The 288358-nt window shown below is 37.4% G+C and overlaps 15 protein-coding genes, 12 non-coding genes and 1 pseudogene across 29 annotated transcripts; 14 read left to right on the top strand and 14 right to left on the bottom strand.

The window, feature by feature from the left end:
• Nucleotides 1-29193: 29193 nt before the first annotated feature.
• LOC106129076 (zinc finger protein basonuclin-2) lies at nucleotides 29194-31727 on the bottom strand. Its single transcript, XM_013327520.2, has one exon. The coding sequence runs from the start codon at nucleotides 31637-31639 to the stop codon at nucleotides 29552-29554; it is 2088 nt and encodes a 695-aa protein (XP_013182974.2). The 5' UTR covers nucleotides 31640-31727; the 3' UTR covers nucleotides 29194-29551.
• Nucleotides 31728-112228: 80501 nt separating this feature from the next.
• LOC106129086 (uncharacterized) lies at nucleotides 112229-113870 on the bottom strand. The gene is made up of 2 exons (XM_060948405.1): nucleotides 113766-113870; nucleotides 112229-113419 (listed from the first exon to the last, which is right to left on the bottom strand). Exons 1-2 carry the CDS (start codon nucleotides 113868-113870, stop codon nucleotides 112229-112231), a joined length of 1296 nt encoding a protein of 431 aa, XP_060804388.1.
• Nucleotides 113871-122061: 8191 nt separating this feature from the next.
• LOC106129071 (T-complex protein 1 subunit gamma) lies at nucleotides 122062-135201 on the bottom strand. Its single transcript, XM_060948515.1, has 12 exons — nucleotides 135070-135201; nucleotides 134930-134991; nucleotides 134661-134837; nucleotides 130744-130941; nucleotides 130286-130410; nucleotides 129432-129627; nucleotides 128598-128752; nucleotides 127935-128103; nucleotides 126639-126731; nucleotides 125768-125882; nucleotides 124767-124942; nucleotides 122062-123692 (listed from the first exon to the last, which is right to left on the bottom strand). Exons 1-12 carry the CDS (start codon nucleotides 135098-135100, stop codon nucleotides 123564-123566), a joined length of 1626 nt encoding a protein of 541 aa, XP_060804498.1. The 5' UTR covers nucleotides 135101-135201; the 3' UTR covers nucleotides 122062-123563.
• A 2388-nt stretch (nucleotides 135202-137589) lies between these two features.
• LOC106129069 (uncharacterized) lies at nucleotides 137590-138591 on the bottom strand. The gene has a single exon (XM_013327508.2). The coding sequence runs from the start codon at nucleotides 138589-138591 to the stop codon at nucleotides 137590-137592; it is 1002 nt and encodes a 333-aa protein (XP_013182962.2).
• A 30114-nt stretch (nucleotides 138592-168705) lies between these two features.
• On the top strand, nucleotides 168706-173789 carry LOC106129088 (uncharacterized). The gene is made up of 2 exons (XM_013327547.2): nucleotides 168706-168852; nucleotides 169044-173789. The coding sequence occupies exon 2, from the start codon at nucleotides 169095-169097 to the stop codon at nucleotides 173106-173108; it is 4014 nt and encodes a 1337-aa protein (XP_013183001.2). The 5' UTR covers nucleotides 168706-168852; nucleotides 169044-169094; the 3' UTR covers nucleotides 173109-173789.
• A 31-nt stretch (nucleotides 173790-173820) lies between these two features.
• On the bottom strand, nucleotides 173821-176668 carry LOC106129090 (ubiquitin-conjugating enzyme E2 J2-like). Its single transcript, XM_013327550.2, has one exon. It carries the CDS (start codon nucleotides 176468-176470, stop codon nucleotides 175787-175789), a length of 684 nt encoding a protein of 227 aa, XP_013183004.1. The 5' UTR covers nucleotides 176471-176668; the 3' UTR covers nucleotides 173821-175786.
• Nucleotides 176669-177327: 659 nt separating this feature from the next.
• On the bottom strand, nucleotides 177328-190688 carry LOC106129089 (uncharacterized). The gene is made up of 21 exons (XM_060948412.1): nucleotides 190552-190688; nucleotides 190315-190462; nucleotides 190013-190145; nucleotides 189282-189392; nucleotides 188132-188231; nucleotides 187393-187541; nucleotides 187014-187099; nucleotides 186509-186660; nucleotides 185627-185835; nucleotides 185229-185389; nucleotides 184431-184612; nucleotides 183694-183844; nucleotides 183024-183082; nucleotides 182345-182454; nucleotides 181647-181829; nucleotides 180462-180638; nucleotides 180018-180104; nucleotides 179384-179544; nucleotides 178704-178834; nucleotides 177949-177991; nucleotides 177328-177758 (listed from the first exon to the last, which is right to left on the bottom strand). The coding sequence occupies exons 1-21, from the start codon at nucleotides 190601-190603 to the stop codon at nucleotides 177611-177613; spliced, it is 2733 nt and encodes a 910-aa protein (XP_060804395.1). The 5' UTR covers nucleotides 190604-190688; the 3' UTR covers nucleotides 177328-177610.
• On the bottom strand, nucleotides 179049-179167 carry LOC132902686 (5S ribosomal RNA). Its single transcript, XR_009657207.1, has one exon. It is a non-coding gene; the product is annotated as a 5S ribosomal RNA (ribosomal RNA).
• Nucleotides 179815-179933, bottom strand: LOC132902683 (5S ribosomal RNA). Its single transcript, XR_009657204.1, has one exon. It is a non-coding gene; the product is annotated as a 5S ribosomal RNA (ribosomal RNA).
• On the top strand, nucleotides 181966-182084 carry LOC132902682 (5S ribosomal RNA). The gene has a single exon (XR_009657203.1). It is a non-coding gene; the product is annotated as a 5S ribosomal RNA (ribosomal RNA).
• LOC132902688 (5S ribosomal RNA) lies at nucleotides 184701-184819 on the bottom strand (annotated as a pseudogene).
• Nucleotides 186057-186175, top strand: LOC132902685 (5S ribosomal RNA). The gene has a single exon (XR_009657206.1). It is a non-coding gene; the product is annotated as a 5S ribosomal RNA (ribosomal RNA).
• Nucleotides 190689-192096: 1408 nt separating the features above from the next.
• Nucleotides 192097-221959, top strand: LOC106129070 (uncharacterized). The gene is made up of 16 exons (XM_060948649.1): nucleotides 192097-192173; nucleotides 198478-199264; nucleotides 200964-201145; nucleotides 202604-202721; nucleotides 204319-204562; nucleotides 212474-212698; nucleotides 213318-213511; nucleotides 213970-214726; nucleotides 215353-215653; nucleotides 216175-216384; nucleotides 217542-217627; nucleotides 219254-219359; nucleotides 219938-220247; nucleotides 220547-220663; nucleotides 220996-221145; nucleotides 221313-221959. Exons 1-16 carry the CDS (start codon nucleotides 192097-192099, stop codon nucleotides 221781-221783), a joined length of 4335 nt encoding a protein of 1444 aa, XP_060804632.1. The 3' UTR covers nucleotides 221784-221959.
• LOC132902679 (5S ribosomal RNA) lies at nucleotides 199917-200035 on the top strand. Its single transcript, XR_009657200.1, has one exon. It is a non-coding gene; the product is annotated as a 5S ribosomal RNA (ribosomal RNA).
• LOC132902681 (5S ribosomal RNA) lies at nucleotides 203813-203931 on the top strand. The gene has a single exon (XR_009657202.1). It is a non-coding gene; the product is annotated as a 5S ribosomal RNA (ribosomal RNA).
• LOC132902680 (5S ribosomal RNA) lies at nucleotides 204994-205112 on the top strand. The gene has a single exon (XR_009657201.1). It is a non-coding gene; the product is annotated as a 5S ribosomal RNA (ribosomal RNA).
• LOC132902615 (piggyBac transposable element-derived protein 4-like) lies at nucleotides 206971-212373 on the bottom strand. Of its 3 annotated transcripts, XM_060948451.1 has the most exons (4): nucleotides 212075-212373; nucleotides 209973-210107; nucleotides 209807-209893; nucleotides 206971-209614 (listed from the first exon to the last, which is right to left on the bottom strand). In XM_060948451.1, the coding sequence occupies exon 4, from the start codon at nucleotides 208998-209000 to the stop codon at nucleotides 207414-207416; it is 1587 nt and encodes a 528-aa protein (XP_060804434.1). In that variant the 5' UTR covers nucleotides 209001-209614; nucleotides 209807-209893; nucleotides 209973-210107; nucleotides 212075-212373; the 3' UTR covers nucleotides 206971-207413. The 3 variants fall into 3 exon arrangements, with proteins under 3 accessions (XP_060804434.1, XP_060804433.1, XP_060804435.1); XM_060948450.1 differs by lacking the exon at nucleotides 212075-212373 and having other exon boundaries at nucleotides 209973-210231; XM_060948452.1 differs by lacking the exon at nucleotides 212075-212373 and having other exon boundaries at nucleotides 206971-209893; nucleotides 209973-210231.
• LOC132902694 (5S ribosomal RNA) lies at nucleotides 213569-213687 on the top strand. Its single transcript, XR_009657214.1, has one exon. It is a non-coding gene; the product is annotated as a 5S ribosomal RNA (ribosomal RNA).
• On the top strand, nucleotides 214947-215065 carry LOC132902687 (5S ribosomal RNA). Its single transcript, XR_009657208.1, has one exon. It is a non-coding gene; the product is annotated as a 5S ribosomal RNA (ribosomal RNA).
• Nucleotides 217200-217318, top strand: LOC132902693 (5S ribosomal RNA). Its single transcript, XR_009657213.1, has one exon. It is a non-coding gene; the product is annotated as a 5S ribosomal RNA (ribosomal RNA).
• Nucleotides 219443-219561, top strand: LOC132902692 (5S ribosomal RNA). The gene has a single exon (XR_009657212.1). It is a non-coding gene; the product is annotated as a 5S ribosomal RNA (ribosomal RNA).
• On the top strand, nucleotides 220808-220926 carry LOC132902689 (5S ribosomal RNA). The gene has a single exon (XR_009657209.1). It is a non-coding gene; the product is annotated as a 5S ribosomal RNA (ribosomal RNA).
• Nucleotides 221960-223351: 1392 nt separating the features above from the next.
• Nucleotides 223352-242360, bottom strand: LOC106129099 (aldehyde dehydrogenase, mitochondrial). The gene is made up of 11 exons (XM_060948414.1): nucleotides 242184-242360; nucleotides 241458-241606; nucleotides 240898-240994; nucleotides 234597-234765; nucleotides 232404-232552; nucleotides 230105-230207; nucleotides 228356-228532; nucleotides 227989-228107; nucleotides 226593-226757; nucleotides 225190-225324; nucleotides 223352-224134 (listed from the first exon to the last, which is right to left on the bottom strand). The coding sequence occupies exons 1-11, from the start codon at nucleotides 242283-242285 to the stop codon at nucleotides 223964-223966; spliced, it is 1536 nt and encodes a 511-aa protein (XP_060804397.1). The 5' UTR covers nucleotides 242286-242360; the 3' UTR covers nucleotides 223352-223963.
• Nucleotides 242361-243747: 1387 nt separating this feature from the next.
• LOC106129106 (dolichol kinase) lies at nucleotides 243748-254584 on the top strand. Its single transcript, XM_013327573.2, has 9 exons — nucleotides 243748-244144; nucleotides 244513-244763; nucleotides 245020-245237; nucleotides 245817-246005; nucleotides 246458-246667; nucleotides 247180-247254; nucleotides 251947-252124; nucleotides 252528-252608; nucleotides 252947-254584. The coding sequence occupies exons 1-9, from the start codon at nucleotides 244008-244010 to the stop codon at nucleotides 253108-253110; spliced, it is 1503 nt and encodes a 500-aa protein (XP_013183027.1). The 5' UTR covers nucleotides 243748-244007; the 3' UTR covers nucleotides 253111-254584.
• On the bottom strand, nucleotides 254578-257469 carry LOC106129074 (NAD-dependent protein deacetylase Sirt6). The gene is made up of 6 exons (XM_060948664.1): nucleotides 257257-257469; nucleotides 256934-257061; nucleotides 256345-256587; nucleotides 255985-256158; nucleotides 255469-255592; nucleotides 254578-255262 (listed from the first exon to the last, which is right to left on the bottom strand). The coding sequence occupies exons 1-6, from the start codon at nucleotides 257320-257322 to the stop codon at nucleotides 254837-254839; spliced, it is 1161 nt and encodes a 386-aa protein (XP_060804647.1). The 5' UTR covers nucleotides 257323-257469; the 3' UTR covers nucleotides 254578-254836.
• Nucleotides 257470-257534: 65 nt separating this feature from the next.
• On the top strand, nucleotides 257535-275493 carry LOC106129080 (nuclear cap-binding protein subunit 1). The gene is made up of 10 exons (XM_013327524.2): nucleotides 257535-257716; nucleotides 257815-258596; nucleotides 258871-259289; nucleotides 259725-259862; nucleotides 260286-260389; nucleotides 271456-271709; nucleotides 272078-272321; nucleotides 272881-272996; nucleotides 273855-274043; nucleotides 274548-275493. The coding sequence occupies exons 1-10, from the start codon at nucleotides 257677-257679 to the stop codon at nucleotides 274659-274661; spliced, it is 2400 nt and encodes a 799-aa protein (XP_013182978.1). The 5' UTR covers nucleotides 257535-257676; the 3' UTR covers nucleotides 274662-275493.
• Nucleotides 260569-267204, bottom strand: LOC132902677 (mucin-5AC-like). The gene is made up of 2 exons (XM_060948662.1): nucleotides 267132-267204; nucleotides 260569-264016 (listed from the first exon to the last, which is right to left on the bottom strand). The coding sequence occupies exons 1-2, from the start codon at nucleotides 267168-267170 to the stop codon at nucleotides 260771-260773; spliced, it is 3285 nt and encodes a 1094-aa protein (XP_060804645.1). The 5' UTR covers nucleotides 267171-267204; the 3' UTR covers nucleotides 260569-260770.
• A 271-nt stretch (nucleotides 275494-275764) lies between the features above and the next one.
• LOC106129081 (fructose-1,6-bisphosphatase 1) lies at nucleotides 275765-282125 on the bottom strand. The gene is made up of 6 exons (XM_013327525.2): nucleotides 281874-282125; nucleotides 280478-280622; nucleotides 279818-279924; nucleotides 279205-279431; nucleotides 276889-277067; nucleotides 275765-276249 (listed from the first exon to the last, which is right to left on the bottom strand). The coding sequence occupies exons 1-6, from the start codon at nucleotides 282047-282049 to the stop codon at nucleotides 276073-276075; spliced, it is 1011 nt and encodes a 336-aa protein (XP_013182979.1). The 5' UTR covers nucleotides 282050-282125; the 3' UTR covers nucleotides 275765-276072.
• Nucleotides 282126-288358: the final 6233 nt, after the last annotated feature.

Below are 288358 nucleotides of genomic sequence, written 5' to 3'. Positions count from 1 at the left end.
GCCGACTCATTCAACTTTCACCTGCATTGTTGACGTTTCCCGTAGGAAATCCGGGATAAAATGTAGCCTATAGCCTTCCTCGATAAATAGACTATCTAACAGTGAAAGAATTATTCAAATCGGTTCAGTTGTTTCTGAGATTAGCGCGTTTAAACAAACAAACAAACAAAACAAACTCTTCAGCTTTATAATATTAGTATAGATAGAGAAAAAAAAACACGCGGACGAAGTCGCGTGCAAAAGCTAATTTCCTTATAAAATTTTGTAAATAATCCAATAATCTGATGATCGAAGAAAACCACATCGAGAACCTTGACACGGTATTAATAAAAGAAACAGTAATGACATTTTTATACCAAAGTGTCTAATTATCTGCCACACGTACGCGATTCAATTGAAATTGTCTATTTTCTTATTAAGTCTATGTTTTGTCACAATCTAAGCGGAGCGATTGTCGCGGACGGAGCCGTGGGCTAAAACTAGTCTGATCTGTCTTATATACGGCCAAATTTAATAGTAGTCCCCCGCTGGGTCAACAATGTAAGATTGATAGGTGATAGGAAGGCTGTTTATCGTACGCCTTTTTTTGACCGGGGACCTTTAAGTGAGAATTGTCTTCTTATATAAGGTCGGTACGAATTGATTACTTTAATAGTGTTGTGCTATTTTCAGCGGCGGGAGTCGTTGTAAAAATCTGGCTCATCAGATACAGGGGTATGGTCAAAGGCGCACCCTGGGCTGCCTGGACTAAAGTGAAGTGGAAGAAGACTTTCAGAAGCCTAGTCCTCGCGTTAGTCCCGATAGCGTCCTCACTCCTCTGGAGTAGAACCCAGGGTAAGCCTATGACCGCATTGGGTAAGTCTGGTTTTTTACACGAAGCGACTTCAGTCTGACCAGCTGTCTTTGCAGAAGCACCTTACCCATACTGGATCAAAACAACACATTTAGTTGCCTGAATGTGCAGGTTTCCTCACTATGTTTCTCCTGTCATCCATACCATTCCACATCATGTTAGTTTCGCTATAATAATTTTTTTTAATCAACTCAAAATCTTGATTAACACTGATCATCATCATCTTGATAGTCTTTCGTGAGATTATTTTCGCAAAGATATACCTACAAAAATCTTAACCAGAAATATAATACAGCTTTTTTTACTGAACATGCCTTAAGAATAATCGTACTTAATTTGTTCGTACCTTACATTTAATTTGATTTTTATCACAGCACTGATTGAAAATGGACGGCCCGCTACGGAATTTGTCAAATTAGTTTTATCGTGTATTATGGAGTACAGTCGGCTTCCTCCCAAGAAAGTTGTTTATAAAAATACTAGTTTCTGCCCGCAACTGTCTCCGCGTTAAACTGAAATTCCCGTTCCCATGGTAATGTAAATATTCGTTCGTCCACATATCTATTCTAATACATACATACACATGGTCACGTCTATGTCCCTTGCGGGGTAGACAGAGCTAACAGTCTTGAAATGACTGAATGGCCACGTTCAGCTGTATGGCTTTATGATAGAATTGAGATTCAAATAGCGACAGGTTGCTAGCCCATCGCCTAAAACGAGAATCCAAAGTTTATAAGCCCATCCCTTAGTCGCCTCTTACAACATGGGAAATGAGATGGAGTGGTCGTATTCTTTTTTATGTTGGTGCCGGGAACCACACGGCACATTAACATTAATTTTAATGATTCTGATTATATTTATCACTACACATATCAATACATCAAATTATATCTTTGAGATAAGCGTTGATTCATCAATAGAAAAATAAAAAATATCAAATCTTTCGAAACTTTACTTATTAAAACTTGCTAAGTAAAAATAGGTTTTAAATTTTTTATACTATGATCGAATTTCCTATAATAATAATCCAGGAATCAATGGTCTAGTCATTTGTCAAGTCAGGTCAAAAGGTGTGAGTCTCCGCATGATCATGAACGGACAGACAAGACGATGTTTTTATGTTAATCGTATTTGGACTGACAAACTTGTATTGATAACTTGGACAGGCGTCCAAGCATATATACAATTATATATTGTACACAATATGTATATATTCATATAATCACGTCTATATCTATTGCGGGGTAGAACCAACAGTCTTGTAAAGACCATAAGGCCATGATTAGCTGTTTGGCTTAATGATAGAATTGAGATTATACGTAATTTAGCTGTGTAACATTTTCGGTCAGAATACCTTTTTTATAATGTATATAATATGTACCTAATATTAAAACCTGTTTAACAAATAAAAATTATGTGATCGATTGATTGATTGATATATCCTACAAGTTGAGGCCGTCCAAGCCGTCCGCTTTGGACATGGTCGCCATTCGTTTTACGAGAAATATCGTCACGAACAGACAAACATATACGACTTGTAGGACAGCCATATAAAGATTGATTATCGTCATTTCCGATTTAACTTATCTATACTAATATTATAAAGCTGAAGAGTTTGTTTGTTTGAACGCGCTAATCTCAGGAACTACTGGTCCGAATTGATAAATTATTTTTGCGTCAAATAGACCATTTATCGAGGAAGGCTTTAGACTATATAACAGCACGCTGCAACTATAAGGAGCAAAGAAATAATGGAAAATGTGAAAAAAACGGGGAGAATTACTACTTATTTACTATTACACGCGGACAAAGTCGCGGGCACAGCTAGTCAACGATATGATTGGCAAGCGAAAACACATGTATCATATTTTATTTGCACAGTCAATTTAGAAATTGTGAAAGCTTGTTTATTTTTAAGCATCTATTTGACTCTTGAACTGTTATGACAAGTTGATTTAGCTTATTCTGTATGTCTGACAAAAAGTACAGTGTGCCACATGAAATGTTCATCATAGTCATATCAAAAGTTAGCTGTACCAGCGACTTCATCCGCGTGGATTAGTTATTTTGGGCATCATTGAAGCTCTCAAGGATGAATAATTTGCCCCGTTTTTTTTCACATTTTCCATTTATTTTTATTTCTTCGCTCCTAATAGTTGCAGCGTGACACTAAATAGCCTTAAGCCTTTCTCGATAAATGATCTATTCAACACAAACATAATTTTTCAATTCGAACCAGTAGTTTCTGAAGTTAGCGCGTTCAAACAAACAAACAAACTCTTCTCAAAGCTTTATAATATTAGTAGGTATAGATGTGGCCTACCATACAATAAGTTTAACAAAAAAATTCGATAGTTTATTATATTGTCACTATTATATTAGGATGAGGAAAAAAATCGTAAGAAATCCTGCACATTCAGGCAAGTGGATGTGTAACCATGATCCAAGCTAGGGTTAGATTCCTCTCCAAAAATGTAGGTCAGACGGGAGTCGTTTCGTGTAAAAATCTGACTTACACAATCCATAATCGTAGTCATAGGCGGCCGCTGGGCTCTTGAATTAAGAGAAAATAACCGGGGCTGCAAACATATATACATAATCAAGACAAGACGGCCTCTGTGGCGCAGCGGTAATACGCTAGTCTGTGACACCGGAGGTCCCGGGTTCGAATCCCGGCCAGAGCATGATGAGAAACGAACTTTCTCTGATTGGTCTGGGTCTTGGATGTTTATCAATCTAAGTATTTATTATAAAATATAGTGTCGTTGAGTTAGTATCTCGTAACAAAAGTCTCGAACTTACTTCGAGGCTAACTCAATCTGTGTAATTTGTCCCGTATATATTTATTATTTATTTATAATCACGCCTCTTTCCCGGAGGGGTAGGCAGCAACTACATCTTTTCACTTGCCACGATCCCTGCATAATCACTACATCTTTACTTTATCCCTTATGGGGTAGACAGATCTAACAGTATTAGTACAGTTAAATCTGAAGTTTAAAAATGTTTTGTACACATATTATGCAAATAAATATTTGAATTCGAAGCTAAAATACCTAACAGCAATATCAAAAACAGATCACCTATTAAAATGAGCTATAAATTGTGGAAAATCTTAAAAGTTTCGTGACCGATGCTAACTCTCAACAGACACTTTTTATCCCATCGTAAAATCGGTAATAATGGGATAGATAACAATAAATTTTGTGGACGCGAATAAATCCGATGACGTGCGACCAAAGCTCTGGTATTTACGCAACTGCTATAATTTGGTGGGTCATGTTTTCAACAAAGTATAAAGGTGTGCACGTTTAAATTTTCATATGTCGTAGGTTCGCTTTGATTTAAAAAAATAGTAAATTTCAATAAAGTAGCGCTAATTAGAGGTTTATTTATTAGTTGAAAAAATTTGTTGGGAAATTTTCATATTATTTATGTGTATTGCTTTGAAAAAAGTTCAATGGACATCTCAACTAATATTATTAATGCGAAAGTATGTTTGTTGTCTCTTCACGAACTATCTACTGAACCCAAGACTGAAGGACATAGGGCACTTTTCATCTAGGTTAAAACTTTTTTAACCTCTGTAGGTGGCGCGTGGGCGTAGCAAGTCTAAAATAATTTACAAATAAAAGCGAAACTTTAAACCTACATTGTATAAAAATTTAGCCTTGTAAAAGATCTTCAACCCATTCGAATGCCATTAAAAATACAAATAATTGCAATTACAATCAAAACCATTAACTGCACATCAATATTTCGAGATGCATCGTAAATGCAGACAGATGCATTTGATATGCAAATAATTATAATAGTTGTCTGTGAGGCGGCTCGTGCGAACGGCCTCGTTTGGGCAAAGGACGGACACGTAGAGGGCGCGTGTACATTGTTACACGACACGATATTACAACGGTAGGAATAAAAGTCATCCCAATATAGTGAAGGTTCTTGGGCTCTTTTTGTTCATATCAAAATCAATATTCTATTCAGAAAACAGGCCTTCGTAGGCACTTTTTCACGATATTTTACATTTCAATACAGGGTGACTTTTAATTCAACTGCATAAATTTAACTGTTAAGTGTACTCATCTAAAGGATATTTAAAAACGTTAAAAGAAAAATATCGGTTCATATTTCAGAAAGTACGATTAAAAATAAAAGTATTAAAATCCACGATCCTAAATCACCCCGGTCGGCGGAAAAGCGACGCGTGAGATTCAGAGGTCAAGGACACATTCATTCAGCTGAGCGATCTCGACAACTCTGTACTTTACTTGATCTTGATACTAGAAAAAAAAAATTTTTTTCAGACATTTTTTTTTCATGTTTAGTTTTAATTTCTTTTTGTAGTATTGGTCTTTAATAATGCATGTGACGTAGTTTTTGAGGGTTTTTTAAATGTGAAAATGATGACGATTAATTTAAATAAAAATAGGCTCAAACGGCTCAGAAGCATGGGTATAGTCTATGTTTAAAAGGATGCAGTTATTTTAAATGTCACCCTGTATATTTATACATACATACATATCACGCCTTTTGCCCGGAGGGGTAGGCAGAGACTTTATCTTTCCACTTGCCACGATCTCAGCATACTTCCTTCTCTCTTCTTGCTCGGCGGTTTCGTGTACTCTTGACCTGACCCTTTGTCAGGACGTCATTAATCTGAGAAGATTTTGATTGATATATTAATTTAATTTATATGTAATTACTTCATAAAAAATCTACAAGCTACAAACTACCTAAGCACGTAACCAGAATTAGATATGGGTATTTTTTAAATATTTATTTAGCATATAGATGTGCCGTGTGGTACCGGGCAATAATAAAAAAAAAGAATACGACCACTCCATGTCGTTCCCATGGTTGTCGTAAAACGCAACTAAGGGATGGGCTTGTGGAATTGGGATTCTTCTTTTAAGCGATGGGCTAGCAACCTGTCACTATTTGAATCTCAATTCTATCGTTGGACCAAACAGCTGAACGTGGCCTATCAGTATTTGCAAGACTGTTACCTCTGTCTACCCGGCAAGGGATATAGACGTGATTATATGTAAGTATGTATGAATGTATAAACGTATGTACGCATGTACGTATGAATGTATGTATGTATGCATGTATGTATGTATGTATGCATGCATGCATGCATGGATGTATGTATGTATGTAGATAGCATGGACGTACAATGGAAACGAACCAGCGATTAGTCACATCGGAGCCAGCATTTACGCCAAGCTATCAGCCGACCGCACGATTCTAGTATTATCCTGATCTACAACATCTACTTCACGATATGACTAATACATACATATGGTCACGTCTATATCCCTTGCGGGGGAGACAGAGCCAACAGTCTTGAAAAGACTGAATGGCCACATTCAGCTATTTGGCTTAATGATAGAATTGAGATTCAAATAGTGACAGGTTGCTAGCCCATCGCCTAAATAAGAATCCCAAGTTTGTAAGCCTATCCTTTAGTCACCTTTTACGACATCCATGGGAAAGAGATGGAGTGGACCTATTCTTTTTTGTATTTGTGCCGGGAACCACACGGCACCATACATAAAATCACGTACATACATACATACATAAAATCACGCCTCTTTCCCGGAGGGGTAGGCAGAGACTAACACTTTCCACTTGCCACGATAGCTGCACACTTCCTTCGCTTCATTCACATTCATAACTCTCTTCATGCAAGCTCGGCGGTTACGGGTTACTTAGTTACTTTACCAGGACGTCCTTAATTTGATCAAGATACGTTGACTTATCTGTATTAGCCAATTATTGTATTACCCAACATATATGAAAAAGCGATAACATTCGTAAAAACTTGATGACTTGTAATCCATGTTAATTTAAAAAAATCAAGCAACCTTCATTTGCAATTAAATAGATTACATTCATGTCGTGTGGTTACCGGCATTTTAGAATAATACGATCACTCCATCTCTTTCCCATGGATTTCGTTGAAGGCGACTAAGGGATAGGGTATTAAACTTGAAATTCTTCTTTTAGGCAATAGGTTAGCCTCCTGTCACTATTTAAATCTCAAATATATCATTAAGTCTAAAAGCTGAATGTGGTCTGTCAATCTTTCAAGTATGCTGGCTATAGACTTGATTATATGAATGAACTAGAGGCCGCCCGCGTCTTGGTCCGCATGGAAACCTATCAATCCCGCGGGAATTCCGGGATAAAAAGTAGCCTATAATGTTATTCAGCTATTTTGTCAAATTTCATCGTAATCGGTTCAGTAGTTTTTGCGTGAAAGATTAACAAACATCCATACTGACATTCTGACATACAAACCTTCGCATTTATAATATTAATGTATGTTGTCCTAATCGACGGCCTCTGTGCGCTTGTCTGCGTCACCGGAGGTCCCGGGTTCGAATCCCGGCCAGGGCATGATGAGAAACGAACTTTCTCTGATTGGCCTGGGTCTTGGATGTATTATATTTTTATTATAAAATATAGTATCGTTGAGTTAGTATCTCATAACACAAGTTTCGAACTTACTTCGAGGCTAACTCAATCTGTGTAATTTGTCCCGTATATATTTATTTATTTATTTAACATGCCACCGATATCACTGAGACGCTAGAACAGTTACAAATGGCATCTACTTACCAAGTTAGGGGTAGACAGTCAATAAATAAATCATGGAGCTACCCTGCTGAATAAAATAGGTGTCTTTTGAGATATGCCCGTGTTATCGTGTGTTGCGGCTTTCCCTTGTACAGACAGGTGGAGAAATGACTATTTAATTTTCGCGATTTATGTGATTGATACGGTCAGTGTTCTTTTTTACGGAGAGGTACACTAGTTGGTTTTAGAATTATTGCACAATTGACAATTTTAATATTTATTTTGACCCAAAACAAAAAAAAATCTGACTCTTATAAGTTCTTACAGATGACGTCATGACGTGCGTCGTTAAGTCCGTTTAGAATGAGACAAATTTCAAACATAACAATAAATATGTTAAAGACCTCAAATCATAAAATGAAAAAATTATTAAAGTTTAAGTTAAAGTTTCATATAAAATTATTAAAAAAAAATATATATGTAGGAACTTTGAAATGTTATCAATTTCAATTGTTTAAGAGCCGTGTGATTCCCGGCACGAATAGAAAAAAGAATAAGACCATTCCATCTCTTTCCCATGGATGACATAAAACGCGAGTATGGGATAGGATTATAAACTTGGGATTCTTCTTTTAGGCGATGGGCTAGCATATTAACCTTTCCCTTGTTACGACGCTCAGCATGAAGAATTAAAAAAAATATTCGATTAAAAATATACTTGCTAACTGTACTTCATCGGTCAGTACTGATCGCAACAAAAGTGTTAAATCTTCAGCCCACGATTACCATCCCGGACGGACAGACACATTATTTATGTATGGATATGTATGGAGACCGGGGGTGATGTATGGCCGTGTTACTTCCCCATGTTTCGGGACAATTTCGACTGATAATAACACTTCGACTTTAAGTTAGTACTATCTGAAAAAAAAGGAAAAAGGTCATTCATATAATCACTTCAATCTTGCGAGATATTTTTTTTTTATTTCATTGTAGGTGTTGGTATTATTAGTGAGCGTTGATAGTCGAATCGGTAAGGTGCCCGGTTAAAATGCATGATGTCCAGAATGGCACAGGTTCAAATCCCAAATCGGCCATGTACCAATGACTATTTTCTGTTACGCTATGCTGTTACGGTGAGGGATAACATCGTGCGGAAACCTGCACATTCATGCAACTGGATGTGTAACCATGATCGATCCAATAAATAAATATATACGGGACAAATTACACTGATTGAGTTAGCCTCGGAGTAAGTTCGAGACTTGTGTTACGAGATACTAACTCAACGATACTATATTTTATAATAAATACTTACCTATATAAATAAACATCCAAGACCCAGGCCAATCAGATAAAGTTCTTTTCTCATCATGCCCTGGCCGGGATTCGAACCCGGGATCTCCGGTGACACAGACAAGCGTACTATCGCTGCGCCAAAGAGGCCAATAAAGTTAGGTTTACCTGCAAAGGTTCCGGAGGTCAGATGGTAGTCGTTACGGGTAAAAACCTGACTCACGCGATCCAGGATCCATGGTCAAAGGAATACCCCGGGCTCCTCCCCAGAGAGGTGAGGATGCAACCGGGACCAAAGCAAGAAGGAAGAAAATATATTTTTTTTTTAAATTACCATAGCGCTTGCGATAGAGTTATGAATGTGAATGAAGGGAAAGAAGTATGCAGGGATCGTGGCAAGTGGAAAGATGTACGAGTAGTCTCTGCCTACCCTTCTGGGAAAGAGTATTATGTAAGTTGTTTTTTTTATGGCGCAGTATGTCTTTTTCCACAGAGACTCATTGATGTGCTGTGATGACAGTGCCGTGTGGTTCACGGCACCAATGAAAACAAGAACAGAACCACTTCATCTCGTTTACGTCGTAAAAGGCAAATAAGGGATACGCTTTAACTTGGAATTCTTCTTTTAGGCGATGGACTATAACAACCTGTCCCTATTTGAATTTCGGCCTGTCAGTCTTTAAAGCATGCTGGATCTGTCTACCCCGCAAGGGATATAGACGTGACTATGATGACGTATATGAATGAATGAATTATTCTCATTGATAACTCATTGATTGATCCCTTGAACTTTCATCGATTACAATTCAACTCATGCCTGTTTACTCTTTCAAAGTTATCTCAATCTGTTAACTCCTTCAGAGTATAGAGTTAATCAATTAAACTTATGTACAATATAACACAGAAAGCAAACATTAGATTACATGTCCACTATAAGATTTGAACCTGTTTTGTACGCTTTTTACTCGGACACTTCAACTGTTCGACCACTGACGCTTTATGAAAAGTATTCGTATCATCTGTTCTGAAATGTAAAATCAATAAACATAAAAATAGAAGTCGAGTTCGGGCGTAACGTCCCATCGTAAACAACCGCAGAACTCATATTGACTTGTTATTCGTAGGACATTGGGAGATATCCAAAACTGTTCTGGAAATAAGGACGGGTACACATTAAGTGTTTAATAATTTGTTTCTACACACACACACACACACAAAATCATACATACATTTTAAAAAACACAGTATTCTGAAACCGAAAATGTTACACAGCTAAATTACGAACAAAACTTACGACCACCCATTTCCCATGGATGTCGTAAAAGGTGACTAAGGGAAAAGCTTATAAACTTGGGATTTTTCTTTTAGGTGACAGGCTAGCAACCTGTCACCATTTGAATACTCGTATCAATTCTATCATTACGCCAGATAGCTCAATTTGGCCTATCAGTCCTTTCAAAACTAATGGCTCTGTCTACCCCGCAAGGGATATAGACGTGATTATATGTATGTATGTATGTAATAATTAGGTATTAAGTTATTAGATTTTGACTACACTACCGACTTCAACTTAATCCCAAAATGGACATTCCTAAAGATTGTGCGCAATAAAATTCAATAAATTAATACATACTCATAAAAAAATCTCATAAATAAATTTATATTTTGTGATTTTATTTATGTATTTATTTATGTACACAAAATTATATACAGGAGCATTTATTACAGTAATTCTAGTACATGGTCAGGTCCCGAAACCGCCGAGCTTGCACGAAGAGAGTTACGAATGTGGATGAAGCGAAGGAAGTATGCAGAGATCGTGGCAAGTGGAAAGAGGTAGTCTCTGCCTACAACTCCGGGAAAGAGGCGTGATTTTATGTATGTATGTATTCTAGTGTGCTACTTAATTCAAAAGAAATCTCTTCCAGATTTTATTTATGAAACTCGTGTGCCCCGACCACAACCAATCCCGGTCGTAATTATTTTGGGCATCATTGAAGCCCTCAAGGATGTTTTTTCAAATTTTCACAAGGGATATAGACGTGACCATATGTATGTATGTATGTATGACTTTATTTATGAAACTCGTGTGCCCCGACCACAACCAATCCCGGTCGTAAAGCCGAGCCAGGGATCTCGTCATTCATTGGCTGAATAACAGACACGCTGACATATTTGCAACTCGATAAATATACGCGGAATGTTTTCTTGGTTCCGCCATAAATATTAAGTCTATTAGCGATTGTTGTATCAATGGATTGAAACGCGGGCATTGGTTTCCGTGCAGATTGGGTAAGTAATTCTCTCTCTTTGTATTATACGAGTATTTACATACAAACACATACCTTCATATATATATGTATATATATAATCACAGTGCCGTGTGGTTTCCGGCACCAATACAAAAAAGAAAAGGACCACTCCATCTCTTTCCCATGGATGTCGTAAAAGGCGACTAAGGGATACGCCTTGTCTACCCCGCAAGGGATATAGACGTGACTATATGTATGTATGTAGGTATATATAATCACGTATTCATCCCTTACCGGGTTGTTAGAGCTATCCATCTAGCAATGACTGAAAGACCGTGTTGAGATGTATCTTTTACAATATTTACAAAAGAGTAATAGATATTTTGAGTCAAATAATTTGGCAAAAGGTCAGATAAAGAGTACCCGAAACCGACGAGCCTGCATGAAGAGAGTTATGAATGTGGATGAAGCGAAAGAAGTGTGCAAGGATCGTGTCAAGTGCAAAAATGTGGCCTCTGCCTACCCCTCCGGGAAAGAGGCGTGATTTTATGTATGTAAGTATGTATGTAATTAATTATAGATTCAAATTGTTTACATTAGTTTTGTTTTCAATCTATCACCGTAAGTTAAAATGACCGGCATATAACTGGTTCGCATAAATCGCCTCCTGAAAGTATACATACATTAAAAATTTTCAGACGATGGAAAAACGACAGTGTTCTTTATGTTAAATAAGGCTGCATTCACACGAAATATGTTGACAATAGATAATATAAAAATTGAAAGTACCAAATTATTTTATCCGCAGATGTAAGTTTTCATAACCGAAAATTTTAAATTTAAAACGCTGGCTTTTTTTTTTCTTTTTTTTGGCGTACGCATTATGCACAGTTGTGTGAGTGGAGTACACGCCTGTCACCCTTTCCATCATGTCTCCTATCTCGAGTCTGCTGGAAGAGATTTCTTTCGAAATAAGCAGAACCTTTGTTATTTTGTTTCTTGTGTTTATCAGTCTCGATGTTTTCTATGTAGATATATAAATTAGTAAATAAAAAAATAAACAAGCACATATTTTTTTTAAATTTCCATGATAACCAATCGACCTCAAATTTCAATCTTGGTACTTAAATACAACGCATATCACCAAACTGTCATTACGTACATAATACACGACAATTACAACAGCCAACCGGGTTCCGTCGCATGCGCAGAGCACAGCAGGCCTACCGCGCTCTGTGGTGTCACTGTGCATTGGCCCTAAGAGCATTGGTCGGCTGTCGAGTGGGGCACATAAACGTCATGGTTCGACACCAAACCAATACAGCTCTTGGCGTGCGCTCAAATTGATATAGAATTTATTTTCAATTTTAACGCGCCCTCCTTAGGTGCACAGAGTAGTTTGGATGAACAGATCTTTAATGTTTTGTAATGGAAAAAAATTACGTACATACATATTTTCACGTAGACGCTATATCTCTTGCAGGGTAGACGGGTCAACAGTCTTGAAAAGACTGATAGGCCACGTTCAGCTATTGGGCTTTAAGATAGAATTGAGATTCAAATAGTGACAGGTTGCTAGCTAATCGCCTAAATGAAGAATCCCAAGTTTTTAAGCCTATCCCTTAGATGAGAGATGGAGTGGTCCTATTCTTTTTTATTTAAAAATTAGAGAGAAATAAATCATATGTATTCACTGAGACAGGTTTTTCAAGTTAAAAAAAATTTCTGTGACAGAGAAAAATGAATAACGATATAAAAAAAATTCGCTGTTCTGTCAGCTGACGATAGTCTGAATAAAAGGCTCTTTTTGTAATTATTGAACTAACGCTTGTTGGTGTGATTAAATACATATATTATCTTTAATTTTTTCTACCTTCTTATGATGCTTTAAGATCTGATAAACTCCTTTGAATAATACGTTTTTGTTACCCTTATGGAGTTTACGACAAGTGAATTGCAAGTGGTATAGTATTGTTAAAGAACTAACTGGAAATGTTGTGGAAAAATAAAAATAAAATTACTCGTAATTTTTAGTTTTATTGTTTATTTTATTTTAAGTCCACAGCATATCACTTAAAGTCAGATGAATCGAATGCGAAGACTCTGTTACAAAATACACTGTACAGTTGACAGTGAACAGGCGCCACCACGGATACAAACGTCAAACGCTATTTCTGGGCGACTGCGGTGCGATACTCTGCGACTCCCCCCCCCCCCCCTCCCCCCGCACGCTGGTGCCCCGCTTTCCCCTCTCGTCCACAGTCCTACAACGATGACCTCTATAATGCACCCTGGATTACATTTTAGGGATGCTAAAATGAGCCCTAACCCACTTGTGGAATGTCATTATGCTTCCTTTTTCGATAAGGAATTCCAGAACATACACCTACTCCATGGATTATGATTTCAAATTTCATATTTAGTATACAGTACACTGGGCGGGACGCGCTTCAAATCTGAGCCAAAAATAAGCTGTCATTTTGTAAAGAATACGTCCACGTGAAAAGAAAACCCCGTTAATTTTCCTCTCCGTTGGAATTTCGGGAATTCCTTTCTTTATGCACTTATGGAAGCTACCGTGCATGCCATATTTCAAATCTCTAAAAGCGTTTTTAACTATGCCCTGATATTTCGGTCTTCCTTTTTTAAATATTTAAATTTGTCCAGCGTATTTTTATTATTCGAGTCAGTGTTCTAAAGCATAGTGTAGTGTAGTATAAGTGTACAGTGGTTACCGAATTAGTTTATTTTTAGCGGCAATGCTGTAGGTTTCTTATTATATTGGTCATATCTTCTATACTTCGAAATATCAGATTAGGTACAGGTAGATATTTTAATATATTTTTAAATGCACTATTACTACTTTGAAAAACTTTGACTTATTGAGTTTTCAGGATTAAAATTTTTATATAAAAAAGCAGCAGAACACTACAAAACTAACGGACGGACATATATCAGCTAAATTTATTCCTTTATCATAAATAGGCCGTTAACCTTACTACTAGGGTAAGATTCATTATTACGAGTTACCTAGCTTTAAATAGTTCACCTCGCTAAACATTTTCGCAATTTGCACAAATTCAAGCCAGTCATATTTTAATTTTAAAAAAAATAACTCGTGACACAACCGAATTTGTCCCGTCACTATTCCGAATATAGATTCTTTTTCGTTTTGAAATAGAGATGTAATCTGGACACGCCCGGCGTGACAGATCACGTGATAATCAGCATGATTCTTAGGATTTTTTCATTTACATTCGATTCTATGACAACTCGATTGACATCGAAATTGAAAGATGTCAAACGATGTATTATATCCGGGCGGTATTTTTTTTTAATTTACTGTAAAACGCGCCGATTTAATCGTATTCGTGACTTTTTAAAGCCTTCATTAATTTAAGTTTACAGTTAAAGTTAAAATTTTTGAGTATTTTATTAATTAACACTTATATGAGAACTAGCTGTCCCGGCAAACGTTGTTTTGCCATATAAATATTTTTTAAGTTATATCTAGTAAAATAAATGTTAAGGGTGGGCAACCCTTATCACTAAGGTATGAAAAATAGATGGTCGATTCTCAGACCTAAATTTCATGAGAATCGGTCAAGCCGTTTCGTACGGAAACGAACATTGTGGCACGATAATTATATATATATATATATATATATATATATATGTATAAGATAACAAAAAGTCGGTGGAAATGTGGTCATGGTATCGGATTTATAATTTTAAAATCGATTGAATAGCGAGTATCGAAATTTTAACCAATGCACTTTTAGTGAGGGTAACTTCTTTAGTATACCTTAACGTCTCTTAAAACCTTTACCCATTCGAGGATCATGGTCACAGGTACACTTACGGCTCCTCTCTAGAGAGGTGAGGACATAATCAGTCCAAACGACAGGAGAAAAATAATAAATTTCATTAAAATCCTAAGATTAAATCCAGTTCCATAGTTTCCAAGACGTGAATAAAGTGTCATTGAAAACATGAATAAAATGACATCAAAAACACACCCCTTTCAGTCTACCACGACAATGTCAATTCCGTAAAAAGCATAAAACACACGTAACTGACACTAAACATGTCAAAAATATCATTTCCGCGTGTCGGGACCGTCTCTAACGTTTGGTGAATTTTGCATATGAATGCGGCTTTGCCGTGGAGTATAGAAAACGTGGAGTCTCTACTTGTTGACTTTAAAAAAAAAAATTCTTCCGTGTGGTTCCCGGCAGTGCCGTGTGGTTCCCGGCACCAATACAAAAAAGAATAGGACCACTCCATCTCTTTCCCATGGATGTCGTAAAAGGCGACTAAGGGATAGGCTTATAAACTTGGGATTCTTCTTTTAGGCGATGGGCTAGCAACCTGTCACTATTTGAATCTCAATTCTATCATTAAGCCAAATAGCTGAACGTGGCCATTTAGTCTTCAAGACTGTTGTCTCTGTCTACCCCGCATGGGATATGGACGTGACCATATGTATGTATGTATGTAATTCTTGAAGTCAAGGAAAATTAAAAAAAAAAGTAATTCGGTAAACACGGTAAACTGATTGCATTATGCGATGTTTTACTTTTGTAAAATGCGGGAGAGAGGTTGCGAAAGAAATTTACTAATGTGACGGTACTTTACTATTTATATGCAAGATTAATAAGTATTAAATTATTGATAAAGGGTCAGGTCAAAAGTACCCGAAACCGCCGAGCTTGCACGAAGAGAGTTATGAATGTGGATAAAGCGAAGGAAATATGCAGAGATCGTGGCAAGTGGAAAGAGGTAGTCTCTGCCTACCCCTCCGGGAAAGAGGCGTGATTTTATGTATGTATGTATTAATAAGTATTACAAAGAAAAAAGATTTATATATTTGTTTCTGTAACTATACCCAATTTTCATGATATTTGGCACAGATACAGACGAAACATTCAGGAGTTACAGTCTTCTTTTATCTGGAAATTATTGTTTACTCGGTTTTCGAAAAGTTCGAAATCCTATCATGAAAATTACAGAAACCTCCATATGATTCTTACATCCATACAATTCACGGGGAGCATAATGTGACAAGCGACAACCCTAAGCCTATGGTTTATATACAATGGCGCTGTTTGAAGATGTCACTTTATTCCAACTAGATTTCAAGGATATACTATTGTTTTTGAATGCCGTGTGGTTCCCGGCACCAATAGAAAAGGACTACTCAATTTCTTTCCCATGGATGTCGTAAAAGGCGACTAAGGGATAGGCTTATAAACTTGGGATTCTTCGTTTAGGCGAAGGGCTAGCAACCTGTCACTATTTGAATCTCAATTCTATCATTAAGACAAACAGCTGAACGTGGCTTTTCAGTCTTTTCAAGACTGTTGGCTCTGTCTATTTGTAATGTATATATTTTGCAGTAACCATGTATATTTAATTGCACCACTAACTTGCTAATTTAACTGTTTAGTCAGCTGGTAGAGAATGCCAAACGGCACTAAGTCCACCCATTGTACATGGTTATTTCACTACATAGTATAAAACAAAGTCGCTATTTTAGTCTGTTTGTCTGTATACTTAAATCTTTAAAATTACGCAACGGATTTTGATGCGGTTTTTTGTAACAGGTAGAGTGATTCAAGAGGAAGGTTTTTATGTATAATTTTTTCCGAATTTTGCACCCGTGCGAAGTTGGGGCCGGTCGCTAGTTGTACAATAAAATTTGAAACAAATAAATAAATATTCAATTTAGTAAATTGTACACTCAACTTTTGATAATATCTCATATTACCCGCTCCACGCATTTGCACATCCGTGTATTTCACGGGGAGCGGGTAATGTGACAAGTGACAACCCTAAGCTTTATACAATGCCGCTGGTTTGATCGGCGTGCTTGAAGTTGACATTTTATGATGTCCAATCCGTCTAGATATGTATAAATGAATTAGGCGAACCCCTGGTACCGAAACACTTCTGTCCTATGAAAATGCTGCAGTGTATTCAAATTTAAAATTTTTATTCATACATACATCCATAAATATAATCACGTCTATATCCCTTGCGGGGTAGACAGAGCCAACAGTCTTGAAAAGACTGATAGGCCACGTTCAGCTGTTTGGCTTTATGATGGAAAAGGCTTTATAAACTTGGGATTCTTCTTTTAGGCGATGGGCTAGCAACCTGTCACTATTTGAAGTTCAATTCTATCATCAAGCTAAAAAGCTAAACGTTGCCTTTCAGTCTTTACAAGACTTTTGGCTCTGTCTACTACGCAAGGGATTTAGACGTGACCATATGTATGTAGGTATAGAGGAATAGAATATTCAGCCTCCATTCAACACTGAAAAACAAAACAAATTTTCAATACTATTTTGACACAGCAAATAAAGCTTATCCCTGACTGCGCGCGGATTTGGCAACCCTTCCCATTGTTCACGGCCAGTGCACTAAACCCTCACTAGGGAACTATTTGTAAGGGCTTGGTGGACCGTATGCCTGTTCGATGCTTGTAAAAAGGTTGAGACTTATGTTGTCGGCCTCTTTGGTGCGGTGGAAAAGTTAAGTTTTGAGTTCGATTCCCCGGATTATGTTTTTGGGGTTGCCAGGACCTGATATGGCATTCACATTAGGCTTAACCTAATAAACTATTTTTTACTGTGGTGATTGTCATATATACCATTTACTTCCTTATTTCTTCTATCTTACCTGTTTGTTCTGGGGATATTATATACACGTGACTAGGTATGTGTATGTATGTAAAAATTAAATAAAAATAATAAGAAATTGTTAAGTAAATTAAAGATTATATATGCTTAATGACTTAATATTCCTTTTTATGAAAAGTTTGAAAGAAAAACGTCATATCAAAACGAAATCTTTTTTTTTGTGTTAATTTTATTTATAAGCTATTTTGTACAGTTCATCATTTATTTTATTTACAATATTAAAAGAAAAATACAATCCTCCTCCTTTTTTGAAGTGGGTTCAAATTCTAAAACCTCCTCCTTAGTATAACAAACACTTTCCTGAAAACCGCATACAAAAAGTTTCATTCAGAAACGCGAAAAAATCGCTGACAAACATACAGATCTCAGACTTTTAAAGGCGGTTAAAAAAAAATATCCATCAATTGTTCCATTTTCAGCGTCTATCGATATAAAATGCACCCGCTCGATACGCCGATAGCCCAACCCTATCGTATCGGGGAACCCCGATAGCCACCATTGTCTGATTGTTTGTTCTAGACAACGGCTAAGTGCGAGTCGAGGTTTCTTGATAGATGTGACGCATGTCGATAAGATGGCGCAAATACTATGGCTCCTAGAAATTATTAAATACTAGAGGCCGCCCGCGACTTCGTCCGCATGGAAACCCTATCAATCACGCGGGAACTCCGGGGTAAAAAGTAGCCTATATGTTATTCTGGGTCTTCAGCTACCTACATTCCAAATTTCATCGTAATCGGTTCAGTAGTTTTTGCGTGAAAGAGAACAACAAACATTTATACTGACATACTCACAAACTTTCGCATTTATAATATTAGTAGGATTAAGGATATAAAATATTTTTATAAGAAACCAAAAGATCCCGAAGTTTTACCGCGGGAATTTCGGAAAATCCATCGGGATGTCGCAAAAGGCGACTGAGGGAAACGCCTAAAAGAAGAACCCCAAGTTTATAATCCTTATGCCTTAGTCACCTTTAACGACGTTCATGGGGAATCGATGGAATGGTACTTTTCTATTGGCGGCCGGGAACCACACGGCACTAGATGAAAATAAACTCAATAAATTCCCGTACAAAGATCTCAAACAGCGACTAATAAGAATAAAAGGGCGTTTGACAACTTATGAAAATCCTGAAGTAAAATCCGTCACGTCACACGAACGAGAACACGGCGGGCACCCGACTTGACGGCTTATTGTCTTTGATCTCAAACACGTGAATTATTCATGGGTATCCCCCCCCCCTGGAACTGACACGTACTGACACTTACAATAGTGAATGTTCCGCGGTTTTAGACTTTTTATTGATTCAGGTCTAGAGGTTTTACATAACATAACATGCCTAACATAAATTCACGCTTTTTTCCCGTAGGGGTAGGCAGAGACTACATTTTTCCACTTGCCACGATCTCTGCATACTTTCTTAGCTTCGTCCACATTCATAATTCTCTTCATGCAAGCTCGGCGGTTTCGGGTATTCTTGACCTGAACTTTAGAGGTTTTATTTGGATAATTATTCTTATGTCTTTTTAAAACTGTTGGCTTTGTCCACCCCGCAAAGGATATAGACATGATTATATGTATGCATATATGTATGTTTAACTTGAAGACTTTAGAAATTAAGACAATTATCTGTCACAAGTATAATTTTCGAGTACACAATCCATTTAATAACAATATTTGTTCTCCCTTCAAAGCTTATGAATTCCAATTAAAAAGTAGACAAATATTAAAAAAAAAAAATTTCAAACGCGAAACAATTTCCATGCTGTTTGAAGTCTTAAAGAGATTAAAAGAATCATTAGTTATTCACAGTGAAGAACATAGACCTAATAAAAATAGATCCGTCACATTTTTTTTGTGAACTAATCTCACTTTTGTGTTTTTCTACCGGCGAGGCGTTTGTCTGTGTTATATTGTTTTGTTATTTAGTTTAGTAAATGGAGACACCTTATTTTTCTTAATGTCGCATTTTTTGATATAATGTGGTGCATTTTGTGAGTTAGTAAAAAGCATTTACCAAAATCCCCATATACTAAACTTTGACGAAATATTTTCATCATGCCGTCATCCTGTTGCTTCATAGGACAGACTCCTTTTTTGAAGTCGATAAAATTTCTAAAACCTTCTCCTAAGTGTAACGAACACTTTCTTGAAAACCGCATCAAAATCGGCTAAACGCGAGATAATCCCGGACAAACATGCGTTCTTACACCACCTTATTACTTAGAACCAGAATAATAAACGATGTTTTACAGTCACCTGCTTGCTTGGTTTGTAATTGCAATCTATGGACTTTAAAATATATTGTTTTAAATTTACGGCTTATCATTGCACAAAGTTTTTAGAACTATGTGGTCGCTTTACACCAACCTACTTATGACATATCTATTCACATTTACATCTATGGCAAGCAAGATCGCGACAGAAAGATTAAAGTATGCCTCGAAGCGGGCTCTGCCAACGCCGTCGCTCCTCAGATATCTAGGGTAAATTAATTATTACTTGCACTGGAGTATTCTGAACGAGATGTACCACAATGTTTTGATGTGTTTTGGCAATGAACGGGTTGTATATAGTAGATATGCTTATTACTTAAGCTTATATGGAAAGCTAATAAAAGTGGAATTAAGCTTCTAGGGACCCTGAACCATTTTAAAAATGAATAGGACCACTCCATCTCTTTCCCATGGATGTCGTAAGAGACGACTAAGAGATTCTTCTTTAAGGCGATCGACTAGTAACCTGACATTATCTGAAAGTAGGCTTCAAGTATTTTTGAGACTGTTCGCTTTTTTTACACCGTAAAGTTTAAAGACCTATACCTTTATGAGAAAATAATACCCTTTTATAAGATAGATAAGAACGTTCTCCAATATGTTTTGTAATTGGGTAAGGCCGCCGAAATTGTCAATTTTTTTGTGTGACTTTTGATCGCTTTTTGTCGAACTACCATTATGAAGATATACTCCATAAATTGTAAAGTATACCTTAAATATATGTTTACCATCGAAGAATCGGTGCAAAAATTCCAGATATAACTTGTTTGACGACAGTTTGAAATAAAAAAAGCGTTTTACTTTTGTGTTACATTTTTTTTTTGTGTGACGAATTTATACCCATTGTTTTGATTAAAACTACCAAATAGCAAAACAAAGTATTAATATGGCATCACTGTTACCGACATATAAATGTAAAAAAGGCAGACAATGTTGTTTTGTCACAGGAGGCATTTTGAAAGTCCGTTACATAATTTGCTCTGAATGAATAAAAAATTTAAAATTGTGATTTTGAAGGTAAGTAACAGAGATTTGTTTATTTTTGTACCGAATTTCTATGCAAAGTGTTTTAAAGTGTGCGTGGAATCACTCATAAGCGTCTAATTGTAATAAATAACCAAGTTATAACCAAAAAATATTTTAAATATTTTACTTTTGTGTTGCTTTTGTATGACATATGTGTTACGCTTGTATTACTTCTGTGTTATTGTAACACAAATTTACGTGTTGCGTAACACAATAGATTTGTAAAGCCGCATTCACATTCTGTGAATTGAAAGTCGTTTAGTTTAAATGGTGCTAGCTACAATCTCCCGTTGAAATAATAATTATTGATGTTTGATTCCTCTCCGTCGTGCTTCTTCCAGCCAGATAAATAGGCAAACAGAAAAAATATAAGTCATTGTTTTGGTTGTAGGTATTGCGTTATTTGAGAGCCTTATTATCATTGAGAGAGTTAGTATCTCGTAACAAAAGTCTCGAACTTACTTCGAGGCTAACTCAATCTGTGTAATTTGTCGCGTATATATTTATTTATTTACTTTTTCATTACCTACTTCATTTTTACTACAGTTACTTACTTATATTCGTTAAGGTTATTTTAGTCACCAATCTGAAACGAACTTTACTCAAAATGTTCGTTGCTTTTGGGTTACATTTGTGTTATGGTAACTCAAAATGTCTTGTGTTACTTTTGTGATACAATTGACAATTTTCGCGGCCTGACCCAATTTTGAATTATGATCGTGGCAAGTGGAAAGATGTAGTCTCTGCCTACCCCTCCGGGAAAGAGACGTGATTTTATGTATGTTCTCCAATATTTTCTCCGAAATTTGATACAAGTGTACACACGTGGATCCGGTCGCGTAAATAGAATTATTTCGTCAATTTCTATGCCTGCGTGCATTACGGCAAATTCTTTCTTGAATGCAACTCTTAGACCATTTATGGATAGAGATACCATATATGTATGTTCAATCGTATGAAACTTTATTTTTGTTTTTGTTCCAATAGATGGCGGCGTGCTTTATTATTACGCGCTATGGTTTGTCTCTTGTCATGTATATAGTGGTTTTGATAAGCGATGTCTGATTAGCCTAGTTTTTTAAACCCATACGTAACACGGTCGTCTCCAACTGAAGTTTTATTTATTTCAGTCGAAACCTCTTTGTGTTTTTTGACAATCAGCCGATTGTACTATACATATAAATATACTTATATCTAAACCCCGACCAATACGAAAGTAAGTTCATGTGTTTGTTTGTTGTCTCTTCACGCGTCATCTACCGAACCAATCTTATTGATATTTTGCATAATTCATAGTTTGCAGAACGACATACGAAGACCTGTTCATCCCGGTAAAAACTATGGTTCCAACGGTTGACTGGTAGATCAATTGTGCTATACATTAGTATTTTGTACAAAAATTAATAAATATACTTCCCGTGACATTTGCGAAGAACCTGTTTTCTTTTGTAGGTTGCGCGAAATATGCGCGGGCGCAGATGCGGGTAACTGCTAGTCTATACTAATATTATAAAGCTGAAGAGTTTGTTTGTGTGTTTGAACGCGCTAATCTCAGGAACTACTGGTTCGAATTAAAAAAATCTTTGTGTTGAATAGACCATTTACCGAAGAACGCTTTAGGCTATATAACATCACGCTGCAACTATTAGGAGCGAAGAAATAATGAAAAATGTGAAAAAAAAAACGGGGTAAATTATTCATCCATTCAATGATGCCCAAAATAACTACTTATTCTATGCGGACGAAGTCGCGGACACAGCTAGGTAATATATAAATGTAACGGATAATTAATATAAAATCTGTGATGATCCGTCGTCAACGTAAATAACCTGATAATTCTGTAAACAGCTTCCCTTATCCCTTAATCTCGTTCCCGGGGGCTAAGTCTTTGTACATTTTGTCAAACGCTAATTATGCTTACTTTGAGCGTCTGAGGATATCTCGAAATCTTCAAGATTAAGATGTCTTGTTTACACTCGGGTAGTCATTTTGTTGTACATACATTTAATCACGTCTATATCCCTTTCGGGGTAGACAGAGCCAACAGTCTTGAAAAGACTGGTAGGCCACGCTCAGCTGTTTGGCTTGATGATACAACCAAGATTCAATTAGAAGGAAGAACAGGTGCCGTGTGGTTCCCGGCACCAATACAAAAAAGAATAGGACCACTCCATCTCTTTCCCATGGATGTCGTATAAGGCGACTAAGGGATAGGCTTACAAACTTGGGATTCTTTTTTAGGCGATGGGCTAGCTAATTGTTCCATGTTTAATTATGTAAGTATTAGCATGTATGTTTAGTTAAATATGTTAAACGTTATTTATGCACATGCCATACCGCTCCAAAATTAATCTCTCCTCTAATGGGTCTACTGGAAGAGATTTCTTTTGAAATAAGTAGCACCTTTGTACTAGAATTACTGTAATAAATGCTTCTGTATATAATTTTGTGTACATAAATAAATAAGCCAAATAGCTGAACGTTCAGTCTTTCCAAGACTGTTGGATTTGTCTACCCCGCAAGGGACATAGAGGTGACCATATGAATGTATGTAGGAAGAACACAATTCTGTAAAAATGACGGCACTGTACCCTCTGATTCACTTTACCCACGGTAAGTATATGAAACGATTTTATGAATAGATACCATTGTTTCTTACAAGTAAGTTGATGAGAAAAATTTAATACTATTATTACAGTCAAATTGTTTAATTACAGTACAAAATACAGCGATCACTTAATAAAAGACATTGGACGACTGACAAAGATTGTAACGTGATTTTTTTTAAAGGTAAATTTCATTTAAGTATTTTAATACACCTATGTAATATTTAATTATGAATTTAATTGTGAAGATATCCGCTCATGTGGACATTGAGTGTTCACTTTTGTCTTTGTCTACCCCGTGAGAAATAAATATTTAGGAAGATACGTGTATGTATAAATAAATATATATGAAATTATTTATTACAAAATTTCAAATAAAATCTCGAATTTCAGTACTATCATCAAGCCAAAAAGCTGAACGTGGCGTATCAGTCTTTTTATGAGAAAAATCAAATATATCATCGTTCACCTGCCATTCTGTGCAGGTAGAATCTGGAAGGCACTGTTTACGCCAAAAGTGATAAAAAACCTATTAATTTACATAGATATATAAATAAAATAAATAAATGTATTACGTACTTACATACATACATATGTCACGTCTATATCCCTTGCGGAGTAGACAAAGCCAACAGTCTTGAAAAGACTGAATGGCCACGTTCAACTATTTGGCTTAATGTTAGAATTGAGATTCAAATAGTGACAGGTTGCTAGCCCATCGCCTATAAAAGAATCCCAAGTTTGTAAGCATATCCCTTAGTCGCCTTTTACAACATCCATGGGAAGATGATGATAACAGAGATGGAGTGGTCCTATTCTTTTTTATATTGGTGCCGGGAACCACACGTTACGTAGGTACTAACCTATATTTTTATGAGTATATCAAAGATGATAGCGCACACAAACGTTATCAATTAAGCAAAACATTCACTTAAGAGTGAATTTGCACAATCCCAAGACAGGGGTGCCACCGCATAGTTTGTCAAACCGTAATTAATAAACTGGCCCCGGATTACACGGCCCCGGCGCCTCGGGGCACGTCTGTTACTATTACCTCACTTGGAATTAATATGCCTGTGTTTGTTAACAGTTTGATGTTCAAGTTTGTATTGGACCCCAGGATTTTGGGAGCCTCCTGATAAAATTATGATTATATTTGAATTTTTTGATAATGTGTTGGTTAAGTTTTTTTTTCGTGTTAAATAATAGCAGGGATTTCTTTTATATATTTTTGTAACGTCGATATTCGAAAATTTTATAAATTTAAAATATGTCAGTATATTTTATAATATCACAAGAAAATAAAGAAAGATTTCAATATTGACACAAATTAAAGAAGAAAACTTTTTAAGAATTGTTTTAATTTGTTTTTGTAATACTTAATCACCAAATACCAATTACAACAACAATTTACAAAGCTCAAAACGAAAGACACGGTATTTACAAAACCTTTTTTATTTTTTTATTTTAAAACCGAACTACATAAATACATACAAACTATCACGTGTATATCCCTTGCGGGATAGACAGAACCAACAGTTTTGAAAAGACTAATTTACTTCAGTTTTGAAAAGACTAATTTCTATGTTACCACATTCAGCTGCTGTTTGGCTAGATTATCAAATATATTATTTTACTGGTTGCATACACAACAATTTTAGTTATTAAAAAAAACAAAAAGTATATGATAAATGAACACAACATTGTGCATTACAATTACAACATAATTACAAAACCACGTGTACAAACATAAGCGAACGCAATCAATTAACAAGAGCGTGACAACCCTAATACGCCTTTAACTGTGCAATTAAAAACAAATGACCAACTAAATCCTTAGGAGCGTTTTGTCAAATTATGACCTGTTATTATGTATAGGGCAAAAATGATGACTACAACAGGGCTGGCAACCGTTGATGACTTAACCGGGAAAAATAAGATAGGTTTTTATAAAAAAAAATTAAAAATTCTAGATTTAAGCTTGTTGTTAAATTCGGGCTTCAAATAACTTTTTCCTTTTATTAAAACATTGTTAATGACTTGTTACGTGTAATATTTAAATACTAACCGAAACCGAAGGGCTTCAGTAAAAGAAAATATCGCGAGGAAACCTTCATATTCATGCAACTAAATATGTAACCGCGATTCAAAATAGTTAACGTTCCATTATCTACAGACTACAAATTATTTCAGAGTTAACGATTTAACTTTTAGATGCATCGTAATCACAGGTCTCCAGAAAAGACAATCAGTACAAACGCCAAGAAGTATTCTTCTTCAGGATATAAGTGGTCCTATTCTTTTTTCTATTTCTCACTCTCCAACCACTCCAACTATTCCTCATGGATGTCGTAAAAGGCGACTGAGGGATAGGCTTATAAACTTTAGATTCTACTTTTAGGCGACGGGCTAGCAACCTGTCACGTTATATGAATCTCAATTCTATCAGTAAGCCGAACAGCTGAACGTGGCCTATCAGTAGTTTCAAGACTGTTGGCTCTGTCTACCCCGCAAGGGACATAGACGTGATTATATGTATGTATGTAGGATACGCCTCTCCAATGTCAAAACCAATATCTCTACACCTAGTTCTATCAGAAGTTTCTCTGGCTCAAGTCATGGGCATAGTTTTATGTCGCTGAACTAGCGGGCTAACGGTCTACCTGAGTTTCTTTATCCAGCTCTTGGTCAAATTTTTACCCATCCCATTTCCCACCGTTCCCCATAATTTCCCCAACTCGCCAGCCCTACCCAAAACCTTGATGGGGCCGTAATGGCGGACATTTTTTACGGACACCAGATTAGCATGCCGTCGCCCTGTTATTAAATCATACTCTACAACAATTAGTTGTTCTCACGGCTGATAATTACAACTTGCTATGACAAGAGGAACTATTTTTTCGGGTCGCCCGAGGTCAACATTTGGGCGCTTGTTTGGAATATTGTTCGTTGGCTACATCATATGTTAGGCGTATTCCTGGAGCTATGTTCCCTTGGGAATTTCGAGAAATATACGTAGCCTATGCTAGTCTTTAAGGTCTAGTCTGTAATAATGTAAAAATTGTTCAGTTGGTTTTAGATATAGTGAATCAAAACCAAATTGTATTAATACCTCTTAAGTCGGCGGCTGAGCATGGCCTTTCAGTCTTTTGAAGTCTTTTGGTGACGGTGGTTGACGTGATTATTTGTTTTTTTACCTCTTTATATGATTATGGATAAGTAAATGAAATAAAAGTAATCGAGTATACATTTCAATCCATATAAATGAATTAAGTTGATTTAAAACCTCTGCAACAGTTTTACATCTCATTCACCATACTTACAATAATGAGAACTGCAAAATTTGCGCAAAATCAAAATTGAAGTTAATCATATATAAATCAGATTAATTAAGGGTACCCAAAATATTGCCTCAAGCCCAAAATTTTATTACCATATAAGAGATGTCAATTCGACAGCCTTGTATTTAGGTCATAATTTCTAGGTTCAAAACAAGTCAAGGATGTTAACTTCTCGGTCAGGTCAAGATGATATTCGAAATAATTTAGATTCATTCAAAAATTCTCTCTTATTTATCATAATCCCTTTTATAACCGAACAAATGTGTTCGTTTAACATAACCAGTCGGCTTCTGGTTTATTTTTGGTTTTAATTAAACGAGTTTATTATTAATACCGTAAATCAAATTTTGGGTAATCAACAATTTATTATGCAAATAAGTGCCATGTGACATTTTATTAAGCTTCTGTATAGCTCGTAGAATTCAAAATAATACTTACTTATTAGAAGATATTTATGTCAACAACTACTTACTAGGTATGTTTGGGCTCGCTACTCTTTCTTGCTTCGTAAAAGACGACTAAGAGAAAAGCTTCTTAACTTGGGATTCTTCTGTTGCTTGTGCTAGCAATCTGTCACTATTCGAATCTTAATTCCACTTTAAGTCTTAGCAAGATTGTTGGCTCTGTCCATCCCGTAAGAGAAATAGGCGTGCTTATAGTATGTATGTCCTGGGTATAAGTTTGGGGTCACTGCTTTTTCTGGCTGTAGTTTATTTTTATTTTTTTTGACTTCGATACTCATTGCTTCTCAGTTGTTACGTTTCTGAGCCTTGGGTGTGTTTTCCGTTATTTCTCTCTCCATAACTTTAAACTCTGGTGAAGTACCTACGCAATTTTTTTTCATTTGGCAAAAATATGACCCGAATTTATGAATAATGTTTTTTTACTAGCCTGAGAATAAAAAGTTAAAATTTAGATTTGCAGATATTTAAGTATAAAATTATATTACGTTAAAATTATTTATTTATTTATTTACGCCAATAATACATCGATAGTAGTACACCTCGTACAGTATTTGGCAAGGAATTCTTATGTCAAATGTTAGGCATATTCCTGGAGCTATGTTCCCATGGGAATTTCGAAAAATATACGTAGCCTATGCTAGTCTTGAAAATAATTTACTTCGGTAGGTATACAAATCAGAATTGTACATTTATTATGTTCGAAGGCCAACTACCCCAAACATAAGCAGTTACAAACACATCTCTTCATTTTCTTACTTCATCATCGTTCACAACAAGAACGTACGAAAAAACTAGAATAGGCAATAAAAATGTCCGGTTTAATGAAGACATCGTTATACAGTTAGTTATATTACAGTATGACACGAGAAAAGCGGTTACAACGTCGAATGCTTTAAAAAAAGACCTCATTAATTTTACAGACGAATAAGTTCGAATAAACGATCAATGTTTGCCGTTTACACATTTTTTTTTATTAAATTCTTAATGTATTTATAAAAAAATAAAGAAGAAAACTCACATGCGTATGATAACATCTTAATCACCCACTGAGTCTACCATAGCCAACAATGTTGAAAAAACTGAAAGGATACGTTCAGCTGTATGGCATACTGCTTATCATAGGCTGCTAATCATCATCATCATATAATCAATTCAAAGAGTGAGGTTGCTAGCCCATCGCTTAAAATAATCTCAAGTTTTTTAGACTTCAGTTGAATAATAGAAATTGATTGCTTGTTTCTGCAAACCTTCTACACCAGAAACTTAAAAATACCACAATTAAGAATCTCATATGACGTAAATTCTTTGTTGATCTCAAAACTATGAACCACGAACAAAAGGGGAGTCCTGCTAATTATATCGTGTTTTTGTTTGCATTCTTATATGTGAATTCCAAAGTTCGGGATATCCTCTTAAGGGAGGTTATATAATTCGGTGATAATTTTTCCAAAATAATATATTTGGGGATACCTTAAAAATTTTACTAGTTATTGTACCTATTTAGTTACTTCGTAAATTGGAGAAAGAGTTTAAGACGTAAATAATTCATTTACTTATGTTCTTTTTTTGTCACCAATTCATGACTTACCTACTTACTGCATTTTAAAAAAACACGTTGTTTATTTTTATTTACTCACATTGTTGACTATCGTTAATAACATATTCAAGGCTCACACTTTCGATTCTTGTTTGCTTATTTCGATCACAATAATAGTAAGTAGCTCCACCTCAACAACATTCAACGGTTTCAGGAAATAAAAACAAATGCAAATTTTCCTCAATGAATTTATTGCGCCAGAACAATAAATGAAGCTGATCATTATAACGTTTACTTTCAACATCGATTACGAATACTCTACACGATACCATATCGTACACAAGTCCATTAATATTTATAACATCAGAGTCCGTATTGCACTTCGCGCCACGAAATCAACCAAGCTGATACTATCCCTAACTTAAAGTTCGTGGGACCAATAATTACGATATATTTGTCTAAATATCACAAGAAAATACAAAACGAAATACAAAATAGAATTAACACAATTAAAATTATTAACAATTAAATAGTCTTAACGCTCGATCCTGGCTTTAAAAAGTGAGGTATCACCAGGACGGGCGCGGGTCGTGCCGACCCCGTCATGACACTGGGACGTGATGCTGGTACAATTGCTCCTGTCTCTCGCAAAGGGACGTCATTTTCTTGAGCGATTCTGAGGTCTCGCGAAAAAGCAATTTCGCGTCATCCCTGGGTCGAGCGTGAGCGGCGTCAAGTCTACCAGGGGAGATCACAGGGGGAGACGATGCTGAAAGAGGTGACAATGACTCTCGTGTAGAATGACCTCCATACGGGGCGCCACCTGCTTGCGGGGCCCCGTTACGCATCAGAAAAGGGGACGGGAGAAACCCTCGTTCCCCGAATTGTGGAAACAACCCAGCTTGTAACGCGCTCAAATTTCTACTGTAGAATTTCATGGTTTCAGTCACATAATTTGGTAATTGTGAAGCGTCTTCGTTACCATACCTTAGACACTCGAGAGTGGACGCAAGACCTTTTATGTCGGTGTATAATTTATTCAGCAGCTCCGTGTTTACTTCCAATGCGGGTTTATCTCTGCCATCAGTCGTGCCAGTGGAAAGCAGTCTTCTGTGTAAATCGACGTTTGAGCTGTGTCGATCCCGACTCCTCCGCGAAGGAAAGGCCGCATCGCATCCGTTTACATCGCAGGGGTGAAGTAATTTTAGGTGGTCATTTCTGTAGTGCATACGAAGCGTGAAATGGTTTTGAAATACCTTTCCACAGGCTGTACATCTGTCGGGGTTTTCATCGTCTATGGGAATCTCAAGATCGTTGACATCAGTCCTGTCGTCAGTACGGTCACTGCTAGCGGAAGGCGAGCGTGCTCGCGCGAGTCTCTCTTCCATCGCGTGCAGATCGCTTCCGCTGTCACTCGGCGTGTATAAGTCGGAGCGCAGTCTAAGCCCCTCACGAACAACGCTAGGTGCACTAGATTCATCGTCCGATTCACTCTCAGCCTTCACTCGCGTCACCGATTCCGAGTCCACAGCAGTTTCGTCGCCGTTCTGAAATGTCCACTGTTTTTGTTTTTTCAGCGACAAAGGCTCATCGTCCGCTCGGCTCGAGCCAGGGGTGGATATGTTTCTAAACAAGTCCGCTTGATATTCTTCATCGGACACACTGTATTCGTTGGTTTGCGAACATCGAGTTGGATTACCACTTTTCCGTTTACGTTTGTTTGGAACGAAAGATGACATTTTGTCATCTGCAGCGGTGGGGTCAGCGCGGTCGGCCTCTTTAGCTTCGGCGGCAGCGGGTTTGGTTTCAATTTTGTTTTTATTTACACTTAAATCTTCCGGCTCGTCGTCGTAGTTTAACCTGTCTGCGGCGGGCGACTCGCCTCGAATTTCAATTTTCACTTTATATTCATCATCGGAAATATCATCGTTATTTTCACTATAATTATTAGAATCGTCTTCGAGAACTGCCGTCGGTTTAGCGAGATCTAACGCGCCTCGAGACGGCTCTTCTAATGCTGGATTTTGTCTGTACATTTTTTCAATTTCACTGAAGTTACGGAAGTCATCGAGAGGAACTCGCGGTGGAAGCGGTGTGGGTCCAGGAGCAGCGAGGGTCGGTGGCAGGCGCGCCGCTAGCTCGGGGGGAAGCAGCGCCGGCGGCGGCAGCGGGAGCCGCGCCAGCGCTGGCAGCAGCGGGAACGGCTGTGCTGAACGACCATCATGCGCCGATATCTTACGTCTCACGTGAGGAGAATGCAGCTTAGGATTAGGGTTAGCACTGTGCCGATTTCTTGAACGCCGCGAACTGAACATCATAGTGCATCCTTCCACCGTACACTTGTGCATCTCGCGGAGGTGCACCGCGGAGAAATGAATTTTCAACGCTCCTTTGTCGCAAAAAGTTTTCAGGCAGACGTTGCATTGCACCCTTTTCTTTCCAGTTGCCGGGTTGACGAACTGAACTCCAAGACCGAGCGGCCAGGGTGCGTGCGGCGGGTCGCGGCGCTCCGCCGGGTACTCCGGTGACCGCCGTTCGTCGCTCCTGTCTTCGTCTCGTCCGCTGAAGCTCGCGCCCAATTTTCTGAAGTCGAAATGCGGCGCGGGTTGGCTTTGGCTCACTCGCGGCATCATGAAATAGTCCAAACCGGCCGGCAAGCCGGGAACCGCACCGAACTCTTTGGGTTCCATCACGTCACTGTCATAATATAGGGAGTTAGTGCAAGCGAGTGGCGCGCGACGCGGCCGCTTTGCGACTGAGGACGTCGCGACACAGGTGACCGCGCGCGGGCGGCGCGCGACAAAGGCCAGCGGTGCGGGGGTGAGCGGGGACAGGGGGAGGGGGAGGGGGTCCGCGGTAGAGGGGGGCAGGTGGGAGGAGCGAGTGCTGGGCGGAGCGGATCGATGCGCAGTGGGGACAGGCGACAGTCGCCTCGCCTCGCGCCGCGCCGACCACTGTACGCTGACAAGATACAAGAACACCGCATGCCGTTACGTAACACATAGAACGAGTACTCCATAGGTACCTACCACGTAACATACAAGGGTATAGTCATTTAGAACAACGCTCCACGCCGCAATCACAATTAGGTACATTCGCAACCGTACAATTTAGATGGTATCAGCTAAATATTCACGGGTAGAACAAAAAGATTATCATTCCGATTAGACCGTATAACACTTTAAGTTTACGTTAATGTTTCGACCGACGAAACACGAATGTCTTGTTTTAAAGTTATTGATGGTTGAAGTATCATTCGTCATTAATTACAATAAATCATACACGTCTCGTAATAATCGTGGGCCGGCACCACTTTTTGTAAGTCTATCAAAATAACCAGAGTGTCTTCTTAATTATTGTCAAGTGGTAAAGTACTTACCTAAGGTATTTACTGTTTATTAATATGTATTTGGAACTCTGAAAGGGTACTTAATTACTTACACGTATACTATAGCTCCTACCTCCCTACCTATTCAAAAACTTAATATTTTAATTATATTTAAACATACCTACTTACATATTTCATGATATAAAAATGTAAGTATAGATATACTTACTTAACTACTGAAAAGCTATAGGTAAGTACTAGAACCTAGTTAACTTCCTAATGATCGGAATTTATTGGAACATCTTCTGAATCCAGACTCAGTGCACTATTTCACTACACCTTTAAATTTATTACTTCATATTTAAAAGTAAGTACTAACTGACTTACCTACTCATAAGTTAACATAACTACCTATGCTTATTATTTTAAAAGACATTTACAGCAAATATAGTACAGTAACATATATGTAGGTAGTACTTACCATTTTTTCTCTAGAAGATTTCGAAATACTTACATGTTTTCTCTAGAAGATTTCGAAATAAAACAAGGTATCTACTTATTAAGGTAGATAAATATTGGGCTGGAAGACCCCTCCTATTATAAGTAACCATAATAATTCAGGCTATCTCAGATTCTGGACTCTTTACAAAGAAGGCAATTGGGATAAGTAAGAGCTAAAAAGATGAAGAATATGGGAGACATTCCTCGTGTTCGCGTCACGACCTGAAGAAAACTGAGTCCCTAATTTCCTCGAGAATGTGAATCAATTAGTTCCTATACTTCCTACGCATTTTAAAAATAAGTACTTACCTAGAAGGAAAATGTAAACACTTACAACACTAGAAGTATGTAGATACATAGATCTATAGAAGGGAACTTACTACTTATTGCATTATTAATATTTTTAAGTATGATAATAAATGTGAGGATAAGTGATGGATGATGTACTATAAATATAAAGATGGCTAAGATTAATTTAAGCTGTTCTAAATAGTGAGAACTTAAAGAGTAACCTATCCTCCTTTTGTACAATTGGATTTTAGATATTAACATTAAAAATCAAAAACGTACTTAAACGACTCCAATCGTAAAATCAATAAAAATGATTAATAAAAAACTGTCTTATACAAATAAATGGAACTATCTGAAAACCCAGACAAAATTTTGATTTACAATCGCAGTGCTATGCCGCGGTTAGCGCGATCAGCTACTAGTAACGCCATCTATGTTCATTTTCTTGAACTATATAGGTGTTCCAATACGAATTGAAAATTAATATTATGTGTATTTAGTTATTTTTTAAAAAATAAATGAAGTTACTTTGTATGCATTTAATGGTTATTGTTTTTATTATTTGTAATAGTTATTACACGTTTTCTTTTAAAATCACGGAACACTTCTTTACCTAAGTATACATTTTTAGTCCCTTACTTATTTTTTCGGAAACTTGCAGTACCTATTATTTATTTATTTAAACTTTATTGCACAAAATACAAATGTATAGCACAATTGGCGGACTTAATGCTAGAAGCATTATCTACCTGTCAACCATTGGGTCGGACAGAGAACTTTATGTGGGGTCAAACTAAATAAATATTATAATATGTACCTAGATATACTTATTATTATTTCACTTTCTCGTTTTAAAATTAACAGCTTCTTTTTAGTAGGAAATTAGGAATATAGTGTTACAAAATGTAAGTCATTCACCACATTTTTTTCACCACCCAAACTGCTACATAAGTATAGAACAAACGCTTTAATATCGTATGAAAAACCACAGACAAACAGACTGACCACAAAGGAAGCTCTTTGAAACTTAAAGCATTTTAATTGTTCCCTCATCAAATAAAAGGGATCGAAAGAGTTAAATCAACTTGTGGTAGAATTAAAACTGTTTTATTGAGAAACTTGTAAAAAGGTTTAAGTATCGTATAAATTTTAGTTAGTAAGTACTACATACTACTTACTATTCTTTGAAGAGGCATAGGTATAGGTACCAGTTAGGTTTACAAACATACATAAAACCATCCTTCTTTCCCAGGGAGGAGTAGACAGAGCCTACACCTTTTCACTTGCCACGATCTCTGCATATCTTCTTTCGCTTCGTCCACATTCACAACTCATTTCATGCAAGCTCGGCGGTTGAATTATAACGGATTCCTGCAAAGATTGCGGACCTCAGGCGGGCGTGGCTTCGTGCAAAAAACTGACTTAGCTACCTACCCAATCCAGGATCGTGGTCAGAATGTGTACCCCGGGTTCGTCTCTTCGAGCACGGGGTGCGGAGTGACCATGACCAAAAGGCTGGCGATGTTACCAGAACTTACAACAGGACGAAGAAGATATACGAAGGAACAGATTGACTGTCATAATGACCTACATATCAAGACCCAACGTGCTGGGTCAACAGATTTAAAATTTTTCATGTGCACTAAAAGTTTTCCACATATTTTAGTTTTCCACGAGAACGGAAATTAATGGGTAGGTATTTTTGTTTTACGCGGGTGGAGTCGCGGGTGCACTCTAGTTTATTATTATACCAAAGTACTTATGGATAAGTAGGACCCTTTTAGGAATAGACAGAGTTTATATGGCGTGATGTACACGCCCACAAAATATCAGAAAATCAATCACCTATATCACACAAGGGTTGGCAGAGACTATGGATTTTAAATCTTAATTTAAATTTGCAATCCCAACTATCTAACAAAAAAACTTACGACCTTTTAATACCAAACTATCATTCCGACTTTAAAACATCTACTTTCGTGTAACTAACACAATCCGGCAGATCGGCGAGCCACTGAAAAATAAATAAAGTCCGATTAAATGAATCCGCGAGGCTCTGTCAAGCCGTCCTGTTTGATGTCGTATCACACCTAATAAACTGATTGGATCTCGGAAACAGTTACAATCTCTCGACTATCGCCTCCGCTTTATAAACAAATGTGTGGTCCAAGTCATAAGTGACTACACTGTTACCACAATCTAGGAATGTGAACGCTGTTTTTTATTGCGCGAAAAACTATCGCTGTTTCGCTTTTTACTGTGATGTGAAAGGAGACAGCGATACATTTTGCACGCGATAAAAATGGCGTCGCGCGTGCCATAATACGATGCCATGATTGACACGGTATTATGACACGCGCGATTGAACTTTCCAGAATTCCAAGGCGAGAGTCAATAGGTATAATTTGAGCTTCAAGCAGATTGAATCAGACACACAAATTTCCAACAAAATAAAGCCATTCCGTATACAGTGTAGTTCCCGGCACCAATAGGAAACGAATAGAACCACTCCATCTCATTCCCATGGATGTCGTAAAATGCGACTAAGGGATAGGCTTTTAAAATTCTTTTTTTTGGCCACGGCATAGCAACCTGTCACTATTTGAATCTCAATTCTATCTATCATTAAGCCAAACAGCTGAACGTGGGCCAGTCTTTAACACTGTTGGCTCCGTCTACCCCGCAAGGGATATAGACGTGATTATATGTATGTAAAAAGCTTTTGCCTTGTCCCACGCAGCCACCACAGAGACGGGCACTCCCCGTTTCGCCGGCCACAGAGTAAACACGCTCTCTTTTTGTCCTAAGTGATCCGGCTCTGGTCAACATCGGTTTTTATATCGGCTTAAGATGATTGCGCACACGCACTTATTTTTAATTTTGAATTTTTATATGTGCCGTTTGGTTCCCGGCACCGATACAGAAAAGTATTCATTTATTAAGGTTTAACAAATAATAAAACTCAAATTAAAACTAAAGCTAAAACTACTTATAAAAAGTTTAAAAAGGTTTAAAAAGAACCACTCTGACTCTTTCCCATGGATGTCGTAAAAGGCGACTAAGGGATAGGCTTACAAATTTAGGATTATTTTTTTAGGCGATGGGCTAGCAATCTGTTAGTATTTGAATCTCAATTCTATCATTAAGCCAAACAGCTGAACGTGACCTATCAGTTTTTTCAAGACTGTTGGCTCTGTCTACCCCGAAAGGGATATAGACGTGATTATATGTATGTATATATGTTGGTAGCCGTTTCAACAAAAATTAAAAAAAATTCCTACGCCTAACTCATTGTACAATCTCCCTAATCAACCGACCGACATATTTATTTTGAAACTCGCGCTATTTGTTTGGATTAAAAATATTTCTGGCTACACTTGCACACGACACTGCGCAAGCGCAAGTATCGTCCTCTATCTGGGCACGTGTGCGGCGGGTGATTGAGCCGGATGTGGCAACTTTTTTTATATATTTTTAATCTACTACTGAACATATCTCTATGATTGCCTGTCCATAGATCCATGCCGTGTGGTTCCCGGCACCATTACAAAAAAGAATATGACCACAGGAGGATGTCGTAAAAGGCGACTAAGGAATAGGCTTATTAACTTGGGGTTCCTCTTTTAGGCGATGGGCTAGCAACCTGTCACTATTTGAATCTCAATTCTATCATTAAGCCAAATAGCTGAACGTGACCATATGTATGTATGTATAGATCCATAGGCTAAGATTGAAATTATGTCTACCTACAATTATATTAATTGAAGGGACCTACTCAGTTAGTAGTACTCAGAAAACTTAGTTACCCAATCCAGCTCCTTCTTTCTACTGGCTTTGCATCCCCACCACTCTGGAGAGGAGCCTAGGGTTTGCCTTTGATCATGGATCCTGGATTAGGTGACTCAGGCTTTTCACACGAAGCAACTCCCATCTGACCTCCGCAAGCTTCGCTGGTAAACCTAACCCGTATTGGATCGATCATGGTTACACATCCAGTTGCCTGAATGTGCAGGTTTCCTCATGATGTTTCCTCTCAACGTAAGATCATCGGTTAGAAATCTTAATTTTCACACGTTAGACTCTTAATTCTATCATCGTAATAGTGACAATGCATCCTCAAGTCACTACGTTATTATACCTTAATTCTCAGACGTTAGACTGAAGTTCTATCATCGTAATAGTGACAATGCATCCTCAAGTCACTACGTTATTATACCTTAATTCTCAGACGTTAGACTCTGAAGTTCTATCATCGTAATAGTGAGAATGCATCCTCAAGTCACTACGTTATTGTACCTTAATTCTCACAGGTTAGACTCTTAATTCTATCATCGTAATAGTGACAATGCATCCTCAAGTCACTACATTATTATACCTTAATTCTCAGACGTTAGACTGAAGTTCTATCATCGTAATAGCGACAATGCAACCTGAAGTCACTACGTTATTATACCTTAATTCTCACACGTAAGACTCTGAAGTTCTATCATCGTAATAGTGACAATGCATCCTCAAGTCACTACGTTATTATACCTTAATTCTCACACGTTAGACTCTGAAGTTCTATCGTCGTAATAGTGACAATGCATCCTCAAGTCACTACGTTATTATACCTTAATTCTCAGACGTTAGACTGAAGTTCTATCATCGTAATAGTGACAATGCATCCGCAAGTCACTACATTATTATACCTTAATTCTCAGACGTTAGACTCTTAATTCTATCATCGTAATAGTGACAATGCATCCTCAAGTCACTTTCGGTGACCATGGGCTTCGATCGCGTGATAAAATCATGCGGTTCTCGTTCAGCGGAGCGGGACGATCTAAATCATAATAAAAACTGAATCAACTATCGTAGAAGCATCATCAACTTGTTTCCTTCGGCCACACGCTCCGTGGTTTATAACCAAGATTGGCTGTAACATACATACATATGCGTCAGGCCGCGTGACCTGAAATTCGTAAGAAGGACGGAGAGTAGATGTTAGTGTGATTGCCTTCAGAAATATTAATTGCTTTAAAGCCAATAATAATAATACCTAAGAATAGGACCTCTCCATCTCTTTCCCATGGATGTCGTAAAAGGCGACTAAGGAATAGGCTTACAGACTTGGGATTCTTTTTTTAAACGATGGGCAAGCAACCTGTCACTATTTGAATCTCAATTCTATCAAGACTGTTGGCTCTGTCTACCCTGTAAGGGATAAAATCGTGATCATATGTATGTATGTATGTAATTATTATTGATTCATTCTTTACAACAAATCAATCTTTTCACCGTTCTGCCATTTTCATTTTCACACCGGAAATTTCCTGACTGAAATGATCCGTGGCGCAGATCATGTAACTGTAAGTGTAAGTCCGCTCGCGTGGCCTGCGCTTGCGCAACCGTCCCGCTCGGCCGCGCAAGCAGCCCGCCTGAATCACTTCCTCTGTGTACTCACACGTCCTCGCGTTGCTTGATGTGTTCCGCTTGGCTCCTATTTGAGGGACCGGTGTTGAATTTTGACGAAAGGTCGTCGTTGCTTTGCTGTGACGTTTCTGATCGATACATCAAAATGAATGAGCACTTAACGAGACACTTATGAAATTTAAGAAGTTATGCCTGCGATCCCATCATGCTCTAAAAATGATCGTGGCAATTGAATAGATGAAGTATTTGCCTCTTTTATGTGTGTATGTACATACATACATATAGTCACTTCTTGTAGGGTAGACATAGCCAACAGTCTTGAAAAGACTGAAAGGCCATGTTCAACTGTATGGCTTTATAATGGAATTGAGATTCGAATAGTTCCAGTGTGATAGCTCATCACTTACGAGAGGAATCCCAAGGAGGCTTACAAACTTGGGATTCGTTTTTTAGGCGATGGATTAGCAACCTGTCGCTTTGAATCGCAATTTTATCATAAAGCCAAAAAGCTGAACGTGGCCATTCAGTCTTTTCAAGACCGTTGGCTCCGTCCACCCCTCAAGGGATATAGACGTGACAATATGTATGTATGTGTAGTGAGGAAACTGCCTACACAATAAGACTAGGGTCGAATGAGAAAATGTAAAGGGAAAAACACAGTCACGCGACGAAACTCGCGACGTATCATTGCTTTTACTTGATGCATCCGCTAGGCGTTGCGCGATGGCCTTCCACAGCAAAAACTAACTTTACACACGCCAAATCACACTGACAATCTTAATTTTAAACGAATAAGGTCGAAGTTTGTTGATTTTTTTAATGTTTTGAACGCAAACGATTGTGGTCACAGCGTGTCCTGTCATTACATTTGGAGGTTCAGTGGAGGATGCGATTTCCATTTGGTTCGTGATGTGTTGCAATAATTTCGCGATACACGACTTCCTGAGGCGCGTCCTAGAAATGAATTCGTAGTTAGTTAGTCAGTTAGTTGGTCGTTAGTCCTAAAATAAATTGTTTGCTAGCGAGACTTTTTGTATTCTTTTAAATGTAACAGCTACATTAGCACTTTAACCTTAATCTAAATAAATGTTTATTTTCATATAAGTACTGAACCTATTGTAATACATACATATAGTCACGTCTAGGTGACGAACGGTTCCGGACGTAACAATACAAAAAATTATAGGACCACTCCATCTCTTTCCCATGGATGTCGTAAAAGGCGACTGAATTAAAGGCTTGGGAATCTTTTTCTTAGGCGATGGGCTAAAGCAACCTGACACTATTTGAAGCTCAATTCTATCATCCGGTCAAACACCAGAACGTGGCCTATCAGTCTTTTCAAAACTGTTGGCTTTGTCTTCCCCGCAACGGATATAGACGTGAGTATAAGTATGTATGTATCTAAAATCTCGACGAAACGGAATCTGGGTCAGATCATTAAGCCCGATTAATCTGTAATTGCAATCCTAGTACCTTTATTCCGGCGCATGCGCATACACGCGAAGGATGCATCCTTGCATGCGGCACTTACATGCGCATGAGATTCATGCTCTAATTGATTTTATATTGACCTTCTTTTTATTGATTCGATTTTTTTTTGTACACACAAATTACGTTTTTATCCCGTACGGAGTTAACAGAGCTAGGATAACAATATTTTAATAAAAACTAATGTTTCAAATGCGAAAAAAAAATTGTTAGTTTGTTTGTTGCCTCTTCACGCATTATCTAATGAAATAAACTTCTTGAAATATTGCGCTTAATATATAATAGTCTAATAGGGTACTTTTTATTCTAGTTTTGCGCCACACGCATTTTAATCCGGCACCTTACATATTCAACCACCGACGATTTATTTATGCACTATTTATCTAGGTATTTATTGCTATTAAAAGTGGACCCCGGGTCCTCCCTAGGCAGGACACAAACCTTAAGCCTATCCCTTAGTCGCCTTTAACAACATCCACGGGAACGAGATGGAGTGGTCCTATTCTTTTTTTTTTTATTCTGAGAAATTAGTCGTGAAATATTTCTTAAATTGAGGTCACCGCTCCATTGGGTGAAAACTTCAACAAATTATCGCCTAACAATGACTATGAGCTATGTCTGCGAATGCGTAGTGTGAAACTTGTAGTGCGAAACAAAATCGTGACAGAAATGAAGCTTCGTCAATTTAGACGGCCTCTGTGGCGCAGCTGTAGTGCGCTTGTCTGTGACACTGGAGGTCCCGAGTTCGAATCCCGGCCAGGGCATGATGAGAAACGAACTTTCTCTGATTAGCCTGGGTCTTGGATGTTTATCTATATAAGTATTTATTATAAATATAGTATCGTTGAATTAGTATCGCGTGACACAAGTTTCGAACTTACCTACTTCGAGGCTAAATCAATCTGTGTAATTTGTATCCCGTATATATTTTTATTTATTTATTTAATCTAATTATAACTACTACCACTACTACACTATTGCAAGTGATGACATTATTTTTAAGAAGTGTTTCAGCTTCATCAGTTAATGTAAAAAATGTAAATCAAATTTGGTCAGAATAAGTTAAATGACTTTGAGATTAAAGATGGTTGATTTTGTGTACATAAATACATAAATACATACATACATACATATGGTCTCGTCTATATCCCTTGCGGGGTAGACAGAGCCAACAGTCTTGAAAAGACTGAATGGCAACGTTCAGCTATTTGGCCTAATGATAGAATTGAGATTCAAATAGTGACAGGTTGCTAGCCCATCGCCTAAAATAGTATCCCAAGTTGGTAAGCCTATCCCTTAGTCGCCTTTTACGACATCCATGGGAAAGAGATGGAGTGGTCCTATTCTTTTTTGTATTGGTGCCGGGAACCACACGGAATGTACATAAATAAATAATAAATAAATAGATGGTTCTGTTCCTCGGTGTTTTATAGTTCTCCAGCGTAAATTTATTATTCCTTCAGGGCAAACAGGTGAAGTGAAACTTATTTGTTACAAAATTTAACATTTCTGTACTTATTATCATGGTTTAAAATCTTCTTTACATATAATTATATTGCAACAGGAGTTTGTTTGGAGCGCCGGTGGTCGAATGGGTAAGGTGCCCGGTTTAAATGTGCGTTGCGCATAAAGACACAAGTTCGAATCCTACCTCGGCCATGTGCTAATTACTATTTTATGTACATTAGTTTGAATACTAACCGATGTTCTTACAGTGTGGGAAAACATCATGAGGAAACCTACAGATTCTGGCAACTGGATGTGTAACCATGATCGATCCAATATGGATCAGGTTTACCGGCAAAGATAGTGAAGGTCAGATGGTCTGACTCGCATTATCCAGGATTAATGGTCAAAGGCCTATCCCAGACTCCTCTCCAGAGTGATGAGGATGCAACTGGGACTACAGCCAGGAGGAAGAAGAAGGAGTTGTCTTTATTATAGGAAGCACATATTATTAAGGTACCTTTAGATTTACAAATGCATAAACCTTTCCATCGATTGATTATTACAATGTCCTTCTCTGCCCTTGCAGTTAAAAATATCAAAAACTTGCGATTTTTCTTTGCGCAGGCGAAAGGCAAGCAATCTGTCAAAATCCGAATTTTCATTCTTTCACTAAGCCATTCAGTTGCCACTCTCTATTTTAAAGAATGCTAGCTCTGTCTACCTCTTAAGTAAATCCTGAAGCGTGAAAAACGTATATGTAAAAATCTTTCATTCAATTGTTCATTCATCATGGAATTTCACCCTTCTGCCAAACTAACATCGTCACCCCATCCAGAAAGTTAATTAGTGAAAAATGTGCAACATCATTGTAGTCATTTGTATCTGCGCTTGACTGCAAATGACTACAAGTGTGTGGCGGTGACAGTACACAAGTCATTAACTTGTTGACATGTGATTGGTGAGTGTCGTGTGACGTCACAGAATGCGTTACAGTTTGGAGGAAAATTTGAGGAGGCTAGAGTGAATTTAAGTAAGTAAATACTTTATTGTTCACTAAAGGAGTACATCCGTACTAATATTATAAATGCGAAAGTCTGTCTGTCTGTCTGTCTGTCTGTCTGTCTGTTCCTCTTTCACGGCCGAACCACTGAACCGATTTTGATGAAATTTGGTATGTATATAGTTGAAGACCCGCGTTCAAACATAGGCTACTTATTTTTTCAAAAATCGACCCCCAGAATAGTCAAATGGGGGGGTGAAAGTTTGTATGAAAATCATCGTTCCGCTTTCACGCCTGAACCGCTGAACCGATTTAGTTGAAATTTGGTATGTATATAGTTTAACACCCGCGTTCAAACATAGGTTACGTTTTTTTTCAAACTTCGACCCCCAAAATGGTCAAATGGGAGGGTGAAAGTTTGTATGAAAGTCGTCGTTCCAATTTCACGCCTGACCCGCTGAACCGATTTTGATGAAATTTGGTATGTATATAGTTTAAGACACGCGTTCAAATATAGGTAATTTTTTTTTTTCAAAAATCGACCCCCAAAGTAATCAAATGGGGGGGTGAAAGTTTGTATAAAAATCATCTTTCCGCTTTCACGCCTGAACCGCTGAACCGATTTTAATAAAATTTGGTATGTATATAGTTTAAGACCCGCGTTCAAACATAGGCTACGTTTTTTTAAAAAATCGACCCCCAAAATAATCAAATGGGTTGAAAGTTTGTATGAAAATCATCGTTCCGCTTTCACGCCTGAACCGCTGAACCGATTTTGATGTAATTTGGTATGTATATAGTTTGTCTGTCTGTCTGTCTGTTCCTCTTTCACGGCCGAACCACTGAACCGATTTTGATGAAATTTGGTATGTATATTTTAAGACCCGCGTTCAAACATAGGCAATTTTTTTTTTTCAAAAATCGACCCCCAAAATAGTCAAATGGGGGGGTGAAAGTTTGTATGAAAATCATCTTTCCGCTTTCACGCCTGAACCGCTGAACCGATTTTGATGAAATTTGGTATGTATATAATTTAAGACCCGCGTTCAAACATAGGCTACTTATTTTTTCAAAAATCGACCCCCAGAATAGTCAAATGGGGGGGTGAAAGTTTGTATGAAAATCATCGTTCCGCTTTCACGCCTGAACCGCTGAACCTATTTAGTTGAAATTTGGTATGTATATAGTTTAACACCCGCGTTCAAACATAGGTTACGTTTTTTTTCAAAATTCGACCCCCAAAATGGTCAAATGTGAGGGTGAAAGTTTGTATGAAAATCATCGTTCCGCTTTCACGCCTGACCCGCTGAACCGATTTTGATAAAATTTGGTATGTATATAGTTTAAGACACGCGTTCAAATATAGGTAATTTTTTTTTTCAAAAATCAACCCCCAAAGTAGTCAAATGGGGGGGTGAAAGTTTGTATGAAAATCATCTTTCCGCTTTCACGCCTGAACCGATGAACCGATTTTAATAAAATTTGGTATGTATATAATTTAAGACCCGCGTTCAAACATAGCCTGCGTTTTTTTTCAAAAATCGACCCCCAAAATACTCAAATGGTCATCGTTCCGCTTTTACGCCTGAACCGCTGAACCGATTTTAATGAAATTTGGTATGTATATAATTTAAGACCCGCGTTCAAACATAGGCTGCGTTTTTTTTTTCAAAAATCGACCCCCATAATACTCAAATGGTCATCGTTCCGCTTTCATGCCTGACCCGCTGAACCGATTTTGATGTAATTTGGTATGTATATAGTTTAAGACCCGCGTTCAAACATAGAAATCCGTACTAATATTATAAATGCGAAAGTCTGTCTGTCTGTCTGTCTGTCTGTCTGTCTGTTCCTCTTTCACGGCCGAACCACTGAACCGATTTTGATGAAATTTGGTATGTATATAGTTGAAGACCCGCGTTCAAACATAGGCTACTTATTTTTTCAAAAATCGACCCCCAGAATAGTCAAATGGGGGGGTGAAAGTTTGTATGAAAATCATCGTTCCGCTTTCACGCCTGAACCGCTGAACCGATTTAGTTGAAATTTGGTATGTATATAGTTTAACACCCGCGTTCAAACATAGGTTACGTTTTTTTTCAAAATTCGACCCCCAAAATGGTCAAATGTGAGGGTGAAAGTTTGTATGAAAATCATCGTTCCGCTTTCACGCCTGACCCGCTGAACCGATTTTGATAAAATTTGGTATGTATATAGTTTAAGACACGCGTTCAAATATAGGTAATTTTTTTTTTCAAAAATCAACCCCCAAAGTAGTCAAATGGGGGGGTGAAAGTTTGTATGAAAATCATCTTTCCGCTTTCACGCCTGAACCGATGAACCGATTTTAATAAAATTTGGTATGTATATAATTTAAGACCCGCGTTCAAACATAGCCTGCGTTTTTTTTTCAAAAATCGACCCCCAAAATACTCAAATGGTCATCGTTCCGCTTTTACGCCTGAACCGCTGAACCGATTTTAATGAAATTTGGTATGTATATAATTTAAGACCCGCGTTCAAACATAGGCTGCGTTTTTTTTTTCAAAAATCGACCCCCATAATACTCAAATGGTCATCGTTCCGCTTTCATGCCTGACCCGCTGAACCGATTTTGATGTAATTTGGTATGTATATAGTTTAAGACCCGCGTTCAAACATAGAAATCAAATATAAACTTAAAACAGTCCCGCACGATACGGGATTAAAAAATGGGTGTTTTATGTCGTATCCTTATAATCTAAAATACATTTGCGCGGGCGAAGCCGCGGGCAAAAGCTAGTTACGAATATAAAACAGTGTTACAGTAGTACAAAAGCGGGCTTATCCCTAAGTGAGATATCTTACAGCCAACCTGACTGAATTTTATTTAATAAGCGACCAAAAAAAAATCCCTTTCCGTCGAGAAAGTCACTAATAATGTTCAAATTTCTTTAAAAACGTTGATCCCGTTTTGGAAGGGGTGACATAAATATATCAAAAATATTAGGGATTTGTGTGCCGTGTGGTCCCCGGCACTACACAGTTACCGACGAGAGATCTTCGAGTGACTTCTCGCTTCGTGTAAAAATGACCTATCCAGGATACTGAAATATAAATGTACCGGGATTTATGCCAGGGAGAAAAGAAGTATGCTTAGTATATTATCAAAAGCACCCCAAAGTCCCTAAAAATGTCGTTTCAGTTTTTAAAATGAGTGACGTAACATTGACAACGATGCAGTAAGTAAATAAGCGCGAGCGCATTAAAAGTGAAATTAAATATCTTTTAAATGATCCTGCGCCAAATCCCAAAACACATACATACATATAATCACGTCTATATCCCTTGCGGGGTAGACAGAGCCAACAGTCTTAAAAAAACTGATATGCCACGTTCAGCTATTTGACTTTAAGATAGAATTGAGATTCAAATAGTGACAGATTGCTACCCCTTCGCCTAAAAGAAGAATCCCAAGTTTATAAGCCTACCCCTTAGTCGCCTTTTACGACATCCATGGGAGAGAGATGTAGTGTTCCTAGTCTTTTTTCTATTGGTGCCTGGAACTACACGGGAACCAAATACAAAAATCGACTTCAAATTAACATTTTCTTTATATCGCCTTCCAACAAGACTTTCTACTCAACATGTCCTGTGCCCGCGTAATGTATAGTGAAATGTCTTCGTTAAGGGCAAGCATCCACCGGGTCGTTAAGTATAATGTTTTAATGGCTGCCATTACGCAAACACATTAAGGGGATCACCCTCGGCCAGTATTGGATTTTGGACGTGGATTAAGACATAAGAATTGGCGATTTCAGTTTATTCAAATTCTTATTCTTGTATTTCGACGGCCTCTGTGGCGCAGCGGTAGTGCGCTTGTCTGTGCCACCGGAGGTCCCGGGTTTGAATCCCGGCCAGGGCATGATGAGAAACGAACTTTCTCTGATTGGCCTGGGTCTTGGATGTTTATCTATATAAGTATTTGTTATAAAATGTAGAATCGTTGAGTTAGTATCTCATAACACAAGTCTCGAACTTACTTCGACGCTAACTCAATCTGTGTTATTTGTCTTGTATATATTTATTCATTTATTTATATGATTTCACGTACGAAATCTGGAGCGAGGTTTGTTTATAATTTAATCAAAATTTCATTTACTTTTAACTTTTAAACTTGTTAGTATGACCATGACAACACCTTACCTACTTGAATTGATCGAAAAGCTTGTCAATTGTACCAAAAAATTAATAGTATTTTTTAAGCCATCCGCGCCCTTAGTAAAACGTCGTTAGATACTTAGAGTTATGATAAAATGTCTTCGAAAACATTGTGCGTGACTAATAGGGATTAAGAGGATACCGGGATATCCTGGTTACGGTGGCTTGATTTATATTGCCCGGGTGTTTACCAGGAACGTCTTGGAGCGAAGGGAAAACATACATACATATGATCACGTCTATATCCCTTGCAAGGTAGATAGAGCCAGCAGTCTTGAAAAGACTGAATGGCCACGTTCAGCTTTTTGGCTTAATGATAGAATTGAGATTCAAATAGTGACAGGTTGCTTGTCCATCGCCTAAAAAAGAATTCCAAGTTTGTAAGCCTATCCCTTAATCGAATTTGACGACATCCATGGGAAAGAGATGGAGTGGTCCTATTCCTTTTTGTAATGTTTTGGTGCCGGGAACCACACGGCACATTGCATTTTATTCGTGATACGTTCAATACATACATAGATAAAATCACGCCTTTTCCCGAAGGGGTAGGCAGAGACTACACTTTTTCCACTTGCCACGATCTCTGCATACTTCTTTCGCTTCATCCACATTCATAAATATCTTCATGCAAGCTCGGCGGTTTCGGGTACTCTTGACCTTTATTCGTGATATTGGAAAAAGAAATACGTTCTAATAGAGAACCTCCTCTATTTTTGAAGTCGGCAAAGTTTTTGAAGTTTTTGGGCACCAGTACCATTGACCCTCACGTGATACCGGTACCAGATGTAGTACCTGTTCTGCCGGTACCGGTATTATTTTACGATTAGTATCGTTACTTTAGTACTCTAAAGTAGGCTGCTTTGACTTTGGCAGGAAGAATTAGTGCTACAAATAACATTTCATAAAAAAAAAACATTTCACAAATTCACCTTCGAGAACATTCAAAAACAATTTCTATATTTCAAAGTCTTTTAAAACATCAATAACGTAACCCTAACTGAAACATCGTTTTTCATCGCACAAAATACCGTATTGTTAACAGACATGTCCACAAAAAGGCGGAAATGCCGCATTTTCTAACAATAAAACTCAACAAGTTGTCATAATGCACCCCTCAACTTGTCACGCTTTGTCGTATAAAAACATTCAGCGGAAAATGTAACATTTGAATTTTCATCTTTATGTTGAAAAACTATACGAATTATTTTTCAATGTTTGGTGGATTATGTCACAGTTTGCATTATTTCGTTATAATTTTGATTTAAGAAAACAGTCGCTACAATATTTGTTTGATACTTTTATAGTCTGTAACTTTGCACCCTATATCGTCTACAAACATTGAGCAGAAAATCGAACTTTTCATACTTTTTACTTTATTTCTCTACAATACGTTTTATTTTTCAATGTTCGAATTGTTATGCCACAGTTAAAAATATTGCGTTAAATTTTTGACTCAAAACCGACAGTTGACTAAAAATAGCTTTAATACTTTTATGCACTGTGACAACAAAAACCCTAATAACGACGCATCGTTTTCCGAGGGGGTACATCGAAATTTTCCGGCGAAAAAAATAATAATAACGCTGTCTTATCGCCTTTTACCGCGGTCCCGTGCATAAATAATGATAAAGGGAAATTAAATCAAAGTCTTATTAGAGTATTAAAAGTTGTGAAGGCGTTTTTTTTAATGTCCTCACAATATTTGGGGTATATTTCACTCAATTTAGTAAATGGAGGCACGCGCCGAGTATGACCGGTTTCGGCTTTTTTAGGGTTCACTTTTTTAATATGCTTTATTAATTATAGCGTACGACATTTATTATTACACTTTTGATTTGTGGTCCTGTAAATTGCCTTTTATGATTTTACATTTTCGTAGATAATTGTATGGTAAATATCAATGTTGTTTTTACTTATTAGTAAAAACAAAATTATTTTCAACTTATAAAAAAGTAACGCTATTTCGCTTTTTGTACCGTGTGGTTCCCGACACCAATACATAAAAGAATAGGGTCACTCCATCTCTTTCCCATTGATGTCGTAAAAGGCGACTAAGGGATGGGCTTACAAACTTGGTATTCTCTTTTTAGGCGATGGGCTAGCAACCTATCACTTTTTGGATCTTAATTCTATAATTTTTAAGACTGTTGGCTCTGTCTACCCCACAAGGGATATAGACGTGACCATATGTATGTATATATGTAACGCTATTTCGCTTTTTATTATGACGTGAAACGGGACAGCGATAGTTTTACGCGAGACTAAAATGACTATCAGCGAAGGCTTTTTAGGTGTTCATGACCTGACTTTTCGCAAGAATTACCTCCATACAAGATATCTCAATATGGGTATACCTACTAGGAAGGTGCGCAGAATCGTATCGGCGTCCCCCGAGGTCGCCGCCGCGGTCCGCTCCGGCCATGCGTCTTGTCTTCGTGGGCACGAGGTTGTAACCTGACCGTAGAGTGCTCACGCAATTTTGATACTTGCCTCATTCAACATATTATAATAAAACAACGTTCTCTATACATACATACATATGGTCACGTCTATATCCCTTGCGGGGTAGACAGAGCCAACAGTCTTGAAAAGACTGAATGGCCACGTTCAGCTATTTGGCTTAATGATAGAATTGAGTTCTCGTTAGTTCTACGTTCTCTATACAACTCTGTATATACCAGTAAACTGGGTTGACAAAGGTGGATCGAATGTCTTAAATTCACGATGGAAATTTTGCGGCGACTTGTTTATTTTCAGTTAAACGGTACAAATGCAATGAGTGTGGTAATGATGACTGCAGCAGTAAATGTTATTGACTGAGCAAACGAAGCAAGTAAGGTCTACTTATCAACATCGCGCGCAAATACATCTTTTGTATAAGTATTTGTGTGTTTGTAACGCTATCTATCTAAAAAAACTATCAAAACATTGGTCTAATTGAATTAAATTTATATTTAATTTTGGATCTTTCTAAGGAATTTGTAACTTCATGTGACATTAAAATCAGTCGATTAGTTTTGAGATATTCACAATTTCGTCAAAAATTAAGTGTTCGCGTGGTCTGAATTTGCGGCGAACGACTAGTTTGACATTGTTTTCATTATTCATCATCTTGTCTACGTTATCTCATGTATAAGTATTATCTTGTATTCACTGTGGTGCAAATAATAGTCTGGACACTTTGCCGCTGAGGGAACAATCCCTCAGTAAAAAAAAAAACTAAAATACGACAAGTATCAAAACCGGTCAATCGCAGTACCGCCTACGGTCTACCATTAGGGAAATCTGCGCGGGAGCGATGTGTTTAATTTATTCGCGGGAATATTCTTAAACTATCGGTTTGGCGGTCATTGTGGCGATTCGGCCCTTATTTATGTTCGGCCCGGGATAGCTGGATTAGTGTCTTCCCGCGGGACGACCTGGATTTACGGCCCGTCCGTATTTGTTGGGCCAAATTAGTTGGTTTGTGAAGAAAATTCTAAGATATTGTACGTCTTTTAACTGGTGTATTCTCTTCTCTCTCTCTTGTCTCTGAGTGTCTTGCTATTTCCACCCTGAGCTAATGTAATCTTGCATTTCATTGCTAATGTCAAGGGTACGAGTTAGTTGCCGTGTTTCTGCGAGGTTTTTTCGCGAAACTAACGCATTTTAATCTTTTTGCATTACATAGTCTAAAAAATATTGTATAATTCACTTAATTGTAACAATTGATAGTTTAATGCAATAGGTAAGTATAACTGAAAGATATCACACTTAAAATAATTGTTTCAAATACTCCACTCGTATCTATCTTTACTTAGCTCTGAAATTTTGAATGGGAAAGAGATGGAGTGGTCCTATTCTTTTTTGTATTGGTGCCGAGAACCACACGGCACTGTATTGGTGCCGGGAATCACACGGCACATTATATGTTAACCTAATTATACATAATTATTTCAGTTAAAAAAAAATTAATTCGACGTGTTCCTTATGCATGCGTATGATATCAAAAATCTCAGCCAAGCAAAAAGAAAACTGACACAAATTATTGCAAAACCGCCAAGACCAGTAGGCACATCATATATCAAAAAAAAAACACAACTGAAATTACAAGAACCTTTAATCAGACCTCATTTGTGGCGAAGCGAGTCCCGGCACCAAATTTCGAGTCCCTTTATATTATTAGGTCTTTCATTATCGCCCTCATTTACACATTTCGGTCACAATTTACCCAAAAAACGGTATAAAAAACCAATTTTGAGGATACCATACGGAGCCAAAGCATAACATACGAGGTAATATCAATTTGCCTCTCATACATGTATTCATAGCTCGCCGTCAAGTCATATAATTTATATACGGACGAAAACAATCGTATTCACGAACGATTTGGCAGCGTACGCCGCGGATACATTATGGGCATAGAGTTTGGTACAGAAATAAAGCTTTATACAGTGAGCGTGTGGGCCGTGTGGTTCCCGGCATAAACAGAAAAAAGAATAGGACCAATCCATCTCTCTCTCATGGATGTGGTAAAAGTCGACTAAGGGGTAGGCTTATAAACTTGGGATTCTTCTTTCAGGCGATGGGCTAGCAACCTGTCACTATTTGAATCTCAATTCTATCTTAAAGCCAAATAGCTGGAACGTGGGTAATCAGTCTTTTCAAGACTGTTGGCTCTGTCTACACCGCGAAGGATATAGACATGGTTGTATGTATGTATGTGTGTACAGTGAGCGTTTCGGACGAACGAATTTGAAAATTATAGACGTTATAGAAGAATATCTGGTAACTAGAGAATAACTAGTAAAACGAAAATTCCCGTTGATTAATATTGCGAGAATTTAGGGAAATCCTTTATTAAACCTCTAGATCACTCGTCTGACCTATCAATTTTTACAAGACTGTTGGCTCTGTCTACTCTTCAAACTCTTAATGTCCTCTTTCAGATATTTATTTAAGCAACCAAGCCGTGGACACACCCTAGTATATAAAATTAAATTGTTGCTATCAAATAAACGCTCTTTCTGACTTTACTTCTCTACCATATCGTAAAAGGCGACTAAGGGATAGTCTTACAAACTTGGGATTCCTTTTTTAGGCGATGAGCTAGCAACCTGTCACTATTTGAATCTCAATTCTATCATTAAGCCAAATAGCTGAGCGTGGCCTATCAGTCTTTTCCAGACAAGGGATATAGACGTGACCATATGTATGTATGTATGTACTTCTCTACCCTCATTGTTCTGTGCACTGAGCAAAGGCGTAAGGTATTATGCATGCAAGTCGTATGCTACTCTTGGGGGCAGTTACTTACCGCTTTTTAAGTCGCGAATATGTTAGTCTGACTTGCGGGGTCCACACTAGTTTGAATGTTTTAGGTTTTAGTATTTCTATTTAAATTCTTTTTACTATCTTTCACCCGAAACTTCGTCCGCGTGATGTTAACGCCACCTACAAAAGAGTACAGGTTTTTCGCAAATACCACGGGAGCTGTAGTTTTTACTCTATGTCCTGATCCAGACGAAAGGTAACCTAGGTTTTTACTCTTAATTATATATACGCAATGTTTCATGAAGATTGGTTTAGTAAAAAGGTAACAAACAAACAAACATACTTCCGAATTTATTATTTTAGTTGGCAATTACATACAGACAAATCACGCCTTTTTCTGTCGGGGGTTAAATATAATCATCCCAGATTTTGTCCTGGTGTGTAAAATCTAAAGATACCTGAAAGTGTATAAGATACACATACTACTCGTAAATCTTACATGCTCATTTGATAAAAATAAAGCGTCAAAATTTTTCCAGCCACCAAACAGCGTTCCCTCTAAGGGCCTGAAGGGAAATGGCGTAAAATTTCCGCCACATATATTTCCGTGTCGGTTTATTACCCGCGACATGTATGATATATGCCCTATTATATAATCTGTGGTATGTATGCCTAGCGGGAAAACCAAATAGGGCTGTGACACATTTTGAGAAATTAAAAGTACTCTCTGAGGAATTTGAGATGCTCGGTGTATTTTGCACATAAATTAATATGCACTAGTCACGTCTATATCCCTTGCGGGATAGACAGAGCCAACAGTCTTGAAAAGACTGACAGGCCACGCTCAGCTTTTTGGCTCGATGATGATGCTGTGTGGTTCCCGGCACCTATATAAAAAAAGAATAGCACCACTCCATCTCGTTCCCATGGATGTCGTAAAAGGCGACTAAGGGATAGGCTTATAAACTTGGGATTCTTCTTTTAGGCGATGGGTTAGCAACCTACTACTACTATTTGAATCTCAATTCTATAAAATATCATTACGTCTTTATTCCATGCGAGGTGGGCAGAGCCACGTTCAGCTGTACTAGTCACAGAAAGCTTTAATTTATCATTTTTTGATTTTATAGGATTTTTTAAGGAAGTTGGGAAAAAAAGTGATAAATCTATTGTGTAGTATTGTGCAAAAGTTTGTGACTGTCGTCTCTTTGGCGTAGCCCCCCCCCCCCCCCTCCCCCCCCCCCCCCCCACACACACACACAAATTAGATGTAATACTTACATGCGAGATACAACAAATCAACAATAACAAATACGACATAATTTCCCGAATATTCCCCAATAGCCTATCTATTTATTCTCAATCAGAGCTAGCCCGGGAGCCCGGGGCATTCATCAGCCGGTCAAACACTGTCCTTAGTCCGGGAGCCAAACAAACAACCCGCTTGTGTACACAAACAGTGATCAAAGGTCGCAATGCTGATAGTAATTATCTTTTTAATAGTCTCTCAATTACGCTTAAGATTAAAAACAATTTTTTTTTATGACTTTTTCACTATTTTGGTTATATATTTATTTATTCGTTTTAGGATAATAATAAACTTGAGATTGTTGTTTTAGGCAATGGGCTGGCAAACTGGTACCCTATCACTATTTGAATTTCAATTCCATCATTTAGCTACTTATACAGCTGTACGTAACTTTCAGTATTTTCGAGACTGTTGGGCGCCTACCCCGTAAGGGACAAAGATATTATATGTATGAATAAGTATGATTACTATTAATATAGATGCGGAGTCGTGCTCGAGTAAGTACCCATATACAGAAAGACATTCTTCTTTCTCGCAAGGGTAGGCAGAGACTACATTTTCCGAGATGCCTGAACTGAATACTTCTTTCGCTTCATCCACACTCATAACTGTCTTCGTGCGAGTTAGTCAATTTAAGGTACTCTTGGTACTCTTGACCTGACTTCTCGCTAGGAATTTTCTAGATTCGTCCAGGCCAAGTTTAGACCTTCATATTCCAACGATTCCATTCACACTCTTCTCATAAATATGCTTCGTCAACATGCTTTCATTCATCCTCTGAACATGACCAAACCATCTAAGAATTCCCTTCTCTATTCCTGTCACTGAGAATTTTTGTAAAATTATCAGCTAAGGTAATTAGCAAGCCAGTATTAAACATCACGCCTTTAATAAATACTGTGAGAGCAACACCCGGAACTTAACTAGTTTTGAAATAAGTCGTTCACTAAACTACAGTGCTCTTTTTGTTAATTGTTCTAACCTACTGTGTTCTATACGTTACTTTGCATTTTTTTTACGCTCCACCCTTAAAAAAATTTAAGCGGGTGCAGGTTATTCGTCAAGTTTTTGACATACCTAATATGTCGAAAGCTTTTTCTCGGGGCTTCTCTTGCGTCGGATCCGAAATTACATACATACACGTCTATATCCCTTGCGAGGTAGACAGAGCCAACAGTCGTGAAAAGACTGAATGGCCACGCTCAGCTATTTGACTTAATGATAGAATTGAGATTCATATAGTGACAGGTTTCTAGCCCATCGCCTAAAATCATCATCATCAATCATCGCCCACTTGTGAGTCTGGTACTTGCGTCTGTCCAACTCTGAATGTAGCCACTACTGTTAAGTATTTAGGTGTCACAGTAGACTGTAAATTAACATTTGAACAACATATTTCTATTTTGTCATCTCGAGTTCGTAAATTGATTTATGTTTTTAAACAATTGCGTTCCGTGGCTGATTTTTAAATTCTCAAAATGACATATCTCGCCCTTTGTCAATCAGTCGTCACTTATTGTATTACCGCCTGGGGAGGTACAACGGCCAATCATCTCATTTCTCTGGAAAGAGCTCAAAGAGCTATTCTTAAAGTTGGTGCCTTCAAACCATATCGCTATCCGACCTCTGAAATTTACAAATTGTGGCAAGTTCTCACTATAAGGCAGCTTTTTGTTCTATATACTATTTTGCGGTATCATTCAGTAATAACGTACACGCCTGCTATCCTGCAAAGACGTAGGCTGATTCTTCCTATTCCAAAATATAACACAGTCTTCTCCCATAGATTCTTTGGATTTTTAGGTCCGCTCTTGTATAGAAACCTTAATACTAGACTCTCAATAGTGAATCTTAACAAATTCTCGTGTAAAGGGACTGTATCCAGTTGGCTGATGCAACGCACTTATGATCAGACAGAAGAACTACTACACCCAATCGTCTAATTGCACAATATTTTCTTACTATGGTGTTTGTCATTATGGTTACTGTTATTGCTATTGCTCATATGACTTTGTTTCTAACACAAATGTATTTCATCACACTCTGAGTTGTTTTTGTGGGATCACCCAATCTAGTTTAGATACTTAATTACTTTAAATTATAGTTTTTAGGAATAAGTAGTTTAGTTACATAACTTTAACTATTTTGTTTACTTGTTGTATGATTTTGGCTCCCGTACTTAGTTTAAATTTTTCAATGTCTAAAACTCTTAAATTGCAGAATTGTATAACCTTAAGTTAGTTACTTATAGTTACCGTTTATTGTGTCATACCGGGCGGGGGACTTGGTGACCTGCAATACAGGTTCTTTTGACACCTAGCGTAGGCACCAGATCTCCACAACGATTATTGTCCACAGGTATATTTATCAGAGATAATAAGTATTACTACATATTTTTAGGCCATCTTGTTGTGGAGTAAATAAATGTTTTTTTTTTTTTTTTTTAAAAAAGAATGCCAAGTTTGTAAGCCTATCCCTTAGTCGCCTTTTACGACATCCATGCGAAAGAGATGGAGTGGTCCTCTTCTTTTTTGTATTGGTGCCGGGAACCACACGACACTCACACACGATCCGAAATTCCAGACAAAAAACTTGGCTAAAGCGTGAAATCATTACAAACAGACAAACGGACAGACAGAGAGACATATATTGTTAAATTTAAATTATAGATACATAATGACAATATTTTTTTATTCTTCTCACACGTTCAAATACACCTGTAATTTTACGTCCACCTGACTGCGTTAAAAGTAATTTCATCTAAGAAAAAATTATTATCACCTTGTTAACACAATCACCTTTTTAACCGACTTCAAAAGAAGTTCTCAATTCGACCATATTATTGAGATTAAACAAACCTCTGCACCCTTACATAGCGTATGTCCTACACTCGATACTCGCATTGAATAATACATGCGTTGCCTCCCGGCGGCGACCGTGTTTAATGGTCGCCGAGTTTTCCTATTTACAGTAAACACACACGCATTTTTATTTCATGGGGTCTCATTAAACTGATGTCAGGAGAAAAACTTTAGTTTGTTAATAATACAGACTGCTTTGTATAAGCTAGAGTACGCTCGCGGCTATCCCTTAGTTGCCTTATACGATATCCATGGTTTAGAGATGATGGTCCTATTCTAAAGTGCTGGAAACCACACAGCACTTGTTTAATAAACTTTTCCTTTTATGACAGGAAAAGTGTGTTTTTATTATTGATAAGCAATCGTTATGCGAAAGAGGTATTTATTAATTGACTTGTAAATATGAGTCATCACAAATTAAATGAAGCGCTTACACAAGTGTTAAGATATGAATGAATACTGTCTTGCAAATAACCGCCCCGCAATTCATTGAACAAACAAAGACCGATCGACATCTCAATCATTCAATTCATTCATTCATCGTTCAATCGGTGGATCCGTTCGTGCGATCTCTGTCGCGGGCTATGCAATTATGAAGCATTTAACTGTTACGAATGAATTAACGTTACAGTGGTCGATAAAGTGAAATATTTTTATTATAGGTACAGCAAAAATTTTAAACCTTCGAAATGAACATATTTTTGAACACCCCTTTTGTATGCGTTAACTTCGAAATAATATGTAATCTATACTAATATTATAAAGCTGAAGAGTTTGTTTGTTTGTTTGTTTGAACGGAATTGAAAAAATATTTTTGTGTTAAATAGAACATTTATCGAGGAAGCCTTGGGGCTATATAACATCACGCTGCAACTTGCAAAAAAAAGAAACGGGGAAAATTATTCATCCTTGAGGGCTTTAATGATGCCCAAAATAACTATTACGTTGCTACGCCATCGCCTAAAAAAAATAATCCCAAGTTTGTAAGCCTATCCCTTAGTCGCCTTTTACGACATTCATGGGAAAGAGATGGAGTGGTCCTATTCTTTTTTGTATTGGTGCCGGGAACCACACGGCACCAGTGCAAAAAATAATAGGTTTTAATTACGACTAATCTAGTATTTTAATTCGAGAACACTGTAGAACAGCCATCCTCAACATTCACCCACACGAATTGAAATGTCTCAAACTTTAATCCGCACAGCACAATAGCTGATTCACCGTGTGAAACCAAGTCAAGCTGTTTCCTAATGATTTATAGCTGTTTGTTGTGTGTGATTCACGAGCTTAATGTCAAATGTGGAGGCGTTAGTGAGTTTTGGACCGCGACTTCTTGCGTGGGAATTTTGGAAGTAAGTTTCACAAACTACGTGTAAATTTTTTTGCGTCTGTGAGCAAACATTTTGTCGGTTACATACATACATACATATGGTCACGTCTATATCCCTTGCGGGGTAGACAGAGCCAACAGTCTTGAAAAGAATGAATGGCCACGCTCAGCTATTTGGCTTAATGATAGAATTGAGATTCAAATAGTGACAGGTTGCTAGCCCGTTGCCTAAAAAAGAATCCCAAGTTTATAAGCCTATCCCTTAATCGCCTTTTACGATATCCATGGGAAAGAGATGGAGTGGTCCTATTCTTCACTTGTGTTACTAAGTGACTGACTTACTGACTGAAAGACAATGCAAAAGCAAACCGCTAGAGATTTAAAATTTAATATGTAGGTTAATTATGTGGCCTAGGTATGTTTGTACTAACATAGGATTTCAAGAAATTCCCGCGAAAATGTAAATTACCGAGATTATTCGTGTTATTTCGTTGTCCTCTAGTAAAATATAAAACTGATTAATTTTTTAATCACATGATGACGCCTCTTTCCCGGAGATAGAGACGGAACAGGTAGAGTGTCGGTGGTCAAATTGGTAAGGTGCCCGGTTAAAATACGTGATGCGCAGTAAGGCACAGGTTCGAATCCCACCTCCCACAATGTACCAATGTCTATTTCAAAGTTTTATACATTAGTTTGAATACTAACCGACGCTCTTACGGTGAGGAAAAACATCTTAAAGAAACCTGCACATTCAGGCAACTGGATCTGTAACCATTATCGATCCAATACGGGTGAGGTTCCCCTGCAAAGGTAACGGAGATCAGATGGTAGTCGCTTCGTGTAAAAACCTGACTCACCCAAACTAAAATCCACAGTCAAAGGTAAAAATGGTCAAGAGCTTACCCCGGGCTCCTCTCCAGAGTGGTGAGGATGCAACCGAGACTAAAGCCAGGAGGAAGAAGAATATATTCTTAATGTTACCGATAAACAAACCCTGTCACCATAAAAATCATTCAGCGCCATTTCCCGAGCGGATTCATTTCACAACAAACACGGGAACTCCGAAACACTTAACCCTTTCTTTACTGCACCGTTTTTTTTTGTACCCCAGCGGAATCACTCGGTCTACAAAATAGAGAGAGTACAGATGTTGCAAGTACCTACATTTGCCAGACTTTTTTTTTATAATCTTCGTTTTCATGCAACTAAATGGCTTTGTATATTTAATAAACAATCTATTCAAGATCTCTCCTCTCAGTTATTGAATGGTTAACTGGAAGAAATCCTTAAATAGGATAAGTCCGCCTTTGTATAATTTTGTCTTACCAATTTACTATATTATTGTGCTCTTTCGTATGTAAAATAAGAATTACTAGCCTACATTTAATCAACAAATAAATTTTTTTTTATTCTACACGTAGAATCGATAAGCAGCCAATGTGCCCCTATGTCTAGCTCTCATAACTTTGTTAAGCTGAACCGATTTTAACCTAACATTAAAAAATCGACAGATAAGAAAACCCAATAAAAATTGCTTGCTCATATAAACGCTACAATGCCACAAAAAGATTGACGTGGCATGTACGTAAATTTACATTTTAAATAATTAAACTAAACCGATTTATGTCCAATCTACAACTGTGTAAAGTTACCTATGTAAAGAGTTTTTGAAAAAAAAAATATTATTATTTATTTATTTAATTTTTTTATTTAATTTCTGTACCCTCCTCATTTTCGACGTTAACCCTTCCGTTATTAAATCTCGAAAAACTCCCAGAAGACGCGGCTAAGACACCATCAAGGACATAATTCATAATGAAAAAGTTAATTTTCACTGGCAAAGTCTCATTTGCATATTTTTGTGTACAATGTTCAATTATTCGAGTGTAGTCAACGACTTACTTTTGCAGGGAGAAATGATAATGGTCCTTTGGGCACCGTTCAGGTATGGAACCCCTTCTGTAATTAATTTTTCTTCGCCAATTAGCAGACGATGTTAAGAGGATGTTTGTTTATTGATCCCGTTTGGAACTTTTCATTGTGGACGCTTCTGTCTTTGTGATAGAAAACTGTGTTTTTGAATATCTTGAAATATTGGTTATTAATAACCCGTTTGGTTTTGTTGTAAAATTATGCATAGAAATAATACTATCCTTCTGTGTAAGACTGTTATTTTGCGATTATATAAATTAGATTTTTGACAAACCATCTCAGTTGCTGAATATACATTTTTATACATTCATATTATTGATTATGTGCCGTATGTTTTAAATAGAACCACTTCATAACTTTCCCATGGATGTCGTAAAAGGCGACTTAGGGATAGGCTTACAAACTTAGGATTCCTCTTGTAGGCGATAGGCTAGCAAGCTGTCACTATTTGAATCTCGATCATGGAGCCATACAGCTGAGCGAGGCCTTTCAGTCTTTTCGAGACTGTCGGCTCTGTCCACCCCGCAATGTAGACGTGACTATGTGTATGTACGTATATATGTTATTATTGAAAATGGCCTAATATCGGTATTATCAGACCATTTTTATTTTTCAAACTCAACTTGGACGTGTTTCTTCGGCAGAACTGTATATAAAGCTCTCAAAAAGATCAAAAGGCTCGTCTCATACATCAACACGCAACCAAGACATGCACCATAAACCCTCTCTCCTTTTAGCTGAAAGCAACTGGGTCCCTAATTGAGACTGTCTACCCACTCAGACGTTATTCAAACGACGGGTTTGTATACATTTTAATAAATGTATCGCCAGTGAATGGTGCTTTCATCAAAGCCTTATGTAATGTAAAAATATACAAATTAAGTGTGGGCTGAATAGGCCCCGGTGAGGATAAAAAGAACACCTTTTGGGGAGCGCATTATCAGGGTTGAATTGAGATGTTGCGCGAATTTTTTTTAGGGTGATTTTGGTTGAATTTACAAGGGTTTTTTGTTACATAGTCATTGTAGTGAAGTCATACTAACATTCTTCAATAATTTTATTTATCTTATTAACGATCTTCTGTAGATACGCTCAAGAAAAAGACTGACATATTATCCAATTGCACATAGTTTCCAGTTCCTAAATTTTCCCTTGATTTCCCTTATTAAAATTTCTTAATGACTGTAGGAGGCGACTAAATAACGAAAACATTACGTCTAAACACTACGGATCTAGAATTTCTAGCTAAGGTCAGCAGACAGTTAAAGATTATCCAGGCTTTTCACAGCATCAGACTATTTTCTATCCAACATGGAAGAAGTGAGTGGTCCTATTATGAAAAAGTGGAGAGTCGGCATACCAAACTCATTTGCATTAAAATATATTGTAACTAAATGAAAGCTTTAAAAAAACAAGAGCTCGGTGGTCTAATCGGTAAAGTGGCCGGTTAAAATGCGTGTAGCGCAAAAAGGCAAAGGTTCGAATCCCACCCCGGCCACCAATGACTATTTTCAAAGTTATGTACATTAGTTTAAATACAAACCGATGGTCTTGCGATGAGGGAACATCGTGAGGAAACCTGCACATTCAGGCAAATGGAAGTGTAATCATGATCGATCCAATACGGGTTAGGTTTACCTACCAAGGTTGCGGATGTCAGACGAGTCGCTTCGTGCAAAAACCTGACTCACTCAATCCAGGATCCATGGTCAAAGGCATACCCAAGGCTTCTCTCCAGAGTCCTCCAGAGATACAACCAGGACTAAAGCCAGGAGGGAGAAGATATCATCGTGGTGAAATGCCTGCGATCCCATGATGCCCTCAAAATGGCAAGAAGGGCACACGGTGGGGTTTTAGTGGGTAGGCTGGTACATTAGGTGCCGGGAGTCCCACACTCTCCCGGGTGAAGACCCTGGGGGTTGTCCGTAAAAAGGATTTCCCCTTCAATAACAAAAAAAGAGAGAAGATATTGTATATAGTAACAATTTACACAAAGGATAAATATAATAAATAAATATAAATAGATATATACGGGACAAATTACACAGATTGAGTTAGCCTCGAAGTAAGTTAGAGACTTGTGTTACGAGATACTAACCCAACGATACTATATTTTATAATAAATACTTACATAGATAAACATCCAAGACGCAGGCCAATCAGAAAAAGTTCTTTTCTCATCATGCCCTGGCCGGGATTCGAACCCGGGACCTCCGGTGTCACAGACAAGCGTACTACCGCTGCGCCACAAAGGATATTTTAATATCAACGCTAACTTAAAAGAAAATCTCATCTTTTACGATGTTTTTGCTAAAAACTTTAAGTTTAGTCTGATTTTATTTCAACACTGTAGCCATTCAGCCAATAAAAGAGGAATCTGACCTAAATGCGAAAAAAGAAGACGATATCTTTCCTTTTTTTATTCAGGAAAGAGCCGAGCAAGCGAACAAAGGCTTGGTAACGAAATAAAGGCGGAAGAAGCCCCCTCCACCCCCCTCCCCGGGTGGTGGGGGGAGGAAGTTGTCGTTTTGACCTGCCACTATCTGCTTTAAAGGTTTGTTTTGTTACGTACTGTTTTTTTTGTTTTTTAAAGACAGTTTTACGGGGATGTTGTAAAAGCCGACTAAGGGATAGGCTTACAAACTTGGGATTCTTCTTTTAGGCCAACAGTCAACAGTCTTGAAAAGACTGAATGACCACGTTCAGCTATTGGGCTTAATGAGAATAGAATTGAGATTCAATAATGACAGAATTCTCGCCCATCGCCTATTAAAGAATCCCAAGTTTGTAAGGTTCATCATATCCCTTAGTCGCCTTTTACAACATCCATGGGAAAGCGATGGAGTTGTCCTATTATTTTTTTCCTATTTGTGTCGGGAACCACACGGCTTACCTACTCAGATAAAGACTTTAACGACCAACCGCCCACTATAACCATATATAATATTTTCGGTATACATTTATGTCCTTTCCAAACGCCCTTTGGAGGCTTTTTAGCTATGTCTCCCCCTGACCACGCCCTTTGGCGACAAAACCTCAGACCACGCCCATCGCGACATTTTCCACCAATCGCAGGGCGCGAGTTTTTTACGGAACGTGACGTCACAAGTCTAACCTAATATTACGAGATACATATATCTAAAAATTAAGATCTTATGAAATTTGGTATTTTGGAGGTTAAATATGGGTTGTTGTTAGAAGTTTCAAATAATAAAGTACATGTTTGTTTACTTACTATGAGTAGGAAAATTATAAACTTAAAATTTTATTTAACGAAATAATCTGGCTCAGATAAAACATGCCAGCCTTCTGGGCACACTGCCACAAGTTAATGCTATGCAGAGACTGTACAATTTGTGAATTTAATTTAAGTTTGTAATCATCTTTTTGTTATAAGTAGTTTTAGTTTGTAGTAAAAATGATTAATTTCTGATTAATTGTATTAAATAGATACCATTTAACTAAATCATAATAATTTGCATTACCTTTTTAAGCATACCAATGTCCTAAGATGACAGTCTTAAAATAAATTCTTGTTACGACTCGGCCCGTAATATTCATGTTATAAACATACATAATTACATACATTCACGTCTATATCCCTTGCGGGATAGACAAAGCCAAGAGTCCCGAAGTAATAAACACTGGTTATGTTTTTCCAATAAGAAATCAACCATTAAACTCACTCATAAAACATCAAATTCAACTGTAAACCCTAAAAGCTTACCACAAAAGTTACTTTATATTTAGAACTCAATAAAAACAAGTCAATTTGATTCCCGTCTAGCAACATCAAAGTTCCGACCAAATTTAAACCCTTACGCTCAAATATTTGATTATTCACTAAATAATATTGTGCTGTGTGATTCCCGGCACTAATAGCAAAAAGAATAGGACCACTCCATCTCTCTCCCATGGATGTCGTAAAAGGCGACTAAGGGGTAGGCTTATGAACTTGGGACTCTTCTTTTAGGCGATGGGCTAGCAACCTGCCACTATTTGAATCTCAATTCTATCTTAAAGCCAAATAGCTGAACGTCGCCTTTCCGTCTTTTCAAGACTGATGGTTCTGTCTACCCCGCAAGGGATATAGGCGTGATTATATGTATGTATGCACTAAATAATCTGGCCAGAGCCTAATAAAACTGGTATATAAACATAAAAATCGCGAACCGTATAGGGTGTGCGTCTGGCGAAGGGTGGGGGGTGGGGGGAGGGGGGGTAAGCTCAAGTGCAGAGGCTGTATCGATCCAAACGACCAACGACATGGCCGGGTCACACGGAGGTCACAACCTTAGTGACAGGAGGAGCGGGAGCGGATTTTAAAAATCTATTCCAGCACGAGCTTTGCCCGCGACTCCGTCCGCATTGAATAGTTATTTTGGGCATCATTGACGCCCGCAACGGTGAATAATTTTCCCATTTTTTTTTCACATTTTCCATTATTTCTTCGCTACTAATAGTGCTGCGTCATTATATAGCACAAAACCTTCCTCGATAAATGGTCTATTCAAAACAAAAACAATTTTTCAATTCGAACCAATAGTTCCTGAGATTAGCTCGTTCAAACAAACAAACTCTTCAGCTTTATAATATTAGTATACTCGTAGATAGGTATACGAGTATGGCCTCTGTGGCGCAGCGGTAGTGCGCTTGTCCTTGACACAGGAGGTCCCGCGTTCGAATTCCGGCCAGGGCATGATCTGTGTAAGTACTTATTAATTACAATTATAAAATATAGTATCGTTGAGTAAGTATCGTAAAAAAGCTCTATATGTGTAATTTGTTCAAATTCAAAATTTTTATTAATTATTATAGGATACTTCATATCGCTGAATAAATGTCAAATCTTTTTTTTTTTTTTTTTTTTTTTTTTTTTTTTTTTTTTTTTTTTTTTTTTTTTTTTTTTTTTTTTTTGACAAATTACACAGATTGAGTTAGCCTCGAAGTAAGTTCGAGACTTGTGTTACGAGATACTAACTCAACGATACTATATTTTATTTTATAATTTTATAATAATAATAAATACTTATATAGATAAACATCCAAGACCCAGGCCAATCAGAAAAAGTTCTTTTCTCATCATGCCCTGGCCGGGATTCGAACCCGGGACCCCCGGTGTCACAGACAAGCGTATTACCGCTGCGCCACAGAGGCCGTCTTTTGGTTTCACAACATTGGTTGACGACTAATAAATAACTTAAAACTAAGTTTACTGCCGCTTCCGAGGCTTCAGTGCAGAAGAAGCGGTAACAAACTGCACTGCAGCATTTTCTTCTTTGTCCCTTAGATATTAAAAATAATATACATACATACATACATAAAATCACGCCTCTTTCCCGGAGGGGTAGGCAGAGACTACCTCTTTCCACTTGCCACGATCTCTGCATACTTCTTTCGCTTCGTCCACATTCATAACTCTCTTCATACAAGCTCGGCGGTTTCGGGTACTTTTGACCTGACCCTTTACCAGGACGTCCTTAATTTGATCAAGATACGTTCGTCTAGGTCTTCCCACTCCGACCCTTCCCTCCACACTCTCCTTGTATATCTGCTTAGTCAACCTGCTTTCATTCATCCTCTCCACATGACCGAACCATCTTAACATACCCTTTTCTATTCCTGTAACTACATCTTCTTTCACATCACAACATTCCCTTATCACGCTGTTCCTTATCCTGTCACTCAATTTCACACCCATCATACTCCTTAACGCTCTCATTTCCACTGCATTTATTCTGCTTTCATGCTTCTTTTGCCATACCCAACTTTCACTCCCATACATTAATGTCGGGACCAACACGCCCCTGTGCACAGCCAGTCGAGCCTTTTTGGATAGTTTCTGACTGCTCATAAAGGCATGCAAAGCTCCATTCACCATGTTCCCCGCGTTCACTCTCCTTTCAATATCACTATCATACTTGCCATCTGATGTAAACTTTGATCCTAGATATACAAACTCTTTCACTTGCTCCACTCTTTCTCCTCCAATCAAAATATTACATGCTGTCATTTCTTTCTCCATTTCAAAAACCAGTGTTTTAGTTTTACTTACGTTCACTTTCATTCCTTTCTCTTTTAAAGCTTCATGCATACAGTTTACCATCTCCTGTAACTTCTCCGCTGATGACGCCAGTATAACCTGATCGTCGGCATAGAGCAGACATTTGACGAGTAACTCATTCATCCTTAATCCACTTTTAGACTCTTTCAAATCTGTCAAGCAGCTATCCATAAATAGGTTGAACAGCCACGGTGACGCAACACATCCTTGCCTAACGCCTTTCTCAATCTTAAACCACTCAGTGTGCGCTCCGTTTATCCTGACACAAGCACTCGAATCCTCATATAAGGATTTCAGTGCTCGTATTAAGAGACTGCTCACCCCATGCATAGAAAGTGCTGACCACAATTCATTCCTCTCAACTCTGTCATAGGCCTTTTCCAGATCTACGAATGTGCAATAGACTTTTTGACTCTTGGCCAAAAACTTTTCGGCTATGCACCGCAAGGAAAAGACCTGATCAGTACATCCCATTCCCTTTCGAAATCCCGCTTGAGCATCCCATATTTTGTCATCAGTTTCATTCCTGACTCTATTAATCAATACCTTAGCATACAATTTGCCGACGACGCTAAGCAGGCTTATACCACGATAATTTTTGCAGTCCAGCTGTGACCCTTTTCCTTTGTAAAGTGGCACGATAACAGCCTTACACCAATCTTTTGGTACTCGGCCGCTTCTCCAACACAAATTGAAAAGGCAGTACAACTGACTAGCTACTACGCCTTTTCCTGCTTTAAGCATCTCGACCGACACTCTATCACACCCAGCAGCCTTTCCCGCTTTCATACTCTTAAGTGCTTCCACAATTTCGAACATTTCAATTTCGCCTTCCATCTCATTCTCTTTTTCTTCGCTATAGCAGAAATCTTTCTTATTTCCTTCCTTTTTTCAAATAAACTTTCAAAATAGTCCTTCCATATCTTTAGTACACATTCTTCTCCTTTCACAACGCTACCATCCTGGCATCTGATCCTAGTCAGCTCTCTGGTTATAGTATTTCCTCGGGCTGACCTTACGGATTTCCAGAATACTTTCAGATTTGACTGAAAGTCTTCTGATAGCCTTTTATCAAAATCCTCTTTATACTCTTCTTTCTTTCTAATCACAGCTTTCTTAACCAAATCTTTCATTTTCTTATATTCCTTACGTGCTTCATTCACATCTTCATCTATAACCTCTTGCATTCTTAAGTTAGCTTTTGCTGCTAACAAATCCAGCCATGCTTTCTTCTTTAATCGCACAAGTTCTTGCACATCTTTACTCATCCACGCATTTTTGTGATTTTTTCCTTTCCTTCTTCTACTTACACCACACACTTCAACAGCTACTTTCACAATTCTTTCTTTAAATTCCTTCCATCCATCTTCAATATCGCTCATTTCCTCTAAATCTTCAAATTTATCCTTCAGTCTATTAATATACTTCTTACCTACATCCATATCTTGCAAATTTTCTACTTTTACTCTTTCCAAAGCGCTGGTTTGCTCCCTTACCCTGTGCCGCCAGCGATTGAAGATACCCCTTATCCGGGATATCACCAGTAAATGGTCCGAGTCAATGCCAGCACCGCGATATGCACGGGTATCCAGCACTTTGTTCTTCAATCTTTCATCTACAATCACAAAGTCTATCATACTTTTTAAAATACCTTCCACTCTTGTGTAGGTGTGGATCTCTTTATGTTGAAACATTGAGTTCGACACAAAAAGATCCCACTCTAGACAAATTTCTAATACACTTCTTCCATTATCATTCACCTTTTCGTCACCAAACGCACCAAGCACCTTCTCATATCCATCACGCTTTACACCCACCCATCCATTAAAATCACCTAACATAATAATCTTCTCATTTGGCTTGGTAACTTTCAATACTTCTCTTACACTATTCCAGAACTCCTCGTTTTCGCTTTTTGCTGATGTTGTACCCCTCGAACCCACATCCCAAGGTGCATAAACACCTAGAACGAAGATCCGAGTGATTCCAACTTTCAGCCTAATCCATAGAAGACGAGGGCTGACACACTCATACTCATTCACGCACTCAGCCATTCGTGCAGAAAGAATTAGACCGACCCCTTGACAGCCTCGGCTGGTACTGGAAATTCCAGACCAATACGCCGTGTAAGGGCCGTGCTGCGTCGCGTCGCATCCTTTCCGCTTCGTTTCATTCACGCACAACACATCCAAACGTCTTTCATCCATCATCTGGCATACTTCCTCAATCTTATCCTTCATTCCTCCTCTTACATTCATCGTCGCAAAGCGGCTTTCAGCAGACCGCATACCGCTCCCGCCGGGAACGAGACGTGATGGGGTGCGGACACCATCGCCGCCATTTAGGTGCTCTTTTAAAAAATTTGCATCCATGCGATTCCCACGAGACGCAAGGGAACAATTTTGTCCGCCCCAGCAGAGCCCCGCATGCCAGGGTAAGGCTAGCCATTACCTGGGGGTCGCCCAACCCCATGGCGGAAGTGGCACGCTCGAGACTAGGCTCGCCCCTAGCCATGCATCCATCGGCGCGGCAGACCTTAGATTGGCAGGGATTTACATTAAAGAGGAATCCCAAGTCTATCCCTTAGTCGGCTCTTACGACATCCGTGGGAAAGAGATGGAGTGGTCCTATTCTTTTGTAATGGTGCCGGGAACCACACGGCACAATAAAATACAAAAATAATATATCAATATAAAATTACAAGTCCCAAATTTGGTGGAGTAATCTGTGTCGCAAGCCTTTCGCCTAAAACAAGAATAACATATATAATACACAATAATACATTAAAAACATATCATATCGTGTCTATATCCCCTGCGGGATAGACAGAGCCAACAGTCATCAAAAGACTGAAAGGCACCGCTCAGCTGCTTGGCTCAATGATAAAAAACAAGAATCTTTAGTTTATTTGCCTTCCCTTGTATAATACAATGTATTCTCTCGTCCATATTTCAATTTTAAGTATGGATAAGAAGTGTGAAGTTAACGTTATTGTAGAAAATGCTTCAGTGCAGTTTGTTACCACTTCTTCTGCACTGACGCTTTGGAAACGACAGTGAACTTAGTTCTAAGTAATTTGACTTCAACCAATATTCCAAGAAACCAAAAGATATGACAATTATTAAGTGATGTTGAAATGTGTCATAATAATGAATAAAATATTGAAATTACAACGCTGAAATTAAAGTAGGTAATTCCTTTGTAAGTCTTCAATAAAAATGTAATGTAATTCACTCCCTTTCTAAACATAAAAAACAGTCTCATCGCCCCATCGAGTTCTTAGAAAACAAACAGACATCTGAATCTTTCAGAGGCGCGAAATTAATATCAGTTTTCTTCCAGACAATTACTGCTGTATCACTGCCACTCTCGAATAAAAGATTAAATAAAAACAGAAGGGACACTTCTAGTCTTTCTTGTCTTCTTCCTCCTGGCTTTTATCCCGGTTGCATCCTTACCGGTGGAGTGTCGTGTGGCATCAATACAAAAAAGAATAGGACCACTCCATCTCTTTCCCATGGATGTCGTAAAAGGCGACTAAGGGGTAGGCTTATTAACTTGGGATTCTTCTTTTAGTCGATGGGCTGGCAACCTGTCACTGTTTGGATCTCAATCCTATCTTAAAGCCAAATAGCTGAACGTGGCCTATCAGTCTTTACAAGACTGTAGGCTTTGTCTACCCCGCTAGGGATATAGACGTGATTATATGTATGTATGTATGTATGCATCCTTACCGGTTTGGAGAGCCCGGGGTATGCCTTTGACCATGAATCCTGGATTGGGTGAGTCAGGTTTTCACACGAAGCGACTCCCATCTGACCTCCGCAACCTTTGCAGGTAAACCTAACCCGAATTGGATCCATGGTTACACATCCAGTTTCCTGAATGTGCAAGTTCCTCATGATGTTTTCCCTCACCGTAAGAACATCGATTAGTATTCAAACTAACATTAGTTACTATATTAGGCCGGGTACATACTCGGCCTTTCTTGTTTACCTTCTATATCTACGCCAGTACTATTTCGTAAGAAGTACAATTTTTTATTCATTTATATAATCACGTCTTTATCTCTTGCGGGGTTGACGGAGGCAAAAGTCTTGAAAGTGTGATAGGCCACGCTTAGCTGTTAGGCTTAATGATAGAATTGAGAAACTCAAAAAAGAATGCCAAGTTTACAAGCCTATCCCTTAGTCGCCTTTAACTACATCCATGAGAAAGAGATGGAGTGTTCCTATTCTTTTCTATATAGGTGCCGGGAACCACACGGCACTTAATTCAAAAAATATAATTCTATATGGATTAAAATCAGTCGTTTCTACAACACCTCTACTCTTTGTCCATCTCTCGTGAGAGGCTAATTTGACTCGCGACAACCGGCCGATTAAATTTTAATATTTGAAAAGCGTTTGAGACAGCGATTGCGATGGGCCGGGGGCCGTATGCCGTGTCGCCGATGTTTTGTTCCGTCCTAACATTGCCTCGCATTTGTTTGCGTAATTTTGTTGTAATGGCTCCAGTTGATTTGTTTAAGGAATTTTATTACTCTCTGGGAGATAGACTGTCGTTGCGTTTTTGTTTTGTTTCATGTTTTCATCTTCTAGATTTACCTATGTAGTGCCGTGTGGTTCCCGGCACCAATACAAAAAAGAATAGGACCACTCCATCTCTTTTCCATCGATGTCGTAAAAGGCGACTAAGGGATAGGCTTACAAACTTAGGATTATTTTTTAGGCGATGGGATAGCAACCTGTCACTATTTGAATCTCAATTCTATCATTAAGCCTTTTCAAGTCTTTTCATTCAGTCTTTTCAAGCCTGTTGGCTCAGTCTACCCCGCAAGGGATATAGACGTGACCATATGTATGTATGTATGTTCATGTTTTCATCTTCTAGATATACTTACTTATATGATTTACCGTATAAATGTAATTTCTGTCGGTTGTAGAGTTATTGTTTTCATTAAAGTATGTATTAATTAATTCATGAATAGAATAGAATAGATTTATTTTCAAAATTGGATACAAGGTATCAGCTTATTGACGTCACATAACTTAAATCTAATTATAACTACTACCGCTTCCAAAGCGCATGTGTAGAAGAAGCGGCGGAACAAACTACACTGCAGCATTTTCATCGGACGTCCATTTACAAATTAAATCTAAATCGTGGACGAATGCACATTGTCTACATTAAAAAAACATGAATGAATGTAGAACTAATGCATTCAGTAAGTATGTTAGTGTAACTTGATTTTTTTTTTTTTCTAGTTACTGGATTTACCACATTATTTAACGTCGTCGGCCTCAGAGGCAAAGTTCCGGTCAGTTTAAGAAAAGTATAAGCAAAATTTCATGTGCCGTGTGGTTCCCGGCACCAAGAGTAAAGAGAATAGGACCACTTAAAAATAATAGGACCACTCCTATAGATATCGTTAAAGGCGTCTAAGGGATAGGGTTTTAAACTTGGGATTCTTCTTTTGGACGACGCGACGGGCTAGCAACCTGTCACTTTATATGAATCTGAATTCTAACAGTAAGCCAAACACCTGAACGTGGCCTATCAGTATTTTCAAGACTGTTGGCTCTGTCTACTCCGCAAAGGATATAGACGTGATTATATGTATGTATGTATATTTTTAATGTCCAGGATGATGTTCAAAGGTGCAACCCCGTAGTCAGAAAAGGATAGGAGAAGTAACTAGACTACGTAATTCTTAAGTGTGTGTATAATTCAACATTATAAGTATTTATATTTATTAATTGACGGCCTCTGTGGCGCAGCGGTAATACGCTTGCATGTGACACCGGAGGTCCCGGGTTCGAATCCCGGCCAGGGCATGATGAGAAAAGAACTTTTTCTGATTGGCCTGAGTCTTGGATGTTTATCTATATAAGTATTTATTATAAAATATAGTATCGTTGAGTTGGTATCTCGTAACACAAGTCTCGAACTTACTTCGAGGCTAACTCAATCTGTGTAATTTGTCCCGTATATATTTATATTTTTTATTTAATTCTTTACAACAGGAAATACACCATTCCTGGCTTTATTTTGTGCTTGTTATTTTTTAAAGGTTATAAAATTTATTTCAAAAAAATTTCTACCAATCGAGTTCTCAATCGATAACGGAAGAATGAGGCGCTCACTGCCAAATGAAGAGGTGGCTATATTTCGCCAATTACCGAGGTCCCAATAGCAAAGTTTCCGGGTCGAAACGGGATCGCAATAAAGAATACCGACGCGGGTCCCTCGGGAACGCCCGGGAACCGAAGGGGTAGATCGGGAGCTGAGTGTTTTTTCAATTAAGCCAGTGTTTACGCTGTTTTGGTTAGGAAAAAGAGGTATTTCAATGGTATTATTCAAGTCTTAAATCATTGTTGTACTCTGATTTTTAACTAGTGCTAGTTTTTAACTAGGCAGTGCCGTGTGGTACCCGGCACCAATACAAAAAAGAATGGGACCTCTCCATCTCTTTCCCATGGATGTCGTAAAAGGCGAGTAAGGGATAGGCTTACATACTTGAGATTCTTTTTTAAGCGATGGGCTAGCAACCTGCCACTATTTGAATCTCAATTCTATCCTAAAGCCAAATAGCTGAACGTGGCCTATCAGTCTTTACAAGACTGTTGGCTCTGTCTACCCCGCAAGGGATATAGACGTGATTATATGTATGTATTTTTAACTAGGACAGCCAATAAAGGTTGATGATACATAATGTTGAGGTATATTTTGGTACAAGGCGATTTAGGGATAGGCTTTATAACTTGGGATTCTTCTTTCAGGCGATGGGCTAGCAACCTGTCACTATTTGAATCTCAGTGCTCACGTTCTCAGAACGTTGGCCCTGTCTGCCCCGCAAGGGACATAGACGTGATTAAATGTATGCAGATTTTAGTACAATGTGTTTAATGATTTTGAATAGTTTTATCTTTTATCCAGGCAAGCTTCCTGCCTGGTAGACTTTGAAGGTTCATTCATAAACATATTCAAATCTTTGTCCCACAGACGTAGACAAAGTACCGCCTCGAAAAGATTGAAAAGCCACATTGACACTTTGTTTCAGACAAAGTAGTGTTAAAGCAAATAAATACTACGATATAAATATAAAATTTTATTTATTTTCATGAAGAATACTACGGTTGAATCGACTTCAACTTCATACAAAAAAACTGCTTACATTAAAAACAGCAATGTAAGAGTCCTTCAAAATAAACCTTCGCTCGTTTCTCATTTTTTATTTTTCTTAAAAAAGTATAATACGCGAAACACTTTAAAACCAATTCATTATCCACAAAATATTTTCACAAATAACATATAATAATAAAATGACAAACACGCAAGCAGACGCCGGCAATTTGCCAAATTTCCGTGAAGCACACGCTTTTTCGCGCGATTTCGGGCAATTGCCATTAACATATAACCTTGAACAAACATTCCACATTGTAATAATATGTCGCATTTTAAAACATCGCGAAAAATAATGCCGTATGTAATTTCTGCTTATGTTAAAAAGAGATAGCCGTTTATTTTTTTTTATTTTTTTATTATTTTTCGTCTTGTGGCCGAAACCCGATGTTGGAAAAAATAAAATATATCCGCGGGCGTAAAACAGGTAGCTGGCAATTTTTTAATTCGGACCTGTCACTACGGCACGCAAACAATTTTGATACTTGTTGCAACCATTCATTTTATGCAAAAACTGTCCACGTTACGGTGTGAAGTGCTCATCAAAATGGACAGGCAACTGGTGATTTCTTGATGGATATGCGCCACAATCAGTTTGTAATACGCGTCGTTAAAATAAAATGAAAGTGTATTTTGGAATAAAAATTTACTATTAAAATTAATACCGATTATAACAAATATATAATTTTATTATAACATGTGATTTTTTACGGGTATGTGTTATTAAACGGTTCTGACGCGATCAAGTTATCAGTTAAACATTTTCTGTAATAATGACCTAAATATTTTCAATTCTGATTTAAACGAAACTGAAAATACATCAAACTAATTATTATTTTCATCTGCAATTAATCTACAAAGTATGCGAGCAACAATCAAATTTCTAATTCCAAAATATCAAACATATTCGGCCAGCGTACAAGTTGCCAATAATAGCAGTTTATTGAAATACGCCGATTATTTTAATTTTACATCCGGTAGCCGACCATTTGGGGATGAATCCGTAATGGCAAAGACGAAAGTCGGACCGGACCATAGTCGAGCATTAGGATAATGGTAGTGCGTACGGGAACGGCCCTGTTTTTGTTTTCTAATTAACCCTTAGGCTGTGTGTACACTTACGTAAATATTTTCTTCTTAATAATCTTCTTATTTTCGTCTTAATTCTAACGACTCGAGAGGTGTGTTCACCGTGAGGGATTGAGACGTGATAATATGGAATGTACTTCTATCGAGAAGACTTTTTATAGGGAAGTGCTTGTTAGTGAGTTAGTGACCGATTTATAAACAATATCTTAACAATCTATAAAAATCCACTGCTGGACTTAGACCTCCTCGGTCTTCCTGATGTCGTTAAAATTTCAAATCTGATCATGATAAATTTATTGATTGACTAAGCATACATACAAGAAGAGTGTGGAGGGAAAGGTCGGAGTGGGAAGGCTTAAACGAACGTATACAGCTCAAGTGTACCCGAAACCGCCGAGCATGCATGAAGAGAGTTATGAATGTGGATGAAGCGAAGCAAGTTTGCAGAGATCGTGGCAAGTGAAAAGATGTAGTCTCTGCCTAACCCTCCGGGAAAGAGGCGTGATTTTATGTATATGTATGTATAAATTTATTACAACTAGCCTACTGTTTAAGTTCACTTCATCATTTACCCAGAGCGTGTCGATTTAAGGTAGGTATACGCACTTTTCTATGCAACAGACAAACAACTCAGTGTTCCTGTTATTAAGTGGTCGAACGGGACTCCCATATCAAGAAACTCCCATACAAGGAAAAGAGGTCAAAAGTTAAGAAGATGAAACCCAGCCTATTACTACAGTGTACACCTAACCTTATCCCATTTCGTATGCAAATTCGGTGCTATACGAATTTTCATTCATAATTATAAGCCTGTGTTATACCCCTGGTCAATGTTCCACGTTATGAGTGTAGATTTCTGTTATTATAAGTGTTTTGGCATGTTGAACCATAACATCGGAAATGCCAAATACCATATCGCGAAAAATAATGCCGTATGTAATTTCTGCTTATGTTAAAAAGAGATAGCCGTTTATTTTTTTTTATTTTTTTATTATTTTTCGTCTTGTGGCCGAAACCCGATGTTGGAAAAAATAAAATATATCCGCGGGCGTAAAACAGGTAGCTGGCAATTTTTTAATTCGGACCTGTCACTACGGCACGCAAACAATTTTGATACTTGTTGCAACCATTCATTTTATGCAAAAACTGTCCACGTTACGGTGTGAAGTGCTCATCAAAATGGACAGGCAACTGGTGATTTCTTGATGGATATGCGCCACAATCAGTTTGTAATACGCGTCGTTAAAATAAAATGAAAGTGTATTTTGGAATAAAAATTTACTATTAAAATTAATACCGATTATAACAAATATATAATTTTATTATAACATGTGATTTTTTACGGGTATGTGTTATTAAACGGTTCTGACGCGATCAAGTTATCAGTTAAACATTTTCTGTAATAATGACCTAAATATTTTCAATTCTGATTTAAACGAAACTGAAAATACATCAAACTAATTATTATTTTCATCTGCAATTAATCTACAAAGTATGCGAGCAACAATCAAATTTCTAATTCCAAAATATCAAACATATTCGGCCAGCGTACAAGTTGCCAATAATAGCAGTTTATTGAAATACGCCGATTATTTTAATTTTACATCCGGTAGCCGACCATTTGGGGATGAATCCGTAATGGCAAAGACGAAAGTCGGACCGGACCATAGTCGAGCATTAGGATAATGGTAGTGCGTACGGGAACGGCCCTGTTTTTGTTTTCTAATTAACCCTTAGGCTGTGTGTACACTTACGTAAATATTTTCTTCTTAATAATCTTCTTATTTTCGTCTTAATTCTAACGACTCGAGAGGTGTGTTCACCGTGAGGGATTGAGACGTGATAATATGGAATGTACTTCTATCGAGAAGACTTTTTATAGGGAAGTGCTTGTTAGTGAGTTAGTGACCGATTTATAAACAATATCTTAACAATCTATAAAAATCCACTGCTGGACTTAGACCTCCTCGGTCTTCCTGATGTCGTTAAAATTTCAAATCTGATCATGATAAATTTATTGATTGACTAAGCATACATACAAGAAGAGTGTGGAGGGAAAGGTCGGAGTGGGAAGGCTTAAACGAACGTATACAGCTCAAGTGTACCCGAAACCGCCGAGCATGCATGAAGAGAGTTATGAATGTGGATGAAGCGAAGCAAGTTTGCAGAGATCGTGGCAAGTGAAAAGATGTAGTCTCTGCCTAACCCTCCGGGAAAGAGGCGTGATTTTATGTATATGTATGTATAAATTTATTACAACTAGCCTACTGTTTAAGTTCACTTCATCATTTACCCAGAGCGTGTCGATTTAAGGTAGGTATACGCACTTTTCTATGCAACAGACAAACAACTCAGTGTTCCTGTTATTAAGTGGTCGAACGGGACTCCCATATCAAGAAACTCCCATACAAGGAAAAGAGGTCAAAAGTTAAGAAGATGAAACCCAGCCTATTACTACAGTGTACACCTAACCTTATCCCATTTCGTATGCAAATTCGGTGCTATACGAATTTTCATTCATAATTATAAGCCTGTGTTATACCCCTGGTCAATGTTCCACGTTATGAGTGTAGATTTCTGTTATTATAAGTGTTTTGGCATGTTGAACCATAACATCGGAAATGCCAAATACCATATACCTACGTACATATTATCACGTCTTTCCTTTAAAAAGGTTAGACAGAGCCTCTGGTTATTAAGGATCAAGGAAAAAGTAAGGCTGCTTAACATAACAAATTCAGAAAACAATCAAGTTATTATTTATATTTTTTATTTCATGAAATCTCTAAGTAGGGTTCTGTTCGCAAAACCGACCTGAATCTATTAATTTAATTTAATTAAATTAATTTAAATACAATAAAAGAAAACACCAATGATTTTATAATTCCGAGTACATTATTAGTGAAAGATTTCTCACCGGCCAATCTTGGTTTAATTAACCTTGTGTTTGCTAAATTATGCAGATTTGAAAAGAAAAACCGGACCATATACATATGTTCTTTTCAAATTGAATTTCTTAAATAAGGAAATGTCAACACAATTAAGAACTAACCTTTCAAGTCACCAAATCCAAACATGAAAGAATTTCCTAAGTGCAAGATTTCTCACCGGCCAATCTTGGTTTAACTGGCCGGCGCGCTGAGAATTCCCCAGGTCCCGCCACGTTGAGATCCCTACCGGAGGGTTTCAAGACCCTTCCTAAGACGTAGGACACACGGTCGGTAAAACCAAACAAACTTATGTGTAAACTTAATAAGTTATTATGAGATTTTTATTAAGTTACATATACGGTAACGTCTATATCCCTTGCGGGGTAGACAGAGCCAACAGTCTTGAAAAAACTGAATGGCCACGTTCAGCTATTTGGGTTAATGATAGAATTGAGATTCAAAAAGTGACAGGTTGCTAGCCCATCGCCTTAAAAAGAACCCCAAGTTTGTAAGCCTATCCCTTAGTCGCCTTTTACGACATCCATAAAAGAGATCCATCCATCCATACGGAAAGCGATGGAGTGGTGCTATTCTTTTTTGTGTTGGTGCCGGGAACCACACGGCACGTATTTTATTAAGTTGTTACGTACATTAGAACCACTCATAGTGATGCTCAACTAATATGTAGCAATCTTTGTATACTGTGTTGTACAATTAATATATTTGACTAGCTTTTACTTGCAGCTTCGCCCGCGTGGACTTAGCGCCATCTATAACCTACCAACCTACTATTCGTCTAGGTTCAACGTATTTACGTTTAATAATTTCTAGCTTTTCAATGTATTCTGAAGTCGGTTTTAATTTTTTATAACTTTTTTTTTTATTATTTTAGCAAATCTAGGTTTTCTTGCCAAGATTACCTACTCTAGGGATTCTATTTTACCTGTTCTTATAATTCCTGTTCAATAAAAAAAGAACTTACAAAACTACTAGAGCATGTTATACATACATACATACATAATACTTGCGGGGTAGACAGAGTTAACAGTCTTGTAAAGACTGATAGGCCACGTTCAGCTATTTGGCTTTAAGATAAGAATTGAGATTCTAATAGTGACGGGTTGCTAGCCCATCGCCTAAAAGAAGAATTTCAAGTTATACGTACATAGTATTTACATTTATGTTTAAAATTTGTTTCACATTTTCATCGTCTGTGTGTCACCGACACGAAGGGTCACGTGCGTGTCACACGTCATTTGGATTGTCGCATTTCATCACTCCGGGGACCATTGACCCCCAGTGGCATTTGTTGCAAATGCCCATTACTTTTTCCTTCCCATAAAGGTTATGGAAATACGATGGGGTTATGAGGGAAGCGTTCGACAGCTGTTTTTGTACGACTCGAGTGTTAGTTCGAATTGCAATGCGTTTTATGGTGTATAATGATAGTGTTATTGGTTTTAGAATGGCGTGTATTGGAGTTGTCATTTGTTTTTATTGGATTACACTTTTAGGTTACTTTTTTCTGAAGGTTTTTTTTTTGTTTTTTTTTTAGCAACCAGTCACTATATGAATCTCAATTCTATCATGAAGCCAAACAGCCAAAAGTGGCCTAACAGTATTTTCAAGACTGTTGGCTCTGTCTACCCTGCAAGGGTATTAGCGTGATTATACGTTTGTATGTCTATTGTTTTTCTAAAAACTTGCCAACTTTCTAGATAGATAGTATGATGATCTAGATTTAGTTATTGCTTTTAACGGTATTTTGATAAGGAATTGCTGATAATAATAAATGCTGATTAACTTAGATTACGATAAAAAAGGAAACTGAATGACAGTTATAAAAATCCTTTATATGGTATAAAGATGCACTAATAGAGGAGTTATTGAAATAACTCCCACCCAAAGGTTGACTGGAAGAGATTGCTTTAGCGATAAGTCCGCCTTTGTACCTGTGTTTTTTTTTTCTGTTTTTCCGTTTCTTATGGCGCGATAAAGAGTCTATCTATCTATCCATCTATAACTAATACGAAAGCAAATGTACTTTTTAGTGGAGTTACATAAAAAGAAAACAAAATTTTTGTATCTTCCAACACTTTTCCATTTCGGCCACAGTACTATGGCAAATATTAGCAAATATTATGAAATGACCACATCAATCTACTTGTCCCCTTTATTAAATCAACATCACGGAAACATTTACAATATTCCCGATATTTTCCAACATAAAATCTACTTCCCGCCCATTGCTGAACTAAGAAGGACTAATAGAGAATCTAGTTTATATAGAGCGCGTATTCAGAAATCAGTGTCATTTGAAAATTAATGTAATTAAAAAAGAAGAGCCGTGTGGTTCGCGGCACCAACAAAAAAAATAAGACCACTCCATCTCGTTCCTATGGATAACGTGAAAGGCGACTAAGGAATAGGCTTATTAACTTGGGATCGTTTTAGGCAATGTGCTAGCAACCTGTCACTATTTGAATCTTAATTCTATGATTAAGCCAAACAGCTGAACGTTGCCTATCAGTCTTTTCAACACTGTGGATTAAATCACATGAAATACAGCTTTAAAAAGTGCAATCAAAAGATATGCTTTCAAAGATAATGTCTAAACTAAACGTACTAAGGAATTACAAACGTGATTGCATTTAATTAATTGTTTGACGATAACGCGATAACCTCTAACTGATGACAGCGCTGGTCTAGTTTTAATAAAATTTCAAAGTTATGTATAATGTATACAGTATACTAGCTGTTGCCCGCGACTTCGTACGCGTGGAAGAGTCTGTCGTGGTTATTCTCCGTTGTATGCTGTACAAGGTGTTTATCATAAATGTGTTTGTTACTTAACTTATTAACTTATTTTGGAAGTGCTGTTTTTTTTATTCAAAATTATAAAACACCCAGTCAAATCTTTTCCAGACCTGTTGATGTATGTATATAGTATATGTCTATAGAATTTTAAGTAGGACTAGTCAAATAGGTCAAGTCAAATTTTGTAAAAAAAAGTTTTCGCGAGACCTACGTTCGTAGTTAATGATACAATGACCCACTGACAATAAATACATGATTATTAATTCATATCTATGTCTCCATTGGTCAATATCAGGCGCTCTACTACAATCGCAGAACAATTGCTCACTCTGAGTCTGAGTTTCAGCAAGTATCGAAGTTATCTCGTGCATAATGGATGTGCCCTGATAGACTCCCGTAAGTGATTGATTGGGACCGTATGTGCGGGCGCGGTACGGTCAGCAGATTCGATGCCTTTCAAGAGTGAAAACATCATATATCCTATCCTACTACTATTATAAAGGCGAAAGTTTGTATGGATGTTTGTTACTCTTTCACGATTACCATGAAATTTGGTATGTAGGTAGCTGAAGACCCAGAATAACACATAGGCTACTTTTTATCCCAGAGTTTTCGCGGGATTGATAGGGTTTCCATGCGGACGAAGTCGCGGGCGGCCTCTAGTTCATAAATAATACAGAGCCGTGTGGTTCCATACATTTTAGTATAGAACCATATCTTTTCTATGGATGTCGTAAATGGCGACTAAGAAAAAGCTTTTAAACTTAGGATTCATCTTGTAGGCGATAGACTGCCACTATTTTGTATCTCAATTCTATAATTTAGCCAAACCAACAGCTGAACGTGGCCTATCAGTCAGTCTTGCCGAGACTATTGGCTCTGTCTACCCCGCAAGAGATATAGACGTGAGTATATGTATGTTCTGTGTTAACATTGCTACAACACAAATTGACATTTGGATTCAAACCCAAAAAAAAATGCCCGTGTATTTTACTTTAAGCATCTAATCAAACGACCTAAATAAAAATAAAGTTATGAAATATCTCCATTAAAATAAATCAGTAGTCATGCGATGACTGATCGCCATTGTTGTGGTAATACCACCACATCGCAACTTTTAATGTCTTCCTACCCTGGGGATGCTGGTTCAGATACGTGGAATCAGAATATTGATGCTCACGACTTTTAATGGGGAGATTTTTGAACTAAATGATCCAATTTTCTTGTTATTACAACCTATTTATTTTTCTATGAGGTATCATTGTGATTAAACAACTATTAGGAGTGAAGAAATAATGGAAAATGTGAAAAGAACGGGGGAAATTATTCATCCTTGAGGGCTTCAATGACGCCCAAAATAACTATTCCACGCGGACGAAGTCGCGGGCACAGCTAGTAATTTATATGTTACTTACCTTGTCTGTAGTTCAGCCAGTTTGCGGACCATAAAAAAAACAAAAAAAAATCCTACTTTTTGATGTAAAAATTTGTTTTCCTTGTGGAAGAAAATTGGTTGTTTTACAAGTTTCAGATACTTTTTAATAATACAACACGCTCAATATATTTCCCGTTAAAGTTGTTAGAGGCGACTAATAACAAGGCATTTTCATCTGGTGCAAGAATGGTTCCAGGTACCTAATATTTAAATTGCAGTTTCGATCATAGTTCTTGCAATTATTTGCCGAGGAACCTAACCTGCTAACAGAGTCACGGAGGTCACAGGTCTCGCTTTGTATAATGATGATTTCCTTACCTTCTTTACGATCGACGTCACAGGAGAACCCAAGTTCTTACTCAACAAGGACCCATCAGGAACGAAAAAGGCAAGAGTTAATTTCATTTCGAAAATAAAAACTCATTTGGTGGAATTTATTCTATTAAACAAATCTAGTACAAGCTATCCATACAAATATTAAATTCATATGTAGGTATGTTTGTTTGTAACCTCTTCACAAATTAACCATTGTACAGATTTTTATCATTCTTGATAGGCATGAAGTACAAAAAAGAAAAAGACATTGGTAATTTACAGGGGTTATTTCACACGGGCGAAGCAGAGAGCAAGTAATGCTTACATGAAATTCTTATCATTTCTTTCCCAAAAACAAGCGAATCGGAATAACCATATCAGGGATTGCACTCGTAGCTGACGACAGCAAGATTTGGGGTTGATGGATGGTCCTGTGACGTCATGAGGGCGGAGGCTGAACGATTTTGTTCCGGAGAAATTAACGTTCAGCCCATAGATTTATAAGAAGCCCTAGATGGAAACAATTTTTTATTTATTAATCTTAGCATAATACAAATAAGAATAGGACCACTCCAAATCTTTCCCATGGATGTCGTAAAAGGCGACTAAGGGATAGGCTTACAAACTTGGGATTCTTTTTTAGGCGATGGGCTAGCAACTGTCACTATTTGAATCCTATATTAACAAGCAGCTCAAAAAGCCAAAGAGATGGAGTGGTCCTATTCTATTTTGTAATGGTGCCGGAAACCACACGGCACTTGTATGTTGTTATGTAATATAAAATTATATTTTATTTCAAAAGTCGAACCGCGCGCGTATTCCTCTCTGGAGATCTTTAGGATGTATCCGGGGTTAACGCTTGGAGTAAGAAGATATATTATGTCTTTTATTCATTAAAGGTCTATGGTTCATTCCCGTTCACCCCTCTGACGAGTCGCGGAACATTTCGCGACATCTGCTAAAGTGCATAGTAATTAATGGTTGTTTGTCTATGCCACTAATAAATTTTCATTTGTTTTACATTTTTGCTTGTCATCGAGTATTAGTAATCTAAAAATAAATTTAGTAATAGTTTAAGGTAAGTAATTTTATTTAATCATTGTTACAATCATATTTATTTGGGAGTTATTTTTCCAACATGACATTTGGGTTTAGCCAAAAAGTCCAGATTGGGGGTTAAAGTTTGTTGTACGACGCTAAGTTAGGTTTGCAAAAAACTGAGAACTAAACCTAGGTATGTATACCTTCAGATGCATATTATTAAAACTTCTACAAAAAAAAATATCAACAAACTTAACTATTATGTCATACTTACATAACTGCATTTTACTGACTCAATACAATACATTTATAAAAAAGCATAAAACGCAAACCCATCACACATGCAATACCAAAAAAACCAGACGCGAATCTAATCCACAAAATAGCAGCGCCATTCAAATTCGATAGACGAAAAAAAATTGACACACAGGGTTACAAATACACCGACCAAACCACGGTTTGCATAAACAGATTCCCAAAGTCAATTTACAAATTGCCTAGAGACTATAAAGTCAACCCTCCTTAATCCTATCACACCCATCCTTGTCAACGTTTTGTTTCCTCTTTTGCTAAACCACCATTTAAACAAGAGCTATTCAAATCTAAACCACAAAATAACGCGACTATATTTCTGAACTAACTGCTGGAGGTCACAATATATTGGACTGCGCATAAAAGAACGTCCTGGCAGTAATGCCGAAAAAGTAGAAATTGTTTTTAAAAAAAGAACACAGAAGAAAATAATCCATTTAGGCTCGTCGCGTGGCGCGCAAATGCTTTTGGCCGTTAGAGGGATGTTACACGCGAATAAGATCAAAAAACGTTTTGTATTCCGAATCCGAGGTACCTACTAAAGAGGTTTCTTATTTTTGTTAGTCGAATTTTCTAGACGTTAAAATAAATACGTTGCCTAAGAACAAAAATTACCTTATTTTTGTTGATTTAAAGTGCGCCTTTGTTTGTTCTTTATTTAATTAAAATATTAAAAGTGAATCGTCGCTGATATTTCAATTGTTTAATTTTAAAATGTTTGGCCACATACAAACTGAACGACGAACATTTTATTTTTTATTTTTAAATTTCTATTCCATGTCCATATTTCGTGTCCATGGCGAGTTTGTTTTCGGCCATTCATAGTTAGCGTGAGTGATCTTTTGTAGGGGCTCTCTGCGAAATTGGAGAGGGCAATGTTTTTACCTTTTTGCTAAATCAAAATTGCCCTCTGACGTAGGTACTTACCTGACCGTCGTTTCGTGCTTTTTTATAAAAAAATAGCTTTTTTATGATAATGCATAGAACAGTGTTAAAAATGACTTAGTAATGTAAAGGTTTACAGTATTTTTTTACCCAGGCCAGCCGACCGTTTATTTCTAACCAAAAAATGGAAAGACAATATCACATCACATTCAATTCCGTTAAGGCGAAAACATTTCGAAGTCATAAAGCAAAGTTAAAATCTACTTGGAGGCGACCCTCCCTCTTCCGAAAGCCTCAAGTGCGCTCGTGACACACATTCTAATAGTTCTATAGGGAACCTGAATAGGGGAACTCACACCGATCATTTTGAGCTTTAAGTTGGTTTAGTAAAAATCAATGATTCATATCAAAAACAAATCTTTTCTATGACAATGAAGTAGCGCAATTAGTGTTCTCGTATTTTCCAAAAGGAAGCGTTTTTTTGCTCACCGGTACAACTTATAGAGTTCAAATTGTGTCGACAGAATCAACTTCCAATTATCTTATAAACAATAAACTTTTATTTAAATCTAAAAAGAGTCTAAATAAAGAGGAAAAGTTAAAAGAGAATGAATATAAATAAAAAAGAAGCTTACAAAATATTCTAAAAACCGCAACACAAATATCACTTAAAATTTAACTTAATTTTTAATTTCAAGATAATGGCTTATGTGGTGTACCCACATAGACTAATCTATCGGAAACCATTTGAAAAACATCACTTAGAAAATTCCCCCGGAGCGGAGAAAAACCGGATATTTTCAATTGAATTTCAAGTCCAAGGGACGTCAACACGGTAGATTAGCCGCTGGTCAGTCGAGAATGTCAAGATACGATTCTGGGTAGCCATCGTAAATCGTGTGCGTAACTTGATAGCGCTTGAAATAGGGGACATGAGGATTTAAAGGACAGGAAAGTCTTTAATTGAAAAATAGTTCGGTTTAGCTCCTGTGGATATGTGACAGGCAATGATGTGGGTCTACAACGATTTCTTAACGATACTTGAAAGCAAGATTTTTAATAAAAAGTTCCAGGTTTAAAAAAATAAGAAAGCAAAAACAATCCCGCGATATATTGAATTTTTCTTCAATTTTGCTTGTGTAATAAACAACCACAAGCTGATTTTAACGTCTAAAAACACATTAATTAACCTACACCCACTAACCGGTGATCATAAATTTATTAATGCTAACTCGTCGTCGCATCCCAAAAGCAAATTGCAAAATGTCTGACTTTGTAATATTAAAATACGAAATCAAATTCTGTTCTGAGAAAATTCCAAATTCAAAACTCAGTGAGCGTGTAAATGGGCTTTAAGACCATAGAGTTAGGGTTATTTTTTTATGCGGATGAAATTGGAGGTTACGTTTTTGGCGGTAAAAGTCTTATAGGGTAGGTCGGCTTGTTTTGTACCACGTCGTGGGTCCGGATTCATCAACGCGACAGGAGGCCCCGCTCCCGCCGTTCCTGAGGGAATACGCGGCTAATATCCAATATTCGCTCACCTTACTTCGTGACTACATTCTCGTTATTGACATCACCTTTTATAATCCTTATTTAAAAAAAAAAGTGTACAAGCAGAAAATATTGTAATAAAAGTTGTAGGTAATTTTATTTAAGGCGACCTCAAAACGCATTTTATATTTTTATTCATAATGAAGTTTTATTACAAACATCGTTCTACAGTAAAATATTTAGTCTTTCTTTATTTTCTTTTTCATTGATTGACTCGGATTTTGTAAAAATGTAATGATTTACAATACTCGGAACTTCATAAAAATGTAATGATTTACAATACCTATCTTCTTTAAAACTTAAGTTTTTCTTTAAAGTCCTGTTTTTAATTATAGGTAGGTAAGTCCTGTTTTTTTCATACGGTAGCAATAACGTCATTCTCTTGGCGTTTGCTGAGGTTGCATCCTCTCTGATAACTAGCCGGTCCGCCTATGATGTAACTATAATAAATATAATCAAAATACACCTACATCATTTCCAATTTGGATACCTTTTCGGGAGCAACGCAAGGTAAACAAAGGACTTTTTCCCCTGTCAAACGTTTGTGCGGCATCCCGCAAATGTCGCGGAGTTGCTAAACAGCGGAGTTCGCGAAAACTTCCGCGGATCATATTTCACCCGCGGGTGGATCCCGAACATTCGAGAATAACCCAACATAGTCTGTCTTTGTTCTTGTTTCAAATTCTTTTCTTTGAAGGCACAAATTAATTTTAATATTAGAATTGTCGTTTTAGAATTTTTGCGTTCCTTTTGTACAGCCAAATGTTTTGTCAACCTTTGATTGGGCGACACCCCAATTTAATTTCTGTTTGTCTTTTTCTAAGGCATTTTTTGGAGGCTAATCTAAATAAGTGAGAGGGTGACACCCTTAGGGAAATATTTTATTCATCAATTTACAAGCCTGCGACTGTCGTAAACACTCTATAGAACTTTTTTTACTACATTTGTGAATTTTTATACATAAAATAAACAACTCTCCAAGCATATTTTTTATGAACAGAAGATCCTACAACCCAACTTTGATTCAAGTCAAATTAATCTTTATTTTGCCAAAACACAAAATTATCCTGACTTCGCCCTAGCCGTCACCAGAAGACCTCCAGACTAGAATTACTATCTAATCAAAGCATAAGTGCTTGAGATAGAGTGGTCCTTTTTAAAGTGCTGGGAACCACACGTCACTCACCATTAGCCAATACATTTTATTAGTCTGGAGTTAATTGAACGAGCTTTCGCTGCCGTAGAATTTGATTTATTACAAGCCTAAGGTCGGTACAGAAGATTAGAATTACGCCGGCAGTAGTGGTAGTAACTCGCAAAATTATCACCTGTAAACAAGAAGAGCAGTCGTAAAGTAGTTGCGAATGTCGAATGACATTACCGAGTACGTGCGGTGTTCGTGTGGGGCCACAACATTAGCTTTTTGTTTAGTATTGACCGTGGTTGACTATAGACCACAGTCGTAAGTTTTGCTAAATTACGCGGGATTATATAATTAACAAGCGGGGACAAAGTATAGATCCAATGCGCGAAGTATAAAATCTCTCAAAGTTCATCCGCCTTCCGAAACGTCATTGAAGACTTCCTTCGCGTGGCAAAACGGTGACCTTTTCAAAATTGTTTCATTCAATATATTTCTCAACTATTTCATTGGTCTAATACCTACTATGATAAATATCTATAGTGTAAATTTCTAATGTGCTGAATCGATCTGTATAAGTAAAATCTCCAAAAAAACAAGCCTTTTCTATGTATATTAGCTTTCATCGCTGAATTCCTAGCCACACCGTGGACCAGAAGGAGCGTCGTTACGAAGCAGCAATCATTCTCTCGTAGGAACTCGAACTATCGCACGTAATTAACCAATGTCCGCACGTCTTTGATATATCATTACTAGATGTGGCATTAAACAAAATATCATCCTGAGTTTAAGTTGTCAGACATTCGACTTGATCGGTAATCTGCGGCTTGAACCGCGCAGCATCTTACCGTTGACTTTCTCAAAAAATATTTTATAACAAGTGTTCAATAGTGTATGTTAAGAAAGAGCAGGATTTTATGATATCTACAGGCATACTTCGCTTAATAGGAAATCCTAACAATGTATTGTGTCAAATTCAAATTCAAATTCAAATTCAAAATTTTTATTCATTATTATAGGATACTATATATCGCTTAATTAATTGTCAAAACGTATGGTTTAACAACATTGGTTGACGTCAAATAAATTACTTAAAAACTAAGTTTACTGCCGCTTCCAAGGCGTCAGTGCAGAAGAAGCGGTAACAAACTGCACTGCAGCATTTTCTTCAAGAACGTCAACACACTGTAGTTAAAGAAATAAATGCATTTATCATTTTTAATATTAAAAGATTACCAGCGCCCTGTTGTTGTTTATGATCCTCTCATATGGGCTGCCGACGTGACATGGTATCAATCAAATTTCACATGCTCACCCTTCTAACTTCACTTCACAATCTTCTTTCTATCTCTTGTCTGTGGAATTAAGTGGAGAGTGTTCTTTATTTATTTTCTCTGTTTTTGATTTGCTGGTATATTGGTACGGTTACTTAAATTTTTCCCTTTTTACATACATAGGTGTGTATTACATACATACATAAAATCACGCCTCTTACCCAGAGGGGTAGGCAGAGACTACCTCTTTCCACTTGCCACGATCTCTGCTTACTTCCTTCGCTTCATTCATAACTCTTTTCATGCAAGCTCGGCGGTTTCGGGTACTTGTGACCTGACCCTTTAACTTTTTAATTGTTTAGAAAAAAATGTTTAAATAGGTACTCTAAAAGACCATCTAGCAGTTCTAATTCTGTTCTCAAGTCGGTCGCACCCCGACAATATGCCTGCTTCATTAGCCACGTCCGTAAATGAGCAAGGGGGCTCGTTTGTCCGTTATTGTGTATTTTTGTGGACCCCCCCCCCCCAACCCCCCACCAAACCCCACTCCCCGGTGACCGGTGACGGAATGGTGTCTCATTTTGCACAACACCAAATGAGGAAATGAATGGCCGCTTCCTTGTTTGATGGTTTTTGTTTTGTTTCGGGTGATGTAGATGTTTGCTTTTATTTAGTGATTTATGTGCATCGGCCGGTTTATTCACAGACTTTGACATGGCCCTTTCTGACCCGTGGAACGCCAAAATGGTTAACCTAGGCTGTTCCACGGTTAACTGTAGGTATGACATATCTTCCTTGTCTCCCTAACTATACCTGCTTTGGCTAAGGCGTTGATGATGACTAAAAAATGTAAAAATGTTTTTGAAATAGGTATGTAATTTCTAACTAACTTTTACCTAAATTTGGTCACAGGTAAAATTGCTGTTATATTGTTATTTTATTAAAGGCCTCCGTCATTTCTTTTTCGTTTTTGGATACCAAACAACAGTGTCAATAAATTCATTAAGACTAACAATAATCATATAAAAATATGGTGTTTAAGAAGAAATATGATAGTTACACTATCTAAGTACTTCACATTATATGGTAGTGTAAATAAGTTAGTGTACTATGATATTATCTGATGAATAAAAAAAAAATTACCAAAAACAATAACAAAACTGAATAAACCCCACCACCAGGCGTCGCCGTCACGACAGCCGCTTCGTTTCCGTTTCCGGCGGGAAATCGGAAAACGCAACGGGCCGCGAATCACACATCGCGTGAGACGGAACGTGGCTAATCGCTCGGATAACACATTCTGTCCTGTCTGCATTCACTATAGATTTCTGTAACAAAAGACAGTTTTATATATGATATAAATATTATTTATGTAATTAGTGCCGTTTGGTTCCCGGCACCATTAGACGGCAATAGATCCTCTCCATCTCTTTCCCACGGATGTCGTAAAAGGCGACTAAGGGATAGGCTTATAAACTTGGGATTCTCCTATTATTTATTATACTATTTGAATCTCAATTCTATCACTAAGCCAGATAGCGAGGCCTATCAGTCTTTTCAAGACTGGTGGCTCTGTCTACCCCGCTGGAGATATAGACATAATTATATGTATGTATGTAATAGTATTTATATAGAATTCTTCAACTGAAAATCAGTGCATTGCTTGTAAATCAAGCAATATTGTCACTAAGTTGCTGTCTTTTTGTATTGCTGCAACACACGCGTGCATCGTTTGTTTCACCTATTAATGCCATCTTTTATTTTCTCTTATTAATGTATGTATTTTGTAGTTATTAATAATAAACATATCTATCTATCTAATACGGCCGGGCGTAAAACGAAGAATCGCAACAATATTTATTGTTCTTATGTAATTATCGTTCAATTGAAGCACAGATATTAATTACAAATTCACATTTTTACGGAAGAAACACTTTAATCTTGTGCGCACGCAGTACAGGGTATATCTTTTACTTCAATTGGACGAATAAGCATAAAATAATACGGATACCAACTGAACGCTATACAAAAACATTATTGAATTTATTTATTATTATATCTTACCTTACCTATAAAGATCAAACATTACAACGATACTTACACAAAATAATTACATGACAATCGATCTTAAATGTTCATTAAACTTAATTCAGTGCCTCATTTCGGCAAAGCACCCCAGGCAGATACGGGAAACGAAAGCTATAGCCCCCCTTGAGAAGTGACAAAACACATAAACATTTGTCACTGAATGGACCGTCCAAGTAATTAAGATCCGCCATTATAAACCGTCCAAAATAAATAGACCTCTTCACAACACAATAGTAAAAGCGTGGTGTGCCAATGTAAAACGGTTGGGTATTACTTATTGAACAGCAGAACGTTTAGCCGATCCCGTTCTAAATTTGAACAAATAATTTAGAAACGGTCACTCTTGACATCGCCCTGCCCACTGACCTTCTATAATATACGCTGGACTTCATAATTGGTGTAAAAAATACGGTCGAATTGAGAACCTCCTCCTTATTTGAAGTCGTTAAAAAAATTATTATTTTTGGCTGATTATGATAATATAGCGTGAGTGTCAGTGGAACGACTTATGTAAAGTTATTTCGCTTCCTCTTTCATAGACATTTACATAAAGGTAATATATATTACATGAAAATTGTACTTTTGTACTCCTTTGATAAATACCACAAAACAAAATGGACAAAGTATGTTAAGAAGTATTTGTTTTCCCACAAAAGTTCACAACATAACATAGTCCTTTCTAGTGCCAAGTGCGGAAAGTGCTTAAAAAGGAGCGAAAATATATATAAACCATTGCGGGGTAAACAGAGCCAACAGTCTTGAAAAGTCTGAAAGGCATTCACCTACATTGGGGTAAATGATGGAATTGAAATTCAAAATAGTGAAAGGTTGCTGGCCTACAAGAAGAATCCCAAGTTTATAAGCTATCCCTTAGTCGCCTTTTACGACATCCATGGAAAAGGAATAGAGAGGTTCTATTCTTATTATTTATTATTATAGTACACATAAAAAATGTTTGGTCTAGCGTACATGTTTTATTCAAGTCAATGGCTTAGCCTTTGTGAATAATTGACATGATGTCCCAAACGCCCAGTTGTGGTCTCATTAATGATGACAAAGAAATATCGACGAATTTAATTGTTTTCACTGACAGAAAAGGTATATATGAAAATGATATCTTTGGAAACAATACTTGTAAACCAAATCCCATCAAATTTAATCGGATAGACTGTCATTTCTGAAATAATGGTAAATTATCTTTGAAGCCTTCGTACTCCTTGCAATATATGTATTGGACAACTAAGGTACTTACATGTATACTTGCAAGATTTTCTTTTATTTTATCATACAAAGGTTTCATTACGTGCAATTTTTTTTTATTAAGTATATATTTCGTGCAATTTAATAGGCGATAATCAACTGCAGAATTTTTTGTAGAGGTATTTTATACATACATACATGTAGGTAATCACGTCTATATCCCTTGCGGGGTAAGCAGAGCCGACAGTCTTAAAAAAACTAATAAGCCACGTTCAGCTGCTAGGCCTCATGATAGAATTGAGATTCAAATAGTGACAAGTTGATAGCCTGTCGCCCAAATGAAGAATCCCAAGTTTTTAAGCCTACCCCTTAGTCGCCTTTTACGACATCCATGGGAAAGAGATGGAGTGGTCCTATTATTTTACCTATTTGTGCCGGGAACCACACGGCACTACACAGGTATTTTATGATGCTAAAAAAACAACTAATCGCTATATGTACCAAAAGTATAGTCACAATACATAGGCAATATTGAAAAGAGATGTACTACATATATTACAAATAAAAACCAATGAAAAGAATCCTTTATATATCCCATAAATAACACCCATACAAGCAAGTTACAAAACAAAGTTACGGCAAACTTATCGCGTGCGAAAACGCAAGACAAACAGTAATAACATCGTCTCCTAGGGTTGCCAGGCGTCATGGTTACATACATACATATAGTCACGTCTTTATCCCTTGCGGGGTAGACAGAGCCACCAGTCTTGAAAAGACTGATAGGCGCCACGTTCAGCTTTTTGGCTTGATGATAGAATTGAGATTCAAATAGTGACAGGTTGCTAGCTCATCCTCTATAAGAGGAATCCAAAGTTTATAAGCCTATCCCTTAGTCGCCTTTTACGACATGCATGGGAAAGAGATGGAGTGGTCCCATTCTTTATTTTTATATTGGTCCCGGGAACCACACGGCACCTACCGGTTAAAGTCGCCGAATCATGGGAGAAGTACGCTGCTCTAGCGTTTGCTCTTTAACAGCGTATCCTTTCATGACTGACTGACTGACTCACCCCCTAATCTAGTGAGGGGCTGACGATAGACAATTATACATTTCGCTGAATGTCTTAAACCTATCGACGAAGACCAAACACAAACTATTACTATAAGGATTTTGATTGTTCGTCCGGCCGTTTATGATTCCGGTCCGTCTTTTGTGAGGCTTTTTATATTTTTTTCAATCAGTGCGAACTAGGAACTAATTTCGCGAAATAATAAAACAGGTTTTTACAGATAAACTTATCAACAATACAGTATGGCCTTTGCCTAAATTTTGTTGGCTGTTTTACCCAAATTTTTGATCAAACTTCCAAATCTTTTCGGCTATTAATAAAGCGACCTGACAACCCTAATGTGAACAATAAGGGAACTTGTGAGATTGTCAGGAATCTCTTCAGGAGCCGGGATAATTAATCTGCGGCGACGTGCCTTGCAGACTCTGGCCCTCCCTTGCCCTCCCTCGGACGTAACTACACGTCAGAATAACCGCATTGCGGTCACTTCATGGTAAACTATATTATAAACACTAGATTTTCCCTATGGTCGAGTCGGTAGTGGAGATGGAATCAATAGCGTATCCGTTATGACTATCTAAGTTCGAATCACAATGCAGCCATGAAAGTTACTATACTTAAATTACATATAATTTACCAATGCTTCTCTATGGAGAATGTTATTCGTAAATTCTTTAATAAATTAATAATTCACATGGACAAAAACTTAATAAATATACGATTATGACTATGTATGTATGTAGATTATAAAAAGACTGCATTTATATACCTACTTCACATTAAAACAAAACAAAGATTCTTTATCAAATAAATTAAATTTCGAACACTCTCATAATTTAAATTTTAAAACTAAACACGGTTTGTGCAAAATGAAAGAAGCTCACAATTCAATTCTGTCACCGTAACATTTTTAAAGACCGAGAAACTGGCCGTTAACAATAATTCCTAATCAATATTCGAAAAACAAAAGAACATTGTCATCGTCCCGAAAAAGTATTTATTTATCGCGCGTGTGTAATTGCTGAGAAGACAGTCTGGTTAAAGCTGCTTTCACACCGGACCAACGATTAGATTTCGCTAGCCTTCGTTTGGCTTGTTTGAGCAGATCAAAACGATCGTTTGTGACAACCAGTTATTAAATTTGTTACCGCGGTGTCCTCTATCTAACGTTAATCCTAGATCTAACACTTCTCTAGACACATGATTGGATATGTCAGGTTTTGACGACTTCTACCTGACCACCGCAACCTAACCGATATTGGGTGGATTATTGAGTTTTTCCTTACCTTGCGCGCATCGGTTAGCACTCAAACTAATATGCATAACTCAGAAAAGATTCATTGGTATGTCGACATAACCGCGTGCAGATTTTCATTTACACCAGCGCCTCCCTGTGCATCACGCTCTTTTTATTCGGTCACTTTTGACGTAACGTCAAGTATCAAGTGCAGTAAAAAGTGAATTGTAATTTCCAATTACCTCCTTCTCTATATAAATACAAATCTATTAAACAAACGAAATTAAAATTTTCTTTTGGAAAATGCTACTATTCCATCAATATTTTATTAAGACGTTGTCACGTTCAACTATCGTTAGTAAGCCGACTTTACAGACAACCGATTTTTTTTTATTCAGTCGTTTACCTTCATTGGAGTAGTGTGTACGCAGCTTTATGGCGCCCCGTAGAGCTCGCGTGTATGCTCTGCACGCAATATATTTCGAAGTATGGCGAATTTGAATCATTGGTTTTGTGAAGAAAGTGCAATATTAAGAACAGTATTACAATATACACTGTCATTCATTCTCATGGATGTTGTAAAAGGCGAGTAAGATAAAGGTAATAAACTTCGGATTCTTTACGTAGGAGATGGCGTAACCAGCTCTATTTGAATCTGAATTACATACTTACATATAATCACGTCTATATACTTTGCGGGGTAAACAGAACCAACAGTCTTGAAAAGACTGATAGGCCACGTTCAGCTATTTGGCTTTAAGAAAGAATTGAGATTCGAACAGTTACAGGTTGCTACTCCGTAGCCTTAAAGAAAAATTACAAGTTCATAAGCCTTTCCCTTAGTCGCCTTATACGACATCCATGGGAGAGAGATAATTATTCCTATTCTTGATTCTCTTAGTGCCGGAAACCAAACGGCATTTACTAAATAAATTATTCTAGCTATCGTAACACAACTCGCCTGCGTAAAGTCCCTAAAGGTAAGTTCCTACTGGAACAAAGTGCCATAATTAGTCAATAAGGGGGCGACAAACAAGTTGTTGCTTGCCGTGTTTATTACCCGCTGTCCCCAACTCTAAGTTATGGGCCCTTAGAGCCCTTTGCCCTGAGATGAATGGCCTAATTTAGCATTAAGACCCACGCTTGACCCCTGTTAATTATGATTCGGGCTCTTGTTAAGACCATTTATGGAGTCTTCATAATTTGTAGGTACTAGGTTTTGCTAATTATTGTTATTGTCAGATTTATCGTCAAACTGTTAAAGTCAAACAGTTAAACGTGGCCTATCGGTCTTTTAAAGACTGTTGGCTCTGTCTACCCCGCAAGGGATATAAACGTGATTATATGTATGTATGTATGTGTATATTTTTGTGAAGTGTGGCGCAAAGTTATCGAAGTATTGTCAAATTGTGTAATGATTGCTTTTCATGATGATAATATGATGATCGCATGGAAGAGTCTATAATAGTAAAAATTAGGCCTTGGCAAAATAACAGGGTAAAAAAGATTTAGAAAACTGGTATACCTGATGAAGAAATATGACGGTCCAGCTAAACAATTACCTACTAATAATGACATATGTACATATAATCACGTCTATATTCCTTGCGGGGTAGACAGAGCCATACATACATACATCTAATCACGTTTATATCCCTTGCGGGGTATACATAGCCAACAGTCTTGAAAAGACTAATAGGCCACGTTCAGCTGTTTGGCTTTATGATGGAATTGAGATTCAAATAGTGACAGGTTGCTAGCCCATCGCCTAAAAGAAGAATCACAAGTTTATAAGCCTATCCCTTAGTCGCCTTTTACGACGTCAATGGGAACGAGATGGAGTGGTCCTATTCTTTTTTTTATTGGTGCCGGGAACCACACGGCAAGGCGGCACAAAAAGATATAAAAAATAATGTAATAATCCGAACACATTACCTCACCCCGAAACCTGTGCGGTGTTGCCAATAACAATAAATATTTGTGAGTAACCGCCCCGCCCGGGAACCGAACCGGAACCCCAAATAATCCGATTGAGGCAACATTTACTATGTGAAAAATGGTATGATAACTTTGTGTATGTATCTTTATTCTTGCAATGTCCATACGTACATTGAAAATTATTTTCTTTTTTTGTTAAAAAAAAGTCGTAATGGCACTTATATTATGCCCATTTCTAATTTCGAAATAAACTAATAGCGATTTTGATGGCACTAAATCTTTTTACCATTCCCTTGGGAATTCGGAATTTGTTTTCTTAGTAGATGGGGTGAACCCAATGAACATAAATTTCTTATCATAAAGTAGGTAACGAAAGACTTTTATTGTGGACTAAAGGTCGCCCGCGACTTCGTCCGCATGGATACCCTATCAATCCCGTGAGCACTCCAGGATAAAAAGTAGCCCATATGTTATTATGGGTCTTCAGCTTCCTACATACCAAATTTCATCGTTATCGGTTCAGTAGTTTTTGCGTAAAAGAGTATCAAACATCCATCCTGACATACAAACTTTCGCATTTATAATATTAGTAGGATTATAAATACACACACACATTATAAAATACACTAAAAATCCCATTAATTTCACACTATCCCAATTTCTAGCGCATTCGTCCTAAGCATTGGCAAAGGTGTTGAAAGATAAAGCATTTATTTATCTTCCAACGCAATATTAACTGCACAGTTCAGTTCACGTGCAAAATCTATTTAGAAAACACAACAAATTTCTAAGCCTTCAACTCAGTTCCCAGCAACTTAAGACTCCCATCGATCTTGTCCTATCCTAGAAAAAGGGCTAAAAAACATCTACAGCATCTGAGGCGGCCGCGGAGCTAATCTCTGCGCGCGCGCATAAATCCGCGCGCGCCGATCGCAAACCTTAGCCGGACAAGGATGCCCACTCAGCGCAGATAGTGCGACAAGGGAGTTATCTACAGCGGTGACAAATTCCCTCAGGATAACTAGTTAATGTAAGATAAGGTAGATGGCGCTGTTACTGATGCTGTACATTGTTTTATACGGTACTAGTTTTTGCCCGCGGCTCTGCGTGATAAGTATCCTATATCCTTTTCCGTATTCCACACTTAATATATGCAAATTTTCAACTTTTCATATATAATGTGTGGCTATAAAGAGATAACTAACAAACCTACTTAAATTTTAATTAGGTATATTTATTATAAGTACTGTTCTGATTAATTATAAACAATTGTATGTAATATTTAAATAAAGTAATTGACAACAAACCTACTTATTTTTTCAAGGAAAATATGAATAGGCGCACTATTTGAGCTTGCTTGCACCACCTTAAGCCTCATCTTGCTTACCGCCAGGCAGATTAAAGATAAATAGAAAAAAAAACTTACTCATTGTGGTATTTGCTTGGAAATACTGTAGTAATAATTAATACATACATACATACATATAGTCACGTCTATATCCTTTCGGGACGGACACGGGATAGACAGAGCCGATAGTCCCGAAAAGACTGCATGGCCACATTCAGCTGCTCGGCTTAATAATGGAATTGAGATCCAAATAGTGACAGGTTGCTAGCCCATCGCCTAAAAAAAGGATCGCAATTTTATAAGTCTATCCCTTAGTCGCCTTTTACGACATCCATTGGAAAGAGATGGAGTGGTCCTATTCTTTTTTGTATTGGTGCCGGGAACCACTCGGCACTTAATATAGAAAGAAAAAAAAGTAAGCAATCGTTTCTCTAGTCCTTACCTCTATTTAAAGGCGATAAGCATATGGAAGGTCGTAATAATGCTCATTATATTGATATGAAAATAATTAGTCTCCAGTTAACAACTCGTAGCAAACGCAGCGGGGCGCCAGTTAAAGTAAATGAAGACATCGTCAAATTAAATATTGATTGGAATAAATTCGATGTTTTTCAGGTCTTTAAGGTGTTTTGTAGGGTTTAGAAGTAAGTTAGTAAATGTTTTATTGTTCACTAAAGGAGTACATTACAAATCTATACTAACATTATAAAGCTGAAGAGTTTGTTCGTTTGTTTGATCGCGCTAATCTCAGGAACCACTGGTTTGAATTGAAAATTATTCATCCTTGAGGGCTTCAATGATGCCCAAAATAACTATTCCACGAGGACGAAGTCGCGGGCACAGCTAGTATAAAACAATAGTACAGTACAAAAGCATGCTTATCCCTAAGTGGGATCTCCAACCTGACAATATGAGGCCTCTGTGGCGCAGCGGTAGTCTGTGACACCGGAGTTTCTGGGTTGGAATCCCGGCCAGGGCATGATGAGAAAAGAACTTTTTCTGATTGGCCTGGGTCTTGGATGTTTATCTATATAAGTATTTTTTTAAATATAGTATCATTGAGTTAGTATCTCGTAACACAAGTCTGGATCTTACTTCAAGGCTAACTCAATTTGTGTAATTTGCCTCGTCTATATTTATTTATCATTATTTAAGAGGATCGCATACAAAATTGAGGTAAGGGTGACTATTCTGTCTTGATTTTATTCATCTACCTATACTTCCATAATAGATACTAGTGGTCATTCAGTAACATTCAGGCAACTGGATGTGTAACCATGGATCCAATACGGGTTGGGTTTACCTGCAAAGATTGCGGAGATCAGATGGGAGTCGCTTCGTGTAAAAACCTGACTCACCCAATCCAGGACCCATGATCAAAGGCATACCTCGGGCTCCTCTTCAGAGAGGTTATGATGCAACCGAGACTAAAGTTTTTGAGCTATAAGGCACATTGTTCCACTTTCACACTAAAACTAATGAAACATGTCGACATAAAACCGTAGCGTGGTGACAATATATTGATACAAGTTCTGTACAGATCATTGTTGTAACAGAATAACGAAATTACAGAACACTTCATCATCATCTGAACCTTATTAGACCAATTTAGTAAAGGTCATTAGTGTAGTAAGTAAAAGTCATATTCAATCTGTGTTTTGTTTTTTGTATCGACTCCAGTCTGCTGTGCATTAGACAGTCAAAGTCTTACGATATTATCCTGTCCATCCATCTTATTTGTGACTTGTCCAACCCACTTTTGATGAAGGGTCTGGACAATAAGTTATCCTCCAATTCATAATTCTATCACGTTTCATCTCATTTTATTTACTTCTTTTCAACAACACATTTATTTACATTACCTACGTTTTACATCTAAAAAACATAGCCAAGACAAAAGGAAATTAGGCCTAAACACACCATCAAAAGAAATTCATTAGCAGAAAGATACGTAAGGAGAAGTTTAATGTTATGTCAATTTTATGACCGCGAATGCAAAAATTCGATATTCGTTTTTTAAATAGGTAAATATAAATCGATAAATTACGTTCTTAATGTAAATTCAACATAGTATTTAAAATATTAAATAGTAATTCTTCTGTAATATTAATATTTTATACCGTTATCGTGTTACGATTTACACTGGCGAAAATATCTGTTGAAGGGCATGTCGCGGGACACTTTTAGTGTTTATTTTATGTATTGTTTTCGAAATATATGCGTTTGGAAGATGATAAAGTTTGTGCAAAAATATCCGACATCTTGGGCGAATATGTGGGATTCCGATTTATGACATGATGCGTATTTAAAATGATAAAAATTAAAAACAAATATTTGGGACTAAAAATAGGTTTCATGTGTTTGATGTGTAGTACCTATATATTGTTACCAACAAATTAATAGGCCGATTTCTTGTTTCTAAACTGCACTTCATGGAAAATTATGAGGGGGAATACTGGCAAAGTTACCGTGAGTAAACCCTCAGATGAAATTGTAACACCTAAAGTATTATATTAATTAAAATCATTTAGGCGATGGATTAGAAGGCTAGAGACCTGTCAATATTTGAATCTCAATTATATCATTAAGCCAAGCAGGTGAATGAACTTGGCATATCAGTCTTTTCAAGATTAAAGACTCTACCCCGCAAGGGTGATTATATGTATGTATGTAAAATATTATATTTCCAAATTTTTTTTAAATCAGCTTATGTTGGAATTTTATCTCATGTAAAGTGAATAGAAAGTCAGGGCAACAAAGAACATAAATATCATGTTCATTAAAAATCGTATTATTTATGTCAAATTCCGACCCGATTCATCCGATCACAGCTTTGATAAATAAATCATTCAATTACTCCCCAAACATCTCTCAATGTAAACCACAGAAATCGCTATAAACTTCCTCCGGTATCACCTCAAGTGGCAATAAGTTTCTGCTGGGCCAATCATAACCGTGTTTTACTGAAACGATAGTAGTGTCGTTAGGGTAAATGTTTCACGAGTTCTGATGGACGCCGAGATCCCACTTCTGATATGTCCCGTATGTGAGAGCAGGGCCGGATTTAGGGATCAAGGTTTGATGTAACAACGTTAATTGCTTATTCTACGAAACGAAATTGGAATGGTTTATTAGGTACCTATGTATGTGTAATATAAATTAAAGACTAAAAGACTTATTAGATGATTACTTACATATGTACTTAAAATGAAACATACCTACTTGTATTTTTGTTTCTTTAATTTTTTGTTTGAAACGAATAAACTCAGAATCTCCTTTAATGATTTACATAATATTTAGCACAAAGACAAACAAATCTTCTAGCAACTTTTTTTCTGCAATCCCTATGAGAGCGAAGCATAAAACTTACTGTGTTAATAAGTCAAAATTTTCATTAAATGCTCATATTTACATACTTACTTTCACTCCACAATAATTATTCCTTGCCTTTTTTTTAAATGTATATTCCACGGAGTCCGTCGCCGCGACCGGCCATCAATACTAACGGTCGCGCCCCGGGAGAGTCGTACAGTCGCAACGAAAATCATTCCTGCGCTAAAATATCAATAAAACACAAACGTCCCGCGCGCGCACGCCTGGGACTCGTTCGGGCCGTGCTGTTGAATTACAAATGCGCTCCAAATGCGGCCCTGCTCTTTTGATGGGACACTTTATTTTTTTTTAATGGCGACCGCACCGGCTTAGTATTGCTTTATGAGATTTACATTTCGACGTGTCGTTTTATTACCGGTAATGGGTGTGGTGTGTTGGTAACACTCGTTGTGTGGAAGATTCGGTAGTATTTCATTTGCTAGCATTACTCCACACACGATTGTCGTAGATATAGTGGTCTTTATAGACAAAACGCGTTATTCCCTCCCGGTCACTCACTCGCCACTACGAGAATTTGTCTCATACGAATTCGCGTGCATTACATTCATACATACATACATATAATCATGTCTGTCTCCCTTGCGGGGTAGACAGAGCTAACAGTCTTATAAAGACTGATAGGCCACATTCAGCTATTTGGCTTTAAGATAGAATTGAGATTATAATAGTGACGGGTTGCTAGCCCATCGCCTAAAAGAAGAATTTCAAGTTTATAAACCTACCCGTTAGTCGCCTTTTACGACATCCATGGGAGAGTGATGGAGTGGTCCTATTCTTTTTTTCTATTTGGTGCCGGGAACCATACGGCACTGCCGGGAACCATACGGCACATTTTTATGATATTATTAAATGCTAAAGCGTATAGTGATTCGTTGTTACTCTTTCACGCAAAAACTATGAATTTTCATGAACCATTGCAGTAATATAGCTTAGACGTTGGAATAACAAAATAAGTGAAAACTTATGCTATACTTATTATAAAAGATTTAGGGGTGGACGAAGTCGCGGACAAAAGCTAAACTATAAGACAGTCAGCCCGCCGTTATTTAGTGCCATCGGCGGGTGTGGAGTGGAGACTATTTATTGGTCGTAATTAAAAAGACTGTGGCACCCCCGCCCGATCGGAACGTGCTTAGAAGACTAACTAAGATAAAAGGAAGTCTTGTTAACTCCCGCTTCAAAAGAATGAGTGTTATGAGCAATCTTTGTTCTGTTTCTTTTGCTTTAAGGCAGCTTCTTTCTTTGAATACCTTTTTAAGAAACCATCATATTTTTTTATGTTATCATAACTATAAGGAGTGTATTTGCCAGCAAGAAAAAATGTAACTACAGAAAATTTAAAGAACCGTGTGGTTCTCAGCACCTTAAAATAGGACCACTCCATTATTTCCCATTGATGTAGTAAAAGACGACTTGGGATTCTTCTTGTAGCCTATGGGATAACAACCTGTCACTATTTGAATCTCAATTCCATCATTAAATGTGGCTTTTCACGTCTTTATCCCTTGCGGGGCAGACAAAGCCAGCTGTCTTGAACTTCCACATTCAGCTGTTAAGCTTAATGATAGAATTGAGATTCCAATAGTGACAGGTTGCTAGCCCATCGCCTAAAAGAGGAATCTCAAGTGCATAAGCATATCCCTTAGTCGCCTTTTACGACATCCATGGGAAAGTGAATGAGTAATCTTATTATTTTTTATATTGGTGCCGGCAACCACACGCCACATAACATATACAAAACTTCGTCATAAAAATATCGAAAAATATATGTGTCCAACAATAAATTGTCACCGCGACATTGTACGGTTCCGAGAACAGGAATCGAACCAGCACTGTGCGACACTCTTACTCATTTTACTTTATGGGACACCTTAGAATCTGCAACACGCAGATGGACCGTCCGGCGAATATAATAAGTTAGCTTGTTACTTTTTAAGTTAATCGGAATAAGTAATTCACATTTTGTCCAACTCCTGGATAAAGGTCTCCTTTATATTCTTACAACCTGTCACTTTAAGAATCTCAATTTCATCATTTATACTTACCCGGTCATTCAGTCTTTTCGAGACTGTTGGGTCTGTTAACGCCATAAAAAATAAAGAACTAATAAATAAAGTACTTATCTACAGGAAGTATGCAGAGATCGTGGCAAGTGGAAAGAGGTAGTCTCTGCCTACCCCTCCGGGAAAGCGGCGTGATTTTATGTATGTATGTATGTATCTACAGGAAACTTGCTAGGAATTTTTAAAGTTTTTAAGTATATTTTCCTTGTCTGTTAAGTGTGCCTTAATTTCTATACAGATAATGTAAAATCTATTCACGACGTCTACCTTACCATAAACTCAGACTGCTTTATAAATAACATAAAATACAGTTTTATTAAAAATTAAATTTCAAGAACATGTAACATCTTATAACCAGTATATGTAGAGACTCCATCTACAAGATAATTTATTTTATATCTAAGGTATATTTTATGAGACATTTAATATCTGCGTGGCAGCCAACAAAGGAATTATCTGGTTTCTAAGAAGAATCTGTCATCAGATCGGCGTAAAAGAATCATTTGCATACTTTGTACGGAATTCGGTTGATGACACACTCTGATATATATATGTTGCAGAATATTAAAAATTAATTGCCAATTATTGGTAATTTAATGTGTTTCGGAACAATGACTCCTTTCTGAGTTATTTATACATACATACATATGGTCACGTCTATATCCCTTGCGGGGTAGACAGAGTCTTGAAAAGACTGAATGGCCACGTTCAGCTATTTGGCTTAATTGAATTATAAAATTAATTAGTAAAATAAATGATGAATTATAAACCAATGTAATAATTATATGTAATAATAAGTAGGGATATAGACGTGATTATATGTATGTACGTAGGTATAATTCATCATCATCATAATATCAGCCGTGGGACATCTACTGCTGAAGATAGGCCTCCCCTAATGGTTTCCATCTCGCTCCGTTGGAGACGACCTGCATCCAACGTTTCCCCCCGAGGACTTCTCCAGATCATCATTCACACCAGGCCTTCCAACGCTGCGCTTTCCGGTACGTTGTCTCCACTCGAGGACTTTTTGACCTCATGGTCCATCAGCTGACATGACCTGCCCATTAATTTCCACTTCAGTTTGCTGGCCCGAGCTGGTATGCGAGGTATAAATATATACGGGACAAATTACACTGATTGAGTTAGCCTCGAAGTTTGAGACTTGTGATATGAGATACTAAACTCATCGATACTATATTTTCACTTAAATACTTATATAAGTAGATAAACATCCAAGACCCAGGCCAATCAGAAAAAGTTTTTTTCTCATCATGCCCTGGCCGGGATTCGAACCCGGGACCTCCGGTGTCACAGACAAGCGTACTACCGCTGCGCCAACGAGGCCTCATATTGTCAGGTTGGCTGGAAGAGATCCCACTTAGGGATAAGCATGCTTTTGTACTGTACTATTGTTTTATACTAGCTGTGCCCGCGACTTCGTCCTTGTGGAATAGTTATTTTGGGCATCATTGAAGCCCTCAAGGATGAATAATTTTCAATTCAAACCAGTGAGACACAGAGGCTATAATTATTTCCGTAAAATAACAAAAAACTATACACACATTACCACGCCTTTGTCCCATGGGGTAGACAGAGACACAAATGTTATTATCACGCCTATTTCTTACAGCGGACGTCAAAACTCATAATCCCGATAAGATCTTACACCGTTAATGTAGGTTATAAATAATAAAAATGCAGCTATAAAGACAATTGATACGTTACCGGCCGCGCCGTGTAGCGCCGTGTACAGCCGTGTACAGCCAATCGTATTTATAGCGGAGGCTCTCATCGACACGGCGGGGCATACGAAAACAGCAATGTAATGCGAAATGATCGCCGTAATGTGCACCGCGGAATGTATTGCGAAGTGGCTATGGGCATGATGTGTGCTCCACTTCGATAGTTTTATAAAAATAATTAATTATTAATCAGTACCGTCTTCACATGAAGTGGGTCTTTTTTTTCGTATTTAACTGTGTACGTAAGTAACCCTTTTTTTGGTAGCATACATACATACATATGGTCACGTCTATATCGCCTTGCGGGGTAGACAGAGCCAACGGTCCTGATAAGACTGAATGACCACGTTCAGCTTTTTGGCTTAATGATATAATTGAGATTCAAATAGTGACAGGTTGCTAACATATCGCCTAAAAAAGAATCCCAAGTTTGTAAGCCTATTCCTTAGTCGCCTTTTACGACATCCATGGGAAAGAGATGTAGTGGTCCTATTCTTTTTTGTATCGGTGCCGGGAACCACACGGTAACTTTTGGTAACTGAGGGAAAATCCTTGTTACGGACAAAACCCCTCGAATCTTCTCCTGGGAGACTTTAGGACTCCTGGGGACTCCAGGCGTGCCAGACTACAACACTAAAACCCCTCGGGCGATGCCTTCCTGCCATTTTGATGGCATCATGAGCTGTGTAGTTAACCTAACCTATGTTGGATCGTAATTGACGACCAATTGCATGAATTTGCTAGTTTCCTCAAGACGTTTGTTTGTTAGTTTGTTTGTTATATCTTTATTGCATAGAAATTGACACAGTTACAAGAAAATAGTACATAGTTATAAAAGAAACAGTTATCCTTAACTGTAAAATCATCAGTCAGTAATTAATCAGACTAAAATACCGAGGGCACAGAAGATAACTGTGTCACCTCGCTTTTTGTACAAAACTCATTAAAGAGTCATAGGTATAATTTTAACTTGTGCTACATTGCCAAACCTTAACTTTAACTGTGATTTTAAAAATTGATATTTCCCTAAAAAAAGGCATTAGAAAACCCGAAACGAAAATGATAAAGTTAAAGTAGAGCATACTTTTAACCGATAACAGCGCTGTATGCGCAAGCGCAGTGTAACTTTATAGGCTTGTCATATCGGTAATGGCGGCTTTGTCGCTCGCCGGCTGCCGTCCATCCTGCGCAGGCGACATCTACTGTAAGGATGCTTTCACATAAACGAAGCTTTCCACAGACTTTTTTAAGGCATATGACTAATTCTTCTCTCTATATTACCTACTAGAGCATCCTTAGGCATCATTGAAGCTCTCAAGGATGAATAATTTTCCCCGTTTTTTTCACATATTCCATTATTTCTTCGCTCTTTATAGTTGCAGCGTGATGTGATATAGCCTAAAGCCTTCCTTGATAAATGGTCTATTCAACGCAAAAATATTTTTTCAATTCGAACCAGTTCCTGAGATTAGCTCGTTCAAACAAACAAACTCTTCAGCTTTATAATATTAGTATAGATTAGATTAGATTAGATATTTTTTTTCACTTAATAATGTGGTAACCCTTTAAAAACCCTTTTATTGTATTGGTAGATAGAATAGAATAGAATGGATTTATGTATTTTCAAAATTGGATACAAGGTATCACTTATTGACGTCACATCACTTAAATCTAATTATAACTACTACCGCTTCCAAAGCGCACGTGTAGAAGAAGCGGCGGAACAAACTACACTGCAGCATTTTCATCGGACGTCAATTTACATTTGGACGACAAATTTTTATATAGATCTCTTAAATCTAAATCATGGACGAATGCACATTGTCTACATTAAAAAAAAACATGAATAAATATAGAACGAATTATGTCAATACGAATATTTCGTCAAATAAATAGTGATAAAATAAAATACATATGTACACTACACACTGTACAAATTATGTCAGCATGATGGATTGAACGTAAAGGTCAAACCAAGGTTAAATATATAAGTTCATAGATTCAAAGGCAAGAAATCAAGTATTCCGAGATATGAGAATAGAAATCAAATATTTACAGGATCGTCCTAGCGGAAACTCATTAGCAAATAGGAAATTGATACGACCCTAATTCCTAAATCAGGACTGCTACAAAATAATGTCATTACAGAAATTCCCGTGACACAATCCTTTACAAAAATACGTAAATAGCTTTTGCCCGTGAGTTCGTGAATTATGTATGAGTGTATAAATATTGATAAAACTCGCTTACAAATCTGTTACTGACGACATATGTTTGTTGACACTTCTTTCTAGTTTCAATTAAGATCTTATTTTTTTATATACAAATACTTTTATATTATAGTGCCGTGTGGCTCCCGGCACCAATACAAAAATGAATAGGACCACTCTATCTCTTTCCCATGGATGTCGTAAAAGGCGACTAAGGGATAGGCTTACAAACTTGGGATTCTTTTTTAGGTTCAGTCTTTTCAAGACTGTTGGCTCTGTCCACCCCGCAAGGGATATAGACGTGACCATATGTATGTATGTTTTATATTATAATGAAAAAGGAGCAAAGAACGAAAAAGTCTATATAATTTATAAATTGTGTAGCCCCGAGACCACTTACAATAGTTTCTCTCAACAAAGTTCTAAACCTATAAAAATCAGTTATTCTTCTTCTTAAAGAAGGCTAACCAATGTGCGATAGCCTTAGCTAGTATTATATGAAGCAGTTGATAAATTCCTTCTATGGATAAGTTCAGATTGTGCATTAAATTTTTTTGTCATACAATGTTTTCTGTGAGCTCAGGAGAAAGCTGTATCACTGATTTCTATTCGGGAGGTAACCCAGGTATTTGCTGATCCATGTGTACAATAAAGTCCCTATTTACAAACAAACAATTGAAATATATTACCTATAAGCCTTCAGCTACTCAAATAGTAGAAGCGTTTAATAAATAGTTATTGATTCATCTGATCGTAAAATGTACCATTATGCAAAATCGTTATTTTACCCGACCGGACAGTAAACATTCCCAAATTAATTTAAATCGTGGGACAGCGGTACAGCGAACATAAATATTAATACGGTTGGGATCATATTAACTAATTAGTTACTGACTGTCCATACTAATATTCTACACACCTAAAAAAAAACTATTTTCTTTCCTACAATTTAAACAGGAACCAAATCCGTCCACAGCTTTCCGAGATAAGAGCATACATACAAACACGTTAAAAACTCAAAAAGACGAAGCGTTAAATAAAAACTTATTGAATCATCTGACCGTAAAATGTGCCATTATGCAATATCGTTATTTTACCCGACCGGACAGTAACCATTCCCAAATTAATTTAAGTCGTGGGACAGCGGTACAGCGAACATAAATATTAATACGAGTATGGTTGGGATCATATTAACTAATTAGTTACTGACTGTCCATACTTATATTCTACACACAAAAAACAAACTATTTTCTTTCCTACAATTCAAACAGGAACCAAATCCGTCCACAGCTTTCCGAGATAAGAGCATACATACAAACACGTTCAAAACTCAAAAAGACGAAGCGTTAAATAAAAACTTATTGATACATCTGACCGTAAAATGTGCCATTATGCAAAATCGTTATTTTACCCGACCGGACAGTAACCGTTCCCAAATTAATTTAAGTCGTGGGACAGCGGTACAGCGAACATAAATATTAATACGGCCGGGATCATATTAAGTTTAATGAATAACTAATGTTACGGATTGTCGGGATGTTATCAATTTCCCGGAGTGTCCCGGGACACTCGACCCTTGACTTTACAATGTTTGTTTATAGGGTTGTCTAAACGACGTAACTACTAACCACAAAAAAAAAACTTTATAAAATGTTATTCCTCATGCTCCTTTCTTGACTTACAAATGTTATTTTAATGTTGTTTGTTTGTAGTTATTACCAAGAAAACCAGCGTCATCAAAAACAAAATACCTTCTTATAGACCAAACTAAATAACGTTACCAAATAACGTTAAAAATAATTGGGTACTTAAAAATACACACATAGCTCAAAACAATCGATATCATAAGAATTGGTCATGTTTAGTTGAATGGTTCAATATTTTAATTGAGATATCAGATATAATGAGTTCACCTAAAAGAAGAATCTTAAGTTTATAAGTAGGTATCGGTACATACCATCTATATTCATAAAGGTAATTATTGCATGTTACAATTGCTCGAAAAGAGAACCTGTTACATTAGTTTGAATACTAACCGATGCTCTTACGGTGAGGGAAAACAACGTAAGGAAACCTACACATTCAGAAAACTTAATGTGTAACCGTGATCAATCCAATACGGGTTATTTTCCCCTGCAAAGGTTGCGGAGGTCAAATAGGAGCCCCTTCGTGTAAAAACCTGACTCATCCAATTCAGGGTCCATGGTCAAAGGTATACCCCGAGCTTTTCAGAATGGTGAGGATACAACCGGGACTAAAAGCCTGAAGGAAAAAGAAGAACCTATTACAATTTGGGGCACACTATGATTTTTATTAAAAAAAAAAAATATTTGCATAATATGAGTACAAGACTATTGGCTCTGTCTACCCCACAAGGGATATGAACGTGACTATACGTATGTATGTATGAGTACAACAAGGTCTTAAATTTATTTTCATATATTCACTACCAAATATGACGATCGTTAACAAGGCTTTTATTATTTTAAGCTTTATCAAATTTTGTATAGTTTAGTTTTCCAGCCAAGTGACAGCCCTACCGCCACCCCTTTCAAGACTATTCGCATAGCATAAAAGCAATTCGGCAAATTGTTATTGACATGTTAAATAGTTTCGCGTCGGGATGTCGCTATTGACCTTCCGACTTCCACACACATGTATACCTACTAATATTATAAAGCTAAAGAGTTTCTTTGTTTGAACGCGCTAATCTGAGGAACTTCTTGTTTGAATTGATAAATTCCTTTTGCGTTTAATAGACCATTTATAGAGGAAGGCTTTGGGCTATATAACATTACGCTGCAACTATAAGGAGCAAAGAAATAATGGAAAATGTGAAAAAAACGGGGAAAATTATTAATCCTTGTGGGCTTTCAATGATGCCCAAAATAACTGTTCCACGCGGACGAAGTCGCAGGCACAACTAGTTATTTATAAATTCCAATAAATTTTCTACTAGATGTAATCGTATTTTTAACTAATTTATGACACATGGATTCGTACACTACAACGGACTAAATTTTTTCGTTTGCTAAAATCTCTGCATACTTCTTTCGCTTCATCCACTTTCATCATTCAATCTTATGTTTAAGAATATATTATAGTTGACCTGACCTTTTACCTGGATGTCTGGAGCTTAAAGCTCTCATACTTACCTGTCCAGTAGCGATATCTCTTATCGGTTTTAAAATGAATTATTTAATTAATTTAACATTTTAAATCATTAGCAAACTAAGAAAAAAGTACGAACCAAAGATTCTTTGTGTTACTGTCGCCTGAAAAGAAACTTGGTTTTTCTGTAGTTTTATTTGTACAAACCGGGACATATTTCTCCTAAATTAATTTCAAATAAATGAATTTATTGCCATGTGATGCCGTGTGGTTACCGGCACCAGTACAAAAAAGAATAGGACCACTCCATCTCTTTGCCATAGATGTCGTAAAAGGCGACTAAGGGGTAGGCTTACAAACTCTTTTTTTAGGCGATGGGCAACCTTTCACTACCTATTTGAATCTATCATCAACCCAAATAGCTGAACGCGCCTATCAGTCTTTTCAAGACTGTTCGTTCTGTCTACCCCACAAGGGATATAGACGTGACCATATGTATGTATGAATTTATTGCTTGGCTTTTAATTGATAATTTATTTTCCTTACCAACAATAATCGTTTCTATAAAAATTCTCCGCGAATGAAAATGACATCATCGTCATAAGCTTACAAACTCGCCATTTACTGAGCGGCCCGAATGGCCCGTTTGTACCGTGTAAGGGTTAAGTCGTAATGAACGCTTAGTTTCAACTAATTTGTAATATAATAGACGTTTATCCTTAACTATGTTTATTACTAGGTATTCCATTCGGTTTCTTATGGATTTTTTACGTCAAACTCAAAATGTCCTTTTGCGTAACATAGTAAATAATATAATTATTTTATCTTTATGGGAGTAGTTATGGAAATTTATGTATGTTTTTTTTAGTCGTAGATTTACAATTTTTTGCAAATATGGTTATTTTTAAAATAAGTAGGTACTAGTTAGATTAAGAATATTAATTTAAACAGATAAAAATAGTGACTGGACTGAAATTGAATAACCGGCAAATAAAGACAGCTGATGCGGAAAAAATATTAAACCTAACCTAAACCTAACCTAAATGACTTCTTTACTATGGACCGACATAACATCAAAACTTTGTCAAAGCCTTAAAAAATATCGTAATAAAGACATCATACTACGTTCCACCACCAAAGAGGGTAACTTAAATTTATCCAATAAACTTAACGAAGCGAAAATTGCCGAAATAAAATAATTAGTGGCGATATTTCCTGCAAAAGGAACCTTGTTAACGGGTTAACAATACAACCCTTTGGGCGACCACATCATTTCCAATTAGGGTATCATACGGCCGTCGGGTGAACTCAGATGGCCCGTAATGAATATTGCCTCAAGACATAGTTCTGTCACATCAACCCTTTATTGTAGGGTGGATATCAGAATTGAGAATTTAGGAAGTTTGTAGAAGCTTATATATTTGTGCTCCAAAAATTATCAGGACAAAATTATATTTTATAAAGCAGGCAGTCTAAGAAGAAAATCCATTTGTTTTCACACCGTTTAAAGTAATACTTGCATTTTGTCATCGACAGACAATTTGCTTTGCTTTTAGAATTTTATACATAAAAATAAATGTAATAATAAATAAATAAATATAATTGAGTCAACCTCGAAGAAGTTCCAAACTTGTGGTACAAGATACTCAACTATAATATATTTTATAATAAACATCCAAGTATCAGGGAATCAGTCAAAGTTAGATCACGAAAACTGAGAAAGTTTGTTTCTTATCATGCCCTGGCCAGGATTCGAACCCGGAAACTCCGTTGTCACTGACAAGAGCATTACCGCTACGCTAAGCTAACGTGGCCTTTCAGTCTATTTAAGACTGTAGGCTCTGCCTACCTTGCAAGGGATACAGATATGATTGTATGTATGTTTGAATGTATGTATTCTACAAATCTTATTGTGTCCTACTTTTCAAATTGCAATTAATTTGACGGCTTCTGTGGCGCAGCGGTAGTACGCTTGTCTGTCACCGGAGGTCCCGGGTTCGAATCCCGGCCAGGGCATGATGAGAAAAGAACTTTTTCTGATTGGTCTGGCTCGTGGATGTTTATTTATATAAGTTTTTATTATAAAATGTAGTATTGTTGAGTTAGTATCTCGTAACACAAGTCTCGAACTTACTTCGAGGCTAACTCAATCAGTGTAATTTGTCCCGTATATATTTATTTATTCTTATTTATTATTTATTTGATTACAAACTTGTGGTCACCTCAAAGATCTATATAAATAATTCACTTCGTCAGCACGACAATGGCAGGTGTCCCGGCATTCTACCCACTGGATATTATTTATATACATACTCAGAAGATTTACGCAATCGGATAGTTTATTAATAAGTAACCTTTGTATCATGAATCACTTTGTGTTAAGGTCTCGGAAAACTATTTTACTTATTCGCTTGAATTTAAAACTATTTGGTGCAATTAACTGAATTAAATAATTTGCTTATAGTCACGTCATTTTCCTTGCGGGGTAGACATAACCAACACTCTTGAAAAGACTGAAAGGCCACGTTCAGCTGCATACTGCATCCAAAGTTTAATCTCATTCATGAATAATTGTATGATTATTTCGATGTGATATGCATTTCCTAATAAATATTTAAATTCCACCATGAATCTAACCAAAGCGCAAGAATAAAATTTCAATATTATTCTCATCTCTTTTTCACCGACAAAACCATTTAGCTCATGCATAAGATAGCCCTGAAGCATCCCTTCTGCATATTCAAATTCAAACCTGAGGCTCCCAAAAATGATTTACATTCGGACGCGAAATCAACCGCTACAAAATTCATCATCCGTGGACCCCAAGTCAAGACATTTAATTACAAGCATATTTATCGCCGCCCCATTACTCCAGACCACTTCTGGCATTAAAAACGAGAGAAAAAAAAACTAAATCTATCCCCTTGATTACAAGCTGTCACGTCGTTGGATTTTTTCTAAACCCTCATTTGTAATTAGTCACGTTGGTTTTGTAGCTTCAGCGTCTCAAGTGAACAGCCATTTTCTTAAATGCCCAGTGTAATTGGCCCCCACCTCGACGTGGCAGCGGCAGAATTTATTACTTAATTACCTAAGAAAACGCGTCCTCCCGACAGATGTTTTTTATACCCGCGGAAAAACAAAACGCTTAAGAATGACATTAATTAATTCTTAATGAAATTCATCTTCACCCTCCGTGTTTAATTTAAACTCTCGATTTATTACTTGTACAATTTGTCGCGGACACTCCCCGTTGAGCAATTAAAACAGAGCATTCGTAATTACGTTTATTATCGGCGAGTTACACCAATCGTATCTGCATTTGTTAATTTTCCGTTTAATATAAAATCTAAAATAAATACTACGTGTGTTACAAAATTCTGTCGGCTTAATTACTATGGCGATGTTTATGGCTAGTTTTCTATTTGTTTTAAAAACGAGCCAGAAACATAGCTTTATAAGATTTGTTTAATACTTTCTCTGGTAAGGGTCGTCAACAGCCGTCTGAAATAAGGGCTCGTCGTATCTGAGATAGCCGTCGTCTTGTCTCACTATATCAGGAAACGCTTTGTGAGTCAACTGGTCATTGTAAGTCAGAGTAGGCCCGTCATGATACTGATGGCTATTAATTAGATTCCTATTGATATTTCTATCGTTATCATTATTAGTTTTGAACTGTTCTTCTTTCTTAGGCAGTATAGGAGTAGGTGTTATTTTTTCTTCAATCTTTTTATCCTTATTCGAAGAGCCGGCCAAAGCGAGATCTCTGAAGTTTCTTTCTTCTTTCCTCAAAGGTGCATACGGATACGGAGGCCTATTCCTGAATCTGTAATCATACCTTCCATTTCTCGCATAGTAATCGTCATCGAATCTTTTGTACGGATCGGCCGAATATCTGTACCTTAAATCAACACTAGGAGGAGTTCGCACTACTTCCGGCAGGTGTGCGTAATATATGATTCTCTTAGGCTTCCTGGGAACGTAATTATCGTATGTATCATCGTACCGATCGACTCTCGGCACATAGCCAGGGATGTACCGTCTGCGGTCGTATAAATCATAGTAAGGATCGCGTCTGTATAAATCGTCGGCGGGGTAGTATCGATCATCGTAGTAAGGTCTTCTTGATTCAGCGGGGTAATAAACTGCTTGTCGCGGGTAAACGGGCTTGAATTGTTTGTTACGCTCCTCCTCGCCTGGTCGGACAAATTCGGTTCGGATATTTTCAGTTCTTTGCGCTCTCTGTATAGATTCTTTATCATTACGGGACTCTGATGCTTCCAATTGTTTGTTCTGAGTGACGAAGTTGACTCTTGGCATTCTTGAGTTGATTAGGTCTCCTGAAGGTTGTGGTGGGGTTAAGATGTCATCCCTACGACCATCGTCACGATCGGGGAAAGGCAATTTGATCCAGTTCTCGTTGGAGGCCCTTGCGCCGCGTCCTGTAGGTTTGTCAGTCACTCTTTCTGTTGTTTGAAAGAGTGGTAGAACTTCCTTGACTTCTGGGTTGGTTATTGATATCTTGGTCGTGGGATCTTCCTCCGGGGGCAGCGGGCCGGGGATCCAGGGCGCCGGCTGGTCGTTCCGATCTGAACGTATGTTATAAAATTTCTCTTCCTCAATGACGTCACGGCGTCCTCTAGCCATGTCGTCTGAATTCTCCTGAAAATGTGTGAAAAGCGCGGTGTTTTAAAATTTTATTTGGGGCGGTGACATGGGGTTTTTTAATATTAATTTGGCTTTTTCAATGGCATTAACAGGTGTTAAATTAGAAGGCTATTTAGCCTCTAGATGGCTACAGATGAGAATGTAATAGGAAATAAGTTTTGCTAAGATACAGACAGATTTTTAAATTATTTAAATGCTTCATATTTAAAGCTTTTCTGTAATGATTACTAATAACAGTTGTGAGTTCCAAATAAACAAATAAATATCCATATTTTTTCAAAGGCCTTTGTTTTTCTTAGTGTTGTTTTTACTTGTAAGTTGCCTTATCTATAGGTACTAAGCTTACCTCCAAATGTTTATCGGAGCCATTTTGTTGTATTTCAAGAGCAAGAACAGCTGGAACGAGAGAGCACCATATGATTACAGCTTTAGCAGTCTTCATGGTGACAACGCCTTTTTACCTAAAAAAAGTGAACAATAATTTGAAATTGTACTAACAATTTGCAAGTATGAAAGCTTCAGAGCGTCTGAATAGAAACGCTTGTATTTGGAGAATTTTCAAGTTTGAAATAAGAATAGTGTTTTAATTTTATTATTTTTATGCATTAATTTATTCTGTCTGAAAGACTTTTAATTACGAGTAGATATTACTTATACTCAAAAATATTCTCACTCAAATTTACAAGACCAATATTGACGTGAAAAACAGGAGACAAGCCTATTTTCCGATACGAAAAGAAATAAATGTAATTTTCCGCACTATTTTTCGTGCATTTTCCCTCGATCTTCCGCCGCTACAATAACGTAACGTTTATTTACATGGTCGACACAGAATAGTGAGAGTACAGAACCTTGACCATTTGCATAAATACATGCATATCTTATAATCTTTATCCCTATTAGTTAGAACAGACCCAAGTAAATAAAATAATAAAAATATAATGAACTTGATATAAATTTATTAAATATTAAAATGTGTCATTTTGTATTTGTATAAGTATATATTTTAGTTTGACCTGACCTAATTTCCCTCTCAGACCCAATGGTTGACTGGTAGATTATACTTCTAGCATTAACTCCTCCAATTGTACTATACATTTGTATTATGCACAATAAACTTTAAATAAATAAATAACATTTTATTTAAGTACCAATCTAATAAAAGTGCCGTGTGGTTCCCGGCACCAATACAAAAAAGAGTAGGACCACTCCATCTCTTTCCCATGGATGTCGTAAAAGGCGACTAAGGAATAGGCTTACAATCTTGGGATTCTTTTTAGGCGATGGGCTAGCAACCTGTCACTATTTGAATCTCAATTCTATCATTAAGCCAAATAGCTGAACGTGGCCGATCAGTCCTTTCAAGGCTGTTGGCTCTGTTTATCCCACAAGGGATATAGACGTGACCATATGTATGTATGCTAATAAAATCGGAAGGTAAATCTATAAAAACATTAAATAAACAGAGATATGTTGTATGGAAGTATGCAGAGATCGTGGCAAGTGGAACGAGGTAGTCTCTGCCTACCCCTCCGGGAAAGAGGCGTGATTTTATGTATGTATGTATGTATACAGAGATATACGTCTCTCCGAGAAGTGCTAATCCTGTTCCTACGTTATTTTACTACAGTCACTGACCGGTCCGGCCCGGAAGCGTGTCGAAACCGACCGGAAGTGCCGTCCGGCGAACCGTGACCATCATGTCACATCATCGACTCTCGTTAGTTTAATTTCGAGGTGAAATATTGTAATTATTGTATGTTTAACCGCACTTTCATTGGTGTATTTTATTTTTATTATACAAAATTATTCCATCATTATTTTCATCCATTCAGCTGAATGTGGCTTAAGTACATACATACACATAGTCACGTCTATATCCCTTGCGGGGTAAACAGAGCCAACAGTCTTGAAAAAACTGATAAGCCACGTTCAGCTTTTTGGTTTGATGATAAAATTGAGATTCAAATAGTGACAGGTTGCTAGCCCATCGCCTAAAAGAGTTTATAAATCTACCCCTTAGTCGCCTTTTACGACATCTAAGGGAACGATTGGTCCTATTCTTTTTTTATTGGTGCCGGGAACCACACGGCACAAGTACTATGTGGAATAAGGGTTAAAAGGTTTAAGATGGTTTGGTTATGCGGAGAGGATGATTGAAAGCAGGTTGACTAAAAAAATAACAACTTACTTACAAGGAGTATGTGTATGACAACCGTAATAGAGAAAGCCCAAGACGAACGTACCTTGGTCAAACCGGGACATCCTGGCAAAGGGTCAGGTCAAGACTATCCTAGACCGCTGCGCTTGCATGAAGACAGTTATGAATGTGGATGAAGCGAAAGGTGTGACGGGATTGTAGCAAATGTAAAGATGTAATGTGTGCCGTGTGGTTCCCGGCACCAGTACAAAAAAGAATAGAACCACTCTATCTGTCTCCAAGGGATATATATACATAGACGTGACCATATGTATGTATGTATTGTAAAGATGTAATAGTCTCTGCCTACCACTCCGGGAAAGAGGTATGGTTTAATGTACATATGTGTGTTTTTTTCTTATATCTATTTTTTTGTCTAGCAATACTTATGTAGTAATTAAGTTGGTATCCCATAACTCAAAGTCATGAACTTTTTAAAAAAATTATTAAGCTACAATCTGTGTAATTTTGTCACGTATGTACCTATATGTTTAGTAAAAATTATTAAATCAAAGCCATTTTATAAAATATATAAAGCTAAATAATCTTGAATCGTATTTCCAGTAATAACAATCATTTTGATTGTAATTGTGAGCAAACTAGACAAACAGACAGACAACAATACAACCAGGCCCTGACATAGACCATGAGACCAATAACCTTTGATCCTTTGATGCAGTGAGGTCTTCAAAGAACCTGACTTACCCAATCACGGATAACAGTCAAAAGGCACACTCCAGCTCCTCTCAGAAGGAAGAAGAGGTCCTCCAGAAGACCATTATTCATGTTACACATAAACCTTTTAGGAACATGGAATCTGACTTGAATATACGAGTGCCACACTGAAAAGACTAGGATTACAATACCCAGGAATAAATTAGACTAAAACGTCTTTGGTATTATGAAATGTAATATTGTTCTAAAAACAATTCCATTTTTAAATTTTAAAAAAAGTAATAAATAAATTCATCAATCATTCATTAATTTGAATTTAAAAATGGAGTTAACGCGGGAAAATTTTCGTGCGATTATTCACAACTTTTGACGTGGTTTAACTAAAATACAATGTCATGTCTCGCATGTATCTGTTTATGAATTTGAAGCACCAAGTAAAGCGACTGTACTTATATCGTTGGTATTCTGAGTTTCGTCATAGACATTCCTCTCTCAACACAGTTCCTTCAATGGGTTGGCCAAAAACAGCAGTAACACAAGGAAATATATATATATATATTAGTTGCATATATATTATATATATAAATATATATATATATATAGTGGTGCGCAACTAAGTTCTCGCTGTTTTTCTTTAAAAGTTAAATTTTATTCTACAAAAATATATACATACAAACTAATTGAAATTTTTTCCATAGCTTGCCACAACTTTCTCCCATCTTTCTGGCAAAGCACGAATACCTTCACGATAAAATTGTTCGTCTTTTGATTCTATCCACGAATCAAGCCATTTTTTGATTTCTTCATGTGAGCGGAACTCCTGATTAGCGAGACCATGTGCCATCGATCGAAACAAGTAATAATCTGAAGGCGCGATATCTGGGGAATATGGCGGGTGGGGTAGGACGTCCCATTTGAGCGTTTCCAAGTAGGTTTTAACAGGTTTGGCAACATGAGGCCGAGCGTTGTCATGGAGTAAAATAACTTTTTCGTGCCTTTGCTGGTATTGTGGCCATTTTTCGCGTAGTGTTCGACTCAATCGCATTAATTGAGTTCGATATCGTTCCCCAGTAATAGTTTCACTTGGTTTCAACAATTCATAATAAATAACGCCTAACTGGTCCCTACAAATACACAGCATAACCTTCGCAGCGTGTATATTCGGCCGAGCCAATGACGTGGACGCATGACCAGGCAGTCCCCACAACTTCCTTTTCTTTGGATTGCTGTAGTAAATCCACTATTCATCGCCCGTCACGATTCGGTGAAGAAAACCTTTCCTTTTTTGCCTCTAGAGCAGTTGTTCGCAGGCGAAATAACGACGCTCGACGTCCCTTGGCTTCAAATCATACCTAAGGAACCCATGTTCCTTGCTTTTGAATAATTCCCAACGTATGCAATCGCTTCGAAATGGCTTAGCGAGTTACTCCTAATGCTAAAGCAAGCTCTTGTTGCGTTTGACATGCATCCTCGTCGAGCAGTTTCGTCAATTCAGCGTCTTCAAAAGTTTTTGGCCTTCCTTCACGTGGACTGTCCTCAACATCAAAATCACCGTCTTTGAAGCGACGAAACCAGTCACGGCACGTTGTCTCACTTATAACTCCGTTCCCGTAAACTTTTTTCAGCTCTCGATGTGTTTCAGCTGCTGTTTTCTTTGAATGAAATAATAAAACTAACACTTCCCGCAAATGACCATTTTTCGGCACAAAATCGGACATGTTCATTCAAATAAAAGAATATGGCGCCGCAATGGAATCACGATTTTGTTGAAGCCACTTGTTCACTGAATGTCTAAGCTACCGCCATGACACTTTGATGCGTAAAAATTGGCTTCACTTCACTTTTGGAGCCATCTATCGATAAACAGCGAGAACTTAGTTGCGCACCTAATATATATATATATATATATAATATATATGCAACTAATAATGGATGTCATATGAAAACCATGTTCAACTGTATGGCTAAATGATAGAATTGAGATTCAAACAGTGTCAGGTCGCCGAAACATTAATGTCGTTTGTACCTCAAACGTACAAAACAAAGAAACATCGCGCTAATCTCAGGAACCTGGTTGGAATTGAAAAATTCTTTTTGTGTTGTATAGACCATTTATCGAGGAAGGCTCTATAACGTCACGCTGCAACTATTAGGAGCGAAGAAATAATGGAAAATGTGAAAAAAATCGGGGAAAATGATTCATCCTTGAGGGCTTTAATGATGCCCAAAATAACTATTCCACGCGGACGAAGTCGCGGGCACAGCTAGTTACTACATAAAGCCCTACCCATACATCTAAACACTAAAGCCTTTCCCTATTCTTATTAAAATTCAAGGACCACCAAACACAATGCTCTGTATTTCCCGCACAGGACAAACATACGGACAGTCATCGTTCCGCTCCATATAGCCAGGGTATTGACAGGTGACCGTTAGTGCCGAATTCAATGTACTGACGCGACTGACCTACATTTCTGGAAGCCTTTCCGTGTGAAATATGAAGTAGATTTTCAGCTGATGCAACTTTATTTTGAGGTGAGTTTCGCGTGGCATTTTGTAAGTCTAATTAATGTGTCACGCTTATCTGTGGAACTACATACTGAACCCATTTTAATACTTAATTCTATTTCTTTTATTGTCTATAAAGAACTATCTAATTGGTAAATTTTGAACCTCATTCAGTCAGTTATTCCGTGTTTCATCAGGTACGTATATTTTAAAATAGGTTATTAAAAAAGCTTCTTCTGATAAATAAACCTTTAACGAGGTCTTTGTAAATATGTAAAGCGTCGTGGTTTCTAACAAATCACAAGTTAAGACATGCAATAAATGATTGAGTATTTAATATTAAGTATTGAACGGTAATTCTTCAGGCATGTGTAGTGGGAAGATGCGCACGAGAGGCGTAATTTTATGTATGTATGTAGGCTACGTCTTAGAAGTAGGTATCATTGTGTATGCAAAATTGGAAAAGATAAGTATAAAGCAAATTACAAACCCACTTTCGCATAATAAATACCTACTGATTATCTAGACTGGATAATGTCTGAAGCTCAGCCGGCGTATAAGCACGGGAATTGCTGGATATTCGCTATGAAAAGCTCGAAATAAGCATACATGTTATATACGCATTTTATTTATCGATTAGTGTAGTAAATGTTTACTGTGTTTGACACTTATTTGGATTTGATTTGTAATTATTGAACAATATTTGCAACTGTAATGCTGTGTATACGCGCTTTTAGGTCTCCATCTAGTTGAGAATGATGAATTACCTGTTTTGTATGCCTTATGTTAATAAATAAATAAAAGCAAAAGACCGAACAGTTCGTTCATCTTAAACTTTTAGCACAATAGTAGGTACTTGGTGTATCTCCGTGCCGCGGCTCCGCCCGCGTGAAAATGTCCTTCGTCTTGAAAATTAAAGTGCCCTATGCCCTTCTCCTTACTCTATACCTACGTCCTATGACAATTTCATGGAGATCGGTTGTGTGGTTTTGGCGTGAAAGACAGACAAACAAACACTTTTCATGTTTATAATGTTAGTATGGATTTAATTGGCATTAAAATAATGACAAAAAATGAAAACTATAAAAAAGAATAGATTTATTTTCAAAATTGGATACAAGGTATCACTTATTGACGTCACATCACTTAAATCTAATTATATTTCACAATTTGTAAGTGCACGAAGGATCAAAAATTTTAATAATGTTATTGAATCAATAATTTTTCAAGTAAAAATGGTGTTGATAAAAAATAAATAAATAAATATATACGGGACATATTACACAGATCGAGTTAGCCTCGATGTTAGTTCGAGACTTGTGTTACGAGATACTAACTCAAGATACTATATTTTATTATAAACACTTTTATACATAAACATGCAAGACCCAGGCCAATCAGAAAAAGTTCTTTTCTCATCAAGCCCTGGCCGGGATTCGAACCCAAGACCTGCGGTGTCACAGACAAGCGTACTACTGCTAAAACTAATAAAAAATAGTACCAACCTGACATTCCAGGAGTTGTTCACGGAGCCACCGTCGGCGTCATAATGACTCCCAGGCCTCCACGGCTGCGGCCCACAAACAGGCCTCCATTGTGTCGGTGACGGATGTCGGATGCCCGCTTTTGGGTATATTTTGTTTGATTTTACTTTGATAGGCTTTTGTTTGTTATCGATTAACTATTTATCTAAAGAGTCTAGTTAAGGTCCGCGCGAATGGAGTGCATAGAGCGAAATTCAACCATTCTGGTTTTATGTATTTGTGCAATAATGTGTGAACTCAATGTCCTATCCGTGTTACTTGTTTCATACATACATATAGTCACGTCTACATCCCTTGCGGTGTAGACAGAGCAGTCTTGAATAGACTGATAGGCCACGTTCAGCTATTTGACTTGATGGTAGAATTGAGATTCAAATAGTGACAGGTTGTTTGCCCATCGCCTAAAAAAAATATCCCAAAACTATTAGGGGATAGGTTTTGTAAACCTATCCCCTAGTCGCCTTTTACGACACTCATGGGAAAAAGGAGCGGTCCTATTATTTTTTATATTGGTGCCGGGATCCACAAGACACTCCTGTTTCATCACAATTAAGAATAAAAGAATACTCTTTCTCTTATTTTTCTGCCATTATTTAGGTTTTTGCGACTTTCGCCACAAAAAATATACCAACTCAGTATACATAACCATATTTCAGTTGTTGCAGGTACAGTCAACTCCCGGTACCAAAGCGGTAGGCGATGGCACTGTGTAGTTTTCATGTTTTAGAGTAAACTAAGGTCTTTCCACACTTTAAAAAAATAAGTACAGTCCGCATATCAACTACCCAAATTCACCATTACCGCGTCATAGTTCCATGCAGAGTAACTTATATGGAGTTGACTGTACGCTTGATTATGTTCTCCTGTTACAGACGGTCAGACGAGACTGCATGAGATTAACTGAATTACCCGCACCTGACTTCCCCTCGTGCCGTGTGGTTCCCGGCACTAATACAAAAAAGAATAGGACCACTCCACCTCTTTCCCATGGATGTCATAAAAGGCGACTAAGTGACAGGCTTAAAAACTTGGGTTTCTTCTTTTAGGCGATGGGCTAGCAACCTGTCACTATTTGAATCTCAATTCTATCATTAAGCCAAATAGCTGAACGTGGCCATTCAGTCTTTTCAAGACTGTTGGCTCTGTCTACCCCGCAAGGGATATAGACGTGTATGTATGACTTCCCCTCACATTAGTGTCTCACACTGCAAAATCAAACGCCTAATAATAAAATAACTCACACCTAATATTAGCATAACTGTTGATACATTTGTTCTCTCATTGCGCCGGCGACGCGTAACGCGAATCGGCTGTTCAAACCTTTTGTCATTGGTCATCACGGGCCTGTGACCTCCCGTCATAATCACTATTTAGTGACATTCAAATAGTGCTTTGTTTGTATGTTTTGATTCGTGCGGCAATGATTAACAGATTGCTTTGAACAAACTGAAAAGGCTAGACTTTTGACCGCGACTTCGGTCCCATGGGAATATCCAAAAATAGAAGTACCTAGACTTTTGTTGCTCATATATATGTCTTATCTGTCTGTACGAAGTTTTATTGAAAACAATTCAAATATTTTTTCTTAATAATTTACATGTACTGGCATTCTTGAAAGCGTCAAACTATTTCTTTTTATTTGTGTTCTAATTATAACAACACAGTATCAAATACACATTAAAGCACTTGAAATAAAACTCCAAAAGTAGTAGACATTATAAATGTTTAATACTATTATTTTGTTAAAATAGCGATCGAGAACTTAAATGCACAAACTATGTGTGACCAAACAGACAAGTGATAAATAAAACTAAACCTTATTACATTACACATAAGTATCATATCATCGAAATAATTAAGGCATCATTAGAGCTAGCAATACGAAGCTAAAAAGACAATACATCGAATAGTAATTTATTCATTTAAGAGGAGGTTATTTGCAAAAAAAAAACAACAAAAAATGTACATTTTATGTATATGTTTTTAAGTAAATTTCAAACAATTTTTCAACATTGAATTGCAACAACTTAAAAATCTTTTTAAAAAAGTGACCTCTTCAGGTTTAGACTAAAAAAATTAAAAATTCTATTTTTTTCTCGTCCCATTGAATTCTACCTTCAATTTGATTTTGAAAACGCTATTTAAGAACTTTATTTTTAATGCAAATTAGGTACATTTTGCAAGCCTACCATACTATAGCACCAGCTATAGACATTAAAATGTATGATTTAAAACACAATACATATAATGGTGTCATGGTAGACCAATTTTACCTCGTAAATAATTACTACCGTATCATTCGTAATCATTAAACTATTCATGGACCAAATGTCATCTTAATTGCATACTTTTGCTATTCTCAACCAAATGAGGATTACTCAAAATACATAGGAAATAAAATTTTCGAATATAACCCTATTTCCTCCATACAATAAACGGCCAATATTCTTTACTTTGGACAAGTAAAAGTAGCTATTGTTATACAGAAAATAACAAAAAAGATATAATTTGTTATGAGGTTTTATTTACTCATAAAATGCAAAAAAAATACAATTTATTGGTCCAAGAACACATTATTATGGAAGGTTATTTCTAGTGCGGAAATTAGTAAGATATTATGTAGGACTTATTAAATTAAAATACACATTCTTTATTTAAAAAAACGCTTAAGTTTTCTATGTAATAGTTTTCCTTTTAAAAATAAATTTAAGTAGTTTTTTTGATAAATTCTCAGAAGTCTTTTTTTTAACTTATATCTCAACGTACGGAGCGGTCACAAAATGCAGTTTGTTTACACACTGTTTAATGTGACTTTTATTGCTACACTAAGTAAAACAAAACCCCGTTAAATATTAAACTCGCGTCAGGCCCTGACCGTCAATTCGTAAGACAGTAATACGGTGTCAGCTTTAAATTACTGTAACAAAAAGTTTAATGTTTTTAATTTTATGTTTTCCTGTTAAAGGGTCAGGACAAAAGTACCCGAAACCGCCGAGCTTGCATGAAGAGAGTTATGAATGTGAATCGAAGCAAAGGAAGTATGCAGAGATCGTGGCAAGTGGAAAGATGTAGTCTCTGCCTACCCCTCCGGGAAAGAGGCGTGATTTTTTGTATGTATGTAAAAGTTTAATTTCACTGATATTCCGCACTAGAACAACCTCACATCCCGCTTGTTAATTCCCAGAAAAGCTATTCAGAGCCCGGGGCTCTACATCTGCCCCTCCTGCTGCGCCATGGCGGCCGGGTTCGAGGGCTCGTTGTTCTTCTTCTTGGACCCTGACACGATGTCGTCGATTCGGAGTAGAAGAATCGCCGTTTCCACTGCTGTTTTGTATACCTGAAGAAGATTTATATAAATTTGATCACATTTTTTTTATGTATGTTTCCCACGACGGATTTTTTGACAATATCTTTCAAATACATTATATAATGGTTCCCGGCACCAATACAAAAAAGAATAGGACCACTCCATCTCTTTCCCATGGATGTCGTAAAAGGCGACTAAGGGATAGGCTTACAAACTTGGGATTCGACACGACATTCGGATAGCGACAGGTTGCTAGCCCATCGCCTAAAAAAGAATCCCAAGTTTGTAAGCCTATCCCTTAGTCGCCTTTTACGACATCCATTGGGAAAGAGATGGAGTGGTCCTATTCTTTTTTGTATTGGTGCCGGGAACCACACGGCACATTTACAAAGATTAATACCGAATACTCCTCAGGTGGCGTACCATTATTATTCTAGTGGTTGCTTCTAGAGTAACGATAATGAGGCGCCTTGTTTATGGATTTTTGGAGGTACCTTATTAATGGTTGTATGAACGACTTTGTTTACGTGTTTTGGAGTAACAAATCACCTGTACTTTGACAGCTAGCAGGTCCCAGATCCCCCTGACGGCCATGTCCACTATCTCGCCGGTGTCTCCGTCTATCCCGCTGGTACTACCTCAGATGAACACTACATCAACCTCGGATAGGCAGCAACCACTAAGAGAACGATAATGAGACGACTTTGTTCACGGGTTTCGGAGTAACAAATCACCTGTAGTTTGACAGCTAGCGGTTCCCAGATCACTTTGACGGCCATGTCCACTATCTCGCCGGTGTCTCCGTCTATCCCGCGGGTATTAACTCAGATGAACACTACATCAACCATAGATAGGCAGCAACCACTAAGAGAACGATAATGAGACGACTTTGTTTACGTGTTTCGGAGTAACAAATCACCTGTAGTTTGACAGCTAGCGGCTCCCAGATCCCCTTGACGGCCATGTCCACCATCTCGCCAGTTTCCCCGTCTATCCCGCGGGTATTAACTCAGATGAACACTACATCAACCATAGATAGGCAGCAACCACTAAGAGAACGATAATGAGACGACTTAGTTAACGGGTTTCGGAGTAACAAATCACCTGTAGTTTGACAGCTAGCGGCTCCCAGATCCCTTTGACGGCCATGTCTACGATCTCGCCGGTGTCTCCGTCTATCCCGGTGGAATGCGCGCCGGCCGCGTGTCTAGCTCTCAACGCGGTCAGAGTGCGAATTGTATTTGCGCCGCAGTTCTGCGCCAGAGTGCGGGGTATTATCTCTGTAGGGAAAACAAAAACATTGAAATGTTATTAGATTTTTTTTAAAGAATGTATAATATGAATTAATAAACCTCTGAGCTGCCAAACTTTTCGAAGTTTAATTTGTTGCTTCTTGTGGGGTGGGTACTAAATTCGGCGCTTTTATGCTAACCGCTATAAATTTGTAAATTTTTGTAGATGGCGCTATATATACGCGGGTGAAGTAGCGCGTAAAAGCTTGTATTACACAAAGGCGACTTCAAAATTTTTCGTTCTCTGTAGCACAGCGGTTGTGTGCTTGCCTGTGTCACAGTAGGTCTCGGGTTCGAATCCCGGCCAGAGCATGATGAGAAACGCACTTTTTCTCATTGACCTTCATATCTTGGATGTATATCTTTATAAATGTTTATTATAAAAATTTAGTACCGTTGTGTTAATATCACGTAACACAAGTTTTAAACTTACTTCCAAGCTAAGTCAGTCTGTGTAATTTGTTCCGTATATACATATTAAGGGTCAAGTCAAAAGTACCCGAAACCGCCGAGCTTGTATGAAGTGAGTTATGAATGTGGACGAAGCGAAGGAAGTATGCAGAGATCGTGGCAAGTGGAAAGAGGTAGTCTCTGCCTACCCCACTGGGAAAGAGGCGTGATTTTGTGTATGTATATACATACAATACATACATAAAATCACGCCTCTTTCCCGGCGACAACGACTAAAAAAAAAAAACAATATACATTAATTGTTTTTTTAGTCGTTGTCGCCGGGAATAATTACCTACTATACATTAATTGTTTTTTTTAGGAAAATAATAGAGATTCGTGGGGACATTAACAAGAACTCACCGAGCGCCTGCGCCACGGCGCGGTAGGGCGACGAGTGCGGCGCGCGCGCGGCCAGCGCCGCCGACAGCGCCATCTCCACGGCGCCGCCGCCCGCCACCAGGCGCGGGGACAGCACCTTGACAAATACACACACTCTCATTTAACATTTTCATTTGAAAGTTTTAGTTGAAAGACTGATAGACCACGTTCAGCTGTTCGGCTTAATGATAGAACTGAGTTTCAAATTACGACAGGTTGCTAACCCAACGCCTAAAAGAAGAGGAGAGTTTTGCTGGACCTAAAATTCATTTATAAGGCTGAACGTGTTAGGGTTGAGTCTTCACAACTCTTGAGTGGCATCGGATTCAGGGCTCCATCAAGATTACCCAGACATATGATTGCGACATTAGTTCTGCCAATCCGTCGAACTGTTCTGGATCAGAATTCACCTATGTGTATGATTGGTCGATTGTATAACAGAGTCAGTGTCAAATCATGTTATGAACACCATGATTCCCTTGCCAGCTTTTGTAGGGGAGTCATGAATGGTCTGTTATATTTTTAATTTTTGTTTTTTTATTGTATATTTATTTCCAACTGTTTGACAATATTTTAAAAATTTAATATTATTATTACTAATGGAAAAAAAAATTATTCAATTTTTTTTTAAACTTCACTCAATATTATTAATGTTTTCAACTAAGAATTTGAGTATGCGGTATTTACCTTAAATGGTTTGCACATTTAGCAATTAAATTAACATATGTTTTAGATTATATATCATGTTTCAATGTAGCAAACAATGGTAGACCAAATAAGTAATATAAATACAAATAAAATTTGACGATAAGGATAATACCGGTACGATATGAAGTGGAATTTTATAACTTACCAAGTTCTTGGCAACGTGCAACGCATCCTGAAGATTCCTTTCGATCTCATTGAGCACGTCCTTTGAAGCACCTCGCAGTAGAATTGTGCATGCCTGGAAGAATTATTATAATAAAACATAAAATAATATATATATATAGCACATTGCCTACAAGAGGAATCCGAAAAATTTATAAGCCTTTCCCTGAGTCGCTTTTTACGACATCTACAAATAAGAGATGAAAGTGGTCTTATTCTTTTCGTAAATGCAAGATTACATATTTTCTGTCCCGGAGGGGTAGGCATACCACTAGTTAGCATTTCACTTGCCTCAATCCCTGCATAATTCTTATGGTGTTTTTTTTTTCACTTTAACCCCCGACGCAAAAATACAGGTGCTATACATACATTACATTATTCACTTAACACGGCTCCGTTTATCCTGTAACTAAATTTCAACACAGATATTTTGAATTTTTCACGGCCTCTGTGGCGCAGCGGTAGTGCGCTTGCCTGTGACACCGGGGGTCCCAGGTTCAAATCGCGACCAGAGCATGATGAGAAACGAACTTTCTCCGATTGGCCTGGGTCTTGAATGTTTATCTATATAAGTATTTATTATAAAATATAGTATCTATCTAGAGTTAGTATCTCGTAACACAAGTCTCGAAATTACTTAGAGGCTAACTCAATGTGTGTAATTTGTCCCGTATATATTTATTTATTATTATTTAAGAGGATCGCATACAAAATTGAGGTGAAGGTAACTCAATCAGTGTAATTCGTCTCATATATATTAAACTAGCTGTCCCGGCAAACGTTGTTTTGCCATATAAATATTTTTAAGTTATTTAGTAAAAAAAAAAAATTAAGTGTGGACAACCCTTAACACTTAGGGGTATGAAAAATAGATGTTAGCCGATTCTCAGACCTACTGAATACGCATGCAAAATTTGGTTAAAATCGGTATAACCGTTTTGGAGGAGTACGGAGACAAACATTGTGACACGAGAATTTTATATATCCACACTTATAATAAAGAGGAAAGATTTGTATTTTTGTATGTTTGTGTGGAATAAACTCAAAAACTACTGGTCCGATTTTGGTTGATTTTGGCACAGATATAGAATAGACCTTTAAAAGTGACATAGGCATAAATTTGTTTTGAAATAAATTTATTTCAAAATATAAAACACAAAAATATGTCCACCCGTGCGAAGCCGGGGCGGGCCGCTAGTAAGATATATAATATGTCTCATAATAATAAATTTTATTATTCACACAACCAACCAACTGACACCAAAAAATGACAACCAACCTTGGGGTTCTTGCACTCGGTGACGAAGGTGAAGTACTCGTCGCCGATCTTCTTCACCTCGAAGCGGCCAGCCAGCGCGCCCACGTCGGCCTCCTTCAGCTCCTCCGTGCGGTTCACGATGGTGGCGCCGCACGCGCGCGCCAAGCGGTTGTTGTCGGTTTTACGTAATCTAGAAAACATATTTTTTTTTATGAAAAGCACTATATAGATACATATAATCACGTCGCGGGGTAGACAGAGCCATCTTGAAAAGATTGATAGGCAATAAATAAATAAATTATAATAATAAATATATACGGGACAGATTACACTGGTTGAGTTAGCCTCGAAGTAAGTTCTTTGAGACTTGTGTTACGAGATACTAACTCAACGATGCTATATTTTATAATAAATATTTATATAGATAAACATCCAAGACCCAGGCCAATCAGAATAAGTTCTTTTCTCATCAGAAAGGCAATGTTCAGCTGTTTGGCCTAATGATAGAAATGAGATTCAAATACTAACAGGTTGCCAGCACATCACCCAAAAGAAGAATCCCAAGTTACAAGGGATAGGCTTATTCGCCTTTTACGACACTTTTGGATTGCATTATAAATATGGTAAATAACATGAAAATGGTTTAGCATACTACCAGTATACAATTATGATGTAAATCCTCACCTGCGTATGGCCGTAATGCCAGCTTTGACCAAGTAATGCTGGGCCAGGTCCGACACCCCCTTCTCGGTGAACACTATGTCCGGCTTGAGAGCGATGATGTCTTCGCATTGCCTCTGCACGTGCTCCTCTTCAAGTTGCAGGAGTTTGGTGAAGTCCTGGAAATGTAAATTGATTTTATAGATTCAATTATTGTAATACATACATACATACATAAAATCACGCCTCTTTCCCGGAGGGGTAGGCAGAGACTACCTCTTTCCACTTGCCACGATCTCTGAATACTTCCTTCGCTTCATCCACATTCATAACTCTCTTCATACAAGCTCGGCGGTTTCGGGTACTTTTGACCTGACCCTTTACCAGGACGTCCTTAATTTGATCAAGATACGTTCGTCTAGGTCATCCCACTCTGACCTTTCCCTCCACACTCTCCTCGTATATCTGCTTAGTCAACCTGCTTTCATTCATCCTCTCCACATGACCGAACCATCTCAACATACCCTTTTCTATTCCTGTAACTACATCTTCTTTCACATCACAACATTCCCTTATTGTAATCTAGTATATTAATGTCGATACTAGCATTTATTTGGCATGTAGGCCGAAAGACTAGTTTGGCATGTAGATGCGTTATGTGGTCTATGGATGCACGAAGAGAGAATATCTCGTAATTTTCAAAACCAGCAGACTGTTGGCTTTGTCTACCCCGCAAAGGATATAAACGTGATGTATGTACATATGTACAGGGGCAACCACATTAAAAGATGAATGAAAACAACCAATGCAACGGACCTGTCAAAACCGGGAAAGTCACGGCAGAACCTTACACCATACCTGTTCTCCCAATATCTCGATGTTGGTCTGGCTCTCCCCCTTCTTGTACTCAAGCGGGCAATCCAGCAGGATGATGCGGGGGTTCTCAATGTAGCGCCGCATCTTGGGGTGAGTGACGTCCTTGTTGATCATCACGCCGTTGAGCACACGAGACTCTTCAATGCTGCCGCCCGGGATCTTCTCGATTTTCGCGTAGCTGGCAACATCATGATAATATTTATTGTAATACTTCTATGCTTGCTTTATTTTTATTGATGACTTGCAGAATCCCTTTTACACTTTCATACATACATACATACATAAAATCACGCCTCTTTCCCGAAGGGGTTAAGCAGAGACTACCTCTTTCCACTTGCCATGATCTCTGCATACTTCCTTTGCTTCATCCACATTCATCTTCCTTCTTCTTTACACTTTCCCTTGGAAATAATGGGAAATTCTTCTTCTAATTTAATCTAACATGTGAGTGATACATGTCAAATCTTAGCTCCTCCACAGCTTGGGGTTCAATACAGATATAAAAGTGGAAGTTTACAATTTACATGCCATGTCCTGGGAATAAATTCTAGAAAGCTATTTCTTTCTCACATTCTCGCGTGTTCCCTGTTGCGCACGCACTATGCTTCAGGGCATGAGGTCTGTTAAAGTCTAATAGGCTATTTATTAAACAGTAACCGCTCCTCAACTGTGTGCTGGAAATGACTAAATATACATTGAACCAAAGCCCAATATTGATTCGATTTTTAATACCAAGAAAAGCCACTATTTGTATTTTTAAAGTAAGTAAATGGGCCTGAAGTAGGTGACAAATTTAATAAGCCAGAATTAAAAATTGTTTAATTATAAATACTCACTTCTTGATGTCCACTTCAACCCTGCCGTTATCGTTGACAGTGACCGTGTTGACAGCATCCAGAGCAATGTCTACTGCCAGATCGGCCCAGCGACCAATGTACTTGGTGCCCACACAAGAACGGATCTGTAATAGAGTTTTGTATGTAAAGACAAAAAGATGTTGTCCTGTTGATTTATTGAGGAAGCCATCAAGCTATGACAACAAAAAGGTCAATCATATTGATAAACTTTTAGTTGAAAGACATATCAACAAATTCATAATGTAGTTTTAGATTTGATAGTGCATTTACTAAAAGATTTTTGTAGAAATTGTTGAGAGTATATTTTTTTTAATGGCCACATTACTACCACTGTCTATAAAGTTTCCTTATTCATCATTAAGCCATACAGCTAAATGTATCCTTACATTTTTTGAATTGTAGGTTGTTTTTAAAGATGTTTATTATATGTATCTTACCACTTCCTTGAGCTTTTCCCTATCATTCATATCAATTGGCACAGATATCTTCTCCTCTAGCAATTTGACGGCATCCTCCAATGCCTGCCGATACTCCCGGATAATCACAGTGGGGTGAATGTTCTGAGTGAGGAACTGTTCTGCCACGGCCAACATCTCACCCGCGAGAACTATGACTGATGTGGTGCCATCGCCAACCTTCAAATAATAAAAACATTGATTATTTTATATGGTGTTTATGTGTTATGTACAAGAATAAGTATTTGTTTTAATACATACATACATAATTATAATCCCATCTATATCCCACTGTTGTTGAAATTAATTGAAATTTAATAAATATTGATGGAGTAGATAAAGTATGACAAATAACTTTCCCATTTTTAATACTTAAAGTATGAATACTCTCTTAGACTTGGGATTCCTCTTTAATGTAAATCCCTGCCAATCTAAGGTCTGCCGCGCCGATGGATGCATGGCTAGGGGCGAGCCTAGTCTCGAGCGTGCCACTTCCGCCATGGGGTTGGGCGACCCCCAGGTAATGGCTAGCCTTACCCTGGCATGCGGGGCTCTGCTGGGGCGGACAAAATTTTTCCCTAGCGTCTCGTGGGAATCGCATGGATGCAAATCTTTTGAAAGAGCACCTAGATGGCGGCGATGGTGTCCGCACCCCATCACGTCTCGTTCCCGGCGGGAGCGGTATGCGGTCTGCTGAAAGCCGCTTTGCGACGATGAATGTAAGAGGAGGAATGAAGGATAAGATTGAGGAAGTATGCCAGATGATGGATGAAAGACGTTTGGATGTGTTGTGCGTGAATGAAACGAAGCGGAAAGGATGCGACGCGACGCAGCACGGCCCTTACACGGCGTATTGGTCTGGAATTTCCAGTACCAGCCGAGGCTGTCAAGGGGTCGGTCTAATTCTTTCTGCACGAATGGCTGAGTGCGTGAATGAGTATGAGTGTGTCAGCCCTCGTCTTCTATGGATTAGGCTGAAAGTTGGAATCACTCGGTTCTTCGTTCTAGGTGTTTATGCACCTTGGGATGTGGGTTCGAGGGGTACAACATCAGCAAAAAGCGAAAACGAGGAGTTCTGGAATAGTGTAAGAGAAGTATTGAAAGTTACCAAGCCAAATGAAGGGTGTAAAGCGTGATGGATATGAAAAGGTGCTTGGTGCGTTTGGTGACGAAAAGGTGAATGATAATGGAAGAAGTGTATTAGAAATTTGTCTAGAGTGGGATCTTTTTGTGTCGAACTCAATGTTTCAACATAAAGAGATCCACACCTACACAAGAGTGGAAGGTATTTTAAAAAGTATGATAGACTTTGTGATTGTAGATGAAAGATTGAAGAACAAAGTGCTGGATACCCGTGCATATCGCGGTGCTGGCATTGACTCGGACCATTTACTGGTGATATCCCGGATAAGGGGTATCTTCAATCGCTGGCGGCACAGGGTAAGGGAGCAAACCAGCGCTTTGGAAAGAGTAAAAGTGGAAAATTTGCAAGATATGGATGTAGGTAAGAAGTATATTAATAGACTGAAGGATGAATTTGAAGATTTAGATGAAATGAGCGATATTGAAGATGGATGGAAGGAACTTAAAGAAAGAATTGTGAAAGTAGCTGTTGAAGTGTGTGGTGTAAGTAGAAGAAGGAAAGGAAAAAATCACAAAAATGCGTGGATGAGTAAAGATGTGCAAGAACTTGTGCGATTAAAGAAGAAAGCATGGCTGGATTTGTTAGCAGCAAAAGCTAACTTAAGAATGCAAGAGGTTATAGATGAAGATGTGAATGAAGCACGTAAGGAATATAAGAAAATGAAAGATTTGGTTAAGAAAGCTGTGATTAGAAAGAAAGAAGAGTATAAAGAGGATTTTGATAAAAGGCTATCAGAAGACTTTCAGTCAAATCTGAAAGTATTCTGGAAATCCGTAAGGTCAGCCCGAGGAAATACTATAACCAGAGAGCTGACTAGGATCAGATGCCAGGATGGTAGCGTTGTGAAAGGAGAAGAATGTGTACTAAAGATATGGAAGGACTATTTTGAAAGTTTATTTGAAAAAAAGGAAGGAAATAAGAAAGATTTCTGCTATAGCGAAGAAAAAGAGAATGAGATGGAAGGCGAAATTGAAATGTTCGAAATTGTGGAAGCACTTAAGAGTATGAAAGCGGGAAAGGCTGCTGGGTGTGATAGAGTGTCGGTCGAGATGCTTAAAGCAGGAAAAGGCGTAGTAGCTAGTCAGTTGTACTGCCTTTTCAATTTGTGTTGGAGAAGCGGCCGAGTACCAAAAGATTGGTGTAAGGCTGTTATCGTGCCACTTTACAAAGGAAAAGGGTCACAGCTGGACTGCAAAAATTATCGTGGTATAAGCCTGCTTAGCGTCGTCGGCAAATTGTATGCTAAGGTATTGATTAATAGAGTCAGGAATGAAACTGATGACAAAATATGGGATGCTCAAGCGGGATTTCGAAAGGGAATGGGATGTACTGATCAGGTCTTTTCCTTGCGGTGCATAGCCGAAAAGTTTTTGGCCAAGAGTCAAAAAGTCTATTGCACATTCGTAGATCTGGAAAAGGCCTATGACAGAGTTGAGAGGAATGAATTGTGGTCAGCACTTTCTATGCATGGGGTGAGCAGTCTCTTAATACGAGCACTGAAATCCTTATATGAGGATTCGAGTGCTTGTGTCAGGATAAACGGAGCGCACACTGAGTGGTTTAAGATTGAGAAAGGCGTTAGGCAAGGATGTGTTGCGTCACCGTGGCTGTTCAACCTATTTATGGATAGCTGTTTGACAGATTTGAAAGAGTCTAAAAGTGGATTAAGGATGAATGAGTTACTCGTCAAATGTCTGCTCTATGCCGACGATCAGGTTATACTGGCGTCATCAGCGGAGGAGTTACAGGAGATGGTAAACTGTATGCATGAAGCTTTAAAAGAGAAAGGAATGAAAGTGAACGTAAGTAAAACTAAAACACTGGTTTTTGAAATGGAGAAAGAAATGACAGCATGTAATATTTTGATTGGAGGAGAAAAAGTGGAGCAAGTGAAAGAGTTTGTATATCTAGGATCAAAGTTTACATCAGATGGCAAGTATGATAGTGATATTGAAAGGAGAGTGAACGCGGGGAACATGGTGAATGGAGCTTTGCATGCCTTTATGAGCAGTCAGAAACTATCCAAAAAGGCTCGACTGGCTGTGCACAGGGGCGTGTTGGTCCCGACATTAATGTATGGGAGTGAAAGTTGGGTATGGCAAAAGAAGCATGAAAGCAGAATAAATGCAGTGGAAATGAGAGCGTTAAGGAGTATGATGGGTGTGAAATTGAGTGACAGGATAAGGAACAGCGTGATAAGGGAATGTTGTGATGTGAAAGAAGATGTAGTTACAGGAATAGAAAAGGGTATGTTAAGATGGTTCGGTCATGTGGAGAGGATGAATGAAAGCAGGTTGACTAAGCAGATATACAAGGAGAGTGTGGAGGGAAAGGTCGGAGTGGGAAGACCTAGACGAACGTATCTTGATCAAATTAAGGACGTCCTGGTAAAGGGTCAGGTCAAAAGTACCCGAAACCGCCGAGCTTGTATGAAGAGAGTTATGAATGTGGACGAAGCGAAAGAAGTATGCAGAGATCGTGGCAAGTGGAAAGAGGTAGTCTCTGCCTACCCCTCCGGGAAAGAGGCGTGATTTTATGTATGTATGTATGTATGAATACTCTCTTGCTATGGTTATTTTAATTACAGAAGATTTGTTTCCTTACAGTATTATTGCACTTTTTCTTACAGTAAAATTCTCTAAAAGTCATTTGAAATTTACACTGACTGTCATCATAAACTGATTAAAATTGTAATTTTCTTAAATCTCTGACTCCCTTATGCTATTTAGTTTTATCAAATGACTTATATTCTAACCTCTTCATCTTGTGTTCTAGCGATTTCTATCATGGACTTGGCAGCCGGGTGCTGCACGGTGATCTCCCGGAGGATAGCATTACCGTCGTTTGTCATCACGATGCCGCCCATTGGATCCATCAACATTTTCAACATAGCCTGTGGCCCGAGGCATGTTCTTATTACATCCGCTATCGTCTAAAATACAAAAGAAACATGATATTTTGTGAATGAAAATCATCTATTAGGGTAAAAATTTTGAGTTTCGATTTAAATTATGAACATATTACCTTTCCAGCATTTATATTTTCCAACTGAACCTTCCGGCCGGAGTCACGTTTTGTGTTTTGGCCTGAAAAAGTAATGTCGCCAATGTTAATGTTTCACCAGTTTTCTGGAAAGAAAATAAATAAAGTTTTAGAATACTCACTCAAAACTAAAATTGGCTGTTGACCGAACATGTTGAAATTAATTCAATAAGGTATTTTTTGTTATTTTTGGTAATCTAACAAGAAAGAATCTCTTCAATCAACTTCTCAATTCTCAAATCCGCAAAATCGCGTGGTGACTAAAGTTGCCATATAAAAAATTATCTGTCAATGTCAATAAATTAAAAATAGACAAAATGATATTATAAAACTGTTAAAAGGAACTACCTAGGTACAGATACGTAAAACCAAAAATGTTGATTTAATTGTGTTTATATATTTAGGTAAAAACGTTGTCGAAATGTGTTCGAATATTTTAATTTAGTAGAGTATTATTTTAAATATACTTTAATGGCAATATTTTTTTTTTTTATGTCAATGTCAATTATGGCACGTCATGATCATTTCATAAAAAGAAAGCAAAAGAAAAAAAATAAACATCCTAAACAAAGATTTTGTGTGCTAGATGTTCTCACATGCAAAGATTTCTTGGATTGGAGCATGTATACAACTTCCGACGACATAAGATCTTTCTTTGATGGCGGTCGAGCCGAATCATTGCTCTCGCTACACTCATGATGGTTTTTCTGTGCATCAGTTATCTTTCAAGTGATCAACATCCTCTACACAAGATTCGAATACTACTACTCTATGTACTATTTTGTAATATAAATGTTTGATTGTATCAATATGTTATCAAGTTTGCAGATTGTTCTAGCTTCATTTAGACGAAATTGAAAATTTGCACTTTTAAATCCTGATTCAGTGATTTTTAAAACTTAAACCGGATAAAGGTAAAAGTGATTGCCATCTATCGAAAGAAACAAGGACTAATAGTTTCAAATCCTCTTTCTCAATGCGTTTTTTGTAAGGTTCGATTCAGATCTCTGTGAAATTCGTAGTCATAATTCCTAATAATGTGTGTGTAAATTCCTATAATAACCATACAGAATAAGACAAGACCAAATAGGTAGGTATCTTATAGTATCGAATAAACCTCGCTAGTTACCTACTTACTAAGATTATAAAAGATGCTTTTTTGGTTGCACTTTCAAACTCATAGATGGCAGCGTTGTAGAACTGTAAATACTTACCATCCCGAAATCGTGAATCGCGGTTCTAATGTAATGGTCATAAATGGTCCATCCTTGTATATACGTACGTAGCATTTTCACACGTTAGTGTTGTTTAGAAAATAAACAACCTTTTTATGTTTGTAACTGGCCATTAATATAAAAGAAATTATCAGATTAAACGCAAATAAAAAAGTAACGAGCGTCTGACGAGTTGAAGAGCAATTAGTTACATATAAGTCATGATTGTATTTAATATATGATGTAATTTTTTACGGATTCGGGCACGAAAGCTAGTCCACATCCAAACTAATAGTAAAGAGAAAAGATTTGTACGTTTGTAACTAATAAACTCAAAAACTAATGGACTTATTTTTGCGAAAGGCACAGATATAGAAGATACCATAGGTAGTATAGTGACATAGGCTTATTTTTTTCTGGAATTCCCTCGAGAGCTAAGCCTAGGTTTTGGCAGAAGCTAGTATTTAAATAAAGAAATCCATATTAATTATCACATTTTAATCAACGAATTAAATCATTATATACATTATACATTACATATCTCTAGTACATTGAAAGATATAATTATATTAGGTATATTTCATATACATCATGCAGTAATATTTATTTACAGACTACAATTGACTAGCATTAGTTAATTTAATCCTACAGCTAAAAAGTTAATATTAATAAAAAAAATACCCAGTAAGTATGCATAGTCTAGTACATATGTACTTACATACATAAAGTCACGTATATATCCCCGGCGGGGTAGACAGTGCCAACAGTCTAAAATGACTGAAAGGCCACATACTGCGCAATGGCTTTATGATAGAATTTACATAGTCGTAGTCGTAGACATTAGCATAGTCTAGACTAGACAAATTGTTAAGTTTAGTCGCTCTTTGTTTTTATTACATTCAGAAATTTATGTTTTGTGGATACTTTATACAACAGCAAGCAAACATACATGATATACATTTTTATTATTTTGATAAATGTCAAGATAATTTACACAAAATTAATAAAACTTCATATTTGAAGATTTCACGTGGTTGTCATTGGTACACACCAAAAATTTTTCAAAATCGACTAAGACCTCCCCAAACTTTTAATTAGAATATCAGTAAATCAATGGTATGCTAAATCTTCTTACTCTAACGAAAATTACCAATTGTGCAGGCACCTCTTAAAATGTTATCTATACTATTATTATAAAGCTGATGAGTTTGTTTGTTTGTTTGAACGCGCTAATCTCAGGAACTACTGGTTCGAATTGAAGAATTCTTTTTGCGTTGAATAATCATTTATCGAGGAAGGCTTTAGGCTATATAACATCACGCTGCAACGAAAAGGAGCAAAGAAATGACTTTATATGGAAGGACAAAAATGCTTCCTTTTTCCTTTAATTTCAATATTATGTCTCAGGAAGTTCAGATTTTCAATTGTTCAGTCTATAACGTCCTCATCAACTTCCGAGTCAGCTTTGGCGTCATCGTCTTTGCTCTTAGTACTGTCTTTTTCGTTCGAATGCAGATGTTCGTAAACACGTTTCAAATTCCTCATTATGTAGGAAGTACCATTTACTTTCCCGCTCTTAACGCCAGTCTGATCGAAATACCTATCGGGACCATCTACAGATATGTTCCCAGATCGAACAGGCACAGAAAATGCTGATAAATGTCTGGGTCTTTGACCGAAATCCCTTCCGAGTCTTTTGTCTACATTCGAATCATCTGGCCTTACTTCTTGATTGATATTAGTATCAATGCCTTCTGCTAGAGCTCTTTTCCTGTCGTAAATATGACCAGAAACACGTAGATCTATGAAAAAGTTCAGCGGGTCTACTCCGAATTGTGGATTGTAAAGTGGGGGGTACCACATCGGAGGTGGGGGAGGGAGGATCAGGTTTGATGGTGGAACAGCCGCGCCAGGGTCTGTCGGGGTCCGTCCGACACACGGAGAGGGTTTCGGGAGCTCCTCCATGCCAACATCAACGAACGTATGTCTTCCAGGTGGACCAGGGCTTCCACTAGACTTCTCCAACTTCGGAGACCTCCTCGGCGAGGGTTCACGGCCTCGCTGTTGTTTCTCGACCGTTAGTTCCAGTGGAACTTCTGGCCGCGTTTCTTGCTCTTTCTTCTCTTCCTCAGGCTTCTGCCACTCCCTCGCGTCTCTGCGCCACTCATTTTCGTTTTCAGCGAAGTATTTATGAGATCTGCGCTTGAAGCGGCGATGATAGTGCGGCGGACGACATCCGTGGCGTGCATTGACAAACGACCTGAGCATTTCACTGAAGAAAAACGCGTGGGGTTGAAGGGGCAAAGCGCTGTATAGATACGGCGGGGTGGCTGCCAATAATCTTGATACTAATTCTGTGTTTCTCAGCTCTCTAATGTTGGGCTTCGTCGGCGTCTCAGCTGGAGGCTTTTCTTCCTGCACGGAGCCCATTTTCTGCAACAAAATGTTCTCATTAGAGTGGAATCAATCAGCAAATGAGCGGGCGCGTCCTGCTGCGATGCAATGGCACGAAAATATGAGATGCGACGCGATGAGTGCGAGGGGTGATGAAATGTAGCAACGTTGTTTACATGTCACGATTTTTATGAACGCCAAACATAAATTAAGTTTTGTCTGTAATATACCTGTTAAGAACAGAAAAGTCGTAGAAAAGTTTACTTTTAATGTCAACGTAATATTAAATTGAAGATTAGTGGAATACACTTCTAAAAAACTTAATCTTCATTTTTTTCATTCAAGAATCAAAATGAAGTTACTTATAATCATCTTATTTAAGAAACACTTTCCTCCCACGACAACAAACTTTAATTTTTCATTATTTGAAACCTAAGGTCTAGTCTGTGGCAAACAGCTATCATAAACTTATAACGATAACTTTTTAAAATTTTTTGTTACAAATAAAAACCTTTTTTTCTTATATCGTGTGGATTTTATACACTTTGAAATCGAAAAATCTGTTCGTGTAAAAGCCACCGTAGACACTCCGGCCGTGATTATCTCGAGTGAACAATGCTCTCCGTGGTACAGGCGGCTGCACGTCAAGCTGCACAAATGCATTGTAATTCACCATCTTCTACTTGGGCCATAGATATGTATGTATAAGACTCTTCTAACAAAATTATGAAGTACAAAATTGATTCTTTACTTTCGTAGCAAATCGTAGAGGTGTCTACCTAATTCGTAGCACACTTAGCTGTCGTAGACTTTAGCGACTTCAAAATAAAAATATAACCCCTTATTACGTTGTCATTGATACTTAAAAAATATTAGATATAATATTATAATCATTAGTAGAATTTTTTTTTTAAATAGTTATCCAAAGAATATAATTATATTTCGTAGATCAGACACGTTGTAGACGACTACGAAAAATCTAAGACGCTACGATACGTATACGATATGGCTACGAGAATGTAAAAAAATAACCTCATGGTTATCGGAAAGGGTAACTAAGGAATAAATACTTTCATCCAACACCTACGTACTCTTCAATTGTGCTCATATGTGAACCCATGGTTCCCTTAGAAGAAAACAACCGCCATGTTGATTCCAATTTAAAAAAAAAAATAACATACATACATACATACGTATAATCACGTCTGTATCCCTTGCGGTGTAGACAGAGCTTACAGTCTTGTAAAGACTGATACGCCTTTAAAATAGAATTGAGATTCAAATAGTGAGGGGTTGCTAGCCCATCGCCTAAAAGAAGAATCCCAAGTTTATAAGCCTACCCCTTAGTCGCCTTTTACGACATCCATGGGAGAGTGATGGAATGGTCCTATTCTTTTTTCTATTGGTGCCGAGAACCACACGGCACTAAAAAAATAAAAGCAAACTTAATACAACTAGTTCCTATTTCCATTCTCGATAGAAAACGGATTTCACGTAGCCTATATTAGTAAGAGGATACCATAGACAAAATATTCAAATCCAGCTCACATGACAAGCATCACAAGATGTGATACGCTGTCGTCCTGTCTGTCGACATCGATTTTTCAGCTCATCGCTGTTTTATTGCCAATATTCGAATGAACACATCCGCATCTCAATAGGTATGGTTAAGGCGCAGTTCCGTTACTGCGTATAGTCTAAGCGTATCGTGTACATTTGAGCTTAGGTACGTTATCAGTTGTCGATGTCGCTGTTTGTGTGAGACATAAAATTATGATGACAAAACACGCATAATATATACATAAAACACACATTCGTTAAGCTAGCGTTTCGTTATGGGAATAGTACTATGTGGTTAACCTTACATAAGTTAGGTTACCCGTAATGTATTCCAACTACAAAGAAGGTTTTCAAGCCTTTGTATGTAAAAGTGGAAAAATTGATTATCTTTGGGAGATTGTCAGTACGCTAACAAATAGAAGAAGACCTTAAAGACACTCTTACATATATAAAAAAATTATAGATATGCGTTGAGATTCAATAGTATTGCATAAGTATAAGACATATAATGACTTACTTTTTTACTCAGTTTCCTAAAATCCATACTGAACTGATCATAACTACAACATAATCTAAATGTTACCATTACGATGTTTAAATACGCATCTAAGTATAACAATGTAATCGCGCGCAGTAATGGAACGGCGCTTTAAGCTTGTTTTTTCTCGTTTTTTCACTAACTGAGCCGGATCCGACTGCGGTTCAAATTAACGGGAATTCCAGCGGAATATCTGCGCTGTGAGGAATGTTTTTCATTCCGTGTCTTTTTCAGAGCTATTTGTATGTTTGCAGTGTTATCATAACTTGGTTTTGCTGTCAAAGATAATCAAAGGTACGTTTCATCTTTTCTTAAGAGCTTACTCATAAATTTTCTTAAGAGCTTACTTGTTCTGAAAAATAGCCATTAAAGGCACCCATATTATGTAAAATAAATAATTACTCTTCTGTTCACATCATACGTATTTTATTTTTGGCTTTTCTAAATACTTTTATTAAGAAAAATTAAATATCAACCATGTATACAAAAAAATAAGTATGAAGAGATCGTGGCAAGTGAAAAGATGTAATCTCTGCTTACCCCTTTGGAATTAAAGCATGATATTTAAACATCCACAACAAAAACACAATAAAATCTTTGATCGGCTAAGTATTTGAAAACCGTTCTCATAATCATGTCATATCTATGTGAATGCCTCTACTCTATAGTATCACAGCACCCCACTCTAACTCATATGCATACTTTAACTTGATTTCTATCAAAGGTACCTAGATAAAAACCATTGTGATAAGAGAGTTTTAAATAAAATATTACAATAAGCATGACTACTTAAATACCATAGACAGATAAAGGGATTAAAAATTAGAATAACTCTAATGAGACTCTGTAAAATAACAATATTTCCGCGCAATCATATTCTGTAAGATTTTTAAATCAAAATATTTACCCGCTTGAAATCTAACTCAGTTATCACTTCACGAAGTGTGTTTCAGTCTGTCCAAACATCTCACATAAACTCGAATCCCACAACATAATCCCCATCAAAATCTACATACAGCATTCAATTCGCAAGTTCTCCCTGATAGGAATTAAATGTCACATTACCATATCGAAGTGAAAGCGATACATCGTCATTGTCAACTTTGCAAACTAGCGACATGTGCGGAAATACAGTCGCTGACTTGTACGCTTCTGAATAAAAAAGTGACTATGACAAATAAAAATAAATTTAATTTCAGAAAAGAATCCATGATATCATTATAGTTGCTACATCTAAAACCATAAATATACCACCATAATAAACCATCTAAAACCATGTGCCGTGTGGTTCCCGGCACTATTACAAAAAAGAATAGGACCACTCCATCTCTTTCCCATGGATGTCGTAAAAGGCGACTAAGGGATAGGCTTATAAACTTAGGCTTCCTCTTTTAGGCGATGGGCTAGCAACCTGTCACTATTTGAATCTCGGTTCTATCATTAAGCCAAATAGCTGAACGTGGCCATTCAGTCTTTTCAAGACTGTTGGCTCTGTCTACCCCGCAAGGGATATAGACGTGATCATATGTATGTATGTATATGTATGTATGTATCTAAAACCATTCAAGTTAAAAAAGAAATGCCAATGAATTAAATGTCTAGTACTCGAAACTATAAATCGAGATCTTCAGAATTGAGAGGCAAGATGTTAAGAGCACGTGCTTTAACCACGTCGCGATGTACGATATTTTATCATTAATGTCTTACGAGAGTTGTAAAACTAAATCGATAGATTCATTTTGGGACATAATTATATATCTATGTAGTATAATTAAGTCATTCACAAATCTAAAAAGAAATGGAGTATACAAGGATACATTATGAATCTACTTTTATATAAGATAGCAGAAATTTAACATGTTAAAAAAAACAAAGAATAACCGTTTACCGAAAACTTAAAAAAGAATACCGTGTGTGATTAGACCGTGTATTGAGACGATAGCTTAATTAATTTGAGTACGGAACCTCGATCCACTAGCTTGCTCTCTGCACCCTCGCTGCGCCGCGTCACAGATTTGTGACAACAGGGTGGCAGGGGTGTTTTGTTCGCGTTTCTATTGAAATAGTTGCGTGGAGCGGATCTTGTATCCAGTGTTCAAACACGCTCCCCTCATGTTTCAGTTTTTAATCGCTGTGAATCGGCCACAGGTTTAATTTAAATTGTAGCAGTTTTTAATGTTTTTTAGTTGAATGGTTCTATAGAAATGAATAGAAGGTCTTATTCAATATCTTACGATGTTGGAACTTGGAAGGACAAAAATCACTTGATTGTTAATTCTTCTGAATCTGTTTACTTAAACTTTTGAGGTCTGATTTTCGAGGAGTATCTAAATTCGTCGTCGTATCTGTAAATTCGAAATCATTTATGACGTCTGACCCTAATAAAGTGGAACACGCGCTTTTGGGGTCATTTAATGATATCACTAGCTACCAAGCACCCAGCTGTTGACCTTATAGACTTCGCTTGACGTTGAGAATATGCTAGGAAAAAATAAAGTTAATAAAAGTAGTATATCCTTAAAGCTAAACGTTACCATCATTTTACGTCCGTAATAACGTATCGTTCCATGACATTTCCTAATATGTTTAGTACCTATCAAATGCAAGTGATATCTTGATTCAATTTGTAATCAAACAAAACGCGACATGAAAATCTTGAAACGCCGCAATAAATCATTCCACACCAAAGTACACTCCGCTTGATAATCGGGTACGTTTTAAAGCTGGCGGCTTAGCGTCCCCCCCCCCTTCCCACCCCCTCCAACCCCTCCCCAGCGCCACTTCACGTGCGTTTTGACGCGATTATCATACCCACGACGGTATCTCAGCGCAATATTGTTTGCGCTTTACGGATGTGAGAAAATTGAATGAGGCATTTGGTTATTTGGGAAAAAAAGGAACTCTAATAGTTTACAAAATGGCATTCCGACACTAAAAAAAGGCGGCGCGAAAGTAGACAATAATTATAACAAAACAAGACAACAACAAATATAGATTATCTATAATAGAGCTGGGTAAATTAACTTAGGCCCAGTTGGCAAAACTATTAAAACTAACAAAGACACGCACGACCTTCACTGATCAAGTACTTCCCGAAAAGAAAATTTCGTAGTAATAAAGATGATCAAATTCATACGTTTTTAACTCCGGCGCAGATTGATTTTGCGTATAATACATCATTACCATGCGGTTCCTGAACTCTGTAATCTGATGTTACCCGTCAATAGTGCGACACTTTTTTACCGCTTTATACATACATACATATGGTCACGCCTATATCCCTTGCGGGGTAGACAGAGACTTTATTATACCCTATAATTTGTACTTATTGGTCATTAGTTACTAAATCAGATGCTAATCATAGACTTTAATGGAAAACTCTATGAGAAATTAATTTAACAATACCGCATCCACCGAAACACAACTCCGCGTTTTTTCACCCCGTCGGCGCGGTTTTTGAATCTGCTTCCTTTGTGTCGGTTTTAATATGGAAATTAACGTTCACCGCCGTGTGACAGGCACACCTCCGCAACTGTATTATTTAACCATTTAAAACGATTTTTCTTTACTACCATACATCTTATTACGAGAGAGTAAGGTTCAAAATCCTTGTGAAGTAAACCTTCACGCTTTGGAAGATAAGTGAACGTGAATTTGTCGCTAAATCCTTGCAGCTTTCCTACTTCAAAATGCTTTGGGATGCCTAATTGATTTTTTATGTCTATCTCGTCATAGCGAATTCTATATAACACTTTTAGCTGTTTGTATTTTAAGTCACATTTTTCAAGTTAGTAAAGTGATATTTTATATGACTATTATAGAAAGAAGCGCGTTTACAGTAAGTACGTACTTCGTGAAAAAACCCTAAACAATTAACATTATTAAACATTTTAGACCCATTTATTAACAAAATATTCTCACAACTTAACTACCAATCAAACTAGCAAACGCAAAAAATATTTTTTTAATGCACAACCGATAGTTTGCATGTCATATACATAAATTAAAAAAAGGAGCAATGATAAATTCTAGCATATTTTTTTAAACAAAATATGGAACCGAAGCATATGATCCGTCGTCAAATAAAACCGTATTTTTTGTTTGCTGGGCGCGTTTTTCAGAGGCGTCGGGTTTTTATAAATGGAAACAAAACTACATGGTGTTTAATGACAGTTGTTAAAGATTTAAAACAAAAAAAACGCGAATGTATGGCGGTGTCATGTTCCTATTCACGTGACGCTGTATTCCTGTCATTTTAATATTTTGCTTCGTTGGAAGTGTATTTTATTTTATTTTAGGAGCTGACGAATAGTATTACATTCTATTGAAAAGATGTTTTTTTTTGTTTTTACAAACAATTCGTCTTTATTGTACATTAAAAAAAACTTATCATACTTATATTTAAATATAATATGTTTTTCATCTTGATGTAGATATTTTATTTTCATAAGAATATCTTTTACACCTATGGATTAATTAACAGAAAAGCCAGTCGAACCTTTGGACCAAACTGAGATGGATGTACGGGTATCTATTTGTTTTTTTATTTATAAAGATTTAAATGTGAAAACCCAGTGATCCCAAATTTAATCTTTTATATGTTTCACGTAAACACAATTTGAAATTGCGATTTTTAATTATAGATATGAACGTTGATACGACGCGACGCGAGAATGGAACCCGGAACCACGGACTGCTAATCAACAGACGCGCTCATCCAGAACGATGAATGTAGGCAATTTCCTAACTAGATTCATCTCGCATGATATCGTGCCAAATAACGAAAGTACAGAAGAGTATCTACTCTTTACTATATTAATCTTTTTAATAAGTTCCTTCAGATAAACTGGTGTATTTAGAAGAAAGCGAATTAGAAAAGGTTTGTAACACTATGAATTAAACTCAGTTTAGACGTTCATTATAAATAAAGTAGATGATAATTTATTTGCTAAATAGGTGCATTTTGAAATTAGTACATATAAAAATATTGTGTTAGTTTGTGATGTAAGATCGGCGTATATAATAATAAATTTTACATAAGAATTAAGATGGCATTGTTTTTGTAAATGTTCATCACTGTTGGTTTACTTAATATAAAATTTTAATATACATAGTTTTCTTTTTTATATTCATCAATATAAACATAAATGAGTTTCTTAGTAAAAAACAATCACCAGCTCTGTAATGTAAATATTTGAGAATGGAAACGATTGCTTCTGGAAAAACGGATGAGGCAATGTAATAACGCTCTATCTGATACATTCGATTCAGAATTTTCTATTTTTATTTAGGTGTGAGATCGCATACGGAACTTACTCTAAGAAGATACAGACATATGTATAATCACGTCTTTATCCCTTGCCGGGTATATGGAGCCAATAGTCTGGAAAAGACTGAAAGGACACGTTTCGAGATTTGAAAATAGTGACATAAGTTGCTTGCTAGCCCATCGCCAAAAAGAAGAATCCCATTTTACCTTCTCTTTCTAAATTTTAGACCTAACGCTTGTCAGTAGAGTTAAGTGGAGCTTCCTACATTCATCTTATTAAGTTAGTATGTTATAACTAATACATTAAAAATGTTTGCAACATCCGAAAGGGTAAATAGGAAGATCTGGTATACATATAAGAAATAAATAAAATTGATTGTATCTCTTTTCTGTTATTTTCTTTTTTTATTTGTTGGTTTATTGTAACGTTTTTGCCTTATTTGATCAAAATAGTTTATTCTTGGTCCTCCTCTTCCTCTCTTTCCATACATTGTTCCTTCTACTGTAGTTTTAAAAAAATTCGTCGTTTCGAATAAAATGGCCTATCATTTTCCATCGTTTATGAAAGGTTGAAAATTAAAAAAAAATTCAACCAAAGATTTCCACCAAATCAACATACAACCACGTGTCTCCGTATTAATTAACACACCCCACAGATACACATAAAATGTTAATTGTATGTGTTTTAGTGGATGTATAAAGAGATTACGGCGGCGTCTTGTCTTTGCTCAGTCTTCAGTTTTAATGACTCGTGTTAATTATCGTGTATGAAGTCGAATGTTTGATGTCAAACTTCACTTGTAATTAATACTTTAAGCCACTAATTTAGACATATTCGTAGACGTTGAGATATAGTCGCGAATGGAAATTAAATGAGTAATACTTATGATTGCAGCGTATTTAATTAACTTTATAACGATATAACAAAATATATGTAACGGCCAATTTGAACCTAAGGTTTTTTTTCCAGTCCACCGAGCCGGCCTTTCAACCGTAACGCTACTGTTGGCTCTGTCTACCCCGTAATGGATAAAGGCAAGATATCCATATTTAATGTTATAAATGTGACAGTGTATTTGTTTGTCCGTCTTTCTCGTCAATACCTCTGAAACTATCTTCATTAAATTTGCATTAATCTAGTGTGGAGTAGAGACAAAAACATATGTACTTTTCACTTTTTAAAATATTATATACCTAGGTAACTCTTTTTTAAATATAACAATTGATAATTTTTATGATAATATATCATGAAATATCTTTATTTCATGAACAAGGTACGTCACACAAAGGAGTAGAGTGTAAGCCGTCTCTTTTTATTTCATTCGCGAGCCTAATAATAATAAAAGCGTTATCGTATCGCCACACAATGGCGGCTGTCGTTTGCATTCCGTCAAAGTACGGTAACAGGGAGTTAGGAAATGCAAGAAAGAATATATTAAATTTATTTGTATGTTTACGTACATGTTGGAAAAAATACAACTTAAAGTTACTTAAATAATTATAATGATGTATTCATATTTTTTACTACAGACTGTATTTTGTTTTTATTTCTTACGGAGTAGACAGAGCCAAGTAATAGTCTCGAAATAACTCAAAGGCCAGGGTCAGCTGAATAGCTTAATGATAGACCTGAAATTCACATATCGGCTAATCTTATTATCAAGTTGCTAGGCGTTATCACCTTAAAGAAGAATCCCATTTTTATAAACCTTAAAAATATTCTTCCGTGTGTATAAATAAATCAAATAATTATAATGGTAAAAGACAATTCATTACTTGACTCAGATACTACACGTATTGGTGCCGGGAACCACACGGCATACATACATATATACATAAAATCACGCCTCTGTCCCGGAGGGGTAGGCAGAGACTACCTCTTTCCACTTGCCACGATCTCTGCATACTTCCTTCGCTTCATCCACATTCATAACTCACTTCATGCAAGCTCGGCGGTTTCGGGTACTTTTGACCTGACCCTTTACCAGGACGTCCTTAATTTGATCAAGATACGTTCTACGTCTAGGTCTTCCCACTCCGACCTAACCACGACATCTCACGAAATATAAAGTAATAAATTAAACTGAGCATTTACAAATAATGCCGCCTCCACATTTTCCAGCTCATTGGTTCGCTTTTCAGTATCTCGTAGCGTAGCGCGGTGTCTTTGTGAAGCTCGTAGGCAATAAAGGTGCTACGCCGTAGACACCGCTACGGTCTACGAGATCGCTACGACGTTTCCTTTGAATATTTTTTGAAAGAATTTCCTTTTCATATTTTGGCTGATGTATATCATTATGTTTTTTTTTAATACTGGAAATCGATATTTCATATTTGAATATCAAATACTTCTTTACAAATTGAATATCTAGAAAATCAGCTGCGAAATATTCTGTATAAACGGTGTATAATTGAGAACAAAAAGACACTGACTTTGAAGAAAAAAAGCTAAATTAACATGAATTCTGAAGAAATTAGTATTCGTGGCCTAAGTTTTGATAGGTACTTAACTCTAAACACAGATTTTTAAATCTATAACATTGAATTTAGGTAAATATTTTTCACTTGTAAAGTAGGTAGTTAAATTTTTTAATCTAAAAAAAAAATACAAGGAAATCGAATACCGCATCGATATAATCCCCGCATTACTCGCTCAGCGCCCGCAATCGAATCACGTCGAGAGATATTTAAATGTGAGTGAGTTTGCTTGTATCAGTCCATCAGTGATGTTATCCGAACGGCGAACATGCATAGATTAAAAAAATCAAATACTGGCTGGAAATATCAAAGCGCTATTGGGTGTAAAAATAAATTTGAAGCCTCGTGCTAATATTCGAATATTAAACTTTAATAAAGTACTAAGGTAAATAGTTGAATATGTACATGTCTGTCTACTGCATACATAAGTAAATTATTTAAATTTTTATTTTTCAAAGAATAAGTACTGGCTTGAAATTAATGTTACATTTAATAAAAAAGAAGTTATAAGTCTCGTTAACGTTCTATTTTTCAGTTATTTACTGATATTTTTTTTTACTTTTGGTTAAGCTTTGGAAACCCTATGTATTCTTCTTAACAATATGTGTCAAAAATGTCAAGTAAGTAATAATAACCCCTTTTGTGTTTATGGCACATTTTTTCATGAGATTTTCTATAATTTCATGCAAAAGAAACCTTTATTTCAAAGGCAACAATTCAAACCAGATAAACAATACTTCTCTCCTCACTTCGGTCCATCTTTCCACTGGAGAAACTCTTGGGAACACCTATTAGACTATAAAATCCTTTAGTTTCGGTATCCACGCCTAGATTTTCCTGCTTCCTAATGAGCAAACATGGCGGGAAGGGAATCGAATCTTTGTTTGCTCGGGACTTACCTGTCTACCTTACCACAGAACCAGACAAACCACATGATTTCACGCTTTGTCGACTTCACTGCTCTGTGCTACACACACTTCTAAGTATCTAAAACCTGCATTTAGTGTTATTATTTTTATATATATTTTAGGAAGTCAACAAAGCATAAACTCATACGTATGTCACGTATGAGTTTATGCTTTGTTGACTTCAGTTTTGTGTTTTGCACACTTTTAGTAAATGCTTTGAAAGTAATTATTTTTTTATGCACTTTATTGAAATAATATATTAAAGCATAAACTTGGTTAGCAACCGATGTTGATTAAAATCTTGGCAGCTGAACGTATCGGGTCTGTCTACCTCGCGAGGTATATACGTAACTATATGTATGAATGTATATATATATATCTCTATATAACTATATATATGTACCGAAATTTAAAACCATGACAAGGAACCCTAAAACCCTTGATTCCCAGCAGACTGCGTGACAATGGAGGCTGGCGCGTCGCAAATGGACTGAAAGCTTTATTGTTTACGGGACCGGATGGCGGCCCGGAACGGCAGTCCGGTTATGGTACGGTAGGTATTGGTAGAACAAGTTATAACCTAAAATATTACTTGATTTTTAATTCACCATATATGAATAGTCTTACTTTTTAAGTTACCTCAAATATCCTTTACAGATTAAGATGTATCGGGTAGTTTGACACACTTCGTTTAGACGGAATTGGGATTCATTCATTTGCTAAGCTACCGCCAAAAAGAAGAATTCCTATTACTTTGTATCTATGAATAAACGTATAAAATAAACCTGTATTGATCAAACAAACGTTTGATTTTGTCCTTATCACGTCTGTAAGGACCATCATTTTTTATGTACCCACGTAATGATTTAATACTTTCGAAATATAAGTCTTACGCCAAACAAATATACATTAAAAAGCTTACCAAAAGCTCTTTAATATGTATAAATAAATTTTAACTTCAAAAAATATTGGCTACATGATGAACACAATATTCAATCTTTCCCCAAATTAAAACCGGCATATTCCCAACAAAATTAGCCGCTCGTTCAAACAAAAGAGCTATGACAATCCGGATACCTTCAAATCTCATCTGCAAATATCTCGGGTAAATCTTAATCCCCTCCCTCCCACCTACCCCCCACCCTTTTGTCTGCTAATAACGCGATTGTAAGTCACAAGCAGACGTCTCCAAGAATTAATGTAATGGTTCTGTACAAAGACATAGATTTAGATAGACCCTGCATGTGTATGTTTCATTCAGCGTCTACAGTAATCGCCATTAAGGATCATGAAAATGTATAATTGCCCAATATATGTTAAATCTAATAAAAATGTTGGACAAAGTATGAGACTCTACCCTTTACTAGACGTTTGCCCGGGGAAGCGTGCGATAAATCGAATAGAAGTAGACTTTGAAGGTTTAGGTTATCTCTGTGCTAAATAAAGATTTCTACAAAGATACAAATCCATCCTCTGAATAATATTCGTATGGATGTTAAGCCGTCCTGTTGATTTCACAGTAATCAAAATAATTTTGACACGTAGATATGGAAATACGTATGTGTAAACTGTGGTATCTATCTAAATATATGTCTGTGGTTCTAAGACTATTCGAGAAGTGCCCGAGGATATGACATAGACAGTTAGACATATTATAAACTACGATGGGGATGACATATTGTCTTTGATTTATAGTTTACCCGACTGACCTAGAAGGGAAAATTGTGGTTATTGCAACCCTTGCAATCGACTTCAAAAAATAATGGTTAAGTTAAAAAGATTTATGTGAAACTTTGTATACCTACCTACTCTCTTTTTCTCTTCTCCTTCCCGGGGGGAGATCTTTTAACTTGCAATGATCCCTGCATACAATTTTTTTTTCATTACCAATTTATCAATCTTTTCATGCATACTCTTCGGTTTACGTTACTCTTGATTTCCATTCACAAGGATGTTCACGATTTAATCAAGGCCATCGAAATTATCATGACTACTTAATTCCCGGCTGTATATGTAAATTAAAAAAAAAAATACCTTCGTAAGCGAGCCAATAGTACAACCAAGAAAACAAATTTGCGAAATAAAAATGATTTATCATTTTCCCGAAGATATCTTTGCCATATTTTAAGGAAATTTATAACCCTTACTTGTTGATTCTTAAACCCACCCTTACGAGGAAATAATCAACCCTTCCCCGTGTTCGTCGCCAACAATTTATTGCTCGGCCATAAATATTAAAAAGTTGGGAATATAAATCTCTGGTTTTATTAATAAGGGAGGTACCGTCATATGCCTTGAGAATATTTTGAAGTTTGCTCTTTTGGAAGAAGGATTTATACGGTACAGATGCTCATCGTTAATATTGATTAGCAACCATTCTTATGATAGGTTGCTAATAAAATGATACATAGGAATATGAACATATGTAAATATAATCACATCTGTATCCCTAGCGGGGAAGACAGAGTCGGATGTGGCCACGTTCAGCTGTTAGGCAATGATAGAATTGATTCAAATAGTGACAGGTTGCTAGCCCATCGCCTAATAGAAGAATCGCAAGTTTATAAGCCTATCCCTTAGTCGCATTTTACGACATCCATGGGAAAGAGATGAAGTGGTCCTATTTTCAATTGGTACCGGGAACCACACGGCACACATAAAATATAAATACATGTATCCTTATTATCCTTAATATTTTTGGCTGCAAGGAATGTTGTTAAAAACATTGTTACGAGAAGGAAAATTAGTTAAGATGAACGTATCGTGATCGCATGTAAGACGTTCTGGTAAACATTCAAGAGTACCTTAAACCAAAGAGCTTGCTTACATGAAAAGACTGATGAATGTAGATGAAGGAAAAGGCGCATGCAGAGGCGGTGACAAGTGAAAAGATGCAGTCTCTGCCTGAGAAAAACGTAATCATATATGTAACATATACTACACCGACATGGCTTTGTTATAACTCAGAAAACACATACATACATATGGTCACGTCTATATCCTTTGCGGGGTAGACAGAGCCAACAGTCTAGAAAAGACTGAATGGCAACGTTCAGCTATTTGGCTTAATGATAGAATTGAGGTTCAAATAGTGACAGGTTGCTAGCCCATCGCCTAAAAAGAATCCCAAGTTTGTAAGATAATCCCTTAGTCGCCTTTTATGACATTCATGGCAAAGAGATGGAGTGGTCCTATTCCTTTTTTGTATTGGTGCCGGGAACCACACGGCACGGCACGGCACTCAGAAAATGGAGCATTGAAATCTCACCCTCTTATGTTTTTTTTTGTTTTATTCGACAATCCCACAAAACATGAGAATAAAATCATAAATGCAAGTTTCAATAACCACACAAATATTAATCAGCAAGGGATTAGCGAACCCAGGGCGGCCCTCGCGAAACGTGATCCTCTTAAACAAAATCCAAGTGATTGCGACGCGACAAAAGAAACCATTAGCTCAAACTTCGCGGGCGGTCCGGCAAAAGGAATGGATCAAATCTCTATGGAAATCACAGGAGTGTTCACATCGGTAGAGCTGAATTAAGTCTATGGTGAAAAAAAAAGAAATTATGCAGTTAAACGATAAAAAAAAGTAAAGAGTATTTATTCGAAAAGAAACCGTTACAAAAAAAAACAATTAAACAGGTATATGTTAAAGTTTGATAGTAGATAGGAAGGTTGGTGTTCCCGAGGAGTTGTTAGTTGGGGTGATAGTTGAAAAGTTATTTCGATCGTGCCAGATGGACCATGCGATTAATTGATGATATGGTATTCTACTTTCTTATTATACTAAAGTAACATAACGTAGCACAATCAGCATAAGCAGACAGATAATAAATAGCCTGGCATAAGTAATAAATAATAGTAAGACCTTAAATTAATATGAACTGCAATAAAGATTATTTTCAAAAAATACACATCGAAACTTTCAATGATATTAATTGCCCTCTTTAGCCTAGCCACATATTAGGTAGAAAGGTATCTAAATCTGAAATAGCCTCCGATCAAAATCGCCTAAATATACCTCTGCCGTGGTATAACTAAAATGCCGTTATCTGACATCAGGTTTTTCACCTTTTTTACCGGTAGAATAAGAAAAAAAAAATCTTTTTCGATCTGTATATACGACTTTTTGGAACTTTTAAATCATAAATAGGTGTTCTCATTGATGAATGGCATCAGTTAAATTTTTACCGCATTTTTTGACGTTTTACTTAAAACAAAGATTTTGCAGATAACGGCATTTTAGTTATACCAGGGCAGACCTTTAATCCGCTCTGATCCATTGATCAAACCAATCAACGAATAAGAAACCGCTGTTCTGCAGTAAACTTTAATCCATCATTGTATTAAAATCCGCTGTTAAGTACACTCTAATCCTAAGTCTAGTCAACTCGCCCAATGTAAATCAAGCTCGAGGCGACTTTTGATTAATTAGCGCTATTCTTTCCCCGGCGACAGGAAACGTCGCCATTAATCCGCTGAAAACAATATGGCCGACAAGGTTTTATATTAGCAAATATCCGGTTCCTTAAGGATCGAGTTAGTGGCTCAGAAATAACGTTATTTTGAAAGTTATTGAAGAAATAAAGTACCTACCTATTATTTGGTGAAAGAAGATTTGTTGTGGGGGGTTTATTAAAGGTAACAATGCAATTGTTAACCAAATGCCCAAGAAACGGTGTTATGTTTATCAGTTAAAGTTTGTCGTAGGTATTTAGAAATGTCTTAATTATTGCTATGAGACTATTAACTTTCACTTTTGCATAACAAGTGGATAAAAGCTAGTTTTAATATAAGTACCATCTACCTTATCATTTCTTTAAAGATCTTGGACAAATCACCAACCTGTTTTAAAAACAATTAGCGAAGAAGAACGAATCGAGGGTGGTTAGATGGATATTAATTAGCATTGGTAAGGAAACTCTAATAAATTCTCCCCTACCGGCGCCGGCGAATTGTCAAGCTGCGGCGAATGTCTTTTGGAACAAACGTTAAATTAATATTTTAATACGTAATCAAAGATTTCATAATATTTGTATCCATTTTATTGATATAAAGTATTATAAGCTCTGCAATTAAAGAGAATAGGTAGGATTTCCAATGATCCAATATGCGTGAGCTTCCTCTGCAAGGGTTGCAGAAGTCAGATTGGAACCTATATTTTTTTGTAAAAACCTGACTTCCTAATCCAGGATCAAAAGGCGCGCCCCAGGATAGGATTCTCACATTCTCTACAGGAATAAGCCCTAAACAACTTTCCAAAAGGGAAAACACATGCCTGACTTCGAATGTTTTGTCAAAAGCAAGCGGCAAAAAAGAAAAAGATGAAATTATACGTAACAACGAAGAACTTGTATACGACCTCTTATAAGGTGTAAATTAGAATTTTTTTGTAGGTACTAGGTATAAGTTAATACGATCGTAAACGCATAACCCAACGTAGATACCCACATAGGTACACACACACACATAGGTCACAACTTATGTAAAACATGTACTGTAGTCTTCCATCATATATTCTCATCTTTCATTCCGACTCTTGTTGACGTTTTGGTGAACAAAAGAAACCTTGGTCAAAATACAAGTAGTTGCAGCACAAGAGAATAGCAACATATGTGTGCATAGAACTTTTAAAAATGTGTGTGTTAAAACTTTATATTGAAATAATACTCGTAATGCAATGTAAAATTTTAAAATTAGATTTATACGCACACGCCTTTACCAAAGAGCCCTGCAATTGAACCCTTATAAAAATATCTATACATAAATATTTTTTCCCTCCAACAAAGGCGTCAAAATAACCGCACCTCATAGTTTTGCTGTCACGCAACTATTCGCAAATTGAATGAAATTATTGGTTGAGGACAAAACCACAGCACGGACTGAGTCGGGGTTCTTATAATGATATTAACACATAACCTCGAATTAAACGGCGGTGTGGGGTAGGTACTGGCGCGCACAAATGTTATGAGCGTATTATTTATCTATATTAAGTACATACCTATAATCGTATCTATATGTAGTTTTATGAGGCTATAGTTATTTTCTTATTCACGACAATAACTAGCCAGTAGTAATTATAACAACCATTACTTTGTTATAAATTTTTATAACAAAGTAATGGTTGTAAAGTAATTGTTATAAATTTTTATACGATACATTTGCTAACGTAATTACAATTTCCAAGTTCTCCGAACTGATTTTTCACAAATGTTTATGAAAAAGTCTGAGCCGTATTGATTTATGCGTGATTAAATATGTTATTTTGTTTTTTGATCACAAGACACAAGACGACGGAGAAGCGATGTGGTCGAAAGGTTTAAGACTCGATTCGTGTGAACTAATTAGTGTGAACTAAATTCGCATAGGTACAAATTATTAGTTAAAATAAAAAAATAAAATATTTAATACTAGTTATTACATCTTGGTCTAGTCATAAAACCGAAATCTGTGACTAAATAGTTCACTTAAAATCGTAATAAAATAATTACCCCTATGCAAGTACAATCATGCAGACAGATATTCTAAAAATCTCATTTTTACCGATTTTTGATAATCTTTCAAGTACAGACATAGGCCAGTTACAATTTTTTTAAATCGTGAAGAAAAAAAATGTTGTACACAAATGTACGTGCAGGGGGACAATTACGCGACCGACAAATGTCACAGACGCAGTAATTCCCACAACGAACGATTGGTCGCGCTCGCTCCGACAGCCCCGAAATGCCAAGCTGTCAGCGTATAGCGCGGCTTGTTAATAACTCATATATATATCCTACCAATATAATCCTACTCCTACTACTATTATAAAGGCGAAAGTTTGTATGGATGTTTGTTACTCTTTCACGCAAAAACTACTGAACCGATTACCATGAAATTTGGTATGTAGGTAGCTGAAGACCCAGAATAACACATAGGCTACTTTTTATCCCAGAGTTCCCGCGGGATTGATAGGGTTTCCATGCGGACGAAGTCGCGGGCGGCCTCTAGTAATACATATATCCTACTACTATTATAAAGGCGAAAGTTTGTATGGATGTTTGTTACTCTTTCACGCAAAAACTACTGAACCGATTACCATGAAATTTGGTATGTAGGTAGCTGAAGACCCAGAATAACACATAGGCTACTTTTTATCCCAGAATTCCCGCGGGATTGATAGGGTTTCCATGCGGACGAAGTCGCGGGCGGCCTCTAGTATTTATATATTACGAGAGATTTAGGGCGATATATTAACTTATTACTCTCATATATAAACTTATCGTGTTATTTCAATGTCTTAGCTAAACTATTGCAAAGTTTCACGAAAATCCGTATAGAGGATATCCGTAGGACTAGATTTTGCCCGTGGTTTTGTATGAGCAAAATGCAGATTTTCCCGATCTTGCAGACTTTTGAAAATGATTCCCATTATTCCTAATTTTGTAAATTATGTTCAATCATTTTGAACTTATGAAAGTCAATTGGAATACGATACTCATTTACAGAATTTACATCCTACAGAATTGAGAATATCTATTTATAAAGAAACAGTAAAATTATGAGTGCAAGTACTAAAAATTTATGTGATAAATCAAAATCATAGGCTACAAGGCCGAGTATAATATAACAACTTTTAATAAAAAGCGCCCTTTCTTTGTGAAACCACTTAGGTAGATCTTTTACAGCATTTTAAATAAACCACTTCAAAAAGCTCTTTTCTCTCAAACAATGCTATAAGCATTTCATAATCGTATTAAAAGATTACTACAAAGCAAGTCTTGTCACGGGAATATGACCCGGACTATATTGAGTTGCATTTTTTTTTAAACTGTTGCAATAAAGATCCTTATTTTAAAAGTTTTAAAGATTAGATTCAGGAGCAACGAATTACAACATTTACATTAAACCCTAATAAATATTGCGAATTCAACGTTAATACAATAGTTTTAAAGATTAATTCTGTTTCCACGACGGCAAACATAATTTTGTGCAATGTGCAATGATTGACGTCGCCATGACAATATGACGAGGGGATTTTAGCACATTGTATTTCGTGCAGATTCGTGCTTCATTCGAGGGCATAAAAAGATTACAGGTTTTTTTCTATACAGAGCTACGAATGACGATACAAAAATAAATTTGAACTACGCATTACTTACGTACTCTACTCAAAATGGCTTTACCTATTTTACAACGAATTAAAATTAACTTACAAAAAAATTTCTTATAATTAACTAGCTTTTGGGCAATTGGGCATCATTAAAGCCCTCAAGGATGAATAATTTCCCCCGTTATTTTTTCAATTTTCCATTATTTTTCGCTCCTAATAGTTGCAGCGTGATGTTATATAGCCGTAAACCTTCCTCTAGTGTCCGACCGAAGGTCTATTTTTGGCCGAAGCCGAAGCCGAAGCCGATTAATCGGCTATCGCCACAACCTTCGGCCGAAGCCGAAGCCGAAGCCGAAGGTTTATATTCTCTCAGCACTCAGTAATTAATTTTGTTCAATATTGTCTACAAGCTACAATTAATATTAAAATCATTTCAAAACCTCAATATTGAAGGTTTATATATTGACTGTCTCATATAGAAGTTGATGATATATCATAGAGGTGGTTGGTTAAGAGATAAACTAGCTGTTGCCCGCGACTTCGTCCGCGTAAATTTCGAGTTGAATTTTAATCATACAGTCAGATACAGACAGACAAAAAATGTAAAAAAAAAATTCTCTATCCGTTTCAGTCAAAATATTAAATGTACAGAAAAAATATTTTTACCGTTTTATTATATGTAGTATTTTGATTTTCAGTTTTTTTACATAAAATACTCAAACAATACAAAAAAAATATATTTTTAATAATAAAAAATATCTTGTAATTGTTGGGATTCGAACTTGGACCGCCAACTTCACAGTCTCACGGGCTAACCACTGGACCATCGAAGCCGTTGCGTTGGTGTCGAAATTAAAGTAGACTACATACATATGGTCACGTCTTTATCCCTTGCGGGGTAGACAGAGCCAACAGACTTGAAAAGACTGAATGGCCACGTTCAGCTATTTGACTTAATGATAGAATTGAGATTCAAAAAGTGATAGGTTGCTCGCCCATCGCCTAAAAAAGAATCCCAAGTTTGTAAGCCCATCCCTTAGTCGCCTTTCACTTATATTTATATGTTATAGGTATAATGCCGTCGTATAATGATAAATGACTTTGAATTTTTAATTTCGTAACTTATTTGCCGGCATACTGATACCTTGAGTTCATTCAAATGTCGATAACTTTTTTTTTTGTGTACCGATTTTGATGAAACAACCTTTAAATGTTATTCTGAGTTAAAACAAAGCAATTGGTGAAAGTTTGAAGTAAATCGGTTTAGTACTTTCGGAGATAATCGTGATCATACATACAGACAGACAGACAAGAAATTAAAAAAAAATATTTTTGCTTTCTATTATTCATTCTAATTGTCCCTCTATCCATTTCAGTCGAAAATACTAAATGTACAGACAAAATATTTTTACTGTTTTATTATATGTATAGATAAAAGTTTGTGATTTACCTACTGGTAAAAATAATGATTTGATTTCTTACAAAAACACTCGTTTAAATACACGTACGGACTTGTTTTGATGCATGCAATCAGCAATGTGATATTTTGACAGTGACTCCCCGCCGCCTCATGACTTTCGTAACAGTTCGTTCAATCTCGACGGTCGCTCGGACCTTCGGCGGAACCTTCGGCTTCGGCCGGATTTTGGGCCGAAGCCGAATGTTTCGCCGAAGGTGGATTTTTTGGCCGAAGGTGGCCGAAGCCGAAGCCGAAGCCGAAGCTTCGGTCGGACACTACCTTCCTCGATAAACGGTCTATTCAACACAAAAATAATTTTTCAATTCGAATTAGAAGATCCTAAGATTAGCGCATTCAAACAAACAAACAAACTCTTTAGGTTTATAATATTAGTATAGATGTGTAAGTACTTACGGTAGGTACTATAATAAGTATAAAATATTAAAATGATTCTTTGGTTTTGGCGAGGGTTGTTGATTTTGTGATATTTATCTTACAGCTTAGAATTAATTGGACAAAACGCTATGAAAGAGACACAATATCTCCTCTTAATGTTTCAGACAGTTTTCTCAATATCGAAGGAACAAGTAACAAACGACAAAGTACCACAAAAGCGACGAAGAAACTTGAATAAAGAAAAAAGTATGGAGTCCGGTAAAACGCAGCCACTCAGGAAAATGGGAAAAATTAAAAAGTAATAAAAACACAAATGAGGACTTTCAATCATCCCTGTGACAACGGCCGGGGGTGGGGGGAGGGGGTGACGTCACATGAGATTAAAAAGTTTGACGCCTCCCACGGAAATTAGCATTTGTTCCTCATTTGCATACCGCCTCATCCAATTTTTGCCTTTATTATTATAAGGACCCTTAAAACTACCTTAATAATATGGTCCTGTGTTCTGAATCGGATGCTTTTGCGGTCGAAATGAAAAGTTATTTTCTCTAGCCAGGCAGAATCATCATTTCTTCAATTCTTTTATTTGGATATGATATCTAAATATAATAGTACCAGCTGTCACCTGGAAATTTTTTGCCTAACTTTACATAATTTAACTTCGGCCTACCCCGCAAGGGATATAGACGTGATTATGTATGTATTTACGACGTCAATGATGCACAAAAAATATGTACTTAATTAGCTCATTAATTACTTAGAAAAGAATTATTTCCCATTTTAAACTGAAAATGGCAAATGGAAATCTCTCTTTTAAGTATCTTCTTATTAGTGTCCGACCGAAGCTTCGGCTTCGGCTTCGGCTTCGGCCACCTTCGGCCAAAAAATCCACCTTCGGCGAAACATTCGGCTTCGGCCCAAAATCCGGCCGAAGCCGAAAGTTTCGCCGAAGGTCCGAGCGACCGTCGAGATTGAACGAACTGTTACGAAAGTCATGAGGCGGCGGGGAGTCACTGTCAAAATATCACATTGCTGATTGCACGCATCAAAACAAGTCCGTACGTGTATTTAAACGAGTGTTTTTGTAAGAAATCAAATCATTATTTTTTACCAGTAGGTAAATCACAAACTTTTATCTATACATATAATAAAACAGTAAAAATATTTTGTCTGTACATTTAGTATTTTCGACTGAAATGGATAGAGGGACACTTAGAATGAATAAAAGAAAGCAAAAATATTTTTTTTTAATTTCTTGTCTGTCTGTCTGTATGTATGATCACGATAATCTCCGAAAGTACTAAACCGATTTACTTCAAACTTTCACCAATTGCTTTGTTTTAACTCAGAATAACATTTAAAGTTTGTTTCATCAAAATCGGTTCACAAAAAAAAAGTTATCGACATTTGAATGAACTCAAGGCATCAGTATGCCTGCAAATAAGTTACGAAATTAAAAATTCAAAGTCATTTATCATTATACGACGGCATTATACCTATAACATATAAATATAAGTGAATGGCGACTAAGGGATGGGCTTACAAACTTGGGATTCTTTTTTAGGCGATGGGCGAGCAACCTATCACTTTTTGAATCTCAATTCTATCATTAAGTCAAATAGCTGAACGTGGCCATTCAGTCTTTTCAAGTCTGTTGGCTCTGTCTACCCCGCAAGGGATAAAGACGTGACCATATGTATGTAGTCTACTTTAATTTCGACACCAACGCAACGGCTTCGATGGTCCAGTGGTTAGCCCGTAGATATTTTTTATTATTAAAAATATATTTTTTTTGTATTGTTTGAGTATTTTATGTAAAAAAACTGAAAATCAAAATACTACATATAATAAAACGGTAAAAATATTTTTTCTGTACATTTAATATTTTGACTGAAACGGATAGAGAATTTTTTTTTACATTTTTTGTCTGTCTGTAACTGACTGTATGATTAAAATTCAACTCGAAATTTACGCGGACGAAGTCGCGGGCAACAGCTAGTTTATCTCTAAACCAACCACCTCTATGATATATCATCAACTTCTATATGAGACAGTCAATATATAAACCTTCAATATTGAGGTTTTGAAATGATTTTAATATTAATTGTAGCTTGTAGACAATATTGAACAAAATTAATTACTGAGTGCTGAGAGAATATAAACCTTCGGCTTCGGCTTCGGCTTCGGCCGAAGGTTGTGGCGATAGCCGATTAATCGGCTTCGGCTTCGGCTTCGGCCAAAAATAGACCTTCGGTCGGACACTACTTCTTATCAAAAATTCATGAGAAGCAAAAAAGAGCAAGACAGACGAACAAAAAATATGGAAAGAATCAACTTGGCACGGAAGCACGATAGGTAGGTAGGACTTAGGACATATTTTTAACGCGCACCTATTTTTTATTATTTCTATTTTCTTGCAAAAAAAAAGATAAGTAGCGATTTAACTGATGAGTTAGACCTAGTGTAAGTTTTTACTTAGAATAACTTTTTGGAATTTAAAGACAATGTCCTTCCATACCGCATACACATTACCATTCCACGTTGTGTAAATAACCTTTTTTATAATAGTCTTCTTCAATTTAAGAGCTAACTCTTGTCGGTGGAGTTAAGTGGAGCTTCCTCCATGCATCTCCAATTCGTCTGTTTTTTTTTATAAAAGTAGCCCAAATAATTATATATACCGTGTGGTTCCCGGCACTAATAGAAAAAAGAATAGGACCACTCCATCTCTCTCCCATGGATGTCGTAAAAGGCGACTAAGGGGTAAGCGTAGGTATATACTTGGGATTCTTCTTTTAGGCGATGGGCTAGCAACCTGTCACTCAATTCTATCTTAAAGCAAAATAGCTGAACGTGGCCTATCAGTCTTTTCAAGACTGTTGGCTCTGTCTACCCCGCAAGCGATATAGACGTGATTATATGTATGTACAGTTATATATGCAGCCCGAGGCCCTACAAATTCCCGGTTTAGTCCTGAGCCTGACTGCAGCATGCAACTGATCTGTATTTTTGTGCAACCCTACAACTTCACTAGGGTTACCGCTTCACAATATAATCAGTGATACACCCTGCCCCGCTGTCCGCAGCTGACATACAATAATTTAATTATTCCTTATCATTTGTTATTGTTGATTAGAAACAATTTTTCAATGTTAAAATTTTATCAAAATTGAAAAGTAAGAATATAACTACTTAAACAATGTTCTGAAAATAAAACCGCGACTGTTTTATATAATTCTTTGTCGTTATCTTTTCTCTCGCTTTTCGGTGGGCCGGCACAGTATGTTAGTTTTTCCAGTTACTTCTGTCAGTGTATTTGTCATATGAATACCTACCTATTATAAACTATATAATAAAACTTGCCGTGTGGTTCCCGGCACCAATAAAAAAAAGAATAGTACTGCATCTGGTTCCCATGGATATCATAAAAGGCGACTAAAGGTAGATGATAGGTTTATAAATTTGGGATTCTTCTGTTAGGCGATGGGCTAGCAACCTGTCACTATTTGAATCTCAATTCTATCATTAAGCCAAACAACTGAACGTGGTTTCTCAGTCTTTTCAAGACTGTTAGCTCTGTCTACCCCGCAATGAATATAAACGTGATTATATGTATGTATGACAAAATTTGCAAAATTTAAATTCAGAAATAAAACCGATGTGCAATAATGAATAATCGAGTACCTACCAAGTTTGTATTAAGTGCTGTTAGTTTACTTCGACCGACTTTAAAAAAGGATAAAATGTATTATCTACCGAGGTCCAACCAAAATTAAGTAATTTCAAAAAACCGATTTCATTTTGTTAAATATTATTTTCGTTACATTTACAAGATGAACCGGGCGGGCTTTTCAAACACAAGTATTTTATACTTAAATGGAGGACCCAATCATATATGAGCTATTGTAAAAAAGAGTCTAATAAAGATATTTATTTATTTAGAACCGAAGTTTTTAAGTTTTCAGACCTCTAAATCGAGAAAATATTAAACCAACTATTAGACCCTTAGTTATATAAAAAAATGTTGCCGAAGTTTCACAAAAAGTTCACATTTCAATTACAAGACTGAGAAAAACTCTTTAAAAAAAGAAAAAAATCAAACTAACCTCACTTACCTCAATCCCGCGAACCCGTAAACTTGGCGGCAGATCGCGATGCGTCCTCCTCGAGTGCTGAAGACCAACTGCCTTGGATTACTCCGAGTTGCTTAGCCAAAGCCGCCCAGATAGGAAGGCGGGGCCTCCGCTGGGCGTGGCAGAAACAGCAAATCAGCTCTTATAATACTTCTTATCGTGTAGTCGAGTAGCCAACGTCACAAGTTACATAGTAAATAGCTCACTGTTAAAACTTTAACGTTTTCAAGGAATATTACAAGAGTCCATTGTAGCTGCGGATTATGTAAAATGTACTTGATTTGAACAATGTTTGGAATGAATCTGAGATTGCAATGTTTTAGCTTAATATTAACATGGTGATTTTGGAACAATATGAATAAGACTGTATGCACGAATGCAGTTAAAATTTCTAAAATAGTCAGTGTTAGAGCAGTTAAGATTATCTACTTTTAGTATTAAAATTTTGCCAATTATTTTGTTATATATTTTATGTAGGTATAAATATATTTATTTAATTTGACACACAAAGTTCTCTGTCAGACCCAATAGTTGACTGGTAGATAATGCTCCTAGCATTAAGTCCGTCAATTGTGCTATACACTTGTATTTTATACAATAAACTTTAAATAAATATAAATTTAACCTCACACTCACACGTCACGTTTCTATTATTTACGGTGAAGACAAAGCCTTGTCTTTAACAACTCGCGAAGGCCACCATTCACCTGTATGGCTCAATAAGTGAATTTAAATTTAAAAATAGTTTTATGGGTTGTTATTCCATATCCAAAAAGACTAAAAGTATTATTTCGTACCAACTGTGGACTTCGATCATATTTTGGAGATAACAATGGAACTTTAATTTGCACGAAAAAGATAACAATGCATACGAAATAATGGCTTATCGCATAAGCAATTTCAAACCGCCAAATCAGGACTTTTTGTATGATTTCCTGTAAGTGTCATTAATACAAAAAAGAGCTGATGCGACGCAGAAAATAAACCTAATAAATAAACATAACAATACTTATTTATCCATATACTTACATAAATATATTCATTGAGTCTGAATTATAGGTGTGATACACAGGGGGCACAGGTTCAAATACTCTCACGGCCACGTACAGCCAACAGCTCAAACTTACCCATAACTTGTTAATGTAACTTGATAATGCTGTTGACTGTAGCATTATCTCGTAGCAACCAATTCGTAGCATATTATCTGGTAGTAACCCATTCGTAGCAGATATATCTCGTAGCAACCCATTCGTAGCATATATATCTCGTAGCATTCGTAGCACATTATCTTGTAGCAACTCATTTGTAGCATAAATATCTCGTTGCAACCCATTCGTAGCACATTATCTCGTTGCAACCACAAGAAGACGGCAAGAAGGTTGAGTCGGAGAGATTTTAAATTGGTAAATCAGTAAGTCTCAGGAGTTCCACAAACCCCTGAAAAAGAGTACGGTTACCATTGGATATGGGAGCTGTACATACTTTACTAGCATTTGCGCGGGACTTTTTCCAGAACTTTCAGTTACTCTCTAAAGATTTGTCTATCTTCTTCTCCAATTTCCTAGAGTATATTTCAGTTACAAACTCATCTCTGTAGAGTGGAGCCCGGGGTGCGCCTGATCACGATCCTGCAGATTGGGTAAGTCAGGTTTTTACACCTTATTTATCTAATGATCGTATTAGTAAGAGCTGCAATAGACGAATATGCATATTCCCTTAGTCGCTTTTTACGACATCCATGGGAAAGAGCTGAAGTGCCCTATTGTAAAGTTGCGAAAACCACATAGCACAAATGGTTTCGACCATCTCTGTCTCTGCCAAATAGCATCAGAATTGGCCTATTAGTTCTTCAGTTTATTCTCTTTATATTAGTTTGTAGGGAGATAACTATAAATCTAAAAAGTAAAAAAGTTGATAGTTATAAAGAATTTAAGATGAGCTCCCAACATTATGGCGGTGAGGATCAACAGGGTTCTGCTTAGAATGGAAGCTTATCTGCTTTTATACCAATTAAAAATATAACATGATGAAGCGAAGGAAGTATGCAGAGATCGTTACAAGTGGAAAGAGGTAGTCTCTGCCTACCCCTCCGGGAAAGAGGCGTGATTTTATGTTTTATGTTTCAAAATCTAACAAGCTGATGACAATATGAATTGATTGGGTGAGCAAAAGTGTCGGTGGTCGAATTGGTAAGGTGCTCGGTTAAAATACGTGATGCGGCTTCGAATCCCATCTCGGCCATGTACCAATGACTATTTTCGAAGTTATGTACCTATGGCGGGGGAAAATATCGTGAGGTTAATCTACACGTTCTGCCTGAACGTGTAAATTAACCACACGATAATATTATTAATTATTGTGTATCTAACGATGATCGACCCAATACGGGTTAGGTTTACCTGCAATGATTGCGGAGGTCAGATGGGAGTCGCTTCGTGTAAAAACCTGACTCACCCAATCCAGGATCCACGGTTAAAGATATACCCCGGACTCCTCTCCAGAGTGAAGAGGATGCAACCGGGACTAAAGCCTAAAAGTAGAAGAATATTAATTGATAAATAAATAAATATATACGGGACGTGTGACGGACGGTGCCGTGTGGTTCCCGGCACCAATACAAAAAAGAATAGGACCACTCCATTTCTTTCCCATGGATGTCGTAAAAGGCGACTAAGGGATAGGCTTACATACTTGTGATTCTTTTTTTAGGCGATGGACTAGCAACCTGTCACTATTTAGATCTCAATTCCATCATTAAGCCGAGCAGCTGAATGTGGCCATTCAGTCTTTTCGGGACTATTGGCTCTGTCTACCCCGTAAGGGATATAGACGTGACTATATGTATGTATGTATATACGGGACAGATTACACAGATTGAGTTAGCCTCGAAGTAAGTTCGAGACTTGTGTTATAATCATTAATTATATAGATAAACATCCAAGACCCAGGTCAAACAAAGAAAGTTCCACATGAAGTGAACCCTCGATTCCTCATTCTCATGCGGAATCCAACTGTCAAAGACTTACAGTGTTGATGAGTCCCCTAGTTATGCGAAAGTATATTTATTTTTGTTGTACCTCTTCTTATCCACTGAATTAATATCCCGTATACCTCTTAACCCGATAAAAACGATAGATCTCATGGGATTTGCGAAAAACATGTATGCTTTAATAGGTAGCATTAAATTCGACGCTTTTTGTTAGTGGCGTTTAATTTTATTGGCTTTTGTATGTGGTGCTAATTTCGTCGATTTTTTGTAGATGGCGTTAAATTTGTCGCTTTTTGTAGGTGGCGTTAAATTTGTCGCTTTTTGTAGATGGCGCTAAATTTTAACGCGGGCGAAGCTGCGGGTAAAAGCTAGTTTATCATAAGTCATAAACAACGTAGAAGTGAAGGAAACTGGCTGGTTAAATCTATGGCCTTTCTGAACCGTGGAACAGCAAAGTGGTTTACCAAGGTGTTCGGTTCCTAAGTTAACTTATTGTACGGGTTCATCTCGTAAGAAAAAGAGAAATTCCTGAAATTCCATTAGGCACAGGAAAGAACACCCATTACTAGCGAATTCTTATGTAGTTATGTATTTGGTTGAAATAACTTACTATGACAATACTTAATATAACAATAGGCTATTTGACAAAGTTCTAAAAACTATCTTAGGCTATTTATTTGTTTATAAGGAGCCCTACAAAAATACTTTTCTGCCTTTATTACAGCTATTTTATTAAAAAATCGAAAAAGAAAATGCAATATTCAAATATGCCGCCAAAACGCGACTTTTAGCAATATGGCAGCCATGGCATGCAGTGACGTAAATTTCGTGTAAATATCATACAAAGCTTGTAGGTGTTTCGAAAAGTTTTGATTTTCTCTTGTTTTATTTAACTTGTGCCACGTCATATGTGTGAAAATTTTTAAAATGAGTTCCTATAAATGTTGTGCAGTGCCTCAATGCACTAATACAACAATAAAAATCTCCTACGAAATCGTTTTTTTCTATGCCTATGGATTTGAATATTCGCAAGAAGTGGTTTCAGATCATGATCTAAGATCAGTGGTTACCAAGATATACTTACATTGATGTTTTCACATTCCTCAGTTCGGCAGCATAGAAATCTGGATTGTCTTTGAAGAAGACGCCAACCATTATAGGGTATTATACCTACCAAAAGTCTTTTGGTAGGTTTCGACTGTCAGCTTTCGCGAAATTGGTTTCCATTATTAAATACCTATGTTATCTGAGTAATCCTGAGCGATCAAACACTTATAAAATCTTGAAAAATAATAGCAATTACTAAGGAACAGTACGATCCACAGTCTGTTTATGGATAATTGACGTCATAATAGAAATAGCCAATCACGTTCGTTTTTAGTCACGTGACAGCTGCATAAAAAAGCCTAATTTTCTGAGACGGATTTTGTTAAAATAATGCAATATTTTTTTCTCGCGTTATTACAAATCGCTCCAAAAAAATAATATTAAGACTGATGACATAAAAGAAATGTATATTTTTATTACAGTCAAATAGCCTATTAGGTACCACATACATAGATACATATAGTCACGTGTATATCCCTTGCCGGGTAAAAGTCAACAGTCTTGAACTGTAAGGACACGTTCAGCTGTATGACTTAATGATGAAATTGATATTGAAACAGTATCCTATCGCCTACAAGAAGAACCCCAAATGTAGCAGCCTTTCCCTTAGTCGCCTTTTATGACATCCATGAGAAGGAGATCGAGAGGTTCTAATCTAAAGTTCCGGGAACCACAACGCAGCAATTTCTGATAAAAATGTTAAGCCATTGCAAGCCGTGGTTGATCGTGTAGACTAAACACAATAATTAATTTTTTAGTCATGACTTTCACCTACTTACATTACATATTCACCTCTACTAACATCATGATCTTACTTTTATGTTGCCGGGAAAATAAAAATCAATAATACTACGAGAGCCATCTATTGTTTTTACTAGACGTTCGCATTAAATAGACCAAAGTACCGTTTTATTTTATGCGTCATACTCATCTTGCCCTAAGTTACATTCCAAAGCGTAAAATTAGAACGCGTCCAATCAATAGTTATTCATACATTTTACCCGACGTAGATGTCAGCACTAGCGCATTATGCGCAAGCAAGTATTGATCTAATATTTTGTTAACAAGTAATATATAAAATTTAATATACATATTAATATTTTCTTTAAACATACATAATTATTTAAACTTTACACCAAAGAACAATCGCTATTTGTGACTTTATAATTTTATTCGTTTAAATAGTTCCACTATTGATTAAATAGCAAAGCCAACGACCCCAGCAGAAAGCGCGTCACTCCGCGAAATGGAACAACTCATCTACGCCATCTTGCGAGACAGGCGTCAACTTCAGTCGAATTTGGTGTAAAATTTTGTTTCTATCGAAGAGTTATTGAAATACTAAGTAGTGCCCGCATTTTATTCGTAAGTTTTAGATATAAACAATATAAGAGTGGCGGAAAATTTAATTTACAGTATTTAAAATAAATACAAGTGACAAGTGTAAAGACCACATCGCGAACAACGAAATATTCGATCAATAAATGCTCATATCAGTATAATATACTTAAATGATTTGAGATACAGTTATTAATGAAAACAATCTTCTTTTTCAGTGTGGAAAAATGCAACCGTTTATCCAATAATATGTTCTGATTGCCATCGCCATGTCGGAAATCAAGCAAGTGAAAGTTGACAATTGGGGAATATATTTTCTACAGCGTTTGAAGCACTTCTTCAACCGCACCGACTATTGTGACCTGACGCTACAATTCCAGGACAATGCTCAGCTCAAAGTACATAGGCTTGTGCTCAGTGCCTGCACTGAGTATTTTGAGCTTCTGGAGAGGACATGTGAAATGTATGAAGAATGCTTGGTAATGCCAGACGACCTGCAGGCCGACGTAGTCGTGCCTATTGTGAATTTCATGTACACAGGACAGCTGGAGTTCAGGATGGACATGCTCGAAAAATTCTATCAAACATCACTTGTAATGAACATGCCTGTTTTATCTAAACTGCTAGACGCTCACAGAATGAGAGCTGCAGCTAAAAGAACAACATCTCAAGGTTTCATTAACAGTCAAAGACGTAACAGTAGAATGGACTCTGTCAAACAATTGAGGCACACTCCATCCCCATCCCACATCACACCTGTTTCTCACAAGCGTTCTTACAGCAATGCTTTCCAAAATGCCAGTACTCCTAAATCCAAAGTTAAAACTCTGTCTCCACAAGTACAGGTTTCACCGTCCGGAAGTAAAAGTCCTCATAGAGCACTGTCACCAATTGAAGTTATACAAAATAACAAAAGAAAACTAAAAGAACCACGGCCTACAAGGTACGAGTTACCAGAAGCATTAGACACTGACAATATTTTTGAGAATTCTTTTAGCAACATTTCATACACCTCAGCACCATTGATGGTGCACCCAGAAACTACTAAACATTATCCTTCCAAAAAAGATTCACAACTTCATAAAAAACTGATGAAGACTGCTACCATGGAGATTGTTGAATGTAAGAAAATCAAATCGGACACTCTTTTTGAGGATGACGTAGCTGAAACAACTGTACGTGATGAATCAGATATGTTCCCAGCCAATTTGAATGAATCTCCAAAAGATACTAATCAACTATTTGACCAAATGCTTGACAGCAATGAAACTGCAAAAGTTGTTATTGAAACAAAGGGTGATAAACAAACAAGCAATATTGATCATGCCAAAATTATCAGTGAAGTGTTGAAGAAATATCCCCATTTAGTAAAGTCTAACAAGAACATTAAATTGAAGATATTGAATACACCATCATCATCAAAAATGAAAAAAGATAAACTGTCAAGCTTTATAAAAGAAAAAGAAGTAAAGCCCGAGCCACCAGACAGAGACTATACTTATGAAACTGATGTAATAGATTCAAAGGAAGCTGCAAAACTTATTGCAATGGGTGCTGAAAATATAAAAGGCCCATGGATTTGTCTCATATGTGGAACTCCAGGACGAGCACTCCATTTTACATCTTATTACAAATTCCGCAGACATCTTGTTGAAATTCATAATGAGAAATGTATACCTACAATTTGTGAATACTGTGGTTTTAAGTCCTATAAGAGAAACTTCATGGTCCACCATTGCTACACTAAACACGGGGTGCAACCACCACCACATTTTAGTTTCCCTAAATGCAATTATTGTGATTTTGTTGCTGTCACTGAAGGATACCTTGTGAAACATAAAATGGCACAACACAGTCAGGAAACTAAACAGTTCCGTTGTAATGTTTGCATTCAGAGTTTTCATACCTATAATAAACTGCTCCAACACATCCAGAAAACTGGCCACAAATTTAGTGACAGGAAAGCAAATCAACAATGCATATATTGTTTGAAAGTTTTCCAACGTGAATCTAATCTAATTGCACATTTAAAGACAAACCATAAACTTGCATCTAAGCGAGATGGTATTATTGAGGACTCTGATGAAGAAAAAGAAAAATCTAATGTGAAGCAGGAAGGTGTTTCATATGATGATGAAAGTGAAGATGGTGATGTTCACTACCAAATACAACAAAGATCTGATGGGCTGCATGTTATCACTAAGAAATCTAATGCACCATCTCTGACAAATACAAATAGACAAAAGATTCTGAATCCTGGTTTCAGAAAACCATCTCCAGTACAACCACAGAAAACTAAGCCTGTCCGCACTGTTCAGACAATGCACAATGAGTTTTTGCAAGATCAATCAATGTCAAATCATAACACTGTCATAAATAATGAAAATGTGATAGAGATAGATAATGTTGAATATGTAATGAGAGATAATGAGCTAATTCCTAGGAAAACTCGAAATGAATTCGTTATCCCTGATATGATCGATCAAGAACAGTCATATGATTCAATCACACCTTCAACATCTATGGAATTTGCTAATATTCAGAGTACAGAAAATGCACAACAAATAAAAATGATTGTTAAAAAATCAAATTCAAATCAACCTATTCAAATAGTAGTGTCAAATGAAGAAGAATATAAAGCTCTGATGTCTTCTAATCACTCTATTATATTTGATGATGATGATACAAATAAAACACTGACTATGATGACTGACTCTCAAAATACAACATTAGATACCTCTGCCATTGACTTAGAGAGTACTCAATCTAATGATATGATGATTATTCAGGATGATTATCCATTGAATGTTTCAGAAGCAGTACCTACAGATAATAACATTGTAGTGGTCTATAGCCATGCGGTTGGTCAAATTAGCGATCCTAACAAGCAATATCAAATAATAACATCTCAAGATATTGGGGCACAATTCATACAATCATCAGCAATGATTACACAAAATTTTGAAACTGTGACTACTTCGACCCCAGTAATGAGTGCAAATGTAATAAATGCCGAAATACATGAGACTTGGCAAAATGATGAACAACCAAATATGGAGAACCAGCATTTAGATGTTACATCAAATGTAAAACTAGAATCCATGTCAACAAATAAAGACGCGAGTGAAAGTCTCGAACAACTACCAGAAGTAGAGATAAATACTGTACATAAAGAAACGCCAACCGAACCCAAAGTACATGAGAGTGTTGTTCTTCAATCAAACATAAATGTAGAGGAACTAAACCAAGATGCTCCAGACCAATCAGTTACCGAGAATAGTGAATCTGTAGCAGGTTTCGCTATAACACCCATGGATACAGATGATCCTTGTTCCATGACACCTAACAAAGAAGTTGTATCTACTGAATTTATCATAGCTAAGGATGAAATTGGTATCACTCCCATATCCGAAAATAATCTCATACAAGTACAGTCTGAACCATCAATGCCACAAACCAATATTGCAAGTCAAGAGGAACTCAGTGAAGCTCAAGAGCTTATTGAAAATCCAGAGGCACATGATAAACCTGTTGGGAATAATTGTGATGAATCTGATGAGCAAATGGTAGAAACACAACCGGATGGTATTACAACTAGTGTTTGTGATTCTGAGGAAACAGTTACTATATCAAAAGATGACATTGCACAAACATATACTGGTAATACTACTAATCTTAAACCTGTAGTCATAAAAGTTACTAAAGAGCAAATACAAAGTTTGACTTCTGAATGGTCTGATGATGAATATGAGGTTCCTGAAGATTCAACAGTTTTGAAAGAAACTCCAACATCAATTACACAGAAAATCACTTTGGAAGCAGAGCCCAAAGAAATTGAAGAGTCAATTGAAAATATTCAACAAGAAGTTGATAAATCTTTGACTCAAGCAGACGAAAGTATGGATTCAACTTTAAACGACAGTGCATCATCAGAATTGAAAGATGCTGATGCAACAATAATACCACAAGAACCACCAGTGCCTGAAAAATTGTCTTCTCTATTGAATGACTGGGAAGACAATGATTCTCAGGATGAAAATAATGAGTCTGAAAATGTTATTGAAGGAGTTACTGAAATGGCAAATACTGAAGTAATTATTGCGCAAGCAGAGAATGGAGATGTGATTGAAACTGATGCAGAAACAAACTTAATCGACATGCCATGTCATGTTGCAGAAAATGTAGAAGAGCTAGAACAGGATGCAACTGCAGTTACGAAAAAAGATGATAAAATTAAGAGTTTAGTCAGCGACTGGGATGATGATGAGGAAGAAAAGGAATAGTGTTAGTTAAGTTTTACTGTGGCACCATTGCTTTTTACAATTGGCTTATATGTTACTTGTATAATTTTAGGCATTTAGCCATGCTTCAGACCTTAAGATAAGATTTTGTTTTAATAAGTGTGTTTGTGAACAAACCTAATTTTAACTTCTTAATTAGAACATAAGTGTCTACAATTTTTTTAAAATCATATTATGTATATCATGGAATTTTGTACATGTCCCACACAGCCAAATTTCAGATAATATCTACATAAAACCTACAACCACTGTGTGGTGAAATATAAAAAAAAAAGAGTTATATGTATATTACCTTTTGGTAGGCAATGTATAAGTTATTGTGTTATATTCTCGTACTATATTTATGGAAAATTAATCCATATCATAATTAATGAATAGATGTGTAAATAAACCTTTCAGAAAGTGGACAGTGGCATTGTATAATCTGTGGTATGTGAAGCTTTTTGGTTCAACATCAATAAGTTGTTGTGTGACTTTAATGTCCGGTGTTCAATTCGAATGGTAATTTAGAATCGCCCTCCAAATGGTATCTGAATTTTATTTTATTAGGGAAATCTAAGCAAAAATGCCTGCATATTGAATAGAATTATGTCTTTATTTAAAATGTAATATGATAACTAATATGTAATGAAGTTATCAATGTTAATAAAGATACTACATTCACACTGTTTTTTTTTTAATGAAACAACATATAAAAAAAATAACACTTTACTGTGTTTAAACATCAACCCTGAAACAAGCGGATACATTTTAGACAAGTTTTTAATTACCACTTGACAGTAGCATGGTAACGATATTCAAAAGGAACAAAAGTTAACTACCTACAAATTAAGTAAATTACAGAAATGTAATGTATGTCATGCCTTCTATAATATTTTAAAATACATATTTGTGATACGCAAAAGGTCGTTTTCGCAAAATGTCACAATATCGCACCAGGGACTAGGTTAAATATACATAATTTAAGTACAAATTTTCAAAGCAAAATCATTATGTAATAATAAAAAAAATAAGATTTTTTCTTTGTTTAGAATGTTGGGCAACGAAAGAGAAGGATGAAAGGAAACTGCATGCAAGTGTGATGGGAATGTTAAGATAGAGGAGATGTGTGGAGTGAAAAGAATGGATAAAATACGTAACAAGTGCATAAGAGGAAGTATGAAAGTAGTGCCAATAAATGAAAAGATGAATGGTAATAAGCTGGGTTGGTACGGACATATCATGAGAAGAGAGGAAGGTCTTGTTACTAAAAGAGCCCAATATGAAAGTGAAAGGTTTAAGAAATAAGGAAAGACCAAAAAAGAGATGGATAGACGGCGTAAAAGATAGTAGAAAGTGAGAAGGCATGTGACAGAAAATATTGTGCCGACCCCACGGAGAAAGTGGGAAAAGGTAACTACCAAGAAGGTGTCTTTAAGAATTTATTTTAAGTCCCTGGCGCGACTTTTTGTCGAAAGAGACCTTTTGCGCATGAGCCATATCAAAGGCTTACTATGAATAGGCCAGGCTTACGAAAGGCGATTTTTATTTGTTGTGAAAAGTTATGCCTTTTGAATCTTGTTTTTATATTAACTAGGCAATAAAGTACCTAGAATAGATTGCTGATAAATGAGATGTAAATTAAAGGGAAGTACCAAAAAGGCCTTCTATAGATAAGATGGCTAATTTGAAGGGAATTGTTTTCTGTACATAAACCCATGTTGTTAACCCCATATCAAGTTACCCTACATGGAACCCTTCGACGCGGTAATAGAGGTGAATTTGCAGAAAATTAGAGTAATTTGATGAGATGTTGACTAAGTGACAAACAAGGAAACTAAAACTAAAAAAACTTTAATACCTGCTTCCAGATATTATTCCTTGTTAAAATATAATACAAAATGATGTCTAAATGAATTAAATTTGAAATAAACTTACAGTCTTCCCTCATGGAATCAGACATAAATGCTTATACATATAACAAAATTATATTATTTATAATTTATCAATTTTGACTACACTTTAACTGTCATTTTATAACAATTTATAATTATAATATTCATGTTGAAGAATTTTTTCAATTTTACAGTTTTTAAATAATGTGATTTTCACACAATATACATTACTTATTTTAGGAATGTCCACCATCATGTGCGCCTAGTTATATTGTAAGTCCAATCTTATTGTGGACTGAAAACTATAATCCTACATTGTAATTTTGAATACAATATTATGAAAAAAGTAGACCTTCAAACAAAAATTTTCAGCTTAACCAAAAAAAAGTGTAAATTTCTAAAATTTTCTTACTAATTTGTCAAAAAAGAAATGACTCATCAGCAAGAACATAATTATTTTTGCAGACTACGAAACCAAACAGTACATCATGTACATAATGATTATAGTTATACAATTGTTTGTTCAAGTGAAAGTAATAAAATCTGTGATATTCACTTTGAATTCTCAATCCTAATGGAGCTCTAACTTAATAAACTTACTGACATTAATTTAATACATACCAGAGTAACATCAGCCAGTATAAAAAGTTATAGGGCAATCAGCAATTTTACATTCCAAAGACAAATTTGCAACTGTTCACCCCCATTTAATATCACTATGTGCCTTGATTGGAATATTTATTTACAAAATAAATTACAATATTTACATAAAATACATTATGCTGCCTAGTCGTTAGATATTGACACAAGTACATATTTGACCATGTATGCAAGGAAAACAAAGCCAACAAGCACAAACAAATTGGTCAGAATGTAGTACAGGCTCGACTGCTGCTCTGTCGTCGTCATGTCACTTTCACTGTTCATGTGTGTGTTGACAGAGTGCAGCATAGCTTCCTGTCGCTGCTTCAGCTGCAACTCAATCTCTTCCACATAATCTGGGAATAATTCACAAAACATTTTGTTTTTCAAGTTGATCTCCAAGGACTCGGCGGCCAAACATCGCTTCTGATAGTCTGACGTCTCGATCGAGCCCAATGTTGGTGTTTTTTCAAGCATAAAGCTTAGTAACCCAGTTAGAATTGTCGATATGGACCACGCTGGATTCCACGTATCGGGATGGAAATCTGTAATACTAAGGCACAGTCTAGTGTTTGTTTTGAACCTTCCATTTGGTGTGATCATGTAGATAGAGGGCGGCTTGAAAGGAAACTCACGAGGAAATATGATTTTCCCATGGTAGTATCCGCCCTCGTAAGGGCTCTTTTCAGGACCTTTGACCACATAATGCCACTCCAGGATATTTGACGGCACTGGCTCGGCGGTAACATATGGTACGGGGTCGTTTTTCAGCCTGAAATAATCTTGCTTGAGCCTTCTAGTAGCTCCTGTAACTTTCGTTTTCGCCATTGTTTCAGATACACAAGGTACATGAAATACTTGGAATAGCTTCACAATGTTCCACAATATGCAATTGTAAATGTATTAGTATATGAATGATATCATCACAGGAAGTTTTATTCGATTCTCGTAGGTACTGCAATTATTTTTCAGTCTACGCCATACAGTGAAATACATACGTCAAATAAAATAACATTTTTTTGCATACGTCAATCAAATGTCAAAATACAGGTGAATCAGGTGAATGAAACGGAACGTCCGTATTTTTTTTTTATTTATTACGGTCCGGATACCTATTCCTTTATCCCATTACGGGGTAGAAAAGGCCGACAGTCACGAAGACTAAAATTTTAACTAGAAATGTCGAAGAATATATATTTATTGTTTTCAAAGTAAACTAAAACATCCTTCGATTGTAAAGTATGTTATTGTATCTATGTAAACACAGACTTATAAATATGTGTTTTTAAATCTGAGCCAGGCCAATTTTTGGTTTGTTCCCATTCAGTAACACTCCGATCTGTAACACTGTTACTGTAACAGTGTGACTCATTGGGAAAACGATAGTTGCAATGTGTACCACTGCTACACAACGGGAATTTTTTTCCGATTGAGTAACAGTGTTACAGATCGGGGTGTGACTGAATGGTAACAAACCAAATTTTTTAATACATTGCCTTAATGAGAATTCTTTTGAGGTTAAAGATATGCCATCTTCTAGCGATGGAGACAGAGAAAAGACATTTATAAAAATTCATTTATTAACAAAAATTTATAGTTAACATTACAAATACATTATAAAATACTGATTAATTTATTAAAATATATCCACTTCATTTCGTAAAGCATCAGTCAGACATATGTTGAGACATTTATGATAAAAGTATGAGTGCATTTTGCACGCGCCTAAAAATCTCGATGCGAATAAAAATGTCACTATCCCATAACAAGTCTCTATTCTTCGCTCTAATCATCAAGTGCATCTTATTTCCCTTCGATCAACTAGATTCACGGATTAGAACAAAAAGCCACTTTATTTGTTTTATTAATCTAGTTTTAATATTTCGTCGAAATCTCTTTTGTTATTTCCCCTTATCACCAATGTATGCTATGTCCCCCTTATCCTCCAAGTGCTATTTTTTCATAACATCAAGTTCCACAATGTAGCAGCAATGAACGGATGTGTTGGTTGAGCTGCCTCAGCTCCTCCTCGTCAGGACTCTCTGCCTGGATGAGCTGCTCCCGTTGAGAGATTAGGGAAGAGAGTTTCTCGCTTAAAGGGTTCTTTGGCGCTGTCCTGGAATATATAGTAGAATAAATGTACTTAGTACCTACTTCATTATTCGTATTTGGTTAGCTTATAATGATATATTTTCCAGATCAAAATTGCAATTTGCATACTTCTATCGCTTCATCCACATTCATAAGTGATATAAAAAGTCTTGAAATTTTTACCTTCATCTACATGATGAATTTATTTCACTTACTTCAAATCTTCGAACATTTCCATTCCGCCTGGACCGCAATTACCTGAAAAAAATAATAATAAAGAAAACCATATGTTTTCATTTCCAATTTTCCAAAATTTATGTTTGATGGACTTTTAATGATTTATAAATGTGAATAATTGATTAGTGAGTGTTCGTGGTTAAGCATACGTGTTGGAGAGTGTTACACTATCGGATTTTAAGACTTCTGATGTTGTCCCAAAGAGTCAAGAGAAAGGCAGAAGTAAAGCACCCACAACTATTACTCGACCGATACCAAGTACTTATAATTCTATGACTAGAAATGTCTAAACTAGTATAATAAACTTGGATTTAAATCTCTTTCCCATGGATGTCGTAAAAGGCGACTAAGGAATAGGCTTATAAACTTGGTATTCTTTCTTTAGGCGTCGGGTTAGCAACCTGCCGCTTTATATTAATCTCAATTCTATTAGTAAGCCAAACAAGTGAACGTGGCCAATCAGTATTTTAAAGACTGTTGGCTCTGTCTACCCCGCAAGGGAAATAGACGTGATTATATGTATGTATATTGTAGACGATGGGCTAGCAATCTGCCACTATTTGAATCTCAATTCCACCAAAAGGAAGATTCTTCATCCAAAGAATCATTGAGCCATTCAGCTAAACGTGGCTATCGGAGTCTTGCTACGATTGGCTCTATGTATCTCGTATGGCATGAAAACGTGAGGCTTAATTTTTTTATATGTACATACATTTTTTTTATGTGTACGTACTTAGTATAGAGTTGGTGTCCAGGCCAGGGGTGTTGGCCAGCAGGTCCACGTAGAAGTCGTCTTTCAGCTTTTTCAAATCCACGTCGTTCTCCATCAGCAACTTCTCGTCTTCGTCCGAAATCGGGTCCAATCTGGAAGAAAAGTTTTTTTTTTGAAAAAGAAACCCAAATTTGTTGTACTTTTATTCTATTGCTATATTTGATTTTTTTGTTTTTTTTTTTCATATTATGTAGAAAACATTTTGCCAATGTATGATCTGTTCTGTAGATTTCGGATACGCATTTAATACAAACCTACGAGTTTATTATTTTTAATTTCTGACCAGTGAAAAAAAAAAAACAAAAAAGCCAACATCACGTGGTGTTCCCAGGCGGTCACCCATCCAAGTACTGACCACGCCCGACGTTGCTTGACTTCGGTGATCGGACGAGAACCGGTGTTTTCATCGTGGTATGGACGTTGGCGATGGAATGGTTGAAATTAATGAACATCTAGCGGGAACGATGATTTGAGCTCGACTGCCACCAATTATGCGAGGACCTTGCCTTGTACCTTGATCAAATCGAAGACGTTCTGGCAAAAGGTCAAGTCAAAAGGATGCAGGGATGTCAAGTGGAAAGATATAATAACCGCCCACCCCTCCGGGAAAGAGGCGTGATTTGATGTATGCAACAACGTACCCCTGTTCCTTTAATCGGCTTCTATCCCGCCTCAGTCGGTCGAGTAGTAACCGCCGCTGGGTCAGTTTGAGCTGATGTAACTCCCGCACGCAGCGCCCCCACTGCTCCTTGAAGAACGACTTGGATTGCACCGCGGTGTCTAGCTTCTCTTCTAGGCAACGCTGCGAAACACGATAAACTATGTACCTATGCGCATCGAAATCGGTATAAAATTTATAGAGCAACAACATTGATATATAATTTACGCCATAAAAGCATTTTCATGACCGGTTCAGATAATAATAAATTGAATAATCGAAGTTTCAAACTTAACTTCTTTTTTAATATAAGTATTATTGATATTTTATGAATATTGAATAAAAATATCTTTTCTCAAGAAAATTAAATGGTAAAAAAACCAATGACACATTTTTATTATAAAAAAAATAAAAAGCCAACATCACGTGGTGTTCCCAGGCGGTCACCCATCCAAGTACTGACCACGCCCGACGTTGCTTAACTTCGGTGATCGGACGAGAACCGGTGTTTTCAACGTGGTATGGACGTTGGCGCCAATTTGAACGAAATACTTGATAGTAAGCCCATAATGTTTCAAAGTAAATGAATGATGATTTACATAATTTGTCAAACTTACCAGTTCTTGAATAAGACTAGCAGTTTGATCCTTCGTCAGGCCGGAATATCTACTCTCTGCATCTTTTTCGTTGTTCTTCAAATTTGTCTAGAATCATAAAAAAAAAAGCTTCAAATCCAATAAGACACCCCACTGCCCTTTAAAAAAAATATGTCCATTTGGAAATTATTTCAGTACATTTTGATCTGAACTTAGATCACGAAAATCAGGTGCAAAAGGTCAAAAGTACCCGAAACCGCCGAGCTTGCATGAAGAGAGTTATGAATGTGGATGAAGCGAAGGAAGTATGCAGAGATCGTGGCAAGTGGAAAGAGGTAGTCTCTGCCCACCCCACCGGGAAAGAGGCGTGATTTTATGTATGTATGTAAAGTTCAATATATACATTTTCAAACTTCGACTTTTGCATTCAGTTGTACATGGTTTCTTGGGGGGGATATAAGTCACCTTGAGCACGTCAATCTGTTTCTCCAGCTGCGCCACCTTCTGCTCCAACTCCTCAATGCGCGAGTCCCTTCCCGTGAGCTGATGCCGCATGTCGGCCTCCATCCTCTGAGACGCGGCGCGCAGCTCCTGGAACTTGGCCGTGTAGTGAGCTTCTAGAGACTTCTTCGCTTCTATCAACTGGAAATTATAATTATTAATTTATACATACATACATATTGTCACGTCTATATCCCTTGCGGGGTAGACAGAGCCAACAGTCTTGAAAGACTGAATGGCCACGTTCAGCTATTTGGCTTTATGATAGAATTGAGATTCAAATAGTGACAGGTTGCTAGCCCATCGCCTAAAAAAAAAACCAATTTTGTAAGCCTATCCCTTAGTCGCCTTTTACGACATCCATGGGAAAGAGATGGAGTGGTCCTATTCTTTTTTCATTGTTGCCGGGAACCACACGGCACTATATATATATATATATATATACCTATATATAAATAGTATAATACCTTCATGGAATAAGTCCGCCGTGTCAAGTATATTTTTTTAAACTACGCACCTACTATTTCTTGTTACTGTGTAAATTTCTGCGCAATAAAGATATTACAAACAAACAAACAATATTAGTACTGTCACGTCTAGACGAAAATCGAAAATTTATTTAATTATAAATGTCAAAGTCTTCTTAAGTACCTATGCAACGATATTATACGGATAAATGGCTAGTCTAGATTTTTATGTTATATGTAATGAAGGTTGTTCCGAAAGATCCAAGACAGAACACAGGCCGATATATACTTATATTGCGGAGAAAATCGCGTGGAACAGATACTTAGGAATTCTCATATTAATTTGCTTTTTGCTATTTGTGCTGATTAACAAATAATGGAATACAAATACTTATAACATTTTATCCAATATCTGCCGAACCTAAGACTGAAACCTGTAAGAATGCAGACGAGACAAAAAAGTGGAAAACAAAATTCATAATAATTTTCTATTCCTATATACTATATCACGTCTATATCCCTTGCGAGGTAGACAGAGCCAACAGTTTTCATAGGCCACGTTCAGCTATTTGGCTTAATGATAGAATTGATATTCAAAAAGGAATCTCACATTTATAAGCCTATCCCTTAGTCGTGTATTTATTTTTTTAATTTACTATGTAAGTCACTCTGTTACACCTACCTTTTTCTCTCGTTCGGTGTTCCGGTACCCCCTCAACCGGAAGTCGTCTGTGGCGCGGCTGAGGTCCGCGGCGAGGTTGCGACACTGCTCGATTCCCTTACTCAGCTTGCACTCTAGCTCCGTACGCTTCTTAGCCCACTCTTTGGCGAGGAGTTCTAAGTGATAATCTTCTTTTCGTTTGAGCTGTCATGAGAATAAATTGGCCAAGGTCGTAAATCAAATAACACAAAGATATTATTACAATCTTGCAAAAAATAGCTTGACTGAACGTGGTACTCCTGCTATGCAGTGTGTGATATACAATTTCAAACAAGTCGTCGCCAACGTCCATACCACGTTGAAAACACCGGTTCTCGTCCGATCACCGAAGTTAAGCAACGTCGGGCGTGGTCAGTACTTGGATGGGTGACCGCCTGGGAACACCACGTGATGTTGGCTTTTTTGTGTCCAAGATTTTTTTTAAATGTTTAATTTTCAAAAATCGTTTACAGTTCTTTTTTACCATTAATTAATCTACATATAATTTTTTATGAAGCAAAGGAAATATGCAGAGATCGTGGCAAGTGGAAAGAGGTAGTGTCTGCCTACCCCTCCGGGAAAGAGGCGTGATTTTATGTATGTATGTATGTATAATTTTTTTTCTTAATTCACGATTGTGGGAAGGAACTTCTCACACAAATAAATTAATAAAAAATTACCTGACACGTAAACAGCTGCTGTTGTTTCTCCTTCCAGTCTTCGAGTTCGTCCACAAACTTCTGTAAGATGGCGTCGCGGTCCGCGGCCGATATCAACTGCTTTACCATGTCTGAAATTATAGCGAAAGTTTACTCGTAGTCGTACCTACAATCACATCACAGTCACAAACACATCACGTCCTTATCGTTTACGGTGTAGACAGAGCTACTATTAGTCACAATAATTCAAGGCAACATTTTGCCGGTTGATAATGAGAAGTGACTAGGCCACTACAAAAAATAATCCCAAGTTAATAAACCTTTCCGTTGATTGAATTTACCATCCGAAATTAAAAACATAAATTAATGCGAACCAGGCGATACACACTACATTTTTTTTTCTTTACTGACGAGAATGAAAACTAACCTTTTTCATCTTCCTCCTGGCTTTACTCCCGCTAGCATCCTCACCACTCTGGAGAGGAGCCCACGGTACGCTTTTGACCATGAGATCCTAGATTGCATGAGTCAAATTTCGACACGAAGCGACTCCCATCTGACCTCCGCCACTTTTGCAGGGGAACCTAACCCGTATTGGATCGATCATGGTTACACATCCGATTGCCTGAATGTGCAGGTTTCTAAACAATGTTTTCCCTCACCGTAAGAGCATCGGTTATTTTTCGAATAAAACTCTTACCTTTTTCACTGTGGTTAATGCAAGAATCACTTTTGCTTGTCTCTATTCTAATTGGATCCCTGAAATTAAAATAACAAAAATATAATCTTCACTATCACTTTATAGTATAACGCATAGTTGATTCCCGCGTTTGTCCCTATGTATGCTTAGATCTTTAAAACTACACAACGGATTTTGATGCAGTTTCTTCTTAATAGATAGTGATTCAATCAAGACGAAGGTTTTCATGCATAAATACTTATCACAGGATGTATACAGGATTTTAGTTAAATGCAAAGAAATATGAGCAGAAGTAATTATTAAAATATCTTTAACAATCAGCATCTGAGACTATTACCTCTCTATCACCCGCAAATAAGTAGACCCTAGAATTTGACACTTCCAGAATAACCAGTTGCAATTTGTAAAAAAAAAATCTTCATCAGAGCCACTATAGTGTTGAAATCTGTTTAACTTCCGTACCGGGTGCTAAACTACGTTTATTTTATTTTTTATCTATTACAGCATGTTATTACAGGCTTATACACCCAAGGAACATTGTTAAAGTACTTTTATACTTTTGTCCTACTATGTATTTTTAACCGTGTTTGCCTGCAAATAATTAAATTCATTCATTCATTCATTCATTTTATGTTATGTCTAAGTTTACACATATATATACACTACTTACCTCTGAATGCCATTATCATCTCTAGACGTGATGTCTTCCACTATCAACCTCTGAGACAACACTTCCCTGGCCGTCACCCGACCCTCTCCGGCAAACTTGTCATCAGTTCTGACGTTCTCATCCTCTTTTCTAGACACATTATCGGTGGATCCTGTAAAAAGTGATTTATTAAATCAATATATAGCTGAACGTGGCCATTCAGTCTTTTCAAGACTGTTGGCTCTGTCTACCCCGCAAGGGATATAGACGTGACCATATGTATCTATGTATGTATTAAATCATTAAGGAACTATATTAGCAACATTAACTCTATTTTGCACCTTTCATTTACGATTTTAATTCTTTTGATTTGGGTGGTTGTTGTGGCTACACAATAAGATAACATTTGTGGTCCTCTGTCAGGTCATGATTAAATACAACCATTTTCTCATTGGCCTATGTTTGGATGTTTTTCTATACAGTCATCAAATTAGTATCATATCATTATAAGTCTCGAAATTACTTTGGGGCTAGGTCAATTTATGTTTCGAATCGTTCCGTTCCAATATTCGTAGTTTCCTATATAGAGTATACTACAGCAAACCCGCGCGTTGAAATTTACAGGAAATCCTGTGAAACCACATAAGAAACCTAAATACCAAATTCCAAAGTCTAGACCCAGCGGTTTGGGATAATCAGTCAATCAGTGACCTCTCTTTTACATCTACATTCAATAGATTGTAAATTTGAACACTTACCTTCTTTCTTATCAGTCTGTCCATCCTCTGCGTCACACTGCACCTGCATGTCGCTCGTCATGGGCCGGAAGCGAGAAGCGAGTAATTTCTCTTGACTCTGAGCAAACGATTCGCACATTTTCTTTATCATCTCCGCTATTTCGTTAGTCTGCAACACCGCATCGCCTGACGCATTTGTGTATCTAAAATTAAAAAACTTTACTCAAAATAAATACCTACCTAATTCTATAAAAAAAAATTAACACGAGTTAGGAAAATTTTAAAATACGAAATTTACAAAAAGCTAACATCACAGGCGGTCACCCATCCAAGTACTGACCACGCCCGACGTTGCTTAACTTCGGTGATCGGACGAGAACCGGTGTTTCCAACGTGGTATGGACGTTGGCGACAGCATTATCAAAATATTGTAACACTTATCATGAATGACATTGAAAGGTTCTCGGGAATTTCTTTAGCACAACAGTAGGTGATGCGCTTGTCCGAGACCCAAAAGGTCCCAGTTTCGAATCCAGGCTATGGTATTTCGTATTGGTGTTCGATATTAATAAATATATGTATTTATCGTCGAGTTAGTATCTCATAGGTAATATAAGTCTCAAACTTTCTCAAGGCCAACTTAAAAATATACCTACCTTACCAGAAATGAGGTATGAATATTATGTTCTCACTGGGAAAGCCTAGATGAACAAGTCAAGAGTACCAGAAACCAACGTGGCAAAAAGATGTAGTCTCTGAACTTAACCCACCGGGAAAGAGGCGTGTGGTTTATATATATATATGTATGTATGTAAATACCTGTCAGTACTTCTAGCCACGTTGGTGTATGCCACCCCACCCACTTCCTGGTCGAAGTGCGCGCAACTCCCGCTTTTACACTCCAACACGGGATCTTGTTCAGGGACCTTTCTATTGGTTTCCAACTGGGTTGCACTGCGAGCTGTCAAGTTGCACGGTTTCTGAAAATAGAAATGGACCTTCGATGTTGCACTGTATTTATACAAAATTGCATCAAAATATGTCTACCGGTTAAGCCGTGAGAGCAATAGACATATTGATATATAAACAGACAGACAACTGCATAGTTTAATATGGATTTTTAGATTTTTTCAGAAAACTTGCACAATTACAAAAACAAAGAGAATTTTAATTAAAAGCGAGAGAAGCTGCAGGCAAAATAATAGTTAAAGTCACACCTGTCTCTCAGTCTGCATCCCTACAAACTTCAAACTAATCTCGATGTCTACAAAAGGCCGCCTCGCCTGCTCCCTAAGGCCGCCTTCGCACCGCAGTATGTAACACCGCTCAGATATACTTAACGCGCGATCTTTGTTACAAAACTTGTTCAAGAACTGTGTTAGGTCATCTGTAGGGACCAACTTGCGAAGATCCACACTGCAAATGCCTGGGAAAATAGGAAAAAATCAAATTTTATAAATGGTATTGGCAGGAACATTGTGAAAAAGTTTACAAAAACGAGAAATAAATGTCAAACAATTGCAGGATATTCAACAGCTCTGATATCCACCAAAATATTTGAAAATGTAAACACAAATTAGCGAATCCGCGGGCAGACGTTAGCTGCAAGGAGACCAAAACATGTTCATTAATTTCAACATAGCCATCGCCAACGTCCATACCACGTTGAAAACACCGGTTCTCGTCCGATCACCGAAGTCAAGCAACGTCGGGCGTGGTCAGTACTTGGATGGGTGACCGCCTGGGAACACCACGTGATGTTGGCTCTTTGCCATTTCTTTTACTTTCTTAATTGTAGATGTTTCTCCAGGGCCTGAGCTATTTCAAAAAGAAGTCACTATTGTTGCTAATTATTTTGTTTTTGTATTTTTGCAAGATCAATGGGCATCATGGAAGATGCGTGATTTTCTTCAGTACAATAAAAATTGTAAAAGTAAATCAAAGGGAAAAGCTTATAAACTTGAGGTTCTTTTAGGCGATGCTTACAACCTTGCAGTGTTTTCGAGACTGTTCGAGGTTCTCCCTGCCTAGTAAGAGATAGACACGTGCTTGTATGTAATATTATGTATTAAAACCTTTATTCCTTTATAAGAACTCACCAATATCCTTATCTCCCGCACACACCTTGATGACCAAGTGCGGGCACTCAGCGAAGTAGCGCGTGAGAGCGCCGAGCGCCGCGCGCAGCCGCAGCCACGTGCGCTGGTTGAACTGGGCGGCGGGGACAGAGCCTGCCGTGCTCACGCCCACTCTGACATTCACAGTTAGATACTTTACATTTCGGATATGGCTTCCAAAGTCATTTTTGTGAAAAAAATAGGTATTCATAGTCTCAGACTGAGGATACCATAAACTATAAAATTTGCTCTAGAAGTTTGCATCATGGTCTGATGGGTAGTTCCGGTTATATACTCAACGCTCTGAAGAGGAGCCCGGGGTTCACCTTTGACCATGATCCTGGGATTTCTGTGTATTAGGTAAATCAGGTTTTCACAAAGAGTGACTAACCTAACCCATATTGGATCAAGGTTATATGTCCAGTTGCCTGAATGTGCAGGTCTTCCTTCAACGGTTGGCAGTATATATATAGGTAGCAATAATTACCTGTCAGTCATAATGTTGTGAGTGAACACGGAGTATGTGACACAACAATGCACCGTCTCTCTGATGTCCATGGTGTCTGGAAGAAGCTGAAAATAATGTATGAAATATTACTGTGCCGTGTGGTTCCCAGCACCAATACAAAAAAGAATAGGACCAATCCATCTCTTTCCCATGAATGTCGTAAAAGGTGACTAAGGGTTAGGCTTACAAACTTGGGATTCTTTTTTAGGCGTTGGGCTAGCAACCTGTCAATATTTGAATCTCAATTCTATCATTAAGCCAAACAGACGAACATGGCCTATCAGTCTTTTCAAGACTGTTGGCTCTGTCTACCCCGCGAGGGATATAGACGTGATTATATGTACCAAGAGGGACTCACCAAGTCCAAGTTTTCAACGGAAGCTATGGTCAGGCTGAGGACAAAAAGCTGCTTTCCACTTCCAATCTGTATGAGCCCCTCCTCTGAAACCAGATGCGGTTCTAAATCCCGCGAGGAGACAGTCTTCTTGCTCTCCGCTATGTATTCCTCTGTAACATCAGAATCATACATACATCTATACACTTACTAATCTATACTAATATTATAAACCTGAAGAGTTTGTTTGTTTGTTTGAACGCGCTAATCTCAGAAACTACTGGTTCGAATTGAAAAATTCTTTTTGCGTTGAATAGAGCATTTAGCGAGGTAGGCTTTAGGCTATATAACATCACGCTGCAACTATAAGAAGCAAAGAAATAATGGAAAATGTGAAAAAAAAGGGGATAATTATTCATCCTTGAGGGCTTCAATGATGCCCAAAATAACTAATGCACGCGGACGAAGTTGCGGGCACAGCTAGCCACGATCTCCGCATTCTTTCGTTTCATCCACATTGATAACTCTCTTCATGCAAGCTCATGGTAAAAAATATTCTTTTTCTCCTATCCAGGAGGTGAGGATGTCACCGGGATTTAACGCCAGGAGGAAGAAGATAAGATAATTTAATTTTTGGACTTTCCATTAGAACAAATTAAGCATGTAAATACAATATTATTTAGATGCTTAATATGTTCTATCATCATAATATTTTTACCATAACGGTAACAATATTAAAAGATTGACAGAGTGGCTGACTTACTAAGCGTGAGGAGTACAGATTTGCCCGACAGCGTGTTGGTTGTTGAATGCAAACGCGGGTACGCCACTTCATTACTGTGGAACATGCGGAGTTCGTTTCTCTGAAACATGATTGTAAAGTTATTAAATCAGCAATTTAATTTCATACACGGAAAGTCCCGATTTCCCGTTTCCGTTATTTTCAAGAAATGAATATTTTCTTGTGCCGTGTGGTTCCCGGCACCAGTACATAAAAGAATAGGACCACTCCATCTCTTTCCCATGGATGTCGTAAAAGGCGACTAAGAGATAGGCTTACATAATTGGGATTCTTTTTTTAGGCGATGGGCTACCAATCTGTCACTATTTGAATCTCAATTCTATCATTAAGCCAAATAGCTGAGCGTGGCCTATCAGTCTTTTCAAGACTGTTGGCTCTGTCTACCCCACAAGGGATATAGACGTGACCATATGTATGTATGTAAGAATATTTTCTTCCCCTACATTCCCCATAGTACCTACGTGTATAAATCCAGTTTTTTACCAACAGTTTCAGTCAAGTTCTTTTATAGATATATAGATGATAGATAGATATGTAGATGTACTAACATAGTTTGTAAGACACTCTGTTACTAACACTATATAAGTTTTTAAACCTGAAATAAATTATTTTTATTTTATTTTATATTTTTTAAAGCAGCCAGCGAGCACGTAAAACTAAACTCAGTGATCATTTAGTGTCAGTTAACACCGAGAAAAGATGCGCCACGCCATTTTAATAAAGCAACTGAAAAATTTTTACCTACAACACGAAAAGATGGACATCTTTTTGTAGGTAATATTCCTTTTTTAAATTTCACGTTGCTTCGCTTCTCAATGTCAACTGACTTTTTCAAATACATTACATATATGTATATGTATCAATTGAGCTGAGGTATGGTATAAATGCTTACTATACATATCAACTTATACTGGATAGCATGTTCTGCTTTCATTTCAACGTCAAATAGTTTTAGTACTGAAGATATTGTTGGGCAGACTAAATGATGAAGTCGGAAAGCTGCCCGACCCCTAAGCTAAATGGCAGAGGGTGCAACTGGGAACACACAAAAATGACAGATGGATCTAGTTTTCTGTCAACAACATCTTACTAATTAAGGTAACAAACTTACAGGTGTAGGAGTGCTCAGTCTGTCTTCCACAGTGAGGCTCAACAGCAGCTGCGGGTGACAACATTTGCCTTCAGATCGCACGCCGAGAAGTCTGTGCCAAGCATGCTTTACCTGAAACAGAAAACACTAACATTTAATATTTTGAATTAAGTGTTATAACAGACATAACTACTTACAAGCAACAATCTGATTTTAATATCAATTTCATCATTGAGCTATATATCTGAATGTGGCTTTACAGACTTATTAAAACTTTTGGCTCTACCATGTAAAGAATAAAGACAGATTTGTATGTATGAAAGTAGATATGTCAATAGTGTAACGAGTTCCTCTGCTCTTTATTGACAGAGTTTTCAAAGGTAATGTGTACAGTAAGAAGAATGTAATAGAAATTTCTGTAACTGAATATATTTTTGTAAGTGATTTGAAGCTTGGAGTTTGTATCAAATTATTGTTTTTTTGGTTCATTACAAACAGAAAACCCAAAAAAAATATACCATTTGTACATATGTATATAAAATCACACCACTTCCCACAATCCCTGCATACTTCTTTAGCTTCTTCTGATGAACAGCACAGAGATTAAGACTACAAAAGTAATTTCTAGATACATAAAATCACGCCTTTTGCCCAAAGGGGTAGGCAGACTAAATAATGTCACTTGCCACAATCCCTTCACACCTCTTTAACCTCTTCCACATTCAACATTATCATCTTAAAAATAATCTTACATCAACAATCTTGTTGGACGGGCACGGCTGTGCTCCAAGCAGACTGAGAAGCAAGTAACCAATCTTGTCCTTCTTCCCTTGTGTGCCCAAACTGAACACTTCAACCTTGACGGGAACATTTTGAACTCGGAGGCTGCAAACATATTTTACCAATAAAATTATTGTTCAAACTCATTAAATTTTTACTATACTCATGTGAAGAGTCCTGTCTCGGTCTTGGGGATATAACTTAAATACAATTTCTAAATATAAAAATATATTACAAGTTAAGAAAGTTCCCAAAAGTTTAAAATTAACTTTACCTTCTAAACCTTCGTTTATCTGCTTCCCAAACAAGTTCAGCATCGAAGATTGGAGCATGCGTAGGCACCGTAGGATCGGTTTCTAAAATATACCCGTTTAGTGAACCGCTTACGATAAATGGAGTTCTTAAAAACCCAAAGCCGAGGCCTATAAAGAAAGTTTTATATTTGTATGATATGAATAAATTTGTTGTTTACCGGTCTGTTACTTTTTACGATTTGTTTCTTAACATTTACCTTCTTTCACATGGAGAACTATTTGGATGCTAGGTCCTCGTAATTCGTCCATTAATATTATCTCCCAAAATTAGCAAAATAAGTAAAAATTCAATTTTAAACAAAACGTAAACATTCCCTTCCAAAATCAAAGAAAGTTTGACATTTTGTTTGACATTTGTTTTGTATGCGGCAGTCAGTCAGTGGTTTGCGGATTACATTGTTGCCATTACAAATTATAAAATCAAGCAAGATCAATCACTCAGACTGTGGGTCTAAATGCCCCGCAGTTTCTAATTTCCTTCACAGAATTTCCTTTCTTAGGGGTCGATTCACGAACATTATTTAGGCCATATGTCCTAATTTTCCCCTCTCTCTTATTTTGCTGTTAACTTCAACGAAAGTGGAGGAGAGAAAGAGAGAGGCATATGCTTGCTTATAGGAGCTGGAGGCACACATTCTCAAACGGTATTTAACAAGGTAATAAGATATATTTTATAAATTCTGTATAAAACAGAGTCAGAGAAACTCACAGATTTAAAAATTTTATGTTTAAATGTCTGTGGAGACACCAATGCTCGCTAGCTAAACACACACACTCACAGCACATAAAATGATTGAACAACACAATAGCGACCATATATGATAATAATAAATTAAAAAAATCCATTAAATATAAATAATATGTACTGATGAATACCATTTTCTCGGGACCCAGTACTTCATACGCTTTGGTATCGAGATACTTGGTTCTCACAAGGCGTTTAACAAACGGCTGAGAGAGGCAACGGGTGACCCTCACGCGGGAAACCTTCTTGCACAGCGTATTGGTATTGCAATGCAGCCCAGGAATGCTGCCTGCGTGATGGGAAGCATAGAAAGGTGTCCAAACTTAAAAAAAAATAATTTCGTTTTGAAGAGTTTAGTTTACGACAGTTACTTAATCTCTGTTTTTTTGATTTTGACCTATTTAAGTATTTATTAGTGTTCTATAAAACAATCTTAATATTTTTAATTGTATAGTTTTTTAGTAATTTAACTTTGCCCAGCTATGAGTCTCAACTTTACCACGTTGGCCACGCTTGCTTAGCACTTTATTTATTTAAATATTTATGTTGCCAACGTACTTCGTTGGCATGGTGTGTACGCAGTTTGAGAACCGTTGAATTGAAACCCGCGCAAAATCAAAATAGTTATTATCAAAACAGGAAACAGAGCAGGAAACTTATTTAGCTATTTAGTGATATTGCACATTACTTTTTTATTTACTACCCCACCCGGAAAATTAAATTAAATTTCATAATGAAACAATAAAGATTTTGTTATTAATATGATAATTATTTTTATAAACATAAATGTACACACATTAATTATATAATAAAAATTAGACTTGACGAATCTATCGGTCAATGACTTCGTATTTCAATTCATTTTCAAATCAAATGACGTTTTTATATACAAACAAACCTGAAAATAATTTGTATGTATCGTAATTTCTTATTTTCTTTATATTATTTATAGTTAAAGATTTTTGATAAGGATAGCATTATCAAGTAATTGTAACAAATGAAGAAGTTTTTAAAGGAATATAAATCACAAGTTTGCAAAAGTTTCTCTGATTCACAAACGTCAGTTCCATTTGGGTATGTAAACAATTAATATCTCTTTTCTTTGAAGAGTTAATTTTTTCAAACTACCCTACTATTTGACCGCTTATAAATTACTTTTGAATTAGAAATCAATGGTTCTATTGTTTGTAATTGTGCGGTGAATTTCCTGCGACCACAGCCGCAGACTGTAGCCAAGCGAGCCCCGAACACGACCGGTGCGGATGAAGTGGATCAACGGAGCGCGACGAAAAGTAATTTGTACAAAAAATAAATTCACCTCATTGCGAACGGCGTGCTGTTCTGTTCGTGATGTTTTGTCTGACCGCACAATATATCGGTGGTCATTGTTGCTAGTCGTTTTTTATTACGATCGGTTCTCTAATGCGCCGGTAATGTCCGCGTACCGGGCGTGATTATTTCATCAGCTTTCAGTTGAAAAGTTATCAAAAAATTGGGCTGTAGTTACTGAATGTCGTTTCTATGTAGTGTCGGAATTGTGGAAGAAAAGTGGATTCTTTGCAGGACATGGGAGTTTTCAAGTGGTTGCGTCGGTAAGTTTATTTCAGTTTCAAAGTACTTATATCTTTATAGTTGAAATTACCAAGTAATCACCAACCTTCTCTCCCTAAGTTAAAATGAACAATGCGCGTCATACTAAGATCTAGTTTTGTAATGATTTTTAAAAGTTTGCTTGTGTTTAGTGCCTACAGTTTAGTCATTACATAGGTACCTATGTACCTTAGCTGTAAAGTTGCTGGTTGCTTGATTTGTGATTTGATACAATGGTCTTTTCAAGGCTTGGCTCTGTCTTCCCCACAAGGAATATAGACATGATTTTATGTATGTATGCATGGTATCCCTTAGTGGGAAATTTTACTGAGTTAGAAACTAAGTAGAATGGTTATTTGAATCTTACCAATAGATATGAAGGAAGGTATCTATTTACTAGTTAATTAAAAACTACTTTGTAATTACTTACTGTAACATTTGATATTCAATAAAAATTTTAAAAAATTAAAAAAAGAAGTTGTGCTCTGATGGTTAAAAGCCTGATCAAAGATAGAATAGGTCTTAGGTTTAAATCTATTTGTCATTCATGTAACATTTTTAAAAAAAGGAGTTGGATGGTCACAATCACAATGGCTAAGTAGGTATTTGCTCTATCCATTGATCCATGATACTGGCCACCTAGAAATGGCATCAGAAGCTTTTCATCAAATTTGAATACATGGAGGTCACCCCATGGGCATGGCTCATAGCTATTGTTGCGTTTCATACAATTTAATTACCTATTGCATGAATGGCACACTGGACTGGAATTTCAAAGGCCTGTCTGCTCTTAATCCAACTCTTTTGTAATTTTTTAACTGTCTTTTTTATTATCATCTTACATACATTATGGTTGATTTTCTTTTTATGAGAATTTCTATATTATAATTTTTCTAGAGCTAGTAATGAGAACATACATGTATTATCTATATTATCTGATCTTTATCCCTTATGATGCATTTTTAAACCTCACAGATACTTAATTAATTTGAATTTTTAAACACATATTATTAATTTGTATTAAACTTGCCTTTCTATTTCATTTGTATGTTTTACTATCTCATCATGAATTTTCTTATAAGAATCATACAAGAACATGTAACAAGCAATTAAATAACATTTGCCTTTAAAAGATGGGCCTTTTGTTTTAAAGGTATCTTCCTACCTTGACCGTAATTTGCTCAGGTTAACTGGAGTAATTTTAGTTTTTATAATGGACACCAGAATTCAAAGCTTTCCTACATAGAAAATTTTCCAAAACATAATGTTGTCTCTGCCCAGTTGTCCTAGAAAATAGGTTGTGTAGGATGTTTTTTTTTTAAATTATCATTGTAAACCATATTAAAGGAAATTAAATCAATAATATTTAAGTGAAAAAAATTATTATTAAGTATGTGACATTATAATTGCTGTACAATAAAGTCGTAATTAGAATAATTTGAATGTTCTAGTCCAGCTATATAGTGCATACAATATAACTTATCTTATTCTCATACAAACTCTGCCTTAAATCAAGGTCTTTGGCGCCAAAATTTTTTTATTATCAAGGTAATCATTGTTTTTGCCATTTATAGTGTCTGCGTTACAACGTTAATTAGAATATATAAAAAAATTTAAAGAGTAGACAGAGTCAATACTATCAAAAAGACTCAAAGGCTCTTTTTAAGCTGGATAGTATTCCAGTTGGTAAGTATTTTATATAAACATATGTATTTGTCTTTTTGTTAAAGAGGCCAACATAGTTTAGGCATCTAAAATGCCGTAACTTCAACTATTTAGGCGATGCACTCTTGTGATAAGATGTTCAAAACGACCCAAATAGCTACGGACGATACAAGATTATTTTAATTTGATCATGTTTCTTTTTATCTCTCGATTTGTTATTCATTCGACTGATACCAATCTAAAGATTTACGTAATTTCAAATCGGATTTGAAGAAAAGTTTTTAACCTATTGTTTTAGTGAAAAAGTATAAGGGCTTACGTTCAACCAATTTTATAGATTAAATTTTCGCTATCGGTAATTGTGCTATCGGTATTCGAAATCGATTTCGCATCGATTACATCTCGCGTCGGTAGCAGATTGATACACACTCTTACTCTCGTTCATAGACCGTGGGAATACAAATTCAAATTCAAAATTTTTATTCATTATTATAGGATATTATTATATCGCTTAATAATTGTCGTATGGTTTAACAACTTGGTTGACGTCAAATAAATTACTTAAAAACTAAGTTTACTGCCGCTTCCAAGGCGTCAGTGCAGAAGAAGCGGTAACAAACTGCACTGCAGCATTTTCATCAACAACGTCAACTTCACAATATTAAATTATACTTAGAATAGAATGTGGACGGGAGAATACATTGTTCACGGGAGATTTATATATTTATGAGATTTAATATTGAAAAAAGAAAAATATATATATATATATATATTATGGATTGCCAATTTTAAAAAGATTTATGTACAGAGTGTACTGAAATTTTGATTTAAGTTCAAATTAAACTACAATTAATTACGAGGTTCCTGTGCCAAGCTCGAGCCAGATGTTTTTATCATTAAGGTAATCATCAGTCCTATAATAAGCCTTCCCACAAAGTACTTTCTTTACATACTCTTTGAATTTTCGGTTGGGCATATCAAGAACAGACTCCGGCAACCTATTATAAAATCGTATACAGTTCCCCATAAATGATTTACTGACTTTGCTAAGCCTATGAAACGGCATGACTAATTTATGTTTATTACGTAAATTTCTATCAGTTGTGGCACTAACTTTTTGAAAAAAAGAGGTATTTTTCCTAACATACATTATAAGATCAAAAATGTACTGGGACGCTACTGTAGGTATGTTTATTTTCTTAAAGAGTTGTCTTAACGAGTCTCTTGGTCCTAAGCCGTAAATTGCGCGAACGGCCCTTTTCTGAATTATAAAAATAGTTTGTATATCAGCCGCGCTACCCCATAAAAGTAAACCATAAGATAACAAGCTATGAAAATAGCTGAAATAAACAAGCCTAGCTGTAGCTACATCTGTCAATTGTCGGATCCTCCTAACAGCATAAGCGGCAGAGCTAAGTCTATTGGATAGTTTAGAAATATGAGCACCCCACTGTAGCTTTGCATCAATTATAATTCCTAAAAACTTTGTATTTTCAACAAATTCTAATTTCTGGCCTTCCAGTGTTATGTCAGTATTGGCCTGCCTTACGTTTGGAAGGGTAAATTTAATGCATTGGGTCTTATTAGCATTTAAAAGAAGATTGTTGGTTGAGAACCAGATAGATATATAATACAATGTAGGTTTACTATTTCGAGAGTTTGATTTCGCTCGATCATCATATAGCGTTCCGATTGCATTTTGCAGTTGACTCGCTCCTAAGATCTAGGTTTGCTAGACAACTATCTAGAAGACTAGCATGCAAAATTACTGTAAGTTTTTACTGTTTTATAAATACTTTACTGCCTTGGGAAATTTGGTTGCGCCAGTTTTCTATTTTTTGTTTTTCGGTCGTCACTTTTCCGGCAAACTATGTGTGTTCATTATTTTAAGCTAAAAAACCAAGACACTACATATTATGTTTAAGTACCTGTGTCACGCTTCTGGACACCCTATGCATTTGCAGTAGCTAATTTTAAAACCTCGAGCGGAAAGAATCCGAATCTCTTGGTTCACGAATATGGTGAAAAAACATGGCAAAATAAATAATGTTGATTTATATACTGTCGGTTTAAAGACGTTTGACTAAATTTGCTGGGACCAGGGCAACAAACTTTATATCTGGACGCCTTGAAAGTTGAAACATCAAAAAGCTTGTTGCTGACCCACTGCTGAATAAAAGCTCTTAATCCCTTCTGACATAAATGTCGATAAAAATGTTTGAAAGAAGGTAGGCTTTTGCTCAACAATTAAACAAGGATGGCTATAAAAATGATCAGTCTCCAGAATACAGTTATAAAAAAACACGTGTCGTTCATTGGTTTAAGGTTCCATATAATAAAAATTGCCCGCACGAGCATACGATACAATGAATATCGATATAATGCGTTCGTGATTGATGCCCACATTAATTACCCGATTCAACCCGACACAAACCTTTCATCGCATTCTCTAAACAGCATTATTGAAATCCGCTTTCACTGTTTGTTGATCGCAAAACAAAATTATTTTCTTATTGCCATCCAAATTACAAAGATGGGGCTAGTGATTCTCATTTATGTAAGCTTTAATATCATCGTGTCACTCAAATTCGGGTAGGTATCCGCGATGCTTTCTATTTTAATTGAGAGTTGCGTAACGTATTGTTTGTGCAGCTTTATTGTCTTTGGATTAATAATTTTGTGTTTTATTGCTTCAATACGGATCTCTGTGCTGGAGTTTTTGGCTAAAGAATGTTGGCTTGTTCTGTTCAACCCAAGCAGTGAATCTTTGCTCTTTTTAAAAATCATGAAAAATGTTAGTTTTAAACTCGTGTTACATTAAAATGTTTGGTTTACTTTTAACTTATCAAATTCTTTTATAGATTTCCTTTAGTTATCCCTGGGGTCCAAGCATCCGTCATTCGTTACAAACAAAAATTACGCATACAATTTATTATAATAATTGGAAAATCTAATTTACCGTGATGTAGCCAACTTATATGTATTTTGGATTCCCTCGGGAGCGAAACTCCGAAGAACGGCTAGTTTCAACATGAAATGTTCCACTAAATACCGTCAAGTGTATCCGTCGCTGAACCGCAACAATCCCACGCTTTTGCCACCTGGGGTGCTATTACATTATTGCACATTAAAGCATATCGCTCGAAGTTATGCGAATGAAAACCGTTCGATTTTAATTGGTTCACCTTTTATGTATTTATCCATGAATGAAAATTTATACAAGACAAATTACTCTGAGTTAGCCATGAAGTAAGTTCGAGACAGCATAAAAATGCTAGTTTTATACTAGCTTTTCTTCATCCTCAAAAACTCCGGTTGCCTCGCGAAACGTTTTCGACAATCACACAATTTTATGATTGAACGATGATGAATCATGTAAATGATAACATTATATTAAGGTGATATTCGAATCTAGATTTTTTAGTGAGTCGCCAAATTTGAGAATAGTCTCACGCGCTCAGCCGCTCTGCCATTAGCTTAGTCATAGCTTCACTTTTTTTCTCTTCAACAATTGTTACTTTTAACGCGGAATTTACTTAGCATGCGGTGCTCACCTCCGGAAAACATTTAATTCAATGCCACTAATTGCTTGAAGTGATCAGCCCAGGAGATAGAAAAATGGCAATGTAATTTTTAAATTGCGTTTGGGCATGATTTGCATGAGCACGCGTAATCGATTCGTTCGATATCTTCCAAAACGACTATATAGATACAGAGTAATATTTTTGTGTGAAAAACTTATCATTACTGAATTTTATTCCTATGAGATTGTTGCTAATACTATTACAGTTGTCTTTCGTTTCATCTTGCGTAAAGTTGACGGTTATGGGGCGATAAATTTATTTATACATGATTCTTCAATATACGTTAAATAAATTAAAAATGTGAAACACTTCATTTTAGAATGGAGTCACTCCATATTTGCCCCAAGAATGTCGTAAAAAGCGACTAAGGGATAGGCTTATAAACTTGGGACTCCTCTTGTAGGCGTTGGGCTAGCAATATCAACCTAAAAACAACCTAAAACTTTTCCCTTGCATGGTAAACATACCCTGCAAGGCATAAAGAGGATGACTATATGTATGTATGTTATACATACACAAACTGTTACGGTTTGTTTCAGGGAACGTGTGACTATTACGACTCGTCATGATGTGGAGCCCGAGCCCACGCCGGTACCAGAGGCGCAAGACCCACAAGACACAACGGCGAAGGCAGGCACTATCAGGACAGAGGAGTACAAACGAGACTTAGCAGAGTTCCAAGCCAGGCGGTCAATCGGGAACAAGGAGCTGCAGGTCACTCCGGTGAAGAAGAAATGCGGCAGACACTCCCTGCCGATCTCTTGTACAGATTGCGCAGCGGAACACGACAACACGTTCAACTACGAAAAGAAATCCGCCGTCAAATATAAGAAGAAAACACACAAACGTGTACGCAGCGCGACATCCAGCGACAGACTCAACGATGGCCTCCCCAACATACAGTTCCTTTTTCAAAATCAAGTTTTTATGCCCGGTAATATATTTGAAACGGCATCCTATTCAGAACCGCAGAAATCGAAACGTCTCACCAGGCACAGAGTTATAAGATCGCCAGAAGCGGATTTTTTAGTTCGGCAACACATAGATTTTAAAGAAGAAGAAGAACAATTTGAGCCGCCAGAGTTTTTCAGAAACAATTCGCTGCCGTACGATATCAAGACGTTTCTTAGTCCGAAAATCGAAGATGACGTTGACGGGTTAAGAGCAGCGGGGGATCTCAGATTATCTAGTCATAATTCGTCGGTGAAGGATGATAGTGATGATAAATTGTGGGAGGTGATGAGTGAGCTGAAGAACTTGGACCAGTGGGCTGATGAACAGTTGCAGCCGAGGACGCCGAACAGGACCGTTTCGGATGATAGCAAAGTAAGTCATTGGGCATTTGGGTCGTTTCAATGAATCGGTAATGTGAGATCTAAAGCGGTTTTTCGGAGAATGGTGTTAGTCAAATTGAACAAAAGTAGTCGTTCGCTGCGGATTAGATCATTCGATAATATTTATACATTTTGATTTATCTTATAGGTGAAGGCGTAACACATTTTGACATTTTAAAATAATTATACTAACAATTTCCTATAAAATCTATCCAGCGTTCACAGCAGCATAATACCTAAAACAATTAATTTTTTTGCTAAAATTATAAGTTTTTATACTTACAGATTATGGGGTAGACTCGTTGAATCGGTATTTATGCCGTGTGGTTCCCGGTACTTTAAAATAGGACCACTTCATATCTTTCCCATGGATTTCGTGAAAGACGACTGAGGAATAGACTTATAAACTTGGGATTCCTCTTGTAGGCGATTGGCTACCAACCTGTCTCTATTTGAATTTAAATTCCATCATTAAACCCAGATATAGCTGAATGTGGCTTTTTAGTCTTCTCGCTCTGTCTTCCTCGCGAGGAATAGAAGAATATAGATTTGATTATATGTAGGTATGTTTTCCGAAGCGAATCCGCTGGCAGATGTTAGCTGCAAGAAGACCAAACTGGTTCATTAATTTCAACTTAGTCATCGCCAACGTCCATACCACGTTGAAAACACCGGTTCTCGTCCGATCACCGAAGTTAAGCAACGTCGGGCGTGGTCAGTACTTGGATGGGTGACCGCCTGGGAACACCACGTGATGTTGGCCTTTTTGATTCTTTTTATTTTTTAAATTTATTGGGGTACAATATTATTTTCCTCTTGTTACACGTTCAACAAAGCGAAACCTCTGATGAGCAGTCCGTCTTTTCAGCTAAACCCATGTAGCAAAACTCTATGTACTTCCCATAAAATCGTTTCATACAGTCCTGTGGTTCCCCGCCCTTAAAATTAGATCAATTTCATCTCTTCCTGGCTGATAAGGATTATAGAGACCTAACGGGAGTCACTTCGTGAAATTACCGTATCCTCCAGACTCCTGAATCGTGACTATAGCCGAAGCCTTGGCTCCTTAGGGGTCCTCCCTCCTCGCCTTCTTCAGCTGCGATTAGGATCAAAAATTAACTAGCTTTTAGCCGCGGCTCCGCCCGCGTGAATTAAGCGCCACCTACAAAAGAATACAGGTTTTTCGTAAGTCTTACGGGAACTATAGTAATTATCGGGATAAGAGGTACCCTATAATTATCCATCTCGAGACAAATTTTAAGAAGATTAGTTCAGTAGATACGCGTGTAGAGGTTTTAAACAAACAAACTTACATTCCCGTGTGGTTCCCGGCACCAATACAAAAAAGAATAGGACCACTCCATCTCTTTCCCATGGATGTCGTAAAAGGCGCCTAAGGGATAGGCTTACAAACTTGAGATTTTTTTAGGCGATGGGCTAGCAACCTGTCACTATTTGAATCTCAATTCTATCATTAAGCCAAATAGCTGACGTGGCCTATCAGTCTTTTTAAGACTGTTCGCTCTGTCTAACCCGCAAGCGATATAGACGTGGTTATATGTATTTATGTACGTAACTTACTTTCGCATTTATAATATCAGTTAGATTAACATAAATTTATTTATTATCACAAACGAAGGTATAAAAAAGCATTAGAGCCCTAAAGAATCAGTAAATACGATTCATTACAGAGTGACACAAGCGCCTACGGTCTACCCATAGCCAGCTCGAGCAACGTAGATGTCGCCACTGAGAAGGACAAGGTCTGGAGTCTGGGCAAGTGGGGCGTGGTGCCGGTGCAGATCAAGAGACTGCACGGGGTCACCATCCAGCACGTCAAGAAGAAACGGAACGTCGAGGTCAATATTCTGAGGTCAGTACAATATATGACTTTTAAATAAAATTGCCGCTATATGTGCTTATTATATTCTGTTATGTAGGCAGAGACTACATAACAGAATATAATAAAGATGTATGCAAAAACCGTGGCAAGTAGTGGTCTTTCTACGTGCCACGATTTTTGCATACTTCTTTCGCTTCATCCACAATCATAACTGTCATGCAAGCTCATGGGTTTCGGGTACTCTTGACCGGACCTTACGCCTGGACTTATTTGATCAAAGTAGATACTTTTTATAACACCTAAAGTAACGACCCTATTAAAAGTAAGTACCTTTGTGGGTTTGTTATACTCCCGCTATAACTTTTGACCTGCCTGAATAATCAGGTTCCATCCTCAGTGAAGATCAAAACCCGGAAACTACTTGTGACTACTAAACTCTTCAATCAAAATAATAACATAACTCTGCACAGAATTTTGGTAGATGACCGCGGATTTGATCATTTGAACCTAAGAATCACGTCTTTTTTGACAACGATTTATTCTTGTAAATAAATGATTGTTTGATTGATATATGATTGACAAAAGTAGGTATCTACAACAAGTTGCCAATTCCATACTTTATCGCGTGTCGCACTGAGTAATAGTAGATTTCGTGATACAAGTATCGTTAGCATAAAGATTAATATGTTCCTAGTATTTATCTAATTATCACTTTTTGTATAATATGAAAAACTACTTACAGAATAAAATTATTCAATGGATATCATGGAATTCCTACTTGTCTAATGTAATTTACATACTTTTATTTATGATACGATACACGCACACACATTCTTTTGTCATACATGGATGAGAAAGAGACAGAAAGTGTCTACATTTCATATCAGTTGTTTTTTTTTTTTTCTAAAAGATAAACTTTTGAACAATACCTAGTAATATATTTTAAAAAATATATTTTATTTTGTTATCCTAGAAAACACGGTTTGTCCCAGAAAAGCACCATCTTGATTGATGTAGAAAGGTCTGGACTGTTTATTTACATAAACATATAAGTATAAGTATTTATAATAAAATCGTAACACAAGTATTATATATCTCGTAACACAAGTTTCGAACTTACTTCGAGGTTACCTCAATTTATTCAATTTGTCCCGTATATAGGTATTTAATATTGACAATGGATCGTAATTTCAACTTGATCCTAAACCAGCCAACTTACATAAAGATATGAATGTGGATGAAGCGAAAGAAATATGCAGGGATCGTGGCAATTGGGAAGATGTAATCTCTGCCTACCCCTCTGAGAGAGAAGCCGTGATTTTATGTATGTATATATTTTTGTTGATTAATTATGTGGGGAAACTTTGGATGTAAGTAAGCTCCAACAAAGCGAAATCATTGGGGAGACCTATATACAGCAGTGAAGGTTCAATCTTAATATTATTATGATGATGATATATTGATTGATGTATCTTGTACTGTTTACAGAAAATGTCGGCACCCAAACATAATCTTGTTAATGGGCCTGTATACAGGTATCCACGATAACATTCAGCTGATCTGCGAGAGATGTCTAGACACACTGTACGGCATTCTTCATGTTCAGGTCAGTCATTACTTTATTTATCTGTCTAGTTTATAAAATTAAACTTTAGCTACAGTAATTTTAGTTATATATGTTAACTGTATCTTAGCCAAAACAGTTCAAAGTTGATTTTTGGGCTAGCAACCTATTTAAATCCCAATTCCATAATTAAGCCAAATAGCTGAACATGATCTTTCAGTCTTTCTAAGACTCTGTCTACCACGCAAGGAATATAGACGTGATTATAGGTATGTGTGTAGAAAGATTGTTTTTTTAAATATTAGAGGTGAATTACATGTTGCTTTTACAACCCAACACATATGAATAGCCACAATCAGAATAGCTACTTAGCATTTTTAAATATATTAGCTAAAGTTAAGTTTATAACTTAAGAAAGGCATTTAAACCTTAAGATAGTTTAAAACATAAAGATAATGAAGCAAATCTCTGTTACGTAAGTAAATAATGGAATCGAAATGAACAATGGGTCGAATGAATGATTGATTGAAATATGCATACATACATACATACATATCGTCACGTCTATATCCCTTGCGGGGTAGACAGAGCCAACAGTCTTGAAAAGACTGAATGACCACTTTCAGCTATTTGGCTTAATGATAGAATTGAGATTCAAATAGTGACAGGTTGCTAGCCTGTCGCCTAAAAGAAGAATCTCAAGTTTATAAGCCTATCCCTTAGTTGCCTTTTACGACATCCATGGGAAAGAGGTGGAGCGGTCCTATTCTTTTTAGTATTGGTGCCGGGAACCACACGGCACTTTTAGTATTGGTGCCGGGAACCACACGGCATTGAAATATGCTTTTAAATTTTTTATTTTGACATTAAGTATCTTTATCTATCACTGTTCCCGATTGATGACCACGACCACCGGGACAGTACGGTTAACTGATGAATACTACAACGTATGAGCAATACAGTGAAAAACTTACACATTTACAGTAGAAAATTTAAAAACAAATAATAGTTACTCACCATAACGTGAAACTGTAACGTTTGGACAATAGTGGAGTAGTGTACTTACATACATCCTAGTTGAATTTGATGACTTGCTAACTTAGGACTCGTTTGACTATTTCGAATAAGCTATCGCCAACGTCCATACCACGTTGAAAACACCGGTTCTCGTCCGATCACCGAAGTTAAGCAACGTCGGGCGTGGTCAGTACTTGGATGGGTGACCGCCTGGGAACACCACGTGATGTTGGCTTTTTTACGTTTTGTATTCATTTTCATACTTCATGAAATACGATGAATCATGTTAACATTTTATTGAATTTTTTCTGCTTCGTGTGGCTTCGCTAAGCTCACTAATGGTTCTCGCAGAAGACCTTTTCACTGGCCATCTTTGTTCGTGATACATACATACACATTCACCTTTTATTACTGTTAATTACGAATGATAGTGAATAAAGCTTTTATCTTTATATATATTTTTGATCTAAGTCTATATATTGCATACTTTTTGTAGCACTAGATGAAATGCTCATTGCATTAGTCGCCTCTTACGAAATCTGAAGAGCCAGCAACCACACGGTACTCATAAACAGGTACCTGTATTACATTATTATCGTAAAATTGTAATTATTTGTTTCAGGGTCGCATACTAAGCGCTCAAACATCAGTCCAATACGCGTTAGACATCGCCAACGCTCTCGTGTTCCTGCAAATGCAAGGCTACATCCACACCGGCCTAAATAGCACCAGTATAATGATAACAGCTCAAGGAACAGCTAAGTTAGCCGATCTTGGCCCTTGTACTAAATTGCCCAAGCCTAAAGAACATAACGAAAAGAGTTTGGATTTGTACTCTTCCGAACCGCACTATGTTAATATTGAAGGTAAGTTATTCTACATGGGTTATAATGTCTCCCGCCAATATTATATTATGGTAATCGTCTATGATATATATGGCTTATAAACTTTGCTCTCTTCTTTTAAGCGATGGGCTAGCTACCTGTCACTATTTGAATCTCAATTCTATCTTAAAGCCAAATAGCTGATCGTGGCCTATCAGTCTTTTAAAGACTGTTGGTTCTGTCTACCCCGCAAGGGATATAGCCGTGATTATATGTATGTATGACTATGATATCATTAAGCTAATCTTATTTGGTCCTTGGGTTTTTTATTTATTTGTATGGATTTCGGTTGTTTAGGTGATCTTTAAACTACAGTGTTACTTTTTACAAATAATAGAGGATTTTAGCTAATTTTTGTCCTCATGCATTTTTGTTTTGCAAAATATGCCTTGCTGTATTTTGATCCGTTAATCGCCAACGTCCATACCACGTTGAAAACACCGGTTCTCGTCCGATCACCGAAGTTAAGCAACGTCGGGCGTGGTCAGTACTTGGATGGGTGACCGCCTGGGAACACCACGTGATGTTGGCTTTTTGCTCATCATTTTTAACCCTTCAGCTGCGGCGGCTATACGCAAACTGCGCACCTCGTCTGCGGCGTTCAAGCGCCGCGGCGGACGGGCGCGCAGTGTCTTAGATTTTGTTGTATATCTGTATATAATTATTTGGGACCTACCCAAAAATTTATTTTTTTTTAAAGATATATAAATGAAGAATCATATGCAATAAATTTTGATGCGAAAAAACACTTGCGTTTATTATATTTAGGTCACTGAATTCAAAACTTACCGAAAAATTATCCATTGTAAATATTTTACTGATTTTGCAATTTACATCTTTCATATATTCTGTTTTTGTTTACTATTCCACAAAGTCCAATAATTGAGGAATTTAATGGTGCCAAAAAGTTATTATGTCCCAAGTAAAATTCTCTAAAATCGTCTTCACAAATAATCCAGTAAGAATCACGATTTCGCCATTTTGCAACTTCTACAACGCAAACTTTATACTTCTATTACCATGAAAATATTGAAATGTAGATTTATTTGAGGCATTGTAATCGTAAATAATGTATTTGGCTTCACAAAACAACAAGTAAAATGTATCTAAATGTCTTAAAATAGTATATTTCTACTAAAAACTGAAAACTTACCTAGAAAACTATCATTTTTTCAATTGGCTCGTTCATTCACTTACATTTGTCTTTGCTCAACTGTAAGGGCAGTGTGGCAAACACGAAAAATTGTAGTTTCGTTTTTATATCAGACATATATAGCTTGCCTAGAGAAAATGAGCGAAAAACCATAGCCAAAAACTAGAAAAATGTATGTCTGTGTGCGTGACTTGTTTGCCTTGCTTGTCTGCTGATGGCCGTATCTGGACAAAATGGCGGCATGTGGTTAACGCCTAACTGCTGATGGCCGTATCCGTCCACTGTCAATGTTTGTCTAACTGCTTTAGGTCGGATCTGGGCATATCTACAGGATGTTTGTTTTTAGTTGTGCACGTTAGTAATTTGGAAAAGAGTGTCTTGTAAAAATAAAAATAAAATGTTGATTAAAATGTTTCTTTTATTGGAATACAAAAATGTACAATGTTTATTGGTTTCCACTACTCTAAACCTATTCAATTCATAGTACATACTAGTAATTATTTTTACCAATGATTCATAGTACATACTAGGAATTATTTTTACCAATGAAAAAATAAAAATAAAATTACAATTTTGTAAAAATAATTACTGAACTGTTTTTGATAAGTTTTTTTTTTCAATAAATCTATAATGATAAGAACTATGTAATATATAAAGACTTATTGAAAAAAAATACTTTCATCAAAATCGGTTCAGTAATTTTTGAGATAGGGAATAGTGTTGAAGTCGGTTGTTTTGTAAAAAAAAATACTTATTTTTAATGAATTATGAATTCAAATTAAACAAAAAAATTTTGCGTAGGAATCGAAATTTTAGATTCCCATCATTTCACTTTACTGATAACAACAACGTTTTAAAAGGGTGTTATTTAAACAGTCTGCAGAATATTCATATGCAAAAAAGTTTACACAAATTCAGAAGCGCAAGTGAAGAATAGGATAACAGAAGAATAGGCACCAAACTGCACTGCAGCAGTGTCTCTAAATGACGTCAACTTAAATTTTAAACAAAGCATGTTTGGACTCAAAACACGCATGCGTTCGATCGAGCTCAAGCCGACTGTAACCAAACTCAAACGTTTATTCAGAAAATAGGCCTTTGTAGGCACTTTTTTACGTCAAATTACATGTAAAAATTATCGATTTAGATAAATTAAATAGATATGTATTCAAAACTCAAATTTAAAATTATTAATTCTTTCAAAGCTAAAGACTACTAGCGCTTCGTAACCGACCACTGCAAGAGAAGAAACGCCGAAAGAAACTCTTTTCAACAGTATTGGTCGCCTACTCGCCTGAAGGGCTTTGAATTTTTTTTTTTTTTATTTTATTTGTATATTCATTCTATGTATCTTATAACCCGTAGACCAAACCAGTGCAGTCCTAAGAAAGAAGGGATCAAAGAGAAAAAAGTATTTTTAAACAATAATCCTAATATTAATATTTAAAAATAAAATAATGTATACATAAATAGATAAACACCCAAGATCAGAAGTCAATATGAAAAAGATAATTTACCAACTTGACCTGACTGGGGATCGAACCCGAGACCTGGAAGTAGCAGTCTGGTGTGTTGACTACTACATCACACATTTTATATAAATATATAACTAATATAAATAAATAGATAATATTTAATTATATATTTTATATATATGTAACTACAGAAGTAATTTACAAACTATAGATTTTCTAAAGTATGATACTCAAGCCAACATTGGCCAACACAAATATACACCGTGCAATGACTGCACGCGATGTTACATTTTTGCCTGCATCTAACACAACGTCCCCTCTTAAATTTATCTTGTTTTTTGGTTCGCTCCTCGGTCACCTCATTATGAACAGGGAAATGATTAAAATCCCTGTTCAGCCTGCTACAGGTGGGGATGGGGACCTGGCGCGAACGTGAGGAGACGTTTTGTCCGAATTCTAAGCAGAGCTCTTCAGCAAGCTTGAAACGAAATTGGCGGTGAGTCATTTTTTTATGCTGGCCAATGTTAGCACAATATATAATATATGCATTTAAAATAGATATATTTAAAAGACGTCTAAAAACTTTAATATACCATTTGATTCCCCTCTTTCTTTCTAATAAATACATGCTTAGCTTTTGATCTTTGAGATCGACGCCTCCCATGTATTTATTATATTCATGGACCACGACTGGTTTGGAGCAGGGTTGGCCAGCCCTGTGCCCTGGAGCCATATCTGTTTTGTGGTAAGTAGATACAGTGGTGACAAGCTTCACATCTTTCCATGCTATGACGGATACATCACCACAGTGTCTACTTACCACACTACCCCTAGCCATCCTTTTATCCTGCAAATTTTGGATTTCTACGGGCGTGTCTTTTCGGCGACGGTTCAGAGTACCGACTACGTCAGTTTTATGTTTTTTTAGAAATTGGGTCAGAGGAACAGAATTATAAAAATTGTCCATGAACAGGGTATATCCCTTGCCTAAATAGTTCTTGAAAAGCTCAAGGACTATTTTGGCAGTGGATGTAGTAAACCCGTAAACCGTTTCTGCAGTTGTCGTGCCTTTGCCGGCATACAAAATTAAATTTACTACGTATCCAGTTACGGCCTCACAGAGTTCATAACTTTTGATACCGAATCGAGCTGCTTTGGAACGAATGCATTGTTTCCAGCTTAAATGACCCTTCCAAAGCAGCAACGATTCGTCTATCGATACTTCTCTGTGAGGCACGTAAATGGACTGGAATTTTTTATTTAAATAATCTATAATAGGTTTTATTTTAGCTATTTTCTTATCACGCCCCTGTACATGTATGTTGTTGTTATCAGTAAAGTGCAAAAATTTTAAGAGCATTACGTAATGATCCCTTGACATCAGTTTTCGAAACTCCGGCATACCCATCACACCCGTCATCCAATATTCCTCTAACCTACTTCTTACACATATTGACATAAATATCATCACACCTATAAGCCTATATAGTTCGGAAACCGAAGTTTCCACCCAGTCGTTCATGCGAGATTTACTTGGCATGGAGTCTCCGGTTTCAAAGAAACCGGTTATTGTTTCCCAAGCGTAATGATTCGTTTCGTGGACAATAGAATCCATCAGAGGCTGGTCCCAAATTTGAGTAAACAAGCCTAAAGGACTTGTTCCCTCAATTTTAGGACCAGCTTCTTCGTTGAAGTCCTCCCTGACCCCTCTAAATTCGTTAAAATCAGATGACCAAGTCAATGGCTCCTCACTAACTTCATCTTCAATAAAATCGTCATCTGATTCCAACATCTGCTGTAACTGATCGAGAGTCAATTCTTCCTCGGCATCCTCATCACTTCCAGAGTCGATGGCTAATTCTTCAGCCAGCTCAGGATCCAGTATGTCTTCATCCTATTAAAAAAACCAAACCCTAAACCACATGCAAGCATACACACAAACATAACAAAAGCGGGTATTGTTAGAGATGCCAACCACAATATTTTTATAAAAAGGAATAATTAGTGTATCCCAACGATGAACAGGAATAGAGATTCCTGTTCATTTTTATTCAATTAACTTTCAATATATTCATGCCATATTGCCAATTTCGCTGAATTACGTTATTGAGCATACACCAAACACCTTTATATCAATGAAGTTACAATACATTCATACCGCATTGCCAATTTTAGCAGAATTGTGTTATTGAAGCACAAACCAAACACCCTTAGTTACATTACCTTAGTTACTGGATGGACTAGATTTCTATCAGATAGTCCGGTGCACGATGAGAGCGGCAATAAATAAAAATCCCTTTCTCAATGCAAGTAATTTATACTTTCAAAGAGTGTTATGAAAATGAAACTTACAGGTTCTCGGCCAAAAAGATTACGCGGCTGACCTTTCGTACGTTCCTCTGGTACCTAAAAAATAATTATTTTGTAAATAACATTGCATGTTGTGATAATAGGTAATATTTTGTTTCGATAATCCTTACAATAGACATCAATAAGTGAGCAATAAGTTAGTATACATCTCGACATATTATTATCTTGGTAGTTAAAAAAAAGTTGAACATCTACTAAAGTTATCAAAAAAAAGAAAACCATTCTTACAGCAGCTACTTTTTCGCCGCCATGGACCAACTCATCCACGATCTCTATGGCTTCGCCTTCCACAGATAAATTTTGGGGCCGCCAAGGCTGTAATAAAATATACGAAATAATCAGTTTTTGTTTTTAAAGTAAAAGGGAAAGTTAACAAAACTGGAAAATAACATACTCTAATCCTCCCTGATCCAGATGTCTCCAAGACTACATCTCTGCCCCGAATAAGGGATCCCTGAGGAGTTCTAGTCACCTCCAAGCCGACAAACATGCTTCTGGAAGTACTTGGGGTTTGGGGTTCCATTTTAATCTGTCAATAAAATAAAATTATTAGCATGTATTCAAACCAGACATCGATGTCATCAGAAAGTGCTCACGGAGACAAAACTAACGAGCTAAAACACAGCGCGATACGAGTTACCGGAGCGTAGATCCTGTATACTGTATACCACCTTCCGACTGCATCATCAGACCCTCGATGTCACTTCATCAGAAAGTGCTCACGGAGACAAAACTAACGAGCTAAAACACAGCGCGATACGAGTTACCGGAGCGTAGATCCTGTATACCACCTTCCGACTGCATCATCAGACCCTCGATGTCACTTCATCAGAAAGTGCTCACGGAGACAAAACTAACGAGCTAAAACACAGCGCGATACGAGTTACCGGAGCGTAGATCCTGTATACCACCTTCCGACTGCATCATCAGACCCTCGATGTCACTTCATCAGAAAGTGCTCACTGAGACAAAACTGACGAGCTAAAACACAGCGCGATACGAGTTACCGGAGCGTAGATCCTGTATACCACCTTCCGACTGCATCATCAGACCCTCGATGTCACTTCATCAGAAAGTGCTCACGGAGACAAAACTAACGAGCTAAAACACAGCGCGATACGAGTTACCGGAGCATAGATCCTGTATACTGTATACCACCTTCCGACTGCATCATCAGACCCTCGATGTCACTTCATCAGAAAGTGCTCACGGAGACAAAACTAACGAGCTAAAACACAGCGCGATACGAGTTACCGGAGCGTAGATCCTGTATACTGTATACCACCTTCCGACTGCATCATCAGACCCTCGATGTCACTTCATCAGAAAGTGCTCACTGAGACAAAACTGACGAGCTAAAACACAGCGCGATACGAGTTACCGGAGCGTAGATCCTGTATACCACCTTCCGACTGCATCATCAGACCCTCGATGTCACTTCATCAGAAAGTGCTCACGGAGACAAAACTAACGAGCTAAAACACAGCGCGATACGAGTTACCGGAGCATAGATCCTGTATACCACCTTCCGACTGCATCATCAGACCCTCGATGTCACTTCATCAGAAAGTGCTCACTGAGACAAAACTGACGAGCTAAAACACAGCGCGATACGAGTTACCGGAGCGTAGATCCTGTATACCACCTTCCGACTGCATCATCAGACCCTCGATGTCACTTCATCAGAAAGTGCTCACGGAGACAAAACTAACGAGCTAAAACACAGCGCGATACGAGTTACCGGAGCGTAGATCCTGTATACCACCTTCCGACTGCATCATCAGACCCTCGATGTCACTTCATCAGAAAGTGCTCACTGAGACAAAACTGACGAGCTAAAACACAGCGCGATACGAGTTACCGGAGCGTAGATCCTGTATACCACCTTCCGACTGCATCATCAGACCCTCGATGTCACTTCATCAGAAAGTGCTCACGGAGACAAAACTAACGAGCTAAAACACAGCGCGATACGAGTTACCGGAGCGTAGATCCTGTATACCATCTCCCAACTATCATGACATCATGTCATCAAAACCAAACGACATTTTGACTAAAACCAATAAAATAAATTTCGTAGATTTAGTTTCAATCAATGAATAAATCACAGAGGCTTTTGAAAGCATGCTGTATATTAGCGTCGCGATACAATACACAGACAGTGTACGACACAAGTAAGATGGCGGACATAGTGCGTATGTGTGCGTGTAACGGATTCTCAGTCTTGAAAAATATAAGATATTTACAAAATCCATGTATTTATTGTAAAAAAGTTAGTGTATTTCAATAGTATAATAAATTTACTATCTAAAACCAATTATATCCATTACAGAGGTATTGGATATAATGCATAAACTAACACGAAAGAAATATGTAACACACTCCATCTACTTTTGAAAAAGCTAAAATCCTTCTTTTTTTACTAAATCTATAAACTTTTACACGTAATTGCTTCGAAAGTAACTATATAATAACGAAATAAAAACATTTACATACCTGTTTGTAATTACAGCCAAAAAAGACGAGTTTTCTCACACGTTCTTCAGTCACTTTGCAACACAACGAAGTCACAATTTGAAATGACTTGGTTAGCTAAATGAACGGATGAAATTCATATTTGACAGTTGTCTATGACGGCTTCATTCGTTAGAAATACATTTCAAATAATAAAACACCTTATTTCTTGTTATTAGATATTATATTTGTGTAAAAACTACGACGAGTGCATTTGGACGGATCCGGAACAAAGCATTCCTAGTACATGCCCGGATACGGCCTAAAGCTTACGAAGGGTTAATGATTTAGTTTAAAAGGGAAACTGGCATCCGACATTTTCCATCAAGACCTACTCATAATCGGTTCGTTATCTAAAAAATATTTATAATTTATTTACAGCCACCCGCGAGCAAAACGTCGACTGCGAGCCGCTTCTTTCTACCCGATCGTCCGAGACCTACCTCATATCGAACGCAGTCGCCAAACCTTATGCCGAATACCGCACGTCGCAACATTACCGCTGGCACGCGCCGGAACTGTTCGCCATAGAGGAAGAGGAGGTGTTCCCGTGCGCTAAGTCTGATGTGTATTCTCTGTGTCTCGTGCTATGGGAGTGCTGCAATGGTAAGTCCAAAAGAGGAGTCCAGGCTGTGACATTTGACCATGATTCTGGATTGGGCGAGTCAGGTTTTAAATTTTAGGCGCTTTGGAAGCGGTAGTAGTTATAATTAGATTTAAGTGATGTGACGTCAATAGGTGATACCTTGTATCCAATTTTGAAAAGAAATGTATCCTATTGTAATACGAAGTGACTCCCGTGTGACCTCAGGAACATAACGCATGTTGGATTTTGATAAAATCCGCCTTAGAAAGAGATGAAGTGTTCCTATTTTAAAGTGCGGGCAACTACACGGCATAATGCTGCAATGGTGACTGTCATACAATCACGTCTTTGTACCTTACGGAGTAGACAGGGGCAACAGTCTCGATTGGACTGAAAGGTCATGTTCAGCTAATTATATTTATTTTTTTAAATAAAAAATAAATTTCAGTATTTTCTAACACCTAGGGACGAACTCAGTACCTTTATGTTACCTTTAGCCGTCCGTTTCTTTTTCTAAATTAAAATAAAAACATTTCCCCTATGTCTTACCCAAAATCCTGACATAAACATCACAGTGCATTCCGCTAGCATTCTTTCAAAAACCTCAAATAACGAATGTTTATTCTCTTTACTTTTAAGCCCAAATACCATGGAAATCTCTGTCCTACGAGAAACTGAAAGAGCTATACACGCTCTGGAAGACAGGCATACGGCTCCCGCAAGATGGCACCTATCCGGGTAGTCTACTATCGCTGCTACAAAACGGACTGAAACTTCAGCGCAGTGAACGCATGGATCTTGTTACTTTACAGGAAACTTTGCAGACTGTCAAGGTAATTGTGTACTTTATGAGAAACTATTATAAAATAGTAATATTCAGCTCAGTCATCGCCAACGTCCATACCACGTTGAAAACACCGGTTCTCGTCCGATCACCGAAGTTAAGCAACGTCGGGCGTGGTCAGTACTTGGATGGGTGACCGCCTGGGAACACCACGTGATGTTGGCTTTTTTATTTAACTTTTTTGTTTTTGTAATTCTGACTTTTCAGTTATCCATATTTCCATACTGACAATTTTTTTTAATAAGAAAGAATTTTATTTTTACCGAATATACTGTAATACCATTGGATGGGATATGATGAAATTTGGTACAAATATAATCTTGAAGGTGAAAAAAAAAAATTTTTATTCCTGGTAATTCCTATTGGAACGAAACCATAGGCCTCAAAAATGCAGTTATTAATTTTATGTATTTTCACTATAAGCAATAACATTATTTGTAATTTCAGAGTAACCTTGAAGAGTTAGAATACATAATCATATCAGCAAGGCTATCCAAAAAGAAGTCTACCTTCAGTTCCGTAGCTTGGGACACTACCTCTCCCACAGACTCCGATTGCCTCAGTCCACGTAACATCGAGCACCAAGCTATCATACACAACGAAAAAGATAGCACAACTAGCAGCGATAATTATGCAAGCCCCATATACCACACCATACGAAAAACAAAAACTGAAACACGACAAATACCAGAGAAATGCATCGTGTCAAATGAGCAAGATCGACCGGTACTCAAATACGAACATTTACCCGATAAAGATTACAACTCAAGCGCCTGCTCAACTCCAATAGCAAAGTTACGTGCGAGAATCAACAATTTAGGAACGCCAGGCGCTCTACATAGAAGCGATTCTACTGAATACTGTAGCATTTTAAGCCCTAATAATTTTGCCGTTAACGATTCCAAATGTACTGAAGAACGACCCACAGCTAAACTAAGCCGCAGTTTCACGCCTCAATCTTATAAACCACTACATATAAAAGTACCGGAGTTTAATTTGGATGATGTGAAAACGCTATTGAAGGATCAGAATGAGAGCGGCCGTTCTTCGTACAATTTTGATATAAAAAACTATAGTTTGCCGACTACGCCGATAGCGAGGAGTAACAAATTGAGGAGAAACGCTTGGTTGTCTGGCGATGTGAGCACGACGGAGCGCAGTACTGAGAAACTGAGAGATGATAGCAGGAAGTCTAACAATGAAGGTGAGTTTCTATTATGTTTTATTTATGCAAAAGGTCTCATTAATTTTATTTTTGTATGAGCTACTAAACAATTTTGTTGTTATGCTTTCAAAACATTACCCTTCATTGTGATGCGCATAGTTGAACATTAGATAGGCATAGTTACTATTTTTATGTGTTTCTTCACAATGAACTCCCTTGTATCAGTGACCTTCTGAAAACATGTTTCAACATGTTTTTCGCCAACGTCCATACCACGTTGAAAATACCGGTTCTCGTCCGATCACCGAAGTTAAGCAACATCGGGCGTGGTCAGTACTTGGATGGGTGACCGCCTGGGAACACCACGTGATGTTGGCTTTTTGCACATCTTTTTTTTTTTAATATTTTGTATTATATGATCACATATGATTTAGTTTTTAAGGACAAACTGGCATCTGACTTGTCAAGTGGCTACCTTTAGGTGCAGGTTTATCAAGGCCTACTTATAAATTGTTATTTAAAAATAACGTAAGTATTTGTTCATTCATTCTCAGCCACCTATCCCAGTAATGACCGCAGTATTGGTGACTCCCTGGGAATAACACGCTTTTGAATTTTTTTTTATCCGTGCTGACTTTGTAAACTAAAGGAGTATATATTTTCAGAATTTAACAACAACCAATCATCTCGGGAATCTTCTATTTTATCCAACAAGAACTGTTTTAAAGAGAAGTCTATTCAAGAGGACGTAGAATCGGTTTGCAGTCAAAACATGAAGTTCAGCACAAAATCTTGTTCGCCTGAAAGTGACATACATCATTCAGCGACCAACTATTCGCGGGAAAGTGTGGACGCGATTCAAAATGGCGTGAGACATTCGTCTGAACGCACGGAGTTACAGGACAATGGACGCTTGTGCTCACCAGAAATGGTGACGCGGCAGGAGAACTTCGCTGATTTTAAAAGGTTTGATGTGTTTATAAACTTTGGTTTATTCTTTTAGGCGATGGGCTAGGAATAGCAACCTGTCTTTTTGAATCTCAGTTCTATTAATTGTATGCGTACTCGTGAATTTTTAAGAGTTGAATTCTTAGTTTATATCATAATCATTTTCAAAATCTTTACCGCCAACGTCCATACCACGTTGAAAACACCGGTTCTCGTCCGATCGCAACGTCGGGCGTGGTCAGTACTTGGATGGGTGACCGCCTGGGAACACCACGTGATGGTGGCTTTTTGCTATTTGTTTTTAAGATTTTCAAACATAAAAATTTTTTTTTTGTTTTTGCAATTTTCTCGACAGCTTTTAGAAATAATATAGTTTTCATTATACGTAGAATACTTCGTTTTCGTTTTAATTTAAAAATATATTTATAGTGCAGAGATCTATCCCAGATTCACAGTGAACGAATTTTATTTCTTATCTTTTTGCTATTTTGTAGTACTTCTTAAGTTCTTAGGCCCAAATATATTCGAAATATTCGTAGGCTATCGTCACAATCGTCGGCCGAATCTCCCGGGCGCGAGCGCAGCAACTCGTGGTCATACAAGAGTTCGGAGCTCGCCAACAGATGGCGCTTACAGGACGAAGCGTTAGCAGGTCTCAGCGTGAAGCCGTTGGTCGCCATACACGAGAAGTGGATCCTGGAGGCTAACAGGAAGACCGGCCGATCGTTTTCTCTGCCTGAGGATAGCAAGTGAGTCTTTTATCACTTACAAATCGTTATATCACGAACAAAAAATATATTACATACTAACTAGCGGCACCGGCCACCGCTTCCACCGTGGTACGTACATAGCCTATAACATCAGTAGATAATGTATAGTATACCTTTTTAATTGTGGAAAGAAAAATCATGATCCCATTCTGTATTTCTGAAGATAAGCCTTTACAAATAAACAAGCAATCAATGTTCAAACTTTATCTCTTCATTATAATAATATAGAATAACAAAGAAACAAGCGCCATCTATCTGCGCTTTACAGATGTAGAGAGATTTGCCGTGATTCTTGGGACTTTAGAATAAGACCACTCCATATCTTTGCCTCAATGTCGTAAAAGATGACTAAGGGAATAGTTATTAACTCTTGAAGATGATCTTGAAGGCTAGCATTGCTTAGTTTGAATCTCGTTTCCATTTTAGCCATACAGCATATGGTCTTTTAGTCTTCAAGACTGTTGGTTGGTCAGGTCAAACCCGCAAGGGATATAGACGTGGCTATATGTTTGTATTTTATTGCTTTTTGCCACTTTATCCCATACACATAATCTGTGGATAGTGGTACCATGTTCAAATGGGAAGTTTTCTGTTCATTTCATGTAGTGTAAGTAGTTTGTTAAATCCTGTTTTTTTTGCAAGCTGCAGAAGCCATTTAAAGCATGTAAGTAGAGTTCAAAAAAAAGTTGAAATGTCCATGGCCTATGTTAGTTACTTCAGCTTATTTCGCTATGATTTTATCAGTGTATTGTATAATCGAGATAATTCTCTTTACGAATTTCATAACACTATACGCCAACGTCCATACCACGTTGAAAACACCGGTTCTCGTCCGATCACCGAAGTTAAGCAACGTCGGGCGTGGTCAGTACTTGGATGGGTGACCGCCTGGGAACACCACGTGATGTTGGCTTTTTGTTGAATGAAGTCTTTATTTAATTTTTTTACTTGGCATAAATAAATATCTAAATAGTGAAAAGAAATTAAATTGTTATTATTTGTTTTCTACATAAACTGACACTTTGCGTTGCTTACAAAGTTATTACTTAAATTTACCATTCAAAATTATACGTCCCTGACGAGGCAGACGAAACCAACAGTCGTGAGATGATGGTCAGCTTTGTGTTTGTCATCAGGAATCAGCTGTCAGCGGCGGTGAAGCCGGCGTCGCACTGCGTGCGCGCGCAGCAGTCGCTGCCGGCGCTGGCGGGCCGCGCTCACGGTCAGTGCCGCGCTGCGCATGCGCAGGGGGACTAGTGTCACCTTCACAGTATACACTCACTAAGTATTGGTAGAATGAAGTGAGGAATTTTATGGGGTGATGGTAGCCGAAAAGATTGCATTTGTTGAATTGTTGTCTTTTTTGTCATGTTTATTTAAATAAAATAAATAAATAAATATCGCTTTTAAGAAAAAAGAAACATTATGTAGCCCATTTCGTTTTGGCACTGAAATAAAGGAAAAAAATCTTTTGCATAGCAAAAGTAAAATGTAATTTAACTTTTCCTTCTCATAATAAATTAATTTAAAAACAGACTTTATTTTCAAATACATATCAAGATTAACTAACCGTAACTTTCAGTATCTAAAAAAATTTGTTTAGATACTAAGTAAGTAAATTAATACTATAGTCAATTGACTATAGTATTAATACTATAGTATAAATTTACTTATAATATACTTATAGTATTAATTTACTTACTTTTCACATAGGAAATCTAAGCCTTCAAGATTTGAAATTAATCGTTACCTACGAAAAACAAAAGTAGTTCCGAGAAATTATTTGTGTTGTTAATATTTGTGTCCTTGGTTATTTATTTTGTTGCTTTTTTTGGTGTTGGGTAGTAGTAACTTTTAGATTTGTATGGGAGGCAAAAAAGATACAATGTATGTGTGAAATACTAACTAAATAATACTAACTAACCAGCATTTTTATCCGGTTGTACTGTTTGATTTATAGCTAGAATTTTGTAAGCTGTATTAAAGCTTTATTTTGTTTGTCAGAGTATTTTTTTTATTTTAAAATGTGTTAGTTTAAAAATAATTTATTTTAGTTTTTCGAATTATAAGTCTTACTATCAGTCAGTTGATTTGTCTTCTTATATTAATAGAAGTATTAGTAAGTGTTATCTTAGAGCAAAGATCTGTACAATTGATTGTGTACAAATAAATTACCTGAAAGAAATTTTTAGTTTGAGTTTTAAATTGTTTAAATAATAAGGTGATTGTAACAATAAAAGAAATAATACTTTAAAAATTTTGCATGATTATTTTATTGTAATGGGTTTTAAATTTTCACAAAACGGTCTCCTACTAATCGCTTCACATATTATGTACGGCTCAATGGCTAGCCATAATACAAATTTTGGGCCTTACAAGCACTTACATACATACATAATTTTATCACGTCTTTATCCCTCAAGGGGTAGAAACAACAGGGGTAGAGGTAGAACAGCCAACAGTTAAAAAGACTGAATAGCTTCCTACTTCCGCAGTATGGCTTAATGATGGAATTGAGATTCAAATAAGTAGTGAGTCTCTAGCCCATCGCCAAAAATAATCACAAGTTTATGTATTAGTCTTTCCCTTGATAAACCTTTACACGGATACAATACAGTATGTAAAGGTATAAGCGGTAAGGTTTATATTTTTATGAAATAGTTATAATTTTTTAACCACTGTTGCACTACCTCGTCCGTACTGATATGACTCGATGGTTTTTATTCTTTTATATTTTCTTTGTAACAAATAAACTCAAAAACGAATGAACCATTTTTTTCTTTCAAAAAGATTTATGGTAAAGTTGATCATGTATACATGTATCACACGAAATGTCCACATTTTGCAGGCAGCCAATGGGAGCAGTTCTGCCAGAACCGTGAGGCGATCGCGAAGAGTATAAACTTTTCTGAGAGGGGTCGAGATAGGACACGACAGAAGAGCTTCGATAAATGGTAACGTTTTGGGTTTATTTTTGTTTTACGTAAAATATTAAGTTGTTTTACGATTAATATACACTTATTTCGTTTCTGCTATCGCCAACGTCCATACCACGTTGAAAACACCGGTTCTCGTCCGATCACCGAAGTTAAGCAACGTCGGGCGTGGTCAGTACTTGGATGGGTGACCGCCTGGGAACACCACGTGATGTTGGCTTTTTGTTTTTTTTTTCTTTATGCAATTGACAAATTACTTTTTAACGTCCTATTCTTTTTTGTATTGGTGCCGTGTGGTTCCCGGCACCAATACAAAAAAGAATAGGACCGCTCCATCTCTTTCCCATGGATGTCATAAAAGGCGACTAAGGGACAGGCTTACAAACTTGGGATTCTTTTTTTAGGCGATGGGCTAGTAACCTGTCACTATTTGAATCTCAATTCTATCATTAAGCCAAATAGCTGAACGTGGCCATTCAGTCTTTTCAAGACTGTTGGCTCTGTCTACCCCGCAAGGGATATAGACGTGACGATATGTATGTATGTATGTACTTTTTAATATACTTACATTAAATATTGATGATGAACGATTTCAGCACGTCTTCGGAAGACGTGACCATAACGACCAGTAAAACCGACCAAGCGACCGACACGAGAAGCATAGAGGAATTCATCAGGGAACTAATTCGCAAGGAGTTCCAACATCTATTACATGAAATATCTGAAGATTCCTGCACATGCGACGACATTCTCAATAAAGGAGTGTCTAACATCGTCGAGAGCTTGAAGAATGACGAGGAAGGGAAGAAGGAGACTGTCAAGTCATTTTCTAGAGTGAAAATTAACGGGAACAACAAGCCGTTGCTACAGATTACGTTTAGTCGGACTGGGGAGAATAGTCTGCAGGTAAGTTTTTGTATGAATATGAACGTGGAAGCAGTGATCGTGACAAGTATTCTCTGCCTATCCCACAAGGAAGAAGAGGCGTGATTTGTTGATTTGTATAAGTAAACCTTGTAAACTACTTTGAACAACATTTTATCTTATTCGGTCTTGAAGTGTTTTTTGTTTATATTTTTAATAAGCATCAAGTTCGGCAAACATATTCAAAAAAAGGGAGCACGTTCTCTCAGTCACTGCCGTTCCCGACGTGTTAAAAATAAAACAGTCGGAGAGAATTTAAATATTGTAAATGTGTGTTGCAGGTGCTAGATAACTGCGTGAACGTAATGATAAGCGAGTCGAGCCCCGCCCGGGATAAGAACCCAGCCGATGACGAGCCGACGCTCTTGAAGAGGTGTCAGGCTTTCAATGCTATACAGGTAGGTATTATATTATACTAAACTTATTTTCATGATTTTTCTAAAGAATTGTAACGACATCTATTCGCAAAATACGGAACTATTCATAGAAGAAAGAATCGTATTATGCTTTGGAAATAGTTCACAAATTTTAGTCTTACTGTCGCCAACGTCCATACCACGTTGAAAACACCGGTTCTCGTCCGATCACCGAAGTTAAGCAACGTCGGGCGTGGTCAGTACTTGGATGGGTGACCGCCTGGGAACACCACGTGATGTTGGCTTTTTGCACATCTTTTTTTAAAAAAGACGAGATGTGTTTACAACCTACATACATACTTTTTCTATTGCAGGAAGCTAGAAGCACCGAAGATTTGTACATAGATGACGACCTCTCCACGCATTTGCAAGAAAATTTTGGAGGCAAAGTGAAGCTGATACCGCTACACGGCTCGCTGCACGAGATACTGTGCGAGAGAGAGGACGATTGTTGTCTCATCAAGGTACCTTATTGTTTTTTTTTTTTGGAGAATATAGAATACAGCAAGTCCCTTAATTATAGATTTTAAGTTAGTTTCGTTCTCGTGATCATTTTTAAAGGTGTTTATTAGATATCTGCATCTATTGTTTATGTGAAATTCCGTTCTAATATAACTAAAATCACATGTAGGTGAAGCAAGAAAACGGGTGCGACACGATCTACTTCCGCTGCGACAACTCGGACACGGAGTCGCGCGACGCCGTGGACGCGCCGCGCGACACGCTGCTGCTCGCGCGCACGCGCACGCTGGCGCGCCGCGAGACCGTGTGTCGTGTGGGGCGGCCGCGGCCCAAGTCGGAGATATTCACGCCCACCCTCAAAGAAACCAGAATTCTAAGCAACAGCAGCCCCTCCTTAATCACCCGCGATGAAGAAATCGAAGTCAATATAGAAAACGTGATGAGCTACCAGGACTCCTCGTCGGAGGAGTGCATCAAGTGCCAGATTGAGAATGACGACTTTGAGATGCTGGAGAAGAAGATCGAAGAAGATTTGGCCAACAGCACGATGTCGTCGCTCACCTGCGGGTGCTTGGAGAAAATTTCTGAGGAAAATTTGTCGGTTATAAATGAGGATGCGACGGAGAGGAATGATTACTGATGATTCATTTGGTTGATATTTTGTGAATGATTTTCATTGTTATACTAATTGGTTGTTAACTGTCAGAACTAATATTAATCGTGTTGCGTATCCGATTTTTGACAAATCGTTTTTTGACTTAATTCGAAGAAATCCAAACGATTAACGATAACATATTGCATATTTTGAGATATATTTTTTTTTGTAAAAGAATTTTTGTCGTTTGAAAATGTTATGATAAGTCAGAAACTTTTGTTTTTAACAAGTTACATAAAACAGTTAATAAAAAAAAATCTGTATGAATATTAATTAAGGCCTTGAAACCAAATATTGAATATTTGTTTACCAACTAAAATTTTTGACTAGTTGATCGTCACTAGCACAACTTTAGACTTGCATAATATTAACAATTAGCATTGACTGCTAATTACCGCAACAGAGACTGCATGACAATCTGACAAGTACAAAGCTAACGTGCATAATGTTGATTTGAGACTAATCCGTCCTTTAATTTATAGCCAAAGATAAGGTTGTAATATTAATTAGTTATTTCATAAATACCATACAGGGAAATTTAATTGTGAAAATCAATAACTGCAAAGATTTCATCCATGATTCCTTTAAAGAAAATAATCAATGATTGATTCATTGTTTTCGATTGAATTATGTCTAAAAATTTACTATATATAAGTTGACCATAACTCTCCATATATTAAAAGAGATCAACTTACATATATTGGCAATTTTACTTACCGTTCTAAAAAGTATTAGCACAAGAGTTTGTCCTCGCTAAATGCGTATAAGCGCAGGGCGCTGTACATAAAGTTACCGTTTGTTGAAAACTCTAGCACTTTTTAAAATGAATTCGTAACAAACATCACGACATCCTACTCAAAGCTTGTAATAGTTACACATTATGCTTATGGTGCCAAGAGAACAATAGGAAAAGAGATGTCCACCCAATTTTTTTAACTGAAGCATTTTGAAAAAGATTTGTTTTAGAAAAATGTTCATGTTACGAATCCATTACGATTGCCATCATTCCGTCTCAGCTCGCATTTAAACTCAAATATTGTTTGTTGTACACGTCCGAAGTTCAAAAGCATTTTGTTCAGATTTCCTAAACAATTTGCTTATCTAAAAACGAAGATGACTATGTAAGAGACAAGAGATGGCATGATTTGTACAAAATGCGTTTGAGAATTCGGTCGTCTGCCAGTTTTATATTAAGATTTTTTTTTACCTATACAAAGGCTATGTGATTATTAGTTTAAGTGGCACATTTCATTCCACTTTTGTGATTTTTAGATTAGTATACCTTCCAAAGGTTCTTATAATACTCGCACTATTTTATCTGAACTTCGCATATTTTAATAATGTACACTGTTTCTATAGATTTTAAAAATATATTTAGAAACCAAAGGTGTTTGTTGCCTTGCGTGGGTACTTCTATTTTACTGTTCTTTTCTCTTGCATTATGTGTAAGTTTTTAAAGATGTATCACGTTATTTCTAGTTTCGATTTTAACAAATAATCTATTATTAGATGTGTAGTTGATTTTAGACTTACCGTTAAATAAAACTTTGTACTTAATTTTGATGTTTTATTGCAAATATATGTAGCAAAACACTGGAATATGAGTTTGTAATGGCACTGAAAAAAAAAACGTAGGAGTAAAAATATACTATTACAAATTTAATTTGTATAACATAGGTTATTTTTTTCAATATTTTTTATATCAGATATTTGGAAGACATCTCAATCATTTAACAATAGACAGCACCTTGCTTACTTTTGTGCCACCACATTCTCATGTAAAAATTAAGAATATGTTTAGTTTATATAAAAAAATACATTATTATTTATTGCACATGCACATAAAATCCTACAAATTTCCACAACAATTTGAAAAAAAAAAACGCGATTTCATGTTCACACCTGTGTATGAGACGTTGAGTTCTATAGGAATTCATTATCAAAATCATGCCTTAACCACATTCAGAAAATAATACAAATACATCATGTATATAATATAAGCAATTCTATCATATTCCTTAACTACACCTACCGTCCTGAACCTTACATTAACATTAAAAAAAAAAAAAACTATCTCGATACATCCACACACTTAAAAGCTCGACCCGAAAAAACTCAAACTTCCACGACCTCCCTCAACCCACTAGACTACCACTAAACACTCCCTAAGAGTTCTTCTCCGTGAGCCTGACCACCACGGCCTTGACCTCGGTGTAGTTGTGCAGCCCGTACTGGCCGTTCTCGCGGCCGACGCCCGACTGCTTGCAGCCGCCGAAGGGCACCTGGTTGCCGAATACATTGTAGTCGTTCACCCACACCGTGCCCGCGCGGATCGCCTGCGGACGGGATATTGTTTTTGGTTATTGGTTCATTTCCGGATAAAATTCTAATACCAATCTTGGTGAGTTACACGAAAAGCAACAAAAAAATGCTTCATCTCCGCAAACAGTCTAGAATAACATTCATTTGTTCTCATAATCACGTCTTGCGGGGTAGAAAACTTTGGTAAGGCTGAAATGGCTCATTCAGCTGTATGACTTCATTAAGCCTAAAACAAGCCTGAATCTAGACACATGTACCAGTATTCCATGCGGGCGAAACCGCGGGCAGAATTTATAATGAAAATACAACTTAAATATTAAATAACAATAAACGTGGGTTAATAATCTTTTCAAAACTGTTGGCTCTGTCTACCCTGTAAGGGATATAGACGTGACGTATGTATGTAATATAATAAAACATATCTATACTAATATTATATCCAATCCAATCCAATCTCAGGAACTTTTGGTACGAATTGAAAAATTCTGTTTGTGTTGAATAGACCATTTATTGAGGAAGGCTTTAGGCTATATAACATCACGCTGCAACTATTAAGAGCGAAGAAATAATGGAAAATGTGAAAAAAACGGGGGAAATTATTCATCCTTGAGGGCTTCAATAATGCCCAATATAACTATTCCACGCGGACGAAGTCGCGGGCACAACTAGTAAGATATAAAATAAATTACGTTTACGTTGCGCTTAGTATGTCAATAGCGGAGCCGTACAGAATGAAAATAGCGGTGTGGTGTTATAATAGATAGGTCAATTTAAATGCCTGTACACTGTACATACATGCACATACATGCTCATCTGCTGCTATTTCTTCTTAAGTACTTACATTAATTATATATCTTTACTCAATATTTATACAGTCTTTAGTTATTAAAAATCTAGTCTACCTGGATAATGTTTTTTATTGTCTATTGTTTCCCCATGTTTAAAATATTATTACGGTGACTGCATCTTAGTTTAAGCATATTTGCAAATTATTTTCTCATGTAATTGGATTCATTGTAATCTTTTTATAAGAATAAATTCTTTAAAAACCTAAACCTAACCTACATACCTGCACCAGATAGTTGACTTTGTCGAGGTCGTTGGAGAAGATGGCGGCCGCCAGCCCGTAGTCGGTGTCGTTGGCGCGGGACACCGCCTCCTCCAGCGACGAGAACCTGATGATCTGCTGCACGGGGCCGAAGATCTGATCAATTAATAAAATAAATTTATTAACAAATATAGCTGTAATTGTTGTAATAGAAATAAAGTAGTGTCTTTGTAGATAGATAGATAGATAGATAAAACTCTTTATTGCACCATAAGAGAAAACATACAAAACAACACAAAGCAGATATAGATGGTACAAAGGCGGACTTATCGCTAAAGCAATCTCTTCCAGTCAACCTTTGTACTGAATTTCTCTTTAGTTTAATTCTCTATTCTCTTTTCTTTTTTTCCTCAGTTCTATTCACTAATTTTTATTCAAATATATAAATTAAAAAAATTGCTCGACTAGAAATTTAGCATACTGCGGAATAAAAAATTAATAAAAAATTTGAACTGGCAATAATTTAAAAAAAAGTAAAATTAGCCCAACACTATTAGGTAGTGATTTTTGTTTATATGTTTTGGGGTTGGGGTCTTTATGTTCCATTAAAAATCATGTACTATATAATAAATGAATATTTTCCTTAATATATACAGATAAGACATGATAAGACTAACATTCGCGCGGGGTAAAAGTAGCCTAGTTGCTTCTGCCATCGTAGCACGGCACACCGCAACGCCATAATGACGTCACGTCATTATGGCGAATTTACAGGTTGAATCGTGTCATCTTTAACCAGTCAACCACGGTCGAAATTAGTCTTGGTCAATCTATTCAATTGGCGGATTAATCAATTTATAGAGATTTCATGCCAAATCTTACTTTTTATGACTGTGGTATCTAAGGAGTGAAATTGCATATAAAAAAATGCCTTTAGCGCAGGTTCATTGGTGCAAAGCCTAACATTACGAAATTAGTTGCATGACATTTGTTTTACAAAAAATATGCGCATAGCACGAAACTTCTCCAGTTTCACAAAAGAAATGCATGCAGCATTGTAAAACTCTACACGTGAAATTACTGATCAAATTTGTTTTTACAAACTAATTTTAAGCCACTAGTTTCGTAATGTAAATCCGGCCTAACTGATAGAGTTGTGAATGAGGTAGTCTCTGCCTACCCCTCCGGGAAAGAGGCGTGATTTTATGTATGTACTAGCGACCCGCCCCGGCTTCGCACGGGTGCAAAATTCGGAAAAAATTATACATAAAAACCTGCCTCTTGAATCACTCTAGCTGTTACAAAAAACCGCATCAAAATCCGTTGCGTAATTTTAAAGATTTAAGCATACAGACAAACAGACTAAAATAGCGACTTTGTTTTATACTATGTAGTGATGTATGGTGAGTGTGTTGCCCCTGTACCTCAGTCCTGGCGATGTCCATGTCGTCCTTCACGTCCGCGAACACGGTGGGCTGGACGAAGTAGCCCACGTCGCCGAGCGCGGCGCCGCCCGCCACGAGCCGCGCTCCCTGCCGCTTGCCGCTCTCTATTAATTGCAGAATCTTCGTGTGTTGCTCGCGGTCGATCTGTGGAATACACATTTTGAATAATTTATTAGTACCAGGTGTTATTAATTACTAGTTCTTCTTCTTCAGCCCATATTCATCCACTGCTGGATGTAGGCCTCTAGTAATGCACGCCATTCTCCACGGTTTTGTGCTTTTCTCATCCACCTCCTTCCAGCAATCTTGACCAGATCGTCCGTCCATCTGATAGGTGGTTTACTCACATTTCGGCGACCAGTTCTGGGTCTCCATTCCAGTACCACTTTTTACAGTACACTTTAATTACTAGTAAACCTTATTAATTATGATTACATTGCAGGGTGCTTGCCCACAGATTATATAAAACTCAGCGATCCGCCCCAAACTCGCACGGGTGTCATTTATAGATATAAAACTTCCTCAGAAAACCGTCTTCCAAAATATTAAACAGGTAAAAAATATATTCAAACTTTTCGAGATTAGCGCATACATAGAGACAATGTGAAAAATTAGCTCTTCCCCGCGACTGTACATTAGTTTTTGCTTTTTTACTTAAAAAAATAACAAACTCACACACATTATTTACAGATAACTGCAATACTATTGTATTGCGTACAAAATTTATTTTATTAAATTAACTACTTTAATTATAACTAAATACATAAAAATTTACCTGTGTGAATACAAAAAAGGAGCAACTAAATAAATTCAAACTATTAGCAACTGCATTTTACTGCACTATCATAAATATAATATATACATACATACATATGGTCATGTCTATATCCCTTGCGGGGTAGACAGAGACAACAGTCTTGAAAAGACTGAATGGCTCAGCTCACGTTCAGCTTTTTGGCTTAATGATAGAATTGACACTCAAATAGTGACAGGTTGCTAGCCCATCGCTTAAAAGTAGAAACCCAAGTTTTTAAACTTATCCCTTAGTCGCCTTTTACGACATTCATGGGGAAGAGATGGAGTGGTCCTATTCTTTTTGTATTGGTGCCGGGAACCGCACACGGCACATAATATATAATATCTATACTAATATTATAAAGCTGAAGAGTTTGTTTTGTTTGTTTAAACGCGCTAATCTCAGAAACTACTGAACCGATTTGAATAATTCTTTCACTGTTAGATAGTCTATTTATCGAGAAAGGCTATAGGCTACATTTTATCCCGGATTTCCTACGGGAAACGTCAAAATAACTATTCCACGCGGACGAAGTCGCGGGCACAGCTAGTATGTAATAAAGTTGTGTAACCAACTGACCTGTGGTCCAGATTCGACGTCAGGGCGGAAGGGATCCCCGACGACCCTCCTCTTGGCGCGCGCGGCCGAAAGCTCAACGAATTTGTCGTAAATCTTGTCTTCCACGAATGTACGGGACCCTGAAATATTAATTGATACTACTTTTAGAGACCCCTTTCCAGATATGCAAAGATGAAATAAAAGTGAAAACTACATAAGTTAATACGTACTACAGGACAAAATACACAGATTGAGTTAGCCTCGAAGTAAGTGCGAAATTTGTGTTACGAGATACTAACTCAACGATACTATATTTTTTAATAAATACTTATAATCCCAGGCCAATGAATTGGTCCTAGACTCTCACAAGCATAGCAATAAAGCATACCTGCAGTACAACATTGTCCCATATTGTAAAAGAGGGCCGTATGCGCAGCTTCAACAGCCTTCTCAAGGTCTACATCCCCCAGGATGATGTTGGGAGACTTCCCGCCCAGCTCCAATGTGATCCTCTTGAGGGTCCCCGCGGCGCCACGCTGGATCAGCTTACCCACCTCCGTGGAGCCTGAATAGATAACAATTTATTGATTAAAATGTCCCAACTAATATCAAAATCTCAACATATTGTAAATGCGATAGTACATTTGTTTGTCAACTCTTCACAGTTAACAGTATAGAACTTGGAAAAAAAATCTTTATAAAAATTCCTAAAGGAACAAAACTAAAACGATTTTTGACGAACGGGCGGAGCAGCGGGCTAAACAGTTCTTTATTTAAATTTTAAATCCACTAATGTTACGGGGTTCCCATAAGCTTCTATTATCTAAGTATTGATAAGTTCAAATTTTATCGGGGATGTTCTTATTTTAAAACTACTTTTAAATTAAATATCGAATCCCCTCAATATCTAAATAACATGAAATAAAATTAAATCTCATTTAAAATATACACAATAACGAAGTAAACCTAAGAAAAAGCCATACATTGTTTGAACGTAACAAGTTTAGAATTTTTTTTATATCGGTACAAATTGATACGATTTCTGTTGATGCAATGCAGGAACAGGAATAGAATATTAATGGAGTTGGCGACCTTGAATAACTCGAGTAATATATAGACGCCCAGAATGTTAGTCAATGTAAATATAACTCGCGTATTAAATAGTTGTTTTTATAGAATTAATCCTAATAGTAGGTACTTTTATAGGGTGAAAAGTCCCTACTTGGTCCTTTAAATAGAAAAAGTAAAGATGTAACAGCTTTTATAAATGTACCTATAAATTATTTATTTGATCATAGACTGTAAAAGTTGGACTCTTACTAATTGGCCTAATTTAAAAACTAAAGAGAAAAACATGTCATTTGAGGTCATACTTCCATTCATAGTTCTTAATTTTGAGTTGGTTTTTCGGGTTGTTTATATCTCCATACTAGCTGTGCCCGCGATTTCGTCCGCGTGAAATAGTTATTTTGGGCATCATTGAATCATGGCTTCAAGGATGAAAATTTTTTTTTCCACATTTTCCATTATTTCTTCGCTTCTAATAGTTGCAGCGTGATGTTATATTGCCTAAAGCCTTTCTCGACAAATGTATATGTATGAATACGTATACGGGACAAATTATACAGATTGAGTTAGCCTCGAAGTAAGTTCGAGACTTGTATTACGAGATACTAACTCGACGATACTAAATTTTATAATAAATACTTATATAGATAAACATCCAAGACCCAGGCCAATCAGAAAAAGTTCTTTTCTCATCATGCCCTGGCCAGGATTCGAACCCGGGACCTCTGGCGTCACAGACAAGCGTACCACCGCTACGCCACAGAGGCCGTCTAATGGCATAAATGGTCTATTCAACGCACAAAGAATTTTTTTTTTTTTTTTTATTTATTCACTAACAATTTTTACATTGTGTTTGAATTGAAGTACTTACTAACTACTTAACTAAACACGGGTGATCCAAATTATACTTACAATTTAAATTTTAGAATGTCAAAAGAAAAAATGAAGATTAAAAATCAAAACCAATCAATTTAATATAAAATTCAACTCGAACCAGTAGTTCTCGAGATTAATCCGTTCAAACAAACAAACAAACAGACTTTATAATATTAGTATAGACAGCACTGACCGGTGAATGCGATCTTGTCGACGTGTCGATGGTCCACGAGCGCGGCGCCCGCGTCCCCGAAGCCCGGCAGCATGTTCACCACGCCCGGGGGGAAACCCGCCTCCTACGAAACGGGGAATACCTTCAATCATATCACGTTAAGCCGTGTGGTTCCCGGCACCGATAAAAAAAAGAATAGGACCACTCCATCTCGTTCCCATGGATGTCGTAAAAGGCGACTAAGGGATAGGCTTATAAACTTGGGATTCTTCCTTTAGGCGATGGGCTAGCAACCCGTCACTATTTGAATCTCAATTCTATCATTAAGCCAAACAGCTGAACGTGGCCTATCTGTCTTTTCAAGACTGTAGGCTCTGTCTACCCCGTAAGGGATAAAGACGTGATCATATGTATGTATGTATGCATATAACGTTATAGCAATATGTTCCTTAGGTATAACGTTATAGCCTATGATACGATACCCTTAGCTATAACGCTATCATAAAACGTTATAGAGATTTATCATGTTCATTAGAATTGAGTAAATCAAATTGTAAAGATCTGATTTACTCAATCCAGGTACATGATCAAATCAATTCCCAAATCATTTATATTAGATCATGGTAAAAGTTGCACTAAACGAATGTGACTAATAGGGATTAGTTAGTAGTGGCAACTAAGGGTAGTTGCCTCTTACGACATCCGTAGGGAAGTGATGTTCTATTATATACTGTCGAGAACCACACGGCATTACTGATTCAAATCAAGACACGAGTATGAGAATTTTCACCGACCAAATATTAATTTCCTATACCTATACAGCATGCATCACAATGAAATTCTGGAAAATATCCCTTTACCGATATTGTACTCTGCCGCAACGTCCCCTGTTGGAATTTTTGTTTTACCTATTTCAAAACAATAGTTACTTACATTTTCATTATTATTCTAAGACGTACATACTATTAACGTTCGTACATCGTCTAACTCAAAAATCAGCTTTCTAGTATAAATACAAGTAGGTATTCTGAGTGGCGCTGCCGTAGATTATACTCTCTAGCAGAGCCCTATAAAGTATCATTTTTCTCAAATATACTGTACGTACATACTAAATTGTTTTTTGTACATAATTTTCTTCTGTTGTACATTAAATTGCCATAGGTAGAACAAAAATTCCAACAGGGGGCGTTGCGGCAGAGTACAACATCTTTACCGACTCCCGCGCACCTTGAGCAGCTGAGCGAGGTAGAGCGCGGAGAGCGGCGTCTGCTCGGAATGTTCGCCAGCCAAACATTAATTTCCTATACTTAAACAACATTACAATGAAACTCTGTAAAATATCCTTTGACCGACTCCCGCGCACCTTGAGCAGCTGAGCGAGGTAGAGCGCGGTGAGCGGCGTCTGCTCGGCCGGCTTCATCACCACCGTTTAGTATAAGAATGTTCGCCAGCCAAATATTAATTTCCTATACTTAAACAACATCACGATGAAACTCTGTAAAATATCCCTTGAGCGACTCCCGCGCACCTTGAGCAGCTGAGCGAGGTAGAGCGCGGTGAGCGGCGTCTGCTCGGCCGGCTTCATCACCACCGTTTAGTATAAGAATGTTCACCAGCCAAATATTAATTTCCTGTACTTAAACAACATTACGATGAAACTCTGTAAAATATCCCTTGAGCGACTCCCGCGCACCTTGAGCAGCTGAGCGAGGTAGAGCGCGGTGAGCGGCGTCTGCTCGGCCGGCTTCATCACCACCGTTTAGTATAAGAATGTTCACCAGCCAAACATTAATTTCCTATACCCAAACAACATTACAATGAAACTCTGTAAAATATCCCTTGAGCGACTCCCGCGCACCTTGAGCAGCTGAGCGAGGTAGAGCGCGGTGAGCGGCGTCTGCTCGGCCGGCTTCATCACCACCGTTTAGTATAAGAATGTTCACCAGCCAAGTATTAATTTCCTATACCCATACAGCATCACGATGAAACTCTGTAAAATATCCCTTGAGCGACTCACCACCGTTTAGTATAAGAATGTTCGCCAGCCAAACATTAATTTCCTATACTTAAACAACATCACGATGAAACTCTGTAAAATATCCCTTGAGCGACTCACCACCGTTTAGTATAAGAATGTTCCCCAGCCAAACATTAATTTCCTATACTTAAACAACATCACGATGAAACTCTGTAAAATATCCCTTGAGCGACTCACCACCGTTTAGTATAAGAATGTTCACCAGCCAAATATTAATTTCCTATACTTAAACAACATCACGATGAAACTCTGTAAAATATCCCTTGAGCGACTCCCGCGCACCTTGAGCAGCTGAGCGAGGTAGAGCGCGGTGAGCGGCGTCTGCTCGGCCGGCTTCATCACCACCGTGTTGCCGGTCGCCAGAGCGGGGGCCAGTTTCCACGCGGCCATCAGCAGGGGAAAGTTCCACGGGATTATCTGTCCGCAGACGCCTGGGGAATTTTAAATACATACATACATATGATCACGTCTTTATCCCTTACGGGGAAGACAGAGCCAACAGTCTTGAAAAGACTGATAGGCCACGTTCAGCTGTTTGGCTTAATGATAGAATTGAGATTCAAATAGTGACGGGTTGCTAGCCCATCGCCTAAAAGAAGAATCCCAAGTTTATAAGCCTATCCCTTACTCGCCTTTTACGACATCTATGGGAACGAGATGGAGTGGTCCTATTCTTTTTTTATTGGTGCCGGGAACCACACGGCACACTGGGGAATTGTGTACATCTTATTTGTCATTTCTATGTAAGTAACATGATTCCGTGCCGTGCCGTGTTGTTCCCGGCACCAATACAAAAAAGAATAGGACCACTCCATCTCTCTCCCATGGATGTCGTAAAAGGCGACTAAGGGATAGGCTTATGAAATAGCGTTCCTTTTTTTTTAGGCGATGAGCTAGCAACCTGTCACTATTTGGATCTCAATTCCATCATTAAGCCGAGCAGCTGAACGTATCCATTCAGTCTTTTCGGGACTATTGGCTCTGTCTACCCCGTAAGGGATATAGACGTGACTATATGTATGTATGTAACATGATTGAAAAAAAACTTAGCAGGAATATGATTTCAATAGAATCATCCTAAGGGCTGATGACAGACGTATCTATGACTATGAGAAAATTGTCAAAACAAGGAATTAGCTAATTCTGAAATAATAATGAATTTACCTCAAAAACGGTCTAGTTTCAATAATAACTTATCCCAGGCAATACAGGTAGGACTGGTAAATAATGTCCGTGCCCGCCTATTGTGCCAATTATTTGTAATTTGTACAATAAAGGTTAAATAAATAATTACATTTAAAAAAAGATTCAGATTCCTGTGCCCAGAAAAATCGTAAAGGTATGATTAAGAGACCTTTAGTAAGAAACTGCAAAAAATCGTACCCTAACAAGTTTAATTGAGAACTTCCTCATCCAATATCGGTAACAAAAAAAACAAATGTACAATGATAGCGTTTCGCACAAAGTCATCATAACAGTTATTACAAATATTACGCAAGATCTATTTTACGACACAAACATAAATAATTTTGCAAAATTTACATTATCATGTAGCGTTACGTAAGTGCCGTGTGGTTCCCGGCACCATTACAAAAAAGAATAGGACCACTCCATCTTTCCCACGGATGTCGTAAAAGGCGACTGAGGGATAGGCTTATAAACTTGGGATTCCTCTTTTAGACGATGGGCTAGCAACCTGTCACTATTTGAATCTCAATTCTATCACAAAGTCAAACAGCTGAGCGTAGCCTATTAGTCTTTTCAAGACTGGTGGCTCTGTCTACCCTGCTATGGATATAGACGTCATCATATGTATGTATGTACGTTACGTAAGTGCCTGCTTTTATCAGTTTGTGGTTTCTGTTCATTGTTTCACAGATAAGACGAGTTGATCTCGGTTGATCTCTCAGAAAATAATTGACTATTCAATGCATTTTTTTAACTGTACTTTTTATCGTACGTTCAAATCGGTAGTGTTATGCATAGCATTTACTCTAACGTTGTCGTTTAATGCCATGTGGTTCCCGGCACCATTAAAAAAGAATAGGACCACTCGCATCTCTTTCCCATGGATGCCGTAAAAGGCGACTAAGGGATAAGCTTAAAAACTTGGGATTCTTCTTTTAGGTGATGGGCTGGGCTAAATATACATGACACTATTTGAATCACAATTCTATCATAAAGCCAAATAGCTGAACGTGGTCTATCAGTCTTTTCAAGGCTGTTGCCTCTGTTAACCCCGCAAGGGATATAGACGTAATAAGTACTCAAATTCAAAATTCAAATTTAAATTCAAAATTTTTATTCATTATTATAGGGTACTTCATATCGCTTATTAATTGTCAAAACGTATGGTTTAACAACATTGGTTGACGTCAAATAAATTACTTAAAACTAAGTTTACTGCCGCTTCCAAGGCGTCAGTGCAGAAGAAGCGGTAACAAACTGCACTGCAGCATTTGCTCACTCACTCACCGACCGGCTCGTGGCGGGTATAAGCGAAGTACTTCCCGTCAGTCGGCACCACTTTCCCGTGGTTCTTGTCGGCCCAGCCGGCGTAGTACCTCAGGTTCTTGATGACGGCTGATACGTCGCCGTGGTACGCGGCCGAGTACGGCTTACCGTTGTCCAGGGTTTCCAAACTCTGGATAGAAATATATCACAACATAGTATAAAAGAAAGTCGCTATTTTAGTCTGTTTGTCTGTATGCTTAAATCTTTAAAATTACGCAACGGATTTTAATGCGGTTTTTTGTAACAGCTAGAGTGATTCAAGAGGAAGGTTTTTATGTATAATAACATTTATAATTTTGCACCCGTGCGAAGCCGGGGCGGGTCGCTAGTAGAGTATAATAAGAGAATAGAATACTTAGATGTAATTTGACCGTGGTCTCAGTCTACCCCTCCGGTAAAAAAAATATGTATATTTTATCTTAAATAATAATTTTATCCTTTGAGAAAAAAGTAAATAAATTAAGGTGTTAAATATTCGTATTGAAATAAAAAGATTATTTGAGTTTCTGTATTAAATTGCTCCTAGAATTATTCAAGATCAGTTCAGTAGCTTTTGTTGACTTTCTCTCATTGTAGCTGTGTTTCGGGACCAAAGATTTCCTTATCAAAATGTCCCTCTACTAAATGGTAAATAAATAAGTATCACATTATTCCGGGACTCAGTTTTATGTATGCGTGTATTGGCTCTCATATAGGTATCATTCTTAACGACATCAAACCAGGACCTTCTATAACATGTTGATAACTAAATGATACTTTACTAGGATATTATTTAACGGGGTCAATAACTTATACGAGTTCTAGTAGACAGTAAATATAGAGAACCTGTTTATCGGTCGTTGCATCGAAGCATTGCAACTTGCACCCGAGAACTCATGCAGGTAAAATGCATCCTCGACGAGACTGTTTCGCGCGAATAAATAAAGAATAACAGAATGTTTTCTGAAAAGGCAACTTGGACTTGGTATAGGTATGTATGTATGTATGTTATCTGAATGGGGGGGAAGCTAGGGTATTGTCTTGGTGGGAATTGCTGTTTGTGAGGACAGTGTTACCTACAAAATGCCAAGAAACCTTCTGCTGTGTTAAGTGGCGAAACACCTTTTTATAAAGCAGAACCCTGGCCAGTCCGAGTCATCCACGTCCACGCCGTCCCTCCTGGGAACTGCTGCAACCGCACCGCCGTGCGGCCGCCACCCTGAGGTGCAGCTGAGCTGAGGATGCAGGGCGAAAGGCGAATCTTCTGCGCCTTAAAACAGAATTTACTCACTAGGGAGGTAACCCGAAACAAAACCGAGCACGCTCGCATGCTCTAAGGTGGCAGCCCCACCAGCGGGCTAGGATATAGTGGGCTAATCACTCGCTTACCCGAATACAAATCGATTATAGAAACAGAAATAGTGCAAAACCGGACCGATCATAATACGACGACCTTTGGCATGAAAAAACGGACACGAATTGCTTGCTGGAATGTGCGAACACTGAGCGAGGATAGCCGACTGGCCCAAGCAGAAGCAGAAATGCTGCGATACAAACTGCAAATACTCGGTCTCAGTGAAGTGCGCAGAAACGGATTCGGGGAACTGAGAACGTCCAGAGGACTCACATTCCATTACTCCGGAAAGGAAAATGAAGAAGACATACGTGAAAACGGTGTAGGATTCCTCCTTTCTGATGCTACGAAGAAAAGCCTTCTGGACTGGAAGCCGATCTCAGAACGAATCATCACAGCCCGGTTCAACAGCAAGATAACCGTCGTACAGTGCTACGCACCCACTAATCTGGCATCAGAGGAAGACAAAGACGATTTTTATAGTGCACTGAACCTGACTTTGAAGAACATCCGTAAACAGGACATAATTATCGTCATGGGAGACCTGAATGCCAAGGTCGGTGTAGAAAACGACGGTGTTCAGAGACACATGGGCAGACACGGGCTGGGAGTCCGGAACGAGAATGGGGAGAGATTATTGGAGTTCTGCCAAGACAATGACCTCACCATCGGAGGTACATTATTCATCCACGGAGACCACCACAAATACACCTGGAACTCACCCGATGGAGTTACCAAGAACCAAATCGACCACCTTGCCATTAGCTCTAAATGGCGCTCATCACTGCTCGATGTTCGCAACCGTCGTGGCGCGGATATCGACAGCGACCACCACCTTGTTGTAGCTGAGGTGCGGCTAAAAGTAGCTGTAGCCCGATCTGCAAGCGTGGTTACTAAGACTGGCAAACGATTTGAGGTCAACAAGTTGCGGGACCCAGACACACAGGACGCCTTTAGGCTAGAGCTGCGCAATCGCTTCTCCGCTCTCGAGATGGACTCTTCTTCTGTCAACGCGGAGTGGAACCACATTAAAATGGCCTACGAAGAGACCAGCTCCGTCGTTCTAGGACACAAAAGACACACACGGAAAGATTGGATGTCGCAGCAAACCTGGAACCTAGTGGAAGAAAGGCGTAAACTCCACGTGAGAATTCTGAATACCCACGATGAGGCAGCAAGTGAAGATCTGAGGCAGCAATACAGACAGGTACGCAGGAACACTTACCGCAGTACCCGCCACGACCGGCGAGTATGGGCGGATAGTGTTGCGGATTGCGCCCAACGAGCTGCTGATTCCGGTAATCTGAGGGAGATGTACAAGGCGACAAAGGCCTTGGCCGGGAACAGGAGTCCGAGATGGAAAAAGCCTTTGAAAGACAAAGAGGGCCGGTTTGTTGTGACATCGGAGGCACAGCTTCAGCGCTGGAGAGAGCACTTCGAGGAGATCTTCCAAGTCCCGAACGACCCTGTCGCCACCATCATACCTGCCGTCAGCTTGCCCGCACAAAGCCTAGACATTGATGTATCCCCACCTACTGGAGAGGAAGTAATCGAGGCCATCCGGTCACTAAAGAATGGTAAAGCCCCAGGAGTCGACTTTATCACAGCGGAAATGCTTAAAGCCGACGTTCCAACCGCTGCAAACGCGCTGACACCCCTATTGCGGAATATCTGGTCAGCCGAAGAGTTACCCGATGACTGGAATAAAGGCCTACTGATCACCGTGCCCAAGAAGGGAGACCTCAGTGAATGTGGCAATTGGAGAGGTATAACTTTGCTTTCGATCCCATCTAAGGTGCTTTGCAAAATAATCCTGGATAGACTGTCGAGGGCCATAGAACCTCTCCTTCGCAAAGAGCAGGCTGGTTTCCGGCCCAATCGATCGTGTACGGACCAGATCAACACCTTGCGCATTATCCTCGAACAGGCATCAGAATGGCAGAGGGAAATTTATTTGACCTTCGTGGATTTCGAAAAAGCCTTCGACACGCTGAGATGGAGTTGTATCTGGAACAGGCTACGTGAAATTGGAGTCCCTGAGAAAATCACGAACTTGATAAAGGCCCTCTACGGAAATTATTCTTGTAGAGTGACCCACAACGGCCTCGTCTCGGAGGACATACCGGTTCATGCTGGTGTGCGGCAGGGATGTCTTCTTTCGCCTCTCCTCTTCCTTGTCGTTCTCGATGGCATTATGCATGACACGACCAACAACAAGCGCCGCGGCATAGAGTGGGGCCTCTCCAATGTCTTAGAAGACTTGGACTATGCCGATGATCTATGCCTGCTGAGTCACACACACGCCGACATGCAGGCCAAGCTGGACAACCTACGACGAGAGGCTTTGAAGGTTGGACTAAAAGTGAATATCAGGAAGACCCAGGAAATGAGGTGCGGGGCAACTGGATATCGGCTACCACTGCTTATTGGCACAGAGGTTGTGGAGAGAGTCCACAAGTTCACCTACCTTGGTAGCGTAGTGTCGGAAACTGGAGGGACCGAAGAGGACATCACTTCGAGAATCGCCAAGGCAAGAGCAACCTTCGCACATCTCCGTCCTGTATGGCAATCACGGAAACTGACTAGGAGAGTTAAGCTCAAAATATTCCGGTCCAATATGAAAACCGTTTTGCTGTATGGGTGTGAGACGTGGAAGGTCACTTAAGACATCTCGCATCGTCTCCAAGTCGTCATTAACCGCTGTCTTCGCCGTATTCTCGGTGTTTACTGGCCTGAGAAAATCTCCAACGTAGACCTGTGGGAACGCTGCGGTGAGACTCCGATCGACCAGCAGATCAAACGCCGCAAATGGAACTGGATCGGCCACACGCTCCGAAGGGACCCCGAACACATACCGAGGCAAGCCCTAGACTGGAATCCCCAAGGAAAGCGTAAACGTGGCCGCCCTAAACAGACCTGGCGGCGGACAATCATCGCAGAGGTGAAGAATCTAGGGAAGACTTGGAGCGAAATAAAACTGTGGATGCTCTCTGCCCCAGCTAGGGGACATAGGACCTTAAGTCAAGTCAAAGTCATGTTATCTGAATGAAACTGTTGTCTCTGTCTACCCCGCGAGGAATATAGACTTGATTATATGTATTTATTTTTTTAATGAATGTGGATAAAGCGAAAGAAGTATGCTGTATTCGTGGCAAGCAATATCAGCCTACCCCTCCGGGAAAGGGGTGTGATTTTATGTAAGTATGTATAACTCGTACTAGCTCTGTTGCCCGCGGGTCCGCCCGCATATTAGTCGCTTTTTGCGTAACCCATTTTAGTAAAGGGGTTGATTTTTGAAAAGAAAATCCTGAACGTGGCTTTTTAACTATGCGTACATACCAAATTACATTCGAATCGGTCCAACGGTTTAGTAAAGGATGTCCAATTGTCCATATCCACGTAGGTATTACAAATTTTTTGTAAACGTAGGTAATGGTAGGTAACATAAGTAGGTAGTTTATCAATCGGAGTATGTACGCACGCACGATAATGACGAGGTCGATAAAATTTGTGGCACAAATGCTTATTCATACTTTTAGGTCTGTCTTTAATTAGTTTATAATTAGCGTTATCGTATAGGTAAAGGATATCTCTAGCTCATCATAGGTTACGTATTACGTATATTATCACAACACAAAGATAACAATAATAATCCACATTCAGGCCAGCTATTCGGCTTAATGATAGAATTGAGATTCAAATAGTGACAGGTTGCTAGCCCATCGCCTAAAAGGAGAATCCCAAGTTTATACGACATCCATAAATGACGAGGCGAGTGTGAGCGAGATGGAGTGTTCTTATTCTTTTTTTTGTTGCCGGGAACCACATGGCATCTATTAGGTATGTCGTCTGTTTTTATGCAATAAAAATTATACACACTATTTAGTAACTATATGACCGTGTGGTTCCCGGCACCAATACAAAAAAGAATAGGACCACTCCATCTCCTTCCCATGGATGTTGAAAACGGCGACTAAAGGATAGGCTTACAAACTTAGGATTCTTTTTTTTGGCGATGGGCTAGCAACCTGTAACTTTTTAAATCTCAATTCTATCATTAAGTCAAATAGCTAAACGTGGCCGATCAGTCTTTTCAAGACTGTTGGCTTTGTGTACCCCACAAAGGATATAAACGTGACCATATGTATGTATATATGACTTTAACATATATAACTAACTTAGCGATATCACCAAGTATTTCCTTTGCATTACACCAATATCCCCGACCGGTTTCAAAGTTATGAGGTAGGTACACTACGTTTTTACATTTAGCTATCATATGATGACATAGTGTTTTTGTATGCTAATCAATCTTGTATATTAACGAAAAATTCAAAGAAAAATATAGAGAAAATGTTTGAGAAACATGTTTTGTACCCAAAAGTACAGATACCTAGTAAAGATAATCATAATGTTCGCCATTATTTTGTATTATGTAACAAGAAAATACAATATCAGTCGAATTCAGATAACAAGGTCAGATAAGCAGAGGTGAACATGATTGTGCACTCTCGTGGTAAGTAAGTATGTACCTACATATGGGATGGATTGTGGAAGTCAATGGGAAATCATTAACAAAACAAAAACAACAAATTTTGTTGTTTTTGTTTCCAAAATCTTAAGTGCGTCCCAAGATCGTAAGTAATTTTTTGCGGATTTATTTAAAAGGCAGTAGAGAGAAAGTAGTGTGGTCTCATCTCATTTCAAAGGGTGGTCAGCGAGTGGTCAACTCATTATTAACGACCGAGAGATCAAAGAATGGTCAACGCGCAATACCGGCTGGTAACAGTGTTCCACGAATTAATCCGATTTTGATGAAATTTGATACACAAATAGAATAGACCTTCAGGAAGTTACAGGCAAACTTTTCTGAAAAATTCCACGGTACCTACGCCCCGCGCAAAAGGTAGTGAATAATACAATTCTTACCGCCAAATAAGCCTTATCCCTCTCGATGAGGTCGGCCAGTCTGTTGATGAGAACGCCGCGGTCTGACGCGTCCATGGTCCTCCATGGGGAACCCAGTCTGTTCAGAGAGATACTCATAAATAATACAGAAGATATGCAGTCGAAAAGAATGTTTAGGTATAAATACCAGTCAAATGATAATCAGAGTTGGCTATAGCTTCCACTTATACTAGCAGGTTTCATCTCTCATCTTCCACAGAGATACTGTAGACATTCCTTAAATTATGCTAAGTTAGCAATAACAAAAAGTGAACTAATTAACAACTAAAGACCAATTAACTACAGACATATTATCCTTGCATAAAAAAGCTTAGCAAATTGTCTGTTAAAAAAAAAAACAAAACAAACAAAAATAATTGATACTGTAACTTGTTTACAAACATTTCAACCTTTCCTATTTACTCCAGTAAACTAAACAGCCTGTGAATGTTAATTTTCTGTTGTAACATATAAGTTTTAAAAAAATCATAGACTAGAACAAGGCATAGATAACATGCAAATTCAAATGGTTTTCTACATACTTGAAAGCCTCTCTGGCAGCTTTGACAGCTTTGTCGACATCTGCTTTGCCTGCCTGCTGCACCTCGGCAATCACCTTGCCCGTTGCCGGGTTCTCTGTCTGGAAGGTCTTCCCGTCGGATGACTTCACCCACTCATTGTTGATAAACAGCTGCATTTAAAACTTTATTTATAATCATATAATTGAATCCCCAGTTCCAATAATTAGGTTAAGTATGGATGTGAATGTGTTTATTTAAAGGACAATAAATACATATCTTTGTTTGTTTATCTTCATTCCTCACGGTAGACAGAGCTGACATTCTCCAAAAGATTTTAAATCCTTTCTTGATTTAAACATTGTGTTTAGAAAAATAGCAGTAGCCACTTACTTTCTTTTCTTCTATCAGACCAAGATGGAAGCTTGGAGTTGATGAATGAGCATATCCCCCCTTTCGCCTTTTACGACATCCATGGGAAGAATATTATGGCTAGTGGATTGAAGTTCAGTAATAAAGTGCCTTGAAAAATAAGTAAATCCTAAGTTTTTAACTAGAAAAAATGTGACTGGTAAAATTTTAATAATTTTAAAAATGGTTAACCTTGAACGTTCAATAAACAAGATTCACCACACCTACGCTTCATAGCAAATAACATAGCAATGTTTATTGAGACCATTTGCCTCACTCCACCAAAGGGTGATAGGAATGCGAAACTGGCTGTCTACATGTTTTTAAATTTTCACTTACCCCCGTATATAAAATTTCAGGATTAGTATGTGGTGCCGGCAGAGCAGCAGTTCCAAATTTTGCTGATTGCGACTTTACCACTTTGCTTATATTACGAAACATTATTCAATGTGTTTACAGTACCTACAAACAAGCACAATAAGCAAGAGCCGGCCGGCAACTAACTAAATAATATTTCTATGAAGGACAGACGAGTTTAGGGATGTATTTAAGTATCAATACAGGGTTTAGCCTGTCATACTCGCTATAAAGTACTTTTTAGGAATGTGAAAAAAAAATCGATTATGGAAAAAATCGATTTTTTTAAAAGAAAAATTGATTTTTATACATGATTTTTTTTAAATTAATAATCGATTAAAAATCGTTTTTTATAATCATACAATAAATGCACTCCAACATTACGTTTTTGTCTTCTGGCTTGGAGCCCGGAACGCGAACTGCCAAAGAATACTATCATAGCTCCATAATATTACATCAACGCCATCTGTGCATTCTTTCTGTGCTCTTAAAACAGTTTAGATGATTAATTTAATCAAACATTCTCTAGATGGAATTAGTCGATGAACAGTATTTTACCGACATTCGGTTGATATTTTATTCATTATTCGTTGCTGAAACTTCATTTTTCAAACTTGATTGTTAAAAACTTTAATTTGTGTTGATTTTATAAGAGCTTTCTGTTTCTGTTGTTTATTTTTAATGAATAAATCTATTGATATAATGTAAATGGCGTTAATTTTGACATAAATTGAAAAATTAGGAAAAAATCTATCAATATAATAAAATCGATTATTTTCTTAAGAAAAATCGATTATTTGTTAATCGATTTTTCATACTTAAAAAATAAATCGATTATATAAAAATCGATTTTTTATCAGCAATGTCACATCCCTAGTACTTTTCTCTCGTACGCACGCGCCTCGTACTTGCAATGTCAATCAAGGCTCAGTCCGAAATACTTGTAACCTGTCTCAAAGACAAGTCTGATGGCCTCTGTGGCGCAGCAGTAGTACGCTTGTCTGTGACATTAGGGGTCCCGGGTTCGAATCCCGGCCAGGGCATGATGAGAAAAGAACTTTTTCTGAATGGCCTGGGTCTTGGATGTTTATCTTTATCTATATAAGTATTTATTATAAAATATAGTATCGTTGAGTTAGTATCTCGTCACACAAGTCTCAAACTTACTTCGAGCGAGGCTAACTCAATCAGTGTAATTTGTCCTTAAAAAAAAGTATTTTACTCGGAAGTCCTTGACTTAAATAAAATAGATATTTATTACCAACAGATTATGGATCATAGTCGTGTGTGCAACTATTAAGTATTTTTTTTGCTAAATCCATTCTAAGCATTGTGTCGATAATTTTTGGGATTATTTTCTCATTAAATACTTTCAAAGTATTCGTACTTCGCCTCAAGAAAGTAAAATATAATATGTAAGATCAATTACCGATATCGAGAGTTTTGTTTAATCAGCACTTTAAGTCTCTCTGTCTGTCCTGTCAGAGGTCCTGCCTACCACCACATACGTGTTCATTGGTCAGACAGATCCAGTCAGATCCATATTTGACGTTGACATTTAGTAATCAGCTGTGTTCAAAGGTTATTAGCGATAGCAACAGACAGCACTTAACTTTGTTTGGGTTTGAATTCGTTCTTACATTTCATTTTTAAATGGGTTTTTAAATATTTTCTTATATGTTTAGTATATTAGTACGTTTATATGACCAGGGGACTTGAGTTGAAGCCTTGCCTTTGTAATTCGTCAGAACACCGCTTTGCCGCATAGCAGTAAGAGTTTTGATATCATAAAAATTCAATAAAATCATGGATAAGAGGCCGGATCTAATTTATAGTGACTATTTGTCATTATCTACAGTATTTAAATCTAAATATATGAAAATTTTTATGATCCTTGATGAACAAATTAAGAGAAATTTGAAGGTTGAAGGAATAATAACCAGGTAAATCATAAATTACTTAATATTTATTTGTGTACTTGGTAAATTTATTTCATAAAATAGAAATTGACACAATTGTTAATGATACCTATTATATTTGCCATATTCCACTTGTTTTCTGTGCTATCTGTCCTCAACCTCTTTGTGTTTATCCCTGTTATCCTCCCAGAGATGCCTGGGGCCTGCCTATTATCATGATACAGGACTAGGTAACTGATCATAAGCACCCAAAGCTACTCTTGTCTGTAGTAAAGATGAAAGGTTATGGTTGTACATTTGTTACCGTACATAGAATCAATTCTAGTGTCAATCTGTGTATCTTTTACAATAAAGTATTTGAGAGAGTAACTACAAAATATTATCTCTTTCAGACCAGTTAACAGCAATGGAATATGGTGCTGTGCCCTATTGCCAGCAGTTCTCAGCATATATGCACTGTTCTACGAGGTGTCATTGCTATACAAAATCATTGCGTGTTTGTCAATTGGCCTATTGACCTACTCTATATTATTTATGCTCTTCTTATCTGTGTCCTGTGTGGTGCTCCATGATCTAGGGTATGGAGGCTGCACCGCTTCAACTATGGTGTCAGTTCTGATGGTGTACTATTTCTTGGGACAAGGTATGTAGAATATCTCTCAATATCCTTCAAATGTTCTACACAAAAAGTTTAGCTGGGCTTCAGATTTGTGCCCCTAAAGGTCTAATCAAGTTCTATGTAAAATTTATTAAAACAACAAAACTACTGGACTGATTGTCAAGATTTATTTTTTTAAAACAAAAAAAATTACCATTTTTTTATTATTATATTAGTTAGTAGGAACTGAAGAGAGTGATAACTTGAGTTTTGAGGACTAACTATATATCTTTTGTTACAGATTTAATCTTCTCACTGATTTGTTCATTTCCCTCATTATTTTTATACAACTTATTACTTCGAACATGTCTGGTACAGCACCCTAAGACATTCACCGTGGGAGAAGCAATGATAGTTTCACAGGGAATAGTTCTGACCATAGTCACAATAGGAATCAAACTGTTCCGTGATATTGGAGACCAAGATGAGGAAATGGAATTTATTAACACTATAGTCAATGTGAGTATGTCAATACATTTTTAAAACAATGAACCTTCACTGAATGCTAATTATATGTATGTATGAGTGGAAAGAGGTAGTATCTGCCTACCCCTCCACGAAAGAGGCGTGATTTTATGTATGTATGGGTTGAAACCCATTTACCACAACACCCAAGGCAAGGAACAGCACTTTCCGTTCTTTCCTGTCAGTTAAGCAAATGAAGGTTTTGAGCTGTAAACCATTAAATGTTCATTTGTTCATTCCATTAAATTAATGTATCACAAGCCAGCAAGTCTGGTGTGATGATTCTGACCGATGATGTACAGCTAGAGCATCAGTTTATCAAACTGATGGTAAACATTATGAGGAAACCTGTACATTCAGGCAACTGGATGTGTTATGTAACCGTGACTCAATATGGGTTTGGTTCCCGTGCAAATACTGCAAAGATTAAGTCAGACAACTAATACAGGATTCTGGGTCTTAGGGCCCTCTCTATAGAGCTATGGATAATTTAAAGACCAAGACTAAAGCCAGAAGGAAGCTTTGCTAAGAAGGCGATTGTGTACCTTGACACAATTTGTGGTCTGTTTTCAGACAATGTTGTCAACAGTGGGATTGATTGTTACAGCATTGTATTTGCTGAGCGATGACCAAAGGAACCTTCAGAACCTTGGCAAAATTTTTACTGTAGCCTTAGCATTCGCCATGATGATACTACATTCCATCATCGGAGTGGGATTTCTGCCCAAAATAATTCATTATATCTTCCTGAATAAGAATAGGGTAAGTTTATAATTACTTTTACTTCTATTGACATGTATATATCTTGACGAACACCTAAATCAAGGAGGTTTGAAAACTGACCGTTGCCCCCTTTATCTTCGAAATAACTGATTGCACTAAAAATAAATGCAGTGATACATAAATGTAGACTTTTTAAAACTAATTTTTACTATGACTTTTTATAACTAAACATTTTAAAAATAACCTTTTTCTAAGTGTATGATTAGGTCCATCTCTCTCTCATCTCTGCGCATCTCCGTAGTTGCGTACTCCCCCCTAGTGCTTCGGGGCCTGCGGTCCGCTTTCTGACATTTCGATTTCCTACTACATAAGTATCCGATTACTACAAAATTAGTTTTATTTTTGTGTCAGCCTATTATATTTTAACTACTTAATTTCACATCAGCACGAGAATGTTTTTCTGTGTTTTAATCACATTTCAAACTTTTCAGGCACAAATATTCGCGTTTTGGCTGTCGCTTGTAGTGATCGCGATCCTGGTTCTAATGTCCCGGACACAATTGGCCATCAAGGCTAACACGGTGACACGCAAGTCCTTCCATGTGCTGGCCTCTCTTGTCTTCATGTCTGGGATCATTCTGGATGTCAACCTGATCAGGCTAGCTTCAGGCATTGGACTGGCCCTGGTGATTTTGATAGAGGTAATTTTGGAGCCGAGATGTTTGTGTTAGAAGGGGAATAATTTCACTTGAAGTCTTCATGTATGTAGGTGTCGTGAAAGGCGATATAAAATTTGGAGTTGAACAAAGTGAAAAACAAGAGTTTCGCAAGCCGAAACGTAACGCGAATTTTCAAAAGTAGATAACAAAATGATGATGAATTTAAATTTTCTAAACATGTGTAAGGGATTTTGCATTGCGTCAAAAAGATCGCTGTGTTCGCTACCAGAATAAACTTTTTGCGGTATTTTATGAGATTGTTTTACAACATAAGGTCATTTACATACAGGAAATGAAAAGGCCTCAGAATCGATCCTTGCGGCACGCCAATCCCATTGCTTGCTTTGCTTACACTTTCAGACTTGTTTTTCCGTCAATGAAGAGTTGTTACAACAATATCTGTTCAATGTCCCGGCATGAACATCTAGTATCCTTATTTGTCAAAATTATAATGAGTAAGATTTTCAACGAGTGATGGATAAATTTGTTTGCAGGCTCTTCGGAAATCCAACATAGAACCAATATCATCGACACTGCAAGCAGCGTTTGATGTGTACAGTGATGAGAAGGTGAGAAATATTACTTTAAAATAGAGCTGTTTTTTGGAGTATTTTACGCTTTGAAAAAGGTACAAGGATTTAGAAGCATCAGGGCTAATTCTTATTATGGCAACTGACTCGGATTCGCGTCGTTTTACCAAATTTAAAACTAAGTATATTTAAATCTAGTGTAGTATCTGGTTTCTTTCGTTATAGTGTATGCTCTCTTGGAGCAGACGCATTTATCTTTCATATATCTTGGTAGGACTTAAGGTCTTTACTTATGACCTCTTTGTATCTGTTTGTGGGACTGGTGAGTTTTCATTATAATAGCCGATATATATCACTACATAGTATAAAACAAAGTCGCTATTTTAGTCTGCATGTCTGTATGCTTAAATCTTGAAAATTACGCAACGGATTTTGATGGGGTTTTTTGTAACAGATAGAGTGATTCAAGAGGAAGGTTTTTTTGTATAACAACATTTAAAATGATGAATGAAAAAAAATGAAATGATATGAAGACGTCACTACTATCAAAACTCATGTAAATAGTATTGGTGACACCATCGAAAGTATTAAATTAGATCAGAGTAATACAAAACTAAGACTTAACGAGTTAGAAACAAAAACAGAGAATATTGAAAAGAAAATTGAGAATTTAGAAACAGATTTAAACCAATTTAGGGAAACCACAACGTTGAGTACTATAACTACAGCTACTGAACCATCTATAAGTTATGAAGAAATTGTAAATGAAGTTCACGAGCGACACCAACGCTCTAAAAATATAGTGATATTGGGTATTCCAGAGCCAACTAGCCCAATCAACCGTTTCACTTACAATAAGGTTGAGATTACAAAAATCACAAAATCTATTTATCCAGACTGTCCTGAACCAAATAAAACCTTCCGACTAGGAAAATATAAACCTGGTATAAATCGCCCCATCAAAGCCTGCTATACATCGGAAAATACCGTAAAAACTATATTACGCAATAAGAGCAATTTACAAATGGACACCATTAAAATATTCTCTGACAGAACGCCCCTGCAAAAACAGCACTTTCAAAAATTAAAAGAGGAATTGAAAAGTCGGAAAACAGAGGGAGAGACCAATTTAGCCATAAAATATATTAAAGGAGTTCCCAAAATTACCCAAACAACGGGAGAGAAGCAAGGAAAAGAGACATCCAAGTCAAAAAACTAGCAGCCCCCTCCAGGGGGAAGATAACACACAAGTTCATCAAAAACTATAATGACATAAAAAGTTCTCATAAATCTTTGAAATGCTTATATATAAATGCTTGCAGTCTTGTCAAGAAAGGTAAACTGGATGAACTTAAATGCATAGCTGCCCAGATAGAACCGCATATAATTGTTGTGACTGAAACATGGATAAAAAATGAAACCGACGTCCAAAAACTCAACATTCCATGCTACACCCACTATAACAATTTCAGACAAAATCGCAAAGGAGGCGGTGTTTCAATCTTTGTTCACAACAACTTAAAGCACAGGATGATTGAAGACCATTGTATAGCTGACAACAACCACTACCTTTGGATACATCTTGAAAAGCAGTCTCTGGACATCGGTGCTATATACAACCCCAACAAGAAGAACGTTGACAACTTTCTTGAACTATATTCACAACAACTGGAAAAAAGGAAAAGAGCTTTGGTTTTTGGGGACTACAATTTTGACTTACTGGTACCTGACAAGGAAACTCGAAAATATAAAGATATTTTAAAAGAGAACAACTTTACGATAATAAACAAAGTCCACCGGAAGTACTCCACGCGTGTAACAGAATCCACAAACACGATTATTGATCATGTATGCACTAACTTAAAAGACAACAATTTTAATTTTAGTCTTATTGAATCATCGATGTCCGACCATCGACAAATATACTTAGAAGTTGAAAACCACTATAGTAAACCTGTTCAAAAAATTTATTACACAGCAGTAAACTATAAAAAGTTACACGACTCAGCAGAACACAATATAAGGAAAGACGAAAGCGCATATGAAATGTTGGAAGAAAGTATTCTAAAATGTCTATCTACAAGTAAAGTCACTAAATCTAAGTACCTAAACCCACCACGTCAAGACTGGATTAAAAATGATATTATTCAAGACATCGACAAACGAAATGAAATTTGGCATAGATACAAAACAAATAAAGAAGACATAAAACTAGAACAGGAATTTAAAGAAGCTAGAGCCAGAGTATATAAGAAAATTCAAACAACCAAAAAAACATACTACTTCAAGTTCTTTAAAAATCACATGAGCAAGCCTAAAAAAATGTGGAAAGCCATTCATGAATTAGCTAGTAACAACATCAAACATACAGCAGTACCGGACAAAGTCATCCTGAACTCGAAAATAATAACGGATATGCAAGTAATTTGCGAGAGTTTCAATAGTTATTTTTCTACTGTAGGCTCAACACTTGCAAGCAAAATCCCAAACAAATACCAAAAAGTTGACCGAAACGATACACAATCACCGAACATAGTTAAAGCGACTGAGCTAACAAGTTTTGTGCCGGCAACCGTGGACGAAATTATTCAAATAATTAATGACTTAGACCCAAATACTAGTTCAGGCATAGATGGTATCAGCACCAAAATGATCAAATGCATTAAAAATATAATTGCCATCCCGCTCACCAATAGTATAAACAATTGTTTAAAAATGGGAGTCTTCCCGCAGTCTCTAAAAATTGCCAAAGTAACACCAATTTTTAAGAACGGTAATAAATCAGATCCGTGCAATTACCGTCCAATTTCAGTCTTACCAGTCATTTCTAAGATTTTTGAAAGAGTGATCTACTCTCGAATAGAGAAATACTTAAAATCAAAAGATTTTTTGTACAACAAACAATACGGGTTTAGACCAAAATCAAACACACTTTCAGCAACAATAGACCTTGTGACTAAAATAAAAAATAAAATCGATGAAAAACAAATAGTACTCGGTGTATTCATAGATCTCAAGAAAGCGTTCGATACAATCAGCCACAAACTACTTCTTGCCAAATTGTCAAATCTCGGTATCACTGGTGAGGCACACGACATATTCAAATCATATTTCCAAAACCGTAGGCAGATAGTGAAAATAGGACAACATCAAAGTACCCCAACTTTAATGACTTTCGGCATTCCTCAAGGCTCCATTTTGGGGCCTCTTTTATTTCTAATTTATGTCAATGACATAAAAAATTTGGGCCTTAAGGCTGACATATCTCTTTATGCAGACGACACTTGCTTATTTTATTATGGCCACTCATGTAAAACTTTAAAATTAAAAGCACAAAGAGATCTTAACAAATTAAACGATTGGTTTTTGTCGAATCTCCTCACTATTAATACTGAAAAAACTAATTTCGTTATATTTGCTGCAAAAAACAAAAATCTCGACGATATAATAAAACTTAAAATAGATAATGATGAACTAAAACAAAAATCTAGCGAAAAATATCTTGGCATTATCTTGGACCATTACCTCGATTTTAAACAACATATACATAAAATTAAGACTAAATTGACATCCTTGTCAGGTGCCGTTCGTGCGGTTTCGAACTGTCTTCCACGTAAAATCAAATACATTATATATAATTCATTAATAAAACCACACATAGATTACCTAATAGAAATCTGGGGTACAGCCGCAAAATCTAATTTAGAACCACTACAAAGAGCACAAAATAAATTTATTAAAACACTTTTTAACTATGATTATAATACGCCAACCATAAAAATATATACAGACACTAAAATAATGAACATAAACCAGACATATAAGTACTACACATGCACGTTAATCTATAAAATTCTTAATAATAAAATACATACTGTTCTAACATTCCAAAAAAAAAGCCAAACCCAAAGAATGAAATTGCGTAATGCAAATCATTTGGTATCTCGCGCCCCGAGGACAAAATTTGGTTCAAAAAACATCCAGTTTGAAGGTGTGAGAATGTATAACCAACTGCCTATAGAAATAAAAGAAGCAAATTCACTAGGTACTTTTAAAAGAAAATTAAAATCATATATCTTGGAAAATCAAAATTGAATAAATTGAATAAAGGTATATTTAAAAACAATATTGTAATAAATAAACGTACTTTATTTAGATAAATGAAGAAAAATAAAAATACTTAATTAAATAAAGTCAAATATATAACATAACACTATAAACATTTATATTAAATTCACAAATAATAAAATAGTAGTAACAACCAAATATACATTCTACTATTAACTCGCTACTTATCCGCTAATCGCCTGCGTCTATGATCGCAACCTTAATAAACATCAGCAGCGTAAACGCGTGAAGTACCCTCACTCCTGCGCTGCGTACCGGTTGCCGGTATTACTTACTACGGCAATCTACCCTACTTATAAAATGGCTTGTAATTTTTGTTTTATTTTCGAAACTTATGTCAATATCTTTTATTGTTAACTTGCGACTTATATACGTATATGTACTTAGCTCGCCGTCACATTAATTACTGTAAGTAGTTAGTATTATTATTTCTCTGTAAGTGAATGAAATGTAATTATTCTTTTTGAGAAATAAATAAATCTTTAACCGTAAAATTTTGCACCTGTGCGAAGCCGGGGCGCTTATTGTAAAAAATGCGATGCCAAATGAGGTTCATAATCTAGACTCACAAGCAGTAACTGTAACTGTACGAGGGTATTCCAGGACGTGGGCTCGTTCGCCATGAGCCCGCTGTACCTGTTCGCGGGGCTGGCGGCGCCGCTGGCGCTGGTGCCGCAGCGCGCCGCGCCGCTGGAGCGCCTGGCGGGCGTGCTGGCCATCGGCGTGGGCGACGCCGCAGCCAGCTGGCTCGGCTCCAACTACGGCTTCTACAAGTGGAGGGGTCAGCGCTTCTTTATTGTATTCCATTGTATTGTTACTATTTACGTATTTTTAATAGTTAGGTTAAAACATTATAATAATCACCGTGACGAAGATCAGACTTGACTCGTTTCGTGTAAAACCTTGACTTACACAATTAAGGATCGTGGTCACAGGCAGACTCCAGAGGTATGAGAAAGAAAGATGGAGATGGTAAGAAACAGAAACATTTTATTCCAGAGGCCAATTCGTTTGTTTAAACAAAAAAACTTCCAGACTGCCTTGAAATCTTAAAATCTTAAAAAAATATTGTTAACTCTCTAGTCAGAGATAAAAAATGACTCGATAGTGCACTCTTTATTATAATTTCTTCTATAACATAATAATTTGCATCTTACTCATACTATGTATTACAATTGTTTTAGTTGACAACAACAGAACTTTGGAAGGCACAGCATTCAACATCCTTTCACAAATAGCAACTGTCTATGCATTGGTTTTATTCGGTGAGTTAAAAATTCCACTCTAAATAAGGTCTGTGAGGATAATGTCATACTAAGTTTGGCAAGGGACTCAATATATCATTAAAACATGAGAATTATGTTTTGGTTAACATCACTTCAAATTCTAAGTAAAATAGTTTTGAAAAAAGTTTAATTTATTACCATTTGCCATGCAATTATGCACGCGACACCTGCTAAAGTTCTCATAATTTTTTATAATAAAAGAATTACGTATTTTTGCAAATACGCATAATAACTAACATATCTCGCGGACACTTATTACACCTTACATAGGTGTAAGGTAAGCTGGCGCCAAACCAAACTGTTTTTTTTTTTTTTAGAGTTTCTGGACGCCAGACTGTGGTGGTTTCGGGCCACCGTGTCCGCCATCGTATCAGCGTTGGTGGAGGCCCACACGGCGCAGGTGGACAACCTGGTGCTGCCGCTGGTGGCGCTGCTCGCGCTGCAGGCCACCGAGCCGCTGTGCCGCCTCGCGCCATTCTAGCGCTGGTCCTTCGCGGGGATATCACGAGCGTCCGCCACTGTCAGTCTGTCACTGTCAAAGTCAAACGTTTATTTGCCAACTATGAGTCATTAACATTGACGTACTATAAACAACGTACTATAAAATATGTTTATAGTTGATCGAATGTTATAAATATAATACATGTGGTATGTATAATTTTGTTCGTATCATAGCAACCCGGTGAGTATTGCAAATGTAGTCAATTACAATAATAATGACTGATAATTATTTTACTTATATAAAACAATTTTGATTTAATTTATTAATTTAACTTTTCACTTCAAAGGCGCGGCGTGACTCGTGATATCGCTGTAGGGCTGAATGTGGGAATTTGTATTGGGGAGTAAATCGTTTGCGCTGTATGACTGGCTGAACGAAAACGCGAAACTATTATCGTTTTCCTTGTTTTTTTTACTGGCAATATCATATATACATACATACATACATAAAATCACGCCTCTTTCCCGGAGGGGTAGGCAGAGACTACCTCTTTCCACTTGCCACGATCTCTGCATACTTCTTTCGCTTCGTCCACATTCATTAGACTTGGGATTCCTCTTTAATGTAAATCCCTGCCAATCTAAGGTCTGCCGCGCCGATGGATGCATGGCTAGGGGCGAGCCTAGTCTCGAGCGTGCCACTTCCGCCATGGGGTTGGGCGACCCCCAGGTAATGGCTAGCCTTACCCTGGCATGCGGGGCTCTGCTGGGGCGGACAAAAATTTTTCCCTAGCGTCTCGTGGGAATCGCATGGATGCAAATTTTTTGAAAGAGCACCTAGATGGCGGCGATGGTGTCCGCACCCCATCACGTCTCGTTCCCGGCGGGAGCGGTATGCGGTCTGCGGTCTGCTGATCATATATACCGTGGGAGATTTTAACTAGGCATTAATAAAATGGGCCAAGCTCCCAACACATTTGTCGTGGTTACTTTAGATATAGGTAAGAGAGAGCAAAAGCACTCAGGACCACAGACATCTGTGAAAATAAGTACAAATGTTTGTTTGATTATGGGAAATATAATGGAAACATATTTTTAACATCCCAAAGTATATAATGTGTTCTATGTTCATTAAATGGAAAGAAAAATTTACATAGTTTTACACTTTTGTAGTATACATATTAAATTTTGTTTAATACGATCTTTTCAAGAACTTTTAGATGGCTTACAATGTTTTTATGGAAAGATCATGTCTTTCCATAAAAACTTTCTTTTCTAATTCCAAGCATTCAAGTGAATTTGACGGCTACAGAAATTATAATAAGATCATATGGATTGTAGGATAACTTTGAACTATGAGATTTATTTTATCAGTGGCAAAATTTATTTAATTTTATTGTTATTAGTATATCTTTTTTACTTTTCTTTTAAACATTCCATTAAAAACCAAAGAAAATACTGTTATATTGTTTAAGATGTAATTTATTTTTTTATTTTAATAAAAAATGAGTATACATTTGTGTTTCATTCAAAAAGAAAATATTGAGAATGATATCAAATTCTAAAAATATTTACACTACTCAACCAGAGGTGTCATTTTAAAATTAAGCATTAAAATAATTATTATCTACTAATGACATTTCTTTTGTTCAAAGTTACAATTTCAAAAAGATGAAAATAACAATTTGGCTTTTAAAAAGTTCCTATCAATCAAATTCTTTTAAGAAAGTTTATTGAGATCTGAGATTAAGTACTCCAGATTGATTTTAATTAGCTTGTACACCATTTCCATTTGTCACCAGCTCACTTTTCACTTCACTCTTTAGTTTTAAATCATCGATATTTACACCATTATTTATAGTTTCTCCTGAAGCAATTTCTTCCTTCACTTCAAGTTTAATCACTTTAGTCTTATCATCAGCATCGCCATTACCTAAACTTATATCTGCACTATTTCTCTTATTTTTGATTAAATTTCTTTTCTTCTTTACTCCTTTACACTTCGCTTTATAAATCTTCTCTAAAGCAAGCACGTCTTTTCTATCAATAGTCCAATTAATTATAGCAGATTCAGCATGTTTCGTTAGATCCTCAGACTCATTGTATGTAGGTATTTCAATACCTAAAATGTTCATTACCCGTTCTAGTACATCATCCACATAATAATTGATTACTAAATCTGCTTTGTTGTCCTGCAAAATAAATGAAATTATTACTTTAGGAAAATTATTAGATTGAAAATTTGTTAAGTTGGTTGGAGACATTTAGTATTAGTATTTCTACATGGACTATTTTGACGACACGACATCAGTATCATGTTTAGAAGTAATGTAAGGCGGTAGAGCTGGAAACATCACATCAAATGTAAAAGAAGCAAAGTTTACTTGCTTTTACTTACATGTTTAGTTGCTTGTAAGTTGCATATGACTAATTTCCCGCCGTATTTGACTGTCTCGAGAGGTAGATTTCCACTGGGAATAATCTGTAGGGTAGTCCCTAAACAAAGACTTAGATCTGCAATACTGAAAGTAATAAAAAAAAAACATTAATTTTATCTGTACCATTGGTAAATGAAGTTAAAGCCAGAAGGAAGAAGAATTAGAATGTTGGTCAATTATTATAAAAGAACTGCAGTGATAGCGAGAACAAAGGTAAAAACATATGTTAATTTAAGAACCAACAGTAATCTGGAATGTCCTTTCATCATGAGAAATAATTTTCAAGTAGACTTTGTTCCCAAATGAGTACAGTCTACTGTGACATGATTATAAATAGGACTCTGCTGCATTCTTTGAAGTGATTTATTCAAATAAGCAACAAAGATAGTCCTGCCACTGTGGTATATTCTAAAGATTCTAAATAATCTCTCATGACTGTAACTTGCGACGTTTTAACGTAACATCTGAACAAATACCTGGAATGGTAGTCGGCCATGGCGAGGTCGTCGTCGGGCAGCGCGTGGTCCCAGTCCAGCACGGCGTCGCGGCGCCGGCCGCGGCAGCCGCGCGCGCCCGCCAGCGCCGCGCCGCACGCCGCGCCGCTGCTCTTCCGCCCCACCGTCTCGGCGGGACGGTGGCGCACGAACTGTCTGTGTTTACCCAAAAAGGTAAGCAAGGTTAACGAGGTAAGAAAATAAAATCAAAAACAATTATTTTAGAGAAATATTTCTTAAGTTTCTTGAGGAAGCTTCGCCAGAAACCAGAACAAATAAATTTAAAAAATATAATTTCGTTACTTAAGAGCTGATTGGAATTATATAAAAATATAAACATACCTTTTACATAAAGTACATTCGTCAACGAACATGTTTCCGTGCAGTTCTGCTAAGTACTTCCTCGCCAAACCGGACTTCAAGTGCAGCCCGTCTATATTCTGACTGACAATGTATTGCACTTTCTTGCATTCCACCAGCTTCTTCAGGATCATGTGGGTTTTGGTTGGTTTGGCATCGGCAAATGACACATCTGTAGTGGGCTTTTTACCTTCTCGTTCCAGAGTCCACACACCATTTGGTCCCCTAAAATTGATTTGTATTAAAAAAGTATAAAACATCATGTAACTTTTATAAGTGGCATAGGAACAGAATTTTCAAAGAGGTAAACCTTCATGCTAGTCTGGTGATAAGGAAGTATTGGTGTTAGGGATACACAATTCACAGAATCATTTTTTCCTTTGTGTCAATAGTCAGGTAACAGGACAGAGACAATAGCACTGGTTATTTTTCTTTACTTATAAATTTCACTACCATTCCTGGCCACAACTGCTTTGCCAACAACAGAAGAAGAATCCATAAGAATATTTTTTTTAATAATTTAGCTTATGAATTTATTTGTACAGACAGGCAGCAATATAAAATAATATACCTAAAATCTGGTATTCCGGCTGAAGTGCTAATGCCAGCTCCAGTGTGCACCACCACATGCTTGCTCTCATTGATGAGCTTAGCCAGGATTTCACATTTCTTGTTGAATTTCTCTATGGGGTCAAATTTCTAAAAAAGAAAAGATGCATTTTACAAACAGTTGTATTTATTTAAATATTAGTGTGGTATGTGTTAATGTCAGGAACAAAAATGTTACTATTTTTTTTTAATTACAAGTATAATTAACATTATCAGATAAAAAGCACCGAGACCTACGTATAAGATGGTTCACTTTCAGTTCAAACTCACTTTTGCTTAACTTACCTCTGGAATGCCTAGAACGCCTTTGTGTTCATACGGGGACAACCCCTCGGCATAATTGCAAGACATGTTGATGGGAAATGATATGAATTTGGTTCTTAAGAATTCTCAATTATGAACTCGTTGAAATTACATTGCCAGCAGTCCAAAAAACAACACAACATTTTGTTTTGCTCAAATTTTAATTTGACAGCGAGGTATACTCGTGCGTTTTGTTCACAGATATAAGTTTTGTTGACAATGTTTTTTAATTTCCGTTCAGATTTTTTTTTCGTCATGTCACTGTCAAATTATGAGGTAACAAAACGCAGTGTTTGTTGGCGTTTGCGTTGATTTACTTTACACTCTTTCTTTTAGTTTTATTTCTATTTATATCAATAAATAACGTGTTTTGACAAAATTTGGGCGTGATTTGATACAAATATGAATCGCAGAAGACCCCACGAAGAAGAAGATGGCTATGGTGAGTTAAATCAATAAGATTTCTGCTAAGAGGTTATAATCTTTGAGTCCTATTTTTTGTATATGAAATGTTTGTATAATGTTTTTGTTAATTTCCAGAACGTTTACATAGAAAGAGACGTCGTGTATCAGAAAACCAAGAAATCGAAGATAGATTGGAGTCACTTATACTGCGCGTTGGAGAAAAAAGCAGCTCCAGCTTAGAAAGCAATCTTGAAGGCCTGGCTAGCGTTCTAGAAGCCGATTTGAGTACCTTCCGTGTTAAGATTTTACGTATTCTCACTGAATGTGCAATTCGAATGCCCGAAAAATGCACTATTTATGCTACATTAGTGGGTCTGTTAAATGCTAAGAACTATAACTTTGGTGGAGAGTTTGTGGATTATATTGTGAAAACTTTTAAAGAAAACTTAAAGACAGGGAAGTGGAATGCTGCTAGATACTGCCTAAGATTTATATCTGATTTGGTGAACTGCCATGTCTTGGCAGCGTCGTCCCTTTTGACTTTGTTGGAGACTTTGGTTGATTGTGCTAATGAAGATGGAGTCCCACAAGTGAGACGGGATTGGTTTGTCTTTGCTGTGTTGTCAGCTTTACCCTGGGTGGGCCGAGAGTTGTATGAGAAAAAAGAATCTCAGCTTGAGCATTTACTAGTAACCATTGAGGTATTTTTAAACAAGAGAAGTAAGAAACACTGGCCGGCTTTAAAAGTATGGTCAACCGATCTTCCTCATCTTCAAGAAGAGTATTTGGATTGTCTGTGGGCTCAAATAAAGAAGCTGAGACAAGATAATTGGTCAGAGAAGCACATCCCCCGGCCATATCTAGCCTTTGACTCTATTCTGTGTGAAGCTCTGCAGCATACCCTGCCTACTATACAGGTAAATATAAAAGGAAGATTTTAAATAAGCATATTAAATCTCTACTAATACCTACTAATAATATAAATCTAAGAATAACTTGGTCTGTTATGCTTACATGCCTAAACCACTGAACTGATTTTGATAACATTTGCTATGGAGTTGAGTAAGAACAAAGGCTACTTTCTGCTGCGAAAAAAAAAGTTAATAAGTGCCGCTTTGAAACTTTTTCCTGCAATGGATTGATGTTTTTATGATATTTCAGTTTCACTAAAATTTATTACTTCATTTTCAGCCGCCACCTCACAATGATGGAGATTCATACCCCATGCCTCGTGTCATTTTCCGCATGTTTGACTACACAGACTGTCCAGATGGACCCGTTTTGCCAGGAGCACACTCCATCGAAAGATTCCTCATTGAAGAACACCTGCACAACATCATCGAAGCTTACCATTTAGAACGCAAAGAGTGCGCTGCTCAGCTTCTCTGTTTCCCATACAAAGCAAAAATACCGCTAGAATACTGTATAGTGGAAGTGATCTTTGCTGAGTTGTTCAACCTACCTCGGCCGCGGTACCTGGAGATTTGCTACGGGTCAATTCTGATTGAACTGTGTAAGCTGCAGCCGTCGACAATGCCTCAGGTGCTGGCGCAGGCTACAGAGATACTGTTCTTGAGAATTGACACAATGAACGTGGCAAGCTTTGATAGGTAAGTAAAAATAACAATATTAGAAAAATATTACAACAATGAAATCAGAAATTTAAGTTACATTTTTGGTGTCATAGTAAAAATGATAGTATTTCAATCATTATCACACCTGGTGAAACTCAAAATGAGACTCATTCAATTTATGAGGCCAGCCTATATGTACATTCATACATATAATCACGTCTTTATCCCTTGCGGGGTAGACAGACCCAAAATTCTTGAAAAGACTGATAGGCCACTTACAGCTGTTTTGCTTAAATTGAATTGAGATTCAAATAGTGACAGGTTGCTAGTTCATCGCCTAAATGAATAATCCCATTTTCTAATTAAACACTGGATAGAATCTCTTTATTAGTTTCTGAAAGCTATTTCCTAGAGTAACCATGCCACATTTAAAATAATTCTGTGTTATTTGAGGCTTGTTTTGTTTTTCAGATTCGTGAACTGGTTTTCGTACCACTTGAGCAACTTCCAGTTCCGCTGGTCGTGGGAGGACTGGGAGGGCTGCAGCCAGCTGGACATCGACCATCCTAAGCCCAGGTTCATTAGGGAGGTGCTTGGCAAGTGCCTCAGGTTTGTAGCATTATCCATTATAATATTATAAAGAGCAAAGAAATATATGTTTGTTACCAAATGGATCGATTTTAGTACTACTTAGCTCCAGTCAAAACTTTCAGAAGTACTCCTAACTAAAATTAGGCCACTTTTATCTGGAAATTCGGCGGGAGCGAATTCTCGCGCATCAACTAGTTTCTAATGATGTAATGTTTCAAGTTTGTATTGAAGGATATAAAAGAAAAAAAATGACAGAATTCAGTATACAAAATTTACTGATATCTAGTTCACTCGTTTGAGGTACTACTTAGACAGGGCCCAAAGCTTATTCCAGTTTTGTATTGTTACAGGGAATTTTCAATGTTTAATTAGAGGTTTTGGGGTCTTAACTAGCTAAGGGATACAAGACTAGAAATCAAAGTGACAAATTTTTTTTTGTAGGTTGTCTTATCATCAGAGGATCAAGGACATGGCTCCGGAAACATTCGCATCGCTGGTGCCGTTGAAGCCCGAGCCGGTGTACAAATACTCCATGGAGGGCGCAGGTAAGTGGAACAACACACTTAATCATTATTTGTATTTGTTGTATAAAAATACATTATTTCATCTAACTCTAAACTTATCTAGAATGTTGAAATATTTACATCTCGGTAACGTATCTAGCATGTAAAGATTGTGCAAGTCTACAGCTTTGCGTTTAAATTAAAAAAATAAATGCCTTCTAAATTGTTCACTAGTAACATACTTCACACAGTCATTATCTCGATGGTAATATATATATATAAATCTCATAAGTTAATTGCGTGGAAGTTGATTCATTCCAATATCGTGAAATCGTTTGACAATAGCTAATATTTGAGATCAATTAGCGAAGTCAGTATTTAAAGCTGTATCAACTGTTGAAAGTGAAAATTATAAAATTCAGTCTATTCCATGGCCATTAATTCTAGGAAACTAAGTGATCTTTCGTGATAATCTTCGTACTCATCGTCTTCCGCCTCTCTTGAGGGCCTTAAAGGCGTGTCCTCGCTTTCATTGTCATATGGTGAGAAATCTATAGGAGACTCGTTTTCGCTTTCGTCTTCTTCCTCATATTGATCCACGTCTTGATCATCTTGTTTCGACTTTGTCAGATCGTCTATATAATCTTGGAAATCGTCGTCGATTTGTGCGAATTTCTCATGTTTCTCGCTCCCTTCCTCTTCCAACTCGCCCGGTGATTCTTTATTCTTTTCTGTTGTATCATCGTAATGCATTTCTCCAAACAATTCCTGGAATATGTCTTTCTCAGTACTGGACGTGACTGTTGTAGGTTCATATTTCAGTGTAGTTGTTTCATTTATTGGTTCATTCATTGTCATAAGATTTTCATGCTTCTTTTTCTTCTTACATTTGGTCTTATTTTTCGGCACGGAATATATTGGAGTTGTAACGATCTCTTCTGTTATAGAATCTTCGGCATCGCTTATTTCATTCGTTCTTTCGTTGGGTGTAGTTGTCAGATCAAATATGTATTCCTTTTCGTCAGTGGCATCGCTTTCACTCCCATGTTCTTTTGGATTTTCCTTGATATCGTCTTCGCCTTCTTCGTGCTGATTTTGTGTATTGTATTGATCTTCAACTTCTTCATATGACGGTTGTGTTGTCATTGGTGTTTGTCCTTTAGATACAGAATTGATTTTTTTATCCGTATGATCCTCTCCTTTATGATCGACATCAATACTTCTTGAGGTAGAAGTGGCATGGCCTTGGAAATTAGATCCTTTTCTTCTGGGTGGAAATTTACCAGATGGAGGGATCACAGTTTTATTTCTATCTTTCTCTGAATGCATTGTACTCCATTTGTCATGATTAACTGAAGTACCTTTCTGCATTAGTGTGGATTGCCTGAAACGGTTTTTATTTTTAGGCTGGGTTGTTGCATGTGTGGAGTATGTATCTGTAGTAGTGACGGGCTTCACTGTAGTGGTCGTAGTGGTAGTTGTTGTGGTGGCTCTCGTCGTAGTCGTAGATGAAGTCGAACTTGCCTGCGGTGTTATTGAATTACTAGATTCAGTAGTTGTGACGGTTTTGTTTTTGGCCTCCCATATTTTATTCGGTTTGGTCGCAGCTGAACTTGCTTGTGGTGTTAAATCAGCAGCTGGTGACTTAACTTGTGACTTTGTTGGCGTTTTCATTGTTGTTGTTGTAATACGCTTGTGCTTTTTAGGCTTCTCTGGTTTATTGAACATAGGCGGTGGCCGTGTACGTCTACTTAGTTTTGTTGTAGTGGGTTCGGTGGTAGTGGTTGTTGTTATTACTCTCTTCTTTTTATTTTGGCTGGGATTTACTGGAATTGTAGAAGACGCCACGGTTTCATCCTCGTATGATGCCGTAGACACAATCTGTTCTCTTTCCGTAGTATCTTCAGTATCCGTACTTTGAGCTGTACTTTTGTTTTGAGTTGTTACTGAAAATGAGCCAACAATTTTAGCCCATTCGGCTGTGTCATCGTCTAAACTGTCATTATTTACCGTTATTATGTCTGGAGCGGAGGTAGTCACTGGTTTAGATTTAATGTTTCCGTGCTTTTTCGGCGGCCTTTTTGTTGTTTGGGATTTTTGGGTTTGTTTGTCGCCTTTTTTGTTATTTGCTGATGATGAAGATTTGCTAGAATTGTTCGGAAGATTTATAAGAATTGGCCTAAATGCAGTGTCTACTGTGGAATGAGTTTCTGGATCGGAAAACTGCATGTCAAATAGTTGTGGACTCGGGCGGAAATCTCCATGTCTGTGCTTGTATTTAGTTGTATGAATCTTCAACGGTGGCAATGGTTTGAATGGTTTCTTATCCATGGTAACGAATACACCTGGGGGAGCGTTATATACGGGCGGTCTCAAATGGTCAGGGAAATAGCTTATCTTAGTTGGTATTGGTTTAGGTTTGTTGTAAGTTTTGTATAAAGGTGTGTCAGGTTCTGTTTCTCTAGTTGAGGTTTCCGTAAACGAATTACTTAAATCATAACTAACGTTTTTAGTCGTTGTAGGCAAGATTGTATCGGGGAGTGGTGTTGGGAGAACGGCCGGTCTTGTTGTCTTGTAAACGTTGGATGGCGCGACGTATCTCTGATCCACTGGTGTCGATATGTATGAACTGTCAACTGGATCCATAAAATGTGGTTGAGAACCCACAACAGGAGGAGGTAGAGGGTGACGAACGTATTTATATACTGGGGGTTTGTACGGATATGCCATTAATTTCTTTTGTTGATATTGTTCAGTCGAAGAGCTAGCGTAAGGTCCATTTGGTATTTGCTGATGTGGTTGGTAAATGGGTGGTCTAACTCGGGGAGGTTCTGGCTGCGGCTCGTCGTCAGAGAATAGTGACATAAATAGCCTATCTAAACCTTGGTATCGGCTCGCTCGAGAACCAGCAGATGAAACTAAGTTCCTATGGAACCAGATCGCCCTCTGAGGTCGCTCAGGAGCAGGGTGTACCGATTCGTAGTTATACGGTTTCGGTTGTGGTTTTGCTAGCAATGTCTTTGTTGGGTTTTCACGAACGGTAAACGTCCTGACGGAATTTTCGTAGGGTTGCCTCTGTTTTTTCGGTGTCTGTGACATAACGGAGAATGTCAGTTCGTAATGGTACTTTCCTGGAGATACTTCTTCATCTCTTTGTCTCACGCGCTTCACCGACCAGATGGCCTTTACACCTTTCATACATGAATCGTCTTTACACTTCTCGTTCGTCCGTTCGTCTTCAGTAAATCGGAAGCCATTGTTTTCCTCTAACAGACGCCCTTTCGCCATTACGGTGACGTCGCCGAAAGAGTTAGGTTCGTTTTCGCTTATTCTGTCAAAAGGTGCGGATTTGATTTTGTCCCAAAGGTCGTGATCTTCTACTTCTTTAGAGTTGAATTGATCAGGTTTGGTGTCGGGTGATATGACGGCGCCCTTGGCGATGAGTTGGTCTATTTTGTCTCGGACCAGTGTTAGATAGACGCTGTGTCGGAGGGCGTCCTCCCAGTAGTGGGCGGGGACCGCGGCGACCGAGGGCGGGGCCTCCGTGTTGACGGCCTCATGCAGGGTGCCCACGCGCCGTGCCCGGGACCCGCCGTGCCACGTGTCCAGGGGGATCGGCATCGGCCTGAAGTCGTCGACGGCGCCGGCTTGCCTTCCTCCTTTTCCTACCTGAAATTGAATAATGAATACTAAGTAAACAAAGAAACATGCGACATTTGAATTAATTAGGTATTAATCGGTATTGGAAATGCTCATTTGCTGAAATATGTGGACGTATGGTTGCGTTTGAAAGTAAAATGACGGATCGCGGGAAAGTACGGACGAATTCTAGCGTGCGGCCGTCGCGTGCGCCGCGAGCCAACCCTCATAGTTTCCAATCGTTTCTTTATAAACATCTCATTTCTGCTTTGAAGTATTTGGCTAAATTTCATTCTTGGCATTTATTTCACAATTGATTTAACAAAATATTGGTATTAAAATAAAGTGAGTTAATAAGTTGTGATTTACGGAATGCATTCCTTAATATACTTTGATGTTCATTTTCCAAGTTTCTTTTCTTTAGTTATGATTTGTCTTATGTTAGTCTCTCAAAAAATTCACTTAATAATAACATTGACGTGTGAATTGCCAGTTGGAACCTAAACTTTAAAGATCTACATTAATCAAATCTTCGGAGGTCAGCGATATAAGGCAGATAGATAAATAGATAAAACGCTTTATTGTACCGTAATCTGTACGCAGATTGCAATTTCCTTTCTTACGTCGATGCACAATGGTATAATCTCGGACCATAAAACATTAATTGGGTGTAAAATAGTCTAGAGCCGTTACGAAACTCTCTCACAAGTTGTCTCATGCGCAGAGGTCAATTCGTATTAAAAATTTTATAGATACAATTATAAAATTAACTGCTATTAAAAAAAATTTAAAAAAACTTTTAATAAAATACTTTTAATAAACTGTTATCTCTGTCCATCTTCTTGTAGGTAGTCTGTTTCAAAATTATACATACATACATATAATCAAATCCCGTGATCGAATCGAATCCCTAGATCCCTTGCGGGGTAGACAGAGCCAACAATCCTGTAAAGACTAAAGATTTTCATTGTAAGAGAATTCCAACTCATTGTATTCTGTAGTTGTTTAATTGAAAATTTCGCAGACGGATCTTTAAATTAACAATATTGTAAATAAATATTTTTCAAAGATCTATGCTATGACAGCCGAATTCATTTGGTCACATCATGCCAACTTTACGTGTAGGGGTTTATTTTACGACTTTGTTGATATAACAAATATTATTACAAATTTAAGCTAGTATCTATTAAAAATTTCCGAGCTAGGCTGCGGAATACAGACATAGAGAAACTGTAAAGTTCCTTGTTGACACGGGAACCCTTAACATGCGAAAAGAATTTGTGCATACGACTGGAAATTCCTGTACAAACAAACAAACAAATACCTCTGCAGTATGTGTTAGAAGTAAAGATAACAAAGTGTTTTGTCAAGGTCGAAAAAATCTTTTTCTTGGTGGTAAATGTGCAGACTTAATCGTTATCTAAATAAATACAGTCACCTCCATAAATACGCATACTTTTTACAAAGTAAAAGAAATTTTTTATGAAATTTTGAATGCGATCGTATATTATTTACGTGCCTTACCTAGACATTTATATTTTACTAACTGTTCCCGCGACTTCGTCCGCGTGGAATATTTTGAGCATCATTGAATTGACTCGATAAATGGTCTATTCAACGCAAGAAAAAACTTTTTCAATTCGAACCAGTAATTCCTGAGATTAGCGCGTTCAAACAAACAAATTCTTCAGCTTTACAATATCAGTATAGATTTTATTAAAAAATATAAAAAAAAAACACTTTTTAATTTGAAACGATCGACTGTGTAATAGCGGCGCGGTAATTTAGAATAATTAAATATTTATTTCGCGTGGATGTCCTGAATTTCATTCACAGTTTTCACCATGAACGGTTCTGGATGAACCAGGCTGGACAAGATTTACTATCACTATCGTATTCCGGAATCCTGGAGTTCAGACTGGAATCATGTGATTACTTACTCTCGGATAGTGGTCATATGTGCTGGTTTCTTCTCAAGTGGACGCGTGTTAGACGAATACCAAAAGTAATTTGATTATTATTTTTAGTGACCCAATTTTGATAATTGACGTAATAATTACTCGTTTTTGATCTAATAGATTATGTGGAGACTTATTGTTGTGATCTACGCGATACAATGTAAGAGCCTGTTCTACTTTGTGTGAATCTCATGAACAATGGCCAAGGTCATTGTCTGACTTTAAAGTTTGATTTAAACTAATTTAATTTAACTATTAATCATAGTTTCGTACGTTTGAATAGGTGCATTAATTTCAAGTTTTACATACCTCTAGTTAGGTAATTTTGTAAAGACTATTTATATTTCTGGTTACGAAAATTCTCATTAAGGTTTTAATAGGGAATTACTTTAGAGGTCATGTGGTGTTTGACAGAGTTGAATACGACCGCTCCCTTTCTTGTTGTAGTTCGCGCAAGAGACGACTAAAGCATCTCAATACTTGGTGTCAGACAGGAAGCCAATCGGAACAACTTTTTCAAACTTTTTTCAATCGCTGCTTCCTATGTGCTGTTTTTTTATGACGTCGCGAGCTTTGAATTTTCTTTAATCTTGTCTCATTTTTATACCTATTGAGTGAGATGGCCCTTAGCTTGTTAAGAAGCTTAGACACCAATTGAATTTGAATTTTTAACTTTTTTTTTTGTTGTTTTTTTTTTAAGTTTCCAGCAAAAATGCCTTTATGTGATTATGTTTTTATTATCGGGTAGACAGCAAACATAGATTCATGATTTTGAGTCTAAAATTATTATTTTTTATTCACAGGTCGTTTCTACCAAAACGTTATAGTAGATATCTAGTTTTAAAATAATATTAAAACCATCGCGAAAAGCTGTGTAAAAAAGCCTAGCTCAAGCCACAGAGTAGGTACTTTGGCCCCAAACGCTAAGTTCAGATATTTTTGTAATGTAGTAGAAGTGCACTAAGACATTTTCCCGCAGAAAGGGAAAATAATTTTAATAAGGCAACAATCCTGTTAATCCTCATTCTCGCATAAAGGTAAACGCGGCCGCTGCTGCGTACATTGGTCAATTATTATAATCTGTACTTTGGTCAATTATTATCAACTCTTTAAGATTTTGCAAAAAAAAATTATACATAGTTTCTCTACCGCGAATTTTCACCGAGGAATTCATTAAAACTACTCACAGCAAGCGCAAAGAAAACGCATAACAGCGCAGATCGCATCTCGGCACACTCACACGCGCTGTCTAATATGAATTTTCACTGTTCGTCTGTCTGTCTGGGGACGCGTGCGCCGCGTTCGCACCTGCCTTCGCGGACTGCAGCCGAATGTTTTCCACCGGTGAGACACCCCACTTCGAGTGCGGAAAATAGCGTTTCTGGGGTAAGTGCGCCGATGGAAATGTATCGTCGTTTGGACGTAAAATAAAAGGTGACTATATTGTCATCGATGTGTAGCTGAAACTTCTACAATCTATACTAATATTATAAAGCTTTATTTATTCGAATGCGCTAATTGCAGGAACTACTGGTTCGAATTTAAAATTTATTTTTGCGTTGAATAGACCATTTATCGAGGAAGGCTTTAGGCTATATAACATCACGCTGCAACTATAAGGAGCAAAGAAATAATGGAATATGTGAAAAAGAACGGGGAAAATTATTCATCTTTAAGGGCTTCAATGATGAAATCGCGGGCACAGCTTGTATCAAATACAAACTGTTTTTTTTTTACTAGAATACCTCCAAAGGTTCGCGCGTACTCTAATAAAAGGGAAAATGCCGTTAATTTCGCTTATTTCACTTAAAAGTGGAGGAAAAGTGCACCCCTACATATCAGCACCACATAAGGAAGCTATTCGCTATACTCAATACATAGAAAGTTTTACGCAGACGGGTTAAAATGTGTCTTCATTTTTTATTTTTCGTTAATCGTCGTAATATTAAAGATTCATATTCAAGTTCGTCTCTTGTTTTCGCACTGTCTTCCTCGTACGGAAAAGAGACGTGCAAAATATTTGTGTATGTAAGGAAGTCATTCGGTAATTGTCGAGTGTTGCCAACACCGGAGGTGCAACCGCGGCGTCCGCGTTTTTAATGAGTTCTTTATCTCAACCCGCCATCTTGCCGGCGCGGGCGGGAAGAGCCGCTAGTTCTTCAGTTGACCAATCCCTTGATTACTGTTATTGTTTTTGAAATTTAGATTATCTCTTTAGATATGTACCTGCCCATAGCCACTTAACGATATAAACTTATGTATATCGCGCCTCTTAGATCTTTTTACACGTGTAAGTGTATAGTCAGGTTCCATTTTAGTTCTTCCTAGGGATGACGTAATCTGGACAATACCAAGAGGATGATATTGATGGATGATGCAGCGACGAACAAAACACGCTCGCAATCCAGCTTCTCTTTGGGATTTTTAACCAAAAAAGGATTTTAAAAAGAAATTAAATCGAGAAGATTTTAAAACCAAGCTGGGTTTAATTAATGTCTTATTTATTAAATGTAACACCTGAAATCGTATAGTTACAGTTGCGGCACCTCACTACCACGCGAGTGAAATTGTCGCGTGCGCACTTTCCATCTCGCGGACTTTTCGCCAGTTTTTCTTTCTCTCCACGCGAAGATAACATAACTTATAGGTAGCAAGAGTTTAATAATAGGATTAAAAAAAAAGGATAGGCAATCTAGACATTCGAAAATATATAAATTCTCACCCTTCGTGTTCGTGATATAATAGACAAAATGCAAGAGAGTTACCTTCGCTGGTATGTATTGCGGGAGCCTGTTCACTATCTGGGGAATCTGTGGAAGTAAATACAGATGTCTGACTATGCCGCCACTGTGTGGTCCAGGTAGAAGGGGCAGGCCGATGAGATCCTGGTTTGACGTCGCGATAGATGATATTCTTGCCAATGGGCTTAAAACTGAAGATGGTGCTGATTGAACTATGTGGAATGGAAAATGCCGGAAAGCGGACCTCAGGTACTGAAACTTGAGAGGTCTTCAGGTCAAAAAAAAACCTGAAACGTCGAGGATGCATATCACAAGGGAAATACACAAAGATGAAAAAGAGATAAGTTTCCAGCTGAATGTGAGCAAAATTTATTATTAATTATTAATAAAAACGCAACAAACAACCTTACTAAGTGATTTTCCAGTTCTATTATCCGTCATGTTTTTTCTATTATATTTTTTATCTAGGTAAATTATAATAAATGGATGTCCGATCCTTTGCTAACGAGGTTATTTTTATCTTTTGTCTCCAGAGCGATCAGTTTATTACAGACTGTAAAACTCTTGTAATAAAACTTATTTTAGCTATTATTTAAATTTACAGTGTTCTTTAATAAATATTCGTTGATATTGTGATCGGTGTAATTTTACTAGATATATGGCATTAGTAATGTGTGCGTCGCGAAAATGTGCGTTACACATTATGCACGACCGGCAATTTATCCGCTTTCCTAGGTTTTGTGCGTCATTTGATGTATTACTGGCGGGAATCACTTTTTATCTGAGATTATTTGGCATCCTGGTATTCTAGAATGATTGACAGTCCTAATAGTGAGTTTTAGTAAGATACACCGTAAGGTTTTGTACATTTGACTTGTTATTGTTGTTTGACTGACAGGATTTTCCATCATAATCTTTCACCTGATAATTGTCTTATTTCTCCTCTCTCCTCTTCCCTCCTAGGTTTTATCTTTATTTATAATCCAGAAGTGGTTATTGTTAACTTCATTGCAATTCTAACAGAGGTACTTAATCCTATTAAACTAGAAAATACTTTATAGACTCAGCAAAAAAATAAAGATTTGACGTAAAATTTTACGTTTCATTTGATGAAATTTATTGTACTTGGAAGGTGCGTGTTGTAATACAGTTGTTGTAATATTTAAACTTCCCGGTGTCATCGCACCCGGTTGAATAACCCAACGCAATCACGAAATCACGACACTGTAAATACTATTGTATAAGGAAAAACTAGGAAAAATAATTGTTTGATTGGTAAATATTAGTAGTTATAGAATGTTTGGCGTCATGCGCAACTTTTCTTTCTCCTGCTTATAATGCCGGTTACATACTCACAATTTTGGAAAGGAATCCAGGGTACGATTTTGACCATGCGTCCTGGATTATATAAGTCACGGTTTTACACGGAGTATTACTCTCATCTGAATCGGCAACCCAGGGGAACCTAAACCCGTATTGGATGATAAAGTTACACATCTAGTTGTCTGAGTGCTAACCGATTTGAATTTGAATTTGAATTTTGAATTTGAATTTGAATACTCTTACGAGTACGGTAAGAGACAACAATGTAAGGAAACCTGCACATTCGGGCGACTGGATGTGTAACCATTTTCTCCTGCAAAGTTTGCGGAGGTTACACGGAGTAACCCAATTCACGATCGTGAATATTGACACACCCCAGGGAGGTGAAAAGGCAACAGGAATAATGGCCAGGAAGATGGTGACCGTTATACTAATTTTAATATTTTAAGTGTGCCGTGTTATTCCCGGCACCAGTACAAAAACGAATAGGACCACTCCATCTCTTTCCCATGGATGTCGTAAAAGGCGACTAAGGAATAGGCTTACAAACTTGGGATTCTTTTTTAGGCGATGGGCTAGCAACCTGTCACTATTTGAATCTCAATTCTATCATTAAGCCAAATAGCTGAACGTGGCCATTCAGACTTTTCAAGACTGTTGGCTCTGTCTACCCCACAAGGGATATAGACGTGACCATATGTATGTATGTATATTTTAAGCTAGGTTAGATTTATAAATATTGCTCTAAATATGTCTTATTCCAATTTCCCACATCTCGATTGGAATCGACTGAAAATCCATTTTGTTTCACAGTCGGTTCCCATGATCGCGGGAGGCGCGGGCGCGCGTATCTCGGCCGCCATCTTTGCGCAAGCGCGGTATTGTTCTGTCAGAGCGGCGCCACTATCGCTTACGATCTACATTAATTGCAGCGTCGCCGGTCGAATGCGTTTATTAATCGACATTATTGCCAAATTTGCAATGAACACTCTCTGGAAAATTTACATACATACATACTTATTATCACGTCTTTATTTCTCTCGTCCACATTCTATTCTAAGTTTGGATAATTGTGAAGTTGACGTTGTCAAAGAAAATGCTGCAGTGCAGTTTGCTACCGCTTCTTGTGCACTGACGCCTTGAAAGCGGCAGTAAACTTAGTTTTAAGTAATTTATTGTTGTTCAACCAATGTTGTGAAACCAAACGTTTTGACAATTATTAAGCAATATGAAGTAGGTATCCTATAATAATGAATATTTTTTTTTTTTTTTTTAATTTTTTTGAATTTCCTTGCTTGGTAGACTCCAACAGTCTTATCACTATCGTCCTAGTATCCCAAGTGCGCCTTTGATCACAGTGACATCCTGTGTCACCTCTCTGACCGTTATCATAAAGTAAAAACATTCCTATTTTTATGTAACAATGTTCCATTATTCTGTTCAACAGCATCGCTGCCCGGCACCGAAGCGGCTCACCAGCTAGTGGTGTGCGTCCGAAACAAATGCACCCCGGAGGAAGCGCTCAACGTGCTCAGGGAACTCCCCAACCCCCTGAGGGAGGGGGAGCAGCCGGCCGCGGCCCAGGCGGCGCCCCACAACCCCCTGAAGATAGACGTGTTTGTCCAGACCCTGCTTAATCTCGGCAGCAAGAGCATTTCGCACAGTTTTGCTGCAATTTCCAAGTTCCATTATGTGTTTAAGGTCAGTTATTTTTAGTGACATTTACATCTGATATTAAGTACAGCTATTTTTTGCTCACTCAAAGATAAATTGTCCTTTCCTCTTTATCGTCTAGACGATTTATTACAGCTTAAGGATTCAGTACTTACCTGAATTGACTATTAGAGTCATTGCTACTTATATTTTGAATTTGAATTTGAAATATGCATATTGTATTGCTACGCTATTATTGCTACGCTACTTACTTATATACTTATGCTATACTTTTTATAATAAGAGTCGCCACACTTTTAGTTCATTCACATTCTAGGGAGCATTTGGTCCAAATTGTGATTGAATAATTTCAATGAACAGTACAGTTTTGTTAAACTATCAATATATTTTACCAGATTCTAGCCGAATCCGAGGAGGCTCAAATCTGCATACTCCGCAACGTGTGGGAGCTCTGGCAGCGGCACTCGCAAATGGTCTGCGTGCTCGTGGACAAGATGCTGAAGACGCAGATAGTGGAATGCAGTGCGGTGGCCACTTGGCTGTTCTCTAAGGAAATGGCGCCCTATTTCACCCACGGGTACCTGTGGGAGGTGCTGAATTTGACCATAGACAAAATGAACAAGCACGTCTCGAAATTGAGTGAGTTTGACTTTTTTTTTAAGGATGCTATATTAATGTTGTGTCATTGTTAAATATATGAGGAAATGCGTTGTTAGTGGCGATATAACAGTTATCCTAAATATGATCAGCCAATGTGATGAGAATCTATACTAATATTATAAAGGTGAAGAGTCTGTTTGTTTGAACACGCTAATCTCAGGAACTACTGGTTCGAATTGAAAATTCTTTTTGTGTTGAATAGACCATTTATCGAGGAAGGTTTTAGGCTATATAAAATCACGCTGCAACTAAAAGGAGCGAAGAAATAATGGTAAATGTGAAAAAAAAACGGGGAAAATTATTCATCTTTGAGGTCTTCAATGATGCTTCCACGCGGGCACAGCTAGTTAAAAATAAAAATCAATGGAAAATGTGAAAAAAAAACGGGGAAAATTATTCATCCTTGAGGTCTTCAATGATGATTCCACGCGGACGAAGTCGCGGGCACGGCACACAACATGTTTCAAAATAAATAAATAAATAAATACGATAGGACCACCTGAAATGGTCACAATTGTAATGTATGACATGTTCCCAGGCGGGGAGCTGCAGCAGGCGCGCGAGGCGCTGGCGCGCGCCGACTCCAGCAGCTCGGAGTCGGAGGACGAGGGCGGCAGCAAGAAGAAGAAGGACCACGACAAGCCTACCGAGGAGGTACGTGCGGGGGGGGGGGGGGGCAGGAGGAGGAGGGGGGGAGGGGTTTCAGACCGCTGCCCTGGTATAACTAAAATGCCGTTATCTGCCAAATCCTTCTAAAGTAAAACGTCAAAAACTGCGGTAAAAATTTAAACTGATGACATTCATTAATGAGAACGACTATTTATGACTTAAAGGTACCAAAAAGTCGTATATACAGATCGAAAGGGATCTTTTTTTCTTATTTTACTGGTAAAAAAGGTGTAAATCCTGATATCAGATAACGGCATTTTAGTTATACCACGGCAGACTGGGGGTCTGACAAAATGTGGCAATGAATTTTTATCGTGCCCTAGGAGGCTATACATGTGTTACTTCTTTTACATCCTAAAGATAGCCCTAGTTTGTCGTCGCATTTTGGAGAGAAGTCCGTCACAAATGGATTTGTTTAGTCTAAGTTGTTTAGGCTAAGATTTGATCCTTGAAGAACTCCATGAATATGAATAGATTGCAAAAAAATTTACTATTAAGTACTAACAGATCCAGTCAGACAGAAATGTTTAAATCAAACCAACTTTGAATCAAATTACAGATTACGTTAACAACGAAGCTTTTTAAAATAAATAGTGATATCATACGACCAAACGGGTTGAAAAAATTTGTTCACACAATCGACGATTTTTTTTATGCACTGATATTTTTACTGATTCTTGGTCTGTAGGTAAGTACGAACTCAAGAAATGGGTAACTTGAAGGGACTTAATTGCCCACTCTCGTTCAGGTCAAAATGAAAAATTTACTTTCCTTTTTGAATTTTCAAAGACGGCCAGACCTTTGCTCAGCATCAGTCTCAATCAGACTCCAAATTCCCCGCAGGCCGTCGAGCGAATGGAGGAGCGTCTGGAAGCGGCGCACATGGACCAGAAGCGGCTGTTCCTGATCGTGTTCCAGCGGTTCATCATGATCCTGTCGGAGCACCTCGTGCGCTGCGACACGGACGCGCGCGACCCCGACACGGCCTGGTGCCGCGCCACGCTGGGCCGCCTGCGGCAGGTGTTCCTGCAGGTGACCAGCTCCACCTCACCAGCTCTCTCTTTGCAGGGCAGGTCACCATCTCTCTCTTCGCTGGGAGCCTATGGATCGGTGCTCCAGGCTTTGTACACTTTCACCAGCTCTCTCTTCGCAGGGAGCCTATGGATCGGTGCTCCAGGCTTTGTACACTTTCACCAGCTCTCTCTTCGCAGGGAGCCTATGGATCGGTGCTCCAGGCGACGCCAATCTCCACCTCACCAGCTCTCTTATTGCAGGTGCCCGGAGACTGAGGATCGTTGCGAGACTTTTCTCTATACTTTTGTACCCCCGACACCGCCTGGTGCCGCGCCATGCTGGGCCGGCTGCGGCAGGTGTTCCTGCAGGTCACCAGCTACACCTCACTCTCACTCACTGACTCTCACTGACTCATTAAATGCATAATAAATCAGTCATTCATTCATTCATTCTTATTGCAGGTGCCAGGAGTATAGTCATATAAAAATGCCTACTTATGTAATAAAATTTTGTACATTCCAGCACCACGAGCAGGTGCAGAAGTACAGCAGCACGCTGGAGACGCTGCTGTTCACGCAGGACCTCGACCCCCACATCCTCGACGTTTTCCACCAGTTCGTCGCCCTCACTGCCTAGACAGAGTCGCTCGCTTGTTTACAAATCTACATACACACATACAAACATACATATAATATCTATATAGACTATATTATAGTCTCGTCTATATCCCTTACGGGGTAGACAGAGCCAATGGTTCCGAAAAGACTGAATGGCCACGTTCAGCTGCTCGGCTTGATGATGGAATTGAGATCCAAATAGTGACAGGTTGTTAATCGCAATTTCATAAGCCTATCCCTTAGACGCCTTTTACGACATCCATGGGAAAGAGATGGAGTGGTTCTATTCTTTTTTGTATTGGTGGCTGGGAACCACACGGCATTACAAATCTATTTATCGTTTTTAATATGGAGGACGCGGTAACAGACGTGTGGATCAAATGCTTGCGAATTGTACCATAGTTTTGATTTAAATTTCCGTCAGTTATCCATAATGGTGACCATAATTATATTATTTAGCTGAAGATTGTCGGCTTTCAAGGGTTTGGTTATCGATATAGTAATACGGTGAAACCCACCCTTAGTAAGCGTTAAAACTATTTGAGAAACAACAGTTCGTGATTCTTTCACGGAGAATATTTGATAGGTTTCTGCCCTGAAGAGATGGCGGTTTATTTTTAATATAAAAGGCTCAATGATCTTTATTGAGTGTGTTTCATGTAAGGGCTTTTTCACCATTTGCCTATTATTATCACGATTTGCGATTAATATCGTTGTTTTTCGCAATGACAGTTTGAATCAGAAATTCTATTGTCTAGTGCTATTATGCTATGCTCAGACTGTATCTTAGAGTTGTAATAATAAGTGCATTAACGTTCATTAATTTTTGTAAATAAACGATTGTGAATATATTAAGTTTTTTATTTATTGATGTAATTATAATTACAATGATTGAAATTAAAAGGTTTTATTTTCTAATAGGTATTATTATTAGTATTAGAAATAGAGAGAAAAATCAAGATATTGTAGAGCGAGATATTATATGAGCGAATGTTATACAAACATGGTTGCATATTCATGTTTTTCTCACTATGTTGTCAAACATACAACTCACTCCGTTATCATTCTAACCTTATATTTGGATAAACAAAGGCAAAGGGAAGTATAATAAAATTCGGAATATACTACAGATAAAGTATTTATTATAAACGTAGATCCCAATAAATAAAATACGAATTAAAACGAACACATCGCGTTATGACACGAGCAACGTGTGACGACGAAAATATTCACCACATCTCATGTTTTCTGTAATCTGTTTCTTACGAAGTAACAACGAATTTGTTTGCCATTTTCGAGTTCGGCGGAAGACATATTGTTTTACGATGCAAATTTAATTACTAAACTGCACTTCAGGACTTCAGCGGAGTGTAGTGTAGATGTAAAACTATTCTGACAAATGGTATACTATATGGAATTGGTTCAGCTCATCACTTGAGGTACCGGAGGAGTTCCTCGACGTCTTTCCTGGAGCCGAGGAAGCAGGGCGCGCGCACGTGGATGCCGGCGGGCTGCAGGTCCAGGATGTCGCGGCGCCCGTCCGTGGCCAGCCCCCCCGCTTCTGTCACTATGAACGCCATGGGGTTGCACTCGTACAGGAGACGGAGCTGGAGATATAGGATTAATTGGGGAATATATTCAGTATGTGTAAGTTTAAGCCATGTTTGTTTAGTCAAGGTTGGTGGTCAAGCTGTATCTGTGAGAGTAGGTACCTAAAGTATAAAATGGTAGGTGCGTTTAAAAATTACATTAAAAATTATGATTACTTACGAATGAAAACTTAATTTTACTTTAATAGAATATGTATTTGTAAATATTTCACCCCCTTAGTTTATGGGGTGGTCCATATTCATAGAAAGCTCTTATAATACTCTATCTTAGCATTATTGGCATTTCTAGCATATAATTTTAAATAAGGCTGATCTGAAAAGCAACTGTAGTTCCTTAATTATATATTTCGTAAAACTTCATATATTTAAATAATTAAAATACCAAAAAATTGTCGGAGTGGGAAGACCTAGACGAACGTATCTTGATCAAATTAAGGACGTCCTGGCAAAGGGTCAGGTCAAAAGTACCCGAAACCGCCGAGCTTGCATGAAGAGAGTTATGAATGTGGATGAAGCGAAGGAAGTATGCAGAGATCGTGGCAAGTGGAAAGAGGTAGTCTCTGCCTACCCCTCCGGGAAAGAGGCATGATTTTATGTATGTAGGTATGTAAAAATTGTCTAAACAATGTCACACACCTTTCCGTTGGGCGCGGACTTGGTGGCGGGGTACAAGAAGATGCCGCCGTACTTGATGGTCCGGTGAACGTCCGCCACCATGGAGCCCACGTACCGCGCGCCGTACGCCTTGCCCGACTTCGGGTGCTTCTTGTCGTGGATGTAGTTCTTCAGGCCTTCCGACCATTCCGCCGCGTAGCCTGCGATAATTATATTAATTAATTATATTAATTAAGGGATAGATTTACAAACTTGGATTCTTTTTAGGCAATGGGCCAGCAACCTGTCACTATTTGAATCTCAATTCTATCATAAAGCAAAATAGCTGAACGTGGCCATACATAGTATGTATGTATGTATGAATTAAATAAAAAGCTTCATAGATGACCTACTCCATAGATAAAAAGGATATGTTTACAGTTATAAGATCTGAGTGTATACAGTAACCGATAAAATGGGTTTAACAACAACAACTATTGCATAAATACATAATAATTATTTAATATTATGTCCTATTATTAGGTAGTTTCGTTGTTTTGCTGTTCCTTGGCTTAGGTAGTCCCTAGTCCGATTCTAGCAAAACATTTTGTAAGTATAGGTATTATTTTATTTATTTAAAACATACATATGTTATATAATTAAATAATATTTCTTTAGTTTGAAGTTTAGGGGTTTCATTTTATTTTAATTTGGTAGTTTTATTATAAGTATAGTTTAGAAATTGTAATAATCACATTCAATGTCCCTTAAATATATTTGTACATTTATGTAAAGAAAAAGTTTTCCGGTATTTTATCAATGTTTTCATTTAAACGAATGTTTTTCAAATAAGTTTTTGTCATTCTTAATTCATTAAATATTTATAATGGGTAAGAAGTTTAAATATATTGAATTATTGTAATTGCGTTAAATGACTGGACATTTTGTACTCAGGTAGCTGTTCTGTATGAGTTATTCGCGTGATTTATTTCCGGGTTGTTAGAAGATAAAAATTCAGCAACTCTGATAAGGCAGAGAACGGCAGACGTTACCTAATTAACATTACTTGTAAATAAACATCAGTTAATTAAAAGGTCGTGAACTTTATCGATTGCTGTCTGAATACCGCCTGATTGCACGTGCTTATACAATTATTAATTTACTGATAAACGTGTTGTTAATTTTTGGGAAAAAAATTTCGCACTTTGTCTCTCACTTTAGGTATGTGTTCATTAATTTGAGGTATGATTTCCGTGGTCACTTTGACCTTTGCTTGCAATGTTTAGATCATATGGAAGTCACCGCACCTAGCATTAACGAATAGACTAGGTACATATGTATATCTTGCCACCGTCCATAAACCTGCCATGAAAAATATATCTTTATTATATACTACTTACAGTTATGTGTGGCCTCAAAGTAATACTATTAAGAATAATAGTAAATAATACGAAATGACAATTTGATGCTATGCAGGGGACTGTACAATTTGTAAATTTCATTTTAGTATGTAATCATAATCATCTTTTTTAGAAGTAGTTTTACTTATTTCTGATTAATTGTATAGCTCATAATTTTATCATATTTTACTATAGTAAATAGATATTCGTCAAGCACATAGTTTAGCAGTATGGTGAAATCACAACCGTTACACAACTGTCAATCATAGCGAAGAAAATGACGCGCACAGCCAATAGTATCGAAGAACCTAAATCGCGCAAATAAAGATTTCACGGATTAAAGCATAAATACAACGTCCAACTCAAAGTCGTTTGAGCCGCGGTTCCCGAGGCATAACACTTAGCCTTTCGGAAGAACTTCCCTTGGGTGGCGGTCGAGCCAAATAATCGTTCCCGCTACAGCATAATTCCTTATTTTGTTACTAGCAATAAATTAATCTAGCTTTTATTTACTTTGTTAAAGTCACAGAATTAAGCTTATCAAGAATCGCTGTTAATCTTATCAGTCGTGAGTTTCACTTTTCTTGTTCGTTAATATAACAATCAAGTTTATTTTTATAACATTACTACAACTATTATTTCCTTGAAAGATTACCGTATAAGTAATTTATTTAAATGAGAATCACGATAGACTGAAATGTGTGTAGTAGGTTGGCCACACTAAGATTGCTGTGAATATCTATTAATTACCTAGTACATTGACGTACCTACTCTTGCAGTTGAGTGAAAGACTTCAACTACCTCCAACTCCTACTGGAGAAAGCAGTATCCATTTGGGTACATTTTGCCCAACTATGCAGTCATGGACTAATTGCATAGCTTATTGAAGTTGAAAACCCGATGAAAAAAAAAACTATTCTATTCTAAAATATTTTTTCCAGTAATGTAATGTACCTACCTTCATTGACAGAGAAGATATTTCCCTTCTCCGGGATCCTCATGTTGGGGTCGGTGAGAACGAATTCTCCAAGAGAGGGGTCGTATAAGAAGCCGTTCACGCCCTTGCCCTTGCCGATGGAGATGACCAGCATTGTGGCTGAGCCGTACAGGGCGTAGCCGGCCGCGACCAGCTCGCGACCGGGCCGCAGCGCGTCGGCTTCTGAGGGCTCGCCGGGAGTTTGTTTCCTGGAAAGCATTTTAAATAGATTGAAAACTACATAACTGATGTGACAGTAAGAAAAAGTTAATCAAAACACACCGTCATTATTGGGAATAAAATGGTTTATTTAAAGTTAGGTAGCGCCTCTATCTATTATAGAATAGTCGTACTAATTGTAAAGCTAGACATTTTTTGGATTGTCTCATTTTAAAGAAAACTGCAACAGAAGTAACTACTAGCGTCACTAGTGGCGAATAGCGCAACTATTGAATATGCTTTGAGTATATTATTGTACATTTATTGCCGATAGATGGCACTTATTAAATCAATTTAAATCGTAACGGAAATGAATACTAACACTTGTGTCTAATGGCGAAACTATTAAACATGCTTGTGCTACAATCAAACTTACTTGTAAATGGCAAAGATAGATCCAACAGATACGAGGCAGTCAATGTTTGAGGAGCCGTCGAGGGGGTCAAAGCATACCACATATTTACCGCGCCTCTCAGTCTCCACCTGAAAAGGCGAACATCTAATTAGTCGTTAGTTACTAAACACCAATGAATAAAATAAAGACACGCAAATGGACATTATCTACGATGCTATTACGATTTGACAAGGAGACCATGATTAGAGTGTTATGAAAATAACCAAGATTTTTCCCTCCTCTTAATATCTTCTTACCTACGTACATATTTTGAAACTTTTGGACCATTGAACCTATCAAAAGGCATATTATTCATTCGTTATCTTGTCTCCGTTGATACAGTTGACCCTTTACATGATAACGAAAGTATGTATTGTAAACATGCAACTTGTTTCGGTAAAAAGGAACATTATTTGTTTAAATTGAAGTAAATGTGTATTTCTTTTTGTCAAGTTTCGAAAAATTATATTATCTACAAGAATATGAAAGTAAGAGGGTATTAATGGTTCCGTGTTTAATCTATGTTTATAAATGTAGTATAGGTATATATAAACATTCTAATATTCAGTAGGTACCTATCTTATTAAATTTTAATTATCCTATTAAGTTACAATGAATGAAGAATCGTATCGTATAATTTACCTCAATAACTGTAGAATCTTCCTCGGACACGAGGAGACAGGTGGTATAGGAGGATTTGAGCATGTTGATGAACAAGTCGTTGGACAAAACGTCCAATTTCTTTACTTGTTCACCTTGCACGTTGGTGTCGCCTGAGATTCCATGTCTGCGAAAAAATAAATAAAAATATGATTTTAGGTACATATTTGTTTGCTTAAGTACAAAATTTTTGTATTTGAATTTAGGTAGGTTTATCTGACATAGAAATCGGAATAATATAAGACAATAGAAATGCCATAATGTATGTGAAACTATAAAGTGTCGTCATCTTGCAACGTAAGCATTTTCTGCGCAGTATTAAAAGTTGCCAGATAAAACTAAGAATTGTGATCCATTATGAAAAAGCTTTAGTGACTGATGGTGATGATTTATCATCAGGCGCGACGACACATAAGCTAGTTAACTTGCTAGTCTATTCTTTACATTATTTAGATTCCATTGTTTTATCAGTTATTTTTAAGGTTTCTGAACATTTGAATGCACATTTTTTTGTATTGGATGGTTTTAAATTGGTTTGCCGGGAAAAAGCTACTATGATTGTTATGTTATGTAATGGGCATGTTTAAAGCAGCTTGCAAGAAAAATCTACCTTTAATAAATAAAATGAATGCATGGTCTTATTGTTACTAATGTCCTTAAAGCGTTTCCTTTTTATATTTTACAATATGCACTAACGTAGAAGAATGAAAAATGTTTAGTCCTATCTATAATTTTATTTAAACTTTTACGAAGCAAGCTCTAGGTCTATAAATGTTAATTTAATTGACTAACATGTCATGTCTATGTAAATTATGTTTTCCTGAACTGGTTAGAGTTGTAGCTATGGGTATAATAGTAGCTTTTGTTTTCTTAAACAGATTGTTTTTGTTTTACACTCAAATTAGTGATAAATACAACTATTTAATAAAGCTTAATAAATTGACCACATTTATGATGACGATTAAATAAAAATTATTTACTTGAAATTTCAATTTTTATTGTGCCTGTGAAATTCAGTTTCCCTATAACGAACTTACAATGCACCCAAAATAAGCAACAAAATTATTTATTTACTGACATGAACGAAATTCAAGTTTTTGTAAAGTACAAAGTGCGGTCGATAAGTAAAATATTCTATCAAAAAAAAAATAAGACAATAACTAGGTACCATCAACTTGATTGTTTTGTTGTCAAATGTACTTGCTTATAGTAGTATTATGATAAAAATATACTTCAATATGTGATACCTATTAAACATTTGAATCGAAAATTATGAATTAGAACACACTCATTTTTAAAATTGGTTAAAGCACAATGATACTAAATGGCGTAATTTCACTTTGTAGGTGTAAATACTGTGAAAGTCAAAAGTACTTACAGTTTAGCAATGCCGGCTTTCCTCACAGCTGTCTGGATGGCCTTGACCGCTGTTTGTATGGAGTTGAGTAGCTGTGTGAGGTCCCCGGTGGCCGAGGGAGCCGTCCTTTGCTGGGACAGGACCCATCGCGTGAGGGTCATGGCGTTCACATCGAAAGCCGGGCCTTGTTGTGTCATCTTGGCGGTAAATGCGAGTAGTTTCCTCAGGCGGCGACACACGACTGGCGATGTTGCAGCCACATTGAAGGCCGAGCCGAGTTATTCGTGTTTTATAGGCTCGGAGATAGTGTGCACGATACGTACAAAAAAAATTATCAGCCGAAATTTATATGATTTTTCCGTTGACTTTGTCTAGACCTACACATTAAACGTTATCATGAATCTTTCCCGTGTTTTGGACTATTGATCACAAATTGGCTACGTCACGACCATTAAATTGTTTTAACTGTTGATTGTAGATAAATAGATGACACGGTAGAACGTATAATTTGCCGCAGACACAAAAAATAAAACAAACACAAGGAAGTAAACAAGTGTGGTGTGTTGTGAAGAAAAGGCTATCAACCATGCAATTAAGAAACATTTAAAAATCAGAGTAATTTAGTATTAATCATTCCAGTGGCAAGAGTCAACGATTGAAACGAAATTTGATGGATGCACTTGGAGATTGATAATGATGCACCAGATAATAATGTTAAATTTGTCCTTCACCTTAACCATTTAGATGAAGAGAAGTGTGATGGGATGATTTAATATAAGTAAAATGTAAAACCTCCAGTCACCAAGTCCTCCCTATTGGTCCTAAATAGTAACTGTATCTATATGGATATGGAACACGAAACAACCTTGATCTGTGAGGATTCCTCATGAATTTGCGATAACAATATTTGCTTTATTTTTAATGGCCGCATTTTTTCAATACTATTGGAATATTTAACGTGGAGTTAATTTTGTTTGTTCTTATCATTTATTTTTTATATAACTTGTTATAAAAAATAGATTATAGCAAACCGTAGCGCCAAATACCCGGTACGAGCGAATCGCGCATGCGCGCCACGGCGATATCGTGACTAATCCAATAGTTATCGACTCTGACATCGCCGTCCAATCATAGGCCACGACGCACACGCCACCACTACGAGTTCCCACCGCGTCCGTCCGCCATGTTTATGACTCTCTTCCGCCCTTCCTTTCCTTTCTTCTCTTTTGGTAAGTCACCGCGTGCGCGTCTCTCCTAACACTGTTTTGTTAAATACCTTAGTCAGGGCTAATTAATTTTAAGAACTCAACCCTTGTTCTCATTAAAATAGTTTTTATATATATATTCTGTGTAGTGTACCAAATAAACCTTTTATCAACAAAGTGACTTTTTATCATCTACAACACTACCTCATATGTGGCGCTCCAACGTTAGTTTTTTCATACAGTGTTAGTGTTCAGTTTTTTTCCCGGTGACTCAAAATGCCGATAACAAGGAGTCGTGCGGCAAGTCTAACTCGCAAGGAAGATACACCAGAGGTATTTCAAGACCCTTCGCGACCAACGTCGCCGTCTGCCAATTTTCAATATGGCAGCGACGCCGCCGCTTCATCGCCAACGCTACGTACCGACGCCACGTTTTCGGGAGAAAACGTCGCAACCATAATCGCGTCACTTCAGCGATCTCAAACCGAAGCATTCAGAGACTTGCTGGAGTCCGTAACGAGGGCAAACTCCACTCCCATATCGGTTCCGCTAGGTCAAGGAACCCTAGCGCGCTGCACATTTACATTCGCGGGCAAACCTCAAGAAAGCGTAGAGGCATTCATAGACGCTGTCGAAGCCTACAGCGATTGTGCCCAGGTCGCGGATGCTAACATCATAAAAGGGCTATCGTTCCTTTTCAAAGACGAAGCTGCCACGTGGTGGCAAGGAATCAAACACTCGGTGTCGTCATGGCAGGAAGCCAAAAATAATCTCGTTAGTGCATTTGGTGATCGACGGCCACCTCATCGTATTTATTTAGAAATATTTGCTAAACCGCAGAAGGAAGAAAATACGGACATATTCGTATCACGTATTCGTGCCCTTCTCGCCCGGCTGCCGAAAGGCGACCTGTCTGTGTCCGCGCAACTAGACATAACATACGGGTTGCTCCACAGCCGTATTAGGAAAAGAATACGAAGAGAAGAATTTAATAATTTTGCCGATTTGCTCCGCCTGGCGCGAACCATCGAGGATTCATTCGACGAGGCCCGGAGGCCTAGTTCAGGTCCCGCCATCCCTCCTCCCCCGTCTTCTGATACCGCACCCGCACGCGTTCCGACCATAGCCGCGCGCGCACCCACGCGCCCCTCGGCGCGGCCTCCACCTCCTTCAGCTCCGGTGCGACAACCACCTGCGTCAGCTGCCCCGACGGCGACGCAAACGCAGGAGTCCGCCGCCGTCACTAAGAAATCCCGGCCAACGTGTGTTTACTGCAAACGTTTCGGACATACCAGGGACCAGTGTCGTAAGTTGAAGAATCAAAGTGAGTCGCAATCTTTTAATAACTTTGCGGAAGTGCATAACGATAATAATAGTGCTAGTGAAATATCAAGTGCGCAAAACCAAGCATTTTATTCTTTAAATTCACGGGACATACAAAGTGTTTCGTCGCGTTTTTCATCCAAAAACTGTAGTCATAAATCATGTAATAGTAGGCATAATCAAATATCTAGTTATAAGTTACATTCTCCACATAATTTTATAAGTAATAATAATTCGCATTTTTCTGATGACGTATTTTGTGCTCCTAATGACAACAGATGTAACTCCAAAATTCCAAAAAACGATTTTTCCCAATTTTGTCAAACATCATGTTGTAATTCGAAATCTTGTTTATGTGAGTTATCAAATTGTCCAAATATAAAGTGCCATAAGCCTAAAAATACAAAAATAATTTTTTGCACTAAATCTTGTAAGGAAAATTGTCTTAATTCAAATTTTTCAAATAATGATGTAACTACTAAACATTCCATTCAAAGTAACAATTCTATTTTGCCTATATCTGTTTGTGACAATTCGAATTTTGAAAACGGTCCTAACTCCGAAAATTCAAATAACGGAGTTACCTACTTTTGTGATGAGACCAGTAGTGAAATTTTTCCTATGTGCAAAAATGGTAATGTAAATAAGTTATGTTGTGATAATTTTTTTTTATGTAGCGGAACCGATGTTGCGCGCGGTGACGATTTCGCGGAAACCACCTTTGGGCGCGATTTAAGACCCATTTTTAATATTAAAATTTTAGGTTTTCACGGTACCGCGTTGATAGACACGGCGGCCAAGCACTGTATTGCTGGCCACTCGCTATATACTCTCCTTCTAAGTCAGGGACATCGCCTCCACTCGTCGTCGCGTGAAATAAAGCTTGCCGACGGCGTAGTGCGCTCAATGGATGTACTCACCACCACTATTGATGTGCACTTAGAAACGAAAATTATCACCATGCCTTTTATAATTTTTCCCGAATCAACGAATAATGAAACATTGTTAGGTATCGATTTTATTACCGCCGCCGGCGTAGTTATAGATTTTTATAAGGGCGTATGGTTCTTCAGTACTAATGGTGAGGTCCAATTTAAACTGTGCTTCGAACCTATCTCGCGTAGTGTGTCCTGTGCTTCAGCAGAAATTTTAAGAGCTGATGAAGGTACTCAGCTTACGCCTGCCGAGCGACAAGCGCTTGCTGGCGTCATCGCCAGGTACACTCACGTGTTTAAAGTAGGGGGAGGCCCCACACCACATGCAGAACATCGCATTGATACAGGTGAGCACCCACCAATAGCCGTACCGCCTTACCGTCTCAACCCCGCTAAGAAAGAGTTGATGAAAAATGAAATAGATAAGATGTTGCAAGACGACATCATCGAAGAGTGTGAATCAGCTTGGTGTTCACCGGCGCTAATGGTGCCGAAGTCCAATGGTGGTATTCGCTTCTGCGTCGATTACAGGCGTTTGAATGCAGTTACCAAAGCTGACACATACCCAATGCCTCGCATTGATGAATTGCTTCAGAGTACAAAACGAGACTGCTACATGAGCACACTGGACCTGCGCTCATCGTACTGGCAGGTAAGTGTACGCGAGGCTGACAGAGACAAAACAGCTTTTGTCTGCCCGTTGGGAACCTACAGGTTTAAAAGGATGCCCTTTGGCCTTCGTAACGCGCCAGCTACGTTCCAGCGTCTCATCGATCGTCTTCGTTCCTGCTCTGCTCTTAAAGACGTAACTGTTCTTGCATATTTAGATGATTTGCTCGTCATTTCTCAAGGTTACCAACGCCACCTACAGGATCTAGATGCAGTTTTCAAGCGGCTCGCCGAATTCAACCTCCACGTTAACAGGGACAAGTGCTTTTTCGCTAGAGATAGCGTCAAATACCTAGGGCACGTAATAACGCAAGAAGGCGTATCCACAGACCCTGCTAAAGTGAGTGCCGTCCTTGAAATGAAAGAACCAGGTACGTTAAAACACTTGCGAACTTTCTTGCAAACATGCTCATGGTTCAGAAAGTTCATTCCGAACTTTTCTAAAGTCGCCGAACCTTTGACACGTCTAACTAGGAAAAGCCAAGCCTGGTCATGGGGCATAGAACAGACACAGGCATTTAATGAGCTTAAGCGTCTATTGACTACAGCTCCAATACTGGTTCAAGCCGATTTCAGTCGTCCCTTTATTCTGCGTACAGACGCAAGTAACTACGCTTTAGGTGCGGTTTTATTACAGGGCGATAACAATCAGGAAAGGCCGATCGAGTACGCTAGCCGTCTCCTTAACGCTGCGGAGCGGAATTACTCCACTACTGAACGAGAGGCACTCGCCGTAGTGTGGGCGGTAGAGCGATTTCGACCTTACCTAGACGGCCAACCAGTTATAATCGGCAGCGATCATCAACCTCTCCGCTGGCTGCTGTCTTTGAAATCGCCAGCCGGTAGGTTAGTTCGTTGGGCCCTAAAGCTCCAATCCTTTGACATCAAATTCCAATATACTCCAGGTAAGGCAAATGTTGTGGCAGACACCCTGAGTAGGCCGATATGTTCTGAGGAATCTCGCACGGACTGTGGTCTTTGCTCTGTTATCTGTGATCTGCCTGCTAAATCACCCAGCCAGCTCCGCCAAGAACAGACTGCGGACCCTGAATTGGAAAAGGTTATCAAGGAGCTCGAGGGAACGGATGACGTCGCAGCACAACGATGGCTAGATAGAGGCTATCTAATGGATCAGGGAGTCTTGTACCGTTTTAATCCAGACTCTGACACTGAATCCCCTCAACTAGTCATTCCGGCCAGTCAAGTTGCAGATATTTTGAAGGAGTTACATGACTCCCCAACAGCTGGTCATCAAGGTATTGATAGAACCTATCAAAAAGTAGCTCAGTTGTATTATTTCACAGGTATGCGGAGAATAATCACCGATTATGTCAAAGCCTGCATCCACTGTCAACGCTACAAAGCTAATAACTCCAAGCCACCTGGTTTACTTCAAACTCCCGTTATGAACCAACGTAACGAAGTGTTGGCCATTGACTTGTTCGGCCCTTTACCGGAAGGAGACCAGGGGGAGCGATGGATCCTACTAGTAGAAGACACAGCAACTCGATGGACCGAGTTGTATGCTTTAAAAGATGCGACAGCCGAAGCGTGTGCGAAAATCCTCATCGAGGAATATTTTCTGAGATTCGGACTACCTCGCAGGATCATTTCAGACAACGGAGTACAATTTGTTTCCGCTGTCATGCGACAGTGCATGACAGTGCTCCATATTAAACAAAATTTTGTTCCTCTTTACCACCCGGAGTCTAATCCTGCGGAGCGTAAAAACCGCGATTTGAAGGCAATGCTGGCTCATCTCGTCGAAGAAGACCATACCTCCTGGCCCAAAAAGTTACCTTTAATCAGGTTTGCCATGAACGGTGCAAAATGTCGAACCACTGGACAAACGCCGGCATACCTCACATTTGCAAGAGAAATGAGGTCTCCCACCGAGGTCATGCATGACCTCCGCACAATTTTTTTAGACAAAGGTAATTTTGTCCCACAAATAACGCCTTACCTTAGGAAATTTATCAGTTCGTTGTCAGCGATTCGTGAACGCGTGGAATCCCAACAGGACAAAACCAAACAATATGCTGATGCATCTCGCCGACCATCAGAGAATTTTGAGGTAGGTGATCTTGTTTTACTAAAATCTCACCTGTTGAGCAAAGGCTCACAAAACCTTACGTCCAAATTCTTCCCACGCCGCGACGGACCATATAAAATTTTTGAAAAACTTAGTCCAACCACTTTCACTATCGCTAGTACTGAAAATCCTGACGTCATTATTGGTAAATACCACTCCCAGGATCTTACGCGCTATCGCAGTAATAGTGACTCTCTGCCTAAACCGTTAGTTCCGAAAAGGAGACGTGGTCGTCCGGCTACGGTTAAAGAGGTACCAGTCCAGGAGCGTGGGCGTTCTCCA

The sequence above is a fragment of the Amyelois transitella genome, chromosome 16 (assembly GCF_032362555.1).
Source record: "Amyelois transitella isolate CPQ chromosome 16, ilAmyTran1.1, whole genome shotgun sequence".
Taxonomy (NCBI): domain Eukaryota; kingdom Metazoa; phylum Arthropoda; class Insecta; order Lepidoptera; family Pyralidae; genus Amyelois; species Amyelois transitella.
Note: the sequence above shows the minus strand (reverse complement) of the source record. Positions and strands in the feature narration are given on the sequence as shown.

What these genes read in the sequence shown, in the direction of transcription:
- LOC106129076 (XM_013327520.2), bottom strand. Translation starts at nt 31,639, where the DNA reads ATGGAACCCAAAGAGTTCGGTGCGGTTCCCGGCTTGCCGGCCGGTTTG.
- LOC106129086 (XM_060948405.1), bottom strand. Translation starts at nt 113,870, where the DNA reads ATGAAGACTGCTAAAGCTGTAATCATATGGTGCTCTCTCGTTCCAGCT. An exon ending in AACATTTGGAGGTAAGCTTA is followed by an intron (nt 113,420 to 113,765) that starts GTACCTATAGAT and finishes CATTTTCAGGAG; the next exon opens with AATTCAGACGACATGGCTAG.
- LOC106129071 (XM_060948515.1), bottom strand. Translation starts at nt 135,100, where the DNA reads ATGTTCGGTCAACAGCCAATTTTAGTTTTGA. An exon ending in ACAGCCAATTTTAGTTTTGA is followed by an intron (nt 134,992 to 135,069) that starts GTGAGTATTCTA and finishes TTACTTTTTCAG; the next exon opens with GCCAAAACACAAAACGTGAC. An exon ending in GGCATTACGGCCATACGCAG is followed by an intron (nt 128,104 to 128,597) that starts GTGAGGATTTAC and finishes TATGTTTTCTAG; the next exon opens with ATTACGTAAAACCGACAACA.
- LOC106129069 (XM_013327508.2), bottom strand. Translation starts at nt 138,591, where the DNA reads ATGGGCTCCGTGCAGGAAGAAAAGCCTCCAGCTGAGACGCCGACGAAG.
- LOC106129088 (XM_013327547.2), top strand. Translation starts at nt 169,095, where the DNA reads ATGTCGGAAATCAAGCAAGTGAAAGTTGACAATTGGGGAATATATTTT.
- LOC106129090 (XM_013327550.2), bottom strand. Translation starts at nt 176,470, where the DNA reads ATGGCGAAAACGAAAGTTACAGGAGCTACTAGAAGGCTCAAGCAAGAT.
- LOC106129089 (XM_060948412.1), bottom strand. Translation starts at nt 190,603, where the DNA reads ATGGACGAATTACGAGGACCTAGCATCCAAATAGTTCTCCATGTGAAA. An exon ending in GGATGCAGACTGAGAGACAG is followed by an intron (nt 185,390 to 185,626) that starts GTGTGACTTTAA and finishes TTCTATTTTCAG; the next exon opens with AAACCGTGCAACTTGACAGC. An exon ending in AACAGATTGACGTGCTCAAG is followed by an intron (nt 180,105 to 180,461) that starts GTGACTTATATC and finishes TTATGATTCTAG; the next exon opens with ACAAATTTGAAGAACAACGA.
- LOC106129070 (XM_060948649.1), top strand. Translation starts at nt 192,097, where the DNA reads ATGAAGAAGTTTTTAAAGGAATATAAATCACAAGTTTGCAAAAGTTTC. An exon ending in CCGTTTCGGATGATAGCAAA is followed by an intron (nt 199,265 to 200,963) that starts GTAAGTCATTGG and finishes GATTCATTACAG; the next exon opens with AGTGACACAAGCGCCTACGG. An exon ending in AGGCTTTCAATGCTATACAG is followed by an intron (nt 220,664 to 220,995) that starts GTAGGTATTATA and finishes TTTCTATTGCAG; the next exon opens with GAAGCTAGAAGCACCGAAGA.
- LOC132902615 (XM_060948451.1), bottom strand. Translation starts at nt 209,000, where the DNA reads ATGTTGGAATCAGATGACGATTTTATTGAAGATGAAGTTAGTGAGGAG.
- LOC106129099 (XM_060948414.1), bottom strand. Translation starts at nt 242,285, where the DNA reads ATGTTTCGTAATATAAGCAAAGTGGTAAAGTCGCAATCAGCAAAATTT. An exon ending in TGGACATCGCCAGGACTGAG is followed by an intron (nt 225,325 to 226,592) that starts GTACAGGGGCAA and finishes TTAATTGATCAG; the next exon opens with ATCTTCGGCCCCGTGCAGCA. An exon ending in AAGTCAACTATCTGGTGCAG is followed by an intron (nt 224,135 to 225,189) that starts GTATGTAGGTTA and finishes TCCCGTCCGCAG; the next exon opens with GCGATCCGCGCGGGCACGGT.
- LOC106129106 (XM_013327573.2), top strand. Translation starts at nt 244,008, where the DNA reads ATGGATAAGAGGCCGGATCTAATTTATAGTGACTATTTGTCATTATCT. An exon ending in GTACTATTTCTTGGGACAAG is followed by an intron (nt 244,764 to 245,019) that starts GTATGTAGAATA and finishes CTTTTGTTACAG; the next exon opens with ATTTAATCTTCTCACTGATT. An exon ending in TCTTCCTGAATAAGAATAGG is followed by an intron (nt 246,006 to 246,457) that starts GTAAGTTTATAA and finishes CAAACTTTTCAG; the next exon opens with GCACAAATATTCGCGTTTTG.
- LOC106129074 (XM_060948664.1), bottom strand. Translation starts at nt 257,322, where the DNA reads ATGTCTTGCAATTATGCCGAGGGGTTGTCCCCGTATGAACACAAAGGC. An exon ending in GCGTTCTAGGCATTCCAGAG is followed by an intron (nt 257,062 to 257,256) that starts GTAAGTTAAGCA and finishes TTTCTTTTTTAG; the next exon opens with AAATTTGACCCCATAGAGAA. An exon ending in ACTTACAAGCAACTAAACAT is followed by an intron (nt 255,263 to 255,468) that starts GTAAGTAAAAGC and finishes TTTATTTTGCAG; the next exon opens with GACAACAAAGCAGATTTAGT.
- LOC106129080 (XM_013327524.2), top strand. Translation starts at nt 257,677, where the DNA reads ATGAATCGCAGAAGACCCCACGAAGAAGAAGATGGCTATG. An exon ending in ATACCCTGCCTACTATACAG is followed by an intron (nt 258,597 to 258,870) that starts GTAAATATAAAA and finishes CTTCATTTTCAG; the next exon opens with CCGCCACCTCACAATGATGG. An exon ending in CAAGCACGTCTCGAAATTGA is followed by an intron (nt 272,322 to 272,880) that starts GTGAGTTTGACT and finishes ACATGTTCCCAG; the next exon opens with GCGGGGAGCTGCAGCAGGCG.
- LOC132902677 (XM_060948662.1), bottom strand. Translation starts at nt 267,170, where the DNA reads ATGCGATCTGCGCTGTTATGCGTTTTCTTTGCGCTTGCT. An exon ending in GCGTTTTCTTTGCGCTTGCT is followed by an intron (nt 264,017 to 267,131) that starts GTGAGTAGTTTT and finishes ATTCAATTTCAG; the next exon opens with GTAGGAAAAGGAGGAAGGCA.
- LOC106129081 (XM_013327525.2), bottom strand. Translation starts at nt 282,049, where the DNA reads ATGACACAACAAGGCCCGGCTTTCGATGTGAACGCCATGACCCTCACG. An exon ending in AAAGCCGGCATTGCTAAACT is followed by an intron (nt 280,623 to 281,873) that starts GTAAGTACTTTT and finishes ATTTTTTCGCAG; the next exon opens with ACATGGAATCTCAGGCGACA. An exon ending in TATCTTCTCTGTCAATGAAG is followed by an intron (nt 277,068 to 279,204) that starts GTAGGTACATTA and finishes TAATTATCGCAG; the next exon opens with GCTACGCGGCGGAATGGTCG.